Below are 279,098 nucleotides of genomic sequence, written 5' to 3' on the forward strand. Positions count from 1 at the left end.
CCTGCCGTATGGTAGTCTCTTGTAACCAGAGCTCTTTAGGTTTCTTAGCGGGTGCATCACTGCAGAGAGTGGACCTGTTTGGCACGTGAAGCGGAGAGGAGTGGTGCTCCCGTGGGCGAGCCTCAACAGTAGCTTTGGCTCTACATTTATGCCACCGACTCATCCATTTGCCTCGCTGTGAGGACTATAATGCTGGAGTTGGGGGATTGTTAACTCCACCTAGGGCATCCAGACTTTCCTCTGCAGAAACTACCTTACTTTAAGTCTCTCCGCGCCATAAGTCGCATAAGGCCTCCACACTGGCTGACCAACCCTTTCTGTCTTGTGCTGCAGTCCTGGCCGCATTCCAACTAGGCCATCCTTGATGGTTCCTCTTTCTTTCCGTTGTTCTCCATGTCATTTTGGGCCTGCCTCTAGCTCTTTTCCCTTCCAGAGCCCATCCTAGTACCACAATACTGTTGTTGTCCTTCTCATGTCTTAAAATGTGTCCTAGCCATGTCCACATTTTTCTCCTTATCTCACAGCTGATGTTTCTTGTTTTTGCAATTTCATTTATTTTCTTGTTTGATGTTTTACTTTGCCATCTAATTTTGAATAACTTTCTTAGGCACTGATGTTGAAACGTGTTGCATTTTTCTTTTCAGCTTTAGTGACCTTCCATGTCTCACATCCATATAGCAATACAGGTCTTACTAATGATTTATAAAGATGTATTTTTGTTTCTCTTCCAGTCTGTCTTGCTGTCCATACATTTCTTAACCAATGGAATGCCCCTCTTGCCTTCTGTAGTCTATGCTGTACATCACTACTACCTCCTCCTTCTTTTTCTGTCACTGCTCCAGGATGCATAAATTTGTCTATGTCCTCCATTTTTACATTATTGACACTGATCTACTCTTTGCTTGGTGGGATCTTAGGGTCTTAGACTTTTTAGGATTGATTTTTCATCCCAAATCTTACAGCTTCGATTGTAAGTTTCTGAGTTTTTCATCAGGATCACTAAATTTGGATGGTAACAACACTATGTTGTCTGCAAAGTCAAGATCTTCTAGAATGGTGTTTAAAATTCCATCTGATCCCTTTGGCTTTGTTTGCTGCTGTTCTTCTCACAGTCCAGTCTATGACCAGAAGGAATAGAAATCCTGACAACACATCCTTGCTTCACTCCTGACTTTATTCAAACCATTCAGATGTTTCGCCTTCATCAATAACTGTACATTTAAATCAATTGTATGTATCCCTTATAGTTCTGCTAATTTTCTCCAGTATACCAATAGCTCTTCATTATTTTCCATAAACTCTGTGTACTGAATCAAATGCTTTTCTCAAAATCTATGAAATGTATGTACAGTGCTGATCTCAATTCATTTGTTCTAGGCTGTTTCTCAGTATAAATATCTGTTCCGTTGTTCCCTTGTTTGGTCTAGATCCTGCTTGTTCTTTCCTTAATTTTTTTGTGCACGCCTTTCTTTAATCTTTCAATTAGCATCCTGCAAATTATTTTACTGATAACAGGTAGAAGCATCACTCCTCTCCAGTTGTTACAATCGGTCATGTCACCTTTCTTAAAGATCTTACAAATAATTCATTTTTTCCAATCTGATGGCCATTTCTCTTCTTCCCAAAACCTATTAAATATTCCTGTCAATTTTCTTGCTGTTCCATCTATGTCACACTTTACAAGTTCTGGCGTAATACTGTCTATCCCTGCAGATTTACCATTTTGCATCCTTTTCAAAGCTGTTTTCACCTCTGATACCGTCCCCTCACCCAATTCAATCTCTTGTACTTCGTCAGGATCATCGTCCGTTATTGGATGTAGTGGGTCTTCCCTATTTAACACTTGAAGTGTTCTACCTGTTTCTTTAATCTATCATATTTTTTTCTGTTTTTAGCTTTCCATATTTTCCTTTCACTCCTGTATGTTGCCTCTTTCTTTCACCAGATATAATCTTTGTAATGTTATATAGTTCTTTGCTCCTACCATTCTCTGCTGCCTTTTCTACATCATCTGCCATTTTGTTGTACCAATTTCTCACGTGCACTTTTCTTTACATCTTTATTTTTCTGATTGTACTCTTCATTCAGTCTCTTTGTCTTTCCGATCTTGCACACTCTATTTTCACCTTGATCTCCTTTCTCTCTTCTACCTTGTTCCATGTTTCGTTGGTTATCCATGGCTTACGGAGCTTTTTTGTCTTTCCCAATACGTGTTTTTCTGCCTCCTTGTATATCGCTACTGTTATTTTTTTCATACTTCATTAATGGATCGTTTAAATCATTTTCCTCTAGTACTTGAAATCTGTTTCTAACTTCCAGGTCGTATTTTTTTTTTCCTGACTTCACCACTCTTAAGTTTATTCAGATCAAATCTTTCACTTTTGTGTTCATTTTTGGCTCCTTTGTTTTTAAAAAGTTTGATTCTAATTTTTTTGTTCTTACTAAGTAGTGGTCGCTGTATACATCAGCTCCTCTCATTACTCTTGTGTCTAGTACTGATGACCTCTCATCCCCACTTATTACATGGTTTACCTGATTTGCAGTTTTTCCATCAGGGAACTTCCATGTTACTTTGTGGATTTCTTTGTGAGGAAATATGGAACCAGTAATTATAAACCCATTAAGGTGACAAAAGTTACATAGCATTTCATCATTTTTCATTCATTGTCCCACATCCATGTTTTCCAAGTACTTCCTGCATGTGGCTGTTGTCATTGCCTACTTTAGCATTCAAGTTGCCTATAACAATTAACATGTGTTTATTGCAAGCTGAAACACTATCTTGAAGTTGATGGTAAAACTCTTCTTTCTCTGCATTCTTTGTTGATTCATATGCTTGTATTACGCTACTTGTGCTGCTTTTGATATGTCTGCCATTGTTCTTGCATTCGAGTATCCTATGTACATATTAAGTTTTGGCGCCACTATGGAACCTATCAGTTTTTGGGCTTCCCTTTGGCTTTCACCCAAATGTGTCATGTTGGTTACCTCAGCAGTATGCCTGTTCTGGGTTTCATCTATGGCAGCGTTTCTGGAACATTTTTTTTTTTTTTTGTAATATATACAGGACAGGGCTGTTAACCTTGTGCCCAACCTCCCCTCTGGTGGACCGGGTTTTCTCTCCTGGTTGTCCTTCCCGTAGATGATTGCGTTTACCCTGCTCACGAGTTGCATCTACCCAGATTTTCTTCTGGATGTTCTCCCATAGCCTTTGGCTAACAAAAGCCATCCACAAGGCAGTGGAGCTATTTGACCCATAGCTGAGGACTAGGTTTGCAGGCATCAGGGCATATCCATATGCTGGTGGGCCATGAGTGCTGTGCATCTAGGGGCTTAGTCACCTCCAAGACCTTGTGCTTCTGCTTAGGTCCACAAGGTACCCAGTTACCATCTACCACCTCGGGAAGGATCCCATATCTGGGGCACATAGGTCTTACTATATGAGAGGCAATAACTGGCAGTGAAGGCTTACACACTCGGCTCCACAGTTCACAGCGTTGCCGCTAGCCAGTGGTGTGGCTGAGAGCAAGAGTGACGAGCACAGACAGTACAACACTGTATGCATCATACAGCCATTTGGTAGACCTGCAGAAACTACACTGTCCTCATTCTCACTAATCTTCTCAAGTCTAGATATGCACCTCCAAAGCTGCCGTCTTCTCCGTCTGAGAACTACCGTATTTTCTGGACTATAAGCCGCTACTTTTTTCCTAGGTTTTGAACCATGCGGCTTATACAAAGGTGCGGCTATTCTGTGGATTTTTCTTCCACCGCTAGGGGCGCTCTTCTTCTTGGATTTTTATGGCGGTTGGCAACTTAACGTATGAGGTGCATTACCGCCACCTGCTGGACTGGGGTATGGTTCAAGAGCCTATTCTACAACTAACCTGGGTGACTAAAAAAAAAAAGAGAGAGCGAGCTAGGGGCGCTCTAACCGGAAGTAGAATCAAAAATAAGATAGACGAAAAATCAATGCAAAGAAGAATTAGCAGATCTTTAGCAGATAGAACACGCATGACAAATTACTAACTGGTAATTATTTTCAAATCCAGCGAAGATGATTAAAGTGACTTGTGGTTTCAAACACAGGAGAAATGAAGGTAAATAAATACCGGTTATTTTCTCTTGGTTCTGTTCCGTTTTAATCAGCAAAGTTGCTGCCATGTTAAAAGGCACTGTTCGGAAAGAATCTGTTCAGGTACATACATGTACATTTACAGTACAAAATCGTTCTGTACATGCAGTAAATATCTAATTTTTCAACATAGATATCTGCGGCTTATAGCCCGGTGCGGCTTGTATATCTTTTTTTAAATTTTTTTTTTAAAATAGAGCGGATGCGGCTTATATACAGGTGCGCTCTATAGTCCAGAAAATACGGTAACTAATCTGCACTTATCACAAATAAAGCCATCACTAGTGACTGAGGAAGAATGACTAAACGTCCTGCACTCAGCACACTGAACAAGCTGAAGGTGTGCCATGATGAATGGATTTACGTACCTTAATCAAAGATCTGTTGATATTAAAGCAGATCTGATGTGGATGGCCTCCACTTGTGGTCTTTGCACGGAAGGTAAAAAACTTCCAGTCTTGGCATTCTTCCAAAAAAAAACTTTAAATGCAGAAAAGGGAGAGTGAAAGTAAGATCAAAAATGAAAAAGATACTGGAAAATTATTTGTAGAGAAGATTAAAAGATTAGTGATTTATGCCAGCACTCGTGGAAAAAAAGACTCCTCGCAAACAACTCAGAAAACAGGAAGTACATCACACAGAATGTACCACCACACACAGATGTCTTCAGGAAAGGGGCTACAACTGTCACATTCCTAATATCAAGCCACTCCTGAACCAGAGGCAATGTCAGAAGCGTCTTACCTGGGCTAAGGAGAGAAAGAACTAAACTGTTGCTCAGTGGTCCAAGGTCCTCTTTTCAGATGAAAGTAAATTTTTAATTTCATTTGGAAATCAAGGTCCTAGAGTCTGGAGGAAGAGTGGACAGGCACAGAATCCAAGGTGTTTGAAGTCCACTGTGAAGTTTCCACAGTCTCTGGTGATTTGTGGTGCCATGCTGTCTGCTGGTGTTGGTCCACTATGTTTTTATCAAGTCCAAAATCAACGCAGCTCTCTGCCAGGAGATTTTAGAGCACTTCATGCTTCCATCTGCTGACAAGCTTTATGGGGATACTGATTTCCTTTTTCAGCAGGACTTGGCACCTGCCCACAGTGCCAAAACTACTACCAAATGGTTTGCTGTCCATGATATTACTGTGTTCAACTGGCCAGCCAACTTGCCTGACCTAAACTATTGTCAAGAGGACGATGAGAAACAAACGAGCTGAAAGATGCCATCAAAGCAACCTGGGCTTCAATAACACCTCAGCATTGCCACAGGCTGATTGCCTCCATGCTGTGCCGCATTGATGTAGTAATTCATGGGAAAGGACCCCCAACCAAGTATTGAGTGTACAAATGAATATGCTTTTCAGAAGCTGGACATTTGTGTCGTAAATCCTTTTTTGATCTTAGGAAATTGTCTAAAAATTTGAGATACTGAATTTCTGATTTTCATGAGCTGTAAGCCATAATCAAAATTAAACACAAAAAGGGTTAAAATATTTTACTTTGTGTAATTAATATAGACTATATGAAAGTTTTACCTTTTTTAATTAAATTACAAAAAACCCTTTTTTCATGATATTCTAATTTTTTGAGATGCACTAATTTCACCTTTTTTGGAATGTAGTTGTACAGTGGTTATACCACCATGACCACGGGATGAAGCCATAAATGAAGAAAATCAGTATGCATCATGCAGAGGGCTCGACATCAACTTTTAAACCCACTTGCCCTGGGGGGCAAGTGGGGGTTAATTTCCACTTGCCCCCTATTTTGTGAGGACGATTTTTTTTTTAAATGAAAACCTTAGAATAGTTGTGAATTGCAATATAAAATGAAGCTCACACATTGAGTTGAAGTTTGGTTATTGAAACACAAAGCATGTACTTTTATCTGTTTAATCAACAAAACTGACTGACCTGAGTATTCCCAGAATGACTAACTGAACTATCAAAACATCTAAAAAGGGAAACATTGGTTTAAAAAAAAAAATATATATATATATATATAAAAGCAAGAAAACCTTCTTTGTTTAAAGACTTTCCTGACATCAGCTTTTGGGGACAGAGTGCTGGAAAAGCCAAAGCATTTATTCTCAAAGGACTCCAACCTGAACTGTGGGTTAGATGGTATTACTCCCCATCCGTGTCTCAGCAACTCCACGGACATCTAATTACACAGCTATTTGCACGCTATCATTTTATACAGTGATGCTTATTATTGTTAATATCTGAAGTGCTATTTGTAAAATAATATATCTTGCTCTAGACTTTCAAACAATGTTGTAAGATTTTATTTTAATTTTATCTAATAGTGGATGGTACAATAATTATAAATGCTAACAGAATCTGCACATTCCAATTGTAGCTGTAGTCATACAGGAACTATAGTCACCCTTGTAAAAAATAATTTCAATAAATGGTTAATGTTCAGTTCTCTCTTCATTTACTCTCTATTCAAAAGGCATAACTGAGTCACACAGGTTGATCAGTGTGTAACGGACAATAACTATTTTATCCAAAGTAGTTTTTCCTGCCTTAGTCGATTTTATTTCCATTTTGCATGCATGCAGCTGTTGTAAAGTTCAGTGTGTTTCTGTCGAACTCTCTGACTGTAGGTTCATTACTACACTCTGAGTACATGGAGACATTTTGCACAGGACTGTTTCTCTGATAACAGAAACAAAGCTCCAGCTCTCTCTGCTCTTAATCTGTTCCATTCTTTCAGGATATATCGCGCATGTCACTCCTTGTTGAGGTTTATTTTATTTTATTTTTTTTTAAATGCCAGAGTTGTTTGAAACCAGTCTGGGTTTTCTGTGTCGAATAAGGAAGCTGCTTCACCTGTAAGAAAATCAAACACTTTCATGAAGGAGCTAACTCGAATGCGAGCAGAAAAAAATAAAACACGGTTCTTAAGCAAACACTTCCATACTCACTTCCGACTTTGTTTTTGTAAAATACATTTTGAATACAATCGTGAATTTCTCTGGAGTTTTCAGGCTTCGCTCCTCTCTTCGTATTATTTAACCACTCATTTCCTCATTGTTCTTGAAGCATTTGCTTCTATTTGTTAACGTTTTTCTTGATAGCGGGGAGACGGTAATGCCTTATCTATTTCTCTGTTTGAACAAGCAAAAACAGTGCAAAAATTAACCATTCTGAAGACAGCTTAAGCCTTGCTTGCATGAAAGACTGTCTGTCTGACCCCAGCTGTAATTATCACATGATGCGTGACGTCATGCACAAGGGGTCTATAAACAGTACGCGTACCATACTGCATACTTCGTAATATATGCTCATTCCAACTTGCCCGGTCAGGCATGTTGGGGACATATCCCATTTGCCCAAATGCATGTTTCACTTGCCCCAGGCAATCGGGCAGTCCTTAATGTCGAGCCCTGATACAACATTGTGCGAGTACCATATATGACCACCTGCAAGATGGTAAAAAGAAATAACCGCAGATTTTTGTTGGAGTTTCTCAGGATACCTCTCTGGGATGTACACCTCCAGTATAAAGTCCATTTTACACAGATCATGGGCTGTGGAGCACTCGTATCTGTGCTTTCTTGCATTTATTTTTAAACATGGGGTAGGGTACATGGAGGGGTGGGGGCATATACACCTATGAATGTGTCTCGATTACCATGTATTTGAAAATGAGCATGTTTTCACAGACTTCTACTCAAGGGCAGGGTAATTAGAGGGCAGTAACTTTTTATTTAAAAAAAAAATGTTCATGACCTAGAGAAGTGCGAAATGGTCAATCTAGGTCAGTATCGACCTTGCAAGGTTCAGGATGATTTTAACCAGTAGATGGCATTTTGAGCCATTTTCAACAATAGCTCAAAAAAACATATGTACAGTAAGTGTACAGTACCTCTTTAACAGAACATAGAATGCTGGACATAGGGTTGGGTGACACATTGATCACTTATTGCAATATGACCATTCATATTGTCAGCTAACTGAATATCATAAGTCACGATTTATCAGAAATATCCACTTTCCTCCTAAAGGAGCAGGTAGCTGCAGTGTTTTACCTCCATGAATACACCAGTGAAGAGTCTGTATAATGATGCACAGAATGAGCTAAATTAACAATTTTTCACCAAAGGCAAAATGAAATATCAGTGAATAATAGCAGAGACGAAGTCTGGGTTATTTTTCACCGATATTCACAGAGTCTGAGGTAGATAATTGTTTAAATATAAATACAGGGTGTTTGGGTGTTTTGTTTGTTTGTTTGTTTTTAAATTGTGTTTTAAAAAAATTCAAACTTCAGAAGTGGAACACATGTAATAATGGCATGGTGCAGGCTTGTCACTTATCCATGCTGAGTCACAAAAAATACTTCTGTTTTGAAATAAATAAATCACAATTCCACTTTACCTTTGAATAGTTTTAGACCAAACATCATAGCATCTTTAGTGCTTTTAGGAACAGCATTTTCTTTCATAATTTGTCATTTTTATCCCCTGCTGGCTGAAAGGCCCGAAGGGGGATTGTCGTGGCAAAGTCTGTCCATCTGTCAGTCTGTCCGTCCTGGAAAGGGTTCTCAACTTCTGAAATCAGCTCCCCTCACAATTTTTGGAGGAATTTTGCGAGACTTGGCAAAAGGCTTTGCTATAGGACAGTAATACGCAGATTGCAATTTCGTTTGCAATATATCGTGGCGGGGGATATTGTGCTCTCGGAGCACTCTTGTTACTTATGGTGACAAAGCCGTTGACTGCCATTTTGCCGAGTCGCTCAAGGTGGTCATTGAGAAATAGTCAGAATTTCTCGACCACAGTTTCCTATAATTACCTCCGTATTTATACGAATGAGTATTAAGCCTATTATATTACAATCTCACTGCTGGCAGTAGCAGGAGATGGGAGGCGCAGACTCCGGGAAAAGGGGGGTGCTTTATTAACCCAAAACTGGAGTCAGCAGCAGGGAGGGAAAAAAAAACATACAGAAAACATGACCAAAAGCAAGTATGGATAGTTCTGGAGAAAAGTGCAAAAATGCAGCGAGCAAGCACAGCACTGGAGCTCATGAACGGGTGCCTGTAGTGAGCGATGCCCATATATGACCGGTGTCTGATGAATCTGAACTGGCCACAGGTGTGCACAAGAGTGCATGAGCACCACCTGGCTCTGCGATGCATGTATACTTAGTAGGCATATCAGGTGAAAATTCAATCCAAGTTGCTTGAAACTGGTCTCATTGAATTCAGAATTTAATGCAACATAGTTTTTACAGAATTAAAATGTTTAGCAGTTCTTGAGGTTACAAATAAGATTGGAAAAAACGGCTTAATTTTTAGAAAACTGCCGTAATATTATGTATTGGGATAACATGGTTCAAAATGGGCCTAATTAACAAATGAGAGCAAATGGGTTTTTTCTTAATATTTTTATTTTTCAAGATATTTGCATGGAAATTGGCAGGCACATAGATGATTGTGTACTGAAAAGAAAGTTTAAACAATTAGTAAAAACCAATTATGCAAAGTAGTATTTAATTACTATTAATTATGCTAACTAGCTAAAACGTTAAATCGATTACTCTCCTTCAAAGTTTCACCAAATAGCTTTATTTGTGCAATATAAAGTTGATTTTAACTCTCATTTATACATTACAAAGGAGAAATCAATGTTAATTACAGATAGTTATAAAATGTGCATAAATAAGCACTGAATGTCATTCACATCTCCCATTCTCTATCAAAATAAAGTAATAGAAGAGTATTTCTAATACCCTTTGTGCTCTGTTGGCCTTTGCATTTCTAAGTAGGGCCTACTAGTGTTAAAATGAAAGAATATAAATGAGGAGTTTGATTAATATTCACAGCTTTCAAGGCTAACCTCAAAAAAAAAAAACTGAGCCACATCCAATAAACAATTCCATTTAATTGAATTGAAATTGACACTCGTGTTTCTGACTTCTGGTCAGATTTGGAGCTTAAATGATTTGGAAACTCTTAAGTAAGCGAGTGTCTAATATGCCTGTACTTAGTCTTCATGTAGTGTGTGTGTGTATGTACACACACACACACACACACACAGGTTAGAGGGAAGGAACATTTATTCAGTGATATTGTTTATTATTAACTCCAATCATGATATAAAAGTTCCAAGTTTGACACCTGCCCGCTTCAGCTACGCTGCTGGCACACGATGTCCTTGACTCTTGTCGCCCTTAGCCAATTGGTATAATTACGTCATTACCTGGACCCCTCTTAGCTGATGTTTTCCAGTACACTCGAACACGCATACCTCGATGAATTATAACCAAAAACAAGGAAATTTGAATGATTTCCTCAAAATATTTTTTGTACTTTCATATATTGTGTTGATGAATAAAACTTTTTAATGCATTTCCCATGAAATAAGATGAGCTACTTTACATTGGTTCCCTGCTCTCTTAGCACCTGTGTTGCTTAGGTTGCCAGCACTAACTTTTGTCGTCCGATTGGACGATTACCATTAAAGTTTTACTTGTCCTTGCACACACTTTAGTCGTCTGGGACAATCGGACATGAGGTTTTCCAAGCATTGGGTTTTGTAATCTTTTTCAGCCTGATGAGCATCAACAACGCTTTTTCTGAGGTCTTCAGAAATCTCCTTTGTTCATGCCATGATGCACTTCCACTCAGATATGTAATATTGGCTCATTTTCCTCAATAAATAAATGACCAAGTATAGTAATTTTCTCATTTGTTTAACTGGGTTCACGTTATCTACTTTTAGGATTTACATGAAAATCTGATGATGTTTTAAGTCATATTTATGCAGAAATATAGAAAATTCTAAAGGGTTCACAAACTTTCAAGCACCACTAAGTTGATCAGCAGAGCTGGTGGGATCCTGCATGTACAGATACGAATAATTACAAACAAAAGGCTAAAAATGGACACAATCTTTAAAAAAAAAATAATAATCTGTTGGTTATCTATTAATTATCTTCACATTAAGTTAATTAATAGTATGCATAACTATTGTCTTTGTACAACCCCAATTCCAAAAAAGTTGGGACAAAGTACAAATTGTAAATAAAAACGGAATGCAATCATGTGGAAGTTTCAAAATTTCATACTTTATTCAGAATAGAACATAGATGACATATCAAATGTTTAAACTGAGAAAATATATCATTTAGCCATGATGCTGTAATTGATGCAATATGTGGTTTGGCATTGTCATGTTGGAAAATGCAAGGTCTTCCCTGAAAGAGACGTCGTCTGGATGGGAGCATATGTCGCTCTAGAACCTGGATATACCTTTCAGCATTGATGGTGTCTTTCCAGATGTGTAAGCTGCCCATGCCACACGCACTAATGCAACCCCATACCATCAGAGATGCAGGCTTCTGAACTGAGCGCTGATAACAACTTGGGTCATCCTTCTCCTCTTTAGTCCGAATGATACGGCGTCCCTGATTTCCATAAAGAACTTCAAATTTTGATTCGTCTGACCACAGAACAGTTTTCCACTTTGCCACAGTCCATTTTAAATGAGCCTTGGCCCAGAGAAGACGTCTGCGCTTCTGGATCATGTTTAGATACGGCTTCTTCTTTGAACTATAGAGTTTTAGCTGGCAACGGCGGATGGCACGGTGAATTGTGTTCACAGATAATGTTCTCTGGAAATATTCCTGAGCCCATTTTGTGATTTCCACTACAGAAGCATGCCTGTATGTGATGCAGTGCCATCTAAGGGCCCGAAGATCACGGGCACTCAGTATGGTTTTCCGGCCTTGACTCTTACGCACAGAGATTCTTCCAGATTCTCTGAATCTTTTGATGATATTATGCACTGAAGATGATGATATGTTCAAACTCTTTGCAATTTTACACTGTCGAACTCCTTTCTGATATTGCTCCACTATTTGTCGGCACAGAATTAGGGGGATTGGTGATCCTCTTCCCATCTTTACTTCTGAGAGCTGCTGCCACTCCAAGATGCTCTTTTTATACCCAGTCATGTTAATGACCTATTGCCAATTGACCTAATGAGTTGCAGTTTGGTCCTCCAGCTCTTCCTTTTTTGTACCTTTAACTTTTCCAGCCTCTTATTGCCCCTGTCCCAACTTTTTTGAGATGTGTTGCTGTCATGAAATTTCAAAATGTCTCACTTTCGACATTTGATATGTTGTCTATGTTCTATTGTGAATACAGTATCAGTTTTTGAGATTTGTAAATTATTGCATTCCGTTTTTATTTACAATTTGTACTTTGTCCCAACTTTTTTGGAATCGGGGTTGTATTTAGTTACGGCTACAATAGAATCAAAATTTATTTCACTTATCTCAAATTTGGCAAGTAAATTTTTCTTTCCTAGGAAACTTCCTCCTTTGTTAGCGTGTAAGGATCTATGTGGCTTCTATAGTCTATATAGTCATTATGGTTTCGTATGTATGTTCGTATGTATGTACGTATGTACACACACAGGTGCTTGAAAGTGTGTGAACCCTTTAGAATTTCATAAATATGACCTAAAACAACAACAAATTTTCACACAAGTCCTAAAAGTGTGTGTGTATATGTAATTCACTAAATTCAGAATGTTCATACACACATACATAGAAAATTCTAAAGGGTTCACAAACTTTCAAGCGCGTATGTATATATTACATACATACGTGTGTGTTTGTGTGAAAATATCACAATAAAATCTTTATGGTATAACGCACTGCCCTTGGATACAATTCTGCTGTGCTTTAGGGGGGAAATGTGCTTCCAAATTGAACAAAATCTTAACCAAATTAAACATTCGTCATGGAATTATTGGTTGGTGTTAATTATTAATCGTGATATTCCATAAGTCAAGCTTTCATTGAACTCCATAATAGTGGTTGGTTAAAAATATCCCCTGCAAGACAATTTCTTAGGTTAACCCCTGTGGATCTGTGATTTAAGGTTGAGAAGCTAAGGCATTTGGTTTTCTGTATGCTAGAAGTCATTTTACGGAGCTGGTATTTTCTATAACAGGTCCAGATCCGCCCTTGGAATCTGAATGATAGTGACTTTGTGATGGATGGATCTCAGCCACTGGATCCCAGAAAGACTATTTTTGTAGGTGGTGTACCACGCCCTCTGCGTGCAGGTATTCTGGATTTCAGGGTGATTTCCCTGCTTTTAATAATGTTTAGTTTTCATATTATGTGTGTTTATGTAATTCACTACTAAATTCAGAATGTTCATTTTCCGTTGATTCTTCCATGATTCTTCACTCAAAAGATGTCTTTTTTTTTTTTCTTCCTCTCCCCATTCCCCTGATCATAGTGGAGCTGGCGATGATCATGGACAGGCTGTATGGTGGTGTGTGCTACGCAGGGATTGACACAGACCCTGAGTTGAAGTACCCTAAGGGAGCAGGGAGGGTTGCCTTTTCTAATCAGCAGAGCTACATTGCTGCTATCAGTGCTCGTTTTGTACAACTGCAACATGGAGAGATCGATAAGCGGGTCAGTTCTGGTTCTCACCAAAACCACACTAGGATACTCCCTCCATCCTCCCTTCATAAAAGGGGGAGGGGGGGGGAGGTTAAGCAGTCGCTTTCGTCTCCCAAGGCATCCAGGGCAGTAGGTGTGGCAGTGCAGGGTGTGGGGTTCACACACTCAAAGCTCATGGTTGCCTGGCTCTGTGGGGTGGCTCCTGGCCAGTTTGACTAGCTGAAGGCAGAACACCACTGGTGCTTGGCTGATTCATCTGAAGCATCTTTTAAAATTAGGAAATAAACGCCACACCTGTGTAATTTTTGGTGGTAAGTCTGAGATCTGACACCCCCCCCCCCTTTGTTTTTTTTCCCCTTCACAGAAATGTAAATGATTTGTGATTATTATATACAGCAGGGGTTCTCAAACATTTGCAGTCTGCCCCCCCCCCCCCCCCCCCCCCCCCCCCCCCCGACTGTAACAAGTGTACTTTGAGGCTCCCCAGAAAAGAGTTAGATAAGCAATTTATTATTATTATTATTGGTCTGTTTTTTTATTGTTGTGTAGTATTGTATTATTACAATGTTAGACAACACAGAGACTGAAAATGTTCAATTTTGCCCTACTGTATATCCTTTTTAAAAATTTCTGGATCCAGACGTGGTTCCAGATCACCTCCAAAATTTAAGTTTTTCATTGGGCCAAGACGCGTATCTAGTAAAATTTTCATGAAACTCCATCTGTACATTTTTTTTTCTGCAAAGTTGCTAACAAACACACATGAATGAACGGACAAACTCTACCGGAGTACTGAAGGTAGTGTTTATGAATGTGTGGCACATGAGCCTGCTTTGTTTGGTAGAGTTCTCGAATTCTCGGCTCGATTTTAGTTAAACACAGCCTCAGGTCATTCTCAATCTGTGTGCGATTGCGGTGCTTAGTTTTGAGCGCAGTTAGTTTTGAAAAGCCTGCCTCACACAAGTATGTTGACGTGAAAGCTAGGAGAATTTTTAAGGCAACGTTACAGAGCTGGGGGTACTCCTGTATCAGTGTTACCCAGAAGAATGTAAAAGAACAGGTGCTAAAAAGGTGATTCAGCCTGCTGTCACTCTTCAGCTCAATAAGCTGCTCTTGCATTTGCAGTGACAAATCATTTGCAGTGCAAACAAATGGGTCCCGAACCCATGAAAATGACCAGTAGTCCTCCTTGAAATAAGAAACTAACTGCTGCTTAAGCCCAGACAGGTGATCTGCAGCTGATTGAAAAATAGAGGAGAAATCACTGCCGTGTGCCTCAGTGAAGAAGTCTGCAAGGCTGGGGAGCATGTCACAATTTCCGACAATTATGCGGTCATGCCAGAGGACAAGTTTTTGGATTGGCATTGCGGACGTGGTTCCAGTGTGTCAGTAACAGAAAAACCGTATTGTAAATAACGTCCGTCATATTTGCGGAGTTTTGGTTTTTTGGGAACTGGTGCATCAGTGGGACCAGCTCTTTTTTTCACGAATTAGAAATTTGTCCATATTGTTTATTAACCCAATAAAAGATCGTTATGCTGCAAGTGTGAACGTCGCAAAGGGACTTGCTCAGCTAAGAATGCTAGCACCTTACCACCACGCACCAGACTTGGCTCTGCTAAAATGAGCAATCTACAAACCGTGCTTAATGTAATTAAGTTAAAATATAATTAACTGTGATACGGTGTTGGACCTTACAATTTTTAATCGAAGAAAAAATGTGGAGGAAAGAGAAAAAAGTAGGAGAAAGATTAAAGAAAGGAGAAAGAGTAGGTTGACAAGTAGGCAAAGGAGAAAGTAAGTTGACAGGTAGGAAAGAGAGATGGTAAGATCAGATTTAAATGGAGTTTTAAAGAGGGCTGAAATAGTCTTTAAAAAGACTTTAAATTATTATAGCAATAGCAGTGCTGGAAGGCTAATTATATATGCAAGGATATAGCCTTTAAAAAGGCTGTTCATAAAAGGTAATTGAAAAGCTAATAGTAGGCTGTATGAAAGCTGCAATGGTACAAGCTCGACTCGATTGCACAGTGGTGTGTTTCCGATGTCTGTGATCTCTTATGTACTTGAGGTGTGTCCTATAAAAGTTCCTTGCTGAGATTTCAAATAATGCTCCCTTTTCATTGGCTGGACTGAAGATGAAGACGTTTGTTATTTATTGGTGCAACTGTAAACCAGCCCCTTGCATTTGCCACTGAGCGGTCTGTGACCACATGCCCCACTCACCGAGTGTCCGCGCCCTCCCCCCCGGTTTGAGAACCACTGATATACAGTATAAAGACTGTACATATCGCGGATGTATAAATTAAATATTCAAACGTCAGCTGGATTTTGATTGACAATGCTGTTGACCGCAGCAGTGATTTCTTTCCATACTGCATTTTTTCTGACTTCCTATGATGCTACTTTTCAGGCTGCCAAATCGAAATAATTCATTCAGTTGGACTTGTGACATTAGAGCTTCTGTTTGGGGGACGGTGAGGTTTCTGTTCTTGGCTGTGTTATGTGTCTCTACCTGTTGTAAAGTCTAGGGGCCCGACCTCTGAACTGAGAATATTTAGGGCATAATTATTTAAATGACAGTGGTTTTCAACCATCATGTTTATCAATGCTTGATCATTTTTCTGCTGTGATTGGCGAGCTATGAACGTTTCATGAATCACATGTGAACCCTGTCGTACAATTTCTGCATTAAAGTTTGTGCTGGTTTCTATGCTAGATTGATAAATGAGGGTCAGTGTAGTCACACTTTTTTTTGTTTGTTTTTGTTTTGTTTTTTTGCTTGTTGCTTTGTACTGTAAAGTGTGAGGGCTGCACACTAAATGTATTTAATGAGTTCTGTGTGAAATGTTAGCTAAAAATTGGTTTGTCATTTCTGCTGAAATGAAAATGCATGTTGTGCTACAGTATATTATAATATTAGTTATTATTGTGCATTTATTTCACTTCGCATCCCTGATTTAAGCTCTCCTTCTCTTGATAGGTGGAAGTGAAGCCATATGTCTTGGACGACCAGCTGTGTGATGAGTGCCAGGGCACGCGTTGCGGAGGCAAGTTTGCGCCTTTCTTCTGCGCCAATGTCACATGCCTCCAGTATTACTGTGAATACTGCTGGGCGGCCATCCACTCACGTGCTGGCCGAGAGTTCCACAAACCACTGGTGAAGGAGGGTGGTGACCGACCTCGTCACATCTCCTTCCGTTGGAACTGAGGTTACACAGGCAGGGAGTGAGAGAGACGAGGGAGAGAAGGGTAGGAGTCGCAAAATCATTGTCTAATAAATGCACTTTCTGTTGCTGTTTCCTTTTTAATTTAATCTGGACAAAATTTCATTAATTTTAATTTTTAGTGGATGTCAATCGAAAAATGTTCAGGAAGAAAATACAATGTGTCCTGCATCTCTACTATTTAGGTAATGCAGTTAGATTTTTCTTATTTTCTTGGTGCACAGACATGAAATATTGAGAGTTGGTAATTTGTTATTCAGTACCTGTTGTGGCTCAATTAGAAGTATTACGTTTTATTTTTATTTGATTCAAAAGGCTACAGAGCAGACATGAAAAGGTGTGAGTGCACTTATTTCTTTTTTGGAATAGAGTGCAGATGCAGTGTAAGAGCCCAGTGTTTAACCAAAGCTTAATTGGGTTTTAAGAACGGTAAAATGCGCGCGCGCGCACACACACACACACACACACACACACACACACACACACAAGGAATTCAAAACAAGTGATTCCACATCAGATGTCTGGGCTTGAACTCCATTTTTTGCAGGAAAACTTATACCTCAAGTTTAGCTGCTAGTTTGTTGAGCAAGATGTAGAAATTAAGCTGGTCTCCCCTTTACATGCTGACCACAGAAAAGGGAATTGACAGCAGAAAAGACAGTTAGAAAATCTGTGGTGTCACTTCCTGAATTAAAAATAAGATTAGCAGTGAAACAGAGCATCCTAGTGGGGAATGTATGCTGCTGAGGATGCAGTACTCTGCATGCTAGCTGGTTTAACAGCTAGGGATTTTAATTCCGTGGTGCCCTGCAGAAATAAAAATGGCTTTCATCAGCTTACTTTAAGGCTAGCAATTCTTATTTTGTCCAACAATGTATGCTAACTTACAGGTCTTTAGCCAATTTTTGACACTTTCAACTTAACACAGGTTTAATGGCAAAAAGTGCTAAAGAAAGTTAAGAAAAAAAGCACCCCAGATACCTCCTGTTCTGCAGTATCCACTCAGCTGAAGTTTTGAAGCATAACTGAAGGTAATTTACATTACCACTGTACTTTATCCACTTTGATTTACAGCATAGATTTAAAAAAAAAAAAACTTTCAGATGTTAGGGTACCAAAGATGGCTGTACAGTAGTGAGCAAGACTGCTCACTTTTTTTTTTCTCTTTCAAGTGAAAGTCTCATTTCTGTTTATTTTTTGCCCCTCACTCCCTTTGATATTTGAGACCAGATGAATTCCAACGAACCAAAGATTGGCCTTGAATTGATGAGCATGCAGTCAAAATCCAGAGTAACACTAGTGAAAAAACGAGCATAGTGCTCATAGTGCTTTTCCACGAGTCCACCTGCTTCTTTTCCAAAGGTCTAAAAGGAGACTCATGTCTTTCAAGCAGTCGAGTGTCATTTTGAGAAATTGCTAGCTGTTAAGTTTTGGAACTGAAATGTTTGTACTTTGAATACAGCATCCAGCTCAATTAATAATTCCAGACTTTGACCATCTGATAGTGCTAGCATAAAATGTCAGGGACATAGTGATGAACTGTAAACTTCATACACTAGTGAGAAACGTATCCTCGCGTTGGCTTGATGTTCCAGTGCACCCACGCAGCACCACCACTTCAGCTTGTGGGTGTTATGGTTATACATTTTAGAAGTTAAAACACTTTTTGAAGAATTTGCTGTTAATGAGATGATAGATTATTTTCTACATGGCCTAATGATTTTTGGTACAGTGTTTTCTAGCTAAATTATTTTGTCATGCACATATGAACATTTATTATGCACTACTTTTCTAAATACTTTTGTTTTTTCAACAGTCATTTTAGGCACATTTTTCACAGATGGGGAAAACTCCTTTTTGCAATACCTCAATTTTTCGCATTGTGAAAGGTAGCTTTTGTACTTTTGTTACTGAGAGATCTGCATTTATGGAAATTTTCTTTTAAGAGAAAAAAGTCAAGTGATTTTAATATATATTATTTTCAATTATGCTTTTTATACATTTCAGTGCTGAGGAATCTTTACAACTAAGCGCACACTTGAGTTGATGCGACTTCAGATCTGCAGAGGAAAGATCAAAGTATATTGCTTATGGTTTTGGATCTTGTACACTAGAGTTTAATGACTAAATAAATATTAAACAGCATGGCAAGAACAAGTTGTCATTAAATTAATGTTAATATTCAAAATGGTTATTCTAGTTGGAAATACTTGTCATTTTGGTTTCCTCTCCATAGCTGGAATATACACTATAATCTAAGGAGAATGCTAAATTTGGCTGACTCTCGTATCACAAGAATGGATGTTTGATGTTTAGATATTTTACCATTTAAAAAATATATATTCTTGAACTGCCAAATAGCTCCTATTGTAATCCTTAGCATGCATGATGACAAAAATAAGTACATGAATTAAATATGAAAATTAATTGTTGTGGTTGTGCACCAGATGTTTCTAAACTTTTAATTTGTTAAGGACACCCTGCACCCTCTTGTATATTACTCTTTTATGCCTTCCCCATAATCCAGTATGTTCAGGATGCGCAGAAGAAAAAGCTAAGATTTAAGCAAAGAGAGCAACTTTCAGAATAAAAAATTATCCATGCAGAATGAGCAGTTTATCAGACACTGTTGAAAAGACTTGAGAACTTCATCCCTACTGTCTGTCTGAGGTAAAATCAGAAACCTGTTTGGAGGAAGGGGAACTTTAAGACTTGAATGTGGTAAATGTTGCAAGTTAACTTCGAGTTGTTATGTGCAATACTTTTTTTGAACCTTTTTCCAGATAAAGACTCTTTGCAATGTAATTCTTTAATGCCATTTTTAATTGCTGACATTTAAAAGAAGATATTAATATGTTTTTCACAGTCATTTTCTACTGTTATTGTAATCCTTTTCATGCTGGTGTTTGTAAAAAAAAAATCAAACTATTTGTACTAATATAAAATAATTGAAGTTATTTTTAAAACATTAAAGGTTTTTGTGCTCATTTGCTTATTTTATTTCAAGCTACTGTGATTGCATTGTAATTATTAGGTCAATAATGTATTTAGCTGTTTATTGGTATATTTTTAATTGGAATGTATAATTAATTTTTCTAATTTTGATCAGATTTTTGTTATATTTTTGAGGTGAAGCTTTTAATATGTTAAAGTGTCTAGTTTTTACTAATTGCTATATTGTGCTCCACAATATATGGTTCACATTTTCTGAAGGAAAAGAAATATTTAAATATGTCTGTTAATGATGTTACTTAATGGCAAAATTTCAATAGTTTTTAACTGTGTTTGGGAAGGTTGTTGTATTTATTAATATCATTTTTTTTTTACTTAAGATATCACCTTAATTTGTATTGTCATTTCACTTTATAAGTTCCTATTTTTGTATTTTCCTTTGTAATTAAGTTATGTTATACAAATGTCCATATTCTAGGAGTTGGTCTGTAAGTGCTAGTGAAAACAAAAAGGAAAAATCTAATGTTATTTAATTGTTTGCAGCCAACCATTTATAACAATATGCATAATTTTTAAATATTTGTAATGTGAAATGTTGAATGAATAAATCTTAACTGTGATGAGACATTGTTTGCCTTTTTCCTGCATCAGTCCTGATGTTCTCACAACCATCTTTTTCTCTACTGAACTTGTCTTCCTTCTTTCTGCAACTTGCCAACAGCGGTGTCCTCTGCCAGACATGGGTAAGAAATTAGACATGCAATTCTTGTACGTTATGAATAGTTCACTGAAATACAATATGCATCAATTAAAATTGTCTGTTAATGCATGATTTGGTCTGTGGCAGGGAAATCTAATATTACTAGGAAATGTAGACCATCAGACGTTCGCGTTATTTCTCACGAAAGTTCTTGTCATTGGCTTGGGGAATTAAACATGCTGAGCTCTCCACTGACCGATCCTTCACCTAGTGCACGTAGCGAGGGTGCGCGTTGCCAGGCGGCATGCGCAGCTGAGGCTTTACAGAGATACCCAACACACCTACCAAAATCTACAGTGGATATTAAGAATATTGTACATTGCACATAGCTTATATGTCACTCCTCACATTTACATTCTAAGAAATACAAGTAGGCCTATAAGAAAATAATATAATTTAAAGACAGCGTGATGGTGCCCCGCCCCCTACTTTGAGTGGATTTGAGCATAAATATCTACAGCTCACGTTCAGGGGTGCGTTTCCCAAACAACCAACCAAGTTAGCATTAAACCAATATGGTACGATGCAAGTTTGAACTAACTAACATCCAAAAAACGACTGTTTCCCAAAGCTGTAGTACCAACTTGGTCTGAACCAAGTTGATTTGAACCGACCCAGTTCAAACCACGATGTGTTGGGATGGTCCCGTTTATTGTCGGAATTCAGAGAAACAACCCGAAGTTGGCTGACAGTGCGAACGGCATTTCACCATTAAATGACCGTTAAGCCAAATTTGGTGCGTCCATAATCTTCCCCTGATGCTTGCAACTTGGTGTAGATGTTCATTTAGACTAATATAAAATTGCAATACCCCTCATTTGGAAATCACGTGTAAACAAAAGGCATCTCTATAAATTAAAGCATCATATACTAGTTTTGGCTATAAGGCTATTTGCCCTGATTAAAAATAGCTAAGCAAACTGCTGTGAGATGGCACAGATAATGTTATGTAGATCTACATGTTATGTATTTATAGGTGGCATTGTTAGGTTTATTGTAAGTTTATTGTTTAGACTCTGACATTCTGCTGACATTCAACATTCCAAGTTGAGCGCTGCATGTGCTCATGATTGACAGCTCTCACTTTGCGAGACATAAATTAGACATAAATTAATAATTTATAAATTTTATTTTAAACACGTTTTTAGTTAGCGGGACTGCAGCTTATCACCTCTCCTGCCCGCGCCCGCAATGAGCTTTCAAAATTTGTCCTGCGCCACTCTGCTTTGCGGCGGGTCCTGCGGGACTCCCGTGGGAGTGCAGGGCTCTAACGCACACTGCTCTACCATAATTACAATTATTTGATAAATGATTTTATCCTAAATGATTCAAATGTGAAGCAGACTGCAAAACTCAGCACTGGATGATTAACATCTCTTTAATGTTAACCTCCCTTTTTGTCACCTTTCTGACAGGGACACACCAACTCTTTTTGTTTTCCATCAACTTGGTTTCAATTAGCTCAAAAGAAAGAGCAAAGTAATTTATTAACTAGTAGAATCAACAGCACTGACAGGGATGCCTCTGCTACCAAGAACTCTAGTCTAGTTATTGTTACAAATTTGCCTGGAATACACCACAAATAAGCTTCAAACAGGAAGGAAACTACTGAAGAAAAAACATTTTTATACATTTGACCTGCTGTGACCTTGACCCAAGATCAGTTCCAAACACTAATCATTTTCATCTGCTGATTTCAATAATTCCATATACAGTGGATATGTAAAGTTTAAACACTCGTTAAATTACAGGTTTTTGAAACCAAGATAAATCATACAACCCCAATTCCAAAAAAGTTGGGACGCTAAAACAATGTGAAGATTTGCAAATCATGGAAACCCTATATTTCATTGAAAATAATACAAAGACAACATATAAAATGTTGAACCTGGGAATTTTATTTATTTTTTGGAAAAAAATATGCTTATTTTGAATTTGAAGTCAGCAACATTTTTCAGAAAAGTTGGGACGGGGCATCTGTGTAATGCTAATGTAATGGTATGAGGGTGCATTAGTGCACATGACGTGGGTAGCTTGTACATCTGGGAAGGGATCATTAATTTATACACATTTCAGAGCAATATGCTGCCATCCAGACAATCTTTTTCAGGGAAGGCCTTCCTTTTTTCAGCAAGACAATGCCAAACCAGCCCTGTGATGACCTGGCGACTTGTCCAGGGTGTACCCCGCCTTTCGCCCGTAGTCAGCTGGGATAGGCTCCAGCTTGCCTGCGACCCTGTAGAACAGGATAAAGCGGCTACAGATAATGAGATGAGATGAGACAATGCCAAACCACTTTCTGCGCATATTAAGCATGGCTCCGCAGTAAAAGAGTCAAGGTGCGAAATTGGCCTGCCTGCAGTCCAAACCTGTCTCCCATTTAAAATACTTGGCGCATTATGAAGCACAAAATATGACAAAGGAGACCTCGAACTGTTGAGCAACTGAAAATGTATATCAGGCAAGAATAGAACATTTCTCTTTCAAAACTACAGCCTACTATGGTCTCCTCAGTTCCCAAACATTTACAGAGTGTTGTTAAAAGTAGAGGTGATGCAACACAGTGGTAAACATGCCCTTGTACCAACTTTTTTGAAATGTGTTGTTGACATCAAATTCAAAATGAGCATATATTTTTCAAAAAACAATAAAATTTCTCAGTTTCAACATTTGATATGTTGTCTTTCTACTATTTTCAATGAAATGTAGGATTTCCATGATTTGGAAACTATCACATTCTGTTTTTATTTACAGTTTACAAAGCCTCCCAACTTTTTTGGGGATTGTATATTTTTTCACCTTTAATGTGATATAGCAACTAATAAAATTTCAGTGAAAAATGGATAGAAATGTTTTAGGGAAACATTATCCATGATTCCCTCTATCTTGACTGGATTCCCAGTCACACCTGAAGAGAAGTGACTCCTTATCCTAGACATGTTAAACATACGAGAGATTATTAACAAATGCATGGAGTGACAAGTTCTTGCCAGATATTTTTTTTTTTACCACACCTTTAATGCTGCTGTGGGTCTCTTGATAGCCTCCCTGATTTTTGTCCTTTCATCATTTGTGTGGGGCATCACGTTTTACAGTCAGGTCCATAAGTATTTGGACAATGACATTTTTTTGTCATTTTGCCTCTGTCCACCACCACAGTGGATTTGAAATCAAGAAGTGATTGAAATGAAGACTTTCAGCTTTAATCCAAGGTATTTAAAAAATATATCACAAAATGTTTTGGAATTACAGCCATTTTTTAAACATAGTTCCTCCATTTTACAGGCTCAAAAGTAATTGGACAACTGACTGATAACCAGTTTTATTGCCAGGTGTTTCCTTGTTATTTCATGACAAATTAAGGAGAGACAAGATCTGTTGAATTTGCATTTGGTAGCTGCTTATGGGGGGTGGCACAGTGCTGTAGTGGTTAGCACTGTCGCCTCACAGCAAGAAGGTCCTGGGTTCGAGCCCAGCGGCCTGTGGGGGCCTTTCTGTGTGGAGTTTGCATGTTCTCCCCATGTCTGTGTGGGTTTCCTCTGGGTGCTCTGGTTTTCCCCACAGTCCAAAGGCATGCAGGTTAAGCTAATTGGTGGCTCTAAATTGACCGTAGGTGTGAGTGTGAATGGTTGCTTGTCTCTGTGTCAGCCCTGCGATAACCTGGCGACTTGTCCAGGATGTACCCCGCCTCTTGCCCATAGTCAGCTGGGATAGGCTCCAGCTTGCCTGCGACCCTGTAGAACAGGATAAGCGGCTACAGATAATGGATGGCTGCTTATGGGAACTCTCAATATGCAGTCCAGAGGTGTTGATACAAGTGAAGGAGGCCAGCCACTGGAGAGAAAAAAAAAAAACAGACCTGTTAGAGAGACAGCAGAAACTTTAGGAGTGGCCAAATTAATAATTTGTTGACCAAATCAATAATTTCTTAAAAAGAAGGAATTCACTGGCTCAGCAACACCAAAGGTCTGGAAAACCATGGAAGACAACTAAAGTGGATGATCTCAGAATTCTGTGCTTGGTGAAGAAAAGCCCCTTCACAACATCTAGCCAAGTCAAGAACACACTTGAGAAGGTAGGCATACCATTCTCAAAGTCTACAATGAAGAGACTCCTTCATGGATGTAAATACAGAGGTGGCACGGTGGTGTAGTGGTTAGCACGGTCGCCTCACGGCAAGAAGGTTCTGGCTTCAAACCCAGCAGCCGGCGAGGGCCTTTCTGTATGGAATTTGCATGTTCTCCCTGTGTCTGCATGGGTTTCCTCCGGGTGCTCCAGTTTCCCCCACAATCCAAAGACATGCAGTTAGGTTGATGTGGGGTGGCCTTGGGCTGAGGTGCCCTTGAGCAAGGTACCTGACCCCTGACTGCTCCCTGGGTGCTTTGGTGTGGCTGCCCACTGCTCTGAGTGTGTGCGTGTGTTCACTGCTTCAGATGGGTTAAATGCAGAGGATGAATTTCACTGTGCTTGAAGTGTGCATGTGACGAATAAAGGTTTCTTCTTTTTCTTTACCTCAAGATGCAATCCTCTGGTAGCACTCAAGAACAGAAAAGCCAGATTAGACTTTGCTAAAAAACATTGAAAAAAGCCGCCTCAATTTTGGAGCAAAATTCTTTGGACAGATCATACCAAGATTAATGTCTACCAGAATGATGGGAAGTGAAGAGTACTGAAAAGGAAAGGAAGGGCTCATGATCCAAAGCATACCACATTATTTGTCAAACATGGTGGAGGCATGGGTGTGTTTGGCTGCCAATGAAACAAGGTCACTGGTATTTATTGATGATATGACTGCTGATAGAAGTAGCAGTATGAATTCTGAAGTATATAGAGCATATATGAGAGCAAAAAGGAATGTTCTTTCTCATATATATTGTGTGTGAATAAAGTTGAATTGATCCTTTTTGCTCAGATTCAGTCAAATACCGCAAAACTGATAGCAACCCAAGCACGTCTTAAACCAAATAAATGGAATGGTCTGGCAAAAGAAAGAAATGGTGGAGTCAGTCACCTGACCTCAACCCAAGTGAGCATGCTTTTTACTTACTGAGACAAAACTGAAGGCAAGAAGAACCACAAACAAACAAGCAGCAATACAGCTGCAGTAAAATCCTGGAAGAGCATTTGACAGGAAACAGCATTTGGTGATGCCCATGGGTTTCAGACTTCAGGCAGTCACTGACTGCAGAGGATTCACAGCCAAGTATTAAAAATAATCCTTACATTTGTAATTATCTTAATTTGTCCAATTACTTTTGAGGCTGTAAAAATTGAAGGATTATGAAAAAAATGGCTGTAATCCCTAAACGGTTAATGCAATATTTTGTTAAACCCCTTGAATTAAAGTGCATATCCTGGACCAATTTTGTTTTTGTTTTTTTTTATATGAAATTATGTCCCTTTACACACTCCTCCAGAAGGGTAATTTTGCACAAGGCCATCTGTCTACAGCAGAAAAAAATAAAATAAAACGCATCTGGAAAAATCCCAAGGGAGTCTGGAGCCGGATTCGTGATGTCACCTGCGGAACTGCCAGCAGGCTGTGAGAGTTTGCACGGTTTCAATGCACGGTTTCAATGCACAGTCTGTGTAGACCAAATTTAGCAGCTAGCGATTTTGCATTGAAATATGGAATTGTCACCTGAGTGCAATGTTACTTCACCTTTGGATGAAGAATATAATGAGATGTCAGAATTATTTCTTACCCTGGCAACAGTCAACTTGTGAATTGCCGATTTTCTTGGTCTTTTTCTCAGCTCTGCTTGGTCCTCGGCTTCAACGGCCTCAGTGTATGCAGCACTTTGCCTTCTGTCAGGGGAGACAAACATGGCTGGCTCCTTTGGTGATGCTGACACAGATGGAGACGGTGTTGCTTTGGGCAGTCTGACAGATAGAACTGCATCTTTTTTCAGATCAAGTTGCCTTGCGAAGCCCATTTCCCACTGTAAATAGTTCTCAAAGTCGTCGGGCCTTGTGAAGTGAGCACCGCAAATAATGCTGAAGTCTGTAGTAGAATAGAATAGAATAGAATAGAATAGAATAGAATGCCTTTATTGTCACTATACACATGTACAATGAGATTAAAGCATCTCCAATAACAGTGCAAACAGCATGGAGAGAGAGAGAGAGAGAGAGAGGAACAGGGGGGAAGGGGAAGGAAAAAAAAAAGGGGTGTAAGGTGCACAGTCTGAGGTGTATGTGTTGTGTTACACATTATGGAGTGAGGTATTGCACATATAAAGTATTGCACAGAGACAGTCACATTGTAAATTATTGCACGAGAGAGTCACATTATAAGATAAGCCCTGCACTCCCGCGGGAGTCCCGCGGGACCCGACGCAAAGCAGTGCGGCGCGGGACAAATTTTGAAAGCTCATTGCGGGCGCGGGCGGGAGGGGGAGTGCACAATGCGGGAGCGGGCAGGAGGGGCGATAAGCTGCAGTCCCGCTAACTAAAAACGTGTTTAAAATAAAATTTATAAATTATTAATTTATGTCTATCATATATAATTTGTGCTGGATATTTTATTTGGCATTAATAAAAACATTTTAAGATGCCTAAATTTGCGGATGTGGTTGTGGCAGCGTGGCCAAGCAGCAGTCTGTGAATGGAGGCCGGGGTCGGGGAAGGTAAGTGGCTAGGTCATTACACCTGATGTCAATTTGTGTGTGTGTGTGTGTGTTTGTTTGTTGCAGGGATGGAGTATAAAGGGAGGGGGAGAGGAGAGAAGAGGGATTTGCTCCCCGACCAAAACACGTGTGTGTGTGTGTGTGTGTGTGTGTGTGTGTGTGTGTGTGTGTGTGTGTGAGTGTGAGTGAGTGAACGAACGAAAGAAAGCTGAAAAGCTCAATAAAGTGAGTGGTGTGCGTCCCGGGTTTCAGCACCACTGTAGTAATCCCCGATGTCGGTGGAGCACAGAAGCACGGCAGGCGAGAGTTCGTGTTCACACCCACTCACTTTATTGAGCTTTTCAGCTTTCTTTCTTTCTTTCTTTCTTTCACTCACTCACTCACTCACTCACTCACTCACTCACACACACACACACGTGTTGTGGTCGGGGAGCGAATCCCTCTTCTCTCCTCTCCCCCTCCCTTTATACTCCATCCCTGCAACAAACAAACACACACACACACACACACACACACACAAATTGACATCAGGTGTAATGACCTAGCCACTTACCTTCCCCGACCCCGCCCTCCATTCACAGACTGCTGCTTGGCCACACCCCCGCTGCCACAGTGGTCTAATCTCGCATACGTTTCCGATTCCTTTCCACTCTTCCGTGTTTGAGATCTCCAATCATGGCAGAAGAGCAGAGCTCCTCTAGTGAAGCTCACAATGGATTTCTCTGTAAAGCCTCAGCTGTGCATGCCGCCTGGCAATGCACACCCTCGCTACATGCGCTAGGTGAAGGATCGGTCAGTGGAGAGCTCAGCTAAGCTCAGCATGTTTAATTCCCCAAGCCAATGACAAGAACTTTCGTGAGAAATAACACGAACGTCTGCATCATGCGGGATTTGCGGGCGGGAGCGGGACTGAAAATCATAATTCTTTGCGGGAGCGGAACTGCACAATGCGGGAGCGGGCAGGAGCGGGACTGAAAATTCTGTCCTGCGCAGACCTCTAGTCTGTAGCATGTAGCCAATTTTTCCGGGTGCCTCACACGAAGCGCTCCCCTTTCTCTCTTATTGTCCGGTCTTTTGGAAAACGATGAGCACTAGTCCCATCAAGATTGGTGTTGTAACACCCTCCTACAATACATCTGTTAACCATTTTAATAATTACGTGATAACGTTGAAGAAATTTGCAGAAAACCACCAGGTCATTTTCTCATAAACAAACCAGCACTAACGTAGGATTCAGAAGGAGGAGTCCCACACGTGACGTCACGAAAATCAATGTTTGCCGGGAAATCCAAATGCCAAGTTTTTTGTGAGGTGGACAAATTCTCCTCAAATGGCTTGATTTAAACTGAATTTTTCTGGTATTGCGCAAGGTAGAAAAATTGCACAAAATGCAAAATGTGACAGATATTTGACCAAAGTTTAATATAAAATAGAAGAATTACATTGATCTTGCTCCTGAATTTACCCATGATATGCACTTTAAAGCTGAAAATCTACAATTCAATCACATCTTGATTGCTTCATTTCAAATCCATTGTTTTGGTGTACAGAGGCAAAATTATGAAAACTGTCCATCCACCATAAAGACTATAAACTTTCACCAGTTATTCCTGAGATATCAAATTTCAACATCTTCTGTACAAAATCTAGTGGAAAACCTTCTAAGAAGAGCGTACATTGTTATAGTAGCAAAGAGAGGAGAAACTTCACATTAATGGCCATTGTTTTGGAATGGAATAATCCAGCCACTGGGGGTGCATAAGCATACTCTTGGTGCCAGTCCCAAGCCCAGATAAATTGGGGAGGGTTGCATCAGGAAGGGCATCCAGCGTAAAACTGTGCCAAATCTAACATGCGGAATGAAAAGAGAAATACCATATTGGATTGGTCGGGGCCCGGGTTAACAACGACTGCCTCTGGTACTGTTGGTCAACAGGGTGCTGGTGGAAAGTGTGCTACTGTTGCGCCAAAATGGAGAAGGAGAAAGAGAGGGGGGAGGCGTGTTAGGAGAGAGCTTGAAAGATGGAAGGGAAGTGTTTTGGTATGTTTTTGTACTTTTTTCGTGTTTCTTTCTGCACTATTCTCAGTCAGAAGTGTGCACCTAGGGATGTACTACTCGTGAGACTGTGCATTTGTATTTTTCTCTTTTTCTTTCTGGGGCTACTTAAATCGGCATCAGCGGACCCTTTCAGCCACGGCTCCATTGTTTACACTTGGGACCAGCTGTTAGCACTGTGCAACACCAAGGTACTCCCCGTGGAAAGACCGATGATCCCCATGGAATTAAGGAGAAGGGGATGCAGAGCTGGAATGAAGTGCTGGGAGAAGAAAAGACAGTATAAACCATGCATACCGTCTGTCATCATGGGAAACGTAAGATCTCTCCCTAATAAGATGGATGAGCTAACAGCGCTAACCAGGCTGCAGAGGGAGTACCGGGAGTGTAGCCTTATGTGCTTCACAGAGACTTGGCTGAATGAACTCTCACCGGACTCACATGTCACTCCGGATGGATTTCAACTAGTGAGAGCGGACAGGAAAACCAAGGAGGGGGTATAGCGATGTTTGTGAATGGCAGATAGTGTAACCCGGGGCACATCAGGATAAAGGAGCAGTACTGCAGTAAAAACATTGAACTGCTAGGGGTTAGCATTCAGCCATATTCCCTCCTGAGGGAATTCTCGCATGTTATCGTGATAACTGTGTACATCCCCCTGGCGGCCGATGCTGCTGCAGCCTGTGAGCTCTTACACACTACAGTGTCAAAGCTTCAGACATCGCAGCCCCAGTCCCTGCTACTAATCTCCGGTGACTTCAATCATGCTTCCCTGTCCTCCACTCTCCCAACCTTCACTCAGTATGTGAAATGCCACACCAGAGACAATATAACTTTGGATTTAATGTATGTGAACACCAAGGACGCATATAGTTCATCACCCCTCCCCCCGCTGGGCCATTCTGACCACAATCTGGTTCACTTGTCCCCTACATACATACCTATGGTGAATAAATAACCACCCACCAAGAGGTATGTAAGGAGCTGGTCTGAGGAGACCAGTATGGCACTGAGGGACTGCTTTGACACCACGGACTGGGATGTGTTGTGTGAACCTCATGGGGATGACATTGATAGCCTGATAACCTGCATCACAGATTACATTAATTTCTGTGTTGAAAACACTGTGCCAGTCAGGAAGGTACAGTGTTTTCCCAACAATAAACCCTGGGTGACCTCTGAACTAAAAGCCCTATTAAACGAGAAGAAGAGGGTTTTTAAATCTGGCAACAAGGAGGAGATGAGGAGAGTGCAGAGGGAGCTGAAGAGGGGGATAAGGAGAGGCAAGGACAGCTACAGGAGGAAGCTGGAGGAGCGCCTCAAGGGGAGCAACACCGGAGAGGTATGGAGAGGCCTGAAAACCATCTCTGGCCACACAAAGGACAGTGGGAGGGGCCCTGTATCTGGGGACCAGGACTGGGCAAATGAGTTGAATCTCTTTTTCAACAGATTTGACTGTGCCACCCCACCCTCACCCACTCACCATAGTCCTGACCTGTCTGCAATATCACTCCACCCCCCCCATAATACCTCTGATACCAACAGCTCCCTCCTCACATCACATCACCCCCCTCTGCTCCCTGCCAGACCAATCCACACACTCCACCCCCGACCTCACTATACAGGAGTCACACCTCGGCTACACCCCTTACCTCTCCATAACAGCTGATCAGGTGTTGAAGGAGCTGAGGAGGATGAAGACAAGGAAAGCTGCTGGCCCTGATGGTATCAACTCCAGACTGCTTAAGGACTGCGCAGATCAGCTCTGTGGGATACTTCTGTACATTTTCAACCTGAACCTCAGTCTGGAGAGAGTTCCACTTCTGTGGAAAACATCATGTGTGGTTCCAGTTCCCAAGACTGCGCACCCCAGGGAGCTCAACCACTTTAGGCCAGGAGCTTTAACGTCTCACCTGATGAAGATCATGGAGAGGATTGTTCTCTCCCACCTCCGACACCTGGTGAACAGCGAGATGGACCCCCTGCAGTTCGCATATCGACCGGGCATTGGTGTGGATGACACTGTCATTTACCTGCTACACTGGTCACTTTTACACCTGGAGGGCACTGGGAGCACTGTGAGAGTCATGTTCTTTGACTTCTCCGGTGCTTTCAACACAATCCAGCCATCACTGCTTAGGGGGAAGCTGGAGGGAGCTGGTGTCGACTGCCACCTGGCTGCATGGATCATCGACTACCTCATTAACAGACCGCAGTATGTGAGGCTCTGCGACTGTGTGTCTGATGTGGTAGTCTGCAGCACAGGGGCTCCACAGGGTACAGTGCTCTCTCCTTTCCTCTTTACACTTTACACATCTGACTTCAGCTACAACACAGACAGCTGCCACCTCTAAAAGTTCTCAGATGATACAGCCATCATTGGACGTGTGTCAGAGGGAGATGATCTGGAGTACAGAGAGGTCATCACCAACTTTGTCACCTGGTGCGAATTGAACCACCTGTGCATCAACACCAGCAAGACAAAGGAGGTGGTGATCGATTTCAGAAGGACAGCTCCTGAAATTGCACCAGTGAACATCCAGGGTTTGGACATTGAGATCGTGGAGGAGTACAAATACCTGGGTGTTCACTTCAACAACAAACTGGACTGGACTAACAACACAGATGTCCTGTACAAGAAGGGCCAAAGTCGCCTCCACCTGTTGAGAAGACTGAGGTCTTTTGGTGTGTGCAAGACACTGCTTAGGACTTTTTATGACTCTGTGGTGGCATCAGCGATTTTCTACGCTGTAGTCTGCTGGGGCTGTGGAAGTTCAGAGAGGGACAGGAAGAAACTTAATAAACTGGTCAGAAGGGCTGGCTCAGTCTTGGACTGTCCTCTGGACTCCATTGAGGAGGTGGGTGAGAGGACGATGTTAGCCAAGCTGACATCAATCATGGATAACCCCTCTCACCCCCTACATGAGGCTGTTGGGGCTTTAAGCAGCTCTTTTAGTAGTAGACTGCTACACCCACGGTGTAAGAAGGAGAGATACCGCAGGTCATTCATACCTGCTGCTGTCAGACTGTATAACATCCACAACTTGTAATGTAGCACCAATAACCTGTTTGTCGTTATATTTGCACTACTTCACCACTACTACCTCTGCTCTGCCATCTCTCATCGATGCAATTATTATGTGCAATAATATAGGCCTTAAAATATATATATATATATATATATACACATACAGTGGTGCTTGAAAGTTTGTGAACCCTTTAGAATTTTCTATATTTCTGCATAAATATGACCTAAAACATCATCAGATTTTCACACAAGTCTTAAAAGTAGATAAAGAGAACCCAGTTAAACAAATGAGACAAAAAATATTATACTTGGTCATTTATTCATTGAGGAAAATGATCCAATATTACATATCTGTGAGTGGCAAAAGTATGTGAACCTTTGTTTTCAGTATCTGGTGTGACCCCCTTGTGCAGCAATAACTGCAACTAAACGTTTCCGGTAACAGTTGATCAGTCCTGCACACCGGCTTGGAGGAATTTTAGCCCATTCCTCCATACAGAACAGCTTCAACTCTGGGATGTCGGTGGGTTTCCTCACATGAACTGCTCGCTTCAGGTCCTTCCACAACATTTCCATTGGATTAAGGTCAGGATGTTGATTTGGCCATTCCAAAACATTAACTTTATTCTTCTTTAACCATTCTTTGGTAGAACGACTTGTGTGCTTAGGGTCATTGTCTTGCTGCATGACCCACCTTCTCTTGAGATTCAGTTCATGGACAGATGTCCTGACATTTTCCTTTAGAATTCGCTGGTATAATTCAGAATTCATTGGTCCATCAATAACGGCAAGCCGTCCTGGCCCAGATGCAGCAAAACAGGCCCAAACCATGATATTACCACCACCGTGTTTCTCAGATGGGATAAGGTTCTTATGCTGGAATGCAGTGTTTTCCTTTCTCCAAACATAACGCTTCTCATTTAAACCAAAAAGTTCTATTTTGGTCTCATCCATCCACAAAACATTTTTTCAATAGCCTTCTGGCTTGTCCACGTGATCTTTAGCAAACTGCAGATGAGCAGCAATGTTCTTTTTGGAGAGCAGTGGCTTTCTCCTTGCAACCCTGCCATGCACACCATTGTTGTTCAGTGTTCTCCTGATGGTGGACTCATGAACATTAACATTAGCCAATGTGAGAGAGGCCTTCAGTTGCTTAGAAGTTACCCTGGGGTCCTTTGTGACCTCGCTGACTATTACGCGCCTTGCTCTTGGAGTGATCTTTGTTGGTTGACCACTCCTGGGGAGGGTAACAATGGTCTTGAATTTCCTCCATTTGTACACAACCTGTCTGACTGTGGATTGATGGAGTCCAAACTTTTTAGAGATGGTTTTGTAACCTTTTCCAGCCTGATGAGCATCAACAATGCTTTTTCTGAGGTCCTCAGAAATCTCCTTTGTTCGTGCCATGATACACTTCCACAAACATGTTTTGTGAAGATCAGACTTTGATAGATCCCTGTTCTTTAAATAAAACAGGGTGCCCACTCACACCTGATTTTCATCCCATTGATTGAAAACACTGGACTCTAATTTCACCTTCAAATTAACTGCTAATCCTAGAGGTTCACATACTTTTGCCACTCACAGATATGTAATATTGGATAATTTTCCTCAATAAATAAATGACCAAGTATGATATTTTTGTCTCATTTGTTTAACTGGGTTCTCTTTATCTACTTTTAGGACTTGTGTGAAAATCTGATGATGTTTTAGGTCATATTTATGCAGAAATATAGAAAATTCTAAAGGGTTCACAAACTTTCAAGCACCACTGTGTATATATATATATATATATATATATATATATATATATATATATATATATATATATATACACACAGAGTCTACCTGTAATGTGCAATTTGTCCGAGCCTCTCAATAAGGCAATATTTCTATACTTTTTCATGGTAGATAATGCAAATAGCCATCTGTATCTTTCGTTTGTCTAATTTTTATTTCAGTTTTATTTGTTATCTGTATGGCATTTTCTTGCTACTGTAACACATGAATTTCCCCGATGTGGGATGAATAAAGTGAATCTAATCTAATCTAAACACTGAATGTGTGAACATTGACTGGCAGAGTGAGAGAGTTAGCAGGTATGATGGAAAGAAGGAAGTTGGACATTTTGTGTGTGCAGGAGATGAGGTGGAAAGGAAGCAAGGCCAAGAACATTAGAGATGAATGCAAGTTGTTTGATTATGGAGTTGATGGAAAGAGAAATGGTGTTGGTATTGTTTTGAGGGGAGAGTTGGTCAACAGTCAGTGTGTTTACATGCACATCCAAATCGAGCTACTGTCGGTAATCAAGCTAAGGGTCCCAGCAGGGGTGCCAGAGAAATCCAATCCTACATGCACACAAGGAAATTGAGCTATTGTGTGAGGTACATTGTGCACCCGAGCAACAGGTGGCGCTACACACCCCATCGTGTTGGTACACTTCCGGTTGTCGTCATGAAGAAGAGCTATTCAAGAGTATAAACAAAGTTATCAGTTCCGTGTTCACAAGAAGAACGACGATGAGGACAGCAACCTCGAGAGATGTTGTTCCTCCTGACCTCTTCTGCTGCTCGCTACTACTACCGTCATGCCGACCGAGGCTGTTGTGTTTCCCGCTTGTGGTCTCGTCACTCGTCACTTCCAGAAGGGGCAGTGCTGAAGTAAGTAGCTCGACTACGTAGCTCAATAGGGTTTACATGCACTCAGTAGCTCGGCTACAATCGCATAATCTAGGTCGTGTAGCTTGATTACGAGAAATCCAGTTCGGTTCGATTTCAGCCGAGCTAAGGTGTTTCCATGGCATTTAGAACTTCGATTTCAGTCGAGCTATGGCAGAAATTCGATTTTCTCTATGTGCATGTAAACGCACTGAGTGTGATTGATATGAAGAGGGTGTCAGATAGAGTGATGGGCATGATTCAAGGAGTGGTAATCAATGTTGCGTGTGTGTACGCCCCACAGGTTGGATGTGAGAAAATCAAATTTTCTCACATCCATTTTGGATGTGAGAAAATCTCATCTCATCTCATTATCTCTAGCCGCTTTATCCTGTTCTATAGGGTCGCAGGCAAGCTGGAGCCTATCCCAGCTGACTACGGGCAAAAGGCGGGGTACACCCTGGACAAGTCACCAGGTCATCACAGGGCTGACACATAGACACAGACAATCATTCACATTCACACCTACGGTCAATTTAGAGTCACCAGTTAACCTAACCTGCATGTCTTTGGACTGTGGGGGAAACCGGAGCACCTGGAGGAAACCCACGCGGACATGGGAGAACATGCAAACTCCGCACAGAAAGGCCCTCGCCGGCCACGCAGCTCGAACCTGGACCTTCTTGCTGTGAGGCGACAGCGCTAACCACTACACCACCGTGCCGCCCATTGTGAGAAAATCAAAAATCAAAATCAAATCATGGTGACCCCCATGGCGAACGTGTTTGTGACACGCTCCCGACACCGATTGTCTTTATTGTTTATTTTAGTAATTTTGATTGTGACAAATGCTCAGTGCTTGTACACTAGGATCACCTACAGCAAAGACACACTTCTGGACATTGGTAAAATTCACCACGGGCCCAGTCCAGTCCTTCTGGACTGTAGCTTTCTTCTCATCACTGACACCGACCGAAGCTACACCGACACCATCCAGCAGGCCGCATCATCACCAGACTCAAGTAGGCGAAACGGCCGACGATCCACGCACCCAAAACGGAGGCGCGGTAAGAGAGGCGGGCTACATGCTAGGCTAAAGGCTAGAGCTACAAGACCACCACTACCTAGCCTTCTGCTCGCTAACATTCGCTTGCTTGAGAATAAGATGGATGAGCTGAGAACCAGGATAACATCTCAATGTGAGATCAGAGAATGTTGTGCCCTGATTTTTACGGAAACCTGGACTACTGCAAGCCTGCCAGACCCGGCCATTGAACTACAGACCCACTCCATGCACCGCGGAGACCGCACATCTGCTTCTGGTAAAAACAAAGGTGGCAGTGTGTGTGTTTATGTTAACAACAGATGGTGTACAGACATACAGGTGGTTGAAAAACACTGTTGTGCAGACATTGAAGTGCTGATGGTGAAGTGCAGACCCTTTTATCTACCGAGGGAGTTCAGTGCTGTGTTTATGCTGGCTGTTTACATCCTGCCGTGGGCCGACCGCACTACAGCGCTAGGACTACTACATGACATCATCGGCAAATACGAGACCACACACCCAGATGCTGTGTTCATCGTGGCTGGGGATTTTAATCATTGCAACCTCAGGACTGTGCTACCAAAGTACCATCAACACGTGAGCTTTCCGACAAGGGACAACAACATCCTGGACCATGTCTACAGCAACGTGAGAAATGGCTACAAGGCTGTGCCCTGCCCCCACTTTGGACAGTCTGACTACATCTCTGTGTTCCTCTACCCAGCTTACAAGGTCCTTCTCAAACAAGCCCCCCCAGTGAGTAAAACTGTTAAAGTCTGGAATGAAGAGACTGATCTAGTGCTCCAGGACTGCTTCAGTTCTACAAACTGGGATGTGTTTAAGACTGCTGCTTTGAGAGAAGACTGTCCTGTGGATTTAGAGGAATATGCATTTGTGGTCACCAGCTACATCAGTACATGTATTAATGACATTGTCACCACCAAGCGCTGCAAAATATATCCTAACCAAAAACCTTGGATTAACAGTGACGTACGCTCCATGCTACATGCACACTCCACCGCTTTTGCCTCTGGCGACGCAGATGGATATAAAAAGGCCAGATATGACCTATGCAGATCCATCAGGGAAGCCAAGAGGCAGTACAAACTGAAGCTGGAAGGTTATTACAACACCTCAGACTCCAGATGCATGTGGCAGGGCCTGCAACACATCACCAATTTCCAGCAGAAGAACAGCAGGGTCACAGCCAACCACAACACATCACCAGATGAGCTGAACGAGTTCTATGCTCGCTTCGACACCCTCAACACCAACCAAAACAGAGGGATTCTACCAACAGAGGCAGCACAGAGCTCTTCACCTATTGTGACCATAACTGAGGTGAGCAAGGTCTTCAGGAGGACTAACCCCCGAAAGGCGGCCGGCCCTGACAACATCCCCGGCCGTGCTTTGAGGGCCTGCTCCACACAGTTAGCAGAGGTCTTCACAGACATTTTCAACCTGTCCCTCTCCATGTCTTCTGTGCCCACATGCTTCAAGACCACCACCATAGTGCCCCTCCCAAAGAAAAACAATATAACATGCCTGAATGACTATCGACCAATTGCACTCACTTCAGTTGTAATGAAGTGTTTTGAGAGGATAGTCATGTCATACATCAAAAAGGGCATCCCAGACACAATAGACCTCCTTCAATTCGCATATCATCAGAACCGTTCAACTGATGATGCCATCAATGCAGCCATCCACACAGCCTTGTCACACCTGGAACACAGGGACACCTATGTTCGAATGCTGTTTGTGGACTTCAGTTCAGCCTTCAACACCGTCATCCCCAGCAGACTGACAGAGAAGCTCTCCACCCTTGGACTGACATCCTCCCTCTGCTGCTGGGTTCTGGACTTTCTCACAAACAGACCCCAGGCTGTCCGAGTCGGTACCAGAACATCCAGCACCAAGACAGTGAGCACAGGGATCCCCCAAGGCTGTGTGCTCAGTCCACTCCTGTACACCCTCTTCACCTACGACTGCACCCCCACCCAGAGCAACACTTCCATCATCAAGTTCGCTGACGACACCACTGTCATTGGGCTGATCACTGGCGGACATGAGAGTGCCTACAGGGAGGAGGTGGCTCAGCTGGTCTCCTGGTGCCAGGAAAATTACCTCTCCTTGAATGCTGAGAAGACCAAGGAGATGATTATTGACCCAAGGAAGAGGAGGAGAGACCAGCACGCCTCGCTGCACATCAGTGGGACACAGGTGGAGAGGGTGAAAACATTTAAATTCCTCGGAACTCACATCAGTGAGGATCTCACCTGGACACACAACACACAGCAGACCATCATGAAGGCTCAACAGAGACTCTTCTTCCTGAGGAAGCTGAGGAAATTTGGACTGTCCACCAAACTCCTCAGCAACTTCTACAGGTGCACAGTGGAGAGCGTCCTGACAAATTCCATCACTGTGTGGTATGGGAACTGCACAACTCAGGACAGAAAGGCTCTCCAGCGTGTCATTAAAATGGCACAATTCATCTGTGGAGCTGTCTTCCCCCCACTACAGGACATTTCCAACACCCGGGTCACAAAAAGGGCACAGAGCATCATCAGGGACCAAACACACCCACAACACAGACTATTCACGCTCCTACCATCTGGCAGACGCTACAGGAGTGTGAAAGCAAGGACTACTAGACTGACAAACAGTTTTTACCCCCAGGCCATCAGGCTTTTGAACCAAGGATTATAATCACCATCTACCTCTATATTTCCATCAGGCTTTTGAACCATGGATTATAATCACCATCTACCTCTATATTTCCATCAGGCTTTGAGCCACGGATTATTAGCAGTTTTGCACAAGACATTGCACAGTATATCTACCTCTATGTTTGCACACTGTTTGTTTGCCTCTGATTTAAAAAAAAAAGACATTGCACAGTATATCTACCTCTATGTTTGCACATTGTTTGTTTGCCCTTTTTTTAAATGTTATTGTAGCGTGTTCAGTGTGTGGGTGGAGCACAGAAGATGGCAGGACAGAGATCAGGATGAACAACGTTTTTTTATTGCTAAACTTTTCAGTCTAACATTTAACGTGAACACTCGGAGACTGACTCGCGCACACGCAGACTGTCGTCTCCTCTCACTGACCCCCCTCCGCTCTCACTCTCCCTCCTTAAGTAGGGCACGGTTTACTGGGGAGAACACACACAAAACATAGGTTAATCACACTCAGGTGAAGCGATTCTGCCACTTACCTTCCCCAACTCCGCCCTCCTGTCACAGACCGGCGCTTGACCACGCCCCCGCTGCCACAGTTATCTTCATTTTTCACTCTACCTTTATATTTTGCATTCCATATGCACTTTATATTTTCATATTTCATATTATATATATATATATATATATATATATATATATATATATATATATATATATATTAGGGCTGTAACGATACACCCAACTCACGATTCGATTCGTATTGCAATTTTTGACCCACGATTCGATACACCCATGATTTTTTTTAAATGTATTTTTAAAGTAGTAAATTTGACTTATTAACATTTACTTACTTGCATTAACTATTTAATAACAAATAATTCAGACCACTGCAGAGAATGAGTAATATGTATGCAAAAATGAACAAATGTATATCCAAAGACTGTTTTATTTCTCAAAATAATACTGTTGAGCTGGAAGCTCTGGTTTTTTCGGTTCTGAAAAAGTCATTTTTCCAAATCGTGTAAATCCGTTAAGATTTTTTTTGGGGGGTGGCTCTCTCACTGTCTCACTCTCATAGGGCCAATGATTTTCTGTGATCGTGGAAAACAGATGGAAATTACGGAATTTTTATAGTGAAACATTGCTCGCGTGTCAAAATGTAACTACCACAGAAGGCTTCCGCCCAAGCAGACATGCCTTCAGTGTTGCCAGATATTGCTAACGTTTTCCATCCCAAAATATGTTCAAAACCAGCCAAAAAGCACCTAAACCCGCCCAATCTGGCAACACTGCATGCCTTTCCGGTCAAGTGATTGTGATTGGCTTGTGGCACATCTAGCCAGCCAATGAGCTGCTTGTTTACAGATTCGCTCCCCGCGTCGCAACCAGAATGGCGACTGCTTAAAGGAAATGAATGCTCTGCCAGTGGCGAGTGTGGACGTTGCGTGACTCGCAGAAGATTGTCGCAGGTCGGCGAAAAAACGACTTACTAATAGATATAAAAAAATAAAAGTAATTTAAGTAAGTTTAAAATGTAATTTAAATAAAAAGTAAAGTATTCATAAATTGAAGTTTGGAAGCACCTCTGTTTTTGGGCTGAGGAGAAGTTTGAAAGGGTGTACCGCGATTCTGCCTTCTTGTATCGCGACACGGATCATGGCTCTGCGTATCGCGATATCGATTTCAATACGCATATTGTTACAGCCCTAATATATATATATCTTTTTATTTTGGTAAGCGTAGTTTGGTTGGGCAGTTGCAAAATAAGAATTTCATTACCCAATAATAAACCGCTGTGTCTGTTATTGTGTATATGACAAATAAAAAATCTTGAATCTTGAGAATGAAGAGAAAGAGTCTTTCTGGGAAAAGATGGATGGAGTGGTAGAAAGTATACCGAGGGAGGAGCACGTGCTGATAGGAGCAGATTTCAACGGACATGTTGGGGAGGGAAACAGAGGAAATGAGAACGTGATGGGCAGATATGGTGTAAGAGAGAGAAATGTGGAAGGGCAAATGGTGGTTGACTTTTCAAATTTAGCAATAGTCAATACATACTTTGAGAAGAAAGAGCAGCACAGGGTGACGTTTAAGAGTGGGTGAAGATCTACACAGGTGGACTACATACTCTGCAGAAGGGGCAACTTGAAGGAGATTGGAGACTGTAAAGTGATGACAGGGGAAAGTGTAGCTAGATAACATCAAGTGGTCATGTGCAGGATGAGCTTGAAAGTGAAAAAGAGGAAGCGTGAAATAGTGGAGCTGAAGATCAAGTGGTGGAAACTAAAAGAGGTTGAACATCAGAAGTGGTTTAGGGAAGAAATGAAACGAGCATTGAATGGTCATGGAAGACTGCCAGAAGATTGGAATACTACTGCTGTACTAGTAAGAGAGGCAGCAAGGAAGGTGCTAGGGTGGTCATTGGGAAGGAGGAAGGAAGACAAGGAGACATGGTGGTGGAACAAAGAAGTGCAGGAAATTATAAAAGAGAAGAGACTTGTAAAGAAGAATTGGGATGATCAGAGAGACAAGGAAAGCAGGGAAGGAAATACAGAGAGACGAGACAGAAAGCAAAAAGAGTGGTAGCGAAGGCAAAAGCAGATGCATACCAGGAGTTGTACAAAAGACTGGAGACCAAAGAAGGAGAGAAAGACCTGTACAGACTAGCTAGGCAGAGAAACAGGGAAGCTAGGGATGTACAGCAGGTAAGAGTGATGAAAGATGGAAATGTGCTGACAAAGAAAGTGTATTAGAAAGGTGGAAAGTGTACTTTGAGGATTTATTAAATGAGGAGAATCCAAGAGAGAAAAGGTCAGATTCATTGGAGACAGCAAATCAGGAAGCAGAGTTGGTTAGTAAGGATGAGGTGAGGGCAGCCATGAAAAGAATGAAGACTGGGAAAGCAGTTGGACCAGATGGTATCCCGATTGAGGCTTGGAGATGTTTGGGTGAGACGGCTGTGGAGTTCCTAAAGAGATTGTTTAATAAGATCCTAGAGAATAAGAAAATGCCAAATGAATGGAGTGTGTGCTAGTCCCAATATACAAGAATAAGGGAGATGTACAGAGCTGCAGTAATTACAGAGGAATAAAATTGATGAGCCACACCATGAAACTATGGGAAAGGGTATTGGAGGCAAGATTGAGAAGAGAGGTAGCAATCTGTGAACAGCAGTATGGGTTTATGCCAAGGAAGAGCATGTTGAATGCAATTTTTGCTTTAAGAATGTTAATGGAGAAGTACAGAAAAGGCCAGAGAAAGCTACATTGTGTGTTTGTAGACCTGGAGAAGGCATATGATAGGAGTGCCGAGAGATGAGTTATGGTATTGTATGAGAAAGAGTGGAGTGAATGAGAAGTATATTAGAGTGGTGCAAGACATGTATAAGAACAGTGAAACAGCAGTGAGGTGTGCAGTTGGAACAGCTGAATGGTTCAAGGTGGAGGTGGGACTCCATCAAGGATCTGCTTTGAGTCCTTTCTTGTAGTGATGAAGAAGAAGAATTGGGATGATCAGAGAGACAAGGAAAGCAGGCAAGGAAATACAGAGAGACGATGGATATAGTGATGGATAGCTTGACGGACAAAGTGAGGCAAGAGTCACCATGGAACATGATGTTTGCGGATGATATTGTGATATGTGGTGAAAGTAGAAAGGAGGTTGAGTTGGGTTTGGAGAGATGGAGGTATGCATTGGAACGAAGAGGAATGAAGGTGAGCAGTAGCAAAACAGAATACATGTGCATCAGTGAGAATGGGGATGAGAGTGTAGTGAAGATGCAAGGAGTAGACATAAAGAAAGTTGGTGAATTCAAATACCTGGGGTCAACTGTGCAGGAAAATGGGGGCTGTGATAGTGAGGTGAGAAAGAGAGTGCAAGCAGGGTGGAGCAGTTGGAGAAGGATTTCGGGAGTCATTTGTGGTAGGAAAGTCCCAGCAAAAGTGAAAGGTAAGCTGTATAAGACAGTAGTGAGACCAGCTGTGATGTCTGGATTGGAGACAGTACCCTTAACAAAGAGACAGGAGGCAAAGTTGGAGGTGGCAGAGTTGAGGATGTTAAGGTTTGCGATGGGAGTCACAAGGTTGGACAGGATAAGGAACGAGCACATCAGAAGGACAGCACATGTGGAGAGCTTGGGAATTAAGCTAAGAGAGATGAGACTGAGATGGTATGGGCACATCCTGAGAAGAGATGCAGAACATGTGGGAAGGAGAATGTTGAGGATGGAGATGCCAGGCAAACGAAAACGAGGAAGGCCAAAGAGGAGATACATGGATGTGGTGAGAGAGGACATGAAAGTGGCAGGTGTGGTAGAGAAGGATGCTGAAGACAGGGAGCAATGGAGACAAAAGATCCACTGTGGCGACCCCTAATCAGGAGCAGCCAAAAGAAGAAGAAGAAGAAGATGTGTTTTAGGAGTGTGAGTGAGAGTGGCAGGCTCAGAAAATCCTCCAGTATAAGGATAGAGATCAAGGAGAGATTGAAACACTGTAACAAGTTACTAATGGTAAGCTTTTCTTCTCAATAAGCCATGATTATTATAGAAAACCTTTTTTAAAACATGGATATTTAGAAGAACTAGCCAAACTACATATACATTATGTTTTCAGATGTGCAAGTAACAGTAAGAAAACAGTAAGGAAAAAGCCTGATGCAGCCACTGCTTAATAATGAATCCCCTTGTAACACTTTCAACTAAGGGTGGAGCACAGAGGATGGCAGGACAGAGATCAGGTTTGTCAATTAAGGCTTTTATTGCCACACTTTTCAGTCTAACAATACATTCACACAGATGTGCACACACACAACCAGCATCTGGTTTCGGGATCAGCTCCTCTGCTCTCGCTCTCCCTCCTTAAAAAGGGTGCGGTCACTGGGAAGACACACACAAACACAGGTTAATTGCCGTCAGGTGTAGTGATTCTGCCACTTACCTTCCCTGACTCCACCCTCCTGTCACAGACCGGTGCTTGACCATGCCCCCGCTGCCACATACCCCCACCGCCCGACTCAGGCCGGGCGGCCATCCGGCCCACAGCCGACTCCCCCCCCCCCCTTGACGGGAGAGGAAGTCCGCCACAACCATCTGCGCCCCTGGCCTGTGGACCACCTTAAAATTGAAGGGTTGGAGTGCCAGATACCAATGGGTGATCCGCGCGTTGGCATCTTTCATGCGGTGGAGCCACTGGAGGGGCGCGTGGTCCGAACAGAGGGTGAAAGGGCGCCCCAGCAGATAGTAACGGAGGGCAAGGACCACCCACTTGATCGCCAGACACTCCTTTTCAATGGTGCTGTAGCGCCCCTCACGAACTGACAGCTTTCTACTGATGTAGAGGACGGGGCAGTCCTCCCCCTCCACCTCCTGGGACAAAACTGCCCCCAGCCCTCTGTCCGACGCATCGGTCTGCAACACAAAGGGGAGAGAAAAGTCAGGGGAGTGTAGAAGTGGCCCCCCACACAGTGCAGCCTTTACCTCTGAAAAAGCCCGCTGGCATTGCTCCATCCACTGGACCGGATCTGGGGCCCCCTTTTAAGTGAGATCAGTCAGCGGGCTGGTGACGTCTGAATAATTAGGTATAAACCTACGGTAATAGCCAGCCAGCCCCAGGAACTGTCTCATCCCCTTTTTGGTCTTGGGCCTCAGGCAGGCCGCAATCGCTGCTGTCTTATTAATTTGGGGACACACCTGCCCATTGCCCAAGTGGAAGCCCAGATACCGTACTTCCACCCGCCCAATCGCACACTTCTTTGGGTTGGCTGTGAGCCCCGCTCGCCTCAGCGACCTAAGGATGGCCCTCAGATGTTCAAGGTGCCTCGGCCAGTCATTACTATAGATGATGATATCATCTAGATACGCAGCCGCATAAGTGGCGTGGGGGCGGAGGACTCTATCCATCAGCCGCTGAAACGTAGCAGGCACCCCAAACAGCCCAAACGGAAGGGTGACGAATTGGTGTAAACCAAACGGTGTGGAAAAGGCCGTTTTTTCTCGGGATAGGGGAGTCAAGGGGATCTGCCAATATCCCTTCGTCAAATCCAGTGTTGAATAAAAGCGAGCAGTGCAGAGTCGATCGAGCAACTCATCAATACGAGGCATTGGGTAGGCATCGAATTTAGACACCGCGTTGACTTTTCTGTAGTCCACACAGAACCGGACCGACCCGTCGGCCTTGGGTACCAAGACCACCGGGCTGATCCAGTCACTGTGGGACTCCTTGACGATGCCCATTTCGAGCATGGTCTCAAGTTCTTCCCGAACCACCTTTTTTTTGTGTTCGGGTAGTCTGTAAGGGCGGCTACGCACTACTACCCCTGGGGGCGTCTCTATGTGGTGCTCTATGAGGTTAGTGCGACCGGGCAGGGGTGAGAACACATCCGAAAACTCGGTCTGCAACTGGGCGACCTCTGTGAGCTGGGTCGGGGAAAGGTGGTCTCCACAGGGGACCGGAGGGGTACGTGATGTCAATGCCCCTTTTTGAACCTCCGGCCCCAGCTCCGCCTTCTCCGGAACCACCGACACCAACGCCACAGGGACCTCCTCCTTCCAGAGTTTAAGCAGATTGAGGTGGTAAATTTGTAGTGCCCCACCCCTGTCTGTTCACCTCACCTTGTAGTTGACGTCCCCGACTCGCCGTGTGACCTCAAAGGGACCTTGCCACTTGGCAATCAATTTGGAGCTCAAAGTGGGCAACAGTACGAGTACTTTATCTCCCTGGGTGAACTCCCTAAGGCACGTACCCTTGTTGTACAGGCGGGCTTGCCATTCCTGGGCCTGCCGCAAATTCTCCTGGGTTAGGTGGGTGAGCGTGTGGAGTTTTGCGTGCAGGTCCATAACGTATTGAATTTCGGTCTTGCTTTGTGAAGGTCCCTCCTCCCAATTTTCCCACAGCACGTCTAGGATGCCACGCGGCTTACGCCCATATAATAATTCGAACGGGGAGAACCCCATGGAGGCTTGGGGAACCTCTCGCACTGAGAACAACAAGGGCTCGAGCCACTTATCCCAATTATGTGTGTCCTCACTTACGAATTTTTTAATGATATTTTTGAGGGTGCGGTTGAACCGTTCCACTAGACCGTCCGTTTGTGGGTGATACACACTGGTGCGGATCGGCTTAATCCCCAATAACCCATACAGTTCACGCAGTGTCCATGACATAAATGTAGTGCCTTGATCAGTCAGAATCTCTTTCGGGATTCCGACTCAGGAGATAATGCGGAAGAGTGCCTCTGCAATACTGCATGCTGAGATATTGCGCAGAGGCACTGCTTCCGGGTATCACGTTGCATAGTCCACCAGAACTAATATAAAGCGGTACCCTCGTGCTGACCAATCTAATGGCCCGACGAGATCCATCCCAATTCTCTCAAACGGGGTCTCGATCAATGGAAGAGGGCGCAAAGGCGCTTTTGGAATGGCCACTGGATTTACGAACTGGCATTCGTGGCATGCCGTACACCACCTACGAACATCGCTGCGAATCCCCGGCCAATAGAATCGGACCATTATTCGGGCTAGTGTTTTATCCTGCCCTAAGTGTCCAACCATGGGATTAAAGTGAGCCACCTGGAATACCAATTCCTGGCGGCTCTTCGGAATCAAAAGCTGCGTGACTCGCTCTTTAGTTTGAGTGTCCTGCGTCACTCTGTATAACCTATCCTTCATAATCGGGAAGTAGGGGAAGGATGGGGTGGCGTTCGGCTGGAGCGTTTGACCATCAATTACTCTCACTTGGTCAAACGCATGTCGCAGAGTCTCGTCTCGCAATTGCTCTAATGGGAAATCTGCGAGGGATTCCCCAAGAGAGAGAGGAGGGGCTGGCGGCTCCTCACTCTGACGCGGAGATGACGTAGATGGCTCTGTGACAGCTGCTCCCGCCAAAGCGACACCAGGACCTCCCCCTGTTAAATGGCAGGACCCACTCTTGACTAAGTGTGTCATTAAATCCCAAAATCCCGGCCAATCAGTCCCCAAAATTAAAGAGTGGGTAAGGCGAGGGTTAACCACTGCCTTCACCATAACTTTTTCCCCTCTGAAAAAAATGTGGACCGACACCAAAGGGTAGCTGTGAACGTCCCCGTGCTCACACAACACCTTCACCCCCTGTGCTCCCCCCAATGCCTCGTTTTGCACCAGGCTTTGGTGAATTGAGGTCTGATTACAGCCAGAATCCACCAACGCCTGATATGTATCCCCTTGGATACTCACCGGTATGCGATACGCTCCAGCCCGATCGAGGGCAGCCTCTGGTGCGTCGGGGATCCGAACCACCGTGCCCACTTCCATCACCGTGCACTGCTGTTGAAAGTGGCCCGGCTCCCCGCAGTGCCAGCAACCCGGCCCGGGCTTTCCCTCTGCACCGGTGTTCTGGGGCTCACTCACCTGAGGGGGGGGAGAGACAGACACAGAAGGGAGAAATGGGAGGGCACCACAGGTGCAGCGGGCCGGCTGGGGTGGTGCTGGCCCCCGCCTCCGCAGTGGGGGAATGGGGCGAGGACAGGACACAGGAGGAGGGGGAGAGAGAGAGAGAGAGAAGAGGAGAGAAGAGAAGATGCTGTCTGGTGTCCTGTTGCCGGGACAGCCGCCAAATGGTCCTCCGCCAGCTCGACTGCCTGATCCAGTGACGCCGGGCGGTGGCACTGGACCCACTCTGCGGTTCCTGCTGGCAAGCGAGCGATGAACTGTTCCAGCACCACCTGGTCGATGATTCCCTCGGCGTCGCGGTTGTCGGCCCTCAACTACCACCAGCAGGCGTCCTGGAGCTGCTGGCCAAATGCGAACGGCCAGCCGACTTCCTCCAAGCGCAACGCGCGGAAGCGCTGGCGCTGCTGTTCTGGGGTGCACCCCACGCACTGGAGGACGGCCCGGCAGAGGTCTGCGTAGGCCAGCCGGCGGTCGGCGGGGAGCTGTAGCGCGGCCAGCTGTGCCTCTCCCATTAGCAGGGGGAGGAGGTGCTCCACGCTCTGCTCCATCGGCCACCCCGAGGCTTCAGCGACTTGTTCGAAGAGCATGATGAACGCCTCGGGGTTGTCCTGCGGGCCCATCTTGGTGATGGTGAGGGGAGACGGGCCCGCGGTAGGAGCGCTGGTGGACCCCGCCGATGCAAGGAGGTGCCGTAATGCCTCTCGGTCTTCTTGTTGGGCCAGCACCAGGGCCTCAAAGCGTCGCTCTTGTTCCTTCCGGAGGGTGGCGAGCGCCTGGTGCTGACTTTGCTGGGCCATGGCGAGGGCGTGGACCAGGTCGGCGAACGGGGAGGACTCCATGGGGCTACTCAGCTGGTGCTCCATTGTCCCGGGTTTCGGCACCACTGTAACACTTTCAACTAAGGGTGGAGCACAGAGGACGGCAGGACAGAGATCAGGTTTGTCAATTACGGCTTTTATTGCCACACTTTTCAGTCTAACAATACATTCACACAGATGCACACACACACAACCAGCATCTGGTTTCGGGATCAGCTCCTCTGCTCTCGCTCGCCCTCCTTAAATAGGGCACGGTCACTGGGAAGACACACACAAACACAGGTTAATTGCCATCAGGTGTAGTGATTCTGCCACTTACCTTCCCTGACTCCGCCCTCCTGTCACAGACCGGTGCTTGACCACACCCCTGCTGCCACACCCCTCCTTTAATTTTTTTTTACCAACAAAATGCCCCCATAGTTCCACCTCAGTCTTTTATTCATTAATTTTCTATGCCATGTACCCATTGCAGGTTGCAGGTGAGCTGGAGCCAATCCCAGCTGACATTGGGAATAAGGCGGGGTGCACCCTGGATAGGTCAGCAATCTATCATGGGGCAAACTCAGAGAAACAGACAGCCATTCAGAATTACACTGATACCTATGGGCAATTTAGAGCAGCCAATTGACCTAATCTGCACATCTTTGGACTGTGGGAAGAAACTGAAGCACCTGGAAAAAACTCACTCAGGAATGAGCAGTACATATAAACACAGAAAGGCCTTGGTCGACTGGCAGGTTCATACTTAGAACCTATTTGCTGTGAGGTGGCAGTGGTCACCACTGCACCATTGTTCCACCCCTGCCTCAGTCTTCTGGTTTTCCATTAACTCATAAAACAGAGCCTTCGCACGTCAAAGTTCACCTTGATAAAGTCTGCAGAAGGCTAAAGAAACTGCTCCCAAAAGTTGCAGTAGCTTTACGTTGCATACATTTAGTTTAGCATTAGTTTAAGTTGTACTTGAAATAATTTCTTTGCATACAGTACTGTGCAAAAGTCTTAGGCACATGTAAAGAAATGATTGAGACCAAAAATGACTAAAATAATTAAATGAAATGTTTCAACATTAAAAATAATTATAAACAACAGTAAGCCATAATAAATGAAACAAAGTCAATATTTGGTGTGAGATGACCCTTTGCTTTAAAAAAAATAGTAATCTCCGGTACAGTTAGTGCAGTTTTATAAGGAAATGAGCTGTAGGTTTTACTGAGCATTTTGCAGAACCAGCCACAGTTCTTCTGGACACTTTGACTGTCACACTTGCTTGCAGCAAAACCCAGTAGCCTTCATTATGTTTTCTTTTTTAATCTGAAAAGTGGTCTCTTATGTAATATGCTGCTCAGATACAAACTTTTTTTCCTGTAACATTTAATTTTGTGCTGGAAAATGAACATTTGGAACTCTAAAATGCTTTTGTACTGATTTGATAATGTAGAAGCCTATCCATCATCTGTAGCCACTTATCCTGTTCTACAGGGTCGCAGGCAAGCTAGAGCCTATCCCAGCTGACTATGGGTGAGAGGCGGGGTACACCCTGGACAAGTCACCAGGTTATCGCAGGGCTGACACAGAGACAAGCAACCATTCACACCTACGGTCAATTTAGAGCTACCAATTAGCCTAATCTGCATGTCTTTGGACTGTGGGGGAAACCCACGCAGACATAGGGAGAACATGCAAACTCCACACAGAAAGGCCCTCGCTGGCCGCTGGGCTCAAACCCAGGACCTTCTTGCTGTGAGGCGACAGTGCTAACTACTACATCACAGTGCTGCCAATGTAGAAGCCATAAAATAGAAATCTATAACAAAGTTTGTATGAAAAAATAGGGTGCCTAAGACTTTTGCATGGTACAGTATATTTACATGCAAAAATTACATATGCTGCTGTTATTGTTAATACTTGTTTAGTTTGGTTTCTAAAAGAACTGTTAGACCATGTATTTTACTTTACAACCCCGATTCCAAAAAAGTTGGGACAAAGTACAAATTGTAAATAAAAACGGAATGCAATGATGTGGAAGTTTCAAAATTCCATATTTTATTCAGAATAGATCATAGATGACATATCAAATGTTTAAACTGAGAAAATGTATCATTTAAAGAGAAAAATTAGCTGATTGTAAATTTCATGACAACAACACATCTCAAAAAAGTTGGGACAAGGCCATGTTTACCACTGTGAGACATCCCCTTTTCTCTTTACAACAGTCTGTAAACGTCTGGGGACTGAGGAGACAAGTTGCTCAAGTTTAGGGATAGGAATGTTAATCCATTCTTGTCTAATGTAGGATTCTAGTTGCTCAACTGTCTTAGGTCTTTTTTGTCGTATCTTCCGTTTTATGATGCGCCAGATGTTTTCTATGGGTGAAAGATCTGGACTGCAGCTGGCCAGTTCAGTACCCGGACCCTTCTTCTACGCAGCCATGATGCTGTAATTGATGCAGTATGTGGTTTGGCATTGTCATGTTGGAAAATGCAAGGTCTGCCCTGAAAGAGATGTCGTCTGGATGGGAGCATATGTTGCTCTAGAACCTGGATATACCTTTCAGCACTGATGGTGTCTTTCCAGATGTGTAAGCTGCCTATGCCACACGCACTAATGCAACCCCATACCATCAGAGATGCAGGCTTCTGAACTGAGCGATGATAACAACTTGGGTTGTCCTTCTCCTCTTTAGTCCGAATGACACGGCGTCCCTGATTTCCATAAAGAACTTCAAATTTTGATTTGTCTGACCACAGAACAGTTTTCCACTTTGCCACAATCCATTTTAAATGAGCCTTGGCCCAGAGAAGACATCTGCGCTTCTGGATCATGTTTAGATACGGCTTCTTCTTTGAACTATAGAGTTTTAGCTGGCAACGGTGGATGGCATGGTGAATTGTGTTCACAGATAATATTCTCTGGAAATATTCCTGAGCCCATTTTGTGATTTCCAATACAGAAGCATGCCTGTATGTGATGCAGTGCCGTCTAAGGGCCCGAAGATCACGGGCACCCAGTATGGTTTTCCGGCCTTGACCCTTATGCACAGAGATTCTTCCAGATTCTCTGAATCTTTTGATGATATTATGCACTGTAGATGATGATATGTTCAAACTCTTTGCAATTTTACACCGTCGAACTCCTTTCTGATATTGCTCCACTATTTGTCGGCGCAGAATTAGAGGGATTGGTGATTCTCTTCCCATCTTTACTTCTGAGAGCCGCTGCCACTCCAAGATGCTCTTTTTATACCCAGTCATGTTAATGACCTATTGCCAATTGACCTACTGAGTTGCAATTTGGTCCTTCAGCTGTTCCTTTTTTTGTACCTTTAACTTTTCCAGCCTCTTATTGCCCCTGTCCCAACTTTTTTGAGATGTGTTGCTGTCATGAAATTTCAAATGAGCCAATATTTGGCATGAAATTTCAAAATGTCTCACTTTCGACATTTGATATGTTGTCTATGTTCTATTGTGAATACAATATCAGTTTATGAGATTTGTAAATTATTGCATTCTGTTTTTATTTACAATTTGTACTTTGTCCCGCCTGGCGATTTGTCCAGGGTGTACCCCGCCTCTCACCCGTAGTCAGCTGGGATAGGCTCCAGCTTGCCTGCGACCCTGTAGAACAGGATAAAGCGGCTAGAGATAAAGAGATGAGACAAGATGAGACTTTGTCCCAACTTTTTTGGAATCGGGGTTGTATATTAACTTTAGACTTTTAGACGAATTTGCTAACTTTAATGTCAAAATGGCACAGGCAGCTAATTTACATGGCACAAATATGGCGGGGAGATTTTTTTAAGTGTTCTTGCTCAGCTTGCAAGATGAAAATTTAACATGTGAGATATTTTATGTAGTTGTGTGCCATTTTTATTCGTATTTAGTTTGTACTTGGTATTATTAAAGAGCCTGGCTAGAACTACAAGTTCTACTAATTATTCAGCATCATGAGGCAGGAATATTATTTCTTCCTGTTAAATATCTAACTTTGCTGTCTAACTAACTAAGATGTACCTCATATAGCCATGGCTAGTTTAATCCAATTATTTCCTGTGATGTCAATCCTTTTAATACAAATACATTTAAGAAAATATAGCTCAGATCTGTAAGAATGGTGGTGCATGAATGTGTAGCTGCAGCCTCATGTTACCTAACATTAAGTGTATAGATTTTATGTTGGGGGGACAGTGAGCTGTGATATCAGCTAATGCTTTGTGTAATACTATTGTAATAATAATAATAATAATAATAATAATAATAATAATAATAATAATGTGGCTGTTGCATTATCTGTCTAAATGTTAACATTTTGTTAATTTTTTATGCAGCAAATGGACCAATCTGCAGATGATCCTTGGCCAGTGATTCCTGGGTCCTTGGATGACCTTATCTACATCAATCCAAGATATAAAGTTTTGAAATAAGTGAAATGTAGAAGGTGTGGTTATGTGTCATGTTGTCTCATGAAATAGGACAAAACAGCTCTTTTATTACTGCTGAAATTATATTCTATGGATTTATATTGTTATATTCTGCAGTTTTATTTCTGTGAATCATATTGTTAATACTTATATATGATAATAGATGTGTTGAAATCATAAATAGTGTATTATTGTCATTAACTAATTTTGTGTCAAATAACACTTCTGGGCGGCACGGTGGTGTAGTGGTTAGCGCTGTCGCCTCACAGCAAGAAGGTCCGGGTTTGAGCCTCGTGGCCAATGAGGGCCTTTCTGTGTGGAGTTTGCATGTTCTCCCCATGTCCGCGTGGGTTTCCTCTGGGTGCTCTGGTTTCTCCCACAGTCCAAAGACATGCAGGTTAGGTTAACTGGTGACACTAAATTGACCGTAGGTGTGAATGTGAGTGTGAATGGTTGTCTGTGTCTATGTGTCAGCCCTGTGATGACCTGGCGACTTGTCCAGGGTGTACCCCGCCTTTTGCCCGTAGTCAGCTGGGATAGGCTCCAGCTTGCCTGCGACCCTGTAGAACAGGATAAAGCAGCTAGAGATAATGAGATGAGATAACACTTCTTTTGTGTAGGGTTTTAGGCATGTTTTTAATGCAATGTCTGTAGTCAAGGACAGCACATAATGTGTTAATATTACACGTTTACACATCTTTGTGTTAACATTCCTGACACATTCTGTCAGTAAACCCACTGAGAATGAGCAAACTTCAAACATGAAGCTCAACCTGCCTATTACCCTTCTGCATAGTGCACTCAGCATTAGGACCATTGATGGAGGACCCATAGGCGACGGGCTGGTCACTTCATGTACTCAACCAGTACGTATACAAGTAGGAGCCTTGCATAAGGAGCTCATCTCACTCAATGTCATGAAAACCATTAATCATGACATTATTCTTGGATATCCCTGGCTACAACTTCACGACCATCTCATTTCTTGGTAAAGCCAGGAAATCCTCCAATGGTCACCCACGTGTTTTCAGAGCTGTCTCTCTCGTCCCTAGGTCCAGGTATCCTCCACCTCTGTAGAAAGTCCTCAACCAGACTCCATGTTCCTAACTGCTATCAGGACTTCTCTGAAGTTTTCAGTAAGGGGAAGGCCTGCAGGCTACCACCACACAGGCCATATGACTGTACCATTGATGCACCATTGACTTACTGCCAGGTATGTCTCCGCTCCAAGGTCGCATCTATCCCCTATCCCAAAAGGAACACACTGCCATGGAGGAGTATATTCAGGAGGCTCTCAAACAGGGATATATCCGCCCGTCCAAATCTCCCGTGTCTGCTGGTTTCTTTTTTGTGGAGAAATGAGGGGGTGGACTGAGGCCCTGCATCGAATACAGAGGTTTAAACCAGGTCACTGTCAAGTATCCTTATCCTCTTCTCTTGGTTCCAGCAGCTCTGGAACAACTCTGATCCACAAGAATCTTTTCCAAGCTTGATCTATGCAGTGCATACAATCTGATCTGGATAAAAAAGGGCGATGAGTGGAAAACCGCTTTTGGCACAATCACTGGTCACTTTGAATACCGGGTCATGCCTTATGGCCTTTCTTCGGCACCCAGTGTGTTCCAATGCTTCAGCAATGATGTGCAACGGGACATGCTGGGCAAATATGTCATCGCCTACATTGACAACATCCTGATATACTCCTCAGATGTCCACAGTCACCAGGAACACATCAGAGCAGTTCTTAGGTGACTACTGGAGAACAACCTCTACGTGAAGACTGAGAAATGTGAGTTTCATCGAAGCAGGATCTCCTTCCTGGGCTATATTATCAGTGCTAAAGGAGTAAGTATGGACTCCTCTAAAGTCCCAGCTATAACATCCTGGCTGACACCCAGATCTATCAAGGATCTTCAACATTTCTTAGGCTTTGCAAACTTTTACCGCTGGTTCATTTGAAACTTCAGCACTCTGGCAGCCCCTCTAACCTCGTTACTGAAGAAAGGTCCCAAAGGCCTCTATTGGAACCCAGTGACAGAGGAGGCCTTCAACTGGCTAAAGCTAGCCTTCACTTCAGCTCCAATACTCTAGCCCCCTGACCCTACAAAGCTGTTCATCATAAAGGTAGATGCATCTGACACTGGAGTAGGGGCCATCTTGTCCCAACATTTCGGAGAAAAACAGAAGCTACACCCAGTAGCCTACTTTTCAAAGAAACTAACTTCAGCAGAAAGGAATTATGATGTGGGAAATGGAGAACTACTTGCTATAAAACTAGCTCTTGAAGAGTGGCAGCATCGGTTAGAGGGAGCCACTCACCCCTTCATAATCCTCACAGATTATAAGAACCTAGAATATCTCAGAAAAGCCAAAAGGTTGAATCCACATCAGGCCAGGTGGGCATTATTCTTCACACGATTTGACTTTACCATTTCATTCCATCCAAGTTCCAAGAATACCAAGGCTGATGCTTTATCCAGGGCATTCGGGCCTTCCCACCATGACACAGGTTCTCATCCCATCATCCCACCACAGTGTTTTGTGCAGTCCATCACCTGAGAACTGGACAAGGAAATAAGCAAGTCACAGCCTCAAACTCTGCCTATTCACCTCTCACCTGGCCTTGTTTATGTGCTGAAGCATCTTTGCAGCAGACTCATCACCTGGGCGCATGTATCTCCCGCCACTGGACATCCAAATAGCCAATGCATGCACCAGATGTTAAGGAACAGGTACTGGTGGGAGAATATGCTTTCTGAAATCAACCAGTTCATTGCCTCCTGCTTTGAATGCACTCAAGCAAAGGTTCTGAGAGCCCCACCCCACCCCCTGCTGGCAAACTATGCCCTCTACCAATTCCACAAAGGCCTTGGTCGCACCTTGCAATCAACTTTATCACAGATCCCCCTCCCTCTCAAGACAACACCACGATAATGGTAACCATCGACCGATTTTTGAAAGCATTGAAACTCATTCCATTGCCAGGCATCCCCACAGCCTCTCAGACTGCAGAACTGTTGTTCCAGCAAGTCTTCAGGTACTATGGCATCCCCAAAGATATAGTTAGTGACCGGGGACCCCAAATCATTTCACGGTTTTGGTCAAGCTTCATGGAGAGGTTGGGAGTATCCGTGAGCCTCAAGTCCAGTTATCACCCCAAGTTCAATGGTCAAGTAGAGAGAGCAAACCAGGAGATTGGCTGCTTTCTAAGGATCTATTGCATGCGCAACCAGGGGGACTGGGCTCGCTTCCTGCCCTGGGCCGAGTATGCGCAAAACTCGCTTAAACACTCTGCCACCCAACTGACACTGTTTCAGTGCATACTCAGCTACCAACCACCCTTGTTCCCCTGGGACAATGCACCCAGCCAGGTACAGGCCATCGATGACTGGTTCAGGCGCAGTCAAACCATCTGGGAGGAGGTTCACCAGCGGCTAGAATCAGTCTGTGCCAAGTACAAAGAATATGCAGGTAAGCTTAGAGGACAGACTCCTAACTTCCTCCCCAGTGACAGAGTATGGGTGGCCACTAAAAATCTGATAGAAACCAACACCTGTAGAAAGCTCCAGCCACGCTACATAGGGCCATTTAAAGTCTTGTGCTGCATCAACAAAGTATCTTACCATCTTAAACTCCCCCCTCATAGCTGAGTGTCACCCACATTTCATGTCTCACACCTAAAACCTGCCATCCCGGGGCCCCTTGCCAGCAACACACTGACCCAAGAACACCCTTCACTTAATCTAGAGGGAGAACCCATTTACCAGGTCAACAAGATCCTCAATTCGAAACAAAGAGGAGGTCAGGTTGAGTACCTGGTAGACTGGGAAGGATACGGGCCAGAGGAACAAAGCTGGGTCAAGTCCAGAGACATCCTTGACCCCCTTCTGAAGCAAGAATTCCATGCCCAGCATCCTAATAAACCAGCACCCAGAGGTAGGGGTCATCCCAGAAAGAAAGTAGCTCCCGGAAGTAGCTCCTCGGAAGGGGGCTCTGTCAGTAAACCCATTGAGAATAAGCAAACTACAAACATGGACAATCCAGACTACAGCTCTCAGAACACACAGCGCCCTCTGTCTCTCGCCTACTGAATCACAGCTGGCTCTCATTTCCTCAATCACCTGTCCCTCTATTTAAGCTCCCTTCACAAATGCACCATTGCAAAGTATTGTCCTGCTTGTTCAGTTTGTACCAAGCCTTGTATCTTTCGGACTGCCTATTACATTTCTGATCCTTATATTCCTCCTTGTTTTTCGCCCTTTGTCTTTCCAATGTTATGTTGTTCGCCGATCGCCCGACCCTTGCTAGTTTACCAACACCGATTCCAGTCCCTTGATTTGGCTTTGTAGACTTTCTGCAATCTGTCTTCCTCCACGCGTACATCTGTAAGTGCCTGCATTCTCACACATTCACTGTGTTAAAATCATTTACATAGCAAATGTATCAAAATTAACACAACAAGCATTGTCCCAAAACTCACTGTGGCAGCAGGGGCATGGCCAAGCAGCAGTCTGTGAATGGAGGGTGGGGTTGGGGAAGGTAAGTGGCTAAGTCATTCCACCTGCTGTCAATTAATGTGTGTGTGTTTGTTACAGGGAAGGAGCATTAATGGAGGGGGAGATCAGAGAAAAGAGGCTCCTGACCAGAATGCATGTGTGTGTGTGTGTGTGGGAGTGAGGCTGAAAAAAAAAAAAAAAAAAAAAAAAATATATATATATATATATATATATATATATATACAGTATATATATATATACTTGAAAATAAATGTTTGCAAGAACTTCAGGTCCCACCTACCGTGCTTCTGTACTCCACCCACATCAGGGATTTGCTATAGTGGTGCCGAAACCCTGGATTGAGTATGGAAGGGAACCACCCCATGGAGTCCTCGCCAATTATGGAGCTCGTCCATGCCCTCACTACTGCCCAGCAGAACCAGCATCAACATTACCACCCTGGACTCCCCTCATGTCACCCTCACGAAGATGGGCCCACATGACGAGCCTGAAGCCTTCATTGCTCTCTTCTAGCAAGCAGCCCAAGCATGGGGGTGGCCAATCGAGCAGCACATGGCTCACCTCCTCCCGCTTTTGACAGGCGAGGTGCAGCTCGCGGTGCAGCAGCTCCCTGCCGACAGCCGGCTCAACTACGCCGACCTCAAGAGGGCCATTTTGCAGCGGGTCGGCCACTCCCCAGAGCAACATCGCCAGTGGTTCCGGAAGCTGACACTGGAGGAGGTCGGCCGACCGTTCACATTTGGCCAACAATTCCAGGATGCCTGCAGGCGGTGGCTGAGGGTGGAAAACTGCAATGCCAACAGGATCATCGACCTGGTGGCACTGGAACAGTTCATCTCTCGGCTTCCAGAGGGAACGGCAAAATGGGTCCAGTGTCACCGCCCAGTGTAGCTCCAGCAAGCCATCGAGTTGGCAGAGGACCATCTGGTGGCGGTTCCGATGACAGGTGGATGAGGTGAAGGCGCCTCTCCTTGTTTCTCTTCTCTCCTCACCCCTCTCTTTCTCTCTGCCTCTCACCCCATTCCCCCACCTCAGAGGCGGGGGCCAACTCCCCAGCCGGCCCGTCGCACCTGTGGTTACTCCCATCTCCCTCTTCCGTGTCTGTGTCTTTCCCCCCTCAGGTGAGTGACGCCCTTAACACCAGTGCAAAGGGAAAGCCTGGGCCAGTATGCTGGCACGGCAGGGAGCCGGGGCATCTCCAGAATCAGGGTTCCTCAAGGGAGGTGGAAGCCGTGATCCGGATCCCCAATGCGCCAGAGACCACCCCTGATCAGGCCGGAACGTATCATAAGTGTTCAAGGGAATAGATATCACGCTTTAGTGGATTCCGGTTGTAATCAGACCTCAATTCACCAATGCCTGGTGCAAGATGAGGCATTGAGGAGAGCAGAAGTGGCGAAAGTGTTCTGTGTGCACGGGGATGTTCAGAATGATCCCTTAGTGTCTGTCAGTATTCTATTCTGGGGCCAAATGCATAGAGTAAAGGTGGCGGTTAACCCTCGTCTCACCCACTCATTGATTTTGGGTAATGAGCCAGGGTTTAAAAAACTGATGAAATATTTAACACGTAGTGGATCCTGCACTAGTAGGTCATGGGAAGATCCCAGTGTGGCGTTGATTGGAGAAGCTGTCACAGAGCCATCTACATCAGCACTGCATCAGAGTGAGGAGCAGCCTGCTCCATCTCCCTCTCTTGGGGATTCCCTTGAGGATTTCCCGTTAGAGCAGTCACGAGACGAGACTCTGCGGCATGCGTTTGACCAAGTGAGAGTAATCGATTGTCAAACTCTTCAGCCAAGCATGACACCGGCCTTCCCTTATTTTGCTATTATTAAAGATAGATTGTACCTAGTGATGCAGGACGAATAACCCAGTTGTTAATCCCAAAGAGCTGCAGGGAACTCGTATTCCATGCGGCTCACTTTAATCCCATGGCTGGACACTTAGGGCAAGATAAAACACTAGCCCGAATAATGGCCCAGTTCTATTGGCCAGGGATTCATGGGGATGTCCGTCGGAGGTGTGCGGCATGCCGCGAATGCCAATTAGTAAATCCTGCAGCCACTCCAAAAGTGCCTTTGTGCCCTCTCCCTGTAATCGAGACCCCGTTTGAACGAATTGGGATGGATCTCATCAGGCCATTAGATCGGTCGGCATGAGGGTATTGCTTTATTCTAGTTCTGGTAGACTATGCAACGCGATATCCAGAAGCAGTGCCTCTCTGCAATATCTCAGCATGCAGTATTGCCAAAGTGCTCTTCCACTTTATCTCCCGGGTCAGGATTCCAAAAGAAATCCTGACAGACCAAGGCACTTCGTTTATGTCACGCACACTGCACGAGTTGTATGGGTTACTGGGGCGCCTGCTACATTCCAGCGGCTTATGGACAGGGTCCTCCGCCCTCACGCTGCCTACGCAGCCACATATCTGGATGATATAATAATCTACAGCCATGATTGGCCACGGCACTTGGAACACCTGAGGGCCATTCTAAAGTCGCTGAGGTGTGCGGGCCTCACAGCTAATCCGAAAAAGTGTGCAATTGGGCAGGTGGAAGTACGGTATCTGGGGTTCCACTTGGGTCATGGGCAGGTGCGTCCCCAAATTAACAAGACTGCAGCAACTGCGGCCTGCCCAAGGCCCAAGACCAAAAAGGAGGTGAGATTGTTCCTGGGGCTGGCTGGCTATTATCATTGGTTTATACCTAATTATTTGGATGTCACCAGCCCACTAACTGATCTCACTAAAAAGGGGGCTCCAGATCTGGTCCAGTGGACGGAGCAGTGCCAACAGGCCTTCTCTGAGGTAAAAGCTGCACTGTGTAGGGGGCCACTTTTGCACTCCCCTGACTTCTTTCTCCCCTTTATTTTACAGACTGATGCATCAGGCAGAGGGATGGGGGCCGTTTTGTCCCAGGAGGTGGAGGGCGAGGAGCGCCCCGTGCTATACATCAGCCGGAAACTCTCGATGTGTGAAAGCAAATACAGCACAATAGAGAAGGAGTGTCTTGCCATAAAGTGGGCGGTCCTCGCCCTCCAATACTACTTGCTGGGGTGCCCTTTCACTCTCTGTTTGGACCATGCGCCCCTCCAGTGGCTCCACCGCATGAAGGATGCCAATGCGTGGATCACCTGTTGGTATCTCACCCTCCAGCCATTTAAGTTCAAGGTGATCCACAGGCCGGGGGCACAGATGGTGGTGGTGGACTTCCTGTCCCGTCTGGGGGGGAGTCAGCTTCAGGCCGGATGGCTCCCCAGCCTGAGTTGGGCAGTGGGGGTATGTGGCAGTGGGGGCATGGCCAAGCAGCAGTCTGTGAATGGAGTGCGGGGTCAGGGAAGGTAAGTGGCTAAGTCATTCCACCTGCTGTCAATTAATGTGTGTGTGTTTGTTACAGGGAAGGAGCATAAAAAGAGGGGGAGAGCAGAGAAAAGAGGGTCCCGACCAGAATGCATGTGTGTGTGTGTGTGGGAGTGAGGCTGAAAAAAAAAATATATATATATATACACACACACACACACACACACACAGAGTTAGGTCCATATATATTTGGACACTAACACAAATGTTGTTTTTTTACCTGTTTACTGAAACATATTCAAGTTATAGTTATATAATGGACATGGACATAATATCCAGACTTTCAGCTTTCATTTGAGGGTATCCACTTTAAAATTGGATGAAGGGTTTAGGAGTTTCAGCTCCTTAACCTGTGCCACCCTGTTTTTAAAGGGACCAAAAGTAATTGGACAATTGACTCAAAGGCTATTTCATGGGCAGGTGTCGGCAATTTCTTCATTATGTCATTCTCAATTAAGCAGATAAAAGGCCTGGAGTTGATTTGAGGTGTGGTGCTTGCATTTGGAAGATTTTGCTGTGAAGAAAACATGCAGTCAAAGGAGCTCTCCATGCAGGTGAAACAAGCCATCCTTAAGCTGCGAAAACAGAAAAAAAAAAACATCCGAGAAATTGCTACAATATTAGGAGTGGTAAAATCTACAGTTTGGTACATCCTGAGAAAGAAAGAAAGAAAGAAAGAAAGAAAGAAAGAAAGAAAGAAAGAACTGGTGAACTCATCAATGCAAAAAGACTTGGACACCCATAGAAGACAACAGTGGTGGATGATCGCAGAAAAATTTCCATGGTGAAGAGAAACCCCTTCACAACAGCCAACCAAGTGAACAACACTCTCCAGGAGGTAGGCATATCAATATCCAAATCTACCATAAAGAGAAGACTGCATGAAAGTAAATACAGAGGGATCACTGCACGGTGCGAGCCACTCATAAGCCTCAAGAATAAAAAGGCTAGATTGGACTTTGCTAAAAAACATCTAAAAAAGCCAGCACAATTCTGGAAGAACATTCTTTGGACAGATGAAACCAAGATCAACCTCTACCAGAATGATGGAAAGAAAAAAGTATGGTGAAGGCATGGTACAGCTCATGATCCAAAGCATACCACATCATCTGTAAAACACGGTGGAGGCAGTATGATGGCTTGGGCATGCATGGCTGCCAGTGGCACTGGGTCACTAGTGTTTATTGATGATGTGACACAGGACAGAAGCAGCCGGATGAATTCTGAGGTATTCAGAGACATACTGTGTGCTCAAATCCAGCCAAATGCAGCCAAACTGATTGGTCGGCATTTCATAATACAGATGGACAATGACCCAAAACATAAAGCCAAAGCAACCCAGGAGTTTATTAAAGCAAAGAAGTGGAATATTCTTGAATGGCCAAATCAGTCACCTGATCTCAACCCAATTCAGACCCGGTGGCAGAAGTGGTCTAGTAGCCGGGCATTGCACTGGCTGGGGATGGGCATGCATCGGTGAACCCAATTTTACTAGGGGGGTAATTTTTGAAAAAAACACTCTAAAATGGTGTATTTTGAGCTCTTCAGACACCCTGTTCCGCTGCTATATATTGTCCGTCACTGAGCGCATTTGCAGGGAATATTCCGTTTCATACGGAATATTGGCAGTATTCCGTTTGCGCACGAGTCATGTTGTAAACTCGTTCCGAATACCCAACACTGAATGCGCAAACGGATGATTGTGATCAATGTTGACAGCAAATTAAGATTGATATTTACAATTAAGATTGCGCAACAGAAGATTACATCACACTCATACCCCCGTGCCATGGTTTCTTCCACGTCCTCCTCGAATTGTCTGTTGAAGAATCGTCGTATGTCCATCTTGTTTAGTTTACACTTTCATCATGTTATTTTGAGATTTGTCTTCATCTGATGACTGCTCGTAACGGCTCAGGAACGTTAACGCTAAGTTCTGATAGAAGCTTAGCTGCTACACCATTTCCGTTTAACCCGGATCATTACGAAAAAAGAAAAGCGTTTAATTGTAGTAGCCTGCGATTTATTTATTTTAAATATTGTGTTAAGCTGTTGGCCCTCGTTTTTAACTCGCTCTATTGTCTTCATTTTTAACGCTAGAGACAAAAAAAATTAATCAATGTGTTCAGGAGAGCCTTGTGGCGCTCATTGTGAAAGAATTTTGTTAATATCTCCTTCCGTTTTCGTGTAAATCCCCGTTGTTTGGAGGGTGCGCTCTGAGAAACTCCTTCACTTTCTGTGTGCCACTCTGTGTCTCTGTGCTCAGCGCGCGGGTGGGGGAGGGGATGCTCGCTCTCACACACACACACACACACACACACACACACACACACACACACACGAGGGAGGGGCTGCTCCCTCTCAGAGAGACACAGTCTTGTAGCCTCATGGCAAGTCACACATTCACACAGTTCAGTGCAGCTCCTGCAATAGCGACTGCTACGCGCACTGCATCACTCTCACAATTTCCCACACTAGGGTGGGCCCACGTGACTAAATGGGCGGGCCCGGCCCCCAAAGGCCCGCCCATCGCGCCGGGCCCGACCCAATTGTGCATGCATTTCACTTGTTAAAGACTAAACTTCAGACAGAAAGGCCCACAAACAAACAGCAACTGAAAACTGCTGCAGTAAAGGCCTGGCAGAGCATTAAAAAGGAGGAAACACAGTGCCTGGTGATGTCCATGAGTTCAAGACTTCAGGCAGTCATTGCCAACAAAGGGTTTTCAACCAAGTATTAGAAATGAACATTTTATTTACAATTATTTAATTTGTCCAATTACTTTTGAGCCCCTGAAATGAAGGGATTGTGTTGAAAAAATGCTTTAGTTCCTCACATTTTTATGCAATCATTTTGTTCAACCCACTGAATTAAAGCTGAAAGTCTGAACTTCAACTGCATCTGAATTGTTTTGCTCAAAATCCATTGTGGTAATGTACAGAACCAAAATTAGAAAAATGTTGTCTCTGTCCAAATATTTATGGACCTAACTGTATATATCTCCTTGAAAATAAACGTTTATAAGAACTTCAGGTCCCGCTTGCCGTGCTTCTGTACTGCACCGACATCAGGGATTTGCTACACTCACCTATTGATGTGTAACAATTTCAATACAGTTTGTGTCAGTTTGCACATACAGTGGTGCTTGAAAGTTTGTGAACCCTTTAAAGTTTTCTATATTTCTGCATAAATATGACCTAAAACATCAGATTTTCACACAAGTCCTAAAAGTAGATAAAGAGAACCCAGTTAAACAAATGAGGCAAAAATATTATACTTGGTCATTTATTTATTGAGGAAAATGATCCAATATTACATATCTGTGAGTGGCAAAAGTGTGTGAACCTTTGCTTACAGTATCTGGTGTGACCCCCTTGTGCAGCAATAACTGCAATTAAACATTTCTGATAACTGTTGATCAGTCCTGCACACTGGCTTAGAGGAATTTTAGCCCATTCCTCTGTACAGAACAACTTCAACTCTGGGATGTTGGTGGGTTTCCTCACATGAACTGCTCACTTCAGGTCCTTCCACAACATTTCAATTGGATTAAGGTCAGGACTTTGACTTGGCCATTCCAAAACATGAACTTTATTCTTCTTTTACCATTCTTTGGTAGAACGACTTGTGTGCTTAGGTTCTTTGTCTTGCTGCATGATCCACCTTCTCTTGAGATTCAGTTCATGGACAGATGCCCTGACATTTTCCTTTAGAATTCACTGGTATAATTCAGAATTCATTGTTCCATCAATGATGGCAAGCCGTCTTGGCCCAGATGCAGCAAAACAGGCCCAAACTATGATACTACCACCACCATGTTTCACAGACGGGATAAGGTTCTTATGCTGGAATGCAGTGTTTTCCTTTCTCCAAACATAATGCTTCTCATTTAAATCAAAATATTCTATTTTGGTCTCATCCGTCCACAAAACATTTTTCCAATAGCATTCTGGCTTGTCCACATGATCTTTAGCAAATTGCAGATGAGCAGCAATGTTCTTTTTGGAGAGCAGTGGCTTTCTCCTTGCAACCCTGCCTTGCACACCATTGTTGTTCAGTGTTCTCCTGATGGTGGACTCATGAACATTAACATTAGCCAATGTGAGAGAGGACTTCAGTTGCTTAGAAGTTACCATGGGGTCCTTTGTGACCTCGCTGACTATTACATGCCTTGCTCTTGTGGTGATCTTTGTTGGTTGACCACTCCTGGGGAGGGTAATAATGGTCTTGAATTTCCTCCATTTGTACACAATCTGTCTGACTGTGGATTGGTGGAGTCCAAACTCTTTAGAGATGGTTTTGTAACCTTTTCCAGCCTGATGAGCATCAACAACGCTTTTTTTGAGGTCCTCAGAAATCTCCTTTGTTCATGCCATAATACACTTCCACAAACATGTGTTGTAAAGATCAGACTTTGATAGATCCCTGTTCTTTAAATAAAACAGGGTGCCCACTCACACCTGATTGTCATCCCATTGATTGAAAACACCTGACTCTAATTTCACCTTCAAATTAACTGCTAATCCTAGAGGTTCACATACTTTTGCCACTCACAGATATGTAATATTGGCTCATTTTCCTCAATAAATAAATGACCCAGTATAATATTTTTGTCTCATTTGTTTAACTGGGTTCTCTTTATCTACTTTTAGGATTTGTGTGAAAATCTGATGTTTTAGGTCATATTTATGCAGAAATATAGAAAATTCTAAAGGGTTCACAAACTTTCAAGCACCACTGTACATCCTTTCTAAGAGTATAATGATGCCACTGGGATGGTTCAAAAAGCATAATGTCATGGTCAGGTGTCCATAAAGTTTTGGCCATATAGTATATAAGTCCCCAGAACATCCAGAACTATGTACAAATATCGTGAATTTAGTGGGAAAAGTGACATCTTGTTTATGATACCATGTGTATACATGGAGAACACTTGGTGCAAATGCAGAAATTGTAAGGTTTCAGAGACAGAGACCCAAATGCAGATCAGTTTGGCAAGTTTATTCTTTTAACACAGTCACAAAGGTCAGGGCAGGTGAAAAGATTGTTTCAATGCAGTCCTCAACATGTCCAAAAACAAAAAGGCACAGAAGATCACTGTGGGCTTTGTGTTCAAAGTTACTCAGTCAGTTCACAAAAATCCAACAAAAATCCAGCAAAGCACAGAGGTTAGTAGTAGTACTTTCAGATTCAAAAAGTCATTGAGGCAGTCCACAAAAATCCATAAAAACAAAAACTCAAAGGTTCCAAGCAGAATTCCAGATTCCACTGGTTACTCACGGACAAACAGGATAATCTTCACAGGCAAAAACAAGTTCACAAACATCAGAGTCAAGGTCAGGTGATCAGAGACAGAGCAGAGAAATGACAGAGCTTAAGTAGCAGTCCAGCACACAGAATTAAACAGGAAACAGCTGACACTGATTACAATGGTGATTGAGTCAGGTGACAAAGGTGAGGCACGAGGGGGGTGTGGCAGGAGACCAAAACAAAGGGCACATGGGACATCAAAACAAACACACTTTCAATACAGCCACAGTACTACAACTGTCCAGTGGGTGGCCAGAGTTCAAGACATTCAGACTCTAACAGTACCCCCCCCCAACGGATGCCTCCCGGCGTCCCCCGGGCAGACACGGGATGCTGATGGCAAAAGTCCCTGACAAGTGTGGGGTCCAATATGTGCCGGGTCGGGACCCAGCACCTCTCCTCAGGGCCATAGCCATCCCAATCGACGAGATACTGGAGCCCACGGCCCCGGCGCCAAATGTCCACCAGCCGTTGGACAGTGTATGCCTCAGAGCCATCGATGAGGCGAGGGGGCGGGGGGGGGGGCTTGGGGGCAGGATGCATGGCACCGCACAGAAAGGGCTTGACCCTAGAGATGTGGAATGTGGGGTGGATATGGCGCAGGGGTAAGGGGAGCTTGAGCCGGACAGCTGTGGGGCTGATGACTTTGGCAATGGGGAAGGGGCCGATAAAACGTGCTGTGAGCTTGCGAGACTCCGTCTTCAGGGGCAGGTCTTGTGTGGAAAGCCATACGCGTTGTCCCTGGCGATACCGAGGGGCCCGGGACCGACGCTTGTCGGCCTGGACCTTCATCCTGGCAGCAGAGCGAAGCAGGGTGGAGCGGGTGCGCCTCCACGTTCGGTGGCACCGGCGGATGAAGGCTTCCATTGATGGAACCTCGACCTCCTTCTTTTGTTCCGGGAACAGTGGCAGCTGGTACCGTAAGGAGCACTCGAAGGGAGATTGACCCGTGGCAGAGATGTGTGAATTGATTGCATACTCTGCCCATGGAAGCTGCTGGCTCCAGGAGGATGGGTTCTGGGATGCCATACAGCGTAGCACAGTCTCCAGCAACTGGTTCGCCCTCTCAGTCTGGCCATTGCTCTGCGGGTGAAAACCAGAAGATAAACACACAGAGGCACCAAGCAATTTACAGAAAGCCTTCCAGAATGCAGAAGTGAATTGGGGACCCCTGTCTGATACCACTTCTACAGGCAACCCATGCATGCGGAATACATGTTGGATCATCAGGTTAGCAGTGTCTTTGGCAGATGGAAGACCAGGCAGGGGAATGAAATGAACAGTCCTTGAGAAATGATCCACAACAGTAAGAATGGTAGTGTTACCGTCTGATGGGGGCAGACCAGTCATGAAATCTAAGGAGATGTGGGACCATGGTCTTTGGGGCATGGACAGGGGTTGCAGCAGGCCAGCAGGGGGTTGAGAGGAGGTCTTGTTTTGGGCACAGACCTGGCAGGACCGGACAAAGTTGGTAATGTCCTCCTTCATGGACGGCCACCAAAATCTCCTCCCAATGAACGCTTGGGTTCGTCGGGGTCCAGGATGGCAGGACAACTTGGTGGAGTGACCCCACTGCAGCACCTGTGAGTGGACAGAGTTAGAAACATACAGACGGTTAGTGGGACATTGACTGGGGCCTGCTTCATCTGCTTGAGCAGCCTTCACAGCGGATTCCACATCAAACAGAGCTGCCCCCAAAATGCAGTGGGAAGGGAGGATGGTGTTAGAGTCTGGATTCGTCTTGGACATGGGAAACTGTCGGGACAGAGCATCAGGCTTAACATTTTTATGACCAGGGCAGTAGGACAGGGTGAAGTTAAACCTGGAGAAGAATAGGGACCAGCGTGCTTGTCAGGGGTTGAGTCTCTTGGCTGAACTGATGTATTGCAGGTTCTTATGGTCAGTCCAGACCAAAAATGGCAGCGGGGCGCCCTCCAACCAGTGCCGCCACTCCTCCAGGGCTAACTTCACTGCAAGCAGCTCCCTGTTCCCCACGTCATAGTTCTGTTCTGTTGGTGACAGACGATGAGAGAAGGCACATGGGTGTATGTGATTATTCTTAGCAGAACGTTGGGAGAGCACAGCGCCAACACCCACCTCAGAAGCATCTACCTCCACAATGAACTGCCGGTTGGGATCGGGTTGGATCAGGATCAGAGCAGAGGTGAATCGCCGCTTCAGGTCTTGAAAGGCCTCCTCTGCAGCTGTGGTCCAAATGAACTTGACTGCTGGAGAGGTCAGGGCGGTGAGGGGGGAGGCTACAGTGCTGAAATTTCGGATAAAGTGCCGGTAAAAGTTGGCAAAGCCAAGGAAGCTCTGCAGGTCCCGTCGACTAGCAGGTGTGGGCCATTCCAACACTGCCTTGACCTTACGTTGGTCCATTTGGATGCCCCCCGGGGTGATCACATACCAGAGGAAAGTGACCATCTCCTGGTGGAACTCGCATTTCTCCGCCTTCACAAACAGCTGGTTCTCCAGAAGATGCTTCAGGACCTTATGGACATGGACAACATGCTCAGTGAGTGACTTGGAAAAAAATCAAGATGTCATCTAAAAACACAAAGACAAATTGATTGAGCATGTCCCTCAGGACATCATTGACTAAGGCCTGAAAAACCGCAGGGGCATTGGTAAGGCCAAATGGCATGACCAAGTACTCATAATGGCCTGAGGTGGTGTTAAAGGCCGTCTTCCATTCATCCCCATTGCGGATACGGACCAGGTGGTAGGCATTCCTTAAGTCCAGCTTGGTGAATACCTTGGCTTCTTGGAGGAGTTCAAACGCTGAGGACATGAGAGGGAGAGGGTAACGGTTTTTAATAGTGACATCATTTAAACCACGGTGATCAATGCAGGGGCATAACGAACCATCCTTTTTTCCAACAAAGAAAAAAACGGCTCCTGCAGGAGATGAGGAAGGGCAGATGATGCCTGCAGTGAAGGACTCTTGAATGTACTTGTTCATAGCTTCCGTCTCAGGCCGTGACAGGGAGTACAAATGACATCTAGGGAGAGTTGTGCCGGGAAGGAGGTTAATAGCACAATCATAGGGCCGGTGAGGGGGTAAGGAAGAGGCTTTGGACTTAGTGAATACAGGCTTGAGGTCCATATAGTCTGGAAGAACGCCTGACAGATCTGGAAACTCCTCGTTGACATCGGAGACAGGTTTCGACAGAGTCTGGGCCTGAAGGAGACAGTTTGAGTGACAAAATGGGCTCCAACCCATAATACACCTCCCTACCCAGTCAATATGTGGGTTGTGCTTAATAAGCCAAGGGCAGCCAAGAACTACTGGAGCATGAGGGGCATTAATGACAAGAAAACATAACTGTTCATGATGGTTGCCAGAGAGGGTGAGACTCACCAGAGCAGTGGTGTGAGTGATGTTGGCCAATTTCACTCCAGTCAATGCGTTGGCCACCAGGTGTTTCTCCAGGCTCTCAGTAGGCAGACTCCACTGACTCACCAGGCTGGTGTCGATGAAGTTCTCCTCGGCACCAGAGTCGACAAGAACTCCCACCTCCAGTTGTTGATCTCCCCACCAGAGGACAGCTGAGAGAAGAGTGCTGAGCAGAGGAGGGGTGTATGGGGGTCACGCTCACCAGTACCCCCCTCACAGGTGAGCATTGGCTTTTGCTGGACAGGAGGCAATGAAGTGACCTGGTTGGCCACAGTACAGGCAGGAGCGTGTGTTGATTCTTCTTTGCCTTTCCTCTTGGGTCAGGTGGGTGCGGTCCACTTGCATGGGCTCTGGTACCGATGTGGTGGTGGGAGGGGCATGACTGGACTGACAAGAGGCCTTCCTGCTGGGGTCCCAAAGGTCCTGGCCCGGCAGTGTTGCTGTAGCCTGGTGTCATTGCGGATTGCAAGGTTGACGAGGTCCTCACAGGAGCCGGGCAGATCGTGAGAAGCCAACTCATCTTTGATCTCTTCCAACAGGCCATTAAGGAAGGTGTCATAGAGAGCCTCAGTGCCCCATCCTGTTGTGGTTGCAAGAGTTTGAAAGTCAATGGTAAAGTCTGACACCGACCTACGACCCTGGCGCATATGGAGTAGCTCACAGGCAGCCTCATGCCCTTGCTTGGATCGATCAAAGACTCTCTTCATCTCAGTCCAAAATTCCTGGAAATTCCCACAGATTGCTGACTGAGCATCCCACACTGCAGTTCCCCACTCTCTGGCATGCCCCGACAGCTGGGTAATCACATAGGCAACCTTTGCTCGATTGGTGGGGAAGGTACCTGGTTGCAGCTCAAAGATGAGGGTACACTGAGACAGGAAAGAGCGGCAGGTACCGGGTTCACCAGCGTACTTCTCTGGTGGGGGCAGTCGTGGCTCGTGGGCTGGTTGTGTGGTTGAGGCAGACTGGGCAGGGTCTGTGGACTGTGCAGACGCGGAAGCAGACTGGGAGAGTTGGAGTGGCTGGATCTGGGCTGTCAGGTCTCTGATGCTGGCAGCTACTGCCTCCAGTTGGGCTTGTTGGTGGCCCAGAAGTGCTCCATGCTGTTCGAGACAAGCCCTCAGGCGCTCTGGATCTGCTAGGTCCATCCTGCTCTGATCGCACTGTAAGGTTTCAGAGACAGAGACCCAAATGCAGATCAGTTTGGCAAGTTTATTCTTTTAACACAGTCACAAAGGTCAGGGCAGGTGAAAAGATTATGTTTCAATGCAGTCCTCAACACGTCCAAAAACAAAAAGGCACAGAAGATCACTGTGGGCTTCGTGTTCAAAGTTACTCAGTCAGTTTACAAAAATCCAACAAAAATCCAGCAAAGCACAGAGGTTAGTAGTAGTACTTTCAGATTCAAAAAGTCATTGAGGCAGTCCACAAAAATCCATAAAAACAAAAACTCAAAGGTTCCAAGCAGAATTCCAGATTCCACTGGTTACTCACGGACAAATAGGATAATCTTCACAGGCAGAAACAGGTTCACAAACATCAGAGTCAAGGTCAGGTGATCAGAGACAGAGCAGAGAAATGACAGAGCTTAAGTAGCAGTCCAGCACACAGAATTAAACAGGAAACAGCTGACACTGATTACAATGGTGATTGAGTCAGGTGACAAAGGTGAGGCATGAGGGGGCGTGGCAGGAGACCAAAACAAAGGGCACATGGGACATCAAAACAAACACACTGTCAACACACCCACAGTACTACAACTGTCCAGTGGGTGGCCAGAGTTCAAGACATTCAGACTCTAACAGAAATAACTAGACAGAGACACTGTTTTAAAAAAAAAATCAGAAAAAAGAGAGAAAAATGTAATAACTAGTTCCTTAAGATTTTATATATTATTATTGTAATTAAGGATGTAGTTTTCTTTATTTATATTTTAGAAGAAGAAACCTTTATTCATCACATGCACACTTCAAGCACAGTGAAATTCATCCTCTGCATTTAACCCATCTGAAGCAGTGAACACACGCACACACACCCAGAGCAGTGGGCAGCCCAAAGCGCCCGGGGAGCAGTCAGGGGTTCGGTACCTTGCTCAAGGGCACCTCAGCCCAAGGCTGCCCCACATCAACCTAACTGCATGTTTTTGGATTGTGGGGGAAACCGGAGCACCCGGAGGAAACCCACGCAGACACGGGGAGTAGGGTTATGACTGTGAAAGTGTTTTCAAAATTTCTACTTTCCTGATGTTGCATTTGGTGAACTTTTACTCATATATTACTTTTTTGAAGTTATTTTTATTGGGTCATGCAAAAACCTCTCGCACCCAACATCACCTCACTTTTGATAAATACATGTATATTAAATAAATAAATCATGATTTATAAAATAAATTCATTGAAAGATGTGTAAAGTACTTTTATATAACAATAAATTGCTTAACAATTGTTGTAATAATAATTATAATTGTTAATGCAAATTTAATAATAAATTATTATTAAATTTGTATTAATTAACAATTATAATTATTAGTTAGGTTGACGTGGGGTGGCCTTGGGCTGAGGTGCCCTTGAGCAAGGTACCGAACCCCTGACTGCTCCCCAGGCGCTCTGGTGTGGCTGCCTACTGCTCTGTGTGCGTGTGTTCACTGCTTCAGATGGGTTAAATGCAGAGGATGAATTTCACTGTGCTTGAAGTGTGCATGTGACGAATAAAGGTTTCTTCTTCTTCTTGCACACAATTATAATTACAGTAGCCATATCCTTTGTAAAAACATAAGTGTTAAATAAACATTGCAGTCGTTCAAAAACGACGTGATAGAGAAAAACAGATCAGTTTTGGATTCCGCACCCAAAAATTAGTTAAAAACAGCTGTCAGACCTAACTCAACAAAAATTGTGTTCCCCAGTGTTATAGGTACACTGGCAAAACCAGTTGCTGAACGTGTCCCATCTGCAGTGTTATTGATCTTCCACGAGGTGGCGAATGGGCACTGAGTAATACCGAGCTGTCAGTGTGCTGGAGGTGAATATCTCTGCATGCACTGTTTAATATTCTTCCTCATTTATTGCCAAGTTTCTAGTAAGAAATAAACTCGGTGTGTTACACAAGAACAACACTAAACGCCCTCGTTCGCATACTGTATTTAGTTTCCTAAAACATTCATCCGCTGAATTAAGTTATCAGAGTTTATCATCTTTCTTTTGCCACGTCCCAGATCGCATACTATTATTGTACTGAACAGTATAACAAAAATAACAAGCTCGCCCTCGTGTTTTCACTACATCCGATTAAGCGAGCACTTGGACACAGACAGCATTCTCGCTTTCCTCTGGATCCCTCTAGCGGCGTCGCCTCGGTTATGCGCGAGCTGCTGAATAGACGCTGCGCAGCTGGAGCGTTTCCCCAGAGCGCCGTCTTTTACCTCCTCCATACTGCCTCCTTCCTCTAAACATCTGTGCATATCGGTCTCCGCCCGACTGCATTCAACAAAAAGACGACTGATTTTTGGTGAGTGTGGAAATATTTAATAGCGTTTTGTATATTTCAGCGTGAGATAGTCTACAGTGTTGTGACTGATAAGGAAACCTAAAAGGTGCGATTTATTTTTTAGTCTGTCGGTTGTGTTTATATTCGGCTACCTGAGCAACACAAAACCGTCACTGCGTTCTTTGGTTTCTGAGCATATTTTAAAACAAGGCATGCGTTTCGTATTTTCCTACAAACGTTTTATTTGTAGCCGAAAATATAAAGATTCATTATGTCTGATTAAAAAAAAAAAAACATGTAGACATGAAGATTTTCTTGTGTGTGTTCTTACTTGATGGGTGGTAAATACATCAATAACATCGGTATAGCTTTTACAAAATCTAATCCTAACCATGCTGCCAAAATGATTACTTTTATAGGCAGGTGAAAAGAGAAATAATTGGATTAAGATGGTTAAACTTGGGAGTAGTCTACAGGACAAAGGGATTAAAGCGGTGACCACTGAAGATGGATTTCAAACTGTTCCCCTTATCACGCCCTTGGATGTTAGTAATCTTCAGTGCCAAGCGCCAGACAAGGTAAGGGACATTTCTGTTCTGACAGCCATCATCTTACAGAAACACTCATCAGATCTTCCAACATATCACACTAATGGCTTCTTCACCCTAGCTCTTGCCAGCAAGATGGTATCATTGGGATGTTTCAAAGGCAATCATTTTGACTGAGAAGTATAATTAAGTTGAGCTGTTTATGAAAACATGCTGGTTATGCTCTCTGTGTCATCTGAAGACTTGACGTGATTTCTGTTAAAACATTTTAGTGAAGCATATTGCCACATTCCTTTCCATACCTTGACCACATTCACATGTAAGACTCGGCAGCTGGTGACTTTTATAGTTGTGCATGTTGACATGCCTCATGGTGGTGAGCTGCAACTTGTCCCTTCCTGAGTGTATTCCTGCCTTACAACCAGTGTTCCTAGAATACACTCCAGATCCACCACAAACCAAAAAAGGATAAAGTGGTTACTGAAGATGAATGAATGATATGCCATATGTGTTGCTCTTTATTTCATATTAAGCTCAACATGGCAGGGAACACAGGTCAGCAAACATGGTCAAAGATTTAAAGAGGGCAGATTGCTAACTCAAACCTAAATAAAAAAAAAATAAAATAAAAAATGTTTTAAAGCCTTTGCCAAATTGCATTTTGGTTCATTTGTGGTTCTCTGAGAAAAGCACAATCAGGGCATGCACCTGCCTTGTCACACCCTCCATATGTACACAGACATAATTATTATTGCTCTAATAATGTATTGTTATTCTGCACCATGAGCAATACAAAATTACAAAATCTCCACTTCCACATATCTACCATAGGATGTTTATGATCCTTCTTGATGCATTATAGGTCTTGAAGAGAGTCATTTTCATTATTTCTTAGACAATTCACACTTATTTAATTTTTTGTAGTTCTCTAAAGTTTGTTTTATGTTTCTGTTTTGACAAAAAGCAGTATGCATTGTGAAACGTTCCACAGCTTACCATGTTTTTAAAGAGACTATGATATCGAAAGGAATGAATGAACAAATTATTCTGATTTTTTGACAACATGCTGCATTAATGGTCATTTAGCAATATTCTTAACAATCATCAGGTACAGTCAAGTCAAGTTTATTTGTATAGCGCTTTTAACAATAAACATTGTCGCAAAGCAGCTTTACAGAATTTGAACGACTTAAAATATGAGCTAATTTTATCCCTACTCTATCCCCAATGAGCAAGCCTGTGGCGACGGTGGCAAGGAAAATCTCCCTCAGACGACATGAGGAAGAAACCCCGAGAGGAACCAGACCCAAAAGGGAACCCATCCTCACCTGGGCAACAACAGACAACATGACTATAACATTAACAGTCCTAACATAAAGTCAGCTTTGTTGATGCTATAAACCCCCCACCGACGGAAACCCGAGCGCAAAACTGTTCACGACAACCGCAGTCCCAAAGTCAGCAAGTCAACTGCAGCCCTAAAGTCAGCAAATCAACTGCAGCCCTAAAGTCAGCAAGTCAACTGCAGAACGATTGGCACTCTTAAAAAGAAAACAAAGAAGAAGAAACGCAGTATTTAAACAAAATTGCACAGTGTGATTCTTCTGTTGAACATCTGTTTTTAAAGAGTATATATATATATATATATATATATATATATATATATATATATATATATATATATGTGTGTGTGTGTGTGTGTGTGTGTGTGTGTGTGTGCGTGCGTGTGTGTACACAGTCACAAGAGTGCTATTAAAAAGAACAAATCTGCAAAAGAATAAGAAAATAAATGCAGAAATAAAGATAAAATAATATGAAAATAAATGCTTTTTTTAATTGATTTTGCTACTCCCTATTGCTTTTTATTTTTCCCTATTTTTTTTCCAATTGCTTTTTCGTTTGTTTGAGTGGCCAAGCTACCAGTCAGCTGGGTTTGGGCGGACCTTCCTGCCCAGGCTGAATAGTTAATTCCTACACACACACACATCCTGCTTTGCGCAGTGTGAACGTGATAGCGGTTTGAATCAGGGAGGGAAAGAGATGATTTGTTTCCTCTGTGTTTATGCTGGCCATTATCTGGTCTTATTCTTTTACAGTTTTAATATTTTTTTTATGGCACTCCTATGACAGTGTTCTGTTTTTCTCACATTATTTTTCCATGTAAAATTTATGTGAGGAAAAAGTTATTCTTTATTTATTCCTCTGTAAATGGCTGGGTAGCGTAGTGGATGGTGTCACTGCCTCCAAGCTTGACGATTACTGGTTTGATCCTCAGCTTGGGTGAGCGCTTAATAATAAAAATTTTGCTTTTATTCCAGTACGCTATCAAATCATGCCGGTTGTACAAAAACAAAAAAGTAAATGCAACTTGGTTCATCCACATAATTTTATAGCCAATGTACACATTTAAATCGGGTCAATTGTATGAATCATTTTCAGTGTAATTTTATAACAGACACTAATTTCAGGATTTAATGGTTGTAATGATGACATTGTAGCCCCAAACGAGTGTCCTGAATCAATCTTTGCAGTATCATCTCCACACGGTCAGCTATTGATAGATGGCACAGTGGAAGCACTTCAGCATTCCCTTTTTCAGTGCTGAAATTGTGGACTTCGAGCCTGTGCTTGGGTGACTGTGTGGAGTTTCCTTTAATTTTTTTCCACGTTTACTCTTGTGGATCAATAAAGTACATCTGGCTATCTATGCACAGTATCTGCTTGTTTCTGACTGCTATACATTTTCCAAATAGCTGCTCATCACTTGAGAAGGCAATTCAGTCTACAAGTACTGTCATGGATACTGTAGTGTTCCTGAACAGATGGTCATTTCTGTTTTCAGATATGTTGCTAGGTTTGATTCAGGACACTTGTTTCGGGCCATGATGTATTCACTACAGCCAGTAAATCCTGAAATTAGTCTTCATTATGAAATTACACACTTAAAAGATCTTTGAATTGATCTGATTTAAATGTGTACATTGGTTGTATGTGAATAAACTGGGTTGCATTTACGCAGGTTTTTTTTAATTTTTATATTAATTAATTAATTTATTATGAAGTGCTCACCCTAGCTGAGGATCAAACCAACAATCTTCAAGCTCTGAAGTGGTGACACAATCCCCTGCACTACCATTTACATGGACGGAAATAATTACTCATTTCCATTTAGTAATTTTCAATGGAAAAACAATGAGAGGAAAAATGAACACTGTCATAGGATTGCCATAAAAAAGTCTCAAACGGTAAACGAATAAGACCATATAATGGCCAGCATACACACAGAGAAACCAAATTCTCTCCTTCCCTCCCTGATTGAAAGTGCTACCATATTCACACTGCAAAGCAGGATTCATGTACCTGCATGCAGGAACTGACTACTCAGCAGGTACGGAAGGCCTGCCCAAAGCCAGCTGATTGACAGCTTGGCTACTCAAGCAACCGACAAAGCAACAGGGAAAAATGGGGGGAGCAATAGGGTATACCAAAACCAATAAAGAAAAGTGTTTATTTTCTTATTTTTTTGCAGACTTGTTCTTTGTATGCCACTCCTGTAAATTCATTTTACACACACACACACACACACACACACACACACACACACACACACACACACACACACACACACAAAACCCCAAATAAAATGCAAATAAAATCAGAAAGCAGTGATTTTGAAATTTACTTTGACTTGTATTTCATTGCAGAGAATATGATATATTTCATGTTTATCTGGTTAACTTCATTTCATTTCATTTGTTAATATACATCCATTCCTACGTTTCAGGTCTGCAACACATCCCCCCCCCAAAAAAAAAATAAAAAATAAAAAATAAAAACGTTAAGATGATGGCAATGGCTAGTAATGAGGTAAAACAATTAAATAATGATGTGATTAGAAACATGTGATTGCAATTGTGATGTGGTACAAAATCAGTATCCAGGAAAGGCCTAGTCTTTGAGGAGCAAAGATGGGCCGAGGATCTCGTTTGTCAACAAATGCATGATAAAATTATTGAATTGTTTTTAAACAACGTTCTTCAAATAATGATAAAGATGTGGCTATTTCACCCTCTACAGTGCATATCATCATTAAACATTTCAAGGAGTCTGGACGAATTTTGGTGCGTAAAGGGCAAGGGCGCAAGCCTAAGTTGAACACTTGTAATCTATGATCCCTCAGATGGCACTGCGTCAAAAACATTCATTCATCTGTAGCTGATATAAATACATGAGCTCTGGATTACTTTGGCAAACCTTTTGTCAAGTACAGTATGGCATTACATCCACAAATGCCAGTTAAAACTTAACTGTGCAAAAAAATTAAGCTTTAGTTAACTGTGTCCAGAAGTACTGTCATCTTCTCTCGGCTCAGAGGCATCTGGAATGGACCATCACACAGTGGAAATGTGTATTGTGGTCAGACGAATCAATATTCCAGGTCCTTTTTGGAAGAAGTGGATACCGTGTACTCCAGACCAGAGATGAAAAGGACCATCCAGACTGTTACCAGCAACAGATCCAAAAGCCAGGATCTGTCATGGTATGGCGTTGTCAGTGCCCTTGGCAAAAATAACTTGCACTTCTGTGATGGCAGCATTTAATGCAGAAAAGTACATTGAGGTTTTGGAGCAACATATACTGCCTTCAAGATGACATCTTTTCTAGGGATATTTCAGCAAGACAGTGCAAAACTACATTCTGCACACATTACAAAGGCGTGGCTGTGGAAGAAGAGCCTGCCTGTCCCCTCTGTTCCCAAAAGAAAGTGTGTGGTGAATTTTGAAACAAAAAGTATGACAGTGACTACCCCATACTCTTGCACACCTTAAGATTGGTTTGCAGGAAGAATGGGACAAAATAACACCTGAAACACTTCATCACTTGGTGTCTTCAGTCTCTAAACATGTTTAAAGTGTTGTGAGAATGAATGGCAACATTATGAAGTGGTAAATGCTTTACTGTCGCAATGTGTTTTGCAATGGCCATCTTAGCCTCTGCTTTTAAACTTTGCCGAAACGGTCTGCATGAAAATGTGGTCCAGGATCTCTCTAGAAGAGAATAAATATCGTGTTACAATAAAACTAGATATTAAAACAGCATACCCATACGTTTAAGACCAAGATGTCACACGTTTGTAGTTATTATGTTTATTGTAATGCTAATTTTCTTAAAGGATGGCAAAATACTCAATTTGTGTCAAATTCTGATAACGCCTGCTTTGTATGTGCAACTGAACTGTCAGATCTATGGTTTTAGGATTATGTATGCATACTTAGGATTTCAATGCTTCTGTAAACATGTATACAGACAACAAAAAAACTCTTCGGTCTTCCTGGATTTGAAACATTTCTGTTTATAGATCATAAACATTTTGTGAGAACAGACCAACTCATTCTACAGTTATTATAAGGGACACATCTAGAAGGCAACATAAGCGCTGTGATTGCCTTTAGTCATGCATATAAAAACAATCTAGGGAAAATAAATTGGGCATTATTTGCCAAGGCAACGAGATTAAAATGGTGTCCTGGAAATATCCTCATTTCCTAAACCCATTGTAGCAGAACAGTCATGAGATAGAGTATGCTCACAATGATGCGGATTTGAAATTTCTCTTGATCTTGAGAAATCTTATCTGATGGGATTTGGATGGACTGGTAACCCAGCCATGTGTGCACATAGTGGATGAAAAATTTGACTAAGTAATTATGCAGTTAAGAGATAATAAACATTAAGGATAAATGAATAAAATAATGTAAAAGTAAATAATCTTCAAATAACTACAGTGTGATTTTTCTGTAAATGCAAAGCCTTCTACCACAGTTAAAGATTTTTGAACCACATTATCCCTAGCAGATTAATATATTACATCAACACATTCCACGGTAATGACGACATCTAGCCAACACTGGGTAACTTAAATTTTGAGTTTATTTGAGCTAAATAAATTCAACAGAATGTTTCACTGTGAATAAGGTTAATGATGTATCACCTTAAAAAGAAGAAGCAGCCTTTATTTATCATGCATACAGTGAAATTTTTGCTGCCAGTCTTGGCAATCAAACCTGTGACCCTTTGGGCCCAAGGCTGCTCCTCTAACCTTCAGCCCCCCCCCCCCCCCCCCCTTTTAATTTTATTTTGATGATTATTTTATTTATTTTATAATTAACCTGGACAATGTGTACTGACAATGTTACGAGGAGCAAGATTGTTCTTATTACTGACTTGAAAGGTGCTAATCTTTAAGATAAAGGAGAATGCACAGATTTCCTGGACTGGCACATCCCTAAATAACTTAAGGCAGGTTTGTTGGAGATGCTCCTCATGGAGTGACATTTCACAGTAAGGGCTGGGCACCCATCCGTTGTATAGCCCAAGGTGATAATGTACACTGTCCATTGGGCCAGTCTCTGCTTAGATATGGGAGCACCCTGTGTATTTTCCCAATGGGAAATAAGCAGTTTGTCTGAAGTGGATGGCTACTGTCTCATCTAATGGTGCCTTCAATGGTGCCCAGGGTCATGTTTACCATGTTAACGAGAAGAGTCCATAGCCCTTTTTACACAGATATTCTGCAATATTGCCATAAAGATTCCTTAATATCAATAGTACTCCCTGCCCAAAGGTCACCACAGAGCAGAGTTGAAATTAGCACCCACTACCTGCCAAATGTGGGTGATTTTGCATAGTGGTGTGTAAATTTACTCAACCCATCAGTCACAGTGGTTGGTAAATAAAAGTAACATATCCAAAGAAATAATGCAGTTATAGCAGAAATATTTGTGACCTTCCACAACGCATATTGAATCATGAGTCTCCTTGGACACTTTAATGAGGAGATTGTCTCCTCATTATTCAAAGTGTCTGGGTGAAACAAGAAGACTTGGGATTTGATGTGGCAACTTGAGCATAGAATGCTAACTACTGACTGACGGTTAAAGAAAATTACCTCAGGTCAAGCAGCCTAGGCTTGTGTTGCAGCGAAAAAAGAATGAAAAGTTGCATTGTAGGGGTTAGGAGTCTGAAGAGACAACCTCCCAGGAGACACAGGCCAAAGAAGTGAAGGTTGTATTTATTTATTTATGAGAAGTGAAGAAAAGCCAACAGCGGGGAGTCCCATGAATGGTTAGGTGTGTGTATGTGGGTGTTTTTTGCCTAATTCATCAAATGTTCACACGAGGGTGGGTGGGTGGGAGAGAGAGAGTGAGAGAGAATGCCAGTATTTTCCTTGAGTTTAAATGTTTAACTTATGAAATAAACTAGTCTATTTACCTAAATAATCATGCTTGAATATTGTAGCTCTTACTGTTTTATTTTTCACATATAGTTACACACTTTCAGTGAAAACCAGAAAATGGATGGTTAAATAAAAAAAGAGTGGCTGGTAGATTTTGGAGTCCACCAGCCACAGTGGCAGGTGATATATATATATATATATATATATATATATATATATATATATATATATATATATATATATATATATATATATATATATATACACACCAGCCACTCTTTTTTTTTAACCATCCACTTTCTGTTAGTTAGTTTTCAACCCAAGGCAAACTTTCAGAGCATCCAACTTCCCCTCATTTAGCAGAAGTGATTGCAAGAGCAAGATGGACTGCCCAATTGCAACTGGTTGAAATATTTTGACCTCACACCAGGAGGGCATATGCCCCTTATACCTCTTTGGCACCACACCATCCCTGGCAAATGAGGGCTGCAACTGTGGTGATCACAAGTTTGCACAGGCCAAATGAAACAAGGCAGAAGCTCATGTTTGGCCCATGGGTCTTGATACATGTGTTTTAGAATTTAATTGGCAAACTGTCTTTTAGGGTTTTAGGGATTAGGGAAATTTGTAAGAGAAGGTCAAGTGAAGGGGAGGTGTGTGTGTGTGCGTGTGTGCGTGTGTGTGTGTGTGTGTGTGTCCCTCCCTGAATTTGAGCAACCCCACTGTAATCAGCCAGGATGTTTTTAATTGTAGATTACTCAAGCTATAGTTCACTTGTGAAAAATGAAGATGTGTGGCACACATTGAAAGGAAAAGGGTTATTCACTCCTGAGACTGACGGTGTAGAGTTGAGACTGGGAGGAAAAAATGGGTTGAACTGCTGTAATTTAGAATCGCCAGGGGATGTTGAGCATTACCAATAATTTTAAAAACAAGAGCAAGCTAAATGCGATTACAGTGAGATTCAAAAATTGTACTTAGAGAAGTGCTTTGTAGTCAATTTTTCATGATCATGAAAAAAGGCTTTTCTGCAGTTTATTTTGTACATTTTATGTGTGTTTTATACCATGTTTACCCACTTTTTGTGCAGGTAGTAATAAAGACACGAACTGAATACCAGACGGAGCAGAAAAACAAGGCCAAGATGAAGGTGCCTAAAGTGGAGGAGTACACCATAAGTTTCACTGATGGGGTGTCAGAGAGATTGAAGGTATGGCTTAATTCTCTTAACATGAGTTCTTTTGGACCAAACAAATAGCTTTAATTAATTGTTTATCCTTCAATACACAGCAGCACTGCTTGTCAACCCACAATTAGTATATGTGTTAGATTATGTATATGAATATCAAGGGTTAATAAGTTTTTAGGACTTTTCTGGTTTCTCCATAACTCGATAATCTGTGTTTGTCTTAGTCACTTAAAGAGTGAGGAAAAAAGAGAGGCTTGTGAAGGAATGATTGATTATTTATTGCTGCTATAACGTGTGATAGAACTATCCTGTCTTGCAGACTATCCACAAAAGATTAAACGTCACTGTAAATCCTTAATGCCAGTCTTTACTAAATTAAAAACTGTAATAGTTATAATCATTTTAAGAATAAAATTCTAAGAATATGAATAAAAACATCCATCCATCTATTATGTATGCCAATTATCCATCAGGGTTGTGGGGGAAGCTGGAGCCAGTCCCAGCTGACTTCAGGTGAGGGTCAGGGTACACTATGGGCAGGTCACCAGTCCATCAGTGTTGACACAGAAACAACCAAACATTCATACTCATATTCACACCTATGGCCAATTGAGAGCCAGTTGACCTAATCCATGTCTTTGGACTATGGGAAGAAACCGGAGTGCACCGGGAGAACATGCAAACTCCACACAGAATGGCCCCAGGCAGGCGGTAATGTTCGAACTCAAGAACCTTCTTGTAGTTATGTGATGGTGCTATCCACTGCACCACTGTGTCACCCCTGAGTAAAAACAAATAAAAGCAAATGAGTGGATGTAGTTTTGCTTTCATCATGCACTACCTTCTTCTGTCCTAACAATCAACAAAAATTTAAATATGTATGGAAACATAGGTTGCACAGTACCTAGAATAAATGAAATTAAACATAAATTGAACTTTGATGGCCCAGTGGCCCGCATGACCACCTTACAACTCCAGGGTCCCCGGTTCAATTACGAACTTGGGTTACTATTTACGTGGGGTATCGGATGCTCTCCTGGTGTCAGCCTACAGTGGTGCTTGAAAGTTTGTGAAACCTTTAGAATTTTCTATATTTCTGCATAAATATGACCTAAAACGTCATCAGATTTTCACACAAGTCCTAAAAGTAGATAAAGAGAACCCAGTTAAACAAATGAGACAAAAATATTATACTTGGTCATTTATTTATTGAGGAAAATTATCCAATATTACATATCTGTGAGTGGCAAAAGTGTGTGAACCTTTGCTTTCAGTATCTGGTGTGACCCCCTTGTGCAGCAATAACTGCAACTAAACATTTCCGGTAACTGTTGATCAGTCCTGCACACCAGCTTGGAGGAATTTTAGCCAATTCCTCCATACAGAACAGCTTCAACTCTGGGATGTTGATGGGTTTCCTCACATGAACTGCTTGCTTCAGGTCCTTCCACAACATTTTGATTGGATTAAGGTCAGGACTTTGACTTGGCCATTCCAAAACATTAACTTTATTCTTCTTTAACCATTCTTTGGTAGAACGACTTGTGTGCTTAGGATCGTTGTCTTTCTGCATGACCCACCTTCTCTTGAGATTCAGTTCATGGACAGATGCTCTGACATTTTCCTTTAGAATTTGCTGGTATAATTCAGAATTTGCTGGTATAATTCAGAATTCATCGTTCCATCAATGATGGCAAGCCGTCTTGGCCCAGATGCAGCAAAACAGGCCCAAACCATTATGTTATCACCACCATGTTTCAGAGATGGGATAAGGTTCTTATGCTGGAATGTAGTGTTTTCCTTTCTCCAAACATGCTTCTCATTTAAACCAAAAAGTTCTATTTTAGTCTCATCCATCCACAAAACATTTTTCCAATAGCCTTCTGGCTTGTCCACGTGATCTTTGGCAAATTGCAGACGAGCAGCAATGTTCTTTTTGGAGAGCAGTGGCTTTCTCCTTGCAACCCTGTCATGAACACCATTGTTGTTCAGTGTTCTCCTGATGGTGGACTCATGAACATTAGCATTAGCCAATGTGAGTGAGGCCTTCAGTTGCTTAGAAGTTACCCTGGGGTCCTTTGTGACCTTGCTGACTATTACACGCCTTGCTCTTGGAGTGATCTTTGTTGGTTGACCACTCCTGGGGAGCATAACAATGGTCATGAATTTCCTCTATTTGTACACAGTCTGTCTGACTGTGGATTGGTGGAGTCCAAACTCTTTAGAGATGGTTTTGTAACCTTTTCCAGCCTGATGAGCATCAACAACGCTTTTTTTGAGGTCCTCAGAAATCTCCTTTGTTCGTGCCACGATACACTTCCACAAACATGTGTTGTGAAGATCAGACTTTGATAGATCCCTGCTCTTTAAATAAAACAGACTGCCCACTCACACCTGATTGTTATCCCATTGATTGAAAACACCTGACTCTAATTTCACCTCCAAATTAATTGCTAATCCTCGAGGTTCACATACTTTTGCCACTCACAGATATGTAATATTGGACCATTTTCCTCATTAAATAAATGACCAAGTATAATATTTTTGCCTCATTTGTTTAACTGGGTTCTCTTTATCTACATTTAGGACTTATGTGAAAATCTGATGTTGTTTTAGGTCATATTTATGCAGAAATATAGAAAATTCTAAAGGGTTCACAAACTTTCAAGCACCACTATAGATTGGTTGCTCTAAATTGTGGGCCAGTCATGTCCTATGATGGATTCCAGCCTTGCACCGTGTTCCTGGAGTTGTTGTTCCACCATGACCCTGACCAGGATAAAGTGATTACTGAAGAAAAATGAATGAACAAATGAATGAATTGCACTTGTAAAACCAGTATTGACCCTCTGTTGTCAAGCGCTTCACTGGCGAAGCTCAACAGGTTTAGAATGAGTAGGTCATATATTTAGATAAATATCTTCAAGTTTATCATATAAGCATGATCAACATATTGACAAACTTTATACTTTACACTTTCCTATGTACCTACTGCCAAATAATATTATAGTTTTTAAATTACCTAAATTAGATGAAACATAAAACTTGTCACCTTACTCAGTCACATCGGAGCTGGAGCACTGAGCGCCTATTTGCACATTCATAAAAGACTATTCACATGGTAACGGCATGATAATCACTTTCACTCTTGGTTTTGATTGGTTTCTCTTTTGCGGTGGGAACAGCCACCGTAAACAGGATAAAACCTGTCAGACATAGTTCAGGTTATTTGGAGGTAAGACTTGTTGCGAGATGGCACGCGAGTTTTATGTGCTTCAGATGATTCAGGACAGTGAATCAATTCATGATTTAGGACGGTGATTCAATTCAATCTTGAGAACTGTGACACTGATGAGCGGTGCCTTTTTAAAATTTTTTATTTATTTATTTTTTAACTTCAACTCAATCCAGCCAAAGATCAACTTAAGTGTAAATATTTCTTCTATTTCTTATGAGTAGATCTGTTGGTATGTGTGCGCTGTAGTACATACACAGGAAAACTGACTGAGCAGTTTTTCCAGAGTTAAAAGTATTTTCCTCAAAAATACTTAATTTTGTTCAGCCTTGAGTTTAGAGAGTAAACTTTGCAGTTGGAGTGGGAGCAAAATTACAGAGTAATTGAGTAACATTGTAGGTTGTGGCTCTGAACGGTGTAAAATAGCACAAGAGTTAATTTCAAGATACACTGAATAGAGTCATACCAAAATAAAGTCCAATGCCAGATAAATGAAGCTGTTATACAAAGTAGTTTTAGAATTGTGTTGGAATGCGTGAACAAACATTGCTTTACCCATTGTGACTTGACCTGATGGGACTAAGAGTTGGCAGTGGGAGGGGTTTTCACTCTTCCCATTGAATAGAATGGAAATTTTTACCCTTCTCATTGAATACCCCTCCCACTGCCAACCCTTTATCCCAAAACAATAGAACATACTTTTTTTTGATGGCCAGTTAATTGTCCAAATCAATGGAGCAGATTTAAGTTTTTGTGCTTGATACATTCTTAAGACTGAACAGAATCACCTCAAGTGATCAAAACGGCTCATCACAATGGATAAGGTAATGCTTTTTCACACATTCCACCATAGTTCTAAAACTGCTTTTTTCAACAGCTTCATTTATCCTTTTTTTTTAAAGTACACTCATGATATACATACTACATGGATATTATTGTAGCTGAACTTGTGTTGAATACAAAAGAAGTCATATGACTTCAAAGTACTGCTTAGATTTGATGAAACTGACAAAATCAGAGCATGCCAAAATCATTAGAGTGCCAGAAAATACCCTCAGACCCCAGAGGGTTAACATTGCTTTTTGTTATACATTTCATAATTACAAGAGGGTGGTACTCTTTTGCTGCCTACATATAATAAGCATTTTGCATTTCACTTACTACAAGGCTGGGTGTACAAATACAGATGAGTATTTCTTGTCTTCCTCACTACAAAGTCAGAAAGATTACTACCTCAGACAATTTTTTGCAATATATTTTGTAGTTTATTTAGATGCAACATATAAATTAACTACAGACATAATGTACATATGTAGCAATATTTTTAGTTTCTCCAAAGTCTATGTTTAATTGTGTACTGTGTATCTTAAAAGGTACTGACTGCAAAGTCATCTGAAATTTTCAAAATTTATTGTGCATGACATTTTCCTATGTCTCGCAAGAACAAGATCACGTGGACGAGATGTGATCATTTTGACATGCTGAGGGTCGCTTTTCTCTGTTTTAGGACTGTTTTCCTACCTCTTGAGGTAAACCGCATGGCCCTACAGAAATAGCATTACTTAGGATAACTATGGAACTGCGTCACACCAAGATGGTGATGTGCGGAAAACATTGTGACAATTAAAAATTTAGATTACAACAGCAGATCATGTTATATCCAAAAGCTGAAACATGCAGGCATCACAGATCCATATAACTTACCCTCAATATGCCCACTCCCCCCCCCCCCGCCTCTTTCTCTGTCTGTGTGTGGGTGGGTGGGTGCACGGGTGTGTTCATCGCTTCGGATGGTTTAAATGCAGAGGAGGGATTTTACTGTGCTTGAGTGTACATGTGACAAAAATAAAAGGCTTCTTCTTAATTTACCCACTGTAAACACTTTAATTTGTGGGGGAACAGAGGAACTAGAAGCAGGATTCAGAACAGGTGAATTCTTTTATTTTTGACACTTTTCAGTGATGACTAATACGTCCACACACACAGACACACACGCGCGCGCACGGGGGGTGACGCAGCTCTCTGTCGTTCCTGGCTGTCTGAAAGAAACACAGGTTAATAGACAGCCAGTAATTTGGCACAGGTGCACCTCATCACATGGTACCTGGTGGTTCAACCTGCCTCCTCGCCATTCACAGCCGATGCTCAACCATGCCCCTGCTGCCACATAACCCCACTGCCTGACTCAGGCTGGGGAGCCATCCGGCTTTCAGCTGACACCTCTGCCTGGCAGGAGAGGTAATCTGCCACCACCATCTGTGCCCCCAGCCTGTGTACCACCTTGAATTTAAAGGGCTGAAGGGACAGATACCAATGAGTGATCCACGCATTGGCATCCTTGATGCAGTGGAGCCACTGGAGCGGGGCATAGTTGGAACAGAGGATGAATGGGCATCCTAGCAGGTAGTACTGGAGGGTGAGGACCACCCACTTGATGGCCAGACACTCCTCCTCCATCATGCTGTACTTTTACTCTCACGTGGAAAGCTTGCAGCTGATGTACAGCACAGAACACTCCCCCCCCCCCACCTGGGACAAAATGGCCTCCAGTCCTCTGTCTGATGCATCAGTCTGTAAAACAAAAAGGGAGAGAAGAGTCAGGAGAATGCAAAAGCAGGCCCCCACACTAAACCACCTTGACTTGAGCAGAAGCTCATTTGCATGGCTCTATCCACTGGACCAGATCTGGCGCCCCCTTTTTAGTGAGGTCCGTCAGTGGGCTGGTGATGTCTAAAAAGTTAAGCGTGAACTGCCTATAATAGTCAGCCAGCCCCAGGAACCGCCTCACCCCCTTTTTGGTCTTGGGTCATGCACCTGCCCATGACCCAAGTGGAAGCTCATATTGTACTTCCACCTGTCCAATTGCGCAATTCTTCGGGTTTGCTGTGAGCCCAGCATGCTTCAGCGACCTCAGAACTGCCCCAAGATGCTGTAAATGCCACTTAATCATTTATAGTAATTGTCATAATAAATTTATACAGCACCTCTCAAAACCCAAGGTCGCTTTACAATTACAGGAAAAAGAAAGTCCACCAAATAAAGGTCAGGATGTCATTCCAATGGTGTAGTAACCACAGTCCCACCAAAAGGTGTACAAAGGTCTTACACTGGCCTCCGGTCCCAGCTCTGCCCTCTCCGGAACTACTGTTGCCAGAGCCATAGGAACCTCCTCTCTCCAAAGTTTTAGGAGATTGATGTGGTAAATTTGATGCGTCTCCCCCATCTGGCCATTTGACCTCCCCAATTCACCGTGTGACCTCAAAGGGCCCTTGCCACTTGGCGAGCAATTTTGAACTTGAGGTGGGCAGTAAAATGAGGACTTTATCTCCCTGTGCAAATTCCCTTATCTATGCCCCTCTGCTGTACAGGCAAGCTAGATATTCTTGGGCCTGTAGCAAATTCTCCTGGGTTATGTGAATCAGTGTGTGGAGTTTTGCTCTCAGGTCAAGAATGCACTGAATTTCATTTTTGCTTTGAGAAGGCCCCTCCTCCCAATTTTCTCTCATCATGTCTAGGACACCACGGGGCTTGCACCCATACAGTAATTCAAATGGGGGAAAACCTAGTGGAGGTTTGTCAGACCTTGCGCACTGCAAACAGAGGGTCAAGCCACATGCCCCAATTTTTACCATCCCCATGAATGAACTTACGAATCATGTTCTTAAAGGAAAACTCTGGAGTGAAATGCTTTTTAGGTCTATTTTCGCATTATTGGGAGTGCATACGTTAAGTTGCTACCACAATCACGTCAATCGGATGTGTTTTGAGAAAATTCGTTTTTTGTGATTTCAATTGGAAAGCACTAACATGGCAGTGCCTGGGGCATGTCTTTTTGCTGATACAAAATGCTAGTTTTAAAACCATTGTAAAGCTCAAAACAACATGACAGTTCTGTGGAAGTGAGTAGAGGGTTCCTACAAACAAAACGAGGTGTCTCTAGCTCTGCAAGTGCACGGATAGAGTGTGTAGAAGAGTAAATACAAAGCCAGTGACCTTACCTGAAGTTGGGCTTCCTCAGACGCCATATTCAGTGGACAGTCCGTAAAAGTCGAGTGCTGAGTGCAGAGCCCATTGTGCATTTCCAGCGGGATGGGCTCTGCACTCAACACTCGACTTTTACGGACTGTCCACTGAAGATGGCGTCTGAGGAAGCCCAACTTAAGGTAAGGTCACTGGCTTTGTATTTACTCTTCTACACACTCTATCCATATACTTGCAGAGCTAGAGACACCTCGTTTTGTTTGTAGGAACCCTCTACTCACTTCCACAGAACTATCATGTTGTTTTGAGCTTTGCAATGATTTTAAAACTAGCGTTTTGTATCGGCAAAAAGACATGCCCCAGGCACTGCCGTGTTAGCGCTTTCCGGTTGAAATCACAAAACACGAATTTTCTCAAAACACATCCGATTGACGTGATTGTGGTAGCAACTCAACGTATACACTCCCAATAATGCGAAAATAGACCTAAAAAGCATTTCACTCTGGAGTTTTCCTTTAAGTGTTTGGTTAAATCATTTGACCAGCCTGTCCATTTGTGGATGATAAACAGTAGTACGAATCGATTTAATTCCCAATAATTTGTGCAGTGTATGTGGCATAAAAAGTAGTACCTTGATCAGTCAGGATTTTTTTGGAATCCCGACTCGGGAGATAACTCCAAAGAGTGCCTCTGCAACACTGCATGCTGAGATATTGTGGAATGGATATCATATTGCATAGTCCGCTATGACTAATACAAAGCGATACCCACATGTAGATTGATCTAATGACCCAATGAGATCCATGCCAATTCTTTCAAAGGGGATCTTCATCAATGGCAGTGAGTGCAGTGGTGCTTTTGGTGTGGCCGCTGGGATTTACCAGCTGGCATTCACAACACACTGCACACCACCTGCAGACATCGGCGTGAATCCCTGGCCAATAGAAATGGGCCATGAAAAACAATTTCATGTTTTATCCTGCCCCAAATGTCTAGCCATAGGATTATGATGAGCCGCATAGAATAAACATTTCCTGTGGCTCTTCAGGACCAACAACTGTGTCATCTTTAGTTTGAGTGTCCTTCGTCACTCAGTACAGCCCATCCTCAATAATACAAAAGTACGGCAAGGAAAGCACAATGCTAGGCTGGAGAATTTGGCCATCAATTACATTCATTTGGTCAAAAGTGTGTCTCAGACTCATCACGTGCCTGCTCCAATGGGAAGTCCCCTAAGGGATTTCTCCAAGGGGGAGGGCTCTCCCCACCATGTCATCATGATGCGGTGTTGACACGGAAGACCCTGGGACTGCCTCCCCAGCTAATGTTGCAGTGGGAATCCCCTGTGATGTGCTGCTGCAGGACCTACCCATTACTATTTGGTTCATTAATGTTTTAAACATTGGCCAATTTGTTCCCAGGATCAGCAGATGAGTGAGGCTCAGACTAACCACCGCCTAGATGCTATGTTTTATTCCCCGGAAGTGAATAGTGACAGGCATTTGCGGATATCACCATGCACACACTTAACCTTCACCAAACATGCATTTTCCAGTGCTCTGCATTGAGTCAGGCTTTGATGTATGGAGGTCTGATTACAACCCGAATCCACCAAAGCCTAATGTGCAACTCCTCGAATACTCAACTATACGCCCCTGCTTGATCAGGGGAAGCCTGAGGTGCATCAGAGACACGAATCAGTAACCCTGCCTCCTTGTGGAAGCACTGATTACCTTCGTCTTCCCTCCACACCTACAGACCTGCCCAAGCTCACTCTTGGTTCTGGTGGGTATGGAGGAGTTCATCTGTAGAGAGAGGGTGTTAATGGTGGCATGGAAGGAGAAGGGAGAGTAGAAACATAAGGATAGGCACAAGTGTCAGGAGTGGGTTTCAGGGGAATTAGCCCCCCCATTTCTGTGGGGGTAGGGGAGGGGTGAGGAGAGAGAGAAGGAGAAAGCAAAATTGGGGGGGGAAAGAAGTTGTAACAGAGCCTGCTTCCAAAAACACTGTCAGATGATCCTTGGCCAGCTGGACCACCTCCTCCAGCAATGTTGTTTGGTGACACCGGATCCCTGCTGACATCCCATTCGGCAGCTAGGCAACATACTGGTCCAGTGTCACTCGCTTGATGATGGATTTCATGTCACACCGGCCAGCAACTACTGTTGGTAGGCATCCCGGAGTTGTTGGGCAAACAGGGGGCTCGCTTCACCATAAGCCAGTGAGTGGAAGCGTTGGCGCTGCACTTCTGGGCTGTGGCTGACCCACTGTAGGATGGCTCGCTTCAGGTGGGGGTACTCCAGACTGTTGCTGGTCGGGAGCTGTCGAGTTGCAAGCCGGGCTTCCCCTGACAGGAGTGGCAGTAGGTGAGCCGCCCACCGTGAGGTTGGCCACGAGCTGGGGTTCCGCAGCACGCTCGAACAGCTCGATGAAGGCATCAGGGTCATTCTGCAGTCCCATCTTCACCAGCTGGACAGGCATACTAGCTGCAGGAATGACAGCTGGACCAGCTGCAGACTGGATCCAGCTCCTTATCACCTGCCGGTCCTCTGCCTGGACTCTGAGTAGAACCTGGAAGCACTAGCCCTGATCCACACACTGCAAAAACTAGCCATCCTAATATAAGGAAAAACATAATAAATTTGAGAACATTTAGACTATAATCAAGTGAAATAATCTGCCAGTGCAGTAAGATAATTACACTTGGTAAGATTTCTTGAAAGAAGAAAAAATATATAGGCATTAGACAAGTGAGAAATATCTTAAAACAAGTGGTTAAACACTCATTTCAAGCTCTTCATTAAGTTAAATAAACTCAAAATTAGCCTGTAAGTTCTTCTTTGATTGCTGTTTCTTTCTAATTTTGAAAGAAAAGATCTTAAAACAGGAGCAACTAAACAAGATGAATCGTCTGAATTCAAGAATTGTTTTTAGGTTTTCTGTCTTAAAATAAAACAAAGCATTTACACTAAATGAAATCAAGCACAGTATCCTCTTCAACAATATTTATTTGAATTGCTTCTTCAAATAGCAACAAATGCTTGAAACATTGCGCACACAAATGTGCAAAAAGTTATAATGCAATTAATGACATACATTGTACACTATGTCATCAATATTTAACTAAAGTAAGCATGTGATTGTTACTGGGAGGTCTTGAAACAAGTTTTCACAACTAAAAATGGTTGTGAAAGATTGAATGTGATCTCAAACAGTGTTGCAGTGATATAATTTGTCCTAATATGCATTTAAAGTAACTAATTTTATGATTTAGCAACTTAGGAAGAAATAAAAGACATATTCTCAAAACAAGATTAATAATTTTACACAATCTGCTATTGCTTAGCATATCACTCTCAAAACAAGATTAAAAAGTTTTTTTGTCTGAATATAAGATTGTAAGATTTGGTTAGATAGCCAGTTTTTGCAGTGCAGATAGCACGACAAGGGCATGCTGCTGGTGCTGTAGGTCGTTGGCAAGTGTTTGGAGGAGCTCACGGACTGGTTTGGATCCCATGGCAGCATTCATTCCGCAGTCCTGGGTTTCGGCACCACTGTAACAACACTAACTTGTGGGGGAAACAGAGGAACTGGAAGCAGGCTTCAGAACAGGCGAGTTCTTTTATTTTTGACACTTTTAGTGACAACTAATACGTCTTCTTGCACACACGCACATGGAGTGACACGGCTCACTCTCTCTCATTCCTGGCTGTCTGAAAGACACACAGGTTAATAGACAGCCAGTAATTTGACACAGGTGCACCTCATTGCATGTTACCTGCTGGTTCAACCTGCCTCCTCACCATCCACAGCCGACGCTCAACCACATCCCCGTTGCCACATCCACAGATGTATTTATTCCACTTGAAAAGTATACAGCAAACCAGCTACCGGATTTGGGATACTAAGACATCCTGAACTATTTAGTATTTGGGATTTCTAAATACACTGGAGAGCTGCTAAATGCAGTCAGAAGTACAGATGCCTGCTAGTGTCTTGAGGTAGGTTTTGTGCATGCCGGAATGTTATAGGAAATTTCCGATAAAGAAAGACACCTTATGACAATGGTAAGCTCAAACACTGACTTCTAATAGTACTAAATATGCCATGGCCTAGATGTAGAATAATTTATGGCATTCAGCCTCGTCTACATTATCGGTACATAAACATGTTGCTAGTGTAGCAACACGCATTAGGTCTAATAAAATATACTGTGTCCAAAGCCCACGTCCAGAAATACATTTTAATGTTGCACAGAGCTTTCACACTAACCTGACATAAAACGTTCTCCACACACACGGGAATCCTTTGTTGGCTTCCCATTTAACTGCAGCTCACCCTTTTTCTCATCTTTCTAGGATCTCCGGGAAGCGGTGAAAAGTGAAACCAGGCTTATCTTCATGCTTGTTATTACACTACCGGTCTCTGGTATTGTTCTTTCAGATGTAACTTCAAGTTTCTGTCGATGTTTACTGAATTGGGCTTACATTCAGTAATTGGGTGATGTAGCTTACAGCAGATTATGGTCACTGACAGGGCCGTAACCAGGATTTTTCAAATACCGAGGTCAAACATTGCGATACATCTTATTTGCCAAAAGAAAAATGTCCTAATATGGTGACTTTTCATACATTTTGGAAACGAGTCAAAATCACAAGCCCAACAAGATGAACATGTAGGTGAACATGTTTATTTTAACAATTTCAAAACTGCACGATCACAAAAGTATTTTGTGTGTGTGGGTGAGTGAGTGAGTGAGTGAGTGAGTGAGAATGAGTGAGTGAGAATAGTGAGAGTGAGTGACAACGCAATCTAGCCGAGCCTGAATGGACTTCAATTGCTTTTTAAAAAATATATGCCCTTTTCAATAGCAAAATACTAGACGGTTATTGGACAAAACCGACTAAAACGCGACTGAGCCTCACTGGAGATGGGAGTGAATAAGAGGGGCGGGACAAGACTTCCCGAGAGGAGGCTCATCTCCAGCTGGTGATCGGAGGAGGAGCTGTGAACGCGGCTGGGCTCTTCATGATTGACAGAAAGCAGTCAGAGGCGGTACATCATGTTGTAAATAAAATGTGAACATAAGTTTGCTACCCGTTTTCATTTCCGTTCGAAAATACAATCAATGATCAAAACAATAGTGTCTTGTGTTCACGTTAGCCTATAGTCTGGTAAGTTAGCAAAATAGCTCAAGTCTCGTCAGTTGCCAATAACTTCATAAACAACAGGTCACGACTGTCCAGCCTTTTCTGATCTGAAACGCACCAAATCAAATCGAGACGAGAGAGAATAAAAGAGTTTGTGCCGCCTGGAAAACGAAAATCCTATCTAGCTAAGTGGCTTCGACTGCTGTTGCTTGAAATGCTAATTTAAATTGCACTGTTAATGATCATAAGCATTCCGGACTGGCAAAATTAACTCCCCTTCTTCCCTCTTTCTTTTTCTCTCACTTGTTGACTTTCCAGAGCTGAGTTTGGTTTGTTTTAGTGTAGTAGACTTCTTCATCTTATGTCAATTTTCAGATTCCACGACTAATTGACAGACTGCCTGGCTGCGGAGTCGGACCTTGATGAGAACACTTCTCAGCTCTTGTGTATCCCGTGGTGCTGAGCTGACTATCGCGAGGCTGCCGAATATGAAATGTTTCCAATGTCGGATATTTCAGCTTCGTTTAAAAATGATTATGTGGACTTTATTTTTAGACAAACAAATGAGAACAGGGGGATGCAAGCTGAATTTAGAATTTTCCACCGATCAAAGTCAGAACGATTTTCATCATATATTAATTTCACATTTCTGAGTGAAAAAAAAAACACCGTGGGAAAAAAATGCCGAGGACATGACCTCGGTGTCCTCAATGGTAGTTACGGCCCTGGTCACTGAACTGCTGGTTGTCCAGGTGGTGCTCTGAAAACAATGTGGGCTTTACAGATAATTGGAGTAGTTTTGAGGCCAAGGCTGGCCTGTTAGAGTGGGACGGTATCCATCCCACTTGGGAAGGTGCTGCTCTCATTTTTGCAGCATAGCTCAGTCTCAGAACAGGCCTAGTTAATGTTTGACAATCCAGAGCCAAGGCCAGGGAGCAGATGAACAGGCTAAACAGACTGTCCACTGGCTGACAGGGGCCTTCCTGTGTCGGGTTCGCACCCCCTGTCTGTGTGGGTTTCCTCTGGGTGCCCTGGTTTCCCCCATGGTTCAAAGACATAGAGATTAGATAAAAATACCCAGCAACTGGGTTTGCTCAAGTGAGTGCATACTTAGTGCAAAGCCCAGAAAGATTGGAGAGAGTTGCATCAGGAAGGACATCTGGTATAAAAATGTCAAAGGGGTTGAAAATCAATTGGGGCTTTGTCCTGTATACGTACTTCCCGTCACTATCTGATCTATGACAAATTTAATTATATTGAAACTGTTCACTGTGCTATACAAAAAAGTAGAACTACTGTTTGCTCTAATCAAATTAATATAAAATCTGATCATACTGACTATAGCCACTGCCAGCACCTTTAATCTAAAAAGGTAGGCTCATGAAATATTAGCTTGTGTCTGAAGTGCTAACTTGATGCACTTACTGATCAGGAGTTGAATGTACTGTGCTTGTCTGAAACTAAGCCAAATGAATATATAGCATTAAATGAAGCTCGTCCTCCTGGATAGTTTTACACCTGCCTTGTCTAACTGGTAGACAAGGCATTGCAGTTATTTATAATGATTATATAGATGTGATACAAAAACCTGGGTTATAAATTCAATATGTTTGAAGTTCTCAAAAAAACCCCATCAATTCTGTTATTTATTTACAGGCCCATATTCTGAGTTTCTTTCTGAATTTGCAGATTTCATCTCAGGCCTGGTTATTTCTTTAGGCAATTTTAGTTGTTAGAGATATCGGAATGTCATAGGACCTACTCATAATGGTGGTCACTCATGATCTAATACTAACATTTGGGTTAAATATAGTCACCCTTCCACAGCCTGAAGCTACCTCAGATCATTCTTATTCAGTATAGCCTCGGTCACAACCGGCCATACATGCTCCTACGGCCGGTCTACGTGCAAAAAACGCAAAGAAACGCATGGAGGATGCGCGTGTGACGTGCTGATTTTCGAGCCGTAGACTGGCCGCAGAGGTTCTTTGTCATGTCAAACAAACTCTACGGGCGCTTACGTTTTTTTCAGGTTGCAAGACAAACTTATGGCCTCATGTGTCTTCCATACGGTCGATGTGCATCTTTCGTACGATTTGCTGGTGTCAGGTTTGGGCAAAATGTCAATTTTTTTCGTACGTCGCACTTGCAGGCTCCGTATGTGTGTCGTGCACCCCACATACATAATTAGTGCGGCCAACGCACGTTCAGATATTTCGTATGTCATCCATGCGTGTCAAGTAAGTCGGCCGTGCATTGGCCGTATGGCGAGAGGGCGTCAATCGCACGAAAACTCGGGTATATGTGTCAGCCTCTAGCTGTGTGGGGATCTTATTTTTATTTTTGCTGTGACGGTTTGCTGTGATTTATTTGGGTTGCTGTGATTTTGGTGTGTTCACATAATTGGTTGATTGCAGTGATTTCACTGTGTGCTGCTAATTGACTGCTACCTACACTGATCTTGTATTTGCGGCTCTCTAATTGCTTAGATGGATCAGCTGTTTGGACAATTATTACCTGACCTATTGAAGCACTTGAAAGACGAAGGGGTGGGGTATAAAAAGGGGACCTTTTCAGTATTAAGGAGGAGTTCAACAGGGCATGAAATCGTTAAGAGGTGCCCGTGGATGGTGTGAGGCCAGTAACGGCCCCCGCCGGGGACGTAGACTTCTCGGAGTCGGGTTGTTTGGGAATGCAGCCCAAAAAGGGGACGTGGACTTCTCGGAGTCGGGTTGTTTGGGAATGCAGCCCAAAAAGGGGACGTGGACTTCTCGGAGTCGGGTTGTTTGGGAATGCAGCCCAAAAAGGGGACGTGGACTTCTCGGAGTCGGGTTGTTTGGGAATGCAGCCCAAAAAGGGGACGTGGATTTCTCGGAGTTGGGTTGTTTGGGAATGCAGTCCAAAGAGGGGACGTGGATTTCTCGGAGTTGGGTTGTTTGGGAATGCAGTCCAAAGAGGGGACGTGGATTTCTCGGAGTTGGGTTGCTTGGGAATGCAGCCCAAAGAGGGGATCGGACGCCGCAGCAGATGCGTAGTTACCAGTGGAAGATCAGCGGGCAGATTGAAGGAAGGAAGGAATGAACGAACAAACAAAGTTTTTCTCTGCCTGCGCTGTTTCCCTGATTTGCTGCCTTCTTTTGAGGTGCGTCGGCTGCCAACGGGAATCTGGAGTCAACTGTACTTAATTCAACGCTCGCTAATGACAGGGTAAAGGGATGTAAGACTTCTCCTTCCCTGCTGTTTTTGCCTTGTTGTGTATGTCGGCATTGTTTGTTGCTTTCTCTTTTATTGCCCAAGGTGTGCGCTGACTCCGGGCGAGCTATAGACGTTTTTGGGAATCCCCCGCTGCTACCTGGACGCTGGAGCTGTGACGTCACGCGCAGGGCTTCCCTGCGCATTAGGCTTCCCCACGATTTCAGCGCTTCTGGGACTGGGATTCCTCTTTGCGCGGACTGCGCACTGCTGAGACGGGACAATTTTATTTTTTTCTTTCTTTGTAGCTTGGTGCTATTTTTAAAGGATAATTTAGTTATCTATTTACTAAATAAAGCATGCATATTTTTTAAGCTTCTGTTTTTGTGATCCTTCTGTGTCCTGGGCATTTGCTGTTAAAGGGTTAAAAAGTGCCTTACGACCGACATATAAAGCTGCAGGGGTGCCTACGGCCATTTGTACACGTAGGCTTTGATTGAGAGAAAACCCAATTTCATTTAATTTCAACGCTTCAATTCAATATGCCAAAGGGAAGAGGATAGAAAAGGTGTCGGAGACGGAGGAGAGAGAGACAGCGGCAGAGAGGGAGGAGAGAGAGCGAGAGAGAGAGAGAACAAGGAGCAGTGAGGAGGAGGATGAAGACCACGACAGTGGCCAGGAGTTTGAGATGAAGTCTTTGCGGAGGGATTGCCATTTTCACAGTGAGAAACCAAAGTATGCTGAAATACATATATATAACCCTCTCCAATTGCTGCAGTGCGACAAATGAACGCCGTTGGTACGCACAACGTACAGATCATGCGCAGTTCTTGCAACCTTCATACAAAGTCTGCATGGAATGCACGGTCAGTACGATTAGTGCACGTTTGAAGGTGCGTTGGCTGTACGAATGAAGCGACAGCCGTACGTCCGAGCAGCCTCAGATTTTGTGCATTGTACGTACGCACGGTCGACTTCCGGGTTGTACGTTGGGTGCGCGGTGATCTTACTCCTTCATGGTCACCACAACTACGTTCTCCACGAACAAAAAAAAAAAAAAAAGCAGCGATTTGGGAAACGCCAAAAATTGCACGGCCAAAAAATCGTACGTCCGGTTGTGACCGAGGCTTATGTCTGTACATTTGACACTACTGTGGCAAGGTGCAGATTACTCATTCACATCAACTACTACACAAGTTTTATAAATCTACCTGAATTATGAAATTTGACTGGCTCACCATCAGACCCCATAGAACTTGATCAGGCAACTGAATGCTTAGTCAGCATTTCACTATACTTTAGTGAATATTGCTCTACTTGGATGTAGAAATAGAAAATTAGCACCCTGGTATAACAATTACACTTTACACAGACCACTCAAATTAGAACGTAAATGGCATCTAACAAAATTGGTAGTTACAACTGGCTCACAATTCACAAAAGGAAGGACACATTGATCTTAATTTAGAGAATTGAAATATTTACAAAATAAACCAAATACAAAAAGCCATTACAAATAACCAAAACAGACATGCAGCACCAAGCCCACAAGCAGCAGCCATTGTCCAAAGGCTCCTCATTTTAAAGGGAGAGCACAGATGTTGCTGTAACAAGCTCCCAAGCCATGCCTAGAAGCAATCGCAGCAGTGCTGCATCATCTCAAACACCCCCACAAAAAAAGAAAGCCTTATGGGGATCATAGTTTTCCAAACAAAGACCAAAATTTTCAATTGTCCCACATCCAGCTCAAAGCCATATGTCCACAGAAGTACTCATCCCCACCCCTGTCCCCCCAGCAACCATGGCACATATGATCCACAGCAACACCTAGCTAAACATGATCAGACATCAGCCATGATCATATCTGACCCCTTAATATGCCTTATATCTAAACAATAAGACTAAAAATAAAAAAACTAGATGCTGGTTTGGACATTGATGAATTCAGAAAAAAAACAAAAAACAAAGGATTGTCAGTAAAGACAATCAGTGGTACACCAGAATTAATGTGCACAGCAAAATGTAGGTTGTATATTTATTGCACACATTGGACATGTAAATTTACAAGGTATAGTAATACAATAGAATGTGTAAGGGAGGCCTAAAGCCTATAGGCTTATATGCTGACCTCCCTATTAAATTAATACAAAGTATACTAATCATTATGTTTTCAAAAGTGAGTCACAAAACAGTCTTCATATGCGGAGACTTCAGTATTGACCTGCTCAATCCAAATAAACACAAAATGACAGACAATTTTATCAACACAATGTACAGTATGGCCTTATTCCCCAAAATTACTAGACCCAGCAGAATCGCCTCACATTGAGCCACCCTCAGACAATATATTCACTAACAGTTTTAATGACAATTTAGTAATTTATACAATTTAGTAATTTATAAATGATAGTGATCATTTACCAGTTCTCTCAGTTTATGAAACAAAATTTGGGAAAAATAAACCAGAAAACACAACTTTTCAGACAACTTAGATCAGAGGAATCAATTAACACTCTTAGAAATGACTTGCTGGCACAAAAATTGGGATGAAATATACCGACTAAAAGACAAAGCATATGAGGAATTCTTGAGGATATTTATATCACTATATAATAAAAATTGCCCAATTGTTCAATACAGTAAAAAAGTCAAACATACAGCATGTCCATGGATTACAAGGGGTTTACAAAATGCCTGTAAAAAGAAAAATACATTGTATAGAGAGTTCATAAAGCAGAAAACTAAAGAGGCAGAGGATAGATATAAAAATAATTAACTAATATAAGGGCTGCTAAGAAAGAATATTAAGAAATTATTAAACAATAACAAATAAAGTAGTTTGGAGCACTTTGAACAGTATTATTAAAAAAAATGGGTCAAGATATATAATTATCCAAGGTACTTTCTTAATAACGATGAAGATGAATATAATGTGGATGTGGTAGTTAATAGTTTCAGCCATTACTTTGTAAATGTAGGACCAATCTTGGCAGAACAAATCCCGGATCCAGGAACATCTGTTGAAAATCTGGGCAATTTGATAGATAATTCTTTCAATGTTCCTTACAGCAGTGGAAAAAAAAAAATTGTTGATATTGTTGGGAAGTGTATGAACCAAAAAAAAAAAAAAAAAAACAACTACCGACTGTGATGACATTAACATGATATTGAAAAATGTTATTGATGAAATATCCAAGCCATTCACACATATACATATATATATACACATACATATACACATAATATATATATATATATATATATATATATATATATATATATATATATATATATATATATGCAATTTGTCATTTCTAACTGGTACATTTCCAAACAGAATGAAAACAGCAAAAGTCATTCCTCTGTACAAAACTGGGAGCAAACACCACTTCACAAACTACAGACCTGTCTCACTACTTCCGCAATTCTCCAAAATTCTCAAAAACTTTTCAATAACTGATTGGATAAATTTATTGACAAACAAACTACTTAGTGACCGTCAGTATGGCTTTAGAGCATATAGATCAACATCACTGGCTTTAATAGAATTAGTTGAAGAAATCAATTCCATAGAGGAGAAAAAACATGCAGTTGGAATATTCATTGATTTAAAGAAAGCATTTGATACAATAAATCATGACATAAAAAACTGGAACGATATGGCATCAGCGGTATAGTTTTAAACTGGGTTAAAAGCTACTTAAGTAACAGGAGAGTTTGTGAAGCTGGGAGATTGTTCTTCCTCATGTTTGGACATAACTTTGCCCAGGGGTCAGTGTTAGGACCAAAGTTTTTTTAAAAATCAACAACATAATGTAGTGTATCTAAAGGCAAACTTCAGGAGTAATGAAGCTTGTCTTGTTTGCTGACGATACAAATATCCTCTTTTCTGGTGATAATTTAATGGAACTATTGCAGGAGATCACAACAGAAATAAGTAAATTAATAACATGGTTCAACAGTAACAAATCATTAAACTTGAACAAATCCAAAGTAATATTATTTGGTAACAAAACAAATAAATATTCAAATAGATGGGATTATAGAAAGAGTTAAGGAAATCAAATTTCTTGGAAAAACTATTGATGAAGAACTCAGTTGGAAACCACATAAAAAACCATACAATCCAAAGTATCAAGAAGTATTGCAATATTAAACAAAGTCAGACAGTTTCTAGATCACAATTCACTCCGGATTCTTTACTGTTCCCTGGTTTCACCTTATTCAAGTTACTGTGCAGAGGTATGGGGCAATAATTACAAAAATACATTCATTCTTCATTCTCCAAAAAAGAGCAATAAGGATTATACACAAGGCTGGTTATCGGGATCGTACAAATACATTATTCTTAGTCAGAAATACTGAAATTTGCAGATCTGGTGGACTATCAAACAGCACAAATATTCAAAGCAAACAATAATCAACTACCACAATATTCAAAAACTGTTCACTGAAAGAGATGGAGTTATAATTTAAGGGGTTTATTTAAATTTAAAAATTATAGGGTGCACACAACCAAGAAAAGTTTTTGTATTTCTGTTTGTGGGGTAAAGTGGTGGAACACTTTAAATGAGGAGCTCAAGGGATGTCCAGACATGAAGCAGTTTAAAAAGATTTACAAAAATTTGATTTTTCACAAGGTATAAGGATGAAGGGGATTAATCATAACTGGCTGTTTATTGTGTATTTTCAGTCTTCATCTATTTGTTTTGTTTTTATTTTGTTCTCCATTGGGAGCGTGGTATTTGTAGTAAACTTGTGTAGACATATGGATATACATATATAATTAATTATATGATATAGTCATAGAGAATTTATATCTGAAAAAAATTATATATAATCAATGTAAACTCAAAACTGCTTAGTGTCCTTGTTTGTATTTTTGTCTTGTTTTCTTTTGATAGTGATATTACCTATATTATTTAAGGTTTATTTTCTAATTTAGTGGCTTGTTACGTGTTCTTGTTGCAAATGCTGTTTTGCTTTTCTTGTTCTGTTTATTCATTGTTTACATGTTCGAAATAAACCATCATCATCAAATATTAATACAAATCCAAGAAACAATTAACCAGATGAAATAATTAAACTCAATGAATTTACAAAACAAACTTTAAATTTAGCCATTCAGGTATTAAAACCCATATTAAATGCTAGAGCTTCCTTTTCAACCACTGAATAATGCTGATATGTGCAGAATTTAAGAGAAACAGGCTGGTTAACTCCACAATCAGCACCACCATTACTGGCATCAACCTTTCATGAAAAAAAGTTGATCAAAACACAGAGCTGCCCAAACAGGAGCAGAACAAAGTATGGACTAACATTTTCAAATGCCATCTGATAGTTTAATGTCCACACTTATCCATCCCTTAAAAGACTGACTCCCTTGAACAGTCAATTTCTGCAGAAACATTGACAGTACCCCACTAAACCTAAAAAGATCTCCACAGGTCTTTCTTTGTAGTAGGAGGTGGGTACTACTGAGTAGCCAAGATTTTTGCATGAACAGAATGCACTTCATTACTGACAACTTTCCTGAGGCATGTTACAGTGCTCCTGGCAAACACACTTTGCCAGGTTTACTGTAAGCTGCACCTCAGTCAAGCAGTTGAACACCTTTGAGCCTCTGTAAGCGCAGATCCCAGGAGTCACTAAAAAGGACCAAATTATCAAGGTAAACTGCACACCCATCTAAACCCAAAATTACACAATTCATAAGCCTCTGGAAAGAGGCTGGGGTGTTTTGTAAACGAAAACTCACTGTATAAGAATAGAGCCCAAACAGGCTGATAAGAGATGTCCCTTGCCCTTGATGGTACTTGCCAGTAACCTTTTAAAAGGTCCTGTTTTGTTACAAATTTGGCTGAGCCTACTTCAATACAGTCTTCAATGCAGGGTAATGGAAAACACTTAGTGACACTTTTTGAAAACCTGTGCAGAAATGAACCATCTTGTCAGATTTATCAATAAGAATGCACAGCAATGCCCACTCAAAAGGAAGGCACAGCAGTATTTTCTAGCATGTACTGAATCTCAGCTTCTAACAGTTTGTTTTTCTGGGGACACACACACTGCTGATAAAAGCAGGAGTTGCCTACATCAAGATCATATCCAAGTTGTTCTTGATTGAGTGTCAAGCAAACCAAGGTATTTAATAAGCTGTATCAGCTCAGCCTGCTGAGAAGCTAGTAAACTGTCCAGCAACACTAAACATTGAGTTTTTCAATCACCCCCTTAAAAGATCATTAGGTGATGAGTTAATCCCCCATTTCTTTACATAGGGGACAATCAAGCACCAGAGCAGAAGTTGAAACTGGCTTGACAAATTGAATCATAATAGGGCTTCATGTTTACATGATATAAAATAGCCTTTTTCCTATGAGATGGTGGAAATTAAGGCCCTGTCCACACGGCAACGGATTCAGGTGAATCTGATATTGTTTATCGTTTCGGCCTGGCGTCCACACGGCACCGGCGTTTTGGGTGCCCCAAAACGAAATCTTTTGAGAACGGGTTCCAGAGTGAAAAAAATCTGGCAACGGAGCTGTTGCGAAGTCGTCTGGATGAGTAGAACAGATTTGTTTATGATGTCACAACCACATGTGCTTCACGCCGGGTAGAAGTGTAACGAACTCGATGTGAGTTGTCAACAAATCCTATAACTTGGTTCATGAAACGCACTTACAAAATATTTTCACTGTGAATATTTGTGTAATGGTGCAAAGTGAGAGAGAGTGAGAGAATAGCCCTTAGGGCAGAGTCAATCCCGCCAGCAAAAATAGGGAAAAAAAAAAAAGGAGCGATCTCACCTCTTCAGATGTTGGTTTAAGTCCGACAATACATTCTTCAAAAAGGCCGTAGAAGAACAAAGTAATCCATCAACGTGTAGCATTCAATTTATTCTGGACCATTAAAGAATTCTGGAGGATATCAGAATGTTGGCGCACCGGCTTCCATCTACCCCCATTCATTCCTCTTTCCGCGTCTCCATTCAAAAAACGAGCACGTGATTTAAAGGGACTATATCCATAGGATAGGGAGTGAGAAAGTGTGTGCGTGTGACAGTGACCGGGATAGTCACTGTGCGCATGCGCAGTTATGCACATGCATCTACTTCTATTGTTCTGGTGTTTCCGATGGGACCGTCTTACAGCGCACGTAGTGGTGTGGCATGTGTATTGCATCGTTTTCAGCAAGCGTTGCCATATGAACCTGATATTTTACTGATCCATTGTCCATGTGGACGTGATATTTAAAAAAAAAAAAAATCTCATTGCCGTTGTCGTGTGGATGTAGCCTAAATCACTCGTCCAACACTTGTGAACAATGGTGTAAGGACCATCAAACTTTGACTCAAAAGGTGAACTGACTAATGTGTGAAACACAAGGACTTGATCCCCCTCTTCAAATGAGCAACACACTGTGCAGTCATACTGTAAGCACTTCATATTTTACTGCACACTAGATTTTGCTTTGCAATTTCCTGCACTCAAAATAATCTTTGAAGCTAATCACATAAGCTTCAATACTCCTAGGTGACTCAGTTTTATGCCTCACCTCAAAGACAAAATTCCCCAAACCTTATGACCAAAAAACAAGTCATTTGGGCTCAAACCTGTACTCTGACTACTCAGGCCATGTGCATAAGCCACAGTAAGGATTCTTCCCAGTTCACATCTAATTGAACACAGGCACACAAGAGAGACTTCATAGTCTGATAAAGCCTCAAGACTGAGCATAGACTTGATGAAAAGGTGCTGAATACACAGTTTCAATACCTCAGTAAAAACACACAAAGTGAAATTGGATCCTTGATTACTGCACAAACCTGGGTATTCCAAAAATTGACAGGCAAGGCTTTAAGTACTGCTTTAGTTGTGATGGTACGCAGAGGGGTAACGAGCATTTTAAGCACATTGTGAATATATAATTGCTACCACTTTGACCATGGAAGTGGACCTACACAATAACTGTGCTCAAAAGCCTCACCAATAGCAGGAATTGGATGCAGTGGAGCAAGCTTAAGCTTTACTTTTTACCTGACATGTAAAGCAAGTTATGTAAGCAGACATCCTTTTACAAGGCCAAAAGTAGTGTCTAAAAATAGTCATATGGCTTCACACCACCATAACCACACTAGTCATGGGCAACCTGCAGAATTGATTTGCAATGTTTAGTTGGGACTACCACCTGGATTATAGCTTCTCCGACAAACTCATCCCCTTGTGGCACCCACTTGTAAAACAAAACTCGATCCTCAATAAAATATCCATGGGCTGCCCTCAGTGCATCTGTGGGGGAAAGATTAGTAGTAAACAAATCTTAAATTTGGATCTGTGGACATACTCTGCCAGCTCCTTCAATGAAAGGAAAAGGCAGATTAGACAAGTCAGGAACACCTAACAGACTTAATTCTCCTTCTGATAGGAAACATTTGATGCCCCCCGATCAGAACGAGAGATCATGTAACCACACGAGCTGCATTTGAGGACTCAATGGCACAATTGCTATGAGGAACAAAAACCACAGGTAAAAGGTGTATCAGGACAAATACACTGCCCTGCAATCGCATTTCCCAAAATATAAACTCCATCCACAGGTAGGGCTGGACGAACACCCAAAATGACTTCTCCCTGCACAAAATCAGATTCGGTGTTAGCTTTGTGTAAAGGGACAGTATTCAAACCAATCCCACAAATTAACACATCACCAGTGCAAGACTGCTCCAAGAAAGACAACATGGACTGCAAAGTAAAGGAATCAACAGCTCCTGTGTCACAAGATTTACTGGAACACTCATGGCCAGGGAAAGAAACATAACCATCAGTCATCTCATCTCATTATCTGTAGCTGCTTTATCCTGTCCTACAGGGTCACAGGCAAGCTGGAGCCTATCCCAGCTGACTACAGGCGAAAGGCGGGGTACACCCTGGACAAGTCGCCAGGTCATCACAGGGCTGACACAGACAACCATTCACACCTACGGTCAATTTAGAGTCACCAAATAACCTAACCTGCATGTCTTTGGACTGTGGGGGAAACCGGAGCACCCGGAGGAAACCCACGCGGACACGGGGAGAACATGCAAACTCCGCACAGAAAGGCCCTCGCTGGCCACGGGGCTCGAACCCGGACCTTCTTGCTGTGAGGCGACAGCGCTAACCACTACACCACCATGCCACCACCATCAGTCATGAAAAGCAAATTGAAAAAAAAAAAAAGTTGGTAGCCAACTCTTTACCACCCATATCAAGACCCTTGACTTCAGACCTAACAGTTGACAATGATAAAGCATTGGGTTGTACATGTGCACAATTGTTAGAGCACTTATTTTTAAGAACAGGGCAGTCAGCTTGCCAATGCCCAGTTTCTTGACAATTACTGGCCAAGTCCTCATCACACATTCAAGGTAGCATAAGAGACTTTGGCAAGACCCTCTTATGCCCTGCATATTGCTAGTTTCAGAAGCTATTTTTATGGGTTAAAGCAAAATCATTGGCCAGCACAGCCACTTGTTCTAGCATTTTAACTTCATGTTGAGAAACATTGCAGTGTGCTCTGGAATAGAAGACTTTAGTTACACAAGTCACCCAGCATCTCACCACTTGCAGAACACCAGTGATTTAACTATTTCAATCCCTGGCGAACTCCAGATGAGTTTGGTTCACTAACACCTGCCCAAAATCTGACAATATGCCTCTGGAACAAGCTCATAAGTTCACAACATAACTACTTTCACACTAGTATAACTTTTTGAATCATGGGACAAAGAATAAGCCTCCTGGGCTTTACCTATTAACATACTGCAAAAGCAAACATTTGTCTACATCAGACCAATCTAGCTTCTGCAACACATTCAAATAGAGAAACTTATCTGGATTGTTAAATTGGCACCAATTGCAAATTTGACATGACTATTGAAACTTTCAACATTTAACTTGCCCTCTTTCAATAAATTTAACCTTAGAAACTACAAGTTTAATTCAGCTTTCTAATTCGGTCCAATTATTTTCTGAAGTGTACTTCATTTTCTCTTGTGCCATTCGCAATTTCAGCAATTCTCTGTTTAAATGTTAATTGATCAACCAGCAACACAACAGGAGCTGGACTAGGCTCCTTTACTAAGATCCTCTAATTAAAGCCATCTTAATCTTCTCTTTCAACCTACATCTGAAATACTAATCTCAATATCTCACAATTTGCAACATTTTTCATACAGCTTTCCATAGATGCCTCACTAGGAGACTCAAATTTACCAACATCCATGTTGGAGTGAACAATAATCAAAACAATCAGATGTGCACAAAAATGATTTCCCCTGCTAACTAACCACCCAGTGGCCCTACCTACACAACCCTGGTCTTCATGCAGCTACCAGCAAGGGGTATTTACACACTAGTTCCAACAGAGCATAGGCCACAACTGAATTTTAGCAACATCTACAACTCTGCAGAAGGGCTCCCAAGCAGCACTACTACTCACTTTCACCACAACACTACAAAAACACCAGTCATGTTTCAAAAGAAACTTTATATATATTTAACACCCCCCCCACACACCACTTTTACTTTGAGCACTGATCACTTACCAAAAACTCTCCCATGATGGAACACTAAATACTGCAGAAAGAGCAATGTCCTCCAAACCAAGTATTACTCATTTAACAGCAACTGAAATAATCAAGTTATACAAACAATTACCAAGTAATTTTACAGACACAATCACAATAGACAAGCCCCCATTTTGTTACAACTGGATCACAAATTGCAACAAAGGAGAACAAGGATAAAGAGTGATGCTCTTAATTTCCTTAAAAAGACTCGAACTATTTATAAACTAACCCAGGGTAACAATGGTCTTGAAGTTCCTCCATTTGTATACAATCTGTCTGACTGTGGATTGGTGGAGTCCAAACTCTTTAAAGATGGTTTTGTAACCTTTTCCAGCTTGATGAGCATCAACAACGCTTTTTTTTTTTTCTGAGGTCCTCAGAAATCTCCTTTGTTCGTGCCATGATACACTTCCACAAACATGTTGTGAAGATCAGACTTTGATAGATCCCTGTTCTTTAAATAAAACAGGGTGCTCACTCACACCTGATTGTCATCCCATTGATTGAAAACACCTGATTCTAATTTCACCTTCAAATTAACTGCTAATCCTCGAAGTTCACATACTTTTGCCACTCACAGAGATGTAATATTGGATCATTTTCCTCAATAAATAAATGACCAAGTGTAATATTTTTGTCTCATTTGTTTAACCAGGTTCTCTTTATCTACTTTTAGGACTTGTGTGAAAATCTGATGATGTTTTAGGTCATATTTATGCAGAAATATAGACAATTCTAAAGGTTTCACAAACTTTCAAGCACCACTGTAGATATCATACCTCTCCTTTATCTCCAAGATCCGAGAAAAAGCTATGGCACATCAGTTATACTCATATCTACATAGGCAGAACATCTATGAAATGTATCAATCAGGATTTAGACCTCATCATAGCACAGAGACTGCACTGGTTAAAGTAGTAAACAACCTACTGTTGGCATCTGATCAGGGCTGTCTCTCCCTGCTTGTATTGCTTGACCTTAGTGCAGCCTTTGCCACCATTGGTCATTCCATTCTCCTGGATAGACTAGAAAATGTTGTGGGAGTTAAGGGAATGGCCTTCTCCTGGCTCAGCTCTTATTTAACTGATCGCTGTCAGTTTGTTGATGTAAATGGTCATTTTTTTGATATATACTGAGGTAAAGTTTGGTTTTCCACAAGGTTCTGTATTAGGCCTACTGCTTTTTTTCTTTATATATGTTACCTCTGGGTATTTGTAAGCATGGTATTAGTTTCTACTGTTATGCTGATGACACAGTTGTATGTTTCTTCAAAGACAGATGAGAGACACCAGCTTAATAAAATTGAGGAATGTGTAAAGGACATTAGACACTGGATGCTTATTAACTTCCTTCTGCTAAACTCTGACAAGACAGAAGTACTTGGACGAGGACCACATGCATCTAGAAGTAGGTTTTCTAATTACATAGTAACTCTGGATGGTCTTTCTGTTTCTTCATGTGCAGCAGTAAAAGACCTTGGTGTGATCATTGACTCTATTTTTTCATTTGAAGCTCATATCAATAACATGACGCGGATTCCTTTCTTTTATTTTAGAAATGTTGCTAAGATAAGAAATATAATGTCACTACATGACGCAGAAAAACTACCGGTAGCTCGTGCTTTTGTTACCTTTAGGTTGGATTATGGTAATGCCTTACTGTCTGGATGTTCCAATAAGTGCATAAACAAGGTCCAGTTAGTTCAACATGCAGCAGCAAGAGTCTTTACTAGAAATAGAAGATATGACCACATCACACCTATATTATCCACATTACATTGACTCCCAATCAAATTTCGCATTAATTATAAAATACTACTGTTGACCTTAAAAACACTGAATGGTCTTGCACCACAGTACCTGAGCGAAATCCTGGTCCTCTATGATCCACTATGCCTACGTGGATCAAAAGGTGTAGGCTATCTGTTGGTACCTCATATACAGTAGTACCGGTATAGGCTACATCAGGTGGCAGAGCCTTTTCTTACAAAGCTTCACAGTTTATGGAATAGCCTTCCAAGTCGTGTTTGGGACTCAGGCACAGTCTCAGTGTTTAAGTCTAGGCTGAAAACATATCTTTTCGTCAAGCTTTTTGTTAATAGTTTTGTTTTTTTTATTAGGTAAAGGAGTAGATCTGGAGGGTCCTCAGGCAGAGTGTTTTGGTAAACTGGGATGAATGGATGCTGTCCCCCCCCCACACACATTCACTCGCCTTTGTTGACGGTGGAGTGGCTGGCTGCTTTATGTCCCAGGGCTCCCTCATGTCTGTGTTACCTTCTGGCTCTCCCTTTTAGCTATACTGTCATAGTTGGTTTTGCCAGAGTCCCTGCTTGCTGTTTGTGGATGACGGCCCCATATGGACAGTCAAAAGTCGCACTTGGAAGATGGCTCTGGACACTTGCAGTTGTGCTATGATGGCTGAGGACTACAATTTCCATGATAACTTTAGGACTGTAGTTGTCATGAACAGTTTTGCACTCAAGTTTCCATCAATGAACAGTTGATAACTTCAACAAAACAGACTTCATGCTAAAACTATAATAAATTTCCTGGTTACACAATTGTACTTTGTGACTATTTAGGACATAGTTATAGAAGCAAGTTATTTATAATCATGCTATCTGTTATTACCCAGATGAGAATGGGTTCCCTTTTGAGTCTGGTTCCTCTCAAGGTTTCTTCCTCATGTCATCTGAGGGAGTTTTCCTTGCCACCATCACCATAGGCTTGCTCATCAGGGATAAATTAGGAATATAATTAGCTCCTGTTTAAAGTCTTTAATTTTCTGTAAAGCTGCTTTGCGACAGTGTCTGTTGTAAAAAGTGCTATACAAATTAAATTGACTTACAATCACTTGCATACACTTGTGCCAGTCGTTGTCAAACACAAAGTGTGGCTGGATAAACAAATCTGCAATTATGACAATTTCATGTGAAAGGCCTCTAAAACTCCATGATTGCTACTGTGGAGTCAAGCCCATGCATTCTAAGGCTAAGATAGCTAAGTGCTAGCTCGAATGATTTAGTTATGGGTCCAGAAAAATGACATCCTCTAACCTTGCTTTATCTTGCAATTACACTCACTTGGCAGGCTTTCCTTTTCTTTTCGGCTGGCTTTTAGCTGGGGGGAGAGTGGAGTCTGCCATGTTTGCCCATGCCGACTTGTTTTGGTTAAAAGTAGGTCAAACACGCCCCATGGTGGTCATGTAATATGGCTGCTCTCTTGCTTTGACAATTTTTGGAATTGTAAAATGCGGGAAGCATTTTATCTTGTCAAAACAGTGACACATATGGTACACGGTGCATGCAGCATCGCAACATCTCGAAACTCCAGCAGCTATAGACATAGAACATTTTGTCCAGAATTCAACTTTGCAGTCAGCACGTTTAAATTGCTGCAAACAAAATGGTGAGAGTCTATTTGTATTGCATGAATCACATCATTATTTGTTTTAAATCATTAGAGCATTTTAGTGTGTTAGAGATGTAGAGTAATAAGTTCTTTAGTCTTTAAGAAATTTGCTATGCTGTCCTTCCAGCTCTGATATGTTTGGTTCAGTAGCTTATTTGTATATGCACACCAGACATTCCACATTCCCTCAGCCTAGGCCAGGCAAAAAAATATATAAAAAATTCAGCCTTATCCCCACATGAGATGTCCTTAACCAAGCCTAATCTGGAGTACCCTCTTTGTACTGTACTGCAGTATGCACTACATAGTATTTTCACTGCTCTAATTCACCCAGTTCAACCCAAATAAGGTTGGTTCCTGTCTTGGCTGAAGTACAGTTGTGTTCGGAAGTTTACATACAGTGGCATGAATGTCATCTTGGATATGAATGTCATGGCAATATTTAGGCTTTCAGTAATTACTTTGAACATTCTTTTTCTGTGGCAGAATGATTGTACAGCATACATCTTTAATTAAAAAAAAAAACTAGAATTTGGTGCACAAGTTTTAATTTTCTTTGGGTTTTCTGAAATGAACACGGTCAAAATTATACATACAGGGTCAAAAATATACATACAGTACACCTAATATTTGGGTAAAATGTCTCTTCACAAGATTCACCTTGACCAAACATTTTTTTTATTATTATTTATTTTTTTACCATATGAATTCAAGTACCTGGGGTCAACTGTGCAGGAAAATGGGGGCTGTGATAGTGAGGTGAGAAAGAGAGTGCAGGCAGGGTGGAGCAGTTGGAGAAGGATTTCGGGAGTCATTTATGTTAGGAAAGTCCCAGCAAAAGTGAAAGGTAATATGTATAAGACAGTAGTGAGACCAGCTGTGATGCATGGATTGGAAACCGTACTCTTAACGAAGAGACAGGAGGCAAAGTTGGAGGTGGCGGAGTTGAGGATGTTAAGGTTTGTGATGGGAGTGACAAGGTTGGACAGGATAAGGAACAAGCACATCAGTGGGACAGCACATGTGGAGAGCTTGGGAATTAAGCTAAGAGAGATGAGACTGGGCGGCACGGTGGTGTAGTGGTTAGCGCTGTCGCCTCACAGCAAGAAGGTCCTGGGTTCGAGCCCCGGGGCCGGCGAGGGCCTTTCTGTGTGGAGTTTGCATGTTCTCCCCGTGTCCGCGTGGGTTTCCTCCGGGTGCTCCGGTTTCCCCCACAGTCCAAAGACATGCAGGTTAGGTTGACTGGTGACTCTAAATTGACCGTAGGTGTGAATGTGAGTGTGAATGGTTGTCTGTGTCTATGTGTCAGCCCTGTGATGACCTGGCGACTTGTCCAGGGTGTACCCCGCCTTTCGCCCGTAGTCAGCTGGGATAGGCTCCAGCTTGCCTGCGACCCTGTAGAAGGATAAAGCGGCTAGAGATAATGAGATGAGATGAGACTGAGATGGTATGGGCACATCCTGAGAAGAGATGCAGAGCATGTGGGAAGGAGAATGTTGAGGATGGAGCTGCCAGGCAAACGAAAACGAGGAAGGCCAAAGAGGAGATACATGGATGTGGTGAGAGAGGACATGAAAGTGGCAGGTGTGGTAGAGAATGATGCTGAAGACAGGGGGCACTGGAGACGAAAGATCCGCTGTGGCGAACCCTAATCGGGAGCAGCCAGAAGAAGAATAATTTATTTATTTATTTTTTTACCATGAACAAGCTTCTGGCAGAATTCTGTTTGAATATTTCATGACTCTTCATGGTAGAATTGGTAGAGTTCAATTAAATTTGTGTGTGTGTGTGTGTGTGTGGGGGGGGGGGGGGGGGGGTTTCTTATTTTTTTTCTTTTCTTGGCATGGACTCGACTTATAAGCACGGTCCATATATTTTCAATAGGGTTGAAGTCAGGGCTTGTTTTAAGCTTAATGTTAGCCTGCTTTATTGTCCACAACCAGCTCTGATGCATGTTTGGGTTCATCGTCCTGTTGTAACTCCCAAGTTCTGTTCAAGTTTCTGATGGTCTATGCTGAAGAATTCTGAGGTAGTCCTTCTTCATTATTCCATCTACTTTGTGCAATGAACCAGTTCCACTGGCAGCAAAACAGCCCCAGAGCATGATGATCCTACCACCACCACCAGCTGGTACAGTGGCTGTCTGTACATGGTGGTCATTTTGGCCAAACAACTCAATCTTTGTCTCATCTGACCATACAGCTATCCTCCAGAAGGCTTTTTCTTTGTCTGTGTGGTCAGCTTCAAACTTTAGTTAAGCTTGAAGGTGTCAATTTTGGAGCAGGGGATTATTTCTTGGATAGCAGCCTCTTAGTCCATGGTGATCTGAACTGTAGACAGTGATCCATCAGCTTCCAGTTCATGGCAGGGCTGTGCCATGATGGTTCCCAGGTTGTTCCTGACCATCTAAACCAATTTCCTTTCAGCTGAGGGTGACAGTTTGGGTTTTCTTGAAGCAAAGCGGCTTGGCAAAGTGACTACACCTCACAATGACTTGCATACAATTGTTTGAACTGATCTTGGAATTTGCAGTTGTTTAGAAATGGCTCCAAGAGGCATTCTGGAGTTGTGTATATCTGCAATCCTCTTTCTCAGCTCTGCACTGAGCAAGATAAGAGACATGTTGGAAGTTTCAGCACCTCTGAATGAATAATAAAATGTATGCAAATTTTTGACCCTGTATGTATAATTTTGATCCTGTGTTGATTTCAGAAAACCCAAAGAAAATTAAAACTTGTGCGCCGAATTCTAGTGTTTTTTTTTTATTAAAGATGTATGCTGTACAATCATTCTGCCACAGAAAAAGAACAGTTCAAAGAAATTACTGAAAGCCCAAATATTATTGCCATGACATTCATATCCAAGATGGCATTCATGTCACTGTATGTAAACTTCTGACCACAACTGTATAATAGATCAGGAATTTCACTAAAATACTGTACATAGGACAGAGCTACTATTGGACTGGTATTGAAAAACACTGATATATTGTCCATAATGTATTGAGTACTGAGATTTATACAGCCTCTATTGATTTGCTGTTGATGTTTATGCACTCTGGACTGAGATTTAGTATTTGACTCTGTTTTGGTTCATTTTATGTATCAGGGAGATGATGGCAGCTTTGACCTTCCAGGTTTAATTAATTCAAAAATTTAGTCGGATGTTTTGCTTCAATAGTGAAGGTCACTGTAGTAACTGATAAAAGAAAAGGCAAATTATATAGTACAGAGTTATGTCTGTCTTAAGAGGGAATGTGACTAAGATGTAGAACAAAGCACTTCATTACAGAACTTGCGAGACTTAACTCTCTCAGGGCCCGTTTACACGAGGACGCTGTCGGGTAAAAACGACTAAATATTTTATTGGAAGTGCCTTTCGTCTACACGGGGACGGCGTTTCCGAGGCTGAAAAACGGAAAAAATTGAAAACGCCTTCCAGAGTGGATAAGTTAAAAACAACCCCCGTTGCATATCCGTCTAAACTACCCAATACGCGAAACTCTGCTCGGATCTGCTCACGTCGGGTACGCGTTTACGTCATACATATGTCATATACTGTACATGCCAGCCCGGGAAGTAAGAAAGTAAGTAAAAAAGTAAGAGCATGTCTGATTACATCGATCCAACGGACCTTCAAGCTGCTCTGGTAACTTTAATAAACGTCCAGGAGTCCTTCGAACATCTATACCGAATCTGCACATATACCGTTAATGAACAGAGGCGGGTATAGTATGCTCTTACTTTTTTACTTACTTTCTTACTTACCATAGCCAGAGTAGTCAAAGTTTTCGCGGCGCAGATGTGCAGATCAGACAAGACGGAAGACGTTGCGCATGCGTGCAGACATAGCGGAGGTCTTTCACAGCACCACCTAGCCGCCTGGCATGTACATCCAATTGAATTCTACACATTTATGCGTCACCGTATAGACGCAGATTTCCTCCTTGAAAACGATCGTGTAGACGCGGAAAAAAGTGAGAACGAAAACGGACTTTTGCATTTTTGTTTCAGACCGTCCCCATGTAAAGTGGGCCTCAGTGTTGTTGCACATGACAAAAAAAACAAAACAAAAAAACCCCATATGTCTCTGAAATCCACCCTGGGGAAAAATAAATGTACTTTATTGTATTTAAAGTATATTCATATTTTCAATAGTATATTGAAAATGTACTTGCACAAATTGTACTTTTTGTCTCATTATCTCATCTCATTATCTCTAGCCGCTTTATCCTTTTACAGGGTCGCAGGCAAGCTGGAGCCTATCCCAGCTGACTACGGGCGAAAGGCGGGGTACACCCTGGACGAGTCGCCAGGTCATCACAGGGCTGACACATAGACACAGACAACCATTCACACTCACATTCACACCTACGCTCAATTTAGAGTCACCAGTTAACCTAACCTGCATGTCTTTGGACTGTGGGGGAAACCGGAGCACCCGGAGGAAACCCACGCGGACACGGGGAGAACATGCAAACTCCGCACAGAAAGGCCCTCGCTGGCCCCGGGGCTCGAACCCAGGACCTTCTTGCTGTGAGGCGACAGCGCTAACCACTACACCACCGTGCCGCCCCTGTACTTTTTGTAAATATATAAAAATTATACTAACATCACGCTTTCACGCTAACACTTTCAACACACTTTAAAATAATTATACTATATTACACTTTATAGAAATATATTATACTAAAATATACTTTAAGTGAAAGTTATGTGTAATTTAGCACATAAAAGTACACTAAATACACTTCAAGTTGCACTTTTCTACAATTTAATTACAATTAAAATATATTTAGTACAAAATTAGTTGTTCCAAAATAGCATGCCTCAAGTTAACTAATCATAAACACACGAAGTATATTGATGATTAGTGTGGCTTCAAGTACACAAAAGTATGCTAAATTTTAGTATACTTAGCACATTTATTTTTCACCAGGGCAAAGCCTATTCTATCTGTGACTAGTACACTTCATGGAGGCATTTTTGAAATGCAGAATATTCAGACCCAGTCATTTTTCCCTCCTTTGTTTATCATTTTCCATCAGATGAGCCAGTTGAGCTCTGACTTTTGTTGTGGGTTGATTTGTTGCTGATATTTAGAATACAGAACATCATGTAGAGTGCAAAAACCTAACTGATCGCTCAGCTCTGTTGCTTGGAGGCTCCCAGTGGAACTCGGCTGTATTCCCTGCTGTTGCTCCACCGGCAGTTGGTGGAAGAATGTTCCCCCTCATTAAATGTTCAAAACAAAGAAAAGCAGAGGTCTCTTGGTATCTGGTGTACCCAAGCAGAACATATTAACACATCATGCTAAAATAAATAAGGAAATAAGACAACATAATTGAGAAAGGAGGATTGGCCCTTCATCTTGGTTGGGAGAAACAAGCTGACCTACACTTTGGTATTTGCTGAATGTGGTGAATGGGAACATAAACCATTTCATAAGTTGTATCAATTTTCTTTCTGCACCCCCAGTTGGCATTGATAAATTTTATTTGAAAGTGAAAATTGTGCATTAATATTGACACATGACATTTGAACCTGCATTGAGCCTTAAAATAATACTGTACATGTATTGACCCCTTGCATTGACATTTATGTTAGCAACCGTTGCTACCCTTGTTATGTGGGACATGCAAACTTTGTTTACATACTGAAGATGAGCAATACTGAAGATGTCCGATGTCTGTTGTCCGAAGAAAACTACAGCTAAAAAAAAAGCTTTGCTACCAGATTACTTGGATAATCTAAGTCAGAAAGAAGCAAAGGATAGATATACGCAGAAATGAGAGTTTATTAGCAATTATGAGCAATACAAAATTCCTTGAATCAGTTGGAGTGACAATGTAGATTTATGGCCTAGCATTACCTATATAGATGTTGGAATGTACCTTCTTTTTTTGAAGAGTCCCGACACAGAAGAACAGTTTAAAAAAAAAAAAAAACACTACAAAATCAAGAAACCTTCTTTGTGGAAAGAATTTTTCCTGACATCAGCTTTTGGGAGCAGAATGTTGCGAAAGCATTTACCCTCAAAGGACTACTCCCTGAATTGTTGGCTAGATGGTATTCCCAACCCTCCATGTCTCAACAACCCCAAGGACATCTAGTTACATACAGTAGCTATTTGTACTCTATCACTTAGATGTTGGAATGTACCTTCTTTTTCTGAAGAGTCCCGACACGGAAGAACAGTTTAAAAAAAAACACTACAAAAGCAAGAAACCTTTTTTGTGGAAAGAATTTTTCCTGACATCAGTTTTTGGGATACTTATTATTGTTAAAACAATATCTGAAGTGTTATTATTTGTAAAATAACAAAATATCTTGCTCTAGACTTTCAATTAATATTGTAAGGTATTATTTTAATTTTACAATAATTAAAGACCCTAACAGAATTAGCACATTCCAATTGTAGTGATCATCATATAGTAACTATAATCACCCTTGCAATAATATTTTGAGAAAATGGTTAATGTTCAGTTCCTTCTTCATTTATTCTCTATTCAAAAGGCACAACTGAGTCATACAGGTTAAGTGTGCAACTGACAGTAACAATTTCATCCAAAATAATTTTTCCTGGGCGGCACGGTGGTGTAGTGGTTAGCACTGTCGCCTCACAGCAAGAAGGTCCGGGTTCGAGCCCCGGGGCCGGCGAGGGCCTTTCTGTGCGGAGTTTGCATGTTCTCCCTGTGTCCGCGTGGGTTTCCTCCGGGTGCTTCGGTTTCCCCCACAGTCCAAAGACATGCAGGTTAGGTTAACTGGTGACTCTAAATTGACCGTAGGTGTGAATGTGAGTGTGAATGGTTGTCTGTGTCTGTGTGTCAGCCCTGTGATGACCTGGTGACTTGTCCAGGGTGTACCCCGCCTTTCGCCCATAGTCAGCTGGGATAGGCTCCAGCTTGCCTGCGACCCTGTAGAAGGATAAAGCGGCTAGAGATAATGAGATGAGATGAGATAATTTTTACTGCTTTCGTCGATTTTATTTCCATTTCACGTGCATGCATCTGTTTTAAAATTAAGTCTGTTTGTGTAGAACACTCTCAAACTGTAGGATTGTGACTACACTCTGGCTCCATGTTGACATTTTCCTCTGATAACAGAAGCAAAGCTTTAGCGCTCTCTGCTCTTAACCCTTTGGGGTCTGAAGGTATTTTCTGGCACTAATGATTTTGGCTTACTCTAATTTTGCTGTCAATTTCAAGAAATCTAAGCAGTATTTTCAAAATCATCTGACTTTTTTTGTATTTAGTACAAGTTCAGCTACAATAATATCTATGTAGTATGTATGTCATGATTGTACTTTTTTTTAAAAATAACAGATAAATGAAGATGTTGTAAAAAGCAGTTTTAGAACTTTGGAATGTGTGAAAAAAACATTACCTTACTCATTGTGACAAACTGTTTTGATCACTTGAGGTGATTCTGTTCAGTCTTAGGAATGTATCAAGCACAAAAACTTAAATCTGCTCCATTGATTTGGACAATTAACTGGCCATCAAAAAATGTCCTATTGTTTTGGGATAAAGGGTTGGCAGTTGCAGTGATATTCAATGAGAAGAGTAAAAAAATTCCATTCTATTCAATGAGAAGAGTGAATACCCCTCCCACTGCCATCTCTGCCCTCAGGTCAAGTGATCGGAACAGTTCGTCACAATGAATAAGGTAATGTTTTTTTCATGCATTCTAACTTACTTTACTTATCCTCTTCTTTCTGAGTGGAAAATAAGGCTGCGATGCATCAGTGCCATTCTGTGCAGTCTTTTGCTACCCTTTGAGCTTCACCCCATGTCAGACCCATCTCTTGGAGCTCAGCCTGGGCCATTCTACACCAGGCTGTTTTTTGATCCCCAGGTTTGTGCTCAAGCAAAATCTTCTGCAGAGTTCTTCTCCAATGAATTGACCAAGCCTTTGACAGCAATCTAAGACAGGAATAAGCTGGATTCAGAAAGGGTAACGGATGCATCGATCAGAGCTTTGCTTTGCGGACTATTATCAAACAGTGCCTCAAGTGAAACATCCCCATGTACATCAAATTTATAGACTTTCGAAAGGCTTTTGACAGCATGCACAGAGAGACTCTTTGGAAGATCTTGGAGTCATATGGAATCCCTGAAAAGATAACGCTCATAAGCCTGTTCTATAATCACTTTGAGTGCAGCGTTATCAACAACACCACACTCTCCAAATCCATCCATCCATCTTCTACCGCTTATCCAAATCCGGGTTGCAGAGGTAGCAGCCTAAGCAGAGCAGCCCAGACTTCCCTCTCCCCAGCCACCTCCACCAACTCTTCCGGAGGAATACCGAGGCGTTCCCAGGCCAGCCAAGAGATGTAGTCTCTCCAGCATGTCCTGGGTCTGCCCCAGGGTCTCCTCCTGGTGGGGCATGCCCAGAAAACCTCCCTTGGGAGGCGTCCATGGGGCATCCTAACAAGGTGCCCGAACCACCTCAACTGACTTCTTTCGATGTGGAGGAGCAGTGGTTCTACTCTGAGTCTCTCCTGAATGACCAAGCTTCTCACCCTGTCTCTAAGGGAGAGCCCAGCCACCCTGTGGAGAAAACTCATTTCTACCACTTGTATCTGCAATCTCATTCTTTTGTTCACTACCCATAGCTCGTGACCATAGGTGAGAGTGGGAACATAGATGGACCAGTAAATTGAGAGCTTTGCCTTTTGGCTCAGCTCTCTCTTTACCACCACAGACCGGTTTAGCATCCGCATCACTGCTGACGCTGCCTCGATCCATCTGTCCAACTCCTGCTCCCCGTTACCCTCACTCATGAACAAAACCCTGGGATACTTAAACTCCTCCACTTTAGGTAGCAACTCCCCCCTGACCCAGAGTAGGCACTCCACCCATTTCTGGCTGAGCGCCATGGACTTGGTGGTGCTGATCCTCATCCCAGCCACTTTGCACTTGGCTGCAAACCGTCCCAGCGCATGCTGTAAGTCACAGATTGATGAAGCCTACAGGTCCACATCATCCGCAAAAAGCAGAGATGTGATCCTGCTGCCACCAAACCAGACACCCTCTGCCCCTTGGCTGCACCTAGAAATTCTGTCCATAAAAGTTATGAACAGAACTGGTGACAAAGAGCAGCCCTGGCGGAGTCCCACATGCACCAGGAGCAAGTCCAACTTACTTGCAAACCAAACTCCTGCTCCTGTCATACAGGCTCCAAATGGCCCGCAGTAGTAGGCCCTGAACCCCATACTCCCGAAGCACCCCTCCACAGGGCACCATGAGGGACACAGTCGTAAGTCTTCTCCAGGTCCACAAAACACATGTAGACCAGTTGGGCAAACTCCCATGCACCCTCCAGTATCCTTGCAAGGGTAAAGAGTTGGTCCAGTGTTCCATGACCAAGACGAAAACCGTATTGTTCCTCCTGAATCCGAGGTTCAACTATCGACCAGACTGTCCTCTCCAGCACCCCAGCATAGGCTTTCCCAGGGAGGCTGAGAAGTGTGATCCCCCTATAGTTGGAACACACTCTCCGGTCCCCCTTTTTAAAAAGGGGTACCACCACCCTGGTCTGCCAATCCAGAGGCACTGTCCCCGACCTCCATGCAATGTTGAAGAGGCATGTCAGCCAAGACAGCCCAACAACATCCAGTGCCTTCAGGAACTCAGGATGAATCTCATCCACCCCTAGAGCCCGGCCACTGAGGAGCTTTTTCACCACCTCGGCAACCTCAGCCCCTGTGATGGGCAAGTCCTCCCAAGCACTCTCAGACTCTGCGTCCTCCTCGGACAACATGAAGGTGGGATTGAGGAGATCCTCAAAGTATTCCTTCCACTGTCAGATGATGTCTCCAGTTGAGGTCAACAGCACTCCATCCTCGCTGTAAACAGTAGGGACAAAGCATTGCTTCCCCTTCCTGAGCCACCGGACAGTTTGTCAGAATCTCTTCAAGGCCGACCGAAAGTCACTTTCCATGGCCTCACCAAACTCCTCCCACACCCGAGTTTTTGCTTCAGTGACTGCCAGAGCTGCGTTCCACTTGGCCCGTTGGTATCCATCAGCTGCCTCTGGAGACCCACAGGCTAACCAAACCCGATAGGACTCCTTTAGCTTGACGGCTCCCCTCACCGCAGGTGTCCACCACCGGGTTCAGGGATTACTGCCACGACAGGCACCAACAACCTTGCACCCACAGCTCTGCACAGTCGCCTCAGCAATGGAGGTGCGGAACATGGTCCACTCTGACTCAGTGTCCCCATCCTCCCCCGGTATGCAGTTGAAGCTCTGCCGGATGCGGCAGTTGAAGAGCCAACAGATGGGAGCCTCTGCCAGATGTTCCCAGCATACCCTCACTACACATTTGGGCCTACCAGGTCTGTCCGGCCTCCTCTCCTGCCATCTGATTCAGCTCGCCACCAGGTAGTGATCAGTTGACAGCTCTGCTCCTCTCTTCACCTGAGTGTCCAAGACATACGGTCGTAGATCAGATGAAACGACTACAAAGTCAATCCTCGATCTACGGCCTAGGGTGTCCGCGTGCCACGTGCACTTATGGACACCCTTATGCTTGAACATGGTGTTCGTTATGGCCAAATCGTGCATGGCACAGAAGTCCAACAACTGAACACCACTCTGGTTCAGATCGGGCAGGCCGTTCCTCCCAATCACACTCCTCCAGGTCTCACCGTCATTACCCACATGAGCATTGAAGTCCCCCAGTAAAACAATGGAGTCCCCTCATGGTGCATTGTCTAACACCCCACTCAAGGACTCCAAGAAGGCCGGGTACTATGAACTACCATTTGATGCATAAGCGCAAATGACAGTCAGAGACCATTCCCCAACCTGAAGGCGCAAGGAAATGACCCTCTCATTCACTGGGGAGAGCTCTGATGTTAGCGCACTGAACTGGGGGGCTACCAATAGCCTCACCCCTGCCCGGCTCTGCTCATCCTTGGCAACTCCAGCATAGAAGAGAGTCCAGCCCCTCTCCAGGAAATTGGCTCCAGAGCCCAAGCTATGCGTTGAGGTGAGCCCAACTATATCTAGTCGGTACCGCTCAACCTTACACACAAGCTCAGGCTCCTTTCCTACCAGAGAGGTGACATTCCATGTCCCAAAAGCCAATTTTGTCAGCTGGGGATCAGTATGCCAGGGCCTCCGCCTTGGCTGCCACCCGATCCACAGTGCACCGGACTTTTACGGCACCTCCTGTGGGTGTTGGGTCCACAGGAGAGCGGTTACATGTTGCTCATTTGGGCTGGACCCAGCTGGGCCCCACGGACATAGGCCCGGCCACCAGGCATTCACCAGTGATCCCCTCCCCCAGGCCTGGCTCCAGGATGGGGCCCCGGTATCCCTGGTCTGGGCAAGGGTACTCGGATACCTGTTTTTCCTTTCATAAGGGTCATTCTGAATCCCCCCTTATTCAAAGTACAACCCCAATTCCAAAAAAAGTTGAGACAAAGTACAAATTGTAAATAAAAACGGAATGCAATAATTTACAAATCTCAAAAACTGATATTGTATTCACAATAGAACATAGACAACATATGTCGAAAGTGAGACATTTTGAAATTTCATGCCAAATATTGGCTCATTTGAAATTTCATGACAGCAACACATTTCAAAAAAGTTGGGACGGGGCAATAAGAGGCTGGAAAAGTTAAAGGTACAAAAAAGGAACAGCTGGAGGACCAAATTGCAACTCATTAGGTCAATTGGCAATAGATCATTAACATGACTGGGTATAAAAAGAGCATCTTGGAGTGGCAGTGGCTCTCAGAAGTAAAGATGGGAAGAGGATCACCAATCCCCCTAATTCTGCACCGACAAATAGTGGAGCAATATCAGAAAGGCGCTCGACAGTGTAAAATTGCAAAGAGTTTGAACATATCATCATCTACAGTGCATAATATCATCAAAAGATTCAGAGAATCTGGAAGAATCTCTGTGCGTAAGGGTCAAGGCCAGAAAACCATACTGGGTGCCCGTGATCTTCGGGCCCTTAGACGGCACTACATCACATACAGGCATGCTTCTGTATTGGAAATCACAAAATGGGCTCAGGAATATTTCCAGAGAACATTATCTGTGAACACAATTCACCGTGCCATCCACCGTTGCCAGCTAAAACTCTATAGTTTAAAGAAGAAGCCGTATCTAAACATGATCCAGAAGCGCAGACGTCTTCTCTGGGCCAAAGCTCATTTAAAATGGACTGTGGCAAAGTGGAAAACTGTTCTGTGGTCAGATGAATCAAAATTTGAAGTTCTTTATGGAAATCAGGGACGCCATGTCATTTGGACTAAAGAGGAGAAGGACAACCCAAGTTGTTATCAGCGCTTAGTTCAGAAGTCTGCATCTCTGATGGTATGGGGTTGCATTAGTGCGTGTGGCATGGCCAGCTTACACATCTGGAAAGACCCCATCAATGCTGAAAGGTATATCCAGGTTCTAGAGCAACATATGCTCCTATCCAGATGATGTCTTTTTCAGGGAAGACCTTGCATTTTCCAACATGACAATGCCAAACCACATTTTGCATCAATTACAGCATCATGGCTGTGTAGAAGAAGGGTCCAGGTACTGAACTGGCCAGCCTGCAGTCCAGATCTTTCACCCATAGAAAACATTTGGCGCATCATAAAATGGAAGATACGACAAAAAAGACCTAAGACAATTGAGCAACTAGAATCCTACATTAGACAAGAATGGATTAACATTCCTATCCCTAAACTTGAGCAACTTGTCTCCTCAGTCCCCAGACGTTTACAGACTGTTGTAAAGAGAAAAGGGGATGTCTCACAGTGGCCTTGTCCCAACTTTTTTGAGATGTGGTGTTGTCATGAAATTTAAAATCACCTAATTTTTCTCTTTAAATGATACATTTTCTCAGTTTAAACATTTGATATGTCATCTATGTTCTATTCTGAATAAAATATGGAATTTTGAAACTTCCACATCATTGCATTCCGTTTTTATTTACAATTTGTACTTTGTCCCAACATTTTTGGAATCGGGGTTGTATACCACTGCTTTTCTGAATGGTTTCCAGGAAAATCTTGCATGCGGCAAGGCTGCATCCTTTCACCCATCTTATTCCTTGTTACCATGGATTGGGTCATGTGACAGACAGTGTCCAATAAACCCAGAGGCATCCAGTGGACTCTCCTGTCCCTGTTGGAGGATCTGGATTTTGAAGACAACCTAGTATTCTTTTTCTCCAATTAAAGTCATCTTCAGGAGAAAACCAATATGCTTAATAGTTATTCAAAACAAACAGGTCTCAACATTAGTACCTCAAACACATTCCAACACAGTTCTAAAACTGTTTTTTTTTTTTTTTTTTTTTAACAACAGCTTCAATTATCTGGTATTTGACTTTATTTTGGTATTTGACTCTATTTAGTGTGCCTTGAAATTAACTCTTGTACTATTTTACTCAGTTCAGAGCCACAACCTACTCTGTTACACAATTACTCCTTTAATTTTGTTCCAACTCCAAAATTTACTCTCTGAACTCAAAATAGAGCGAAATTAACTATTTTTGAGAAATACTTACAACTCTGGAAAAACTACTCAGTCATTTTTTTTCCTGTGTATGCACTACAGCACACACATAAACGATATGCTCATAAGAAATAGAAATATTTATACTTACTTGAGCTGATCTTCAGCTGGATTGAGTTGAAGTAAAAAATAAAAGAAAATAAAAAATATAAAAAAGCACTGCTCATGATCAGCATTGCAGTTCTCAAGATTGAATTGAATTGGTGTCCTGAATCATGAGTTGAATCACTGTCCTGAATCATCCGAAGTGCATACAATCCACATGCCATCTTGCAACAAGTTTTACTTCCAAACAGATAGCCTTAAACTAGGGTTGACAAATTTTATCCTGTTTATGGTGGGTGTTCCTGCCGTGAAAAAGAAACCAATCAAAAACGAAAGAGTGAAAGTGATTATCATGCTGTTACCATGTAAATAGTCTTTTATGAATGTGTAAGTGGGCGTTCAGCGCGTTGATTCCAGTGTGACTGAGTAAGGTGACAAGTTCGATGTTTCATATAATTTAGGGAATCTAAAAATATATTATTTGGCAGTGGGCACATAGGAAAGTGTAAAGTATAAAGTTTGTCAATATGTTTGTTATGCTTGTACAGTGGAGCTTGAAAGTTTGTGAACCCTTTAGAATTTTCTATATTTCTGCATAAATATGGCCTACAACAACATCAGATTTTCACACAAGTCCTAAAAGTAGATAAAGAGAACCCAGTTAAACAAATGAGACAAAAATATTGTATTTGGTCATTTATTTATTGAGGAAAATGAGCCAATATTACATACCTCTGAGTGGCAAAAGTACATGAACATTTGCTTTCAGTATCTGGTGTGACCCCCTTGTGCAGCAATAACTGCAACTAAACATTTCCAGTAACTGTTGATCAGTCCTGCACACCGGCTTGGAGGAATTTTAGCCCATTCCTCTGTACAGAACAGCTTCAACAACTCTGGGATGTTGGTGGGTTTCCTCACATAATCTGCTCACTTCAGGTCCTTCCACAATGTTTTGATTGGATTAAGGTCAGGACTTTGACTTGGCCATTTCAAAACATTAACTTTATTCTTCTTTAACCATTCTTTGGTAGAACGACTTGTGTGTTTAGGGTCGTTGTCTTGCTGCATGACCACCTTCTCTGGAGATTCAGTTCAGGGACAGATGTCCTGACATTTTTCCTTTAGAATTCATTGTTCCATCAATGATGGCAAGCTGTCCTGGCCCAGATGCAGTAAAACAGGCCCAAACCATGATACTACCATGTTTCACATATGGAATAAGGTTCTTATGCTGGAATGTAGTGTTTTCCTTTCTCCAAACATAACACTTCTCATTTAAACCAAAATTTCTATTTTGGTCTCATCCGTCCACAAAACATTTTTCCAATAGCCTTCTGGCTTGTCCACGTGATCTTTAGTAAACTGCAGATGAGCAGCAATGTTCTTTTTGGAGAGCAGTGGCTTTCTTCTTGCAACCCTGCCATACACAGCATTGTTTTTCAGTGTTCTCATGATGATGGACTCATGAACATTAACATTAGCCAATGTGAGAGAGGCCTTCAGTTGCTTAGAAGTTACTCTGGGGTCCTTTGTGACCTCGCTGACTATGACACGCCTTGCTCTTGGAGTGATCTTTGTTGGTCAACCACTCCTAGAGAGGGTAACAATGGTCTTGAAGTTCCTCCATTTGTACACAATCTGTCTGACTGTGGATTCATGGAGTCCAAACTCTTTAGAGGTTGTTTTGTAACCTTTTCCAGCCTAATGAGCATCAACAACGCTTTTTCTGAGGTCCTCAGAAATCTCCTTTGTCTGTGCCATAATACACTTCCACAAACATGTGTTGTGAAGATCAGACTTTGATAGATCCCTGTTCTTTAAATAAAACAGGGTGCCCACTCACACCTGATTGTCATCCCATTGATTGAAAACTCCTGACTCTAATTTCACCTTCAAATTAACTGCTAATTCTAGAGGTTCACACTTTTGCCACTCACACATGTGTAATATTGGATCATTTTCCTCAATAAATAAATGACCAAGCGTAATATTTTTGTCTCATTTGTTTAACTGGGTTCTCTTTACTTTTAGGACTTAGGTGAAAATCTGATATTGTTTTACGTCATATTTATACAGAAATATAGAAAATTCTAAAGGGTTCACAAACTTTCAAGCACCACTGTATAATTCTTGCAAAGATATTAATCTAAATACATGACCTACTTATTCCAAACCTGCCAAGCTTCGCTGGCGAAACTGTCAACCCCAGAGGGTTAATCTTCTGTTCTTTCAGGATATGTTGTGCACGTTGTTCCTCGTTTTTTTTTTTTACTGAGTTATGTCAGAGTTGTTTGCTTGGTGCCCAATCTGGGTTTTCCGTGTTGAATTAGTAAGCTGGTTCACCTGTAAGAAAATCAAACACTTTCATGAAGAAGCTAACTCAAATGTGAGCAGAAATAAAACGAGATTATTTTGCAAACTCTTCCATACTCACGTACAACTTTCTATTTTTTTTTTAAATAAAAGTTTATACCTGAAAGAAAATGATCACTACAAGCGTGGGTATTCGCAAACTTTTCTGGAGTTTTCAGGCTTAGATCCTCTTGTCATATTCTTTTTAATCACTCATTTCTTCATTTGTTCTTGAAGCATTTGCTTCTTAACATTTTTCTTGATCCCAGGGAAACGGCAATACCTTTTATCTATTTATCTATTTGTATGATTAGAACAACTGAAAACAGTGCAAAAATGAACCATATTTAAGACAGAGTAAGCCTTGCTTACAAGAAAGCTGGTGTTTGTTTGCCCCCCAGGTGAGATTATCACATGATGCGTGATGTTATGCACAAGGGGTCTATTTAACAGTTATTCCACAAAATCGAGGTGTACATGAGCTGATGCAGAGTTGGCTATAAACCATGTACAATGAGATTGAGTAGAATAGACATTTTATTCTATCCACATTCATTGGATTTTGAGAAATGGAGCATTTTTATTTTTTGCAGATTCGATAACTAAAAACTTTATATAAAACGTCTGACAAAATCATTTCCGCTTAGAATGTAAACAAACCGGCAAAATGATAGTAGCAATTTGTGAAAAATGCTATAATAATAATAATTCATGAGAAAAGTATGTTCTTACCATCAAATACCTTTTATTTCATATTTTGTTGCTTTTTTTTTGTATTTTTAGGGGTTTTGCTTTCGAGTAGTTTTAATTTTGTCCTCAGTTGGTTCAGCAACACACTGCCATTTTGTTTTTCTCTACTCATGGTATATGAGCTGATATCCTAGTAGTAGAGTAGCTAATCAGAGCACGTGATTGCTCATATCCAGTAAATGTGGATAGAATAAATAATTGGTAGCTTCAAGATGTATGTTCTGTATTCCTTTCTCTTCTAGTCATCTAAGCATATACATTTTCCAAAATACTGCAAAATAAACTGCCTGGCCAAAAAAAGGCAAATACTTAAGGACCTTTGATTGATGACTAATTACTGCAGAGATACAGTTCATGTGGCAATAATTATTTTAACCCAAACTGATGCAGTGAGTAATTTCTCATTTCATAAACAGGATAGGTTGTAAGACCTATCCCATGGTTATGGAGATGATGTTACTGTATTTCAGAAAGGTCAAATTATTGGCCTGCATCAAGCAAAGAACACAACTAAGAAGATTGCTGAAATTACTGGAATTGGGTTAAGAACTGAGGCCTTGGTCACACTACAGCTCGCGATGGGTTTATGAATACTTGTCGATGAAAAATTGGTAGCATCACCACCAATTGCGCAAAGCACAGCGAATGGTCTCTGAGCTTTGTGAGTTATTTTTTGGTGTGTCTCCACCTCGTGAGTGGCCAAAAACATTGCAAAAATTTCAATGCATGTATTGAAATTTGGTGGCAATGTTTTTGTTGGCTACAGGTGACTATTCTGAGATGGGTTTGGGAATACTTCCTGAAGCCTAGGGAACCTTTATCAAGCCTCCTGAGATGTATTTGTCTTGAATCCATGTCCCTGATGCTTGCAGGAGCCTTATCAACACAGTGGCTCGGCATAGCCTAAGCTTCACTGAGACTTGAAAAGTGCAATTACATTCAGGGATCCTTCGGAGCACGTTGTGCATGCTCTTGGGACCCAGTCATTATGGGAAACACCTGATGCTGATTTGAGCATAATCAGCATGCACATATAAGGACACTGTTTGTTTTCACAGAGACTTGGCAGAGTATTCTGTCAGGTAATGCGGTGGTAAACGTATGTAAGTGCAGGAAGAGCGTTTATTAGCAGGTATGACATTTACAAGAACAAAATATGAGGCAAAGTTCGAGTAACAAAACACAAATGAAATCAAAAGCAAAACCGAAAGCAGAGACATAAAGCAGAATATTTAACCAGAGTCATAAACATGGCTAGAAACAAATGTGACCATGATAATACTTCATGAAGTCTCTGTGAAAACAGCATTCTTATATACACATGCTGATTGTGCTCAAATTGGCATCAGGTGTTTCCCATAATGACTGGGTCCCAAGAGCACGCACAATGTGCTCTGTGAGCGAGTGTGGTTGCTCGAGCTGCACCAGGCTCAAGTCCGTGAAGGCATGACAGTCAAGTGTTTGCTTGCTGTGTGACCACAACTTTTAGCTCACTTGTATATCGCTATGCATTGTCACCAAAACGCCTCATTTTCATCAATAACCCATCACAAAGCATCATGAGCTGTGGTGTGACCATAGCTAGAGTTACACGTGCTACTACTGAGATACCAGTGACCCCTTTTTGTCTTCAGACCTGCCTTATCGATCTGCCCTAATGCCCTACTTCTGTTTGGGGTTTTCATCATCTCCTGAGATACCAGTGACCCCTTCTGCTCTCCAGACCTGCCTTATTCATCCTGATGCCCCACTTCTGGTTGGAGTTCTCATCACCTCACTTCTGGTGAGGATGACCCCATATGGACAGCCTAAAGATGCATTTAGAAACCATGAAGATGGCTTTGGACTGCAGTTGGACTGCAAACAGCTTTGCTATGATGGCTTAAGACTCCAATTGACTTGATCATTTTCGAACTGCACTTGCCATAAATAGTCTTGCACTCAAGTCTCCATCAGTGAACAGCTGATAACGTAATCAAAATTGACCATGTTAAAACTATCATGAATTTCCTGGTTACATGATTGCACATTTGCCCATATAGCACACAGTTATCGACGCAAGTTATTTATAATCACACTATCTGGTGTCACCCAGATGAGGATGGGTTCCCTTTTGAGTCTAGTTTCTATCAAGGTTTCTTCCTGTTTGTCTCAGGGAGTTTGATATTAGAGATAAAGTCATGTATGTGAAATTTATATCTGGAATTTATATATTACTGTAAAGTTGCTTTGTGACAATGTCTATTATTAAAAGTGTTATACAAATAAAATTTAATTGAACTGAATTGTCTAACTGATTATTAAAGCCTGGAAGGGTAGTGGTGAACTGTCAACTTCACAGAAGAAATATGGTCTGGAAAAATCTTGACTGATGGTCATCAGCGATCACTTAAATGCTTGGGGAAGTCTAATCTTAAAAAATCAACAGTAGCACTCATGGGTATGTTTAATTGTGAAAGTTAGAGCATTTCCACATGCACAATGCAACAGGAACTCGTAGGATTGGGAATAAACTGTGTAGCCATAAGAAAACCACTTGTTAGTGAGGTTCATCAGAAGAAAAGCACTGACAGGACTGACAGGGTTCACTAGGAAGCATAAAGATTGAACAATGGAGCAATGGAAAAAGGTCATGTGGTCTGATGAATCCAGATTTACCCTAGAGTGATGGTGCATCAAGTTAAGAAGGGAAGTGCATGAAGCGATGCACCCATCATGCATAGTGGCCACTGTACAACCTCTGGAGGCACTGTTATGATCTGGAGTTGCTTCAGTTGGTCAGGACGAGGCTCAGCAATGTTATGTGGCAATAAAATGAAGTCAGCTGACTACCTGAATCTCCTGAATGACCATATTGTCCCTTTAATGGAGAAGTCAGGCTGCTAAGAACATGCTTTGGGAACAGAGCTTGAGCCAGGATGATCAAAAAAGTAACTCTTGATTAGCAAGATTTTGAGAGTGTGAGTACATGTCTACATTCTGTATAAACTGTGTACCTTTCATTACAAATATGACTTTGATGTTCTGTCAGCTTTTTGGAAGCGCCTCCCATACCTCATTTGTAACTCCATCGGTTACATTTTGCTGATTCTTGGGTTTAAATAACATTCCTCAAAATATGTTCATGGATTCTAGTTTAAAATTAATAACAATCCTTTTGCTAAGTCACATTTATTTATAAAGCACTTTAAAAACAACAACAACAGCTGATCAAAGTGCTGGACAGGCAAGGTAGTACGACTTGACAAACAGAAAAGACAGCAAAAAGTGAGCATAACAATATACACATACATACAGATAAATAAATAAGACAATCATGCTGTATTGAACGATAGGGCATAAAAATTGGTTTTTAGGTGAGATTTAAAAACAGCCAAGGAAGGAGCCAGGCGTATGTGCAGTGGCAGCTCATTCCAGAGCTTAGGTGCAATCACTGCAAAGCAGGGCCGCGTTAACCCTTGCCGAGGCCCTGGGCAGACACCCCCCCGAGGCCCCACCCCCGCCTGTTGTCAACTGCGCTCAGCAAATTCACCCCCTCAGACGTGCCTGTCTAACTAGACACAGAAACTTAAATAATGACAGTGGCACAATTAGAAATACTATTGAACGATAAAACTTTATATCCGTCAACACCTATTTAATCGAGAAAAAGCAATGGTGAAATAGGCAATTGCATGGTGAAAAAGTCCATCAGACATCACGGTTAACAAGTCTGGTTAACTAAAGTTTAGCCTCAAGAAGCCTTTGAATGAGTGAGTCAATGAACAACATGTCAAGAACATAACCTAGGCCTACAACAGTTTCTTTAGTATTCAGAACAAGAGCATTCATTTGGTATATAACCGTTCGTTTTCATTTTGGAATCCAGGCGACTTTTAACTTGTGAAAACAAAGAGCGATAACAAAGAAAGAAAAATATCTTGCTTCTCAGAAATAAATCTCAAAATGTTAGGCTATGTGAAACATTTCATCCTTTCACACACGTAATGTTCCAAACAGCAGTGGCACACAGCTTTGCGCATTCAGTTTGACAGCCATGGGTCAACTTACAAGGGCACGTTCCTACTTTTCTGGAAAGTGAAGTCATTTATTAAATCATTGAACTCAAGCTGGCATAGCGTGTGAAGACATGGTGGACAGTGATCATATTGACAATGACGGGTGATTTATGCGACGGGACAAGGTGGGCTTCCTTACAGGTGGCGAAATGCATCAAAAATGTTATCAATATGATCAAAACTTCTGAAAATATCGTTTCATATTTTCCGATCTCGCTACCGCCGAGGCCCTGGGCAGCTGCCCATGAAGCCCATTAGGATAACGCGTCCTTACTGCAAAGGCCCAGTCACCTCTGCTTTTTAGCCTAGAGCGAGGAACAACAAGACGGAGTTGGTTGGCTGACCTACATGCCCTAGATGTTGTCTGAACCTTTAAAAGATCTGATATATAAAGTGGAGCCAGACCATGTAAAGATTTGAAAACAAATAAAATAATTTTGAAATTTATTCTATAAAGGACAGGGAGCCAGTGAAGGGCTGCAAGCACAGGTGTAATATGCTCCCACCTTCGTGTTCTGGTTAGAAGGCGGGCTGCAGCATTCTGAACTAGTTGAAGACAGGATAAGGAGGAACAGCTAATGCCCACATATAGGGCATTGCAGTAGTCTAGGCAGGAAGAGACAAAGGCATGAATAGCCATCTCAAAGTTTTTGAGGGATAAGAAGGGCTTAACCTTGGATAAAAACCTTAACTGGAAAAAACTAGATTTTACAATTGTGTTTATTTGTTTCTCCAATTTAAAATTACAGTCTAAAGTAAAATAAAGATTTGTTCTGCAACACACTTTATGCCTACACTACTAATCCCTCTTATGTGCTTTCTTGTATTGTCCCAGTTAGCATTGCTCAAGTTTCATTCATAGTAGGACATGATGCTGATTTAGTAGCATAGAGAGACTTAAAGCGAAAAACATCATGTATTACCGTCCTTTCTAAGTCAGTTTGTTACTCTGAGATCAGTGAGGATCTAGCCTGCTCCCAGAGCCACTTCATTCCCCATAACCCATCTTGTCATTGACATGAAAGAGGCAGACATTCAGGACAGCTCTTTAAAACGGGCCTACAAAACTCTCCCACTCAAAGACACAATCTTCTCCAGTTGTGCCGTCAGTCCTTTTCTCCCAGGCATGCAGTGTCTGAAATATAAGAAAATAAATATGAACATAGTCAATTGATTGATTGATTGATTGATTGATTGATTGATTGATTGATTGATTGATTCCGAACAGTAAAGAAGATATAAAAACAAACAAAAAACAACAAAAAATAAAAATAAAAAATGCAATCATCAAAACATCGTCATAAACAAACAGAATAGCGTAGTCACAAGACAATAACATAATAATGTTCGGAAAGGATTAGGAAGAAGTAAATAACTTATCAAATCCTAACCCTCTATACCTCCATTAATCAAACGTCACTTTCCACCATAAATACCAACATACCAAGACATACCAACATGGTATAATATCGACCAAATCAAATCATATATACAAATACTTATGCATACAATACATATATACAGTACATACATATACACATACCTATAACTATACACATCCATACGTACACAGACATCCATATCATAATTATGCATATTATGCCAATTATGCATATATATATATATGTATATATATATGTATGTATATACATGTGTATATATATATATGCATGTATATATATATATATGTATGTATATATATATATATATATATATATATATACACACACAAAAATACTCACTTTTTATATAATATATCCGTATGTACCCATACCCACATATATACACTTATATTATCAATAGCATGTTATTGTAATTCCTCCTCCCTATACCTCATAAAGATCTGTTCCTTATACCTTTTTTTGAACTGGTTTATAGTTGTACATTTCATGAGCTCCACATTCAAACTGTTCCATAGCTTTACCCCACAAATAGAAATACTGAACATTTTTAACGTTGTCCTAGCACTGCAAATTTTAAATTTCAATTTCCCCCTAAAATTATAGCCCCCCTCTCTATCGAGAACATTATTTGGATATTCCTTGGTACTTTATAATTCCTTACTTTGTACATTACTAAGGCAGTTTTATATTCTATAATATCCCTGAATTTTAAACATTTTGAATTTAAGAATAGTGAATTAGTATGATCTTGGTAACCAGCACTATGAATTATTCTTATAGCTCTTTTTTGAAGTATAGTTATTGCATGAAGTGAACATTTATATGCATTTCCCCACACCACTGAGCAGTAATTTAAAGGAACAGTCCACCGTACTTCCATAATGAAATATGCTCTTATCTGAATTGAGATGAGCTGCTCCGTACCTGTCCGAGCTTTGCGCGACCTCCCAGTCAGTCAGACGCAGTCAGACGCGCTGTCACTCCTGTTAGCAATGTAGCTAGGCTCAGTATGGCCAGTGGTATTTTTTGGGGCTGTAGTTAGATGCGACCAAACTCTTCCACGTTTTTCCTGTTTACATAGGTTTATATGACCAGTGATATGAAACAAGTTCAGTTACACAAATTGAAACGTAGCGATTTTCTATGCTATGGAAAGTCCGCACTATAATGACAGGCATACTAACACCTTCTGCGCGCTTCGGCAGCGCATTGATATCTGAGCTCCGTATCAATGTGCTACCGAAGCGCGCAGAAGGTGTTAGTATGCCTGTCATTATAGTGCGGACTTTCCATAGCATAGAAAATCGCCACGTTTCAATTTGTGTAACTGAACTTGTTTCATATCACTGGTCATATAAACCTATGTAAACAGGAAAAATGTGGAAGAGTTTGGTCGCATCTAACTACAGCCCCAAAAAATACCATTGGCCATACTGAGCCTAGCTACATTGCTAACAGGAGTGACAGCGCGTCTGACTGCGCCTGACTGACTGGGAGGTCGCGCAAAGCTTGGACAGGTACGGAGCAGCTCGTCTCAATTCAGATAAGAGCATATTTCATTATGGAAGTACGGTGGACTGTTCCTTTAAGTACGGTAAAACCAGGGAACAGTAAAGAATGCGGCGTGAATTATAGTTCAGGACGTGCTTAACTTTACTCAACACAGATATGCTTCTTGATAGTTTAATTAGTATGTATTTTATATGTGATTTCCAATTAATTATATCATCTATTATTACCCCAAGAAATTTATTATTAGAAACTCTTTCAATATCAACACCATCTACCTGTACATTTATTGCCCTATTTATTTTATAATTATTAAATAACATGATTTTTGTTTTAGACAGATTTAATGATAATTTATTTCGATCAAACCAACTTTTTAACCTGCACAATTCTGAAGAGATTATGTTTTCTAACTCATGTAAATTTGTTCCAGAACAAAACATATTTGTGTAATCTGAAAATAATACCATCTTAAATATCTTTGATACATTGCACATATCATTTATATAAAGAATAAACAGTTTAGGACCCAATACTGACCCTTGAGGGACCCCACAATCAATATTCAAATGAGTTGAGACAGAGTCACCCAACTTCACAAATTGTGTCCTGTTGCTCAAATAACTTTTTATCCAATTTAATACAACTCCCCTTATCCCATATTGTTCCATCTTATTAATTAATATATCATGATTAATAGTATCAAAAGCTTTTTGAAGATCAATAAATATCCCAGCGACATATTTCTTATCATCTATAGAGTTACTGATTTCTTCAATTGATTCCATTAGTGCCATCTCTGTTGATCTATTTGCTCTAAATCCATATTGACTATCACTGAGTAGTTTGTATTTTTCAATGAATTTATCTAATCTGTTATTGAATAGTTTTTCAAGAATTTTGGAGAATTGAGGAAGTAAGGAAACAGGTCTGTAATTTGTGAAGTTGTGTTTGTCCCCAGATTTATACAATGGAATTACTTTTACTATTTTCATATTGCTTGGAAATGTACCGGTTTGAAATGACAAGTTACAGATGTATGTTAATGGTTTAGAAATCCCCCCAATAATAGTTTTCACTAGTTTCAGATCAATATCATTACAATCTGTGGATATTTTATTACTACATTTATTAACTATATCAATAATTTCCTTCTCATCTACTGGTGTAAGAAACATAGAACAAGAATTCCTCTTTATAATATTATCTATACAATCATCATTTGTTACTGGATCAGAGATATTTAGAGCTAATCGTGGTCCAACATTAACAAAAAAATTATTAAAACTATTAGCAACTACATCCATGTTATAATTTTCAATACCATTGTTATTAAAGTATTTAGGGTAATGTATTTGTCCAGAGCCATCTTTAATAATACTATTTAATATATTCCATATTCCTTTAATATTATTTTTGTTATTATATATTAATTTACCATAATAATCATTCCTACATCTCCTTATGATACTCGTTAACTTGTTTTTATATTTTTTATATTTATTTTCTGCCTCTTTGGTTCTTAATTTAATAAATTCTCTATATAGAGTGTTTTTCTTCTTACAGGCATTTTGTAATCCCTTAGTAATCCAAGGTTGGTCATTGTAGTTTTGTTTAGTACTATATTGCTTCAGTGGGCAATTTTTATCATATAATAATTTGAATATACTTAAAAAGTTATCATATGCTCTATCAATGCTATTCTCTAGATAAACTGATTCCCAGTCTTGTATTAATAAATCATTATTTAATGCCAACATGGCTTCCTCAGTCCTAACTCTTCTATACTTAAGTTTATGGTCTGTCACATTTCTCTTATGATTACAGTCATAAATTGTAAAAACTGGTAGATGATCACTAATATCATTGATTAATATTCCACTTATAATGTTATTATCTATATCATTGCTAAATATATTATCTATTAAGGTAGCACTATGGTCAGTAATTCTGGTGGGTCTGGTAATTTTTGGGTGGAGACTCATACTGTACATGGTATTAATAAATTCCTCAGTCATACTGTGCTTATTAGGGTTCAACAGATCAATATTAGTATCCCCACAAATGAAGATAACTTTATTATCTACTGTAAATGTCTCTTCTACCCAGTCCTTAAACGCCTCTATACTAGTTTCTGGTGCTCTATATATACAGCTAATTAATACATTTCTACTTTTTTCAATATTAATTTTGATAGTTAAACATTCTAATAAGTTATCAATCACCGTTGTCATACCATCTACAACCCCGATTCCAAAAAAGTTGGGACAAAGTACAAATTGTAAATAAAAATGGAATGCAATGATGTGGAAATTTCAAAATTCCATATTTTATTCAGAATAGAACATAGATGACATATCAAATGTTTAAACTGAGAAAATGTATCATTTAAAGAGAAAAATTAGGTGATTTTAAATTTCATGACAACAGCACATCTCAAAAAAGTTGGGACAAGGCCATGTTTACCACTGTGAGACATCCCCTTTTCTCTTTACAACAGTCTGCAAATGTCTGGGGACTGAGGAGACAAGTTGCTCAAGTTTAGGGATAGGAATGTTAACCCATTCTTGTCTAATGTAGGATTCTAGTTGCTCAACTGTCTTAGGTCTTTTTTGTCGTATCTTCCGTTTTATGATGCACCAAATGTTTTCTATGGGTGAAAGATCTGGACTGCAGGCTGGCCAGTTCAGTACCCAGACCCTTCTTCTACACAGCCATGATGCTGTAATTGATGCAGTATGTGGTTTGGCATTGTCATGTTGGAAAATGCAAGGTCTTCCCTGAAAGAGACGTCGTCTGGATGGGAGCATATGTTGCTCTAGAACCTGGATATGCCTTTCAGCATTGATGGTGTCTTTCCAGATGTGTAAGCTGCCCATGCCACACGCACTAATGCAACCCCATACCATCAGAGATGCAGGCTTCTGAACTAAGCGCTGATAACAACTTGGGTCATCCTTCTCCTCTTTAGTCCGAATGACACAGCGTCCCTGATTTCCATAAAGAACTTCAAATTTTGATTCATCTGACCACAGAACTGTTTTCCACTTTGCCACAGTCCATTTTAAATGAGGCTTGGCCCAGAGAAGACGTCTGCGCTTCTGGATCATGTTTAGATACGGCTTCTTCTTTGAACTATAGAGTTTTAGCTGGCAATGGCGGATTGCATGGTGAATTGTGTTCACAGATAATGTTGTCTGGAAATATTCCTGAGCCCATTTTGTGATTTCCAATACAGAAGCATGCCTGTATGTGATGCAGTGCTGTCTAAGGGCCCGAAGATCACGGGCACCCAGTATGGTTTTCCGGCCTTGACCCTTACGCACAGAGATTCTTTCAGAATCTCTGAATCTTTTGATGATATTATGCACTGTAGATGATGATATGTTCAAACTCTTTGCAATTTTACACTGTCGAACTCCTTTCTGATATTGCTCCACTATTTGTCGGCGCAGAATTAGGGGGATTGATGAGCCTCTTCTCATCTTTACTTCTGAGAGCCGCTGCCACTCCAAGATGCTCTTTTTATACCCAGTCATGTTAATGACCTATTGCCAATTGACCTAATGAGTTGCAATTTGGTCCTCCAGCTGTTCCTTTTTTGTACCTTTAACTTTTCCAGCCTCTTATTGCCCCTGTCCCAACTTTTTTGAGATGTGTTGCTGTCATGAAATTTCAAATGAGCCAATATTTGGCATGACATTTCAAAATGTCTCACTTTCGACATTTGTATGTTGTCTATGTTCTATTGTGAATACAATATCAGTTTTTGAGATATGTAAATGATTGCATTCCCTTTTTATGTACAATTTGTACTTTGTCCCAACTTTTTTGGAATCGGGGTTGTATTAACTTATAATTCAAATTACAGTCCACATACACCGCCACTCCTCCTCCACCTTTATTTTTCCTGTTTATGTAATTAAATTCATATCCAGCCAGTTTGAAATCCACTCCTTTCTCCTGTCAATCCAGGTCTCTGAGATGGCAATTGTGCTGAATGGATGAGTAAACTGACTTAAGTATTTCTTGATGTGTTTGAAGTTAGCATACATGCTTCTGCTGTTAAAGTGTATTATTGATAATTTTCCCACAGCCTTAGGTGGTGTTTACATTAGACCATATCAGCGGATCATCAGATTAACGTTTTTAAAACGATTCGCGTGCACACAGCAACGCCAATACACGATTCGCGTGCACACAGCAACGCCAATACACGGATACGCTAATCACATGACTAATTAGATGGCACGTCACATGATCCCAGTGCATATCGGGCATGCGCAAGTCACTCACCACTTGCAAGTGGAAGGATGGCAAGCGAACACCTTCTCCAGCAGATAAACACACCTGGCTGTGATGTTCATGTTCTCACTGAGTTTAAGCGCCTGAAGGAGGTAAATAAGTTGAAATGTGTAAATAAACCTCAGTGCGGCTCAGCGCTTCCTCCTGCGCTCCAACTCACTCTGCCCTGAACAGCGAGTGCCCTCTGGAGGGTGCGCACTCCGGCCCTGCGCAGCTCACAGAGCGCGCGAGTGAAGCGCACGAGCAGTGATTCGGGACTGAGCCGCTGTGTGTGTGATCCCAACGCCAGCGAATCAGGAAGGTGGATGTCACAGTGACGTTGTCCAATGACGACGTCAGCTAGAGCTCAGCACAGCGTTTCCGCGTTCCTCAATGTTTACACAGCACCGGATCAGATACGAACTGGGTTGAATACATGGGCCCTGGCGGATTCAAGTTGTTCCGCCTGTGGAGTCGTTTCCCGGCGTTTTAATGTGAACGGACAGTGCATCCACGACAAAAACGAGACGGATACGGTCTAATGTAAACACCACCTTAGTGGACTGATTGTACTGTTCCTCTGTGTAACAGTCAATCACTTGAGTCTGTGATAAAAACTTGCCTTATCCTTTGGAGCTATTCAGCTGTACCATGTTAGAGTTGTGCTCTCTTGCCAGCACAGGAAGCTAAACCTTGACTGTTTAACATAGTCTGTTCAAAAAGTATTCAGACCCTTTCCATTTTTACACACTTTATTGTGTTATAGATTTAATGTAAAATGGGTCTACACCCAATAACTCATAATGACAAGTGAAGACTAGTGAAAATATTTATCTTTTTAGCAAGTTTATTAAAAATCAGAAACTGAAATGTCTCATTTATATCCCATTCACAGTGAAAATTATAAATTTGTTATTGTACAGTAAGGGTGTCCTGTGGGTATGGGAGCAAAACAGCAAAGCTGAAATGTTAATCTACCCCCTGCCGACCTACTAACATTTATGGAATTTGTTGTTACAGTTCCAGTAGGAATTGGAAGAGTCAGATTTACATGTTGTGATGGTCATGATGTTGCTGGCAGTGACTTAAATGATGTGATTGTCAGGAGTGGCGAGCTGAGGTGAAGTGAGGACCCAAGAGCAGACTCAGAAAACAGGCAGTGTAAAGAGAAAACTTCTTTAATGAAGCAGATGGTAGAAAAGCAAAAGGTACAGTAGGGCTGAGGCAAAAATCGGTAGTCAAAAAACAGGCCAGGAGGTCAAAAACACAGAGGAGCAGGTAGACACGCTCAGGGACAAAAAACAGGACAGAAAAATCTTCACAAAAACTTATGAACACAGGGACAAGGGAAATCCAGGCAGAGGTAGCAAAGACACAACTCAAAAGAACAGGCAGGCAAAAAACAGGGACCAAAAAAAAAATGGACAGAAAAACTTGACAAAAAAAAACAAAGAGAAAGTCAGGCAGGGGGAATCAAAAAGACACAATACCAATCAGCTGTAGCAAGGTGAGGAAAGTTTACAAGAGACAGTCTGGCAAATGGAGTAGCTCCAAATAGTTCTTAAAAAGCCCTGGCTGATGGGAGAGGAGTGGTAGCAGGTGTGGGAGTGCCGCTTCAGGAAATGGCCTTCAGCAAGGCAGGACTGAATTCCTGTCCTGGGTCCGGCATGGAAGTCCCACAATCTAAGGCATGGATGGACTGGACCGGACTGTGACAGTGATATTGTGACGGCATTACTTGTACTCAAAATAACAAGCAAACATTGGGAGATACAGTGTGATGCCTTATCTGCAGAGGATGCGTTCCAAGATCTAATGTGGATAGCTGAAACCGTGGATAGGTGCAAACCATATATAAATCTTGTTTTTCATACCAATGATGAAGTTTCATTTATAAACTACACAGCATATAACAGGAGTAACTAGACCGGACAATTCCCCGGGGGAAATTGTGAGAGGATGCAGTGCGCGAAGCAATTCGGTCACGCATGTTTGCTGGCCGTGAATGTGTGACCTGCTATGAAGCTACAATGCCATGATTTATGTGTGTGCTTGAGACAGCAGCCCCCTCTCTGCTACCTCACTGGCCCCAGTCGGCATGGCGACGGGCCTGAGCAGGAGCGCTAAGACCCACAAGATCTTGTCAGATTTTTGCTGTTTTTTGCTCAGGACGAATAACTCGAAAACGAAAGCAACTATTAACAAAATTCTTTCACAGTGAGCACTAGAAGGGTCGCCTGAACACACAGATGTATTTTTTTGTCCCTAGTGTAAAAAATGAGGACGCTACAGCGAGTTAAAAATGAGTGACTTTTCAGCCACGTTTATAATGGGAGTCAATGAGGCCACTCACCTGTGCTCTCCTCACTTTGAGGCTTCTCATTCAAAAACTGTAAATCCTATCAGTTAGGTAAACACATTCACTACGTTTACATGCACATCCAAATCGAGCTACTGTCAGTAATCGAGCAAAGGGTCCCAGCAGGGGTGCCAGAGAAATCCAATCCTACATGCACAGTGTTTAAATCGAGCTATTGTTATGAGGTGCATTGTGCACCCGAGCCACAGGTGGCGCTACACGCCCCATCGTGTTGGTACACTTCCGGTTGTCGTCATGAAGAAGAGCTATTCAAGAGTATAAACAAAGTGACTACAGGCGGAAATTAGCATGTACTGCTATAACCTGGGACAGACATCTGTCCTTACCACAAGGACAATGTTTAATTTGTGCACTGTCCCTTTTAAAAATAAAATAAACTCTAAACTCTAAGAAGAGTGTTTGTAGTTTGTATGTACGAACAGAAGTGTTCCTAATAAAGTGGGCGGCTAAGGTGAAGTGTCATGCCGACCGAGGCTGTTTTTTTTTTTCACAAAAAAAAGAAATTCACAAAATTCTTTCACAGTGAGCGCTAGAAGGGTCTCCTGAATAAACTGATGTAATTTTTTGTCTGTAGTCTTAAAAATGAGGACACTAGAGTGAGTTAAAAATGAGAGACTTTTCTGTCACATTTATAATGGGTGTCAGTGAGCTAAGACACATAAGGTCTTGAGTTTTCCGCTGTTTTTTACTAAGGAGAAGGCCTCGAACAATGACAAATAACTCGACAACGAAAGCAGCTATTCACAAAATTCTTTCACAGTGAGCGCTAGAAGGGTCTCCTGAATAAACTGATGTAATTTTTTGTCTGTAGTGTTAAAAATGAGGACACTAGAGCGAGTTAAAAATGAGTGACTTTGCTGTCATGTTTATAATGGGTGTCAATGAGGCCTCTCCGCTGCCCTGTCCTCAGTTTGAGGCTTGTCATTCAAAAACTGTAAATCCTATCGTTTAGGTAGACACATTGTGTGAATCAGGACAAGTTTTACTACTACTTTTGAGAAAATCATGTCTGTAGAGTGAAATTTGTGGCTGAAAACACAGTTTAAGCGAGAAAGTTTGAGCTTTTTTTTTTCAACCTCTCTCCACTCTGACTTAACGAGCTTCACTGGTGTGTAACGCAATAGACACCCATTCAAAAGCCGGATTTTCTCCCGGAACCCACATGGCGTTTGAGCCGGGACTGATCCGAAAGTGTAGAACCTAGCAGAAAAGTTGAATGCCAGATCCACAGAGGAGAAGTTTTCCTACGTTTTAGAGTTTGAATCACGTCTCTAGGTGAAAGCATGCCAGAGCAGCGGACATCTGAAAAACATTGAAAAAGTGCTTTTTTTTCAATTAATTCCATAGAAATGAATGGGTTTTTTTTGGACGATTTTTTCGCGACTACGTCGCGAAAAAATCGTATTCTGTAGAGAAAAGTAATAGCATAGCGAGTCCGATCGAGCCACACGTTTTGATATATTGTTTGTCTGTGTGCGACGTACGGTTATTGAGTTAATCGAAATCGAAATTTGCGTAGGAATAAGAAGATTAAGGAGAAGAAGAAGAAGAAGAAGAAGAAGAAATACGTAGAAGAACAATAGTTGCAGTGCTGCAGCTCATGAGCAGGATTCTGACATTTCCACTTAATATTTTATCATGGTTTAGGAACAGAGACGAATTGCAAGTGTGGAAAACCCTTTGTTTACACAGGATAGTCAAAGCAACAAAAAGCATCCATCCATCCATCCATTATCTGTAGCCGCTTATCCTGTTGTACAGGGTCGCAGGCAAGCTGGAGCCTATCCCAGCTGACTATGGGCGAGATGCGGGGTACACCCTGGACAAGTCGCCAGGTTATCTCAGGGCTGACACAGAGACAAACAACCATTCACACTCACGGTCAATTTAGAGCCACCAGTTTACCTAACCTGCATGTCTTTGGACTGTGGGGGAAACCGGAGAACCCAGAGGAAACCCACACAGACACGGGGAGAACATGCAAACTCCACACAGAAAGGCCCTCACCGGCCGCTGGGCTTGAACCCAGGACCTTCTTGCTGTGAGGCAACAGTGCTAATCACTACACCACCGTGCCGCCCCACAAAAAGCACTAGACATGAAAACAACAAGAGAAGTGAGGAACGCCGCGCACATCAATGGACAAAAGCCATGGTGCTTTGTATTCTGGGTGTGTAGTTTGAGGGGTCATGCTTGTATACTTGAGTGAGTCAGGGGATACAGCAGTCCCATTGTATAAGCAAAAATGTTATAAATAGCCTTTCCTTGAACACAACAAATGTTAAACATTCTAAAACAGGAAAACAACTCTCTCAACAGAGACGTGATGCAAGCCACAACAGTGGATTTGCTGCCTCATGAATTATGTCATATCTGGTCTTACATGGTTGGCGCTCTGTAGCATTCCATTAAATACAGTCACGTGGGAATACATAATATCCATAACTTTTTCTGTTGTGAAAGACTGAGTGGGAATGAAAAATTATCTTTTCCATGTTGTTTGTACCTCATATATTAATTGATTTAGTATGGGAAGGGGGCTTTAGATAAGTATTCAGACCATTTATTCAGCACCTTTTAAAAGCAGTAATTGCCATGCTGAAAGATGAACCTTCAGCCCAGTCTGAGGCAGTGTGCACTCTAGTTTTCTGCTTTCCAAAAATATTTGTCATTATGAATTATTTTGTAAAGATTGATGTAAACAACTTTAATCCATTTCAAAGTTAAATCTATAGCAAAAAGTATGCAAAAACCAAATGGGGTCTGAATATTTTCCAAACGCACTGTAGTTCTTCCCTGAACCAACAAAATTTTGTCATGCTCCAACCCCATAAACTGGTGGTGACTTAAATGATTGTGACTGTGACCTATAGTATATTGGCAAACTGGATGTCTGTAATCAAAGGTACTCAATAACCCCACATAGCATGTAAACATTGTATTGTTTATTTAGTATGAAAAATCAATTGTACTTGATAGTCAAAAACAGATTATGAAACTACTAAAATTGATGATGAAAGTGAACAAAACAAAGTTGTACTTTTTTGTAGATGCAAAATATTAATTTGGCAATTTTTACATTCAGTACAGATTTTTGACTAAACCATTTTGCTATAATTAAATTTCAGAACATCCACAATACCTGACCTTAAACTGCTAACAGTCTTCTCCTGCTGCTAGCACAACAAACAGAGAATGTGTGGAATATGAACTGGTTAATTTACTTGCCCTTTATTAGTTGGTTTTTATCATTAACAATTGCTACAAGACTTAATTTTTGTAATAATTACTATGACTTTTTTTTTTTTTAAACTAGTACTGGCAGCGAGGCCAATTCACCAGAGATAAACCCAACATGCCAGAGATAATTAATGTCACTCCCATAGTCTCGCCTCTTCACTTCCAGGGACTTCATTCAGTCACTAATATGCCGAGCATCAAAAATCTGACAACAGCAGTTTTGTGCCATACCAACTGATCTGGAGGGGCTGGTTTTGGTCAGGTAACTTTCTAACCTTATTTTGGCTAATAAAATAGCTTGCAAAATATGACCAAAAAGGACACTATGACTACTGTTTCTTTCTCATGATAGTCCTTTTTATCTGGGTGTTTTGGGAGCAATTAGTGCTATAAAACAGTTTTCCCTTCTCAGCCCCCCTTTAGTGTAGAGTGAACACTGTTAGCACTGTGAGGATTCCCAATGGATTGTCTGTGTGGGAGAGACTGCCCTGGAGAACTGGCCTTGTTATTCGACTTATGGCTAACCCCCACAGAAGCTTTTAAATAGGCTGGCGGTTCAGTGCTGCAGCCAAAAATGTCTTGGACGAGATCTGTGATTTTGCTTCTACCAATCCTAAATGTCAGAGGTGGTAAGAATCATTTACTATGTTCTCGATACAGGCTTGTATGTGTGTGCACACATGCAGAAACCTTCAACAAAGTCTCAAAATGATGTATGATGCAATATTTGCAGTAAATAGTGTGGTCATGCAGCCATGTTCCCTTCTTATTGCCTGTACATGGGCAATTCCATGTAAATGTCAACCTCACCATGCAAAAATAAAGCAACATGTAATACATCAAAACCACTCCCAGAGATATCACCTAGGCCTGTATTTTACAGATGTGAATAAGTTGAACCAATTTGTAACCAACCTAATATGTCACTGTCAGTCTTTCTTTCTTATAATGTAAAACCCAAGCTAAAATCAACTTTGATCATGTACAATCCTATATTATTGCCACAAGCCACAGAAATGTATGCTAAAATCCACAAAACAGCAAAACAATAGCCATCCTAAATATTATTTAAGAACTTTGATAGTTTTAGCTGATATTTAGAGAGTTTTTCAAAGGGTTATGGTGGTTAAATTGCTGATTTTCTAAACATATGCCATGTCTATTTCAGACGCGTCACATCTATAACGGAATTTCGTCACATCCATAACGCTGACTTTTCCTTCCGAAACTCTGCATGAAATACAAAATATTTTAAACAAAGATTTTTTAATATTCACCTTGGACCCCTCTATCAAATGGATATCTCCATTTCGACATTAGGTTTACAATTTCACAGAGTTTGATAAAAATATACAGTCACCCAAGAAAAGTGATACTTCTTCTGTCACATCCATAATGCATCTTTTATTGGCATTTTCTGGCATGCCCTAGATGTACTATGGGAATTGTTCTTGTTCTATCACTTCTCCAGTATGGTACAGCCTTAAAATATGCAACACCTGTTTAAATACTGGGAGACAATAAAACATGCACTGGGTCATTTGTTGCCATTTTGAGTTCAAGTGTCACGTCCATAACGTTGGAATTGCTCACATGTCAGACCATATGGAGTTATCCACTAAGATTGTTGTGAATACTGTCAGTGGTATAGGTAACCTGTCTTCCAAAGTTAGTGATAACCTCTTCTCATCCCTTCTGCTGAGATGAGTATATACATTAGGAGCACTTTGCTAGTGAAACACTATAACTTCGAGTTGGCGTTCTCTTGTTGGCTATCGTGAAACTTGCTTATATTTACAATTTTCTACAGTGGGTAGGGTTGTTCCTTCACTCACTGCAATAGCAGTGCCGATGCTAACAGTGCATTCAGCTGGCAGATTTACAGAAGATACTAATCGACAGAACAACAGTTTCATATATAAGTAGACTTACAAGGCTGTTTTGACACTTGCTCTGTTCATTGAATGAATTTTAAAAGTTTAGAAAAATATGGTAGGCAGAACGGTCACTGTTACTCAAGAATATTGTTTACAAATTCAAAGCAACTGCTTGACTAATACTTATCTTTTAATAGTTAATTATTTGTATGAGCAATCATATTTAAATAGTAATATATTAGACCCTGACAATGTAGTTTATCAAGATTTATGCCAGGACATGTTAATAGGTCCCAGAGGAATTTGGTTACTAAAGATCTGAAAACTCCAATACACCTGAAACACGTTTCCAAATAAAACGCATATACTTTTAATGGGATTAAAGCACCAAGTAATTATTTATTACAACCCCAATTCCAAAAAAGTTGGGACACTGTGTAAACTGTAAATCAGGGGTCACCAAACTTTTTTCTCTGGGGGCCACATTGTCGTTCCTGACTGTGATGGGGGGCCGGGGTCGGGTCAGCTATATAACATAGAATTGTATGAACCAGACAAATATGACCACCAGCAGGCCTCATTGTGTAGTAGAGATTACTAGCCTGGCACAGCCATCCCCACTACTATATCCACACTCATATATCAACACTTGATTCCTGGCACATATTTGTTGATCTTTACTAGTGGTTTGCAAAAGTAGTAATCGAGTCTTCACACTTTGTTTAAATTTGAAATACCACAGATATTCCATTTATTTATTTTCTAATAAAAATAACATCAAATCTGTCAAGGTAAGTATAACTGCCTCTGTGTCAGTTGATGCTGTCTAATATAAGTTCCTACCTATTTTATTTTTTGGTTCCTACCTACCTGCATGTAAGTTAATGATGCAGAACTAATGTTTGGTGTAGCGCCGTTTTCCGCCTGGACATATTTGACCGTTACACCCATTTAGAAAAGGCACCACTGCTTAAGTGCTACTGTAGAGAGTTGTTGTGTTGTTGGAAATATGTTTAAGTAACTGCAAGTCAGCAAAAGTACTCATAATTCCCTCTCAGGGCATGTGTGCAGCCAATAAGTTCTCATGTTGGTTTACCCCATTTGTTGGAATAAATCATCAGTACCATTAAGAACGAGTTGCTGTCTGTTCGTGCACATCAGAGGGAGTTATAGTGAGAACTTACTGCTCCAGAAGACAGCACCAGTGAGCAGTGAACAACAACAACAAAGTAAGTAAGATGTCTCTAAATGGCGGTCAGCATGCAGTACTGGCAGAAGTACATAATCCAGAAATGCAATTAAAGGCACTTGACAAAGAATGTGAAGCTAAAGAATTGCATAACGTCAGCACGACTGTGCAGCCACAAGAAGCGCTTGAAAGCATAACAGCTAACAACCCCCCTCCCTCAGAAGAGCCACAATTAGGCCAAAGAGTCCGCAAGTTTACGGAAAAGGGCAAAGAACTGCATAATGAGCAAGTAAGGAAGGTTGCTCATTGTTTCAGTATGTGCTATGAGAGGTGGAAGGTTGCTACTAAAGAAGCCAATCAAGCACTAAGTGGTGGTCATTGCTCAGAAGAGCAGCTGGATAAATACCTAACTGCAGTATGTAATGCATCCAAAGGTGTTGAGGCAGTTTATGATGATTGGAAACATATTGATGTTCCTGACAATAACACCCGTCGCAGAGTTGACACCTGTGGAACAGTAACAAGGAGGATTGTTGGATTGCAGTGGACCTTCTAGATAAAAGAAGGGCAGAAGTACAAAGGCAAGCTAGAGGTCAAAGGCTTGACGAAAGGGTCATCGAAGAGATACTATCTGTAGCCTCAGGCTACGTTTACATTAGACCATATCTGTCTCGTTTTCTTCGCGGATGCACTGTCCGTTTACATTAAACCGCCTGGAAACGCCGGGAAACGGGAATCCGCCAGCGTCCACGTATTCAAGCCAGATTGTGTCAGCTCCGGTGCTGTGTAAACATTCAGAATATGCGGATACGCTGTGCTGAGCTCTAGCTGGCGTCTCATTGGACAACGTCACTGTGACATCCACCTTCCTGATTCGCTGGCGTTGGTCATGTGACGCGACTGCTGAAAAACGGCGCGGACTTCCGCCTTGTATCACCTTTCATTAAAGAGTATAAAAGTACGAAAATACTGCAAATACTGATGCAAATACTGCCCATTGTGTAGTTATGATTGTCTTTAGGCTTGCCATCCTTCCACTTGCAAGTAGTAAGTGATATGCGCTGGGATCACACACACAGCGGCTCAGTCCCGAACCGTGGCTTGTGCACTTCACTCGCGCGCTGTGTGAGCTGCGCAGGGCCGGAGTGCGCACCCTCCAGAGGGCACTCGCTGTTCAGGGTGGAGTGATTTGGAGCGCAGGATGCCTGCGGAGCCGAGCGTATCCGTGTATTGGCGTTGCTATGTGCACGCAAATCGTGTATTGGTGTTGCTGTGTGCACACTAATCGTTTTAAAAACGTTAATCTGATGATCCGCTGATACGGTCTAATGTAAACATGGGCTCAGAGAAGACAGTCATTAGCTCTCATCGCTCAAAGTGCTCCTCTGCAAGCAGAAAGAGTGCAGCTGCTGAGATTGCAGCCAACGAAGCTGCTTTAGAAGTACTGCTAGAGCAGGAGCGTCATATAGAGGAGCTTCAGAGACTTGAAGTTGAAGCTGCACAGCTGAAGGCGAGACAGGAAGCTGAAGCTGCCCAGCTAAAGGCCAAACAAGAGGCTGAGAGTGCAGAGAGACGAAGAGTGCTGGAAGCCAAGCGCAGAGAACTAGATCGTTTGGAGACTATTAAGAAGCTAAAGGCTGCCAAGGCACGACAGCAAGTATATGACCAGAGCGAATGTTCAAGTCAATTATCTAAGGGTGACTGCTCAGATGAAGAAGTAAATGAGCTTCTCCACCGATGTGTCTCTCCGAAGAAGGAAGAGGAAGTCAAGCCTCAAACTAGCCCGTTGTAGCACCATTCCACACAACCAGCTGTAACACATTTAAAGCAAGAACAATACAGTTCTCCAACTCAAGCTGTGTCACAAGACAGACCTGATGACGGCACAGCGGCTCTTGTCAGACTGTTCGCTGAATCCATCAGTGCAAGTCGCATTCCTATACCTGAGCCCATAGTGTTCAATGGCGACCCACTCAGATTCAACGACTGGAAGGTGTCCTTTCAGACGCTGGTCGATAGGAAGAACATACCAGCCGACGAAAAGATATATTATCTATGCAAGTATGTGGGTGGACCTGCCAAGAAGGCTATCGAGAGCTACTTCTTACTTGGCACAGAGTCAGCCTACTATGCAGCATGGTGCATCCTAGAAGAGCGATATGGCAATCCGTTCCTCATTGCCAAGGCCTTTCGAGATAAGATTGACACCTGGCCCAAGATAAGTGCCAAAGGCAGTGTGGAACTTCAAGAACTCGCAGACTTCCTGCGTAGATGTGAGGCTGCCATGTCTCAGATCAGAGGTCTTGAGATACTCAGTGACTGTAACGAGAACCAGAAGATACTCTCTAAACTTCCAGACTGGTTGACTTCAAGATGGAATAGGAAAGTCATAGAAGTAGAAGAGGAGACTCACATGTTCCCAAGCTTCAGCCAGTTTGTCAAGTTTCTCACATGTGAAGCCAAAATCGCTTGCAGCCCAATAACAACTCTCCATGCCCTGAAGCCAAGTGAAAGGGTTCCAGACAAGGGTGTTAAGAGCAGAGGTCCTGGAGCAAAGGTCTTAGCAACTAACTCAGATGAGAAAGCTGTCGCCACAAACTGTGTCTTCTGTGAGAAAGCAGGACACAGTCTGCAAAGGTGTCGCAAGTTCATGCAAAGGACAATCTTAGAGCGAGTCAAGTTCGTTCAAGAGAAGAAATTGTGTTTCGGCTGTCTTAAGTCTGGTCATCGCTCCAAGGACTGTGGAGATAGAAGCACCTGCAACACCTGTGAAAAAAGACATCCAACGTGTCTTCATGATGATCGCACCAAGGAAGAAAGGATGTCAACAAAGGCTAATGGAGCAAGGGACAGTGACAAGTCCAAGGAAAGAAAGAAGGATCAGCCACAAGAGCAAGCAGAGGAACCATCACGTGAGGCGACAGCACTAAGAGTCATCCAGAATGTTGGGGACACTCATACATCCACAATAATTCCAGTGTGGGTATCATTTACGGCTGAGCCGAACCGTGAAGTACTGGTGTATGCACTCCTTGATACACAAAGTGACACAACCTTTATCCTCGAAGAGACAGCAAAGGCTCTCAATACAAAGAGTGAACCAGTCCAGCTAAAGCTTTCCACGATGGCTTCAAGAAACACAGTCGTGTCCTGTCATAAACTGACTGGTCTACAAGTAAGATGATTTTATTCAGACAAGATGATCACTCTACCAGTAACGTACTCCAGAGAGTTTATCCCTGCAAACAGAGACCATATTCCCACACCAGAAACAGCGAAGGCATGGCCTCACCTTGAACACATTGCAGATGAGATCGCTTCTCAGCAAAGCTGTGATGTCGGCCTGTTAATTGGCTACAACTGTGCTCAAGCCCTCGTCCCGAGACAAGTTGTGCCTGGTGAAGAACATCAGCCATTTGCTCAGAGAACAGACTTGGGCTGGTGTGTGGTTGGATATGGTAACCTGTGTCTCAACTATGGAGATGCAATTGGAATAAGTCACCAAGTCATTGTAAAGCAAGTGATGCCAGGTCTACCGTCCTCATCAGACCTCACAAGTGAAGTGCACTACGACTGTAAAACACAGATCAAAGAAGTGGTCTTACCTGCAGATGTCATCAAGATGCTGGAGTCTGACTTCATTGAAAGAGCATCAGAGGCCAGCCCCATCTCTCAAGAGGATCTAAGGTTCCTATCGAAAATGGAAAAGGGCATCAGGTTAAAGAGTGACGTCACTATGAAATGCCGCTACCTTTCAAGAAAGAAAGGCCTAACGTACCTGATAACAAGATCTGTGCGATCCATCGTCTCAAGTGCCTAGAAAGGAAGCTGAGAAGAGACGAGCAATACTATAAAGACTACAAGACCTTCATGGATGAGACCATAACCCGCGGAGATGCAGAAAGGGTCCCAGACGAAGAGATCCACAAAATTCCAGCTTGGTATATCCCACACCATGGGGTGTATCATCCACAAAAGCCTGGGAAGATACGCGTCGTCTTCGATTGCTCTGCCAAGTATCAAGGGACGTCCTTAAACAACCACCTCCTGACAGGACCAGAGTTGACAAACAACTTACTGGGAGTTCTGTTTCGCTTCCGAAGAGGTCCAGTGGCAATCATGTGTGATATAGAACGCATGTTCCACTAATTCCATGTCACAGCAGAAGATCAAGATTACCTACGGTTCCTTTGGTGGGAGAATGGAAATCTTGAAGACCAACCTTCCATCTACCAGATGAGAGTCCATTTATTTGGTGCAGCATTGTCACCAGGCTGTGCTAACTATGGACTCAAGCACGTCGCTGCCAAAGGGCAAGGCAACTTCAGTGAAGACACCATAAGGTTCATCCAACGGAACTTCTACGTTGATGACGGGTTGTCAAGTGTAGCCTCTGAAGACCATGCAATCCAGCTGGTGAAGGAAGCAAGAGAGCTTTGCTGCACAGGCAAACTCTGGCTGCATAAGTTCATCTCTAACAGCAAGAAAGTCCTAGCCACGATTCCAAAGGAAGAGTGTGCTGAAGCTGTGAAAGACAAGGACATGGCACTGGGTGAATTGCACATGGAAAGAGCACTCGGTGTGCAATGGTGCGTGGCTTCTGACGAGTTCCATTTTAGAGTGATCGTCAAAGAGAATCCACTTACCCGAAGAGGAGTCTTGTCCATGGTTGCTTCAGTGTACGACCCTCTAGGATTTGTGGTGCCCTTCATCCTGGTGGGAAAACAGATTCTGCAGCAGATGTGTCATGATAAGCTCAGTTGGGATGATGCCTTACCTGATGACTTACGGTCTTTGTGGGAACGCTGGCTCAAAGACCTGCAAAATCTGGCTGGGGTGAAGATTCCAAGATGCTATGTTCCAGCAAGCTTCAAGGTCCAACACTATGAACTCCACCATTTCGCCGATGCCAGTGTGTCAGGCTATGGAGAGTGCTCGTACCTTAGAGCAGTGAGTATGACGAGTGAAGTCCACTGTTCCTTAGTGGTGGGAAAGTCAAGAGTCGCCCCTACTAAAGTCACAACCATACCAAGACTTGAGCTGTCGGCAGCAGTGGTAGCTGTCCGCACCAGTGACATGCTCAAGAAAGAGCTGGGAATAGAGTGCCTACAAGAATTCTTCTGGGCTGATTCAATGGTTGCCCTTGGATACATCAATAATGAAGCCAGAAGATTTCATGTGTTTGTTGCAAATCGTTTGGAACGCATCAAACAAAGCACAGAGTCAACACAGTGGAGGTATGTGGCTTCAGAAGATAATCCAGCCGACCACGCCTCCAGAGGGCTCACAGCAGAGCAACTGGTATCCTCTAACTGGTTCACAGGCCCAGACTTCCTCTGGCAGGAGGAGTTGCCAAGTGGAGAAGTCAAGGTGAGAGAGATTGCAAGTGATGACCCTGAACTTAAGAAGGTCCAGGTTCTCGACACCCAGGCAACAGAAGTCAGGTCGGTGCTAGATCGCTTGCACAAGTTCTCAGACTGGTCCAGAATGGTGAAAGCTATTGCCAGACTCCAGCGATATGTCAAGAACATTAAAGGTCTCAAGCCAAGGTCCTGTGAAGCCACCAGTTTAGAGGAAAGGAGGGAAGCGGAGCTGACCATAATCAAGATGGTTCAAAAAGCAGCCTTCTCTCAAGAAATACAGTTACTCCAAAGTCACAAGGAGATACCTGTCAAGGGCAGAGCCAATAAGTTGCACCGGTTGAGTCCATTCCTGGATGACCACAGTGTCCTCAGGGTTGGAGGCCGCTTAACTCATGCCGCCCTACACCCAGAGGTGAAGCATCCAGCGGTCCTACCGAAAGACAGTCATATGTCGAAGTTACTCGTCAAGCATTATCATGAAAGAACACTCCATCAAGGACGAGGGATGACCATGAATGCACTCCGATCCAATGGCATATGGCATACTAGGCTGCAGCAAAGCAGTATCATCCCACATCTACAAGTGCACCAAGTGCAGGAAGTTCAGGAGATGCACTGAACAGCAAAGAATGGCAGACCTCCCTGAGGACTGAATGGAAACAGCCCCTCCATTCACCTACTGCGGGATGGATTGTTTTGGACCATTCTATGTAAAGGAAGGAAGGAAAGAGTTGAAGCGTTACGAATTGATTCTTACCTGCATGTGTTCCAGAGTGGTTCACATTGAGATGCTTGACGACTTGACCACGGATGCCTTCATCAACGCTCTGCGTTCATTCATCGCCATTTGTGGAAAGGTACGCCAGCTGAGAAGTGATCAAGGAACTAACTTCATCGGAGCAAGACGAGAGTTTGCTGAAGCCCTGCAAGAGATGGATCAGAAAGAGCTCAAGGAGCTTGGATGTGAGTTCATCATGAACACCCCAGCTTCCAGTCATATGGGTGGTGTCTGGGAAAGACAGATACGCACCATAAGAAGTGTCTTGAGTTCCATTCTAGAACAGTCAGCCACGCAACTTGACTGCTCCTCTCTACGAACGTTCCTGTATGAAGTCATGGCGGTTGTAAACAGCAGACCTTTGACCACTGATTGTCTCAATGATTCATCCAGTCCAGAGCCTCTTACTCCAAACCACATCCTGACCATGAAATCTACAATACTCACTCCACCTCCTGGAAAGTTTGTCAAGGAAGATCTATACCTCCGCAAGAGATGGCGTAGAGTTCAACTCCTATCCAACCACTTCTGGACAAGATGGAAGAAGGAGTACCTCCTGAATCTCCAACAGAGGCAGAAGTGGACCAAGGATCACAGGAACGCAAGGATCAATGATATTGTACTCCTGCAAGATGATACAACACCACATAACCAGTGGAGGATGGCAAAGGTTACTGAAGTGTACCCAGGAAAGGATGGAAGAGTGCGAAGACTCAAGTTGCTCATCTGTGACTCAACCATTGATGAAAGGGGAAAGCGCATCTCCAAACTTGTCCACCTGGAAAGGCCCATCCATAAGACGGTGACGCTGGTGGAGGCAGACTGAAGACCAAAGACCCAGTCTCTCTCTGTCTTTTGTCTTTTCTCATTCTATCTCTCTCTGTCTCCCTCCAGGTACAGTCTGGTGATCATCCCTGGAGAGGCCAAGGACTGAAGCTATTGTTTAATCTTGTTTAACCTTTTTTATGCAGTATTAAGTAATTAAGAAACATATGTGTTTGATATGTTTGGTGGGAGTATAACTGCCTCTGTGTCAGTTGATGCTGTCTAATATAAGTTCCTACCTATTTTATTTTTTGGTTCCTACCTACCTGCATGTAAGTTAATGATGCGGAACTAATGTTTGGTGTAGCGCCGTTTTCCGCCCGGACATATTTGACCGTTACACCCATTTAGAAAAGGCACCGCTGCTTAAGTGCTACTGTAGAGAGTTGTTGTGTTGTTGGAAATATGTTTAAGTAACTGCAAGTCAGCGAAAGTACTCATAATTCCCTCTCAGGGCATGTGTGCAGCCAATAAGTTCTCACGTTGGTTTACCCCATTTGTTGGAATAAATCATCAGTACCATTAAGAACGAGTTGCTGTCTGTTCGTGCACATCAGAGGGAGTTATAGTAAGAAACATCTGCCTAGTTGAGGTGATTGACACTGGCAAAGGTGAGTGGAAAATTATAAATTGTAGGTAGGCCTGTTGATATTATTAATAATATTAATAATAATTGTGTGCAGCACTTAATAAAGGTCAAATAAATAGGCCTATAAAATAAATACATTTAAAAAAAACAGTGAAATTATAATAATATGAGCAATAGATCAATAGATCACAGCAGTTGCGCTGTGTCCTGCACGTCATTGCTCTCATCCATGGCTAAAGCAAAAAACTCGAATTCTGATGCTTTCTCATTCAGCTGGTCATACACATTGTCCCCCAAATCTTCAGTTCACCTGGTCATAGTAGGTGCAGAGAGACTCACCGCGTTGAGCACATCCTTCTTGTCGGGACACACCTCCTCGACCACAGCAAGCATGCATACTTTAACAAAGTCCCCATCAGTAAACAGCTTTCCATGGGTAGCTAGTAGGTGAGCTACCTTATAGCTAGCTCGGACAGCAGCCTGGTTGATCTGGGTTTGGCGAAGGAATACATTCTGTTGTGCAGCCAGTCCACATTTCATCCTTCGAATCCTGTCTTCTCTTGTTTGCCCTCGCAAACTAGCATACTCTTTGTGGCGGGTTTCATAGTGACGACGCAGATTATATTCTTTGAAAACCGACATACTTTCTTTACATACAAGACAAACTGCACGGTCCTTATACTGAATGAAAAAATAATCGGTGGTCCACTGTTCTTTAAAAACTCTGCACTCTCTGTCAGCTTTTCGCTTACCGCTAGCCATTTTGCTGTCCTGAACACTGACAGTTCTCTGCGCATGTGCTGCCTGGCACTGCTTGATCGCGAGCATATGATGAAAATTCGGAAAATATGAATAGTTCATTTTATAAATAAATATCAATTTTAATTGATAAAATCAACAAAATACAAGATGCAGACATGCTATTATTTGCCAAAAAGCAATTAAAAAAATAGGCCATGACCACTTTTGGGGATTGCCTCATATATAGGGCCGGTTCAAGTGGTGGCGGGCAGAGGGGCTGGGGGGCCGGTCAGAGGGGGGTGGCGGGCCAGAGTCGGCCCACGGGCCATAGTTTGATGACCCCTGCTGTAAATAAAAACAAAAATGTGATAATTTGCAAATCATGGAAACCCTATATTTCTTTGAAAATAGTACAAAGACAGCAGATCACATGTTGAAACTGAGAAATTTTATTGTTTTTTGAAAAATATGTGCTCATTTTGAATTTGATGTCAGCAACACATTTCAAAAAAGTTGGGACAGGGGCATGTCTACCACTGTGTTGCATCACCTCTACTTTTAACAACACTCTGTAAACGTTTGGGAACTGAGGACAGCAATTGGTGTAGTTTTGAAAGAGAAATGTTGTCCCATTTTTTGCACGATACACAATTTCAGTTGCTCAACAGTTCGGGTCTCCTTTGTCATATTTTGAGCTTCATAATGCGCCAAATGTTTTAAATGGGAAACAGGTCTGGATTGCAGGCAGGCCAGTTTAGCACCCGGACTCTTTTACTACAGAACCATGGAGTTTTAATATGTGCAGAAAGCAGTCTGGTATTGTCTTGCTGAAAGAAGGAAGGCCTTCCCTGAAAAATATTTTGTCTGGATGGCAGCATGTTGCTCTGAAACATGTCATTCAGCATTCATGATGCCTTCCAAGATGTGCAAGCTACCCAATGTCATGTACATTAATGCACCCTCATACCATCACAGATGCTGGCTTTTGAACTGTGCACTGATAACAAGCCGGATGGTCCCTTTCCTTTTTAGCCTGGAGGATGTGATGTCCAAGATTTCTAAAAAGAATTTCAGATTTCAATTTGTCAGATCTCGGGACAATTTTCCACTTCACCTCAGTCCATCGTAAAAGAGCTCGGGCCCAGAGAAGGTAGCTGTGTTTCTGGATATTGTTTATATCTAGTTTTAACTTGCATTTGTGGATGCAGAAATGAACTGTTTTCACAGATGATGGTTTTCTGAAGTGTTCCTGAGCCCATCCAGTGATTTCCACGACAGACATGCGTCTGCTTTTAATGCAGTGTCGCCTGAGGGCGTGAAGATCACAAGCATCCAATGTCAGTTTTCAGCCTTGTCTCTTGCATACAGAGATTTCTCCAGATTCTCTGAATCTTTTAATGATATTATGTACCATAGATTATGTGATCCCCAAATTCTTTGCAATTTTACATTGAGGATTGTTATTCTTAAATTGTTGTACTGTTTGCCCAAGCAGTCTTTTACAGAGCGGTGAACCCCTCCCCATCTTTACTTCTGAGAGACTCCACCTCTCTGGGATGCTCTTTTTATACCCAATCATTTTACTGACCTGTTGCCAGTTAACCAAATTACTTTTTTTTTTTAGCATTACACAACTTTTTCAGTCTTTTGTTGTCCCTGTCCCAAGTTTTCTGAAACGTGTTGCTGACATCAAATTCAAAATGAGCATATATTTTTCAAAAAACAATAAAATTTTTCAGTTTCAACATTTGATATGTTGTCTTTGTACTATTTTCAATGCAATATAGGGTTTCCATGATTTGCAAATGATTGCATTCTGATTTTACTGATGTTTTACAGAGTGGCCCAACTTTTTTGGAATCGGGGTTGTATGTCCAGGTGATTAACCTCTTAACTACCCTAACTAATTGTTCAGTTATTAATCTTGAAGCATGTTAAGTACCTGCTATGAAATGATTATGTAACTAATGTGAAACTAATGCAAAAATTTATTTGTAGTTTTAAGTGTCACAGTTTGGTCCAGTCCATCCATGCCTGAGTTTGTGGGACCTCCATGCCGGCTCCAGGCTGGATCTGGGACAAGAATTCAGTCCTGCTCTGCTGTAGACCATTTTCCCTGAAGCGGCACTCCCACACCTGCTACCACTCCTCTCCCATCAGCCAGGGCCTTCTTAAGAGCTGTTTGGAGCTACTCCAGTTACCAGACTGTCTCTTGCAGACTTTCCTCACCTTTCTACAGCCCTTTGGTATTGTGACTTCTTGATTCCCCCTGCCTGTACTGTTCTGTGTTTTTTTTTTGTCTAGTTTTCTGTCCAGTTTTTGCCCATTTTACCTGCCTGTTTTTCGGGATTGTGTTTTTTGCTTCCTCTACCTGGGTTTCTCTTGTTCCTGTTTTCTTCAGTTTTTTGTAAAGATTTTTCTGTCCTGTTTTTGTCCCTGACCGTGCCTGCCTTCTCTTCTGTGTTTTGACCTCTTGGCCCATTCTTTGACCACTGAATTTTGCCTGAGTCCTATTGTACCTCTGCCCTCAACTTCATTAAAGAAGTTCTTTTCTGTACACTGCCTGTTTTGAGTCTGCTCTTGGGTCCTCACTTCACCTCAGCTCGCCACTTCTGACAGCACAGTCTGGCTAACATGGAGCCAGCAGATTTCGCCCAGCTAAGAGCAGCAGTGCAAAAACAGGGAGCTCTCCTTGGGACCCACCAACAGGACATCCAACAGGTGAACCAAAACCTTGTCACCATCTCTAACACTCTCGATCTTCTTGTCACTCCGCTACAACAGCTTCAAGTAACGTCTGCTCCTACACAACTCCCTCTGCCTACCGCTCCTCCAGCTCCTGCTCCAGCCCTCTTCAGAGAGTCGAGACTTCCTGCCCCACAGCCATACAATGGAGAACCAGGTACCTGCTGATAATTTTTCTCTATGCTCACTAACCCTTGCGCTTCAACCACTGGCCTTCCCTACGGAGCGTTCCCGAGTGGCCTACACCATCACTCTCCTCACTGGCAAAGCTAGGGCGTGGAGAACAGCTATGTGGGATGCCAATGTACCATGCTGTGCCAGCTTCAAGAGTTTCACAGAGGAGATGAGGCGAACCTTTGATCACTCTCTGTCTGGCAGAGAGGCAGCAAGAGAAATCATGGGACTGCGACAGGGTGCCTGGTCCACGTTTGATTATGCGATTGAGTTTCGCACTTTGGCATCTTGTGGCTGGAATGAGTGCCTTGTTTGACGCATTTTTGAAAGGGCTGTCAGACTCCATCAAAGATGAACTGGTCTCATGAGAACTGCCACCTGATCTCCTCGGTCTCATGGACCTTGCCAGTCTTATTGACTCCTGGATCAGACAGCGGGTGAAAGAAAGAACTCGGACTAGTCTTGCTCCCCCTCAGCCTCCCATCCCTTCTGCTAAGCCAATGCAGGTAAACCGAGTCCGCATCTTACCTGTGGAATGGCAGCGCCGTTGGGATATGAGGGCATGTTTTTATTGCGGACAGCTGTGGCATTTCTGCCAATCTTGCCCTTTAAAAGGAAGAGCCCACCAGTGAGTTTAGGGGCCCTGGTGGGCAATGTCCAGAATCAGCCCCCGACTGATCAACCGCTACTCCCAGTGGTCATCATCCATGGCAATCAGCCCCACAACCTCCAGGCACTCATTGATTCAGGGGCTAACAGAAACCTGATCTGCTCAACCACCGCCAAGTGCCTAGGGATTCCACTACTGGCTCTGAACCCGTCCCTCACTGTCCTGACCCTAAACGGTACTGGTCTGACCACTATCACCCATAAAACAGACCCGGTCACCTTACACAGCAAATTCCCCAGTGTTGAATTAACACCCAGAGTGTTAATTCAGCACTGAGGAATTTGCCGTGTAAGAATTTCAGGCAACCACTCTGAACCCATCCAGTTTTTTGTCATGAGCAATCCCCATGTGCCCATAGTTCTTGGACTGCCCTGGCTAACTCTACATAACCCCCATGTCAACTGGACTAACAACATCATTTTAGGATGGGGTCAATTCTGTTTATCGTCATGCCTGAGATCTGTCCTCCCTCACGCCAAGCTGCTCCAACTCACCATTGGTGAATATCCTGAGCTCTCTAATGTGTCTCCCGAGTATAATGACTTAAAACCAGTGTTCAGCAAGTCTCAAGCTGTTTCCCTTCCTCCCCATAGGCCCTATGATTGTGGAATTGACCTTCTCCCTGGCACTGCACCACCGAAGGGGTGACTTTACTCTCTCTCTCCTTCTGAAAGGCAAGCCATGGATAAATACATCACCGAGTCCTTAGCAGCTGGAATTATTTGTTCCTCCTCTTCTCCTGCAGGGGCAGGATTCTTTTTTATGGAGGACAAATTCTTGCACCCTTGCATTGATTACCGGGGGCTAAATGACCTCACCATCAAGAACTGTTACCCCCTATCTCTCATGACTACAGCGTTTGAGTTACTCCAGGGAGCCCAGATATTCACCAAGCTAGACCTGCACAATGCTTACCACCTCGTGAGGACCAGAGAGGGGGATGAAGGGAAGATGGTGTTCAACACCCTGGTGGGCCACTATGAATATCCCGTGGTCCCGTTCGGCCTGACTAACACTCCCGCGGTTTTCCAGGCCCTTGTTAATAATGTCCTGAGGGACTACCTTAACCTTTTTGTTTTTGTTTATCTGGACAATATATTGATTTTTTCCTGCTCCCTTGATGAACACCGCATCCACATCAGGCAGGTCCTTCAACGACTCCTGGAAAACAAATTCTTTGTTAAGGCCAAAAAATGTTCCATAGATGGTGGGCTTCTATTCCATAGAAGCTCTGTCTCCTTTCTGGGTTTCATTATCTCCCCTGCACAGATTCAGATGGACCCCCTGAAACTCAAGGCAGTTGCTGACTGGCCCACCCCATCCTCTCGGTGAGAACTCCAGTGGTTTCTTGGGTTTGCGAATTTCTACAGACGATTCATCAGGAACTTTAGTACAGTAGCTGGGCCCCTCATGGCTCTAACTTCCATCAAGGTCCCTTTCAGCTGGGGGGAAGGGGCTGAGAAGGCGTTCTCTGAGCTCAAACAAAGGTTCACGTCAGCACCCATACTCACCATTCCAGATCCGTCCCAGCAGTTCGTGGTTGAGGTTGATGCTTCAGAGTCAGGGGTCGGGGCCATATTGTCCCAAAGATCGGCTAGTGACAACAAGCTTCATCCTTGCTCCTTCTTCTCTCATTGGCTTTCCCCCTCTGAGAGAAACTATGATGTTGGCAATAGGGAACTGTTGGCCATTAAACTGGCCTTGGAAGAATGGAGACATTGGTTGGAGGGGTCAGACCTTCCCTTCATCATATGGATGAATCACAAGAACCTCGAATACCTCAGGACCGCCAAACACCTCAATTCTTGCCAGGCCCAATGGTCTCTTCTTTTCTCACTTCAAGTTCACACTTTCCTTCCACCCAGGCTCTAAGAATGGTAAGCCCAGTGCCTTGCCAGAATGTTCTCTCCCCTTCAGGAGGAATCGACCTCCCCGAGACCATCCTTCCTCCACAGTGCCTGGTGGGGGCTGCTCTGTTAGAGGTGGAAACCCTGGTCCAGAAGGCCCATGAGCAGGACCCAGGGCCCAGTAATGCACCTCCTAACCATCTTTTTGTTCCTGTTTCTGTGCGGGCATAGGTGTTGCAGTGGGGTCATGGTTCCAGAATGGCGTGCCACCCAGGAGCAGCCCAGACTCTGGCACTCGTCCAACAATGTTTTTGATGGCCATCCATCAAGGAGGACATCCAGAGGTTTGTGGCAACTTGCGACATCTGCACCAGGAACAAGACTGGCAACAGACCCCCTGCTGGCCTGCTGAGACCCCTTCCTGTTCCCCACTAGCCCTGGTCACACACAGCCCTGGATTTCATTACAGAACTCCCTAATTCAAGTGGCAATACTTGTATCCTCACTGTTGTCAACCGTTTTTCTAAAGCTGTTCATTTTATCCCTCTGCCCAAGCTTCCCATTGCCAAAGAGACCACCGAATTGCTGATACTCCATGTTTTTCATCTACACAGACTCCCTTCAGACATCGTGTCAGACTGTGGACCTCAGTTCTCTGCCCAATTCTGGAAAGCTTTCTGTAAACTCATTGGTGCCTCTCACAGTCTGTCTTCAGGTTTCCACCCTCAGACCAATGGATAGATGGAATGGGCCAACCAGGAGCTGGACGTGGCCCTCAGGCGCATGGTATCCAAGGATGCCACCTCCTGGAGCAAGACCCTTCCTTGGATAGAGTAGGCTCACGACTCCTTACCCACCTCTGCTACAGGTCTTTCCCCCTTCCAGTGCTCTCTGGGTTACCAGCCACCACTCTTCCCCATCCAAGAAGAAGTCGCCATGCCCTCTGCCCAGGTGTTTGTGCGCTGCTGCAGGAGAACGTAGACGTTGACCAGGAAAAAGCTCCTACGTTCTGTCAAAATGTTTAAAGAGCAAGCCGACAAACACTGCTCAGCAGCTCCCATCTATCGGGTGGGGCAGCGGGTAATGCTCTCCACTCACCACCTGCCCCTCAAGATGGTCTCCCGCAAATTGGCTCCCAGGTTCATAGGGCCCTTCCCCGTGTCCAAGGTAATTAATCCCTGCTCTGTAAGACTGTCTCTGCCCATAACCATGCGCCGTATTCACCCAACTTTTCATGTCTCCCAAGTCAAACCCCTTGTCTCCAGTTCCCCATCCCCACCCTCCAAACCCCCTGCTCCTCCTCCTCCCAGGTTCATAGATGATGGTGAGGTCTTCACAGTCAGGAGGTTGCTGAAGGTACGACGCCAAGGCAGAGGACTCCAGTACCTGGTTGATCGGGAGGGGTATGGTCCTGATGAGAGGAGCTGGGTTCCTGCCAGGTTCATCACGGACCCCACCCTCATCACGGACTTCCAACAACAACACCCTGAGGCACTTCCTAAGGCACCTGGAGGTACCCATCGAAGGGCCCCCCTGTACTGTCACAGTTTGGTCCAGTCCATCCATGCCTGAGTTTGTGGGACCTCCATGCCGGCTCCAGGCCAGATCCGGGACAGGAATTCAGTCCTGCCCTGTTGTAGGCCATTTTCCCTGAAGCGGCACTCCCACACCTGCTACCACTCCTCTCCCATCAGCCAGGGCCTTCTTAAGAGCTGTTTGGAGCTACTCCAGTTGCCAGACTGTCTCTTGCAGACTTTCCTCGCCTTGCTACAACTCTTTGGTATTGTGACTTCTTGATTTCCCCCTGCCTATATTGTTCCTTTTTTTGTCTAGTTTTCTGTCCAGTTTTTGCCCCTGTTTTACCTGCCTGTTCTTCTGGATTGTGTTTTTTGCTTCCTCTACCTGGGTTTCCCTTGTTCCTGTTTTTTTTTTCAGTTTTTGTGAAGATTTTTCTGTCCTGTTTTTGTCCCTGACCGTGCCTGCCTTCTCTTCTGTGTTTTGACCTCTTGGCCCGTTCTTTGACCACTGAATTTTGCCTGAGCCCTATTGTACCTCTGCCCTCAACTTCATTAAAGAAGTTCTTTTCTGTACACTGCCTGTTTTGAGTCTGCTCTTGGGTCCTCACTTCACCTCAGCTCACCATTTCTGACATTAAGAATGACAAATTTACTTCTCGACCTGCTAGATGGTTCTGGGAGTTTAAGGGGGTACACTGAAAAAAATGGCCTGTTAAATTAACACAAAAAAATCTTGTACATCGGTTGCACTTATTAAAATCATATCCACTAAGACCAATTAAGTCATGTTCAGTCAAACAGAACATGACTTAATTGGTCTTAGTGGATATGATTTTAATAAGTGCAACCGATGAACAAGATTTTTTTTTGTGTGTTAATTTAACAGGCCATTTTTTTCAGTGTATATAGGTTCTGTATTTTTCACATCTGTGAACAGTACTTTGCAGATTAATATAGAATTACACAGTAATTACATGTCATTACAAGCAGTATTTTACATTGTTCTTGGTGCCTAATTACTTATTAATATGGTTGTTGCAAATATTGTGAATGAGACCCTCAGTGGGCATATTGCATTTTTGGTGGGTTATCTTTTAAATGAGATTCAGACATGGCCTGTTGCATATTGTTTATTAGGTCTGTGTAATACTAGATTCTGTTAACTATATCTTGCATCCTCAAATTGTCCAGAACTCAATCCAAGATTTGTGCAAATATGCTCTATATTGATTAACTTTTTTTTAGTACCCCTTTATAAAACCATTTATAAAGTAGATTGGTTTGAGATTGCTATAATTTTTCCACGTCTTCACCTACCAGCACTCAAGACTCCACTTCCTGTGATTCACAGTGGCCTTCAAATATGGCCATCATGGGCTCCAACACCCATCACAGACCACACTGCTCAGTCATCTGAGTTTTGATTTCATGCACCTGTTCTCAATTACAACTGAACACTATAAAAGGACTTTAGTTTTGACTTGCACTTTACAAAGTAAATACTTAGTTCCTGTTGGTCTGGCTTTACCAAGGCTTTGTTCTCTGCCCAGTTTGTCTGTTTTTGGATTTTGCTCTTTTGCCTTTGCCTCTGAGAATCTGTCTGTGCCTTGCCTGTCCCTGTTTTTGCTTTTGTATTTGTCTGCCTAATTGCCTGAATAAACTCTCTTTACTGCCCCTACATCCATCTATCACCTGCATACCTGACAGATTACTTTGCCATCTTCATGGACGTAGCAGGGGAGGGGAGTAGTCTTGTCTTCACAAGGCCATCTCCTTGGAGAACAGCAGCAGTGTTTGGGTGAACTTGACACTTGTGTTGCCTAGCTCAGCATTGTGTTGCAAGCACTCCTAGCTCACCTTGTTCCAGTAATGAATTCCAGCATGCTGATTCCTTGCCATGACAAATTTGCAGGAGAAACGTGAGTGCAAGGGATTCCTGCTGCAATGCTCCCTGTTTTTCAGCACTCAAGTGGGGACAACAGACTAGCAAATAATCGCTGTTTATCAACCTCATCACTGGTAAAGGGCTAAAATCAATGACTGCAGTATGGGAGAAAGGCAGTGAACCTACATCTTCATATGACTAATTCATTGAATTTTTTTCTCTGAGTTTTTAATCACGGTCCCAAAGGGGCAGAGGATGATGAACAACTACTCACCATTTAAATGAAGGAAGAGATGAATTCCAGAGTATACACTTTAATTTTTTCACACTCTCTGCTGGCAGTGGCTGGAATGAGACTGCCTTAAAATACTGCTTTTGGCCAAAGTTTAAATCCTGAGATACTCACCAAGCTGGCATGTTGGGATGAGCAAGTCTCCTTTGTCTCACACATAGATGTGTCCATTCAACTTGATAACCTGCTCATGAGCCGAGCATCACTGCACATGTCCACCAACCTCCCAAGTGTCAAAGATAACCCAGAACCCATGCAGATTTCATGGACTAAACTAAGCCTTTCTGAACACAAGTGAAGGTGCAGAGAGAGGTTGGACTTCCATTGTGAGGATTCTATGCATCGCGTGTCAAGTTCTCCTTCTAGTCAGGGAAACTCCCCTGAAAAATGGCTGAGAGAACTTTGACCACATCAAACCCATTCTCTGAGTCCATTTAAGTTCCTCTCTCACCAATCGTTCATGCTTGATGTGCACATAAGTCTCTCAGAATCTTTGTTCTCTCATCCCTGATGGACTATGGAACTGCAGAAAATTTCATATACAGTCACACTGTATGAAGACTTCAAATCCCCACACAACCACTCCAACAGTCTTAAGATCAGGACTGTTGATGGAGGATTCATTGGAATCATCACCTTAAGCATTAAACCGCTTGTGCTCTAAGTCAGTGTGCTACATTATGAAAGCATTCCATTCCTAGTCACAGTAACCAAGAACCAACTCCTCATTCTAAGGTTTCCATGGATGCAACATCACAACCCACAGATCTCATGGCTGGACAGAGAGATACTACAGTGGTCCAAATCTCGCATCCAAAATTGTCTTTGTGTTCCCAAGCTCACAGTAGCTTCTACTTCAGTCAAAAGCCGTGAAGTCACTACCACTACCAACATTCCAGAGATTTACCAGAAACTCAAAGATATAATCAGCAAGGGTAAAGCCAGTAGAGTACCCTCCACACAGGCCCTATGACTGTGCCATTCCTGGTACAATGTTTCATTTCTGCCATATTTACCCATTATCATTCTCTGAACAGAAAGTTATGAAGAATTATGTACAAGAAGCTGTACAACATGGTTATACCCATCCTTCCATGTCGGCTGCTTCGACTGGTTTCTTTTTCATGGAGAAGAAGGGAGGAGGCCTTAGGCCATGCATTGATTATTAAGGACTTAATCAGATCACAGTAAAATACCTCTGTCCTTTGCATTTAGTTTCCTCAACTTTTGAACAACTCTGGTCAGCTAACGTGTTAAGCTTGACCTATGCAGCCCTTATAATCTGTTGTGCATCTGGAAGGGTGAGGAGTGAAAGACAGCTTTTAGCACCACCTATGGCCACTATGCATACAATGTATCGTCTTATGGGCTATCCTGTGCTCCCAGTGCCTTTCAGTGCCAAATTAATGACATTCTGAGGGACATGCTCAGAAAATTCATTATCACCTACATAGACAATATTTTGATCTCCTACCCATGTCAAAAAGGTCCTATCTCGGCTCCTTGAGTGCCAACCCTGCCAAAGCAGAGAAGTGTGAGTTTCATTGTTTTAGATATCTTTCCTGGGATGTATTATCAATGCTGAGGGAGTAACCAGGGATGTCAACAATGTCTCAGCAGTAACCACTTGGCCCACTCCTACCACAGTTAAAGAACTCCAAAGTTTTCTTAGGATTCACCAACTTCTACAGGAGATTTATAAGAGGATTTAGCTCCTTTGGCAGCATGGTGGTGTAGTGGTTAGCATTGATGCCTCACAGCAAGAAGGTTCTGGGTTCGAACCCAGTGGCCGACGGGGGCCTTTCTATGTGGAGTTTGCATGATCTCCCCGTGTCTGCATGGGTTTCCTCCCGGTGCTCTGGTTTCCCCCACAGTCCAAAGACATCCAGATTAGGCTAATTGCTGGCTCTAAATTGACCGTAGGTGTGAGCGTGAATGGTTGTGAAGCTGCGACAGGCCTAGCAAGCCAGTCTCGATAAGTGTGCTCTCGATAGACACAGGCAGCCTCGTAAGGCTGGCAACTGATAGGCCAATTGGCCTACAGGGTGCCAGGAAGGAAAAAAAAAAAGCTCCTTTGCCACTCCACTCGTCCTGCTCAAAAAAGGGTCCCAAGTGCCTCCACTGGAAAAAGCATTCTCTTAACTGATTCATGTCTGTTCCTGTTCTGAAATACCCTGATCCCTTAAAGTCTTTTATCATAGAGGTTGATGCATCTGGGTCCAGAATTGGAGCAGTGCTATCTCAGCGTTTCAGTGAGAAGCCAAAGTGCATCCTGTAGCTTTCTACTCCAAGAAACTTACTCCAGCAGAACAGAACTACAATGTTGGTAACCAGGAGCTTTTGGCTGTCAAATGGGCACTGGAGTAGTAGTGACACTGGCTGGAGGGAGCTAATTATCTCTCCTACTATTTTCACAGATCACAAAAATCTGGAGTATTTTGAGACCAACAAACAACTGAATCCATGTCAAGCCCGCTGGGCCCTCTTCTTCATATGATTTTAGTTCACTATAGCCTCCAGGCCTGGTTCCAGTAGCAGTAACGCTGTCCCGTTTCTACCCATCCACAGCACCAGATCAGAATTTAGAGCCTACACAGCAAATTCCTCAGTGTTGAATTAACACTTTCAGAGTTAATTTGGGTCCAGTTGGACCTATATAAACACTCTGGGTGTTAATTCAACACTGGGGAGTTTGCTGTGTATTATTCCTTCAGCCTGCTTTGTGAAAGTCCTGGCCTGGGAGATCGAACAAGATCTGGCTCAAACTGTGCCAGATCATGTTCCTGCCAATAGGGCATTTGCAGGAATTGGTCACTTGTCAATTTTCCCCATAGCAGCAAGCCCGTGGTGGGCAAGCTAACTTGACATTCCTTGACAACCATAAGAGTTTGACTGGCGATGTGAAGCAATCCATTTCTATAATAGCTGTTTTTACCTTTTCTACTGTCTTTTTTGACCCAAATTCTCATGTGTACTTGGAAAAAGTTTGTGGTTTTAACTTCTGTCGTAAGTTAAAGTGAATCATTGGCCATAAAAGAGAGTTTTTTGGACTCAAGTTGGTTGCCACCGAAAGAAATTCACATGCGAAATGGCGGATTTCTCAGGTATGTTTATAACTTATAATTTCTCCTTTTCTACCTTTATCATTCGCTTAATGTGTGAAGATTCTTGAAAATAAATACAGATATATCTGTAGATGTGTTTTTAGCCAATAAGAAGCAGATTTATTCCCCAGTGATTCGCTTTAACTTACGACAGAAGTTAAAACCACAAACTTTTTCAAAGTACACACGAAAATTTGGGTAAAAAAAGACAGTAGAAAAGGTGAAAACAGCTATTATAGAAATGGATTGCTTCGCATCACCAGTCAAACTCTTATGGTTGTCAAGGAATGTCAAGTTAGCTTGCCCACCACGGGCTTGTTGCTATGGGGAAAATTGACACGTGACCAATTCCTGCAGATGGCCTATTGCCCCATTAACCATACCCATGTTCCCCCACGACTCTGGAGCTGACTAATCACTTGGGTGCACACTACTCCAGTCATTGGGTATCTTGGCAGACAGCACAAAAAAAAAGAAAGAAATACTGGTGGCCTAACATGTTAATGGATATAATAATAAATAATAAGTTACATTTATATAGCACCTTTCTCAAACTCAAGGTTCCTTTACATAGGTCAGAGAAAACACCAAAAAAAAAAAGAGCTGCTAAAGAGTGGGAAATATTTTGGGAAATATTTTTTAATTGTATTTTAATTATATATTTTTAGCTATTGTATTTTTTACATAATTGGTTGTATTGATATTTATTTTTGACATTGTAAAACACTTTTGATCATTGTATGTAAATGGCATTATACAAGTTATTAAATTATTATTATCACCCTCCACCTCTTGGGACAAAATGGCCCCCAGCCCTCTGTCTGATGCATCTGTCTGCAAAATAAAGGAGAGAGAGAAGTCAGGGGAGTTTAAAAGTGCCCCCCCACACACACACAGTGCAGCTTTTACCTTGGTGAAAGCCTGTTGGCACTGCTCCATCCACTGGACCGGATCTGGTGCTCCCTTTTAAGTGAGATCAGTCAGCGGGCTGGTGACGTCCGAATAATTAGGTATGAACCTATGATAGTAGCCAGCCAGCCCCAGGAACTGTCTCACCCCCCTTTTTGGTCTTGGGCCTCAGGCAGGCCACAATCGCTGCAGTCTTGCCAATTTGGGCATGCATCTGCCCATGACCCAAGTGGAAACCCAGATACCGTACTTCTACCTGTCCAATTGCACACTTTTTTGGGTTAGTTGTGAGACCTGCATGCCTCAGCAACTTTAGGATGGCTCTAAGGTGTTCGAGGTGCCACAGCCAATCATTGCTATACACAATAATGTCATCGAGGTATGCTGTTGCATAGGTGGCTGGGGACGGAGGATCTTGTCCATAAGCTGCTGGAATGTAGCAGGAGCCCCAAATAACCCAAAAGGAAATGGGACAAACTGGTGTCATCCAAATGATGTGGAAAAGGCCATTTTCTCTCGGGATAGATTAGATTAGAGATTAGATTAGATAAAACTTTATTGATCCCTTTGGGAGGGTTCCCTCAGGGAAATTAAGAAGGAGGAGCCATAGAGGGGATCTGCCAATATCCCTTCGTTAAATCCAGTGTCAAATAAAAGCAAGCAGCACCTAACTGATTGAGCAACTCATCAATGCGAGGCATTGGGTATGTGTCAAATTTAGACAAGGTGTTGACTTTCCTGTAGTCCACACAGAACCAAACCAACCCATCAGTCTTGGGTACCAGGACCACCAGACTGCTCCAGTCACTGTGTGACTCCTTGATTATGCCCATGTCAAGTAAGGCCTTGAGTTCATCCTGAACCACCTGTTTTTGTGTTTGGGTAAGCAGTAGGAGTGGCTATGCACCACCACTCCTGGGGATGTTTCTGTGTGGTGTTCTATGAGGTGGGTGTGGCCAGGAAGGGGCAGGAACATGCTGGAAAATTCCTCTTGCAATTTGGCAACCTTTGTGAGTTGGGCCAGTGAGAGGTGGTCTCCACATGGGACCGGAGCGGTTTGAGTTGTTGCTTTTGTCATTTTTACCTCCGGCCCCAGCTCTGCTACAGGGACCCCCCTCATTCCAACATTTTAATAGGTTGAGGTGATATATTTGCAGAGTCCTGCCCCAATCTGTTCGCCTCACCTTATAGTCGATGTCCTCGATTCGCCATGTGACCTCAAGGGGCCCTTGCCACTTGGCAACTCTTTGGTGCTCGACATGGGCAATAACACAAGTACCTTGTCTCCCGGAGTGAACTCCCTAAGGTGTGCGCCCATTGTACAGCTGGGCTTGACATTCTTGCCCCTGCCATAAATTCTCCTGGGTTAAGTGTGTGAGGGTGTGGAGCTTTGCGCGCAGATCGAGAGCGTATTGAATTTCGTTCTTACTAGTTGAACGTCCCTCCTCCTAATTTTCCAGCAGCATGTCTAAAATGTGGCGCAGCTTTCGCCAATATAATAATTAAAATGCTGAAAATTCTATGGAGGCTTGTGGGACCTTTTGTATTGCGAATAACAGGGGCTCAATCTATTTATCACAATTACGTGCATCTTCACTTACAAATTTCTGAGTTAAAATTTTCAGTATCTGATTAAAGCACTGGACTAAACCATCAGTTTGTGGGTGATAGACACTGGTGCAGATAGATTTAATCCCCAGCAACTCATACAGTTTGCACGGTGTGTGTGACAAACAAAGTGCTTTGGTCCATCAGTATTTCTTTTGGAATCCCAACCTGGGAGATAATATGGAAGAGCACTTCCGCAATACTGCGTGCGGAGATATTACTGAGTGGCAGTGCTTCTGGATATTGCATTGCATAGTCCACCCAGAACTAAAATAAAGTGATATCTTCATGCTGACCAATGTGATGGCCCAACGAGATCCATACCAAATCTCTCGAAGGGGGTCTCAATTAGGGGAAGCGGTCACAAAGGCACTTTTGGAGTGGCTGTGGGATTTACTAATTGGCATTCACGGCACACTGCATACCACTGACAAACATCCCTGTGAATCCCTGGCCAATAGAACTGGGCCATTATTCGGGCTAGTGTTTTATCCTGTCCTAAGTGTCCAGCTATGGGATTAAAGTGAGCTGCATGGAACACAAGTTCCCTACGGCTCTTAGGGATTAACAATTGTGTTAACTGTTCACCAGTTTGAGAGTCCTGCATCATTTGATACAACCTATCCGTAATAATAGCAAAATATGGGAAGGCAGGTGCCACATTTGGCTAGAGAGTTTTACCATCGATTACTCTCACTTGGTCAAATGCATGATGCAAAGTCAAGTCTTGCGAGTGCTCTAACAGGAAATCCTCTAGCGAATCCCTGAGAGAGGGAGGAGTGATGAGCTGCTCCTCACTCCTCGCATCACCCTGACATGGTGCTGATGTAGACGGCTCTGTGACAGCTTCCCCAGTCAATGCCACACTGAGATCTTCCCATGACACATTATTGCAGGACCCACCCCTTACTATATGCTCCATTAATCCTCTGAACCCCAGACAATCAGTCCCCAAAATCAGCAGGTGGGTAAGACCCTGATTAACCGCTGCTTTTAAACTATGTTTTTCTCCCCAAAATAGAATGTGGACAAACACTAATGGATAATTGTGAACAGCTCCGTGCACACACAAAACCTTCACCACTTGTGCTCTCCCCAATGTCTCACCTTGCACCAGGCTTTGGTGGATTGAGGTCTGATTACAGCCAGAATCCACCAATGTGTGATGCATATCCCCTTGGACACTCACCTGTATACGATACACTCTGGCCCGATCAGGGATGATCACTGGTGCATTGGGGATCTGGACCACAGTTCCCACCTCCATCGCAGGACATTGACCCTGGAGATGCCAGGGCTCCCAGCAGTGCCAGCATACCGGCCCAGACTTCATCTCTGCACCAGTGTTATGGGCATCACTCACCTGGGAGGGAGAAGACACAGACACAGAAGGGGAAGATGGGAGGGCACCGCGGGTGTGGTGGGCCAGCTGGGGGGAGCCAGCCCCCGTCTCTGCGTTGTGGGAATGGGGCAGAGGGGAGGAGAAGGAGGGAGAAAAAGAGAAGAGGTGACACATCCACCTGCCACTGGAACTGCCACCAGATGGTCCTCCACCAACTTGATGGCTTGATCGAGCAACGCCAGGCGATGACACTGGACCCACTCCGCCATTCCTTCTGGAAGACGTGCGATGAACTGCTCCAGTGTCACCAGATCAATGATCCCCTCGGCGTTGCGGTCATCCGCCCTCAGCCACCACCAGCAGGCGTCTCGGAGCTGTTGGCCAAATGCAAATGGCCGGCCAACCTCCAATGTCAGCGTCTGGAAGCACTGACGATGTTGTTCCAGGGAGCAGCCGACATGCTGCAGGATGGTTCGTGTCAGGTCCGCGTATACAAGCTGGCTGTCAGCCTCGCCTGCCAGTAGTGGAAGTAGGCACACACCATGCGCTGCTTGCTTGGTCACCCTCATGCTTTGGCCACTTGCTCGAAGAGAGCAACGAAGGCTTCTGGATCATTGTGTTGCCCCATCTTCGTGAGGGTCACATGGGGAAGGTCTGCTGCAGTGGCAGTCGAGGACCCCGCCAATGCGAGCAGGTGCCGGAACGCCTGGCGATCTTCCTGCTGAGCCAGCATTAAGGCTTCAAAGCGTTGCTCCTGCTCCTTTCAGAGGGCGAGCAGCGCTTGATGCTGGTATTGTTGGGTGGTGGTGAGGGCATGGATGAGGTCCTTGAATGGGGAGGACTCCATGGGTGGTTCCCTTCAGTATCCCGTGTTTCAGAACCACTGTAGTAAGCCCTGATGTAGATGGAGTACTGAAGTACGGCAGGTGGAAAATAATTTTCATACACACTTTATTTTCAAGACTGTTGCTTTTCAGCTTCATTCATTCACTCACTCGCTCACTATCCAGATACGCACACATGTTCTGGTCAGGAGAGCTCCCTTCTTTTTGCTCTCACCCTCCTTTTCTATCTTCCACCATCACTGCAAAAACATACACACACAGCATTAATTGACAACAGATGCATTGACTTTGCCACTCACCTTCCCTGACCCTGCTGTCCATTCACAAACTGATGCTTGGCCATGCCCCTGCTGCCACAATTATAAATGTTGTTTTCTTCTGATAATGGAAGATCTTCTCCATTGCCACTTTTTTCCTTTGTTTTCCATCAGGGGTCATATTCTTTGTGCTCAAAGCCTGGTACTTTTGTCTCAGCTGAGTTCTCTTCTTTACTGACATCTCTGTCCTTCAGGATCTTGTGACTAATATCTTGATAAAGGGCCTTATCAGTTTCACTAAGAAATGAAAAATAGAACACTGTCAAAAGTATCCCAGTCTCAGGGTATTAGTTGACATCATAGCATGACAGCCGCCTGCAGTGGCGTGCACAGATAGACATGAGGTGGTGCTCAAGCACCTGCTCCTCTGCCCTCTGTCCAAAAAAGTGCCCTTTTGAATTTTTTTTTTTACAGTTTACTGAGGCCACTGTCGACATGATCTTTTAGAAAAGCCGCGGCATTAAAAGCGTGTGTGAAAATAATGTCCCGATGTGTGCCCCCTCCGCACACACACTGGACCTCTGTCTCTCTTGCTCTGTCACGTGAACAAGCATGCAGTGCATTCAATGCGAGGTTGCAGCAGCATAGAGTCCTGGAAGCCACGGCCTTGTCGTAGCGCAGACAACACATCGGGCAGTCAGTCAGCTCTTCCCCTGCCCCACCAGCCAGGTAACACATGAATCGAGTGAAAATGTATTGTTTGCCCTCTAAGCCCAAGCTGTAATTATTTTGTCGTGAAGTAGCCCATCGCATACAGAAACAACTGCACATAAGTATTATATTTTTTGCTAGACCATTCAGATTTAGGAAAACAAAATTTTCTTTTTCTATTTTGTTCAACTAGAGATTCCTGGCAAAGTCAAAAAGCCTTGATGTAATAAATTAACATTAAGTGGTTGTTTTACACCTTTAAAAACTAAAACGGGTCAGTGGCGACCCGAACACAAGAGGAGGGTTAAATCTCAGACTTTTATAATAAGGTGTTCCACATGCACAAAAAAGTGCCCTTTTTTCCTCCCAGAGCACTTGCCCCCCAAAATGTCTGTGCACGCCACTGGCCGCCTGTGTGGAATGAACTGCTCTGGAATGCTGTATTTCATTCCCAAAATAATGCACATCATTCAGGCCTTCCCTGAAGTCAACTGACCACTTAAAATCTGTGTGAATGGTATTTGGCAGGTCCTCTTCCCAGCAATCAAAAGGCTGGCATGGCTTCTTGGATGCATTGTGGATGTGATGGCATGTCACCATCTATGTCCAGCAGATGTTTTGCCTTCTGCTCTCTGATCTTAGTGTCAAGGCCACTTTTTGATCCTTGCATAACAACATTACACGAGTCCATTAGTATCAACATACAGTTTTCCCAAGGAATACCATAATTGCTGGACAGCTCACAAAGTTCCTTGAACAGGGAGGCAGAGTCAACTTTAATTATCCTAACTGCACTGCAAAAAAATGAATTTAAGGAGAAAATTCCTTAATACTAGTGAAATTATCTTGCTGCATGGACAGATAATTTTACTTGACAAGACATCTTGGAATAAGTTGGTTACAATCTAGAACTAGTTTTAATAATCTCAGAGTTGATGTCTTATAATCTTCTACACTGCAAAAATGATATCTTAACAAGTTAGGATATCTTGAATATAGTTGAAACGAGCTAGCATTTCCTATTAGAAGAATACAAGACACCAACTTTGAGATTATTAAGACTAGTTCTAGATTGTAACCAACTTATTCCAAGATGTCTTGTCAAGTAAAATTATCTGTCCATGCAGCAAGATAATTTCAGTAGTATTAAGTAATTTTCTCCTCAAATTTAGTTTTCAGTTTTTTGCAGTGTGAAGTTAAGTGGTTTTGGACAACCTTCTTCTGGCTGCTGTTAAAATAAGAAAAAAGCACTGCCAAAACTCTGTGATTGATGAGGCCACAAGTGATGACAATGTTTTTAATGAAAAAATATGAAAACTTCCTTGTTTTCATGTTCTCGACAATAGTGTCCCTCACTGTACTGGATAAGCCATACACCGTCTTGTAGGATGCACTGGTTCTGTTCATTGACAACTGACCCAAGGTCTTTGGATCCCTTGCTAGTGCTTTGGCCACATCAGTAATAACTGGGGAGATCTTAAAGTGCCATTCCACCATTGGATGTATTCTTTGGCATAAAATACAATATATTTTGACAACATATATAAATGGTATCACTAGATAGAAAAATCTTTTAGCTTCAAAATGATATATCAAACATAATTTTTTGACAACGACAAGTATATTAATTTTGCGACCAAAGTCACTTACCCTTTTAATTTCCGCGCGTGATGTCATCAGCAGGTTCCCCTTCTTGTGTGCCATGTGACGTGTGACGTGGCACATATTATCAGCAATGGCGAATAGAACGCGATAAAAATAATACCAATACATCTAGCTAATACCAATAAATCTAGCTAACTGAAAGATTAACTCAAAATTTTTCACAATTTTTTTGGCCCCCATATACGAGGAGAAATGACTCTCTCACTTTGGGGGTTTCCTGGTCTAAAAATAGACCGACACGTGGTACACAAGAATGGGAACCTGCTGATGACATCACGTTTCACTACCGCGCTGAAATTAAAAGGGTAGGTGACTTTTGTCGCAAAATTAATATACTTGTCGTTGTCAAAAAATTATGTTTGATATATCATTTTGAAGCTAAAAGATTTCTCTGTCTAGTCATGTTGTCATAAAATATATTGTATTTTATGCCAAAGAATACATCCAATGGTGGAATGGCACTTTAAAAGGCAGTGAATTTTCTGCTAACACACCCAAAATAAGTCAAGTCAGTTTATTTATATCGTACTTTGCACAACAGACATTATCACAAAGCAGCTTTACAGAAAATAAAGACTTTAAACACATGAACTAATATTATCCCTAATAAATGTATTTATCCCTAATGATCAAGCCTGTGGTGACAGTGACAAGGAAAAACTCCCTCAAATGACACAAAGAAGAAACCTTGAGAGGAGCCACACTCAAAAGAGAAACCATCCTCATTTGGGTGATAACAGATAAGGTGATTATAAATAACTTGCTTCTGTAACTGTGTCCTATATAGTCACAAAGTGTAATTATTTAACCAGGAAATTCATAATAGTTTTAGCATTAAGTCTATTTTGTTGAAGTTCTCAACTGTTCATTGATGGAGACTTGAGTGCAAAACTGTTTGACAACTGCAGTCCTGAAGTTATCATGTCAATTGTAGTCCTAAACCATCGGAGCAAAATTGTAAGTGTCCAGAGCCATCTTCTAAGTGTGTCTTGAGTGTCCATATGGGGTCACCTTCCACGGGAGTGAGGTGATGAGACTCCAGCCATCAAGTAGAGCATCGAGATGGATCAGGCAGGTCCGAAGAGCAGGAGAGGCCAGCATCACTGGTGTCATAGGATTGACATGTAATGAGAGAGAGAGAGAGAGAGAAACACAGGTTGTTGGGTATGCCTGTTATCATGTATTGGTTAAGAACAGTATACATTGTGCACTGAGAGCAAGCAGGGAATCTGGCAAGGCTAACTACGGTATGACAGCATAACTAAAAGGGAGAGCCAGGAGGTAGCACAGACATGAGGGTGCCCTGGGACATAAAGCAGCCAGCCACTCCACCATCAACAAACCTGAGTGAATGCATGAGAGTGGTGGGGGTGGGGGGATAGCATCCAAACATCCCAGTTTACCAAAACAAACTATGCCTGAGGACCCTTTAGATTTACTCCTTTGCCAAATAAAAAAGCTATTAACAAAAGGCTTGACTAAAAAGATACGTTTTTAGCCAAGACTTAAATACTGAGACTGTGTCCAAGTTCAGAACACTACTTGGAAGGTTGCTCCATAATTACGGGGCTTTGTAAGAAAAGCCTCTGCCTCCTGATGTAGCCTTCACTATATGAAGTACCAACAGATAGCCTGCATCTTTTGATCTAAGTAGGTGTGGTGGGTCATAAAGGACCAGAAGTTCGCTCAGGAACTGTGGCGCAAGATCGTTCAGTGCTTTAGAGGTCTATAGTAGTATTTTTATAATCAATGCAAAATTTAATTGGGAGCCAATGTGGTGTGGATAATTAAATTATTTTATACTGCATACCATACACCAGTGTTTCTCAACCACTGGGCCCATCTAGTGGGCTGCATTTTTTTTTCAAGTTGAAGCGAACTTTTAGTAGGGTCCAATTGCTGGGTTGTATCCAACGCCACATCCGCCTCATTGGATATGCAAGACATGAAGTGGTGGTCAGCTCAGCTCACTGTTCACAAAGCATGACTTTTACTGGAGCTCTTTGCTAGTCGTTAAAATGCCCTACGTTTGCATTGTTTTGGGCTGCTCGAATCAAAGAAAATGTGAAACTGATTAAAGTTTCTTCTGGGTTCCCCGTAAAGTGATGAAAGGTGAAAGGGCAAATAATTTTACTAAAAGATGTCAAGAAAGTTGGAACTTAAACCTTTCGCTGTGATGGAAGGGAGCAAAGTCAAAGAACGCTCAAGTTTGCAGTGATCACTTTGTGAAAGGTTTGTAAATTCCTCAGATTTATTTCGTTTGGATTCGCAAAAATCACTTCTTGCCATTTTCCATTATTTCATGATGTTTTGAAGTTCAGGAGAAATTTAAGTCCTCAGATGTGTTTTTGTTTACTGTTTGATCATGGTTGCCATATTGTAAACTATATTTTTATGTGCATATATAATACACATAATATCCAGGTCTTTAAAGATGTTTCTGTGGATCTTTGTGAATGATTTACTTGGAAGAGAAGAGCAGGGAGGATTGAGAATCGAGTGGCTGTGGTTTGTTTACACTTGATACTAAAACTTATAGCATCCTAGCAACCATCACAAAGACATATACAAAAAGCCCTAAAATGCCTACTTACCTGGGCAAAAATGATACAGGATTTATCTTGTTGTGTCTTGATCCCCAGATCTTTAACCCAGCCACATATAAAAAGTTGTACGCCTCCATGCTCTTCAGGTTTTCATCTGTTTGTCCTTGTAGAATGATGTCTGCAGCACCAGGTAGCTTGAGAGGTTACAGAACTCAGTGGATGGATATTTTTCCAACTGTTAGGAAAAATCCTTCTGTATTAACATTTAAGGATCTATCCCATTGAGTGGTTTCTATATCCACTTCTTCTGAGTGTACTTCTTGGTTTTAATAACTTGCTTATTTGCTGTACACAAACATGGCAATAAGTTCTTGTGTTAATAGACCAGACTACACTTTTGGATAATTCCTTTTGACTGAGAATGCCCTGCATTCATGGTTTTATGTTGGCTTCTGGCACATCCAGACAGTTTTAAAGACAATACCTACAATTAAACAGTTTGTTTTTATTGCATTTATTTAATTCCTTGGCTCCCATCTGTAACAAGGAGTGATGTTGCATTCCATTAATACACTTTACAATAGATTATTAGATTTTAAAAGACTAGATGAGCCAAAATAATTGGGGATCTTTTTTTAATGGGCCCTGACTTGTTACAAGTATGAATAGGTGGGCCTTAAAGTGGAAAAGGATGAGAACCCCTGCCATACACAATACTGTGCATAAACTTAATTTAGCACCATTAAGGAGTTTGCAGAAAAGGGTAACTTAAATGTAGGTTTTGTTTTTTTTTTTAATTTGAATGTTACTTTATTGTGGCTTTATTCTAGCAATTTTATTTAAATATGAAAATAATGTGGTGCTAAATATTTAAAATAATATTGGCTGATTTTTTTCGTGGTCTATCAGATATATTCTATTCAGCTAGCATGATATCGAACGAGTCTTCGACTCATTCGATATCATGCTAGCTGAATGGAATATATCTGATAGACCACGAAAAAAATCAGCCAATATTATTATTATACACTTTTCATATCAACATTCTCGAAGGCCAACATGAGCTTATCTGCAGCTTGGTGCTGTTAGCGCGACAGCCAAGTTGCCTTCGAGCCAGTGTAGCGTTCAGCAGTAGCGTTAGCGAAACCTAGCATGAGCTTCTCCACAACTCGGTGCTGCTAGCACAGCAGTCCAGTTACCTTCTAGCTGATGTAGTGCTAATGCAGGCCAATGCTAGCGCAGTCAAGGTGTGTGTGTGTAATGGTTAGCACTGTCGCCTCACAGCAAGAAGGTCCTGGGTTCGAGCCCAGTGGCCAGCGAGGGCCTTTCTGTGTGGAGTTTGCATGTTCTCCCCATGTCTGCGTGGGTTTCCCCCACAGCCCAAAGACATGCAGATTAGGTTAATTGGCGGCTCTAAATTGACCGTAGGTGTGAATGGCTGTTTGTCTCTGTGTCAGCCCTGCGATAACCTGGCGACTTGTCCAGGGTGTACCCTGCCTCTTGCCCATAGTCAGCTGGGATAGGCTCCAGCTTGCCTGCGACCCTGTAGAACAGGATAAGCGGCTACAGATTTTTAAAAAATAAAATAAAAATTAATTAATTAATTATTGTGGCAGTTCGTAGGAGTGGGAGGAGCACAGAAGACAGCAGGCCAGAAATGAGTTTCGTAACTCTTTTTATTTTATATACTTTTCAGTGGTCTCTCATAAACATACACACACACCGCCAGACACACACACACACATCAGGTGTCTGGTTCGGGAGAGAGCTCTCCTCTGCTCTTGCTCTCTCCTTAAATAGGGCGCGGTCACTGGGGAGGACACACAAACACATGTTAATCAACATCAGGTGCAGGGATTCTGCCACTTACCTTCCCTGACTCTGCCCTCCGGTCACAGACCGACGCTTGACCATGCCCCTGCTGCCACATACCCCCACCGCCCGACTCAGGCCGGGCGGCCGTCCGGCCTGCAGCTGACTCCCTCCCCCCTTGACGGGAGAGGAAGTCCGCCACGACCATCTGCGCCCCCAGCCTGTGGATCACCTTGAAGTTAAAGGGTTGGAGTGCCAGATACCAACGGGTGATCCACGCGTTGGCATCCTTCATGCGGTGGAGCCACTGGAGGGGCACGTGGTCCGAACAGAGGGTGAAAGGGTGTCCCAGCAGGTAGTAACGGAGGGCGAGAACCACCCACTTGATTGCCAGGCACTCTTTCTCAATGGTGCTGTAGCGCCCATCACGCACTGACAGCTTCCTACTGATAGTACTGGGCGGTCCTCCCCCTCCACCTCCTGGGACAAAACGGCCCCCAGCCCTCTGTCCGACGCATCAGTCTGTAACATAAAGGGGAGAGAAAAGTCAGGGTAGTGTAACAATGGCCCCCCACACAGTGCAGCCTTTACCTCAGAAAAAGCCCGCTGGCATTGCTCCGTCCACTGGACCGGATCTGGTGCCCCCTTTATAGTCAGATCAGTCAGCGGGCTGGTGACATCCGAATAATTAGGTATAAACCTACGATAGTAGCCAGCCAGCCCCAGGAACTGTCCCACCCCCTTTTTGGTTTTGGGCCTCGGGCAGGCCGCAATTGCTGCTGTCTTGTTAATTTGGGGACGCACTTGCCTGTTGCCCAAGTGAAAGCCCAGATACCGTACTTCCACCCGCCCAATCGCACACTTCGGGTTGGCTGTGAGACTCGCTTGCCTCAGCGACCTAAGGATGGCCCTCAGGTGTTGTAGGTGCCGCGGCCAGTCATTACTATAAATAATGATGTCGTCGAGGTATGCGGCCGCATAGGTGGCGTGGGGGCGGAGGACCCTATCCATTAGCCGCTGAAACGTAGCGGGCGCCCCAAACAGCCCAAAAGGAAGTGTGACAAACTGGTGTAAGCCGAACGGTGTGGAAAAGGCTGTTTTTTCTCAGGATAATGGAGTCAAGGGGATCTGCCAATAACCCTTTGTCAAATCCAGTGTCAAGTAAAAGCGAGCCGTGCCTAGTCGATCGAGCTGCTGCGCCAGCACCAGGACCTCGAACTGTTGCTCTTGCTCCTTCCGGAGGGTGACTAGCGCCTGGTACTGGCTCTGCTGGGCCGTGGCGAGGTCATGGACCAGGTCAGCGAAAGGGGAGGACTCCATAGGGCTGTTCTTCTTCTGCGCTCCAAATATCCTGGGTTTCAGCACCACTGTGGCAGTTCGTAGGAGTGGGAGGAGCACAGAAGACGGCAGGCCAGAACTGAGTTTCGTAACTCTTTTTATTTTATACACTTTTCAGTGGTCTCTCATAAACATACACACACACACACACACACACACACACACACAGACACGCGCACACACACATCAGGTGTCTGGTTCGGGAGAGAGCTCTCCTCTGCTCTCGCTCTCTCCTTAAATAGGGCGCGGTCACTGGGGAAGACACACAAACACACGTTAATCAACATCAGGTGCAGTGATTCTGCCACTTACCTTCCCTGACTCCACCCTCCGGTCACAGACCAACGCTTGACCATGCCCCCGCTGCCACAATTTTATATATATATATATATATATATATATATATATATATATATATATATATATATATAAAATGTAGCAACATGGCAGCCAAAATTCTCTCAAAAATCTTCTGCTTTTAATGAAGCAAACCTCACAGCCATGTTTCTTTACAAACTCTTAGTCACTCATTAGCGCAGAACTTTTATATCTCCAATGTGTCTCTTTACCAGGTTTTTGATGTCCATTGGTATGTTTTTTTTTCCTCTTGTAAATATGCATGAAGAATATATAGACCCCTTGCACTGATGTCACATTTATGTTAGCAACCGTCGCTACCCTATACCTGGGGGGACAAGCGAATTTTGTTTACATACTGAAACCAGGCGAAGATGCCTGGCATCTGTTGCTGTTCTCCAAAGAAAACTGCAGTTAAAAAAGCTCTACTACCAGATTACTTGGATCATCTTTCTCAGAAAGAGGCAAATGATAGATATACGTGGAAATTAGAGTTTATTAGCGGTTATGATCTGTACAAAATTCCTTGAAATGACTGGTGTGGTGGTGCAGATTTGTGGCCTAGCATTAGCTATATGTTGGAATATGCCTTCTTTTTCCCGAAGAGTCCCTGTGGCAACATGATCGGCAGAGGAGTCAACGGAAACGGCAGAAACTGTTTTCCAATAAAAAAAGTGCTCTTTTTTTATTGTCTTTTTCTAATTTTCTTTTAAAAGGTGCAAATATGTACAGTGCAATAACAAAAAATGGCAAAACAAAAGCATACAAAACACAAAATAAATAGGCATAAAGTTGCCAGGCTATGCTGCTAAAGGACCCTGCACAAACCTTCCACCACCTTACAAACAACAGTACCTCCTTGTTCAGTCAGAACACACAGACTGAGGCCATGGGCCTAATATAGCATAAAACTACAACCCTGATTCCAAAAAAGTTGGGACAAAGTACAAATTGTAAATAAAAACGGAATGCAATAATGTGGAAGTTTCAAAATTCCATATTTTATTCAGAATAGAACATAGATGACATATCAAACATTTAAACTGAGAAAATGTATCATTTGAAGAGAAAAATTAGGTGATTTTAAATTTCATGACAACAACACATCTCAAAAAAGTTGGGACAAGGCCATGTTTACCACTGTGAGACATTCCCTTTTCTCTTTACAACAGTCTGTAAACGTCTGGGAACTGAGGAGACAAGTTGCTCAAGTTTAGGGATAGGAATGTTAACCCTTTCTTGTCTAATGCGCCAAATGTTTTCTATGGGTGAAAGATCTGGACTGCAGGCTGGCCAGTTCAGTACCCGGACCCTTCTTCTATGCAGCCATGATGCTGTAATTGATGCAGTATGTGGTTTGGCATTGTCATGTTGGAAAATGCAAGGTCTTCCCTGAAAGAGACGTCATCTGGATGGGAGCATATGTTGCTCTAGAACCTGGATATACCTTTCAGCATTGATGGTGTCTTTCCAGATGTGTAAGCTGCCCATGCCACACGCACTAATGCAACCCCATACCATCAGAGATGCAGGCTTCTGAACTGAGCGCTGATAACAACTTGGGTCGTCCTTCTCCTCTTTAGTCCGAATGACACTGTGTCCCTGATTTCCATAAAGAACTTCAAATTTTGATTCATCTGACCACAGAACAGTTTTCCACTTTGCCACAGTCCATTTTAAATGAGCCTTGGCCCAGAGAAGACGTCTGTGCTTCTGGATCATGTTTAGATACGGCTGCTTCTTTGAACTATAGAGTTTTAGCTGGCAACGGCGGATGGCACAGTGAATTGCGTTCACAGATAATATTCTCTGGAAATATTCCTGAGCCCATTTTGTGATTTCCAATACAGAAGCATGCCTGTATGTGATGCAGTGCCGTCTAAGGGCCCGAAGATCACAGGCACCCAGTATAGTTTTACGGCCTTGACCATTACGCACAGAGATTCTTCCAGATTCTCTGAATCTTTTGATGATATTATGCACTGTAGATGATGATATGTTCAAACTTTTTGCAATTTTACACTGTCGAACTCCTTTCTGATATTGCTCCACTATTTGTCGGCGCAGAATTAGGGGGATTGGTGATCCTCTTCCCATCTTTACTTCTGAGAGCCACTGCCACTCCAAGATGCTCTTTTTATACCCAGTCATGTTAATGACCTATTGTCAATTGACCTAATGAGTTGCAATTTGGTCCTCCAGCTGTTCCTTTTTTGTACCTTTAACTTTTCCAGCCTCTTATTGCCCCTGTCCCAACTTTTTTGAGATGTGTTGCTGTCATGAAATTTCAAATGAGCCAATATTTGGCATGAAATTTCAAAATGTCTCACTTTTGACATTTGATATGTTGTCTATGTTCTATTGTGAATACAATATCAGTTTTTGAGATTTGTAAATTATTGCATTCCATTTTTATTTACAATTTGTACTTTGTCCCAACTTTTTTGGAATCAGGATTGTACCTGCTGAAACAGTTATTGGAGAACCAACCATATTTTTAAATGTAGTCACCCAGTTGCTCTGATTGACTTGTATTTGTGTTTCCTTTTCTTTTACTTTGTTCCAGCCTTTTAATTTTGGACTGCAGAGCTTTCTTATCTGATTTCAGAGTTAGGCAGTTATCACAATGTAAATTAGAGGAAAGAAGTGTACTTGAGGACAATGACTGTCTTGTAAAGTCTGGAGTGAGAGTTGCAAAAGTACTTGAATGAGAGAATGGAGTTGTAAAAATCTTTTATGGTTGCAGAGATATGGTTAAAATCAATAATTTTAGTTAAAATCAATAACTGTAATTGCGCACTGCCCCCCCCAAGCACCAACTCTACCTAGCATAGCACAAAATAGAAAGGGTCTACATGGTCTTAATTGGTACTGTTAAAAAGGTTATAGTTTTATGAGCAACTTTTGGAGGTTAAGCCTAACAAATTCCTGGGCACTGTGTGCTCGCTGCACACAATGCCTATGGCGCAACGCGTACCCGCTTCTGCTGGCTCCAGCGCTGAAAGTGAAAGTAAGTGCCTCAGACAAGCTTGACCCTTATTATGTGGTGAACTCTTTGGAATGGCACTTCTGACTTTTGTTTCCAGATTGTAGGAACTGCTCCACATACCAGACATTGCTCAGATCCTTCAGTGTGAATTTGCTTCACAAATTTATCTTTTTCAAAATGTATGGAGCAGGCACCAGCCCATCCTGTCTGTATAAGATAAGACTTTATTGTCATTGTAGTTATACAACGAAACTTAGTTTGGTAGCACTCAGATAAAACAGCAGCAGTAAAAAAGAATATAAATAAATAAAATACAAGCTAAAGTAAGGGGCAATTGCAGTGTAGGCAGATATTGCACGTACTAGGTATATTTACGTTACTATGTGTAAAGTGATCAAGTCAGTAAAATAAAGTGCAATGTAAGCAGATATTGCACAGATTGTAATAATTGTATATACAGTCCTGAATGTAATGTGATCAGTGGGTTAGCAGCAACTTGGGGGTGTATGTGTGTATGTGTGTGTGGGGGGGGTGTAATGGAGGCTACAGCTCTGGGGAAAAAGCTGTTCCTCAGTCTACTTGTTCATGTTCTGATGGTCCTGTATCTTTTGCCTGATGAGAGGAGGACAAACAGTTTATGACCTGGGTGTGTTGAGTCTTTGATAATGTTGTTAGCCCTCTTACATAAACGGTTCGACTATGTCTAGATTTGGCAGCTTAGTTCCCACAATCCTCTGTGCAGTCTTAACTAGCCAATCCAGATCTCTCTGGTTGTCTGCAGTATAGCTGGTGTACTAAACTGTGACACAGTAACAGAGCAAGCTCTCTATTATGCTCCTGTAGAAGTTTACTAAGAGCTGAGAGGGAAGTTTGGCTTTTTTAAACTATCTCAACAAGAAAAGCCTCTGCTGAGCTTTCTTCACCAGGTGTGAGATGTTAAGGGTCCACATTAGATCCTTTGTGATGTGGAATCCCAGGAATTTGATGTTGTTGAGACTCTCCACCTCTTCACCATTTATGTACAGGGGGGAGGTGTTGTTTTCCGGGTTCTCCTGAAGTCCACAATGACCTCCTTTGTTTTGGTTATATTCAGTACCAGGTTACTGTCCAAACACCACTGGACCAGGTGTTGAACCTCCTCTTTGTAGGGCTTCTCATCATTTTCTGATATCAGTCCCACTATAGTGGTGTCATCAGCAAACTTCATGATAGTGATGTCATCAGCAAACTTCACGATAGTGTTAGAGGAGTGGATGGGTGTGCAGTTGTACATGAATAGAGTGAAAAGGGCTGGGCTAAGGACACAGCCCTGTGGTACTCCTGTGTTCAGGGTGAGAGTGGATGATGTGCAGTTGCCCACCTTGACGTTTTGTGGTCTGTTGGTGAGGAAAGCCAAAATCCATGAGCAGAGTGTGGTGGTTAATCCCAGGTTGCTGAGCTTGTTTATCAGTTCATGGGGGACTGTGGTTGTTAATTCCAGGTTGCTGAGCTTGTTTGCCAGTTCATGGGGGACTATTGTATTGAAAACTGAGCTAAAATCGATAAATAGCATTCTGGTGTATGTGTTGGGATGTTCCAGATGAGACAAGCTTGTTTGAAGTGCAACTGAGATTGCATCCTCTGTCGATCTGTTTTCACGGTAGGCAAACTGGTGGCTGTCCAGATCAATGGGGTTGTTGGCCATGATGTAAGATGGTAGAAGCCTTTCAAAGCACTTCATAATAATTGATGTCAGAGCAACTGGGCGATTAGTCATTGAGACATGTGACTGCTTGCTTTTTGGGCACAGGGACAGTAGTGGTGGAGTTAAGGCATGTGGGGACAATAGCCTGCTGCAGGGACAAATTAAAGATGTTCGTGAACACCCTTGCTAGTTGGTCATCACAGGACTTCAGTGTGCGGCCTGGCACCCTGTCTGGTCCTGCTGCTTTGGTGATGTCAACCTTCCTCAGAGTGGATCTCACCTGATGGCACTGCAAGACAAGTACAGGCTCCTCTCTGGATGATATTGTTATTTCCACTCTTGCTTTGCTGGTGTGGTTATTAAAGCATGCAAAGAACTGGTTCAGGGTGTCAGAAAGCATAGTGTCATGGCTGGTCAATGGGGTTGCTACTTTTGTAGTCCTTTATGGACTACAAATCAAACCCATTGATTCCCTAAGTGTCCTCCCGACTTTGGGTTATAATGTATCAAAATTCCGCTTTTTTTAATGGGCTACACTTGAACAGCCTTGAATGGCACACCTCTTAGGAGGCATGCTTTGGTTTTAATTTTGTTTTGGAATAAAAAAAAAATTGTTAAAAACGTGCTGCACTTTGCAAAGCAGACGAAGCCAGAAATGCCGCAAACTTTCAAGCGTTACGCATATGACGTCACTTCCTTTGGATTAACAATAATTTACCAGGAACACATTCGTGTAATGACGGACTCAAAAAGCCAAACTTTACTGGCTAAATAGAACATATTCCCAGTCTTGTATTAAAATACAATTTAGACAGTAAACTATTTAACATATCTAGTTTTATAAGGTATAATTTCCAGGGGTGATGTCGTTTTCGTAAGGCTAGCACTTTAAGTTAATAATTTTAACCATAAAAATAAAGATAAGTAATGTGTCAAATTAAAATGCTATCTTCTCCAGTCTCCTCTATGCACTCCACTGGCTTTAAAGGTATTAGTAAACCCGCTGGAGACGAGCAGACTACAAACATGGACAGCTCGGACTACAACTCCCAGCACACACAGCACCCTCTATCTCCAGCCTTCTGACTCTCAGCTGACATTCATTTCCTCATCACCTGTCTCAGTATTTAAACCCCAGTCACACAAGCACGCATTGCGAAGTATCGTTCAGGTTTTTACATACATACCAAGCCTTGTTATTCTCTGACTGCCTTTCTGCCTGTTTGACCATTGCTAGTGTTTTCTTGTTTCCTCAATTTCTGTTTTGCCCACATTACTCTGTTCGCCAATCACGCGACCCTAGCTTGTTCTTTGACTATGATTCCTGTCTCTCGTTTTGGCTTGGTTTGCTATTCTAAAGTTGTCTTCTGCCGCACATGCATCCGTAAATGCCTGCGTACTCACAGAAGGGACAATGCAGCTAATTAATTAGTTCTATTTATGAATTTAATATTCACCCCAAATGGCATTCCATAGTTTTAAAAATATATATATTTACAGACTCAAATACATAAAATTAAAGTATGACGTACAGTGTGTGGTTATATTAAACTATCAGACAGTGGCACTGCACTTAATATTGTTACTCACTTGAGCCAATATCAGACAAGAATAGTTAGCTTATGTATGTACAATATTAGAATCATTAACACCTCTGAGACATGCTTCTGTTTTGGGTCAAGTCTACCTTGCACAACTTCTGAATACCGCTTCTGTAGATATGTCTGTGGTCTGAATACAGATATGTGCAACTGGGGAATTAAATCCCAACTAAGTACACATAACTCACTGAAGCTCTTTATGTTGATCATCTGTAATATGGTATTAATATACGCTGATAGAATGTAGCACGGTGGTGTAGTGGTTAGCGCTGTCGCCTCACAGCAAGAAGGTCCTGGGTTCGAGCCCCGGGGCCGGCGAGGGCCTTTCTGTGTGGAGTTTGCATGTTCTCCCCGTGTCCGCGTGGGTTTCCTCCGGGTGCTCCGGTTTCCCCCACAGTCCAAAGACATGCAGGTTAGGTTAACTGATGACTCTTAATTGACCGTAGATGTGAGTGTGAGTGTGAATGGTTGTCTGTATCTATGTGTCAGCCCTGTGATGACCTGGCGACTTGTCCAGGGTGTACCCCGCCTTTCGCCCGTAGTCAGCTGGGATAGGCTCCAGCTTGCCTGTGACCCTGTAGAAGGATAAAGCGGCTAGAGATAATGAGATGAGATGAGATAAGATGAGATGAGATGAGATGATAGAATGTAGCAATATTGGGATTCTGAAACACCTAACAATGTTACCATGGAAACTTATCAATTTGGCAAATTTGAAGACAGTGTCATGTAATCTTTTCAAACAAAAGCATTGTTTTGTATCCTGGATTGCCAAAGAAATTTATTAACCAATGAAATGGACTTATTTATCCTGTTTGCAGCTAATGTTTTGTTTACTTTTTTGAATAACATGATTGCTTGTGTTTATGGGTAACAGAAGTCAATGAGCACTTAAATAGTCAGTTCAAGGCAGCAGTTTACTGGCTCTTGTTTTATGAATTTGTTGGTTTAAATGTGTATTTTGTTTTCTTTTTCATTAGAAAAAGTGTACTTTGCAGTGTACTTTGGCTTTTTACCTGCCAAAGTACACTGCAACCCTGCTAAAACAAACTCCTTGGGAGATGTCCAAATAGGTTGTTGTACTGAGAAGTTCATAATATTGAAATGGACTCACTTGTCACACCAAACACTCATGTTATATGCAAAATTTTAGGCACATTCTCCTGAATGTGAATTTCTCCTTCCGAGTCACTTTCGCAGTTCATTGACTGAGTTAAACGATCATGAAAGGAGGCAATGATTTCTTCATCTGTTATGGAAATGATGGAGGTTATCAGTACATCATTGTCAGTGTCCACTCACTGTTTTCTAAATCTTCACTATTCAGTCCATTTCATGTGTTGCAAATCACTGTCATTTGTTGCACTGCGGGTTGGACAGGGAGTATAAAAATGCCACCGGCACACTTTAACTGGATGTTAAGTTTAGCGGTATCAGCAGTCATTTTGTCATTTTTATCGATCCTTTGATCACCATTCTTGATACTTGTTAGATTGGCACTGAAGCTAGGCTAATTAAGCCTTTGTTTTATGGCATTAACAAGTATTGTTAACTTGACTGCAGACTTGATTACTTATTGTTTTTCTCTGGTGGAAAGAGGAACGTATGGCTCAGTGTGTCATGTAAGCACATGAATTATGGTTGTAATTGCAGGAAGAGCATTTATTTACAAAAAGGCAGGCAAACAATTCAAAAACACAAGACAAAGGCAGAGTCGTGAAATGGGTAATGGTCAAGTGAGGCACAAACAGAATGGTGGAGATAAAGATGAAAGGCAGAGTCCAAATGCACAAAGTCAAAACCAGAAAGGCAAATATAAGGCTTGACATGAAACATGAGGTACAGCACGTATACTTGGCCAAGTCTGTGTTTAGAGAGTCCTTATAAGCATGTGCTGTGATTACATTACATAACAGGTATTTAGCAGATGCTCTTATCCAGAGCAAGGTACAGCAAGTTCAAAAGTCAGGTGTAAGAAGTGCTGAACTTCAAGACAAGAAAGTTCTAGTGCCAACTGAACAAGTGACAGAATAACATTTAGTGTAATATTCTGTTGAAGAAACAAACAGCCAAGGAAAACAAGCCAACCCTACAAATGAGCTGACAAAGTACTACTAAATAGAGAAGGATGAAACTCCAATGGCTAACACCAAGTCCTCATGATCAGGCTAGACAGTACACATCCTGGGTTTGTCAAGACCAATACACGATTACACAGTGGGCAGGGGAGAAGGGCAGCCTGAAGAGGTGAACCTTCAGTCTGTGCTTGAAGGTGGTCAGGGTGTTGGCAGTTCTGACCTTGATGGGAAGGTCATTCCACCAACAGGAGCCAGGACAGACTGCAGTCTTGAACAGGCTGGGCAGGAGCAGAGAGGAGGAGGGGCCAGGTGGCCAAAAGCAGCAGAGCGTAGTGATCTGGCTGGCATGTAGGGTTGGATCAGTGTCTGGAGGTATGCTGCACCTAATCCCTTGACTGCTTGGTAAGCTAGCACCAGCATTGTAAATTTGATGGGAGCTGTGACAGGCAGTCAGTGAGGGGCAGCGAGCAGAGGGGTAACATGGGAGGAATGAGGAAGGTTGAAGACCAGGCAGGCTGCAGCATTCTGGATGAGCTGCAGGAATCTGGTGGCAGATGCTGGAAGGCTGGCAAGTAGAGAGTTGCAGTAGTTCGAGCAGGAGAGGATCAGCACTTGGACCAGGAGCTGAGTAGAGTAGGTGATGAGGAAGGGGCAGATCCTTTAGATGTTGTAAAGGAGAAATCTTCATGTTTGGGTCACTGCCACAATGTTCACAGAGGAGGAGAGTCTGTTGTTGAACACCACCCCTAGGTTCTTTGCGCTGGGTGAAGGTGACCTACAGATGACCTCCAGGGAGATGACAAAGTCCACGGGTGGAGAGAATGGAGCAGGAATGTAAATCACCTCTGTCTTGCCTAGGTTCAGCTTCAGATGATGGTTGTCCATCCAGCTGTAGATGGCATGCAGGCAAGCAGAGGTGTGAACAGAGACCTGTGTGTCAGAATGAGGAAAAGAGAGAAACAATTGAGTGTCCTCAGCATAGCAGTGGTAGGATAGACCATGAGCAGAGATAATCGGGCCAAGAGACTGGGTGTAAAGGGAGAAGAGATGCGGACCAAGGACTGAACCTTGGGAGACACCAGTTGTAATTGGATGTGGTGCTGACACTGTACCAGCCCAGGTAACCTGGAAGGTGTGATTGGAGAGGTAGGACTTGCATGAAGGGCTTCACTGACAGACAGAAGCGCAGTCTCAGATGAGTGTCTGGCTCGGAAGCCAGACTGCTGAGGATTCAGGAGATTGTTGTGAGAAAGAGAAAAGAGGAGAGTTGGTGAGCAACAGCATGCTCAAGCATCTTTGTTAGGAAGGGGAGAAGAGAAACCAGGCAGTAGTTCTGGGTGACTGATGGGTCTAGGGTGGGTTTTTCAGCAGAGGGGTGACGTTGGCCTGTTTAAAGTTGCAGGGAAAGTAGCCAGAGGACAAGGAGGAGTTGAAGAGGGACGTGATAAATGGGAGGCTGTCAGGACAGATAGTCTGGAGGAGAGATAAGGGGATAGGGTCAAGGGCACAGGTGGTAGGATGGTAAGAGAGCAGGAGCTGGGAGACATCACCTGTGGAAGGGGGGGCAGAGGGCAGGGGGAAGAGACAGGGAGGGTGGGGAGGAGGAGGCAGTGGTGTTGTTATGGATGGCCATGATCTTTTCCTCAAAGAAGACTGCAGAGGACATTTTTCATATCACCTGAAGAATGGAAGTCTTCAAACAAAACATACTATATTCTATTTGAAGACTTCCATTTTTCAGGTGATATGAAAAATATTGGAACACGTGACTGATGGGTGTTTCTTGGTGCCCAGGTATGTCCTGTTAGATTGATTGATTGTTTAAACAAGTAATAGCTCTGAATGTTTACTCTTGCATTGAGCCCTGAGTTTCACCTGTTTAGACTGCTTTTATTAATAAAAAGGATCAATCAACATGAAAACCAGAGAGCTGTCTCTGGGAGTGAAGGAGTAAAAGGTCATTTTGAAACTGAGAAAAGAGGGTAAAATCAATCTGAGCCATGGCACAAGCATTGAGCATAGCCAGTGCAACAATTTGGAATGTCCTGAAAAAGAAATGAACACTGTTGTACTAACAACCAGACATTGAACAGGTTGGCCAAGGAAAACAGCAGTTGATGACAAATGTTGTGAGAGCTGTGAAGAAAAGCCCAAAAACAGTCAGCAATATCACCACCAATGTCCACAGACCAGGGGGGAAGGCATCACAATCCACCATTTGAAGAAGACTTTGAGAGCAGAAACATAGAGGCCATGACACAAGATGCAAATCACTCATCAGCAGTAAGAATCATAAGGCTAGATTAGAATTTGCAAAGAAATATAGAAATGAGCCACAAAAGTTCTGGAACTAAGATTAACCTCTATGTAAGTGATGGAAAGGTCAAATTGTGGAAAAGTAAAGGCACTGCGCATGATCCAAAACATATGAGCTCATCTGTCAATCACGGTGAAGGTAGTGTGAAAGCTCAGGTTTGAATGGATGCTTCTGGAACAGGCTCACTAGTCTTTATTGATGATGTAACTCATGATGATCGCAGGAGAATGAATTCTGGAGCCTACAGAAATATTCTGTCTGCCAATTTGTAGTGAAATTCATCCAATCTAATTGGGAGAAAATTCAGGATGCAGCAAGACAATGACCCAAAACACACTGTCAACACAACAAAAGACTGCATTAAGAGGTAAAAAGTGGATCATTTTAGACTGGCCAAGTCAGTCACCAGACTATAACCCAAGTGAAAATGCATGTCACCTCATGAAGAGGAAGCTGAAGGGAGAAACCCCCCAAAACAAACAAAAACTGAAAGAAGCTGTGGTAGAAGCCTGGAAAAGCATCACAAAACAAGAATGCAACAATTTTTGTCTCCAGTGGGTCTCCAGCTTGATTGCGGTTATTGCACATAAGGGATAAGTAGCCAAATATTAAGTGTTATTAACTTTAAGACTATCTGTTCATATACTTTTTTCACCTAAGAATTGGATTGTCTACCACCAAAGGTGCCATATTCTAAAGCCTCACTCACAACCCACCATATGGGCTGTTACGCGTGGTCTACGATAAAAAAAATTGGCAAAACCGTGCTTGAGACTTGCGCGACACTTGCGTGTGTTCAGCGCCATAGAAGGTCGCAGACTGCCTGTGGAGACTTTTGGTCCTGCACGTGCAAATCCTATGGGTCTTGCAACAAATCAAGAACGCGTACGGGACCCGTATTCCTTTTGTATGCCTGAACCAAGTCCAGCAGCGTGGCTAGTATGTTTTCCAAGATGGCGGTGCGCACACACGCAGCAGCTCCTCTCTGTCCCGACAGAATGGTGTTTTCGTGTTTTATGTGTTTTAAAACAGTGTGTATCTGTTCGTCTTTGTCGCGTTCATCAGTCTCAAGGCACACATACTCCCGTGAGTTTCTGCTCGACATCCGCAGAACTATATTCATAGATATAAATCCAGCAGACGCGGAAGTGCTATGTGGCTACGGTTTGCTCCAGAGGCCTGCTCAATCACCGACCCCCACTCCTGCATCCAGCCCACAGTGGAAGTGCCACAGGCGGAACATGCGGAAGCAGAAGAGAGGCAAGCGCGGAGGTATCCGAGCTAGGCTAGCGGCTAGCCCTCACCGGCCGGCTATCCCTACCATCACTCTGGCCAACGTACGCTCGCTGGACAACAAGCTGGATTATGTCCGCCTGCTCCGCTCATCTTTTAAGTCTGTGAGTGAGTGCTGTGTCCTTGTGTTTGTGGAAACATGGCTTAACGACAGCGTCCCAGACTGTGCCATTCAGCTAGCCCAGCTAACATGCTACCGGTCAGACAGAGCGCTAGTCGAGGGGGGGGAAGACTCGCGGTGGAGGACTCTGTGTTTACATCAGTGATGCCTGGTGCCATGACGTTGTCATGGTCTGCAAACACTGCTCACCACTGGTGGAGTTTATGATTATTAAGTGCCGGCCATTCTACCTGCTGAGGGAATTTACAGCTATATTGCTGGTAGCATTATACATCCCTCCTGGCTCCAATAACAACAGGAGTGAAGCACTGAATGAACTCTATCAGCGCATCAGTGAGCAGCAGACAGCCCACCCAGATGCTTTCCTCATCCTGGCTGGGGATTTCAATCATGCAAACCCCAAAAGCATGTTTCCAAAACTCTATGGACATATCAACTTTCCCACACTTGGAAACAATACTCTGGACAATATTTACACCATGCATAAAGATGCCTACAAAGCTCTACTCCTCCCCCACCTTGGGGCCTCAGATCACTCTACTGTTATGCTAATGCCAGCATACAGGCCGGTGGTTAAAGTCACCAAACCAACTACAAAACAGATACGTGTGTGGCCAGAGGGGTCCTCAGAGGCATTCCAGGACTGTTTTTCCACCAATGACTGGAGCATGTTCAGACAGGCGGCCACCTACAGCAACAGCACAGATCTCCAGGAGTACATGGAGACCGTCACTGCCTACATGAGGAAGTGCATGGACAACGTTATGGTCACCAGAACCATCTCCATTCGGGCCAATCAGAAGCCATGGCTGACAGGGGAAATCCATAGGCTCCTGTGGGCTCGGAACGCTGCCTTCAGAGCTGGTGATGAGGTGGGCCTGAGGACAGCTAGAGCCAATCTGTCAAGAGGCATCAGGGTGGCCAAGAGACAGTATTCCAGGCACATTGCTGACCATTTCAATGACAGCAGAGACACCAGGAACTTGTGGCAGGGGATTCAGACCATCACAGACTACAAGCCCTTGCCACTGACCTGTGACAACTCCACGTCTCTGCTGAATCAGTTGAATGACTTCTTCGCTCGCTTTGAGGCAGACAACAGCACCACGGCACAGAAGACCCCACCACTTCCTGGCGACCAGGTGTTGACGCTGTCCCCAGACAGCGTGAGGAGAGCTCTCAGGACGACAAATGCACGGAAAGCCCCGGGTCCTGATAACGTTCCTGGTCGTGTCCTGAGAGACTGTGCCAAGGAGCTCACAGATGTCTTTACAGACATCTTCAACATCTCATTGAGCCAGGCTGTTGTCCCCACGTGCCTCAAAACCACCACCATCATCCCGGTCCCGAAGAAGCCGTCTCCATCCTGCTTCAATGACTACCGCCCTGTCGCACTCACTCCCATCCTCATGAAGTGCTTCGAGCGGCTAGTCATGCGGCATATCAAGTCTGCCCTCCCCCCCGCCCTGGACCCTTTCCAGTTTGCATATCAGTCCAACCGTTCAACCGATGACGCCATCTCCACTGCCCTCCACTCAGCCCTCACCCACCTGGAGAAAAAAGACTCGTATGTCAGAATGCTGTTCATAGACTTTAGCTCAGCATTCAACACAATCATTCCTCAGCAGCTCATTCATAAACTGGACCAGCTGGGACTCAACACCTCCCTGTGCAACTGGCTGCTGGACTTCCTGACGGGGAGACCACAGACTGTACGGGTCGGCAGCAACTCCTCCAGCACCATCACACTGAACACAGGGGCCCCCCAAGGATGTGTGCTAAGCCCCCTCCTCTTCACTCTGCTGACCCACGACTGCACACCAACATCCAGCTCAAATCTCTTCATCAAGTGTGCGGATGACACGACTGTGGTGGGAGGCGGCACGGTGGTGTAGTGGTTAGCACTGTCGCCTCACAGCAAGAAGGTCTGGGTTCGATCCCCGTGGCCAGCGAGGGCCTTTCTGTGCAGAGTTTGCATGTTCTCCCCGTGTCCGCGTGGGTTTCCTCTGGGTGCTCCAGTTTCCCACACAGTCCAAAGACATGCAGGTTAGGTTAACTGGTGGCTCTAAATTGACCATAGGTGTGAATGAGTGTGTGAATGGTTGTCTGTGTCTATGTGTCAGCCCTGTGATGACCTGGCGACTTGTCCAGGGTGTACCCCGCCTTTCGCCCGTAGTCAGCTGGGATAGGCTCCAGCTTGCCTGCGACCCTGTAGGACAGGATAAAGCGTCTAGAGATGATGAGATGAGATGAGATGACTGTGGTGGGTCTCATCAACAATGGCGATGAGACAATCTACAGGAGTGAGGTGAGCCGCTTGGCCATGTGGTGCAAGGACAACAATCTCCGTCTGAACGTGGAGAAGACGAAGGAGATTGCAGGTGACCCCACCCACCCATCTCACAGCCTCTTCAGCCTGCTGCCATCGGGGAGGAGACTGCGGAGTCTCCGGGCCAAAACCAGCAGGCTCAAGAACAGTTTCTTTCACCAGGCGGTCAGGAGGCTCAACTCCCTCCCTGTTCTGCCCCTCCTTCCCCCTCTGCCCCCTGCCACAGATTCTGCTCGCACACCCCCCTGCCCCCCCTTCAGCATCTGACATGTCATCCTCACAGTTCCCCCCACCCCAAACACACACACACACACACACATACATACATCTCATCGTTCATTAACACACTGAACTCAGGGACCGCACATCTCACTTTACCTCGCTCATTTGCACTATTCCACACTCCCTCATCTTAACAGCTGCTAGTTTGTTTATACTGCTTATTTCAATGTTTACCTGCTATACCTCAAGTGCCCTTGACTGTTTGTTTATTTGAACCAATTTACGTGCGTGTGTATATATATATATATATATATATATATATATATATATATATATATGAGTGTACGTCTAGTTCATATCTAGAGTGTTTATACTGTTTATATTGTCTGTTTGAGTGTTTAGTCTTTGTCTAGTTCTTGTCTAGTGTTTACATTGTATATATTGTCTGAGTGTTTAGTCTATGTCTAGTTCTTCTTATCTAGTGTTTATACTGTTTATTTATACTGCTTATATTGTTTGTCTGAGTGTTTAGTCTATGTCTAGTTCCTATCTAGAGTGTTTATACTGGGTATATTGGTTTTTTTTTTCAATTATTCTATTTTTATTTTTATTTATTGCATTGCCTGTTTCCACCGTGGGTCAGAGAGGACTGAAATTTCATCTGTGCTGTATGTCGAGCATGTATAGCATATTTGACAATAAAGTTGACTTGACTTGTCTTGACTAGTAGGGGCTTTTTGCGATGACAGTCAGACTCATGAGTGACTCACGGCCATTGTATGAGTGACGTGCCTCAGAAATACTACACAAGTATTCCACACTTGCTATTTGTGCAGCGCGCAAGACAGAAGTACATCTCACTTTCTACCCCTATGTGTGGTGTGCGTGCGATGTGCACGCAACACGAGGGACAAGACTCTGGGTATTTATATTGGGGAGGAACCAAGGAAATGACCAGGTAGCATGTAGCATTGTAGAAGGGAAGAAGACCACCTCATTTGGTGTTTTTAATTGAGTATATGTTTAATTTACCATGCAAACATCTCATCTTATTATCTCTAGCCGCTTTATCCTGTTCTACAGGGTCTCAGGCAAGCTAGAGCCTATCCCAGCTGACTACGGGCGAAAGGCAGGGTACACCCTGGACAAGTCACCAGGTTATCACAGGGCTGACACATAGACACAGACAACCATTCACACTCACATTCACACCTACGGTCAATTTAGAGTCACCAGTTAACCTAACCTGCATGTCTTTGGACTGTGGGGGAAACCGGAGCACCCGGAGGAAACCCACACAGACACGGGGAGAACATGCAAACTCCGCACAGAAAGGCCCTCGCCGGCCATGGGGCTCGAACCTGGACCTTCTTGCTGTGAGGCGAGAAACTGCAAACCTACCAAGACATGGCCGTCCACCTAAACTGACAGAGCGAGCAAGGAGAGCACTGGTCAGAGAAGCAGCCAAGAGGCCCATGATCACTCTGGAGGAGCTGCAGAAATCCACAGCTCAGGTGGGAGAATCTGTGCACAGGACAACTATAAGTCGTACACTCCACAAATCTGGCCTTTTTGGAAGAGTGGCAAGAAGAAAGCCATTGTTGAAAGACAGGCATAAGAAGTCCCGTTTGCAGTTTGCCAGAAGCCATGTACGTACGGGATACAGCAAACATGTGGAAGAAGGTGCTTTGGTCAGATGAGACCAAAGTTGAACTTTTTGGCCTAAATGCAAAGCGCTATGTGTGCTGGAAAACTAACACTGCTCATCACCCTGCACACACCATCCCCACTGTGAAACATGGTGGTGGCAGCATCATGCTATGGGGATGCTTTTCTTCAGCAGGGACAGGGAAGCTGGTCAGAGTTGATGGGAAGATGGATGGAGCTAAATACAGGGCAATCCTGGAAGAAAACCTGCTGGAGGCTGCAAAAGACTTGAGACTGGGAAGGAGATTCACCTTCCAGCAAGACAATGACCCTAAACATACAGCCAGAGCTACAATGGAATGATTTAGATCAAAGAATATTCATGTGTTAGAATGGCCCAGTCAAAGTCCAGACCTAAATCCCATTGAGCATCTGTGGCAAAACTTGAAAATTGCTGTTCACAGACGCTCTCCATCCAATCTGGCTGAGCTTGAGCTATTTTGCAAAGAAGAATGGGCAAAAATTTCAGTGTCTAGATGTGCAAAGCTGGTAGAGACATACCACAAAAGACTTGCAGCTGTGATTGCAGCAAAAGGTGGCTCTACAAAGTATTGATGCAGAGGGGCTGAATACTAATGCACATCACATTTTTCAGATTTTTATTTGTTTAAAATTTTGAAGACCATTTATCATTTTCATTTCACTTCACAATTATGTGCTACTCTGTGTTGGTCTATCACATAAAATCTCAACAAAATACTTTTAAGTTCATGGTTGTAAGGTGGAAAAATGTGAAAAAGTTCAAGGGGTATGAATACTTTTTCAAGGCACTGTATGGTTGAGATGAAGTTGCTCGGATCGGCATGAGATTTGGTCTGATCGATAGTCTTGTGATACAGGACAATGTTCATTTTGTTGTATTTGACTCTGCCCAACAGGAAGTCAGCCATGCTGGATGGAATGTGGGATTTTGAAATTTTCCCACACTGTTTTGAGGGGCTTACAATGGCTAAAAACTCATGAACTTTTGCACATCCATTTGTCCTATGATAAAATTTGAGGACATATGGTAAATTAGTCTACCTGGCCTTCATTAACTCCATAGTGCCACCCAGTTCAAAAATACAGATTTGACACCTTATACAGTGGTGCCTGAAAGTTTGTGAACCCTTTAGAATTTTCTATATTTCTGCATAAATATGACCTAAAACATCATCAGATTTTCACACAAGTCCTAAAAGTAGATAAAGAGAACCCAGTTAAACAAATGAAACAAAATATTATACTTGGTCATTTATTTATTGAGGAAAATGATCCAATATTACATATATGTGAGTGGCAAAAGTATGTGAACCTTTACTTTCAGTATCTGGTGTGACCCCCTTGTGCAGCAATAACTGCAACTAAATGTTTCCGGTAACTGTTGATCAGTCCTGCACACTGGCTTGGAGGAATTTTAGCCCATTCCTCTGTACAGAACAGCTTCAACTCTGGGATATTGGTGGGTTTCCTCACATGAACTGCTTGCTTCAGGTCCTTCCACAACATTTCATTTGGATTAAGGTCAGGACTTTGACTTGGCCATTCCAGAACATTAACTTTATTCTTCTTTAACCATTCTTTGGTAGAATGACTTGTGTGCTTAGGGTTGTTGTCTTGCTGCATGACCCACTTTCTCTTGAGATTCAGTTCATGGACAGATGTCCTGACATTTTCCTTTAGAATTCACTGGTATAATTCAGAATTCATTGTTCCATCAATGATGGCAAGCCGTCCTGGCCCAAATATAGCAAAACAGGCTGAAACCATGATACTACCTCCACCATGTTTCACAGATGGGATAAGGTTCTTATGCTGGAATGCAGTGTTTTCCTTTCTCCAAACATAACACTTCTCGTTTAAACCAAAAAGTTCTATTTTGCTCTCATCCATCCAAAAAACATTTTTCCAGTAGCCTTCTGGCTTGTCCATGTGATCTTTAGCAAACTGCAGATAAGCAGCGATGTTCTTTTTGGAGAGCAGTGGCTTTCTCCTTGCAACCCTGCCATGCACACCATTGTTGTTCAGTGTTCTCCTGATGGTGGACTCATGAACATTAACATTAGCCAATGTGAGAGAGGCCTTCAATAGAGATCTTGCAGTCACGTGACCGGAAAGTACACAACCGCCATCATGTCGGTCAAAAACACCGCTGAATACTGCTGCACTCATGTACAGAATGGATCAATTTCAACCGACGGACTACACGGCTCATTTTTCTAATGAACAGATAACTAGATATATGTCTAAAATAAACGATCTACAGATTTGTGACCCTTATGGCTTTCCGGACGGAGTTTTCATGACTGGATTTTGAACTGCCAGCGGAATACCCGGACGTGTATGATTACCTCATCAACTTTCCCTCGCTGTTCAATGGTGAAGCACTGCGTGCTTATAAATCTCTGGACAGTTATCTTTACAGAAATTCAGGATTTGTCAGCGACTCAGATGTGGCATCTTGTAAACAAGAAAATGATCCTCACTGGATGGGTAAGTCACTTAAGTATTGAGTATAGCACTGACCAGCCGATTATAGAATAGAATAAGGTAATTCCAAATCGTCCGTGTTGTTTACATGGATCTGGCGTTGGAGAGGTAGAGGCTTGGCAGTGGAGATTTGAGTAGCTGTTTTCTGAGCTTAGTCAACAGGCCGGCTCTGCCTGTAGCCTTGCTTTTGCTTCGGCTCCCGGCGCCGCCTCCTTCGCTTTGCTTCCAATAACAATCCACGGAGACCCCGCTGGTCTCGCAATCTGGTCTCGTCCGGAATTTTTTTTTTTCTCGTCCGGAATGTTGTGCATGCGATGGAAATCGCTACAAACCGTCATTTTCTGCTGGAAACCAATGTCCAGTAAGTCCATACGGTTGTAGTGGATATTGAAGTCCGGTACAGATGAACAACACGCAAAAACACACACAAAAAACATAAAAACCGTGCACAGGTAGGGAGAGCTTGTAGCCGCAGCCGTTGTAGTAGAATTGTATATAGTAGGGTTTTCCAGAAGAAAAGGTAGAAGTAAAAGCAGAAGTAGAACCAGAAGTAGAAGTAGAAGGCGGAATATGGCGTTTGACCTACAAGATGGCGTCTGTCACAATCTGAATTGGCTGTGATGTCACATGCAAGATCTCTATTGCTTAGAAGTTACCCTGAGGTCCTTTGTAACCTCACCAACTATTACACGCCTTGCTCTTGGAGTGATCTTTGATGGTCGACCACTCCTGGGGAGGGTAACAGTGGTCTTGAATTTCCTCCATTTGTACACAATCTGTCTGACTGTGGATTGGTGAAGTCCAAACTCTTTAGAGATGGTTTTGTAACCTTTTCCAGCCTGATGAGCATCAACAACTCTTTTTCTGACGTCCTCAGAAATCTCCTTTGTTCGTGCCATGATACACTTCCACAAACATATGTTGTGAAGATCAGATTTTGATAGATCCCTGTTCTTTACATAAAACAGGGTGCCCACTCACACTTGATTGTCATCCCATTGATTGGAAACACCTGACTCTAATTTCACCTTCAAATTAACTGCTAATCCTAGAGGTTCACAGACTTTTGCCACTCACAGATATGTAATATTGGATCATTTTCCTCCATAAATAAATGACCAAGTATAATATTTTTGTCTCATTTGTTTTACTGGGTTCTCTTTATCTACTTTTAGGACTTAGGTGAAAATCTGATGATGTTTTAGGTCATATGCAGAAATATAGAAAATTCTAAAGGGTTCACAAACTTTCAAGCACAACTGTATATATTCGAAAACTCATGAAATTTGGTACACACGTCAGTCATGTGCACCAAAACTCAACCATAGGGGCTTGACCCTAGGTGTGTCTGGGGGACTCCATAGCACCCCCATATGTCATGGAGACTCCTTGCCAGTGTATAGTTTGGCCTATCCGTGTCAAATTTGCTAGATGTGTGGTGTGGAGTGCCCCGAGCTGAACAAAATTGCATATACTTTGCATCAGCCATACTCAACAGAAAGTGAGATTTTTGGTTTTGTGCATTTGACATGTTACGTTGGATCCATGCCATATTTGCTATACGTCATGTCAGGATGTTGCTGATGTTAAATTGCAAAGGGATTTGTGATATGTTGCAAGATATTGAAATGGCGAACCAATAAATTTATATGTTACGCCATGCAAACAGGAAGTGAGTTATAAATTCACTATGCATTGCCTGATATGGCTCAAACTTCACAGGTTATAGGATATCATGGTTTGGAAGATATCTACATGCCCAAAGACACCCTCTGGTATAGCGCAACCATTTGTACATGGACAGTAATGACTCCATTGCCAAAACACGTTGCATTTTGATATACTCTTTCAAGGCGGTTTGTTGGATTCATGTCATATTTGGTATACGTGATGCGACGATGTTGCTGATTTTAAATTTTGAAGACATTTGCAATATTTTGCATGATGTTGAATTGGTGAACCAATACATTTTTATATGGTTCGCCACGCATTCAGGAAGTGTCATAAATTCACAATGCATTGCCCGATATGTCTAAAACTTCACAGGTTAGAGGACATAATGGCTCTGATGATATCCACAGGCCCATGGTGACCCTCTGGTATAGCACCACCATTTGGAACTGGACTGTAATGATTCTATTGCAGAAAAACTTAAACTGATGAAATTTGGTACACACATCAGTCCTGGCCACCATTACTCCATTCCTACAGTAAAGCATGGTGGTGGCATCATCATGCTATGGGCATGTTTTTCATCTGCAGTGACAGGAATGCTGGTCAGGATTGACAGAAAAATGGATGGCACGAAATACAGGGCAATTCTGGAGGAAAACCTGTTTAAGTCAGCCAGAGGTTTGAGAGTGGTACAAAGGTTCACATTCCAGCAGGACAATGACCCGAAACATACTGATAAAGTTGCAGTGGAGTGGTTTAAAGGGAAACATTTAAATATCTTTGAATGGTCTAGTCAAGGGCGGCACGGTGGTGTCGCCTCACAGCAAGAAGGTCCTGGGTTTGAGCCCAGCGGCTGACGAGGGCCTTTCTGTGTGGAGTTTACATGCTCTCCCCGTGTCCATGTGGGTTTCCTCCAGGTGTCCGGGTTTCCCCCATGCTCCAGAGGCATGCAGGTTACGCTAATTGGTGGCTCTAAATTGACCGTAGGTGTGAATGTGAGTGGTTGTCTGTGTCTATCTGTCAGCCCAGTGATGACCTGGCGACTTGTCCAAGGTGTACCCCGTCTCTCTCCTATACTCAGCTGGGATAGGCTCCAGCTTGCCTGCGACCCTGTAGGACAGGATAAGTGGCTACAGATAATGGATGGATGGATTGCCTAATCAAAGCCCAGATCTCAATCCAATTTGATTATCTGTGGCATGCCTTAAAGATTGCTGTACACGAATGCAACCCATCTAACTTGAAGGACTTGGAGCAGTTTTGCCTTGAGGAATTAGCAAAAATCCAAGTGGCTAGATGTGCCAAGTTAATAGAGACATACCCCAAGAGACTTGCAGCTGTAATTGCAGCAAAAGGTGGCTCTACAAAGTATTGACTTCGGGGGTGAATACCTATGCACACTCCAGATTTCTGTTTTTTCATCTTAATTATCATTTGTGTCACAATAAAAAAATAAATAAAACAATTTGCACTTTTTAAAGTGGTAGGCATGTTGTGTAAATCAAATGGTGCTTAACCCTCCCCCCCCAAAAAAAAAAATTCTAGCTTGTAATGTGACAAAATGGGATAAACACCAAGGGGGATGAATACTTTTGCAAGATACTGTATTGTATATTGCTCTGGATAAGAGTGTCTGCTACACTCATGTTTTGCTCTCTGATCGTCGCATCAAATAACACAATGGGATTATTGGGTTTGAAGGTTGGACATTCCTGCCATCTTGTCTCAAGCTAAACGAACTAAACATGCCACAGCCTTGGGAGTTTGGACTTTTAGGGAGGGGCAAAACCACACCACTATACAGGAATTTATAACACAAGACAAAATGACGATGACATTGTGAAATAGACTGTGGTATTATAACTATTTTATTATAACTATTTTACTATTTTATAACTATTTTATTATAGTTATCAATAACCCCAATGATCTTGTTTATATAATTGTTGGATGCCAAAATTGTAATTGCACATAAAATTTGGTTAGTCACCCAGGGATTAATCTGAACATTAACTAAAGTGCTTGTATTGTGTTTTCGTCATTGTGTAAATTGTGTATTCTTCTGCACCCAAGGTCAGCTTCTAAAAAAATCATGGAATTGATAAACTGGTCTCCTAACGAAATTGACACAGTTTTGGGTTCGGGGGAACCCATGTGTCCTGCTGGAACGTTTGCGGCTGGTTACACGATGGACGCGTGGGAGTGGTGGCGGGTCGTGTGCCTGGCGATTCTTTCTGTGGAGGACATTGAAGATATCTACCTATTCGGAACCATGATTACAGGAATCTGTGGTTGGTAGAAGAGAGCAACTGGACTTGCTTGAAAAGTCTTGAAGACGTTTCGCCTCTCGTCCGAAAGGCATCATCAGTTCTGTCTGTCTAATAGGGAGTATCAAGTATTTATCCTCTCATGGATCATAATAGAATCCAAATCAGAATGCTGATGGCTGCATTGAAGGTGGCTGATAGATGTCATAGACACCCACCTCTGTTCAGTGATGGTCGTTCCAGGCTGACAAAATTGAACGATCCTCTCTGGCTAAGATGTCTGCCAGTTTTCTGGAAGTCCTCTCATACTCCCGCACTAGTCGAAGGGAACTCATCCCAAAGTGTGTAGAAACATATCTGTGAAGATACTCAGTCGTCCAGGTACATAGTAATCTGTGGTTGGTAGAAGAGAGCAACTGGACTTGCTTGAAAAGTCTTGAAGACGTTTCGCCTCTCGTCCGAAAGGCATCATCAGTTCTGTCTGTCTAATAGGGAGTATCAAGTATTTATCCTCTCATGGATCATAATAGAATCCAAATCAGAATGCTGATGGCTGCATTGAAGGTGGCTGATAGATGTCATAGACACCCACCTCTGTTCAGTGATGGTCGTTCCAGGCTGACAAAATTGAACGATCCTCTCTGGCTAAGATGTCTGCCAGTTTTCTGGAAGTCCTCTCATACTCCCGCACTAGTCGAAGGGAACTCATCCCAAAGTGTGTAGAAACATATCTGTGAAGATACTCAGTCGTCCTTCTACCAACCACAGTCTTCTACCAACCACAGATTACTATGTACCTGGACGACTGAGTATCTTCACAGATATGTTTCTACACACTTTGGGATGAGTTCCCTTCGACTAGTGCGGGAGTATGAGAGGACTTCCAGAAAACTGGCAGACATCTTAGCCAGAGAGGATCGTTCAATTTTGTCAGCCTGGAACGACCATCACTGAACAGAGGTGGGTGTCTATGACATCTATCAGCCACCTTCAATGCAGCCATCAGCATTCTGATTTGGATTCTATTATGATCCATGAGAGGATAAATACTTGATACTCCCTATTAGACAGACAGAACTGATGATGCCTTTCGGACGAGAGGCGAAACGTCTTCAAGACTTTTCAAGCAAGTCCAGTTGCTCTCTTCTACCAACCACAGATTACTATGTACCTGGACGACTGAGTATCTTCACAGATATGTTTCTACACACTTTGGGATGAGTTCCCTTCGACTAGTGCGGGAGTATGAGAGGACTTCCAGAAAACTGGCAGACATCTTAGCCAGAGAGGATCGTTCAATTTTGTCAGCCTGGAACGACCATCACTGAACAGAGGTGGGTGTCTATGACATCTATCAGCCACCTTCAATGCAGCCATCAGCATTCTGATTTGGATTCTATTATGATCCATGAGAGGATAAATACTTGATACTCCCTATTAGACAGACAGAACTGATGATGCCTTTCGGACGAGAGGCGAAACGTCTTCAAGACTTTTCAAGCAAGTCCAGTTGCTCTCTTCTACCAACCACAGATTACTATGTACCTGGACGACTGAGTATCTTCACAGATATGTTTCTACACACTTTGGGATGAGTTCCCTTCGACTAGTGCGGGAGTATGAGAGGACTTCCAGAAAACTGGCAGACATCTTAGCCAGAGAGGATCGTTCAATTTTGTCAGCCTGGAACGACCATCACTGAACAGAGGTGGGTGTCTATGACATCTATCAGCCACCTTCAATGCAGCCATCAGCATTCTGATTTGGATTCTATTATGATCCATGAGAGGATAAATACTTGATACTCCCTATTAGACAGACAGAACTGATGATGCCTTTCGGACGAGAGGCGAAACGTCTTCAAGACTTTTCAAGCAAGTCCAGTTGCTCTCTTCTACCAACCACAGATTACTATGTACCTGGACGACTGAGTATCTTCACAGACATGATTACAGGACTTTTGCTGATTGGATTAGGCATTGCCCTGGTATATCGAGGAAATCAGACAATGGTGACAGCTGTTCAAAGCCCCACAAAGCTGCCCGATATGATTGGAGTGGTGGGCAAAGCTGTTGGCAGTCAGACTATGGACATTCAGAACTTTAACCACAAAATGGTTGTTATCTCGGAGCAGCTTTCAGCTTTGCAAGGAATATGTTTTTCGGAGATCAATTTGAATAGAACGGACGGAATGGACAGATACGGACGGGCGGTGTGGACGTGCAAAGACTGCGTCTGGAAAGACCAAACAATTCATATCTTATCGACATTTGGCGCCCCGAGACAGCACTGGCCTTGGTTTAGGCCATTGCTGAGGAAACATTAACCCCCTGAAGGTCACTGCCGGGAGATACTCTCATTCCTCGCATTCCTCTCTAACTCTCCACAGTCGCCATTTTTACCCCCAGTGTGACAAGCGGGTGCGTGACCAGCGCCTTCATGGCTGCAGGAGCAGACGGCTGCTTGCTTGCACTGGATTACCTCCTCCCCCTGATTCCCCCCCCTCAAGTCCCATGTTTAAAGTGAACTTGTGTTGTTGTGTGCTTATGCAAAGATTTTTTAAAATGTTCCCACACTGTACTCCTGACAGGAGCATAGTGGGGGGTGTTCCTTTTTTTCCTTATCTCTCCTCATGTTGTGTTTCCTTTTTATCTTTATCCCTGTCTTCCTGTCCTGTCTACCCTGTGTCAATTGTATGTTGTATATGTATGGACAGGTTGACAGCTAATTTCACTGGTACATGTGACCAGGCCCGGCCCTTACCAATTTGACACCCTAGGCAAGATTTTAGGTGGCGCCCCCTCCCCAACACCAGTTAAAGCCACTGATAGTGTATCTATACTAACAAGAAATGGAATAGCTTTGTCTTAAAACATTCTTTTATTTAAACAAAAAAATTGCACGTTCAAAATACTTAATTAAAGGCATTAAATAAAGAAATTGCACATTCAAAATATTTAATACTGAATTAAAGAAACAAATACAAAATATGAACTGAATATATGAAACATAATATAAATGGCTTACATAAAGTATTACATTTACAGTACTCCCAAAATAAAAAATGTAAACAAGTGTTGTAATTCGTAAATGCAATATAAATAAGACATTGCACAAAATAAGATATTAAAGAAACCAGTGTGCATGAAAAATACAAGGATTTAAATAAAAATAAAAAAATATAAAATTGTGATATTAAAAATACCTCTAGTGGTGTTTTTTGGTACTGCCTTCAACTTCAACTATTGAAAAACTAAATGTAGAACAGGGGGAAAAAACTGTTGATATGTAACTATATGTGTATATGTTGATATTGAATATAGTACAAGGGAAATACTAGTTTACTATATGTTGATATGTTGTGCTGCTTTCCTATTTTTTTTTCTCAGCACTTTCATGTCTGTCCTGTCTCTGTCCACATATGGGAGAGTGAAAAACATAATTTCAGCTCCTTTGTATGACTTTTTATGGCGTTTTTCCTCCTCTTCTTTCCTTTTCTTTCTTCCCTGGGCTCCTGACAATTTTGGACGTTTTGACATTTTTTCAGCTTGCATTAAAGCACGACCATCCTCCCCAAGTAGTAGTCTAGCATATGTAAAGCCTGGTCGGACGAGAGGGGGCGCCTTGGGAAAGTAACAGGTCTATTATTAATAATAATAATAATAATAATAATAATAATAATAATAATTATTATTATTATTATTATTATTATTATTTACTGAATTCTTCACCACCCGCTCGGTGAGTTGCTTTTGTGTCTTCTTCCTTTACAGGAGAGAAAGTGTGCCATTTATGCTATTTGTAAAGAGAACACATCTGAGTGCTTGTTTCGTTTCCCTGCAGTCTTGACGTACTGAGATTGTTTCTTGTTTTCAACGCGTTTATTATATTTTCCTCCAGGAAGCTCTTCGCAACATGGTTGCTTGAATGAGCTGCTAAACTGTCATTTTAATGAGAACACAGATCAACAAAGCAACTTTGTTTTATTAAAAAAAAAAAACGTGCCAGGCACCATTGGAATATCTCGCTGCGAAACGTGTTCGGTGCATAAAAGACCTTTACTTCAGCCCAGACTGCTCAACGACACCGACAGACTGCTCCAAGTGCAGCCATATTCAAAACAAGCAACAGATCTATGTCAGTTATCTACGTTATGCAAAAACACTCTTTAGCCAACAACACTTAGGCTATTACATGGCCAAAACAGAGAATAGCCGCGGATGTGCACTTGCGCGCCCGAAGACACACTATAGACAGGGCGAACCACTGTTGAGCGCTTATTGTTTCATGATTAACAACCACCACCCCACCCCGCTTTTTTTGACAAATCGCACCCTGACTACATGCTTTGCTGTACAATTAAATTAGGCTAAGACATTATAATGCTGACTCGCTTTCAGAATAGTGGAAGTCATAATTTTTCTCCTCCCGTTTCTGCGCCCCTGGATGGACGCAGCGCCCTTAGCATTTGCCTATATTGCCTATGCCACGGGCCGGCTCTGCATGTGACTAGTGACAATAAAGGGCATCATCATCATCATCATCATCATTCTTATTTGGCAGTGCTCTGTACTCTTCTCTCCATTTCTGTATATGTCATTATTTGCTGCTATGTCTTAACCAGTTGTGGAAGTATATGTGCATTTCTTTGTTCTACTTGACCAATTATGTTCGCTTCACCACACCCTTGTGTGTGAATATATACTCATGTTTGACTTCGAATAAACCAAGAAACATCTCTGAACATGGTCTCTGTGTTAGTGATGTCACTCCCAGGCCCGTGAGGAAACCAATTGCTGAGCAGCAGATGCACAGGAGCTATTAATTCAATCTTCTATTCTCAAGCTTGGATACACACAATTACAGAATCTAACAGTGATGATGAAATATAATTTCCAACAGTCCTCTTACCTTTTGGAAGATGTAATTCATCTGAAGTGCTTAGGGGGTTCATTTGCATTTACTGTTAGTCAAGTAAAGTTACAGACTTCAGTTGGCCCATCTCTCCTGTCTTTCATATAGAAAAAAATTCACATCCATCCATCTGTCCATTATCTGTAACCGCTTATCCTGTTCAGGGTCACAGGCAAGCTGTTCCAGCTGACTATGGGCGAGAGGCGGGGTACACCCTGGACAAGTAGAAATTCATATCTTGCAGGTTTTTTTTCTAATGTTGCAATGAGTGGGTTTGACTACACTACTGAGATGTCACAAAAAGCTACACTACAAACAGAAGGCATTTTGTATGATATACAGTGTTGCCTGTTAATCTGACATAAATCTGAAATTTATAGTAAGATTCTTAGCAGTTAATAGTCTTGCAGTTTTCAAGGTTTTGTTCATATTAACAATAAATAGCTTTACATATTACAGTAACAATAACCATAAACTGTCAACATATTTTTATAAAATAAAAGTGGCTGAATTTTTTTTAAGCTGTCATCTGACTATATCTATGACTACGTTCAGACTGCACCCTGAAACGACCCATATCCGATTTTTTTGCCCATATGCGACCTGTATCCAATTTGTTATTGACAATCTGAACGACACAGATCCGATTTTTTTCACATGCGACCCAGGCCGCTTGGATATGTGGTCCTAATTCCGATGCATATCCGTTATTTTCACATGCGACTGCAGTCTGACCGGACAGGTCGCATTCATGCGACCTACACGTCATCAACAAGAGACAAACGTCACTATTCTGCGTTGGCTAATCCCGCCTCTTTGGTGGAAACTTGAAGAGTGCGCTTTTTTTCGTTTACATATTACGTAGATGTGCTTATTACGTGTCAATTTGCGCATGCGGGACACTTTTGGGTCATTTTCCATTCATATTGGAGATCGCATACAAGTCTCATATAATTGGTAATGTGAACGGCCTAACAAAAAAATCGGATTTCACAACAAATCAGATATGGGTCGTTTCAGGTTGCAGTCTGAACGTAGTGTATAACATGCATCTCTCTCTCTCTCTCTCTCTCTCTCTCTGCTTATTTATAAGTAGCTGGTAATCTCTGACACCAGTTATTGACACTGCAGCTAAAAAAACAAAGTTCCATCCCTTTTTCTGTGCTTATAAGTCTTAACAAATAACTTGGCCAGCCTCTTTTGAGCCACAGGGCTTTGAAAAATATGCCAATTCCTCATTTGTATCACTTAATTGTGATGACTAGTTCAAGTGGCTGCAAAAAATGTAGATTTTATGAATGTGATTGTTGGTCTGGCATAATGGTATCAACTACTGGTATGACAGAAAAATTGAGACACTGGTAAACTAGACCAAGATAACTGAAAATTGTAATGTACAAGGTGACAGGTATGAAAATCTAATAAAACATTGATAACACAGACAGTGATGACTGTTACACCTAGATTGTCCTTTTCCTTCCACAGGTCACCATCCTAATTGTCCTGGCTTTGGCTTTTCTTGCCTGCATAGTGTTCTTAGTGGTGTACAAGGCATTCACTTATGACCACACCTGCCCAGATGGCTTTGTGTACAAGGTGAGGGAGTGTTTATTAGACTTATCTCTCTCAGTCAGGGCTTCCATAAATCAGGCTCTTGAAAAATAGAATACCCCACATTTTAAAACCTATATGGTATAATATTCCTATTAAGCTTTTTAACACATTAGTAAAATTAACCTATTCGCATGTCCTTTGATGCATGTGTTGTGGATTCAGTCATGCTTGAACAATTTGGCTTATTAAGAGCTTTGTTCTCATTCTAGTCATATACAAGTAAACAGTTTAAAAAAAAAAAAAAGCCCCATCACCCAAAGCCTTGGTGCAATATATTATGAAGGAAAGTGACAACAGTGCAGTACAAGATAATCACCAAGACAACATGTCCTGCAAATTAGGAAGTTACAGTCCAATAGATAACATTCAAGACAAATGCATGCTGTGCAAGTAGATTTCATACAACATAGTTGTAATAGTGAAACATGTCCAATAATGATACAAATACAATGCCAAATCAGAAAAAGTTGGGATGGTATGTTAAAATTGAAATTTAAACTGAAAACAATGATTTGTAAATAATCTTTGACCTGTACTGCACTAAAAAAAATACAACAGCACATTATTTGATGTTTTACCTCATGAATTTTATTGTTTTGGGGTTTGTTTTCAAAATAACACTACAATTTTGATTCTTGCAACATAATTCAAAAAGGTTGGGATAGTAAAGCATTTGCCAATTTGTAATGTTGCCATTCCTTCTCACAACACTTAAAGGATGTTTCGGGACTGAAGACACCAAGTGATGAACTGTTTTAGGTGTTATTTTGTCCCGTTCTTCCTGCAAATGGGTCTTAAAATGTGCAACGGTATGGTCATTGTCATATCTTTCATTTCAAAATTTGCTACAAATTCTCTACTGGGGACACAGAGGAAAGGCACCCTCTTCTTCCACAGCCATGATGATGTAATATATGCAGAATGTGGTTTTGCATTGTCTTGTTGAATTATCCTTGGAAATTATGTCCTGAAGGCAGAATATGCTGCTTGAAAATCTCAATGTACTTTTCTGCATTAATGCTAGCATCAGAAGTGTCAGTCTCCAAGGGCACTGATGTAGCCCCATACCATGACAGACCCTGGCTTTTGGACTTGTTGCTGGGATTAGTCTGGTTGGTCCTTTTCATCTTTGGCCTGGAGCACATGGCGTCCATTTCTTACAAAGAAAGACCTGGAATAGAGGCTTTGCGCGAACACATGACCCCCAATAGCAATGGTAACTACACCGCCATGACAGGAGGCACACTTATAGTGCTTCATTCAGCCGAGTTGTTATCGATCGGTATGGGAAGGTTTTACTGCAGTTTTATATGTACAAATCATTTTTGAACAAAACAAAGACCTCAGATTTTTTTTTAATTTACCAAAAGTAATTCATCATCTGAGGGGAAAAACTAGAGAGATTTCTAAATGTAAAAGGGAAAAATGGCTCGCAAACATTTGGCGGGACTCAGTATCGAACAGAGAGATTAAAAATCCTGTGGTATACTCACTTCATTTCCAAGAAGGTAAGAATTCCAAAAAAACCCACGAATTTTAGAACTGCAGCAAGGTGCTCATTCTTATACAGTGAAGTGAATATAAGCGTCAACACAGCAGCTCAGTATAGCCTCACCTTCACTGAGACTTAAAAAGTGCATTTCCATTCAGGGATACTTCATAGCATGTTGTGCGCATGCTTGGGATCCAGTCGTTATGGGAAACGCATGATGCTCATTTGAAGGCAATAAGTACGTGCTTATAAGAACACAGAAGCTTTGAGAAGCGTTATCATTATTACAGTTTATGACTCTGCTTTTGTTTTTTGTAAATATCAGGCCTGCTAATAAACACTCTTCCTGCACTTAGATCCATCTGCCACTGCATACCTGACAGAATACTTCACAAAGTCTCTGTGAAAACAGCATCCTTACATGTGCGTGCTGATTGTACTCAAATCAGCATCAGGTGTTTCCCATAACACTGGATCCAAAGCGCATGCACAGTGCGCTCTGAAGGATCCCCGAATGTAAATGCACTTTATAAAGGAGATACACAAAACCTTTATTTTTAAATAAATTTCTGAGTGGATAGTATCTCCATCCTTGACTCTTGTATGCTGCATAAATGAGAATAAAAATTATATTTTTGAGAGTTAAAATCGACCGCAAAGTTGGCATTCAAGCTTCCCCGCTGAGCCAGCCAGCCCTGAGTGTGTGACATCACAGTGGTAACCGGTTTTAAGGCCGAGGCCTTTGACAGCTATAGACCAAAGTCATATAAATAAAAATTTATGGTGAAAGTAAGACATACCATTACTGGCTTGCTCAACTAAGACTGATTTGACTTCATTGATTGTGGGTTGACTCTCATTAAAACAGGATAGATGTTCTAACTTATGCAACATGCATGCATTTTCACTGATAAAACGTAAAAGGCTAATTAAATAATCAGATGAACTGAAACAATCACATTCTAAAGCAAATTAAATAATCTTATACCGGTAACTTAATACACAATACAAGTTACATGTGTTAATCTAAATATAGGTAAACAACGAGGGTTTTTTTTGTTTGTTTGTTCTTTTTTTTATCCAAATGAGAGTCGGACCTTACCTGTCTGTGTTCTCGCTTCTTGAAGGCCGATCTTGTGGCCGATTTGTTCTGAAACAACCTGACTTTCAATTGTTCGTTCAGCTCTCCGTTCATTCGCTTCTTCCACGTAAGGGCAAGATATTGCTGCTGAGGCAAGCATATCCAGTGGAGAAATCAGATGGCTGCTCCACTCATTCTTCATTTTCTCCATATCAAGTACTTTGCCATTACTGCTCGGCTCAGGCAATTACTAAAACCCGGGACGGGACGTCACCGGTTTTAGCAACAACTGCGGGGAGGTCGCTGCCCGAGCAATATGCCCTGTTCCGTCCCGGGTTTTACCAACAACCCTCGGCTCACACTCCGGGAGAACTGGTGCAACTGAACTTACTTTCCTTTTTTAAAAAATAAATAAAATACTTTCCTATTCTTGTAGTTTTATTTAATTGTTGGTACTGCACCTTCTTTCAACGCTCCTCAACAGATCAGAGGTTTCGTACGAGTCTTCAGTAAAATGTGCAGAGGAGAAACCACTTCGTAGGCGCTCAATGTGCCTGTGAACTTCTCACAAAACGCATCCAAATCTTTGCAGTTTGAACATTTCTTGGGCCATGAATGCAACGTAAATCCACTTTCTGTCATGTTGCTACACTGGCCAGCATCACATCTACGTGGCATGGTGATAAATTAGCTCAAAATGGAGGATCGAAGTTGCAGTCAGCTCTGTGTTTTAGTATAGCGGAAATGGCGATGAGACTGATAGACTTCCTACTGTGACGTTATGGACGTCAAGGTCATTCACTCAGACCGCTACCTAGATGAATCACTTTAATCATAAAAATTACTATATTAGATTTATTGTTAATGCTTAAAACTATTCCTGTGCCATTCTTGAGGTCTCAAGGCATTTATAAACGAAAGTGAAGTCTCAGTGAAGGTTAGGCTATGCCGAGCTGCTGTGTTGACACTCATGTTCACTTCACTGTATAAGAATTGGCACCTTGCTGCCGTTCTGAAATTATTATTTTTTGGGGGGGTAATTCTTTTTTTTTTTTATTCGTATACAATACAATTATACAAAACAATCACGATACAACTACACAAAAATAGTTGTATTGGCAATACACAACACGCCTTATTGTCTTTTAAATGCACTACACATTAGATTACATACATCATACCTCTACCAATAACAAGAACAACAAATAGACTAGGGCAAGTGAGGCATGCATGCAGATGCCTCTGCAGGTGTTTCACTGCATGCCTCGCTTCTTTTAATGCTAACACAATTTAGAGGAGGCATATATCTATGAGTATGCAGGGTTGTTGCGGCATGCAGGGGGAAATCTGGGCAGAGACTCACCCTGCGTGCACACTTCTTTTAATGCAATATATTAGAGAAAGCCCACAATATGGCCATTTACATTCTTACATAGGACAAATATGGCGTGTTGCGTGATGGTCTGGAGTCGAGGTGTGGTGGGTCGTGGGGGGGGGTGCTGGGGGCCCGGGGCCATGGGCTGGTTAGCACGCAGGGCCTTCCCTCTGCCATCTCATTGTGGTATATCTTGTGCAGGGGCGGGACAACACCGTGGTCATACTTGGATGCCCAGGCAATCTGTATAATCAGTCAGTTAATCAAATTATTCCTATTCTTATCCCTATTCTTATTTCTCTTATTATTATCCTACATAAAGATAATAATACTCATTTCCTTTGAAACCCTCCTTCTCTGCGATATACCCTCCATCTCCCCGGTCCAACAGTAAGTCAGTACTACTCCTTATATATACTCACACACACACACACACACACACACACACACGGACATCTCTATATACACATTATTCCTCACTGTTAATTTTGGTTTTTCACTTAATTTTAAACTTGGTGTTGTGTTTGAATTCTGGGGGGTAATTCTTACCTTCATGGAAATGAAGTCAGCAATACCACAGGGTTTTTTATTTCTCCATTCAACACAGAGTCCTGCCAAATGTTTTTCCCATTTTTCCCTTCTACTTTTAGAAATCACATCCAAAGACACAGCAAAACCTTCCCATACCAATCAATAACAACTAAGTCATCTGAATGAAGCACTACAAGTGTGTCTTCTGTCAAGGCAGCATAGTTACCATTGCTATGGGGGTCACGTGACTGTGCAAAGCCTCCATAATTATTTGTCAGAACACAATACATGTTTCTACTGTGTGATGGTCTATCCCAGATGCCTCTGAGCCCAGAGAAATTGATGGCACTTTTGGGCTCAGTTAATATAAGGCATCCTTTTTGCACTAAACTTTTAACTGGCGTTTGTGGATATAATGCCATATTGTAGTGCTTGACAAAGTTTTGTGAAAGTAATCCCGAGCCCATGTGGTTATATCTGCTATAGATTAATGATGGTTCCTGATGCAGTGGCATCCAAGGGATCAAAATGTCAGAGTGCAGGCACTTATGGATTTAGGTGCAGGGGAGAGCAGGTGCAATTTAAACTGCAGCTGAAGCCAAATCATGAGACAGTAATCATAGTCAGGAAACGGGCGTAGGTCGATCAATCAGCAAACAGAAGAAAGCAGGAGAGATGAGGAAACAAGGTCAGAATAATATTGAGAACTGTGGTCTAAATCGGGAAGTCGGTCAGGAAAACAAACAGCTCGGTATATTCAGGTATGGGACACAGAACGATACTTCGCATTGACTGCATGTGAGAGCTGGGCATATATAGGGAAAGAGATTGCAGGATAATTGGAGACAGGTGCAGTAGTTAATACTCTGGTGACGGAGGGCGTTGTGAATCTTGGGAAGTGTAGTCTGGAGCAGCCATGTTAGGAGGCTGCTCCAAACTCTGGTTTTCAGTGCTGTTACTGACAGAACACCACCACCCCCTGAGGAGCTCCTTCTTGGAGCAACTTCTTTCCTTGGTTGACCTCTTTTTCTTGGTGCTGGCTTTTCAGGGTGTTGACTGTGGAATTCTTGGGTGAGTAGAGGGTCTAAGATATCCATGGAACTGACCCAACTACATTCCTCTGGGCCGAAGCCTTCCCGGTTGACCCAGTACTCGAGTTGTTCCTGTCTGCGGTGGGAATTGAGGATCTTTTTGACCTGGTGGATTGTTTGTCCTTCGATGTCTAGGGAGGGGTTTGATTGGGTGTGTCTGAAGCTAGGTGACCTTGGATAGCAGGTTTAAGGCATGAGATGTGGAATGTGGGAGCCATCTTTCTGTGAGGGGGAACTTTGAGCCAGTATGAAACTTCATTGATTCTGCATAGGAGTTTGAAAGGACTGATGAATCTGGCTTGTAGTTTCTTATAAGAATCGGGCTCCCTGAGGTCTCTTGTGGAGACCCACACTCTATCACCTGGGGTGTATTCGGGAGTGGCACTTCTGTGCTTGTTGGAATAATGTTTGTACTTAGTGATGACTGTCTCCAGCTTCTGGTGTACTTCCTCCCATATCTGCTGGCTCCTCTGGAACCAAGAATCTAAGGCCGGGATCTGTGTGAAGGTGTCATCCCAAGGGAACAAAGGGGGTTGGTATCAGAGTACACACTGGATTGGGGTTAGCTGAGTGGCTGAATGTTTGAGCAAATTTTGTGCATACTCGGCCCATGGAAGGAAACATGCCCAGTCTTTCTGGTTCTTCATGCAGAATATGCAGAGGAGGCAACCCACTTCTTGATTTGCCCATTCTGCTTGGCTGTTAAACTAAGGATGGTAGCTAGAAGTGACACTAACTGATACACCCAGCCTGTCCATGAATCTTGACCACAGTCTTGAGATGAACTGGGGACCCCAGTCACTATGTCTTCAGGAATGCCATAATAACGGAAAATGTGGGTGAAGAGTAATTTGGCTGTCTCAAATGCAGTAGGAAGCCCTGGTAATGGGATGAGTGAGTGTCTTTGAGAAACAATCAATGATTACCAGGATGACAGCATTACCTTGGGACTGGGGTAGATCGGTGATGAAATCCAGGGTGATGTATGACCAGGGTCACTGGGGTACCAGCACAGGACATAGTTTGCTGGCAGGGGGAGCTCTGGGGACCTTGGCTTGGGTACAGATGGAGCATGAGGAGATGATCACGGACTTCAACCATTACATGTTCTCCCACCAATACTTGCTTCAGAGGAGTTGGTAAGTGCAATGGCTGCTGGGATGACCAGTGGCAGGAGAGGAGTGTGCCCAGGTGATTAGTTTGCCTCTGAGCTTGGGGGAACATGCAAAAGTCTGGATGGACAGTTCTCAGGAGGGCTTGTGATTTGTGCTTGTCTGATCTCCCTATCAATGTCCCAGGTGATTGCTGGTAAGAAGCACTCAGGAGACAGAATAGTGGTAGGTTTGGATGATTTGAAGTGAAGTTGTGTGAATGCGTGAGAGAGCATCAGCCTTGGTATTTCAGGAACCGGGACAATAGGAGATGGTGAAATGAAGTCTTGTGAAGAGCAAGGCCCATCTGGCTTGAAAAGGGTTTTGGGCGCATCGCTGTCTTCAAATATTCAAGATTTTTGTGATCAGTCAGGATCGTGAATCGGTGCATTGCGCCTTCTAACCAGTGCCTCCACTCCTCAAGGGCCAATTTGACAGCCAGGAGCTCTCAACTGCTGATGTCATAGTTTCTCTCGGTGGGCATGAGCTTCTTTGAATAAAACACTGGGGTGCAATTTTGGTTTTTCACCGAGGTGCTGTGATAGAACCTTTCCCACTCCCATTTCAGAAGCATCTACCTCCACGATGAAGGGTTTTTAAGGGTCTGGGTGCTGAAATATGGGGGCTGTAGTGAAAGCAGTTTTTAACTGGTTGAAGGCTTGATTGGCTGCTGAGTTCCAGTGGAGGCAACAAGGTCCATTCTTCAGGAGAATGGTGAGAGGGGCTGCGATGCTGCTGAACCCGCAGATGAATCGGCGGTAGAAGTTGACAAACCCCAAAAAGCACTGTAATTCCTTGACTGACATGAGAGTGGGCCATGAGATCACTGCTGTGACTTTGGACTGGTCCATACTCACCCCCTCCAAACTGATCACATAGCCTAGGAATGAGATTTGGCCGACATGAAATTCACATTTTTTGGCTTTAACCCTCTGGGGTCTGAAGATATTTTCTGGCACTCCTAATGATTTTGGCATGCTCTGATTTTATCCATTTCAACAAATCTAAGCAGTATTTTCAAAGTCATATGACTTTTTTTGTATTCAGCACAAGTTCAGCTACAATAATATCCATGTAGTATGCATGTCATGATTGTACTTCAAAAAAAAAAACAGATAAATGAAGATGTTGTAAAAAGCAGTTTTAGAATTGTGTTGGAATGTGTGAAAAAGCATTACCTTACCCATTGTGATGAACCGTTTTGTTCACTTGAGGTGATTCTGTTCAGTCTTAGGAATGTATCAAGCACAAAAACTTAAATCTGCTCCATTGATTTGGACAATTAACTGGCCATCAAATAATTTTTATATCCATTTGTTTTGGGATAAAGGGTTGGCAGTGGGAGGGGTATTCAATGAGAAGGGTAAAAATTTCCATTCCATGAGAAGAGTGAAAACCCCTCCCACTGTCAACTCTCAATCCCATCAGGTCAAGTCACAATGGGTAAGGCAATGTTTTTTCACGCATTCCAACACAATTCTAAAACTACTTTTTTTACAACAGCCTCATTTATCTTGTATTTGACTTTATTTTGGTATTTGACTCTATTCAGTGTGTCTTGTGCTATTTTACTCAGTTCTGAGCCACACCGTACTCTATAATTTTGCTCACACTCCAACTCCAGATTTTACTCTCTAAACTCAAAGTAGAGAAAAATTAACTATTTTTGAGGAAAATATTTTAACTCTGGAAAAATTGCTCAGTCATTTTTCCTGTGCATGCACTACAGTGCACACATAAGAACCGATATGTTCATCAGAAATAGGAGAAATATTTACACTTACTCGAGTTGATCTTCAGCTGGATCAAGTTGAAGTTAAAAAAAGGGCACCGTTCATCAGTGTCGCAGTTCTCAAGATTGAATTGAATCGCTATCCTGAATCATAAATTTATTCATGAATTGATTTGCTGTTCTGAAATTGAATCACTGTCCTGAATCATGAATTGAATCGCTGTCCTGAATCATCTGAAGTGCATAAAATCCGCGTGCCATCTCACAACAAGTTTTACCTCCAAATAGCCTGAAATATGTCTGACAGATTTTATTCTGTTTACAGTGGGTGTTCCCAATGTGAAAGAGAAACCAATCGAAACCGTAAGGGTGAAAGTAATTATCATACCGTTACTATGTGAATAGTCTTTTATGAATGCATAAGTGGGTGCTCAGTGCTCTGACTCCGGTGTGACTGAGTAAGGTGACAAGTTTTATGTTTCATCTAATTTAGGTAATTTTAAAAAATATTTGGCAGTGGGCACATAGGAAAGTGTAAAGTATAAAGTTTCTGTCAATATGTTTATCATGCTTGTATGATGATAAACTCGTGAAGATATTTATCCAAATACATGGCCTACTCATTCTTAACCTGTTGAGCTTTGCCAGTGAACCTCTCGACCCCAAAGGGTTAACATGCAGGTGATTCTTGAGAAGGCGAGAAAGCACTGATCTGACTTGCTCATGGTGGATGTTTTCATCTGGGGAGTAAATCAAGATGTCGTTGATGTAGGCGATGACAAACCTCTCCAGCATGTCCCTGAGCACGTCGTTGATGCAGCACTGGAAGACACTGGGAGTGCAAGAAAGGCCATAAGGCATGAAAAGATATATGAAGTGGCCTGCAGTGGTGCTAAAGGTGGTCATCCATCTGTCACATTCACGAATCCTGACCAGGTTGTAGGCGCTGTGCAGGTCTAGTTTGGAGAATATCTTGGCAGATCTGAGTTGTTCTAGTGCTGAAGGGACCAGTGGGAGTGCCCTCCATCCACCTATTTTCTGCCACTTATTTGGGTCCGGGTTGCAGGGGTAGCAGCTTAAACAGAACAGCCCAGACTTCCCTCTTCCCGGCCACTTCCACCAGCTATTCTGGGGGAATACCGAGGTGTTCCCAGGCCAGCCGAGAAATGTAATCTCTCCAGCGTGTCCTGGCTCTGCCCTGGGGTCTCCTCCCAGTGAGGCATGCCCAGAGAACCTCCCCTGGGAGGCATCCAGGGGACAGCCTAACAAGGTGCCCAAATCACCTCAACTGAATCCTTTCAATGTGGAGGAGCAGCAGCTCTATTCCGAGTCTCTCCCAAATCACCAAGCTTCTCACCCTGTCTCTAAGGGAGAGCCCAGCCAACCTGTGGAGAAAACTGATTTCAACCGCTTGTATCCACGATCTCATTCTTTCGGTCACTACCCACAGCTCGTGACCATAGGTGAGGGTGGGAATGTAGCTGGACCAGTAAATTGAGAGCTTTGCCTTTTGGCTCAGCTCTCTCTTTACCACAACAGACCGGTTTAGCATCCGCATCACTGCTAACGCTGCCCCAATCTGTCTGTCCAACTCCTGTTCCCCCCTACCCTGACTCGTGAACAAGACCCCGAGATATTTAAACTCCTCCACTTCAGGTAGCAACTCCCCCTTGACCCAAAGTAGGCACTCCACCCATTTCTGGCTGAGTGCCATGGCCACGGACTTGGAGGTGCTGATCCTCATTCCAGCCGCTTCACACTCAGCTGCAAACCATCCCAGCGCATGCTGTAGGTCACAGATTGATGAAGCCAACAGGACCACATCATCCACAAAAAGCAGAGACGTGATCCTGCTGCCACCAAACTGAACACCCTCCACCCCTTGGCTGTGCCTAGAAATTCTGTCCATAAAAGTTATGAACAGAACCGGTGACAAAGGGCAGCCCTGATGGAGTCCCACATGCACCGGGAACAAGTCTGACTTACTGCCGGCAATGCGAACCAAACTCCTGCTCCGGTCATACAGGGTCCGAATGGCCCACAGCAGTGGGCCCTGAACCCCATACACCTGAAGCACCCCCCCAAAGGTCACCCCGAGGGACATGATCATAAGCCTTCTCCAGGTCCACAAAACACATGTAGACCAGTTGGGCAAACTCCCATGCACCCTTCAGCACCCTTGCAAGGGTAAAGAGCTGGTCCAGTGTTCCATGACCAGGATGAGAACCGCATTGTTCCTCCTGAATCCAAGGTTCAACTATTGACTGGACTGTCCTCTCCAGCACCCCAGCATAGGCTTTCCTGGGGAGGCTGAGAAGTGTGATCTCCCTATAGTTGGAAAACACTCTCTGGTCCACCTTTTTAAAAGGGGTAGCACCACCCCCAGTCTGCCAATCCAGAGGCACTGTCCTTGACCTCCATGCAATGTTGAATAGATGTGTCAGTTAAGACAGCCCAACAACATTCAGTGCCTTCAGGAACTCAAGATGAATCTTATCCATCCCCGAAGCCTGGCCACTGAGGAGCTTTTTAACCACCTCAGCAACCTCAGTCCCTGTTATGGGCAAGTCCTCCCAAGCACCTTCAGACTCTGCGTCTTCCTCGAACAACATGAAGGTGGAATTGAGGAGATCCTCGAAGTATTCCTTCCACTGCCAGACAATGTCCCCAGTTGAGGTCAACAGCACTCCATCTCCACTGTAAACAGTTGGGACAGAGCACTGCTTCCCCTTCCTAAGTTGCTGGATGGTTTGCCAGAATCTCTTCAAGGCTGACTGAAAGTCACTTTCCATAGCCTCACCAAACTCCTCCCACACCTGAGTTTTTGCTTCAGCTACCACCAGAGCCACATTCTGCTTGGCCTGTTGGTATCTGTCAGCTGCCTCCAGATACCCACAGGCTAACCAAGCCCGATAGGACTCCTTCAGCTTGACGGCTCCCCTCACCGCAGGTGTCCATCACTGGGTTCAGGGATTACCACCATGACGGGCACCAACAACCTTGCAGCCGCAGCTCCACATAGCCACCTCAGCAATGGGGGGTATGGAACATGGGCCGCTCAGACTCAATGTCCCCATCCTCCCCAGTATGCAGTTGAAGCTCTGCCGGAGGTGGCAGTTGAAGATCTGATGGACGGAAGCCTCCGCCAGACATTCCCAGCATACCCTCACTACACATTTGGGCCTACCAGGTCTGTCTGGCCTCCTCCCCCACCATCTGATCCAGTTTGCCACCAGGTAGTGATTAGTTGACAGCTCTGCTTCTTTCTTCACCTGAGTGTTCAAGACATATGGTTGCAGATCAGATGAAATGACTACAAAGTCAATCATCAATCTATGGCCTAGGGCAGGGGTGTCCAAACTGATCCATAAAGGGCCATGTGGCTGCAGGTTTTCATTCCAGCCATGCAGCAGCACACCTGACTTGGCTCATTCAATCAACTGAACTGTCTTCACACAGTCAAATACTTGCAGCCACACCCACCCTTGATTAAAGGGTGGGTGTGTCAGTTGATTGAATAAGCCAAATCAGGTGTGCTGCTGCATGGCTGGAATGAAAACCTGCAGCCACACGGCCCTTTATGGATCAGTTTGGACACCCCTGGCCTAGGGTGTCCTCATGCCATGTGCACTTATGGACACTCTTATGCTCGAACATGGTGTTCGTTATGGCCAAACTGTGCATGGCACATAAGTCCAAAAGAACACCGTTCAGGTTCAAATCAGGCAGGCCGTTCCTTCCAATCACACCCCTCCAGGTCTCACCATCATTGCCCATGTGAGTGTTGAAGTCCCCCCTCATGGTGTACTGTCTAGTATCCTACTCAAGGACTCCAAGAAGACCAGGTACTCTGAACTACCATTTGGCGCATAAGCGCAAACGACAGTCAGAAACCGTTCCCCGACCCGAAGGCACAGGGAACCGACCCTCTCATTTACCGGGGAGAACTCCAATGTTAGCGCGCCAAACTGGGGGGCTACCAATAGTGGGAGTGGATAAGGGTATTTCACTGTGATCTGGTTCAGACCCTGATGGTCTATGCATGGCTGGAGACCTCCTCCTTTCTTCTCGAAAAGAAGAACTGCTGAGGCTGGAGATGGAGAATATCTGATGTACCCTTGTTGCAAGGCTTCTTGTACATACTCTTCCATAGCCGCTTGGAAGCTAGAGACAAAGGATAGATGCGATTGCGAGGAGTATTACCTGGGAGGAGATCGATAGTGCAGTCATATGGACGGTGAGGAGGCAGACCACAGGCTTTCCTTTTGCTGAATACCTCCTTTAGGTCAAGTTAGCACTCTGGGACATTTTCTAGGGAGTCGCGCTGAAGGCTTTCTACAGAGGTAGATGCAAAAGTGAGTTGAAGTTTCATGTGGTTCTGGAGACAGGCAGGAGACCACTGGATGATGTTATGTTGTTGCCAGGAGATTAACGGATCATGGAGTGGAGCCATGGGTAACCCAATATTAAGTCATGATGCGAGGTGGGAGCAACGAGAAGGGAGATGTGTTAGTATGAATTACTCCGACTTGAATTGACAAGTGTTGTGCATGTTAAAACCAGTCCTTCTCCAATGGGTCCCCATCTATGGCCTGGAGTTTGGTGGGTCTCAACAGTTCGTGGGTGGTCAGATGGTACTTCTGAATGACTGTGCTATTTATGAAGTTTTCCTCTGTCCCCGAGCCTATGAAAGCAGAGAGCACATGGGTCGAGTCTGGCAGTTTCAACAACGCTGGTACTTGGAAGGATTGTGAGTTCAGATATTTCTCATAACTCACAGGATTAGTGAGATTGGAAGTTCTGCTTGGCTGATGGTTTCGTGGGGGTTGAGTAGGGCATTTGGAGATCAGTTGGCCAGCTAGACCACAATAAAAGCAGAGGTTGTTTCTTGTTTCTTTTTGCTTGTTTCTTCTCTCTCTCGGATCATTGAAGTCGTGTACATGAGACTTCCATCGGACTCGCAGAGTTAGTGTTTGGAGAGGGAGCAGGAGGTGATTGTAGTGAGGGCCGTTTGCAGAGGAGATTATCCAAGCATATAGCCAGGTCGATAAGAGAGTCAAGGGAGAGGTGTTCATCACAGCATGCCAGTTTGCTGAGTACCTCAGGATGCAAACCTTAGCGAAATGTGCCTTTCAAGGATGGCTTGTTCCAGCTGCTTCCAGCGGCTAAGGTGCTGAAGTCCGGTGCATATTCTGCAACACTCTTTTCTCCTTGACAGATAGTTAATAGTCTCTCTCTGAGACTTTGATCCCCTCTGGTTCATGGTCGAACAATCTCGTGAACAGCTCCAGAAAACGGTCATACAACGTGGTGTGTTCGCCACCATGTCTCCACACCATGCTTGCCCACTGGAGAGCTTTACTGGTGAAAAGACTGATGAACTGGGAGAGCTTGTGCTCATCTGTTGTCCCTGTGAGAGATGAAAAATACAAGGAACACTGAAGAAGAAATCCTTTACAATGGGGAGCTTCCCCAGAAAGCTTCAGAATGTGACGGATGGAGAGGAGGGGCATGTAAGGACGTCCTGCGATACCACAGCAGTGAGTTGTCATCCTGGTGTTGAGATCGCTTATCATCTGCTAGTGTTCTCCTAACAGTCACCCCTGCGCATGGATTGCAGTCTGCTTAGCCTCCTGCTGCATTCACGTGGTGAAGTATCCTGTCAGAGCACAGGCACTTACGGATGCAGGTGCAGGGGAGAGCGGGTGCAATGCAAACTGCAGCTGAAGCCAAATCGTGAGGCAGTAATCATAGTCAGGAAACAGGCATAGGTCACTTGATCAGCAAACAGAGGAATGCAGGAGAAACAAGGTAGGAATAATAATGAGAATTGTGTTCTAAATCGGGAAGTCAGTCAGGAAAATAAACGGCTTGGTATATTCAGGTATGGGACACAGAATGATACTTCGTGTTGACTGTGTGAGAGCTGGGTTTATATAGGGGAAGTGATTGTGGGATAATTGGAGACAGGTGCAGTAGTTAATACTCTGGTGATGGAGGGCGCTGTGAATCTTATGAAGTGTAGTCCAGAGTGGCCATGTTGGGGGGCTGCTCCGAACTCTGGTTTTCAGTGCCATTACTGAGATAAAGATTATGCGTGCTCAGCTTCTGCTTGTATCCTTGCCCTTTACACACTGAAACTCCTCCAGGTTCCTTAAATCATTTAATGATGATAGGCACTGTAGATGGTGAAGTATCCAAATCTCTTCATATTTATCTTTGAGGAACATTTATTTTCTCATGCATTTGTTGACAAAGTAGAGATCCTTGGTCTATCTTTGCTCCACAAAGAATAAGCCTTTCCTGGATACTGTTTTTATACCAAATCATGATGAGAATCATCTGTTTATCACTTGTTTCAAATCATATCTTTATTTGTTGTACCTCATTACTAGCCATAAATTGCCCCTTCCAAACTTTTTTTTTTATAATACGGGTATGTTGCAGGCCTGAAACATGGAAATGGATGTATATTAACAAATGAAATGAAGTTGAAAAGACAAAACATGAAATATCTTGGGTTAATAAACTTAGAAAATATCAAACTCACTGCTTTTATTTTTTATTTGCATTTTCCGTACCATCCCAACTTTTTCTGATTTGGGGTTGTAATATCTTGATGCAGGTTATCAAATTGAAATAACTTTAGCAGTTCAGGAGCAAGTGCATACTAATTGTGTCATATACTAGTTGGTGAGTTTTAACTAGTGTGCTAGTAACCATTGGGGGCCCCTTAATAAATTTTACATAATCAAACATAATTGTGTGATATGCATGCTCTTGTTGGAAATCTGATCATGTGAAATAGGTAATTTATCATTTGATTGGAAATAAATCTTAGAATATCATTTCATCCGAGTTTGCAAGAATGTAATCTAACAATGAAAGAAATTTGGGCTTTTTAAATGATTGACTTGCACTCCAACAGCACAAGCGATGCATCCCAGCCTCCCTTGAGGCCTACTACACCGCACAGGATGCTCACTCTCGTGGCCGCTTCTACACGGTGATCAGCCACTACAGCACTGTAGCTAAGCAGACCATGTCACGCTCTGTCTCACCATGGCTTCCAAATGGCAATGTCCAGCATGATGATAAACCACCCAATACTATCAGCCAATGAGGCTGCTATTGCTGATTCTCCAGTGGCCATGTCTGTTTTTCCCCATCTGACTTAAATAACACTTCTCAATTTCTACTCTTCTATTTAATTTTTTACTCGTAGTTAATTTGTATGAGTTATTTATTTATGACTGCCTTTATTGTACAATTTGGTTTTATTGTATTGCATATCAGATAATTGTTTATACAAAGGCATGTGTCTGTGACACTTGCCAAAAGCAAAGGTCCCATAAGAAAACATATAGTTTCATGACTGACTGACTGACTGATTTCATTGTAAAATGCATGTTGCAGCTACTGTATGGTATTTTTTGTGCTGTGTTTCCAAGCATACTCTTTCTGTGGTTTTATGTCCAGACTGGGATATATAAATAATTTTTAAAAAAATCATATACTGATGACAAAATACATGGTAAATGTATGTTATGGTTCCTCATTTGAGCCTAATTGTAAATAGCCCAGAAGAAGTAAGATCCAGTGTCTGTGTTGCCATAAGAGACGTTGTAAGGTTATTATTATTTCTGATGAGAAGCCTTTTAGAGCTTTGTGTTTCACTTTAGCTTGCAGTCCATGATCAATCTGAGGATGATGATCCAGGGACAAATTACCCAGTGCTCTGGGATGTATAAACCCTGACTGCTATGTTTAGTCATCTGTGCCATTATCACTTTGCTTATTATTTGCCATCAGTAAAAATTGAAATCTCGTGCTAACTCCTAGTTAATATGTAGCAAAGCCTTGAATATTTGATTCTGTAGCCTTCAGGTTTAAAACAATAAAGATGTTATTAAATGTGTGTGTATATGCGTGTGTGTCAAGTTACTTATTAGTTACTGTGTAGCTTGCTCCTTTCTCAACATAATCAGTGGCTGTCAATGACACAATCAGGTAGGCAACAGTGGTAAGGTTGATATAGTATACTGCATACAAACATTCACAAATCAAGTCAATAATACAGTGTCTTGCAAAAGTATTTATCCCCCTTGGCATTTGTCCTGTTTTGTCGCATTACAAGCTAGAATTAAAATGGATTTTTGGGGGGTTAGCATCATTTGATTTACACAACATGCCTACAACTTTAAAAGTGAAAATTGTTTTATTGTGACACAAACAATAATTAAGATGACAAAACAGAGATCTGGAGTGTGCATAGGTATTCACCCACCCCAAAAGTCAATACTTTACAGAGCCACCTTTTGCTACAATTACAGCTGCGAGTCTCTTGGAGTATGTCTCTATTAGCTTAGCACATCTAGCCACTGGGATTTTTGCCCATTCCTCAAGGCAAAACTGCCCCAACTCCTTCAAGTTAGATGGATTGCGTTGGTGTACAGCAATCTTCAAGTTATGCCACAGATTCTCAATTGGATTGAGGCCTGGGCTTTGACTAGGCCATTCCAAGACATTTAAATGTTTCCCTTTAAACCACTCCAGTGTAGCTTTAGCAGTATGTTGAGGGTCACTGTCTTACTGGAACATGAACCTTCATCCCAGTCTCAAACCTCTGAGTGATTCAAACAGGTTTTCCTCCAGAATTAGATTAGATTAGATAAAACTTTATTGATCCCTTTGGGAGGGTTCTCTCAGGGAAATTAAGATCCCAGCAGCATCATTACAGATAAACAGAGAAAAGAAATAGACAAAACTTCTAGATAAATTAAAATAAATTAAGTATTTACATATAAAAATATAAAAGAATAAGATGTGGGGAAGAGAGGATGGGGGGAGAAGTGGGGTTAGGGTAAGTGTGTGTGTGTGGGGGGGGAGAGAGCAGGAAAGCTATTGCACTTTATATTGCATATTATATTGCACATTGTCCGGTATTGCTTATTGTTAGGCTAGGCTACTGCTCTTTCCCATCCTCTGTCCTCCTGTTACCCCTCCTCCCCCCCAGAGAGGAGTTGTACAGTCTGATGGTGTGAGGGACAAAGGAGTTTTTGAGTCTGTTCATCCTGCACTTGGGAAGGAGCATTCTGTCACTGAACAGGCTCGTCTGCTTGCTGAGGACGGTGTGCAGAGGGTGACTGGCATTGTCCATGATGTTCAATAGTTTGTCCACAGACCTCTTCTCTGCCACCGTCACCAGAGAGTCCAGCTTCATGCTGACCACAGAGCCGGCCCGCCTGATCAGTTTGTCCAGCCTGGATGTGTCCTTCTTGGATGTGCTGGCCCCCCCAGCACACCACAGTGTAAAATAGGACACTGGCGACCACAGAGTGATAGAACATCCACAGGAGTTTCCTGCAGATGTTAAAGGACCGCAGCCTCCTAAGGAAGTATAGCCTGCTCTGTCCTTTCCTGTATAAGTACTTGGTGTTGCAAGTCCAGTCCAGCTTGCTGTCCAGCCACAGCCCGAGGTACTTGTAGGAATCCACAGCCTCCACCTCGACTCCCTTGATCTGAACTGGTCGTGACCTTGGTCTGGACCTCCCAAAGTCAATGACCAGCTCCTTGGTCTTCAAGGTGTTGAGCTGCAGATGGTTCCTGTTGCACCACACAGCAAAGTCCCTCACCAGGCTCCTATACTCCTCCTCTCTGTCGCCACTGATACACCCAACGATGGCTGTGTCATCGGCAAACTAATGAATGTGACACAGCTCCGAGTTGTAGCAGAAGTCCGCGGTGTACAGGGTGAAGAGAAGAGGGGCCAGCACCATGCCCTGGGGTGCTCCGGTGCTGCTAATTACAGTGTCAGATGTGATGTCCTTCAGCCTGACGTACTGTGGCCTGTCAGTGAGGTAGCTGGAGATCCAGGTGACCAGGCAGGGGTCCACTCGCATCCTGTTCAGTTTGTCCTGAAGCAGTAGGGGCTGGATGGTGTTGAAGACACTCAAGAAGTCCAAGAAGAGGATCCTCACTGTGCCATTTCCCTTATCCAGATGCGAGTGGGCTCGGTGTAGCAGGTAGAGGATGGCATCTTCCACACCAACACCTTCCCGGTACGCAAACTGCAGACAGTCCTGGGCATGTTGTACCTGGGGTCTGAGGAGTCTGAGGAAGAGCCGCTCCAACGTCTTCATCAGATGTGAAGTGAGTGCCACTGGTCGGAAGTTGTTCAGCTCACTGGGCTGATTCTTTTTGGGAAATGGAACGATACATGATGTCTTCCAGAGGGTTGTCACTCTCCCCAGCTGCAGCCTGAGGCTGAAGATGCGTTGGAATGGTTCACCCAGTTCAGCAGCGCAGGTCTTCAGTAGTCGTGGACACACCTTGTCCAGGCCTGCTGCTTTCCTGGGATGAAGCTTCCTCAGTTGACCTCTGACCTGGTCTGCAGTAATGCATAGAGGAGTCTGTGTTGAGGTGGGGGAGGAGGGGGAGGAGGGGGCTGCTGTGATGACTGGGGGGAGGTGTGTTGAGGGAAGAAGGAGAGATGGCTGCAGTGAGGGAGAGGGTGGGGGGGGACATGGGCTGGTTGAACTGTTTGAAAAAGTCATTCAATTCATTCGCCCTCTCCACTGTCCCCTCACCGACTCTGGTCTTTGTATTGTGGCCTGTGATGGTTTTCACACCTTCCCAGACCTCCCTCATGCTGTTCTCATTCAGCTTCTGCTCCACCTTTCTCCTGTAGCTGTCCTTAGCTTCCCTCATGCAGCATTTCACCTCCTGCTGTGCTGCTTTCATCGCCTCCCTATCCCTGCTCCTGAAGGCGGCCTTCTTCCTGTTGAGGACAGCTTTGACTTCCTGTGTTACCCATGGATTGTTATTAGGGTAACACTGTACAGTCTTAGTGGGGGAGACCACGTCTGCACAGAAGTTGAGGTAATCTGTCAGACAGTGTGTCAGCCCCTCTATGTCCTCACAGTGTGGGCTAAGCACCACATCCCAGTCCATAATGTCATAGTAGTCCCTGAGGGCATCTTCCATTTCAGGGGACCACCTCCTGATGGAGCTAGTTGTTGCAGGCTGCCTTTGAACCATGGGGGTGTACTTCGGCTGTAGAAGAACCAGGTTGTGGTCAGACTTCCCAAGTGGGGGGAGGGGTGTGACTCTGTATGTATCCCTCACATTAGCATACAGTAAGTCAATTGTCCTGTTGTTCCTTGTTGGACAATCCACAGCCTGGTAAAAAGCAGCCAAAGTAGAGTCCAAAGTAGCATGATTAAAGTCCCCAGAAATGATGATAAAGGCCTCAGGGTGCTGTGTCTGCAGCCTTGCTGTGACAGAGTGAATCCTCTCACATGCAGCGGCTGCATCTGCCCTCGGAGGGATGTAAACACAGATGGTGATCACATGACTGAACTCCCTTGGCAGATAATATGGCCGCAGGCTAACGGCTAGCAGCTCCAAGTCCGGGCAACATAAAACTGTCTTTACGGAGATATGTCCTGGGTTACACCAGCGGTTGTTAACATAAATGATGAGTCCCCCACCTTTGCTTTTCCCACGTGTTAGTGTCTCTGTCGGCTCTCACAGGAGTGAATCCCCGCAGGTCCACATTAGCATCCAGTACAAGGTGTGTTAGCCATGTCTCCGTAAAGATAAATAAGCTGCTCTCATGGTAAATCTGCTGGTTGTTCAGAGTGGATAGCTCGTCGACTTTATTCGGCAGCGAGTTCACATTCCCCATGATAATGGAGGGAATGGATGGTTTGTAGTGCCGCCGGTTGTCCACTAGCCTAGCCTTTAGCTTAGAATTGCCCTATATTTAGTGCTGTCCATCTTTCCTTTGGTCCTGACCAGCTTTCCTGTCCCTGCAGATGAAAAACATCCCCACAGCATGATGCTGCTTTACTGTAGGAATGGTGTTCTCAGGGTGTTGGGTTTGTGCCACACATGGCATTTCCCATGATAGCCAAAAAGATCAATTTTAGTCTCATTTGACCAGAGAATCTTCTTCCATGTGTTTGAGAAGTCTGCCACATGCTGTTGGGCAAACTCCAAATGTGTTCTCTTAAGCAATGGCTTTTTTCTGGCCACTCTTCCATAAAGCCCCACTCTGTGGAGTGTATGGCTTAAAGTGGTCCTATGGACAGATACTCCCATCTCCACTGTGGATCTTTGCAGCTCCCTCAGCATTATTGTTGGTGTCTTTGTTGCATCTCTGATTAATGCCGTCCTTGCCTGGTCTGTGAGTTTTGGTGGGCAGGCTTCTCTTGTCAGGTTTGTAGTGGTGCCATATTCTTTCCATTTTGCTATAATGGATTTAATGGTGCTCCCTGGGATATTCAAAGTTTGGGATATTTTTTATGACCCAACCCTGATCTATACTTCTCCACAACTTTGTGTCTGACCTGTTTGGAGTGCTCCTTGGTTTTCATGTTGCTTGCTTAGTAGTGTAACAGAGTCAGTGTCCTTCCAGAACAGGCTGATTTATACAGACCTCATGTGACAGATCATGTGACACTTTGATTGCACAGAGGTGGATCTTAATCAACTAATTATGCGACTTATGAAGTGAATTGGTTGGACCAGCTCTTATTTAGGAGTTTCATATGAAAGGAGGTGAATACTTATGCACACTACAGATTTCTGTTTTTTCATCTTAATTATTGTGTCAAAATAAAAAATAAAAATGTGCACCTTTAAAGTGGTAGGCATGTTGTGTAAATCAAATGGTGCTAACCCCCCAAAAATCCATTTAAATTCCATCTTGTAATGCAACAAAACAGGACAAACACCAAGGGGCATTAATACTTTTGCAAGGCACTGTACCTATGCACACTCCAAATTTCTGTTTTTTTTTCCATCTTAATTATTGTTTGTCACAATAAAACAATGACATGCACCTTTAAAGTGGTAGGCATGTTGTGTAAATCAAATGGTGCTACCCCCCCCCTCCATTTTAATTCCATCTTGTAATGCAAAAAATAGGACAAATACCAAGGGGGCCCTGGTGAAAAATAAATGTGCTAAGTGTACTAAAATTTAGCATACTTTTGTGTACTTGAAGCCACATTAATCATCAATATACTTCAAGTGTGTTTATGATTAGTTAACTTGAGGCATGCTATTTTGGAACAACTAATTTTGTACTAAATATATTTTAATTGTAATTAAATTGTAGAAAAGTGCAACTTGAAGTGTATTTAGTGTACTTTTATGTGCTAAATTACACGTAACTTTCACTTAAAGTATATTTTAGTATATTTCTATAAAGTGTAATATAGTATAATTATTTTAAAGTGTGTTGAAAGTGTTAGCGTGAAAGCGTGATGTTAGTATACTTTTTATATATTTACAAAAAGTACAATTTGTGTAAGTACATTTTCAATATACTATTGAAAATATGAATATACTTTAAATACAATAAAGTACATTTATTTTTCGCCAGGGGGATGAATACTTTTTGCAAGATACTGTAGCCACACAGTGCAGTCAACTCTTGAATTATTGGCACTGTAGATGAAAATAAGCATGATGGTATACATTCAGGGTCGCAGTGGATCCGGAGACCCAGTGGTAACACTGGGTGCAAGACAGAAGAATTCTCCCCAGGGGTAGGGGATGTCAGTACATCACAGGGCACCATACTGTATACGCGCACACACGCGTGCGCACACACACACACACACACACTCTCTCTCTCTCTCTCTGATTTACACCTAGGGGCAATTTAGCACAGCCAGTTCAAAATAATATACAGTATACATTAACATGTTCAATGAGTAATACTTTGAGATTAAATAGACATTGCGGAGTTTTCTTTACCGCTATTTTTTTTTCCACAGATGGCTTTTCTGAGGTAGTTTTTTTTCCTACAAAGCACAGGTTTGAAAATTAATGGCACCCCGATAATTACATTTGGCACACACCGTTAATCAGAACAATTAGCATTTTTTGTGGAACCCCCGCCCCACACACACACACACACACACACTCACACACAAAACTGTGTAGTTGAGGGCATTGCTTAAAGGGCCCAGCAGTGGCAACTTGGTGGGGGATTTGAACTCAACGACTGTCCAGTTTGTAGTTCACTGTTGAACTATCACTGCCTTACAATTAACATTTGTTACTTCTACTATGATTAAAGGCAGCTAGAAGTAAGCTTTCTGATTTATGTAGTCACTCTCTGATTAGGTAATTGCTTTTCAGTTGCCTTTAATGTGCTGCTGTGAAGTACTTTGTTGTGATTACTGATGATTATTGAGGTCATGTTAGTAACATTGCTAAGCTATGAAATATATTACCATTACAGGATGCAGAAAAACTAGAGCATGCTTTCATAACGTCCAGGTTGGACTAGTTCAGAATGCAGCAATCCTTATTCGAACCAGAAATTTTGCCCATATTACTCCCATCTTACACACACTAAATTGTGTAATACCTCAGACATTAAAAAATATGATACAGCAAATGGGGCGGCACGGTGGTGTAGTGGTTAGCGCTGTCACCTCACAGCAAGAAGGTCCTGGGTTCGAGCCCCGGGGCCGGCGAGGGCCTTTCTGTGTGGAGTTTGCATGTTCTCCCCGTGTCCACGTGGGTTTCCTCCGGGTGCTCCGGTTTCCCCCACAGTCCAAAGACATGCAGGTTAGGTTAACTGGTGACTCTAAATTGACCGTAGGTGTGAATGTGAGTGTGAATGGTTGTCTGTGTCTATGTGTCAGCCCTGTGATGACCTGGCGACTTGTCCAGGGTGTACCCCGCCTTTCGCCCGTAGTCAGCTTGGATAGGCTCCAGCTTGCCTGCGACCCTGTAGAAGGATAAAGCGGCTAGAGATAATGAGATGAGATGAGATACAGCAAATGATCATGCCCCCATTACCTGAGTGAACTTTCTGATCCACCATGCTAGTTTTGATCAAAAGTTGTAGCTTCTTCATCAGTAACTAGAATGATGAAAACTACAACATGGAGCAAGACATTTTTCCTACAAAGCCCCCCAGCTATGGAATAGGATTCCAGTTAGTGTTTGGGACTCAAACTCTTATTAATCCTTAAACCTCGGTTGAAATCCTATTTGATATACAATATTTATTGTTTCGTCAGGCATTTTGTTAAATAACTTTTCTCTTGGGTAAGAGTGTGGATCTGGGGGGGGGGGGGAGTTAAGACACATAGAAGGATATGGTAAACTTGGATGTTTAGATTACTCAGGTTTCTTGACCGGTGTAGTGGTGAGATGCTGATGTTCCAGGGTGCACTCTTATCGGTGTTATTCTCTCTTGGGAGTACCCATTGGCACTCTCATTACAGTATACCATACAGTTACCTTTTAAGACACTACTGTTTGATTCCAGTATCCAGCATGTGCCTTTAAATATGACTTGTTTATACATCCTACTATGTCCAATGACCAATGCCATCCAAAAGATGATGGGTTGCTTTTTGAGTCTGGTTCCTCTCAAAGGTTCTTTATCGTGTCATTTTATGGAGTTCTTCCTTGCCATTGCCACTTTGTCTTGCTCATTAGAAGGGATGCTTTGATGCTAGTACTGGTATCAGTGTCAGTCTGATACTGTACTCCTTTACCTGTACTAGTAAAAAGTGATCCGATACAAACATCTGATACCACATAATACTGTATGACATAACCCTGTATGTTATCACACGAATCAACAGATGACATGAAATGACCGTGAGCTGGATGTATTTCTCAATTAAAGATGGAAACCAAAGCAAAGCACTTAAAGAATGAAGTACACATTTAGCTCAGTTCAGCCATTTATTTTTATGGACATGTGTGGCAGTGGGGGCGTGGTCAAGCGCCGGTCTGTGACAGGAGGGCAGAGCCAGGGAAGGTGAGTGGCAGAATCACTACACCTGATGGTAATTAACCTGTGTTTGTGTGTCTTCCCAGTAACCGTGCCCTATTTAAGGAGGCAGAGGGAGAGCAGAGGAGAGCTCTTCCCGGGACAAGAACACAGCGCGTGTGTGTGTGTCTCTAACAGAATAAAATAGGCTGTTATACTGAAAAGTCTGGCAATAAAAACCTATTAGTACCTGAAGCTTTGTCCTGCCATCCTCTGTGCTCCACCCACACTTCAGCGAGCTCTACAGTGGTGCCGAAACCCGGGAAAAGGTGGAGCACCAACCTCGCAGCCCCATGGAATCCTCCCCGTTCGCGGACCTGGTCCATGCCCTCGCCACGGCTCAGCAAAGCCAGCACCAGGCACTCGTCACGCTCCGAAAGGAGCAAGAGCGGTGCTTCGAAGCCCTGGTGCTGGCCCAGCAGGAAGATCGCGAGGCGTTCTGGCATCTCCTCGCGTCGGCGGGGTCCACCAGTGCCCCGGCCGCGGGCCCGTCTCCCCTCACCGTGACCAAGATGGGCCCGCAGGATGACCCCAAGGCGTTCCTCACATTGTTCAAACAGGTCGCCGAAGCCTCGGGGTGGCCAATGGAGCAGCGCGCGGCGCGCCTCCTCCCCCTCCTGACGGGAGAGGCGCAGCTGGCCGTGTTACAGCTCCCCGCCGACCACCGGCTGGCCTACGCAGACCTTCCCCGGGCCGTCCTCCAGCGCGTGGGGCGCACCCCAGAACAACAGCGCCAGCGCTTCCGCGCGCTGCGGTTGGAGGAAGTTGGCCAGCTGTTTGCGTTCGGCCAGCAGCTCCGGGACGCCTGCTGGCGGTGGCTGAGGGCCGACGATCGCGACGCCAAGGGAATCATCGATCAGGTGGTGCTGGAGCTGTTCATCGCGCGCTTACCAGCCGGAACCGCGGAGTGGGTCCAGTGCCACCACCCGGCGTCGCTGGATCAGGCAGTAGGACTGGCGGAGGATCATTTGGTGGCTGTTCCGGCGACAGGACAACCGACGACGTCTTCTCTTCTCTCCTATTCTCTCTCTCTTTCTCCCCTCCCTTCTGTGTCCCGTCCTCGCCCCATTCCCCCACCACGGAGGCGGGGGCCAGCTCCACCCCAGCCGGCCCACCGCACCCGTGGTGCCCTCCCGTTTCTCCCTTCTGTGTCTGTCTCTCCCCCCCCTCAGGTGAGTGAGCCCCAGAGCACAGGTGCAGAGGGAAAGCCCGGGCTGGTTTGCTGGCGCTGCGGGGAGCCGGGCCACCTGCAACAACAGTGCACAGCAATGGAGGTGGGTGCGGTGGTACGGATCCCCGACGCGCCAGAAGCTGCCCTCGATCAGGCCGGAGCATATCGCATACCGGTGAGTGTCCAAGGGGCTACATATCAGGCGTTGGTGGATTCTGGTTGCAATCAGACCTCGATCCGCCAAAGCCTGGTGCAAGACGAGGCATTGGGGGGAGCACAGGGGGTGAAGGTGTTGTGTGTGCATGGGGATGTTCACAGCTACCCTTTGGTGTCGGTCCACATATATTTCAGAGTGGAAAAATCTATAGTGAAGGCGGCAGTTAATCCTCGCCTTACCCACTCTTTAATTTTGGGGACTGATTGGCCAGAATTTCGGGGTTTAATGATGCGCCTAGTAAAGAGTGGGTTCTGCCATTTGACAGGGGGAGGTCCCGGTGTCTCTTTGGCTGGAGCTGCTGTCGCAGAGCCGTCTACGTCATCCCCGTGACAGAGTGAGGAGCCGCCGGCTCCTCCTCTTTCTGTTGGGGAATCCCTTGCGGATTTCCCATTAGAACAATCGCGAGACGAGACTCTGCGACATGCGTTTGACCAAGTGAGAGTAATCGATGGTCAAACGCTCCAGCCGAACGCCACCCCGTCCTTCCCCATTTTTCTATTATGAAGGATAGATTATACCGAGTGACGCAGGACACTCAGATGAAAGAGCGAGTCACACAGCTGTTAATTCCAAAGAGCCGCCGGGAATTGGTATTTCAGGCGGCTCACTTTAATCCCATGGCTGGACACCTAGGAGAGGATAAGACACTAGCCCAGATAATGGCCCAATTCTATTGGCCAGGGATTTGCGGCGATGTCCGTAAGTGGTGTACGGCGTGCCGCGAATGCCAGTTAGTAAATCCAGCGGCCATTCCAAAAGCGCCTTTGCACCCCCTACCATTAATCGAGACCCCGTTTGAAAGAATTGGGATGGATCTCGTCGGGCCATTAGATCGGTTAACACGAGGGTACCGCTTTATATTGGTTCTGGTGGACTATGCAACGCGATACCCGGAAGTGGTGCCTCTTCGCAATATCTCAGCACGCAGTATTGCGGAGGCCCTCTTCCACGTCATCTCCCGGGTTGGAATCCCGAAAGAGATTCTGACTGACCAAGGCACCTCGTTTATGTCACGAACACTGAGCGAACTGTATGGGCTATTAGGTATTAAGCTGATCCACACCAGCGTTTATCACCCACAAATGGACGGTTTAGTTGAACGGTTCAATCGCACCCTCAAGAATATAATTAAAAAATTTGTAAGTGAGGACGCATGTAACTGGGATAAATGGCTCGAACCCTTGTTATTTGCAGTGCGAGAGGTCCCCCAAGCCTCCATGGGGTTCTCCCCATTTGAATTGCTATACGGGCGTAAGCCGCGCGGCATTTTAGATGTGCTGTGAGAAAATTGGGAGGAGGGACTTTCACAAAGTAAAAATGAAATTCAGTACGTTATGGACCTGCACGCAAAACTCCACATGCTCACACACCTAACTCAGGAGAATTTGTGGCAGGCCCAGGAACGGCAAGCCCGCCTGTACAACAAGGGCACGCGCCTTAGAGAGTTCACTCCGGGAGATAAGGTACTCGTACTGTTGCCCACGTCGAGCTCCAAATTAATTGCCAAGTGGCAAGGATCCTTTGAGGTCACACGGCGAGTTGGGGACGTCGACTACGAGGTAAGGCGAACGGACAGGGAGGGGGCGCTACAGATCTACCACCTCAATCTGCTTAAACTCTGGAACGAGGAGGTCCCCATGGCGTTGGTGTCGGTAGTTCCGGAGAAGGCGGAGCTGGGGCCGGAGGTTCAAAAAGGGACATTGGCATCACGTACCTCTCCGGTCCCCTGTGGAGACCACCTCTCCCCGACCCAACTCACGGAGGTCGCCCAGTTGCAGGCCGAGTTTTCGGATGTGTTCTCGCCCCTGCCCGGTCGCACTAACCTCATAGAACACCACATAGAGACGCCCCCGGGGGTGGTGGTGCGTAGCCGCCCTTACAGGCTACCCGAACAAAAAAAAAAAAGGTGGTTCGGGAAGAACTTCAGGCCATGCTCGAAATGGGCATCGTTGAGGAGTCCCATAGTGACTGGAGCAGCCCGGTGGTCTTGGTACCCAAGGCCGACAGGTCGGTCCGGTTCTGTGTGGACTATAGAAAAGTCAACGCGGTGTCTAAATTCGACGTGTACCCAATGCCTCGTATTGACGACCTGCTCGATCGACTAGGCACGGCTCACTTTTACTCGACACTGGATTTGACGAAGGGATATTGGCAGATCCCCTTGACTCCATTATCCCGGGAAAAATCGGCCTTTTCCACACCGTTCAGCTTACACCAATTTGTCACACTTCCTTTTGGGCTGTTTGGGGCACCCGCTATGTTTCAGCGGCTAATGGACAGGGTCCTCCGGCCCCACGCCACCTATGCGGCCGCATATCTTGATGACATTATCATTTATATAATGACTGGCAGCGGCACCTGCAACACCTGAGGGCCGTCCTTAGGTCGCTGAGGCGGGCGGGTCTCACTGCCAACCCGAAGAAGTGTGCGATTGGGCGGGTGGAAGTACGGTATCTGGGCTTCCACTTAGGCAACGGGCAGGTGCGTCCCCAAATTAATAAGACAGCAGATATTGCAGCCTGCCCGAGGCCCAAGACCAAAAAGGGGGTGAGACAGTTCCTGGGGCTGGCTGGCTACTATCGTAGGTTTATACCTAATTATTCGGACGTCACCAGCCCGCTGACTGACCTCACTAAACGGGGGCGCCAGATCCGGTCCAGTGGACGGAGCAGTGCCAGCGGGCTTTCTCTGAGGTAAAGGCTGCACTGTGTGGGGGGCCACTATTACACTCCCCTGACTTCTCTCTCCCTTTTGTGTTGCAGACTGACACGTCGGACAGAGGGCTGGGGGCGGTGTTCTCCCAGGAGGTGGAGGGGGAGGACCGCCCCATCCTGTACATTAGTAGGAAGCTGTCGGTGCGTGAGGGGCGCTACAGCACTATTGAGAAGGAATGCCTGGCGATCAAGTGGGCGGTCCTTGCCCTCCGGTACTACCTGCTGGGGCACCCTTTCACCCTCTGTTCGGACCACGCGCCCCTCCAGTGGCTCCACCGCATGAAAGATGCCAACGCGCGGATCACCCGTTGGTATCTGGCACTCCAACCCTTCAATTTCAAGGTGGTCCACAGGCCAGGGGCGCAGATGGTCGTGGCGGACTTCCTCTCCCGTCGGGGGGGGGGGGGGGGGGGGGGAGTCGGCTGCGGGCTGGACGGGCGCCCGGCCTGAGTCGGGTGGTGGGGATATGTAGCAGCGGGGGCGTGGTCAAGCGCCAGTCTGTGACAGGAGGGCAGAGCCAGGGAAGGTGAGTGGCAGAATCACTACACCTGACAGTAATTAACCTGTGTTTGTGTGTCTTCCCAGTAACCGCGCCCTATTTAAGGAGGCAGAGGGAGAGCAGAGGAGAGCTCTTCCCGGGACAAGAACACAGCGCATGTGTGTGCGTCTCTAACAGAATAAAATAGGCTGTTATACTGAAAAGTCTGGCAATAAAAACCTATTAGTACCTGAAGCTTTGTCCTGCCATCCTCTGTGCTCCACCCACACTTCAGAGAGCTCTACAACATGTTTGCACAAACATTTTGGCTTTAAGCTGTCATAATTTTTGCAATGTTTTCAAATCACACCTCCCTTTTAAAGGTGGCAGGACACATCACCTGATGGAGCAGGTGCATGATGGACAGTGACAGTGAATACCTATCTGATAAAAAAATGAATTAATTCCTTTTTACTATAGTATGTAACTATCCAAAAACTTGATCAAATTGTGAGAAAAGCACACTCAGCTACTTTCTCCCTAATTTAGTCTTGGCCAAGTCCCACCCACCAGCCAACTCTCCCTTATCATATGGCAGCTGCCAACCAGGGAAGGTGAAACATTTCATGCAAGATGCATGAAACCAATGCATTTTTCAAACTGTTGCTCATGGTGTAAAACAGGGTAGCAGAAAAAGCATTATGTACTCTCTTCTGTGAACATGAGCTCGAGGATGCCAATTGCTGTGATTGATTGGGGAGATAGAGTATGCCATCCCTCTTAGCCAAGGCCATTTTTGTTCTCTTGGACCCCTGGCCATGGATGGGTATGGCATTGTTGGCATTCAAACATCCAATCGCTTTGGATGATGTGGCGTGTGCCACTCAGGAGCCCCTAGAAAGTTCCCTAGAAAGGAATGTTTTATTTAAACATGATCACAACATCAAACTTTCACACAAGTCCTAAAAGTGGATAAAGAGAACCCAGTTAAACAAGTGAGACAAATATTATACGTGGTCATTTATTTATTAAGGAAAATCATCCAATATTACATATCTGTGAATGGCAAAAGTATGTGAACCTCTAGGATTAGCAGTTAATTTGAAAGTGAAATTAGAGTCAGGTGTTTTCAATCAATGGGATGACAATCAGGTGTGAGTGGGCACCCTATTTTATTTAAAGAACAGGGATCTATCAAAGTCTGATCTTCACAACACGTTTGTGGAAGTGTATCATGGCATGAACAAAGGAGATTTCTGAGGACCTCAGAAAGTGTTGTTGATGGTCATCAGGCTGGAAAAGGTTACAAAGCCATCTCTAAAGAGTTTGGACTCCACCAGTCCACAGTCAGACAGACTGTGTACAAATGGAGGAAATTCAAGACCATTGTTACCCTCCCCAGGAGTGGTCAACCAACAAAGATCACTCCAAGAGCAAGGCGTGTAATAGTCAGCAAGGTCACAAAGGACCCCAGGGTAACTTCTAAGCAACTGAAGGCCTCGCTCACACTGGCTAATGTTAATGTTCATGAGTCCACCATCAGGAGAACACTGAACAACAATGGTGTGCATGACAGGGTTGCCAGGAGAAAGCCACTGCTGTCCAAAAAGACCATTGCTGCTCATCTGCAGTTTGCTAAAGATCACGTGGACAAGCCAGAAGGCTATTGGAAAAATATTTTGTGGACAGATGAGACCAAAATAGAGCTTTTTGGTTTAAATGAGAAGCGTTATGTTTGGAGAAAGGAAAACACTGCATTCTAGCATAAGAACCTTATCCCATCTGTGAAACATGGTAGTGGTAGTATCATGGTTTGGGCCTGTTTTGCTGCATCTGGGCCAGGACAGCTTGCCATCATTGATGGAACAATGAATTCTGAATTATACCAGCGAATTCTAAAGGAAGATGTCAGGACATCTGTCCATGAACTGAATCTCAAGAGAAGGTGGGTCATGCAGCAAGACAACGACCCTAAGCACACAAGTCATTCTACCAAAGAATGGTGAAAGAAGAATAAAGTTAATGTTTTGGAATGGCCAAGTCAAAGTCCTGACCTTAATCCAATCGAAATGTTGTGGAAGGACCTGAAGCGAGGAGTTCATGTGAGGAAACCCACCAACATCCCAGAGTTGAAGCTGTTCTGTATAGAGGAATGGGCTAAAATTCCTCCAAGCCAGTGTGCAGGACTGATCAACAGTTACCGGAAACATTTAGTTGCAGTTATTGCTGCACAAGGGGGTCACACCAGATACTGAAAGCAAAGGTTCACATACTTTTGCCACTCACAGATATGTAATATTGGCTCATTTTCCTCAATAAATAAATGACCAAGTATAATATTTTTTTCTCATTTGTTTAAGTGGGTTCTCTTTATCTACTTTTAGGACTTGTGTGAAAATCTGATGATGTTTTAGATCATATTTATGCAGAAATATGGAAAATTCTAAATGGTTCACAAACTTTCAAACACCACTGTATATCATTAACATTAAAAGAAAATAGACTGCTACAGCTTGTGGACCCTGACAGTGTTTTTTCCATCGTAACTTTAACCCTCTGGGGTCAAGAGCTTCGCCAGCGAAGCTTGGCAGGTTTAGAATGTCTAGGTCATGTATTTGGATAAATATCTTCAAGTTTTTATCATACAAGCATGATAAACATATTAACGGAACTTTATACTTTACACTTTCCTATGTGCCCACTGCCGAATAATATGATATTTTTTTAAAATTACCTAAATTAGATGAATCTTAAAACTTGTTGCCTTAAGTCACACCTGAGTCAGAATGCTGAGTGCCCACTTATGCATTCATAAAGACTATTCACATGGTAACGGTATGATAATCACTTTGATGCGTTTGGTTTCGATTGGTTTCTCTTTTGTTGTGTTTTCTTTTATTTTCTAAGTTCTCATCCAGCAAATTTTAGTCTGAATGTCAAATGATATTAACCATGTCTAGTTTTGAGTCATCGTTAAAGTCATTTTGTTACAATGTTACTTGGAATCTTGTACTCAAAATTTTAACTCTATTATGTAAGAAGAGTTGTACTGTCAATTCCTAAATTTCTTGTAGACTTATTATAAACATAGTAAAAAATACTCATTGTTGACATAATGTTTCATGAGCGTTATTATACTACCTATATAGGAGTACCAGTAAGTTGTGACCAACTGGAACATCCTTGCCCTTCATACTTTTTTCTCGACATGGAACTGACTGGGGCGGCACAGTGGTGTAGTGGTTAGCACGGTCGCCTCACAGCAAGAAGGTCCAGGTTCGAGCCCTGTGGCCGGCGAGGGCCTTTCTGTGTGGAGTTTGCATGTTCTCCCCGTGCCCGCGTGGGTTTCCTCCGGGTGCTCCAGTTTTCCCCACAGTCCAAAGACATGCAGGTTAGGTTAACTGGTGACTAAATTGACCGTAGGTGTGAATGTGAGTGTGAATGGTTGTCTGTGTCTGTGTGTCAGCCCTGTGATGACCTGGCGACTTGTCCAGGGTGTACCCCGCCTTTCGCCCATAGTCAGCTGGGATAGGCTCCAGCTTGCCTGTGACCCTGTAGAACAGGATAAAGCAGCTACAGATAATGGATGGATGGATGGATCTGACCTGTGTGTACTACTGTTTTCTTGGGTATAACTTTAAGCATGTTTTTCTTGAATCTTCTGATATTTTCCTGTAAATTATATTCAATTTGTCATGTAATTAACAACTAATGTCTCGTGTAATTTGACCTTTGAAGATCACAAAAATCTGCCTTGAAATAGCTGAGAAGCCATCTCCAGGCATCTAAAGCCCTTCAGTTTCCAAGGACCTAAGATGGGCCCCGGACTCCTGCCTGCATTGTTACAGGCCTTTGGCCCATCATTTGGACGGCTGAAATTTGGACGTACAGACAACATTTCAGACTTGTCTGTCCTGTGACAGTCTGCTTAAAATTCTTTATTTCCCACACTAAGTGTGGCCAAATCAACTATTTGGCACATTCTTAAGAAGAAGGAACACACTAGTAAGCTCAGGAACACCAAAAGGCCCAGATGACCAGGAAAATAACTATGGTGGATGACAGAAAAATTATTTATCTGGTGAAGAAAAACCCTTTCACAACAAGGTCAAGAACACTTTCCAGGAGGTATGCATATTGATGTCAAAGTCAATAATCAGGAGAAGACTTCACCATACTAACAAAACATCTACAAAAATACAGTTTTATATATATATATATATATATATATATATATATATATATATATATATATATATATATATATATATACACACACATACACAGTTCTTGAGCAACATCCTATGGACAGATGAGACAAAAATTAACTTTGAGTTAATGATAGGAATGATGAATGAATGATGGAATGGAAAGAATGACGAAAGGAAGGAACTGCTGATCCGAAACACACCACCTCATCTTATGGCGTGAACATGTCTGGCTGCCAGTGGAACTGGTTCCCTTGCGTTTACTGATGATGAAACTGCTAACAAAATGAACAGGATTAATTCTCAAGTGTATGAGGCTGTATTATCTGATAAATTCAGCCAAATGCTTCAAAATCCTTTGGATGGTGCTTCACACTACAGATGGACAATGATCCGAAGCATGGTTTCAAAAGCATGCAAGGTCAGACAATAATGTCCAGTTGAGCTGACCAAAAGGTTATAGTTACTCAAATAACCTTTCATTACAACTGTGGTGAGCAGAAAAGCATTTCAGAATGCACGTCAAATGCACAACACATTGAACAGCGTGCCAGCCAAGAACAAGAACTAGATATTACAGTGGGCACAGGCTCAAGAAAATTGGAAAAGGACACCAAAAGGCCCAGGCATTGTTTTTCCAAACTTCAACCACTCAGTTTTGGTGATCTTGTGCCCACTGTAACCTTATATTTGTGTTATTGGCTATTGGGTGTGGTATTCTGCTGCTTTTGGGTGGCACAGTGGTGTAGTGGTTAGCATTGTCACCTCACAGCAAGACGGTTCCAGGTTCAAACCCCACAGCCAATGGGGACCTTTCTGTGTGGTGTTTGCATGTTCCTCCCGGTGCTCTGGTTTTCCTGACAGTTCAAAGACATGCAGATTAGGTAAAATACCAGTCCCCCCAGGATTTCGCGGGCCTTTTTTGTGATTGTTGTGGGCTAAAATGTCTGATGTTGCGGGGGGGTTTCCAAAAAATTGCGATGAAAGTTGTGGTGTTTTTTAGGTTTTTGCTGCGATTACATTGCGGGAGGAAGTGAAAGTTGTGAGAAATTGTTGCGATTTTCACTTTTTGTGATTAAAATTGAGTGAGATGTTAAATATAAAGTTATTACTGAAAAACTATTGATTAAAAAAACAAATACACTGAGAAATGGTCCTATAAACATCTTTACCAATATAAAAGATTACTAGGACTACAAAAATGCAGAAAAATAGGCTTTACTTATCCAAATGCACCTGTTGGTTCAAAAGTTAAAGTGCATAGAACCTCACAGCACAACATGAAGTTACCTTAAATATAATATAAATGCCTCAGCTTTCATGTAAGAAAAAAATCCTATTAATACTAATAAGTAATAAGTGCAGGCAGTCTCTCCTGAAGACTAAATTAAACAATAATTATAAACTAATAAAATAAATGGCTCAGGCTTCATAGAAGAAAAAAACAATTTGAGCACAATCTCACAGTATGATGCTGAAGCTGCCTAAACAATGGAAAATAAAATACCATTTTGGCAAAAATGTTGGCATCCATTAATTTCTTGTATTAAGTAAAAAAATAATGTAAAGTGCACACAGTCCTTCACTGTAAACATAATACACTTTCAGTAACAGAATTTAAGCCCATATAAACACTGACTCGCACATGCTGCTTCTGTTGAACGTATACACGGAAGTAAGGCGGAAGGTAATTTCTCGACGTCACCTCAAGACGACGCCAACGATTGGTCAAATTTGCGGGAAAGTTGCGGTGATTGGATATAATTGCAACACCACCCTGAATTCACGGGGATTGGTTGAAGTTGCACTGAAGTTGCAAATCACAACATCGCAAAATCCTGGAGGGTCTGAAATACCCAGCCACTATGCTTATACAAGACAGTGCATACTTAGTGCTGGTCCCAAGCCTGGATAGATGTGGAACAGAGCAGTTGTGACGACCCCTGTCGGGAGCAGCCGAAAGAAGAATAATATTCTGCTGCTGTAGTCCATCTGCCTCAAGCTTCTACATATATTCAAGCTTCCCCTATATTCCACATAAATGGGCAGCACAGTGGTGTAGTGGTTAGCATCATCGCCTCACAGCAAGAAAGTTCTGGGTTCGAACCCAGCGGCTGGCGGGGGCCTTTCTGTGTGGAGTTTGCATGTTCTCCCCGTGTCTGTGTGGGTTTCCTCCGTGTGCTCTGGTTTCCCCCACAGTCCAAAGACATGCAGTCAGGTTAACATGGGGCGGCCTTGGGCTGAAGTGCCCTTGAGCAAGGTACTTAACCCATGACTGCTCCCTGGGTGCTCTAGTGTGGCTGCCCACTGCTCTGGGTGTGTGTGTGCGTGTGTTCACTGCTTCAGATGGGTTAAATGCAGAGGATGAATTTCACTGTGCTTGAAGTGTGCATGTGGCAAATAAAGGTTTCTTCTTCTTCTAAGTTAGTGGTTAGTGGTTCTCCTCACAACAAGAAGGTTCTGGGTTCGAGCCTAGTGACCAACAGGGGCCTTTCTGTGCAGAGTTTATGTTCTCTCCCCGTCTATGTGGGTTTCCTCCGGGTACTCTGGTTTCCCCCACAGTTCAAAGATATGCGGTTAGGTTAACATGGGACAGCCATGGGGCTGCCCACTGCTCTGGGTATGTGTGTGTGCTTATTGCTCATTTGTGTGTACATGTGTGTGTTCACTGCTTCAGATGGGTTAAATGCAGAGGTTAAATTTCACTGTGTGCTTAAGTGTATGTGTGACAAAGTCTTCTTGGCTTCCTTCCTTTCCTATTTCATGTTCTAATATGTTGTAACAATATCTGCAGTTAAGTCAGCTAAGTGTGAGATGGTTCACAGCTGACAGCCAATCCCCACCTCTGCTAATAAACCATGATTGCGAAAGCTAAAGTGAAACTAAACCACCCTCCATCATCTTGGACGCATCAAGTTCCTTCTGTGACACAAATGAAAACTTCTGGGGAACCTGGCAACCCCAGGACTCAGAAGCCTGATGGTCAAAGAAAATATGATAAGATCAATACCAGGGATATCTCCTTTTCCACCGACAATACTCAAACACTTTTCCAAACTGGAAAATTCGACCAACTAGTTTGACAAGCAAGAGCTATCCCAGCAATTGACATCATTGGCATCCAAGAGCACAGATGGACAACATGAGAAGTTCGTGACCAACAGTAGAGTGATGACCAAGATTTCCTATTTATATTCATGCCAGTTTCAAAAGCCAGAGTTGGAAGAGTAGGACTGCTCATAAGGAGAAAGCATGCATCAGCTTACGGATCTGCTGACATGATAAGCAATAGAATTCTCAAAGTTTACTTTGAAGGAAACCCAATGGTTACTGTTATTGTCACCTACGCACCTACTGAATTTGCAACACCTGAGGACAAGGATGAATTTTATGGCAACTCATCATCTGCAATCACAAGTGAACCACCACACAATATCACAGTCATCCTCGGGGATTTTAATACAAGAATAGGGAAGGACAGCCACCCAGGAAACTCACAAGTCATGGGGCAGCATAACTTCCATCTTACCACCAATGAAAATGGCAAAAGATTGATTGACCTCTGTCATGCAACCAATCATAGGTATGTGCAATCCAGATATCCTCACCCAGAAAAGGGGCAGTGGACATGGAAGCACTCAATCAGCTCTGTTGCTCAGCTTGACCATATACTTATTAGCTCCAAATGGATCAGATCCATGAAAAACTATAGACCAACAGTTCCCTAGAGATAGATTCCGATCCTCAAATAATGAGTGCTAGATTCTCAATATGATTCAGATCCAGCAAAGTGAAAAGAAGTCTCAGAACAAGATTCAATTGGAACATGCTAATCAATGAGCCATAGAAAAAGAACAAGTTTGTGCTAGAACTTAGCAACCACTTTCAAGTATTGGAACTGGACAACCTCGAAGTGCAGGAGCTGTATGATATCACTCAAACCATCTCTGAAATAGCTTAGCATGTGATTGGGGAACCCTCCCAGATGAAAGAACAAGACCTGTGTGTGGCAGCGGGGGCGTGGTCTAGCATCGGTCTGTGACAGGGGGGCGGAGTCAGGGAAGGTAAGTGGCAGAATCACTACATCTGTCGTTAATTAATGTGTTTGTGTGTCTTCCCAGTGACCGCGCCCTATTTAAGGAGAGAGAGCGAGAGCAGAGGGAGCTCTCTCCACAACCAGATGGCTGATGTGTGTGTGCGCGTGTCTGAGTGTGTGGGAAGAGAGATAAAAGCTGAAAAGCTAAATAAAATTGAGTTTTGTGAAAGCAGTTCTGTCCTGCCGTCCTTCTGTGCTCCACCCACCTAAACGAACTGCTACAGTGGTGCCGAAACCCGGGATGAGCACAGAAGACAACAGCCCCATGGAGTCCTCCACCTTCGCCGACCTGATCCACGCCCTCGCCACGGCCCAACAGAGCCAGGACCAGGCGCTGCACGCCCTCCGAAAGGAGCAAGAACAACGGTTTGAGGCCCTGGTGCTGGCGCAACAGGAAGATCGTCGGGCGTTCCGGCACCTCCTCGCGTCGGTGGGGTCCACCATCTCCACCGCCGCGGGCCCTTCCACCCTCACCCTCATGAAGATGGGCCCGCAGGACGACCCTGAGGCGTTCTTCACGCTCTTTGAGCAGGTAGCAGAGACCTCGGGGTGGCCGGTGGAACAGTGCGCGGCGCGCCTCCTCCCCCTGCTAACAGGAGAGGCGCGGCTGGCCGCGCTACAGCTCCCCGCCGACCGCCGGCTGGCCTACGCGGACCTTCGCCGGGCCGTCCTCCAGCGGGTGGGACACACCCCGGAGCAACAACATCAGCGTTTCCGCGCTCTGCGCTTGGAGGAAGTCGGCCGGCCGTTCGCGTTTGGCCAGCAACTCCGGGAGGCCTGCTGGCAGTGGTTGAGGGCCGACAGCTGTGATGCCGAGGGACTCATCGACCAGGTGGTACTGGAACAGTTCGTCGCGCGTTTACCAGCGGGAACCGCAGAGTGGGTCCAGTGCCACCGCCCGGCGTCACTGGATCAGGCAATCGAGCTGGCGGAGGATCATCTGGCGGCTGTCCCAACGGCAGGACAGCAGACGACCTCTTCTCTCCTCTCTCTCTCTCTCTCTCCTCCTCCTGTGTCTTCTCCTTGCCCCATTCCCCCACCACGGAGGCGGGGGCCGGCGCCACCTCAGCCGGCCCGCCGCACCCACGGTGCCCTTCCGTGTCTCCCTTCTGTGTCTGTCTCTCCCCCCCCTCAGGTGAGTGAGCCCCAGAGCACTAGTGCAGAGAGGAAGCCCGGGCCGGTTTGCTGGCGCTGCGGGGAACCGGGCCACCTCCAACAGCAGTGCTCGGTAATGGAGGTGGGCGCGGTGGTTCGGATCCCCAACGCGCCAGGAGCCGCCCTCGATCGGGCCGGAGCATATCGCATACCGGTGAGTATCCAAGGGGATACATATCAGGCGTTGGTGGATTCTGGCTGTAATCAGACCTCAATCCACCAAAGCCTGGTTCAAGACAAAGCATTGGGGGGAGCACAATTGGTGAAGGTGTTGTGTGTGCATGGGGATGTTCACAACTACCCTTTAGTGTCAGTCCACATTTTTTTCCTAGGGGAAATATTTATAGTGAAGGTGGCGGTTAATCCTCGCCTTACCCACTCTTTAATTTTGGGGACTGATTGGCCGGGATTTCGGGATTTAATGACACACTTAGTAAAGAGTGGGTCCTGCCATTTGACAGGGGGAGGGCCCGGTGTCGCTTTGGCAGGAGCAGCTGTCACAGAGCCGTCTACGTCATCTCCACGTCAGAGTGAGGAGCCGCCGGCTCCTCCTCTCTCTATTGGGGAATCCCTTGCGGATTTCCCATTAGAGCAGTCGCGAGACGAGACTCTGCAGCATGCGTTTGACCAAGTGAGAGTAATCGATGGTCAAACGTTCCAGCCGAACGCCACCCCGTCCTTCCCCTACTTCGCGATTATGAAGGATAGATTATACCGAGTGACGCAGGACACTCAAACTAAAGAGCGAGTCACGCAGCTTTTAATTCCAAAGAGCCACCAGGAATTGGTATTCCAGGCGGCTCACTTTAATCCCATGGCTGGACACAGGGCAGGATAAAACACTAGCCCGAATAATGGCCCGATTCTATTGGCCGGGGATTCGCGGCGATGTCCGTAGGTGGTGTACGGCGTGCCGCGAATGCCAGTTAGTAAATCCAGCGGCCATTCCAAAAGTGCCTTTGCGCCCTCTACCATTAATCGAGACCCTGTTCGAAAGAATTGGGATGGATCTCGTCGGGCCATTAGATCGGTCAACACGAGGGTACCGCTTTATATTAGTTCTAGTGGACTATGCAATGCGATACCCAGAAGCAGTGCCTCTTCGCAATATCTCAGCACGCAGTATTGCGGAGGCACTCTTCCATGTCATCTCCCGAGTTGGAATCCCGAAAGAGATTCTGACTGATCAAGGCACCTCGTTTATGTCACGAACACTGAACGAACTGTATGGGCTATTAGGTATTAAGCCGATCCGCACCAGTGTGTATCACCCACAAACAGATGGTTTAGTGGAACGGTTTAATCACACCCTTAAAAACATAATTAAAAAATTTGTGAGGACATGCGTAACTGGGATAAGTGGCTCGAACCCTTGCTCTTTGCAGTGCGAGAGGTCCCCCAAGCCTCCACGGGGTTCTCTCCATTTGAGTTATTATATGGGCGTAAGCCATGTGGCATTTTAGATGTGCTGTGAGAAAATTGGGAGGAGGGACCTTCACCAAGCAAAAATGAAATTCAATACGTTATTGACCTGCGCGCAAAACTCCACACACTCACACACCTAACCCAGGAGAATTTGCGGCAGGCCCAAGAACGGCAAACCCGCCTGTACGACAAGGGTACGCGCCTTAGAGAGTTCGCACCAGGAGAGAAAGTACTCGTACTGTTGCCCACATCAAGCTCTAAATTAGTCGCCAAGTGGCAAGGACCCTTTGAGGTCACATGGTGGGTCGGGGACGTCGACTATGAGGTGAAGCGAACGGACAGGGGTGGGGCGCTACAGATTTACCACCTCAACCTACTCAAACTCTGGAATGAGGAGGTCCACGTGGCATTGGTGTCGGTGGTTCCGGAGAAGGCGGAGCTGGGGCCGAAGGTTTAAAAAGGAACATTAGCATCACGTCCCTCTCCAGTCCCCTGTGGAGACCACCTCTCCCTGACCCAACTCGCGGAGGTTGCCCAGTTGCAGACCGAGTTTTTGGACGTGTTCTCGCCTCTGCCCGGCCGCACTAACCTCATAGAGCACCACATTGAGATGCCCCCGGGGGTGGTAGTGCGTAGCCGCCCTTACAGGTTACCCGAACACAAGAAAAAGGTGGTTCGGGAAGAACTCGAGGCCATGCTCGAAATGGGCATCGTCGAGGAGTCCCACAGTGACTGGAGACGCCCGGTGGTCTTGGTACCCAAGGCCAATGGGTCGGTCCAGTTCTGTGTAGACTATAGAAAAGTCAACGCGGTGTCTAAATTCGATGCGTACCCAATGCCTCGTATTGATGAGTTGCTCGATCGGCTAAGCACGGCTCGTTTTTACTCGACACTGGATTTAACAAAGGGTTATTGGCAGATCCCCTTGACTCCATTATCCTGGGAAAAAACGGCCTTTTCCACACCGTTCGGCTTACACCAATTCGTCACACTTCCTTTTGGGCTGTTTGGGGCGCCCGCTACGTTTCAGCGGCTGATGGACAGGGTCCTCCGCCCCCACACCACCTATGCGGCCGCGTACCTAGACGATATCATTATTTATAGTAATGACTGGCTGCGGCACCTACAACACCTGAGGGCCGTCCTTAGGTCGCTGAGGCGGGCGGGTCTCACAGCCAACCCGAAGAAGTGTGCGATTGGGCGGGTGGAAGTACGGTATCTGGGCTTCCACTTGGGCAATGGGCAGGTGCGTCCCCAGATTAACAAGACCGCAGCGATTGCGGCCTGCCCGAGGCCCAAGACCCAAAAGGGGGTGAGACAGTTCCTGGGGCTGGCTGGCTATTATTGTAGGTTTATACTTAATTATTCGGACGTCACCAGCCCGCTGACTGATCTGACTAAAAAGGGGGCACCAGATCTGGTCCAGTGGACAGAGCAATGCCAGCGGGCTTTTTCTAAGGTAAAGGCTGCACTGTGTGGGGGGCCACTTTTACAATCCCCTGACTTTTCTCTCCCCTTTATGTTGCAGACGGCTGCGTCGGACAGAGGGCTGGGGGCTGTTTTGTCCCAGCGGGTGGAGGGGGAGGATCACCCAGTCTTATACATTAGTTGGAAGCTGTCGGTGCGTGAGGGGCGCTACAGTACCATCGAGAAGGAGTGCCTGGCAATCAAGTGGGCGGTCCTTGCCCTCCGGTACTACCTGCTGGGACGCCCGTTCACCCTCTGTTCAGACCACGCGCCCCTCCAGTGGCTCCACCGCATGAAGGATGCCAACGTGCGGATCACCCGTTGGTATCTGGCACTCCAACCTTTTAACTTCAAGGTGATCCACAGGCCGGGGGTGCAGATGGTCATGGCGGACTTCCTCTCCCGTCAAGGGGGGGGGGGGGAGTCGGCTGCAGGCCGGACGGCTGCCCGGCCTGAGTCGGGCGGTGGGGGTATGTGGCAGCGGGGGCATGGTCTAGCATCGGTCTGTGACAGGAGGGCGGAGTCAGGGAAGGTAAGTGGCAGAATCACTACACCTGTCGTTAATTAATGTGTTTGTGTGTCTTCCCAGTGACCGCGCCCTATTTAAGGAGAGAGAGCGAGAGCAGAGGGAGCTCTGTCCACAACCAGATGGCTGATGTGTGTGCGTGTGTCTGAGTGTGTGGGAAGAGAGACAAAAGCTGAAAAGCTAAATAAAATTGAGTTTTGTGAAAGCAGTTCTGTCCTGCCGTCCTTCTGTGCTCCACCCACCTACACGAACTGCTACACTGTGTTTTTAAGGAAGCATTGGAATTGGTAAGGAGGAGGAAAAAATGCAAAAAAAAAAAATCAACATCTTAAAAGACAGACCACCAAAGACATCTGGTGCAGCCTTGTCAAAAAGGTTCAATCTGCATCTGAGAGAGATGAGAAAAACTATCTTGCCAATCCTATCAAAGAACTTGAAGAGGCAGATAGGAAAGGACAATCTTGAAATATATGGAAGATAATAAATTAGATCAGTGGTTCCACACCTCCAAACCCAGCAGCTGAAGTTAAGAAACCAGACGGATCAGTCATCCAAAGTGCAAAAGAGCTGCTTGACAAATGGAAGAAGCATTTCTTTAATCTCCTCAATGCCTCACCAGTGGAAAGTAGAAGAGAGATAACACCAGCTGAAAATAATCTCAAAATCAAACAGGATGACTTTTCCAACAAAGAACTAAGGGAAACCATCAAGTCTCTCAACAACTATAAAACCCCTGGAGTGGACTTCAGCATCATAGCCGAGGCCATAAAACATGGCGGCCCTGCCCTAGAGGTAATACTTTTAAAACTTGTCAATATGGTCAAGAGCAATCTAACCCCTCCCCTGGAATGGATAAGGAATGACATAATTCCCTTACCCAAAAAAAGGAAAAAAGAACATTATGTCCAACTATCATGGCATTAGCTTGAGGAGTATCACAACCATGCTATATAACAGACTGTTACTTAACAGAATTAGGTCTCCACTAAAAGAGATCCTATGTATAAACCAGGCTGGCTTCAGGCCAGGAAGAGGATGTATTGAACCCTTTCACATAGTGAGAAAAATCCTCGAAGGCTGCAAGCACAATAACTTTCTAATTGTCACCACATTTGTGGATTTCAAGAAAGCATTCAATTCAATTGACAGAGAGGTTCTCTTCCTGATATTGCATAACTGTGGTATCCCAGAGAGTATCACCAAAGCCATCAAGATACTATACACTGACACCAAGAGTGCTGTACTGGTTGATGGGCAGGTGTTCGAGGAATTCCCTGTGAAAATTGATGTTCTGCAAGGGGATGTTCTGGCACCCTTTCTATTTATCATTATTATTGACTGGGGAATGAAAAACTGCAACATTGATGAATTCTGCTTCATTACCACTCCATGTCATTCTAAGAGATACCCTGAAGAACGTATTGTATACCTTGCCTTTGCAGAGGACCTGGATCTCCTATCCAACGACCAAGAGGAAGCTCAACCCCAGTTGAACCAACTCAGTAGTGTAGCCAAGGAAGTTGGACCATATTATATTTAAACTAGTGCTGTCAAGCGATGAAAATATTTAATCGCGATTAATGTCGCGACTATCATAGTTAACTCGCGATTAATCGCAATTTAATCGCACATTTTTGTCACACGAAAAACCATTGTAATTCTCTTACCAGCATAAAAAACTGAATGGGCTTGTTTTGTACCAATGTTTTTCTTATTGCAAAGCATAACACGTCTTGACACAGCCACTGCAAACTGAAACCTAAACTGAGCACCGTGGCTCTTCATCCCGAGGCTAACAAGAGAACCATGAGTGAAGTAATCTACTGCTTGAGTTAGTCTATCAGAGAGACAGGTTATACAGTGACGGTAGGCTTGACATGCTTGATTATAATATAAAGTACACTATTATATTAACTTTAAGTTGTTCGTTGATAAATATTGCATTGAATCTGATCTTTACTGTTTCAGCTCACTTAACACATTTTGTACTGTTACACTTTCTGCCTGTTGATGCGTCGCGCTGTCCAATCAGAGGCGGCCAAATTTGCATATTACAGGAAGGATTTCTGGGATAGCATTGAGTTTACAGTTCAGAGGGATCTGGCTTCTTTAGACGCTGTCTTCTTAAAACTGAATAAATATTTTAAAAGAGCCAAATGAGCCAGTCTTTTGAACGGCTCTTTTCAAAGAACGGATCACAAAGATGCGGATCCCATCAAAGAGCCATAAATCCCATCTCTACTAGCACGCCCTGCCCGCGCTGATTCTTTGAGGGAGGAGGGCAGAGGACTCTGGCTGTGCGGGGCGTGGCTAGCTGCTATCGGTTTTTCTAAGCAAAGTCTCTGTTCCAAGTTCCTGGCAGTTTCAAAAGCTTATGAAAAACCTACATCATGTCACAGAGCGTTAATCTCGCAATAAAAAAATTATCGCCGTTAAAATTGAGTCAAGTTAACGTGTTAATAACGCGACATTTTTGACAGCACTAATTTAAACATTATATACCATAGTTATAATAAGCACATTTTATTATTTACAAATTACTTACCTGTTTTTGCCATTCAAGCCTATAGATGCTAGCTGAAGTCTGTAGTTTTAATCTCACATTGTTTAAATATAACAAGAAAAAAACTTTAGACCAGTATAGACATTTGCATGGGAGTTTACTTATTTGTGGGACTGAACCAGCAGATAACTCAAACATGAACCCAGAAAACAGACTTGGATGCACACAGTTGAGAGTTAGCAACAACAAACTGAAACTAAACTTCAGAAAAGACTTAGAAAGACACAGATTTGAACAAGGACTTAACAGAGAATACAAAGACTAGAAACTACCACAGAAGCCATTGACTAGGAATTCATGAGTGAGAGCTTGAATGTGACTTATATAATGCCATTGAATGCCTCAGAAATTAGCTGCAGATATTGGTGTTCCAAAGTGTTCCAGGACAATGAGTTTGTTGTTGTGAGATGACACAGTTATGAGCAGATGGTTGGCCTCCCCTATGATGTGTTGGATGATTTTGGAGGGGGTCAGTACATGTGAAGGAAGGAATCAATATTACTGCAATAGTGATTTAAGTGGCATAGGCAAAGTGGTCTTAGAAGTGTGTAAAGCAGGGGTCACCAAACTACGGCCCGCGGGCCAGATCCGGCCCGCCACCCCCCTTTGACCGGCCCCCCAGCCCCTCTGCCCCCCATCACTTGAACCGGCCCTATGAGGCAATCCCCAAAAGTGGTCATGGCCTATTTTTTTAAATTGCTTTTTGGCAAATAATAACATGTCTGCATCTTGTATTTTGTTGATTTTATCAATTAAAATTGATATTTAGTTATAAAATGAACTATTCATATTTTCCAAATTTTCGTCATATGCTCGCGATCAAGCAGTGACAGGCAGCGCATGCGCAAAGAACTGTCAGTGTTCAGGATAGCAAAGTGGCTAGCGGTAAGCGAAAAGCTGACAGAGAGTGCAGAGTTTTTAAAGAACAGTGGACCACCGATTATTTTTTCGTTCAGTGTAAGGACCGTGCAGTTTGTCTTGTATGTAAAGAAAGTGTGCCGGTTTTCAAAGAATATAATCTGCGTCGTCACTATGAAACCCGCCACAAAGCAGGGTTCGAATTATAAATTTGACCCTATGGGGGTCTCTATTTAAAAAAAAAAAAAGCAATGCATACTCGCTCTCCTGGACCAGCGCACTTTTGCGCACTGCAGTGCACAGCTTTCACACACAGGCGCGCGCATGCACGCACACACACACACACACACGCGGTGTTGCATGCATATTATATATATATATATATATATATATATATATATATATATATATATATATATATATATTGTTAAACAAATTATATATATATATTTGTTAAACAAAGGAAGATCGTTGTGAGATAGAGGACAAGTCTTCTTCGGACTTAACTTCACATTCGATTTCGCAGGCTGCAAATTTCAGTTTGCGCGCATAGTGGTGTGGTGGTGAAGTACAGCCGCACATGTTGCGGTTTAATAACACGTTCAATACAAAGTTATGGCTGCATGGCGATCGGAAATGAAATGAGTTTTATTTATATTTATATGGTGATATAGGCTATTCAAGCTTATTATGGTGATATATGACGTATTTGAGAGAGTTGCACAGAAAATTAAGTTTGCTTCTTTCATGGGAGCCTGAGGGAATGGGAGCTCAGCTCCTATTGGCTCCCACGTAATTCGAACTATGCCACAAAGAGTATGCTAGTTTGCGAGGGCAAACAAGAGAAGACAGGATTCGGAGGATGAAATGCGGACTGGCTGCACAACAGAATGTATTCCTTCGCCAAACCCAGATCAACCAGGCTGCTGTCTGAGCTAGCTATAAGGTAGCTCACCTACTAGCTACCCATGGAAAGCCGTTTACTGATGGGGACTTTGTTAAAGTATGCATGCTTGCTGTGGCCGAGGAGGTGTGTCCCGACAAGAAGGATGCGCTCAACGCGGTGAGTCTCTCCGCACCTACTATGACCAGGCAAAGTGAAGATTTGGGGGACAACGTGTCTGACCAGCTGAATGAGAGAGCGTCAGAATTCGAGTTTTTTGCTTTGGCTATGGATGAGAGCAATGACGTGCAGGACACAGCACAACTGCTGTGATCTATTGCTCATATTATTATAATTTCACTGTTTTTTAAAATGTATTTATTTTATAGGCCTATTTATTTGACCTTTATTAAGTGCTGCATACAATTATTATTAATATTATTAATAATATCAACAGGCTTACCTACAATTTATAATTTTCCACTCACCTTTGCCAGTGTCAATCACCTCAACTAGACAGATGTTTCTTACCTTGACAGCTTTGATATTATTTTTATTAGAAAATAAATAAATGGAATATCTGTGGTATTTCAAATTAAAACAAAGTGTGAAGACTCGATTACTACTTTTGCAAACCACTAGTAAAGATAAACAAATATGTGCCAGGAATCAAGTGTTGATATAGTAGTGTGGATATAGTAGTATGGATATAGTAGTGAGGATATAGTAGTATGGATATAGTAGTGGGGATATAGTAGTATGGATATAGTAGTGAGGATATAGTAGTATGGATATAGTAGTGTGGATATAGTAGTATGGATATAGTAGTGAGGATATAGTAGTATGGATATAGTAGTGTGGATATAGTAGTATGGATATAGTAGTGAGGATATAGTAGTATGGATATAGTAGTGTGGATATAGTAGTATGGATATAGTAGTGTGGATATAGTAGTATGGATATAGTAGTGAGGATATAGTAGTATGGATATAGTAGTGGGGATATAGTAGTATGGATATAGTAGTGTGGATATAGTAGTATGGATATAGTAGTGTGGATATAGTAGTGGGGATATAGTAGTATGGATATAGTAGTGGGGATATAGTAGTGTGGATATAGTAGTATGGATATAGTAGTGAGGATATAGTAGTATGGATATAGTAGTGGGGATATAGTAGTATGGATATAGTAGTGTGGATATAGTAGTATGGATATAGTAGTGTGGATATAGTAGTGGGGATATAGTAGTATGGATATAGTAGTGGGGATATAGTAGTGTGGATATAGTAGTATGGATATAGTAGTGAGGATATAGTAGTATGGATATAGTAGTGTGGATATAGTAGTATGGATATAGTAGTGAGGATATAGTAGTATGGATATAGTAGTATGGATATAGTAGTGAGGATATAGTAGTATGGATATAGTAGTGGGGATATAGTAGTATGGATATAGTAGTGTGGATATAGTAGTATGGATATAGTAGTGGGGATATAGTAGTGGGGATATAGTAGTATGGATATAGTAGTGGGGATATAGTAGTGTGGATATAGTAGTATGGATATAGTAGTGAGGATATAGTAGTATGGATATAGTAGTGGGGATATAGTAGTATGGATATAGTAGTGTGGATATAGTAGTATGGATATAGTAGTGTGGATATAGTAGTGGGGATATAGTAGTATGGATATAGTAGTGGGGATATAGTAGTGTGGATATAGTAGTATGGATATAGTAATGAGGATATAGTAGTATGGATATAGTAGTGGGGATATAGTAGTGGGGATGGCCGTGCCAGGCTAGTAATCTCTACTACACAATGAGGCCTGCTGGTGGTCATATTTGTCTGGGTTATACAATTCTATGTGATATAGCTGACCCGACCCCGGCCCCCATCACAGTCAGGAACGACAATGTGGCCCCCAGAGAAAAAAGTTTGGTGACCCCTGGTGTAAAGGATGTATGACAAGTCAAATTGCAGCAGGCCTTTTATTCTGTTAATATTTCTGCAAATCACATTCCACAATCTCTGGTTTTGGACCTAATGAATGTAACATACTGGCTACCATAAAGGGTTGTGTTTTGACATACTCCAGAATGCAGTGTTATATGATTTGAATAAGAGAAACTGTGGTGCAGTAATCCTGTCAGGAGAAGAAACACTGCCATCTTGTGGGTAAGTGCTGCATGGAGAAAGAACTGCTGCACAGAGAAGGAAGGAAGGAAGGTAGGTAGGTAGATAGATATGGCCCTTTTCCACTACCCTTTTTCAGCTCACTTCAGCTCGCTTCAGCTCACTTCAGCCCGACACGGCTCGCGTTTCGACTACCAAAAACCAGCACGACTCAGCTCGTTTCAGCCCTGCTTAGCCCCTAAAACTCGCACCGTTTTGGAGTGGGGCTGAAGCGAGCCAAACCGTGCCGACTGAGGTTGGGGGCGTGAGCAGACACTCCCCTGTGCACTGATTGGTGAGGAGGCGTGTCCTCACATGCCCACACACGCCCCGCGAGCACGCTGGGATCTGTAAACACCGCAAACCCGGAAGGAGAATAATTATGAATTACGAGAATTTCTGAAGCCTTATGCGCCTCGCCTCATCTATACGCTCTTGCCAGCATCTGTTGGCGTTGTCGGTGACAACAAGCCACAGCACCAAGACCAGCAACACTAACGACTCCATGTCCTCCATGTTTATTGTTTACTATCCGGGTCGTGAGACTACCGCTTAAAAGATCACTGAATCAGTGACATACAGAGCATCGTGCACGAGTTCGCGGAGCGCAAGGCTCGTCGTCTGCCCTTCAAATAATGCGCGCAGTAGGCTATTGATGTTTTATTATGAGCCATGTACAGTATGTCACCTGTTTTTTTGTTTCTGAGTTACATGTTCGTTTGAAGGACTTAATGTACAAAATAACATAGTTGCACCCCGTAGTGTTGAAATTGGTAAACACAGTGCATTCAGTGAGGTTTGCACCGCCCTCCTTTTATTTCTGACTCTTCCTGTCACCGTTGCAACCTCTGAGCGCTCATTCGTATGCCCTTCAAATAATGTGCGCAGTATAGGCTATTGATGTTTTATTATGAGCCATGTACAGTATCCTAATGTTTTTTGTTTCTGAGTTACATGTTCGTTTGAAGGACTAGATGTACTAAATAACATAGTTGCACCCGGTAGTGTTGAAATTGGTAAACACCGCAGTTGCGGACATTTTGTAGCCTAAAATGATGTTATGATAAGCTTTAATAAAGGGCCCGGTCATTTGGCCTGCCCCCGGCCCGGCTCTGACTTGTTCCGCCACTGTCACTGATGTCACTGTTTGCGCTGCTTAACGACATCACCTGACGTCCACCCACTTTCGCTAACTCCACCCAATGTGTCCACCCACTTCCAGCCAGCACGGTTCAGCGCGGTTGTAGTCGAAATGCAACTCCAACAGCCCCGCTCAGCTCGACTCAGCTCGACTCGGCACGGCACAGCTCAGCCGCGTTTGTAGTGGAAAAGCGGCAATAGATAGATAGATAGATAGATAGATAGATAGATAGATAGATAGATAGATAGATAGATAGATAGATAGATACTTTGTCATTGCACATTACTATACACCGAAACACTGTTTGAGGGCTCAGATCACAGCAGCATATCAATAAAATAAATAAATTAATTAATTAGGCGGCACGGTGGTGTAGTGGTTAGCGCTGTCACCTCACAGCAAGAAGGTCCGGGTTCAAGCCCCATGGCTGGCAAGGGCCTTTCTGTGTGGAGTTTGCATGTTCTCCCTGTGTCCGCGTGGGTTTCCTCCAGGTGCTCCGGTTTCCCCCACAGTCCAAAGACATGCAGGTTAGGTTAACTCATCTCATTATCTCTAGCCGCTTTATCCTTCTACAGGGTCGCAGGCAAGCTGGAGCCTATCCCAGCTGACTACGGGCGAAAGGCGGGGTACACCCTGGACAAGTCGCCAGGTCATCACAGGGCTGACACATAGACACAGACAACCATTCACACTCACATTCACACCTACGGTCAATTTAGAGTCACCAGTTGACCGTAGGTGTGAATGTGAGTGTGAATGGTTGTCTGTGTCTATGTGTCAGCCCTGTGATGACCTGGCGACTTGTCCAGGGTGTACCCCGCCTTTCGCCCGTAGTCAGCTGGGATAGGCTCCAGCTTGCCTGCGACCCTGTAGAACAGGATAAAGCAACTAGAGATAATGAGATGAAATAAATAAATTAAATAAATGTTATACATAACCTTTTAAAAAGCAGCATATTTGCATATAAGCAGCAGTATAAATTGCAGTATGTAATTATTCAATGTAGCCAAACACAGTAAGGTGCAGAGTGTGAGTCTAAGTCTGGATCAGGCCTCCAGCAGAGATTTTACAGCCCTGGGGAAGAAGTTATTTTTGGTGTCTTGCTGTTTGTGACTTTATGACCCTAAGCCTGCCAGAGGGAAGGGTGTCAAAAAGACATTGTCCGGGGTGAGTGCAGTCAGTCCTAGTCTTTGTGGCTCTGTTTCTCAGCCTGGCAGAGTAAATATGTTCCAGGGATTGGAGAGGGGTACCAATGATTTTAGATGCAGTCCTAATGATCCGCTGCAGATCTTTCCTCTCCTCTGAGGTGCAGCTGGAGAACCACACTATGCATCCATAGCTCAGAACACTTTGTATGGTGCACTGGTAGAAGTTGGTGAGGAGCTTCTGTGAGAGCCCAGTTTTCCTCAGGGATCGCAGGAAGAAGAGTCTCTCCTGGGCCTTCTTCACCACCTCTCTGGTGTTCACTCCCTATGTTAGGTCTTCTGAGAGGTGAACACTGAGGTACTTGAAGCTCCCTACCTGTTCCACCTCCTCTCCAGAGATCACCAGGCTGGCATTTGTTTTAACCGGTCGTTTTCTGAAGTTAATGACAAGCTCCTTTGTTTTGTTGGTGTTGAGGAGCAAGTCATTGTTCTAACACCAAGATGTGAGGGCCTGAACTTCCTCTCTGTATGCTGCCTCATCGCTGTTGGTTATCAACCCCACCACAGCTGTGTCATCTGCAAACTTGTATATTTGGTTTGAGTTATGAATGGGAGAACAGTCCTGTGTGAAGAGTGAGTAAAGGATTGGACTAAGAACACAGCCTTGGGGGGGGTGCCAGTGTTTAAGATGGTGTTGGATGAGATGAGGTCTCCAGGTCTCACATGCTGTGGTCTGTTGGAGAGGAAGTCCTTAATCCAGCTACAGAGGTGGTAGTCCAGGCCCAGAGACAGCAGCTTGTTGGCCAGCTTGCTCGGATTGACAGTGTTGACGGCAGAGCTGAAGTCAACGAACAGTATCCTCACATAGGTGTCAGGGTTCTCCAGGTGAGTCAGTGTGGAGCATGAGGGAGATGGTGTCCTAGGCACACCTGTTGGTTTTGTAGGTGAGCTGGTACTGGTCCAAGTCAGCAGGGATGGAGGCTTTGATGTAGTTCATCACCATTCTTTTGAAGCATTTCATGATTATCGGTGTTAGTGCAACAGGCCGATAATCATTCAAGCATGTGACTGCTGAGCGCTTTGGGGCGAGGATGATGGTTGCAGCTTTAAAGCAGGAGGGGACTATGGCCTCCTTCAGTGACTTGTTGAATATGTAAGTGAAAACAGCCGCCAGTTGGTGTGCACATGCTTTTAGAGCACATCCTGAGACCCCATCTGGACCAGTCACCTTCCTGCCATTGATGTTGAGCAGGGCCTGCTTAATCTGGTATTGGTGCAACACCATTGGATGTCTCCCTTTCTGAGGGGGGCTGGAGGTGTGTGAAGGACGTTGACTGTGGGTGAGAGATGCTGGGGATGGCTCATTCATGTTGGTGGTGTTGCTGTCAAAACAGGAGAAGAAGGCGTTCAGCTGATCAGGGAGGGAGGGGTTGACTATAGAGGGTGGGCAGGGGTTCTATTTGTAGTTAGCAATTGTTCTAATCCCCTGCCACATGCTGTGGGTGTTGTTGTCTTTGAAATGCTGTTCAATTTACATTTTATATTTATTTTTGGCAGCAGTGATCCCCCTTCTCAGATCTGCTCTGGATCTCCTGTAGGTCTCCCGGTCACCTGATCGCAGCGCCACATTCCTGGCTTTCAGTAGACTATAAATAGTGTTGTTGAACCGGGCTTTTGGTTTTGGGGCACTCTGTTGTTTTTGGTTTTGGTGGAACTCTCAACACAGAACCTATTACTCCATTACTATGGAAGCATATTGTTCTGTGTCTTCCTGATCAAAGATCTCCCACCTTGTGTCCTCAAAACAATCTTGCAGTGTTGCCTCAGTCTCCTCAGACCAAATCTGAACTGTCCTGACCTGGGTCTTTGTTTTGCTGATGAGATGGTCAATAAACAAAATCAAGTGTGGTAACAGAAATTAAAAATAGATTAGAGATTTCTATAAAAAAAAAAAAACCATAATAAATAATTTTAAGTCATTTAAATTACATAGAATGTAAAAGGTTTGATTTTCAGATGAAAAAGCAATTAAGTCTGACAATCAGCTTGTGAAAGGTTTCACAGTGATGGTCCTGCTGAATGATGGTGATGGTGGCTCTGGTCTGCTGACTGTTGAGCCATTATTTCTACAGGACACTTCCTTCTGAATTTTTTTCTTCATTTTCAGCTCTAATCTTCACACTATGCCACTAGATCAGTGTTTCTCAAACTTTTTCAGACCAAGGACCACTTTGTCCCAAAAAAAAATTTCAGGGACCACCTGTCAACACCCCCCCCCGCCCCACACAACACACACACACACACACACACACACACACACACACACACACACACACAGACCATACAGAGATGTGTACTATTAGGTGTTTTTAATTGAAAAAATTATGGTTAACTAAATACATTAAAGGCCTATCCATTCCATATCCTCCATGGTTTTTAAAGGCAAAAGTATGGAGGTTTAAAATTCAGCAAACAGTTAATCAGAACATTTCATATCAATAGTTCAAAATTGTTCAAAATTAGGAGGAACATGAATGAACTGAAATGAACAAAACTAATTTTAGATTTAACAGATTACACTTACTTGTCTTCTGCTCAAAACTGACTCTTTTTTCTTAATGGGAGGAATGGTGCTGATGCATACTAAGCATCAATGATTTAATATCTGGTTCCAAGCTGGACAGCTTTAATCTGAGATTGGGCTCACATACCATAAAAGAGTCTTCTGTGGCCTTGGCATTTTCTCTGTGGGCGAAGTACTGCTTCGTGTCCTTTCGCATATGGCATTTAAGTTCCTCACATTTTCTATCGAAAAATGCTAACGGTTTGCCAAGGCATTCTTTGTGTTTCGTCTCAATGTGGCGATTAAGTTTTGCTGGCTTCATTGCCTCGTTGGCTAAAATCTCATAGCACAGGACACAGTGGGGATTGGGATCTTCAGAATCCCCAGTCCAGAAAAATCCCAACTTTAGATATTCATTGTGGTATTTTCTTTTCACCTTTGCCGTTGGTTTAGTCTGCCGAGCTTGTTTTTCTTGTTCTTCCTGTGTTAGGGACTCAGTGCTAACTGAATCTTCTTTTCTTTGCATTTTCTCCTTATTGATGCTTGTGTCGGTAGTGTCAAGTTTTTTCCTCTTAACTGAACCTGTTAGCCACTTCTCCATCCTTGTTGTTTTACTTTCAGTAAATTAAAAAAAAATCGCCACGAACACGAGCTAGTTAGGATTAGCCTATTATATGTTCAGAATTTTCGTTTGCTTGTTTTCAGGTCTGCCTGCCTGTTTGCCTGTGAGGCAGAGATTTGTGAGGTGACTGTTGCCTAGAGACGAGAGGCGGAATAAGAGCACGTGCACACTACAAGTTTTATGTGGTGCAAATTCAGATGCAGAACGCTTTTTAAATAATAATAATAATGATGAAATTACAGGCCCATTTGATTGCCGTTAAAAACAAGATTGGATAAATTTAACTTTCTAATAATGTTACAAAGCATACGCTAGCTTATCTTGAAAACGCTGACTACATTTGTAGATCACCTCGCGGACTACTTGAGGTCTCTTGCGGACCACCAGTGGTCCGCGGAGCACACTTTGCGAAACACTACACTAGATGACTCTGATATGTCCACTGGGGTGGTAAATTCATGAGCTTGATAGACTCACTCTTAAATGTACAGTTGCTGGTGTACAATGATTAGGGCAGGTGAGAAAGTGCATAACTTTGTGGAGTGGGTTTTGAGTAAGAGCAGGTCAGAGATGATATCACCCATTCTGGCACCCTTTTGGACAGGAAATTAATAATTCAGCAACACACAGCTGGGCATGTATTAAGCTGTCTTAGTTTATCCAGTAGTAAATCAGGGATGATGATATTGAAATCTGAGCTGAAATCCAAAAACAGAATGTGGGTATAGGTATGATAGCTGTCCAGATGCTGTAGGATGTGGAGCAAAGCCAAAATTTTTGCTGCTGTAATCCATCTGCCTCAAGGTTCTGTGCATTACGACATGTTTTCCTGTCAGTTCAAACCAGTCTGACCATTTTCCTCTGTCCTTTCTCATCAACAAGTTTTTTTCTTCCCACAGAACTGCTGCTCCTTGGATTTTTTTTTTACTTTCTGTGTAGACTCTAGAGACTGTTGTGCATGAAAATCCCAGATGATCAGCAGTTTTTGAAATATTCAAACCAGCCCATCTGGTACCAACAACCATGTCAAAGTCGCTGAGGTCACATTTATTCCCTATTCTGATGTTTAATATGAACATTAACTGATGTTTTTGACCTATGTCTGCATTATGTTATGCATTGTGTTGCTGCCAGATAATTTGTTAATTGTATAATTGCATGAATGTGCAGTTCCTAATGAAGTAGACATGTGCATGTAACAGTGTTGTAGTCGAGTCACTAAACCTCAAGTCCAGTCAGGGGTCCCTAGTATTCAAGTCCGAGTCAAGTCCAAGTCATTAAAGAAAATTTCAAGTCAAGTCCGAGTCAAGTCCAAGTCAAGTCCACAAATGATCCAAGTTGAATCTGACACAATCCCCGCTATCAACAGGGCAAATAACATGAGAGAGGGTTAACACTAGCTAGTTCACTGGTCAACAAGCAAGCTCTGCGATCAACAGAGCAATGAACATAGCGTGTCACTTACTTATCTGGGTGTAGTCTTGCCAAATGATGATTGAAGTTAGAAGTTGTCCCTATTGTCTCCTCGATAATTATTTTACATATGGAACACATAGCAGTGCATTTTTTCCTGCTGCACGAGAAGTCTGTACAAGCAAAGCGGACAATCCTAGGGGCATTATCTCCAGGCATTTTAGCGCAATTAATGTTAGTTTGTTACTGAACATATGAACAGGTGAATGTGCATTCTCTTGCATTAAATTAATATATAAAAATTAATGTAGATATAAATATCTTATGCCAAATTATTATGGCAAGTTACAAAAATAAAGAAAAAATCTGAATCCTCATCTCAGTTTACGAGTCCGAATGCAGTTAATGCACAAGTCCAAGTCAACAGTGCTCAAGTCCAAGTCAAGTCACAAGTCCTTAAAATTAGGGCGCGAGTCGGACTCTAGTCTGATTTCTGGACTCGAGTACTCCAAGCCTGGCATGTAACCCTTCCCCTAGACCCAGGCCTTTTGGTCTATTAAATGCAAAAATTGCCAAAAATGATAAAAGCAAGTGAAAACAATTTGCCCCCAACCTATTTGCATCATTTTCTAGAATCATAAGCTAAGAAGCTACATGTATTCTGGTCTCTGTACCACTGATTAGATTAGATTAGATTAGATTAGATTAGATTAGATTAGATTAGATTAGATTAAACTTTGTCATTATGCAGAGTACAGGTACAAAGCCAATGAAATGCAGTTAGCATCTAACCAGAAGTGCAAAATACAGTATTATTTACAGATAAGTGCCAGAAGTAAGTACTGTAGCATACTGATGCTATAGGTAACAGTACTGTATATACAGTGATGGATAGTGGAAAGTTACAATATTCAAATATGTTTATAAATAATTCAATGCATATTTACAGACGGGAAGGGGACAGGATTGCAGAGTATGTAAGGTTGTATGTACAGTTAGCAGTAATTAACCCATATGTACAGATGTAGTGGTACAATAAAGTGGCCGTATGTGCCTAATCCTAACCCTTGTGTGTGTTAATCCTAACCCTATTGCAATGAATATATGTTTAACACACACAAAAATTGTTAAAATCTAAAAAATGTAAACATTGTCTACACACATCACTTGGCTTCTACACATATTTGAATTATCTGCTAGAATTTTAAGTTTGCAAGATGCATGTGCTCTGGTTCCTGTAACCTCTAACCTGACCCCTAGCCCATGCTTATTGGTTTAATACATGTTAAAGTTGATAAAAATAACAACAGCAGTACACACCAAACTACTGGCTTCTACACATATTTTTATTATTATCTTGAAAAACCTTACATCTGGACGCTGTATGTGCTCTGGGTTCTGTAACCCAACACAGGTGTCATAATGATAAGCTTAAGAAGAACTTTATTCATCACATGTACACTTGTGAAATTCCTCTCTGCATTCAACCTATCTGAAGCAATGAGCACAAACACATACCCAGAGCAGTGGGCAGCCACACTACAGCGCCCGGGGAGCAGTTGGGAGGTGGGTGCCTTGCTCAAGAGCACCTCAGCCTAAGGCTACCCCATGTTAACCTAACTGCATGTCTTTGAACTGTGGGGGAAACCAGAGCACCCAGAGGAAGCCCACGCAGACATGGGGAGAACATGCAAACTCCACACAGAAAGGCCCCCATTAGTCGCTGGGCTCGAACCCAGAACCTTCTTGTTATGAGGAGACAGTGCTAACCACTACACCACCATGCTGCCCCAACTAATACATTAATACATGCAAAAATCATTAAAAATTATAAAAGTACAATACACACAAAACAGTTGGTTTCTATACCTACATAGTTAGCTGCTAAGACATGAACCTAAGGAATTAAAAGTGAAATCTGACCATTTCCTTTATGTTTGAGATAGATCTTTTCTCCTATTAAACACAATTGTAATTGCATTAGCAAAAACAATGTTACTTTGTGACATCAGTGTGGCAGACAACTGCTAAATTTTCATAGGTAGAACAAAAATACAGCACCAATCAAAACAAGTGTGTGTGTGTGTGTGTGCAGCTAGTGAGATAAAATTGCTAAAAAAGTAAAGGAAAAGAAAACAGAAAAAATAGATCCCCCTTTTGAATTGTTCCAAGATCCTCAAGACCCTTGCTGGTATCCACTAAACACATAACATCAAGCTCTCCTCAAGCTGTGCACAGAGCATGAGCATGTCTCCACATGCAGACAGAGGAATGACAGGTGTTATGGAGCCTGGTCCAGCTGGCGGGTACAGTCCATGCCCCACATCATGCTCTCCAAGATGGGACTGCAGGACAACCCAGAAGCATTTGTTGAGCTCTTTGAGCATGCCGCAGAAGCCTGGGGCTGGTCAGACTTCCAGTGGGCAGACCACTTGCTGCTGTTATTGCATACTTGCCAACCCTCCTGATTTCGGCGGGAGGCTCCCAATTTTAGCTTCTGTCTCCCGCCTCCTGATCGTATTTGTTAAAAATGGGATAATCTCCCAGTTTTGGGAAATCTCTACCACCAAGTTAAAAATACTCCCGATTATGTCCAATCAGAATCGTATGAGAAACACTGCTGACGTCAACTGATTTTTAGCCAATCAACGAACCGAATGATAGTCACTTCCGTAATGTAGGATTCACCCAGGCTGTCCGACATTTTTTACAAGCAGTCATTCAACATGGCCACTAAACCCAATACCAAACAGCAAAAATATGAATGCAAATACCAGGTTGCATGAGAGAATGAATTTCCATGGATAAGCAAATTTTTGACCAGCCAGTTACACATTTTAAGGTAAAGATACCTTAAATCAGAATATAATGGACATTTGAGTGTGAAATTAAACTAGTCTTCCATACCATTTCAGAAACAAACTGTACAATTTCTAAAGTGTTTAGTAAAATTTTGCATGACAGAGAATTTGTTTGGTAAGTGTATTTGAATAGTGTGGTAGTGTCATTCATTCATTATCTCTAGCCGCTTTATCCTTCTACAGGGTCGCAGGCAAGCTGGAGCCTATCCCAGCTGACTATGGGCGAAAGGGGGGGGTACACCCTGCTGGAGGCCTGATCCAGACTTAGACTCACACTCTGCACCTTACTGTGTTTGGCTACATTGAATAATTACATACTGCAATTTATACTGCTGCTTATATGCAAATATGCTGCTTTTTAAAAGGTTATGTATAATATTTATTTAATTAATTTATTTCATCTCATTATCTCTAGTTGCTTTATCCTGTTCTACAGGGTCGCAGGCAAGCTGGAGCCTATCCCAGCTGACTACGGGCGAAAGGCGGGGTACACCCTGGACAAGTCGCCAGGTCATCACAGGGCTGACACATAGACACAGACAACCATTCACACTCACATTCACACCTACGGTCAATTTAGAGTCACCAGTTAACCTAACCTGCATGTCTTTGGACTGTGGGGGAAACCGGAGCACCTGGAGGAAACCCACGCGGACACAGGGAGAACATGCAAACTCCACACAGAAAGGCCCTTCGCCGGCGACGGGGCTCGAACCCGGACCTTCTTGCTGTGAGGCAACAGCGCTAACCACTACACCACCATGCCACCCAGTGTGGTAGTGTCTTAGTGCTATTTTGAATTTATGTTTGAAAGTTTTAAGTGAAAGTTTATAAGTGAATTATCTGGAAAGTGATTGATTTCGATAGAGTTTTGAGGTTTTAAGTGAAAGATTACTAACGAGTGTATTTTGGTAGGACTAAAATTTTGCATTTGAGTGAATTTCTATGTGGAATATATTTTGATAGTATGGTAGTATTTATAGTGCCATTTTAAAATTTTGTCTGAAAATTTTCAGTCAAAGTTTCCAAATGAGCAAATTACTTTGATGCATTCCGATAGGATTTTGATTGTATTTCTAGTGCTTCTTAAAAATTCTGTTGGAAAGTGTTTAGTGAGAGAGATGCATTTTAGTAGTACTAAGACAGTCCAGTATTTATTTAATTGAGTTGTTACTATTTTGGTCAAATCTTATTAAAATTTAATTTATATATGATATTATAGTTCTCTGTACTTTTACATGAGCTTACAGAAGGAAAACACATTTGATGCAATCCAATAATACTTTCATTCACTGTGACTATTTTAAGAAATTATAAACATTCTTCTAAAGCATCACTTGTGTTATTTTCTGTGGGTCTCTGTATGTATACAATATTCAGGCATGAGATTTTTCAGCTAAAAATCTGATTGAAGACTTCCCTTTCATTGTTATTATATTAAAATTCACGACAAGAGTATTATTTCAGATTTTTCACTCTGAGCTATCTCATGCCTGATACATGAATCCCATAACCTATAGTAATTGATAGAACAATATCAACAATTCAAAAACTCTTTCATTACATAAATTTCAAATGGTTTGCAATTAATTGGGATCCACTGTTTTTATCGTTTCAACCACACATCATACCCTCGTCCAATTGAAAATGTTCACACACTTTTCTCCCCCATGAGTATTTTGAAAAGTTGGCAAATATGTCTGTGAAGATTCTCAGTCATCCAGGTCATAGTAACTGTGGGTGGTAAAAGAGAGCAACTGGACTTGGTTGAAGATTCTTGAAGAATCTTCAATGCGCAAATTTCAAACATTGCTGTCTAAAACCACCTTCTCCAGGAAGACAGAAGTGCTGACTTGGAGGAAGAAATCTGACCAGGCTACACAACCAGACATAGAAGAGAAATGGGTGAAGAACTTATCTGACAGGGTACTCACCCAACCAGAGAAAGATGTTTTATCCAAGGGACTCAACTTTGCAGTTTCACCAGAGCAGATACCAGTGGTAGATCTCATCACAGCCACAGAGTCAGCCATCAGAAACAACAATCTGACCAACACAGAGGCAGAACAACTTAGACTGAAGATATCAGCTGCTCTGTCCAGTGCAAAAGCACCCCCTCCAACCTCACCAGCCAAGAAAGGAGGACTCTTACAGAGACCAGAACATCACCATCCTTCCTGCCGACAAAGGAAGATGCACAGTAGTGCTAAACACAGCAGACTACCACTCCAGGATGACCAGTCTCCTCAGCGACACAACCACCTATGAAACCTTAAGGCGGGACCCCACCAGTTGTTACAAAAAGAAAGTTGCTAGCTGCCTGCAACAACTAGAAAAGGTCCAAGCCATCAACCGATCTCTGTACTACAGATTGTACCCTGGGGAAGCTGTTCCTCTCATATACGGACTCCCCAAGATTCACAAGGAAGGAGCTCCACTCAGACCAATCATCAGCAGTATAAACTCTGTCACCTATAACATTGCCAAACACCTAGCCACCATCCTAGCTCCTCTTGTTGGGAATATGCTACATCACGTCAAAAACTCCCAAAATTTTGCTACTAAAGTTGCAGACCTCAAACTAGACTTAGATGAAACCATGGTTTCCTACGATGTCACTTCTCTTTTCACCTGCATTCCCACCACAGAAGCAATCAAATCTGTTAGAAAACGACTCCTTCAAGACAGCACCTTACTGGATAGAACGAACCTCACCACAGACCAGATTTGCACCCTGCTTGACCTCTGCCTGACTACCACTTATTTCCAATTTAATGAAAGTTTCTACAGACAGAAGCATGGATGCGCCATGGGCTCACCTGTGTCCCCTATTGTGGCCAATCTTTACATGGAGGAAGTGGAGCATAAAGCTTTGACCACTTTTTCAGGAGTTGCTCCCAGCCACTGGTTCAGATATGTGGATGACACCTGGGTTAAAATTCAAAACCCATGAAGTGGAAGCCTTCTCTAAGCACATCAATGCAGTGGATATCAACATCAATTTCTCTTGGGAGGACGTCAGTGGGAATAATCTAGCCTTCTTGGATTGTGATGTACACATTAGACAAGACAGAAGCCTTAGCATCGAGGTCTACCAGAAACCCACACACACAGACCAGTACCTACTCTTTGACTCTCACCACCCACTGGAACACAAAGTGGGGGTCATTAGGACCTTGCAACACAGGGCTCAGAACATCCCTACAACTGTAGAGGGAAAAGAGAAGGAGCAGAATCACATCAAGAAAGCACTTCAGAACTGCGGGTATCCCAAATGGTCTTTCTTCAAGAGCAGAAAAAGGAACATAATGGGCAAGGAGGATAACAGGAACAAATGCAAGAACATTGTCATTCCCTACATTTCTGGTCTATCTGAGAAACTCAGGAGGATCTTCTACAAACACAACATTCCGGTACATTTTAGACCCAGTAACACCCTGAAGCAGAAACTGGTCCACCCTAAGGACAGAATAGCCAGACACAAACAGGACAACGTAGTGTGCAATTCAGTGCAGTGAGGAATGCACGGACTCATATATTGGGGAAACAAAACAACCACTTCACAGGCACATGGCTCAACACAGGAGAGCCAGTTCCTCAGGCCAGGACTCTGCTGTCTACCTTCATTCTTAACAACAAAGGACACTCATTTCAGGATTGCAACATACGCATTTTAGCCAGAGAGGATCGTTGGTATGAACGAGGAGTTAAAGAAGCCATTTTTGTCAACCTGGAACGGCCATCACTGAACAGAGGTGGGGGTCTAAGACATCGTTTATCAGCCACCTACAATGCAGTCCTTGGCACACTTCCCAGACAACTGAATGCACACCAAAACCCAGCTGTTTTCAGTGACTCACAGGAGGACAGAGAGAATCAGCATTCCATTGATCACCTTAACGGGCAATCCATTGATCACCCTAACGACTCTCAAGGCCATTCACATCCAGCCCCCAGTGACCCACACCAATAGGATGACTCAACGACACCTTAGATGAGCTTTTCATCCATGAGAGGATAAATATCTGATACTCCCTATTAGGCGACATCCACACGACAACGACAACGAGATTTTATTTAAAAAAATCGCGTCCACATGGGCAACGGATCAGTAAAATATCAGGTACATATGGCAACGCAATGCTTGCTGAAAACGATGCAATACACATGCCACACCTCTAGGGGCGTTGTAAGACGGTCCCATCGGAGACACCAGAACAATAGAAGAAGTAGACGCATGCGCATAAACCCCTTCTTCTACCCGGTGTGAAGCACTGTCAGGAACAAATACACAACAAGAAGATGGCTGCGACTACGCGAGGTAATCGTGCCTTCTGTGTGTACAAATTAGTTTTATTAGTGTGCATAGTTTTATGTAACTTAATTTTCTTATTGTGTGTGAACATTTTGAAAAGCATTTTTATATAATTTATATAACTTTTTATATTGTGTGTGAACATTTTGAAAAGCAGTCTTATCCAATAAAAAAAGAAATTCAAGAAATGGTTCAGTTACTTGTTTATTTAAAAGAAAAGCTGTATACAAAAGTGAATGCAATGCAGTGGTTCATACAAAACAGCAAGAGTGCTGCTTGTTCTAGTCATGTGGTTGTGACGTCATCGTAAACAAATCCGTTCTACTCATCCAGACGACTTCGCAACGGCGCCGTTGCCAGATTTTTCCACTCTGGGACCCGTTCTCAAAAAATATCGTTGTGGGGCACCCAAAACGCCGGTGCCGTGTGGATGCCAGGCCGAAATGATAAACAATTTTATCAGATTCACCTGAATCAGTTGCTGTGTGGACAGGGCCTTAGTCGGACAGAACTGAAGAAGCCTTTTGGATGAGAGGTGAAACGTCTTCAAGAATCTTCAAGCAAGTCCAGTTGCTCTCTTTTACCACCCACAGTTGGCAAGTATGTTATTGTCAGGGAAACCCACCTCGCAGCCCAACAGCTTCCAGTTGCAAACTTTGTGAATACTAAGTGGGTTATTTTGCAACCGGTCAGCCGCACTCCTGCTCAATTGAGTATAGGACAGGCCTATTGTAGAAGGAAGGAAGGACTGCTAATTAATCTTAAACAACATTCAATCTTAGGCCCTGTCCACACGGCAACGGAGTCAGGTGAATCTGATACAATTGTTTATCGTTTCGGCCTGGCGTCCACACGGCACCAGCGTTTTGGGTGCCCCAAAACGCAATCTTTTGAGAACGGGTTCCAGAGTGGAAAGATCTGGCAACGTTGCCGTTGCGAAGTCGTCTGGATGAGTAGAATGGATTTGTTTACGATGATGTCACAACCACATGACTGTGAGTGCTTCACGCCGGGTAGAAGTGTAACGAACTCGATGCGAGTTGTCAACAAATCCTATAACTTGGTTCATGAAACGCGCTTACAAAATATTTTCACTGTGAATATTTATTGTGTAATGGTGCAAAGTGAGAGAGAGAGAGAGAGAGAGAGAGAGAGAATAGCCCTTAGGGCAGAGTCAATCCCGCCAGCAAAAATAGGGAAAAAAAGGAGCGATCTCACCTCTTCAGATGTTGGTTTAAGTCCTACAATACATTCCTCAAAAAGGGCGTAGAAGAACAAATTAATCCATCAACGTGTAACATTCAATTTATTCCGGACCATTAAAGACGCCGCCTTCCGCGTAGAATCATACGTCATCCTCGCCCCCATATTGGATGGGTCAAAGCGGAGAATAAAGATGCCTCATTCATGTGCTGCGTTTAACTGTACCAACAGGTTTACCGTCCAAACGAGATCACATGGGATTACCTTTCACAGGTGAGACTGGAAAAATACTTTTCGTTGTATTTGGTCATTATAATGTAATTTTACGAACAGATTTTTCTGACTTTGTGGCTAATATGAAGTCTCGCGCATAATAGTTTGTGCATGCGTCCTTACTTCTTCTATTGTTCTGGTGTCTCCGAAGGGACCGTCTTACAGCGCCCCTAGAGGTGTGGCATGTGTATTGCATCGTTTTCAGCAAGCGTTGCGTTGCCATATGGACCTGATATTTTACTGATCGTTGTCCATGTGGACGCGATATTTTTTTTAAATAACATCTCGTTGCCGTTGTCGTGTGGATGTAGCCTTAAACAATTGAAAGTAGATTGCATGAATGGGTCAAAGGTTTTCTGCTTAATAGATCCATTCCAGGAAGAGTGAGAAAATTCCTGTCAAGGAATATACCGTTGATAATGAAATACCACAAAGAAGCAGAAATAGTTCTTTCCTGTTCTCAATTTTTTTTTTCACAGTGAGACAGAGGCATATGAATCTGTCTTCTTGCATATGATAGAACAGTTGGAAAGAACAAGGAACATTTATTTTATTATTAAGAAAATGCAAGAAGCAAACAGAACAGTTGAAGAATGGTACATCAAATGGACTTTAGATTTTATGAAGAGAAAACAAAAGCATTTTTACAAGAAAGGAAATTAGTATTTCAAGGAAACTAAATCTATATGGACAGTAATTGGAAAAGGTGACATGGTTTGATGAAAGTTCATTTTCAAGACATTATAAAGAAAGCAATTAATAAATGCAAAAAGGTTCTTAATGTAGAGAGATGCCTAGCAGGTTATGTGTAGAGAGCAGAAAAAACAGCAATGAAAACAAGTCAGTTTAAATCCAGTATATGTTGCAAAACCATGTCAACTAATTGAGTAGCATTGTTCCAAGTTGATAAGGCACAAATCACAAAGATTGGTCCAGTAGAGCCTCTTTCTCTCTCTGTCGTACCATCTTGAAATGAACACAAATGAAAATAAACATACTGTCAGTATATATTATTTTATGTACCGATATACAGCCCCTTCTGAAACTATTGGAACAGCAAGGCCAATTTTGTTTTTGCTGCACTTAAGTCATTTGGGTTTCTGATCAAATAGACAATTTCAACTTTAATTTCCTGATACTTATCACTTCTACGCTTTACTGCACCTTATATTCCACATTATTTGCACTAGTAAGAAATGAAAAATACTGACTATCACACCTTTAAATAAATAAGTTGTTTGACATAATTTTGTTTTGGGCTTTCCCTCTCACTTTGTGCTGATGTTTTCCGGAAACACTCGGTTTACTAACAAAATAGGTCAAACACCCAACCGGAAATTGTGAATACTGTAGCCATCCGGAATCAGTAGAGCATGTGTAATACTTCACTACAGGAAATATGAACGTGAGAGAAATGAGCTTTATAAATCTCTCAGAATGGTTATCACAATTTCCATGGATTAAAGTTTTCCGTCGCTACGACGGATTTCCATCAACTGGGAGCGCTAAAGGTCAATAATGAGATTGATGCAGATCCGAGGAAGAAAAAAAAAGGGTGGGGGGTAGGCCCATAGGTCTGACACCGACGTGATTTAGAACTTCACCAAGCTGCTGTGATTGCCTGTTGTTGAACCCTTTCTTGTGCTATGTTTGAGTATATGTAAAGGAATAAGTTGTTGCGCTAGATAGGCTTAAATAAATAAATACAGCCTACGCTACTGCCTAATCCCAGGGAGGCTCGGCGTAGGCAGCAAGCCGCGGTGCTCGGCTTGAGTTTCGTTTCTATCGGCGGCTCCAGCCCGGCTTTGCACGCTTGTAACTCAGCCAGGGGAGGTCCCAGCCTCTCCAAACTTGGCAGCCAGTGACCTCTGCCCTCTCCCTAACGAACCAGCACTGCCAGGGCGGGCCAGCCCCGCTCCTCGGGACGTGATTCACCCCGAGGCGAGCCGCAGCGCTCCGCATCAGTTTCCTTTTAACGGCGGCTCCACTGATGAAACAATTTGGCTGTCCTACTACTAGGCAACTACTTGCCTACTACTAATACTAGGCCTATTGTTGTAGTAGTAGTAATAATAATGATTTGCCTATTGAAAGGTGATCAGGTAAAAAAATCTAAACAGCCCTGTTGAAGCCGCAGCGAGACCTATGCTATTAAGCCTTTTGTAGGTTAAACAGGCTTCGGCAGACAACGTTCTGGAAAGGCTGTATTTTTCTTTGGTTTGATTAGCCTACGATTTAATCTTTAAACATTATGGTTTCAGCAGTTCGCTTAAACATGGGAGGCTGCAGAGTCGGGCTGCAAGATTTCCCGACACTTGTTTAAGATGCCAAGCTTCATAGTCAGGAGAAAATAATTCCACAGTATTTAGTGCCTCATCAGTCTCAAAAATTAATAGTGAAGGACCAACGCGAATTAAATCCCAAAAAACCATGTCGTAGGCCTATATTTTACATTTTTCAAAAAAGTCTGGAATTGGATGTCAGTCAGTGGAGTGTAATGAAGTGTCTCATTCACTAAGCACAAAAGGTCAGAAAACAGTGGAAGCCAATACTCCGAAACTCAAAATTCAGGAAAGTGGCTCTGGTGTCGCAAATGCACAAGAACAGTTATTTGAAAGTTAACCTAATGAATTTGTGCGTGCGCGTGCGATTTCATGAAGAACCGGGACAATTGGCATTCGGTGAAAGATTCACACCTATGACTCATTCTATTCGCGCGCGCCCTCTCGCCCACTGCTGCTTCGTTTTCCCGATTTACACGAGTGTCTGAAGATGGAGTTTTCAGAAATTTCCACTCTGCCCAGAGTTTGCGAAAGTAGCTGTTTTCAGTGACTGAAACCTCCGTATACAGTACCAGTCAAAGGAAGGAATCATTTAGTAAACTTTAAAATGTTAATCAAACCAAAATATGTTTTAGATTTTAGATTCTTAAAGTAGGCACCTTTTGCTTTGATTACAGCTTTGCACACTCTTGACATTCTCTCAATCAGCTTCATGAGGTAATCACTCGAAATGGTTTTCCAACAGTCTTGAAGGAGTTCCCAGAGGTGCTGAGCACTCGTTGGCTGTTTTGCTTTCACTCTGCAGTCCAACTCATCCCAAACTTTTTCGGACTGACTGACCTTCATTTCTTAAAGTAAAGATGGACTGTTGTTTTTCTTTACTTAGTTGAGTAGTTCTTGGCATAATATGGATTAGAGCAGTACAACTGATGGTCTCAAACACATTCAGAGGTCAAGAAATTAACTCTTGACAAGGCACAGCTGTAAACTGAAAGCCATTCCAGGTGACTACCTCGTAAAGCTGACTGAGAAAATGCCAAGATGTGCAAAGCTGTCATCTAAGCAGAAGGTGCCTACTTTGAAGAATCTAAAATATAAAACATATTCTGGTTTGATTAACACTTTTTTTTTTTTTACCAAATAATTCCATATATATATATATATATATATATATATATATATATATATATATATATATATATATTTCTTCATAATGTCGATGACTTTAGTATTAATCTACGATTCAGAAAATTTTAAAATAATGAAAAACCACTGAATTAGAGGCGTTTCCAAACTTTTGACTGGTACTGTAGGTGTGAATGAGAGGTGCAACCGAATAAATAAATATGCTTCTTTTTTATCCGGCTACATGTAGGCTATCACTGTGCAAAGCCTCTAATGTTGAAATGGTAGTAATATTTGTTAAAATAATAGTAGGCTAATTTCCACATTAATTGGTAAAATGGCACAAGGGATGTGATGGGGGGATGGCCGTTTTATAAGGGGGATGATTTGAGATTTTTATTTCAGAAGGGGGGGCGGCATGGTGGTGTAGTGGTTAGCGCTGTCGCCTCACAGCAAGAAGGTCCGGGTTCGAGCCCCGTGGCCGGCGAGGGCCTTTCTGTGCGGAGTTTGCATGTTCTCCCCATGTCTGCGTGGGTTTCCTCCGGGTGCTCCAGTTTCCCCCACAGTCCAAAGACATGTAGGTTAGGTTAACTGGTGACTCTAAATTGACCGTAGGTGTGAATGTGAGTGTGAATGGTTGTCTGAGTCTATGTGTCAGCCCTGGATGACCTGGCGACTTGTCCAGGGTGTACCCCGCCTTTCGCCCGTAGTCAGCTGGGATAGGCTCCAGCTTGCCTGCGACCCTGTAGAACAGGATAAAGCGGCTAGAGATAATGAGAGATGAGATTTCAGAAGGGGGATGCCTCCCCCCCATCCCCCCTCAACTCGAGTACTGCGTATAAGGCCACCTGACATAGGCCCTTCGATTTCCATCACTAGAGTGCATCAAATTACTTTCAATTTTGTCAGCATGGATGCGCTTCTTTTAAATGAAGGCACAGATGTGTCAGACATCGACAAAACGGTAAAGAATAAGTGGAGATGGGCTTGGCGAAATGAAATGGGCGATAATGGCAAGCTCCTGCTGCTGTGCCAAGGAAAAATAAACAAAAACAGGCATCAGGTGTTGCCAAACTAGATGCCTTTGGCTTCACTGCGAAGAAGCAGAAAAAGTGAACTTCCACTTTACTTTTCTTGTTTCCTGGCTTTATTTCAACAGATTTTCTTATTTTTCTTTCTGTTCCGCTCTTTTGAAAGCATGGTTCAAGTTCGACTGCACTTGCACTTTT

General features: G+C 43.2%; 2 protein-coding genes across 5 annotated transcripts in view; both read left to right on the top strand.

Moving 5' to 3' along the window:
• The window catches only part of cpeb4b (cytoplasmic polyadenylation element binding protein 4b), a 153,185-nt gene extending 133,411 nt beyond the window's left edge, over positions 1-19,774 (top strand). For 2 of the 4 annotated variants that reach the window (XR_009655739.1, XR_009655740.1), the window contains 5 exons: positions 13,103-13,217; positions 13,397-13,578; positions 16,550-16,818; positions 18,610-18,682; positions 18,801-19,774. Coding sequence is in view for 2 of the 4 variants with exons in the window: in XM_060935904.1 (XP_060791887.1) it covers positions 13,103-13,217; positions 13,397-13,578; positions 16,550-16,777 (525 nt within the window). In the remaining 2 variants the exon portion in view is untranslated. The other 2 variants (XM_060935904.1, XM_060935903.1) reach the window with 2 other exon arrangements.
• A 52,497-nt stretch (positions 19,775-72,271) lies between these two features.
• On the top strand, positions 72,272-226,361 carry nsg2 (neuronal vesicle trafficking associated 2). The gene is made up of 5 exons (XM_060935035.1): positions 72,272-72,359; positions 72,758-72,916; positions 81,214-81,333; positions 210,597-210,707; positions 226,107-226,361. Exons 2-5 carry the CDS (start codon positions 72,788-72,790, stop codon positions 226,299-226,301), a joined length of 555 nt encoding a protein of 184 aa, XP_060791018.1. The 5' UTR covers positions 72,272-72,359; positions 72,758-72,787; the 3' UTR covers positions 226,302-226,361.
• The last annotated feature ends 52,737 nt before the right edge of the window (positions 226,362-279,098 follow it).

This window comes from Neoarius graeffei, chromosome 12, assembly GCF_027579695.1.
Source record: "Neoarius graeffei isolate fNeoGra1 chromosome 12, fNeoGra1.pri, whole genome shotgun sequence".
Taxonomy (NCBI): domain Eukaryota; kingdom Metazoa; phylum Chordata; class Actinopteri; order Siluriformes; family Ariidae; genus Neoarius; species Neoarius graeffei.

What these genes read in the sequence shown, in the direction of transcription:
- nsg2 (XM_060935035.1), top strand. Translation starts at nt 72,788, where the DNA reads ATGGTTAAACTTGGGAGTAGTCTACAGGACAAAGGGATTAAAGCGGTG. An exon ending in AGTGCCAAGCGCCAGACAAG is followed by an intron (nt 72,917 to 81,213) that starts GTAAGGGACATT and finishes CTTTTTGTGCAG; the next exon opens with GTAGTAATAAAGACACGAAC. An exon ending in GGGTGTCAGAGAGATTGAAG is followed by an intron (nt 81,334 to 210,596) that starts GTATGGCTTAAT and finishes TTCCTTCCACAG; the next exon opens with GTCACCATCCTAATTGTCCT.